General features: G+C 41.2%; 11 protein-coding genes and 1 long non-coding RNA gene across 33 annotated transcripts; 9 read left to right on the forward strand and 3 right to left on the reverse strand.

Annotated features, from left to right (window-relative positions):
* The first annotated feature begins 2,072 nt into the window (after positions 1-2,072).
* On the forward strand, positions 2,073-22,716 carry LOC110502722 (nucleolar RNA helicase 2). 3 transcript variants are annotated; one of them, XR_016491050.1, is made up of 16 exons: positions 2,098-2,279; positions 3,231-3,476; positions 3,840-3,983; positions 4,110-4,182; positions 8,390-8,562; positions 14,668-14,785; positions 15,625-15,810; positions 15,967-16,112; positions 16,703-16,852; positions 20,249-20,367; positions 20,502-20,660; positions 20,779-20,940; positions 21,056-21,409; positions 21,566-21,700; positions 21,884-21,928; positions 22,243-22,716. XR_016491050.1 is itself a non-coding variant. In XM_021580974.3 (14 exons), exons 1-14 carry the CDS (start codon positions 2,196-2,198, stop codon positions 22,474-22,476), a joined length of 2,250 nt encoding a protein of 749 aa, XP_021436649.3. In that variant the 5' UTR covers positions 2,073-2,195; the 3' UTR covers positions 22,477-22,716. The 3 variants fall into 3 exon arrangements, 1 of the variants encoding a protein (XP_021436649.3); XR_016491051.1 differs by having other exon boundaries at positions 20,249-20,332; XM_021580974.3 differs by lacking the exons at positions 20,249-20,367; positions 20,502-20,660 and having other exon boundaries at positions 2,073-2,279.
* irf1a (interferon regulatory factor 1a) lies at positions 22,204-26,275 on the reverse strand. Of its 2 annotated transcripts, XR_016491052.1 has the most exons (10): positions 26,175-26,275; positions 25,586-25,713; positions 25,105-25,204; positions 24,260-24,439; positions 24,069-24,161; positions 23,767-23,919; positions 23,592-23,644; positions 23,362-23,455; positions 23,094-23,229; positions 22,204-22,418 (listed from the first exon to the last, which is right to left on the reverse strand). XR_016491052.1 is itself a non-coding variant. In XM_021580977.3 (9 exons), the coding sequence occupies exons 2-9, from the start codon at positions 25,670-25,672 to the stop codon at positions 23,150-23,152; spliced, it is 840 nt and encodes a 279-aa protein (XP_021436652.2). In that variant the 5' UTR covers positions 25,673-25,713; positions 26,175-26,275; the 3' UTR covers positions 22,895-23,149. The 2 variants fall into 2 exon arrangements, 1 of the variants encoding a protein (XP_021436652.2); XM_021580977.3 differs by lacking the exon at positions 22,204-22,418 and having other exon boundaries at positions 22,895-23,229.
* Positions 26,276-30,602: 4,327 nt separating this feature from the next.
* Positions 30,603-37,805, reverse strand: LOC149972560 (uncharacterized). Its single transcript, XR_016491053.1, has 2 exons — positions 37,564-37,805; positions 30,603-32,387 (listed from the first exon to the last, which is right to left on the reverse strand). It is a non-coding gene; the product is annotated as an uncharacterized LOC149972560 (long non-coding RNA).
* Positions 37,806-43,361: 5,556 nt separating this feature from the next.
* kifbp (kinesin family binding protein) lies at positions 43,362-45,000 on the forward strand. The gene is given in 6 exon segments (XM_090218053.1): positions 43,362-43,400; positions 43,547-43,636; positions 43,967-44,123; positions 44,126-44,320; positions 44,323-44,402; positions 44,404-45,000. Coding segments are annotated over 6 exon segments (993 nt in total). The 3' UTR covers positions 44,836-45,000.
* Positions 45,001-50,683: 5,683 nt separating this feature from the next.
* srgn (serglycin) lies at positions 50,684-60,712 on the forward strand. Its single transcript, XM_021580978.3, has 3 exons — positions 50,684-50,942; positions 57,514-57,652; positions 59,873-60,712. The coding sequence occupies exons 1-3, from the start codon at positions 50,873-50,875 to the stop codon at positions 60,081-60,083; spliced, it is 420 nt and encodes a 139-aa protein (XP_021436653.1). The 5' UTR covers positions 50,684-50,872; the 3' UTR covers positions 60,084-60,712.
* Positions 60,713-63,155: 2,443 nt separating this feature from the next.
* vps26a (VPS26, retromer complex component A) lies at positions 63,156-85,967 on the forward strand. Of its 2 annotated transcripts, none has more exons than XM_021580979.3 (9): positions 63,156-63,355; positions 68,935-69,084; positions 81,286-81,361; positions 81,867-82,023; positions 82,240-82,404; positions 82,557-82,663; positions 82,881-82,949; positions 83,141-83,283; positions 83,764-85,967. In XM_021580979.3, exons 1-9 carry the CDS (start codon positions 63,353-63,355, stop codon positions 83,875-83,877), a joined length of 984 nt encoding a protein of 327 aa, XP_021436654.1. In that variant the 5' UTR covers positions 63,156-63,352; the 3' UTR covers positions 83,878-85,967. The 2 variants fall into 2 exon arrangements, with proteins under 2 accessions (XP_021436654.1, XP_090073380.1); XM_090217254.1 differs by having other exon boundaries at positions 63,174-63,355; positions 81,481-82,023.
* Positions 85,968-87,955: 1,988 nt separating this feature from the next.
* Positions 87,956-94,919, forward strand: supv3l1 (SUV3-like helicase). Of its 2 annotated transcripts, none has more exons than XR_016491055.1 (15): positions 87,956-88,496; positions 88,904-88,981; positions 89,107-89,214; positions 89,338-89,452; positions 89,740-89,908; positions 90,481-90,592; positions 91,073-91,150; positions 91,366-91,489; positions 91,685-91,865; positions 92,048-92,141; positions 92,374-92,593; positions 92,711-92,791; positions 92,920-93,096; positions 93,726-93,874; positions 94,052-94,919. XR_016491055.1 is itself a non-coding variant. In XM_021580982.3 (15 exons), exons 1-15 carry the CDS (start codon positions 88,211-88,213, stop codon positions 94,458-94,460), a joined length of 2,349 nt encoding a protein of 782 aa, XP_021436657.3. In that variant the 5' UTR covers positions 87,956-88,210; the 3' UTR covers positions 94,461-94,919. The 2 variants fall into 2 exon arrangements, 1 of the variants encoding a protein (XP_021436657.3); XM_021580982.3 differs by having other exon boundaries at positions 91,366-91,457.
* A 329-nt stretch (positions 94,920-95,248) lies between these two features.
* Positions 95,249-116,072, forward strand: hkdc1 (hexokinase domain containing 1). 2 transcript variants are annotated; one of them, XM_036960430.2, is made up of 18 exons: positions 95,249-96,372; positions 99,065-99,227; positions 101,992-102,140; positions 107,395-107,514; positions 108,290-108,385; positions 108,513-108,612; positions 108,714-108,897; positions 109,053-109,208; positions 109,327-109,560; positions 109,673-109,977; positions 110,200-110,348; positions 110,440-110,559; positions 110,704-110,799; positions 113,072-113,171; positions 113,262-113,445; positions 113,954-114,109; positions 114,790-115,023; positions 115,265-116,072. In XM_036960430.2, the coding sequence occupies exons 1-18, from the start codon at positions 96,310-96,312 to the stop codon at positions 115,392-115,394; spliced, it is 2,739 nt and encodes a 912-aa protein (XP_036816325.1). In that variant the 5' UTR covers positions 95,249-96,309; the 3' UTR covers positions 115,395-116,072. The 2 variants fall into 2 exon arrangements, 1 of the variants encoding a protein (XP_036816325.1); XR_016491054.1 differs by having other exon boundaries at positions 95,327-96,372; positions 113,262-113,397; positions 113,496-114,109.
* A 13,259-nt stretch (positions 116,073-129,331) lies between these two features.
* Positions 129,332-171,057, forward strand: hk1 (hexokinase 1). The gene is made up of 18 exons (XM_021580980.3): positions 129,332-129,679; positions 138,882-139,044; positions 159,943-160,091; positions 160,247-160,366; positions 160,843-160,938; positions 161,310-161,409; positions 162,760-162,943; positions 163,089-163,244; positions 163,410-163,643; positions 163,956-164,260; positions 164,848-164,996; positions 165,227-165,346; positions 165,763-165,858; positions 166,174-166,273; positions 167,182-167,365; positions 167,497-167,652; positions 167,757-167,990; positions 168,267-171,057. The coding sequence occupies exons 1-18, from the start codon at positions 129,617-129,619 to the stop codon at positions 168,415-168,417; spliced, it is 2,760 nt and encodes a 919-aa protein (XP_021436655.2). The 5' UTR covers positions 129,332-129,616; the 3' UTR covers positions 168,418-171,057.
* Positions 169,486-178,702, reverse strand: tacr2 (tachykinin receptor 2). Its single transcript, XM_090217256.1, has 5 exons — positions 178,626-178,702; positions 172,605-172,799; positions 172,259-172,409; positions 171,798-171,994; positions 169,486-171,598 (listed from the first exon to the last, which is right to left on the reverse strand). Exons 2-5 carry the CDS (start codon positions 172,793-172,795, stop codon positions 171,400-171,402), a joined length of 738 nt encoding a protein of 245 aa, XP_090073382.1. The 5' UTR covers positions 172,796-172,799; positions 178,626-178,702; the 3' UTR covers positions 169,486-171,399.
* Positions 177,632-222,795, forward strand: tspan15 (tetraspanin 15). Of its 2 annotated transcripts, none has more exons than XM_021580984.3 (8): positions 177,632-177,946; positions 191,423-191,608; positions 195,821-195,895; positions 207,856-207,951; positions 213,170-213,286; positions 217,088-217,138; positions 217,374-217,490; positions 221,360-222,795. In XM_021580984.3, exons 1-8 carry the CDS (start codon positions 177,863-177,865, stop codon positions 221,531-221,533), a joined length of 900 nt encoding a protein of 299 aa, XP_021436659.2. In that variant the 5' UTR covers positions 177,632-177,862; the 3' UTR covers positions 221,534-222,795. The 2 variants fall into 2 exon arrangements, with proteins under 2 accessions (XP_021436659.2, XP_090073381.1); XM_090217255.1 differs by having other exon boundaries at positions 177,846-178,047.
* A 30,562-nt stretch (positions 222,796-253,357) lies between these two features.
* On the forward strand, positions 253,358-270,699 carry rufy2 (RUN and FYVE domain containing 2). 15 transcript variants are annotated; one of them, XM_090217258.1, is made up of 20 exons: positions 253,749-253,972; positions 254,665-254,790; positions 255,598-255,785; positions 257,690-257,863; positions 261,533-261,650; positions 261,950-262,051; positions 262,330-262,453; positions 262,796-262,860; positions 263,218-263,283; positions 263,621-263,690; positions 263,790-263,891; positions 264,027-264,143; positions 264,407-264,574; positions 265,985-266,082; positions 267,297-267,416; positions 267,545-267,674; positions 267,807-267,901; positions 268,214-268,262; positions 268,539-268,619; positions 268,798-270,699. In XM_090217258.1, the coding sequence occupies exons 3-20, from the start codon at positions 255,644-255,646 to the stop codon at positions 268,939-268,941; spliced, it is 1,965 nt and encodes a 654-aa protein (XP_090073384.1). In that variant the 5' UTR covers positions 253,749-253,972; positions 254,665-254,790; positions 255,598-255,643; the 3' UTR covers positions 268,942-270,699. The 15 variants fall into 15 exon arrangements, 12 of the variants coding, with proteins under 12 accessions (XP_021436663.1, XP_090073386.1, XP_090073387.1 ...); XR_016491059.1 differs by having other exon boundaries at positions 253,770-253,972; positions 267,807-267,929; positions 268,798-270,457; XM_021580988.3 differs by lacking the exon at positions 255,598-255,785 and having other exon boundaries at positions 253,358-253,972.
* Positions 270,700-272,853: the final 2,154 nt, after the last annotated feature.

Below are 272,853 nucleotides of genomic sequence, written 5' to 3' on the forward strand. Positions count from 1 at the left end.
ATTCCAGCAAATGTACAAAGCCAATTTTGTTCCCTTGTTTGATACAATAAGACAGGATCTGGAGCGCTGGAATTCTCTCCCGATTTCTTGGTTGGGTAGAATATCCCTCTTGAAAATGAACATTTTACCTAGAGTACTTTACCCAATCCAAATGATTCCAGTATTACTCTCCAATAAGGTAATAAAGGATGTAAATGGATGGCTAAGTTCCTTTATATGGAGTAAACACAAGCCACTACTTAAGATGGCAATATTGCAACTGCCAAGTTCTATGGACGGCTTGGACCTGCCCAATATCAGGTTCTATCAGTGGTGTGCCCACCTATGTTATATTTCTGACTGGATCACAAATGATGACTCCTCTATTTAGTTAGACATTGAGACTTCTCTTTCAAAATACCCCTTACAGGATATTTTATTTTTCAGAAGTTTTAAGTCTGTAGAAGATTACTGCAATAATCCCATTACACTTAACACACTCAAAAGTATGGATGTCAGTTCAACGCTTCCTGGGAAGGTCCAAACTAACCTCTGCTCTTACCCCAATTCTTAACAACCCAGATTTTAGTCCAGGATTGCCGGATGCTGGCTTTAACTTTTGGCTTAATAATTGCATACGCAGACTAAATTACTTATTTGCTGATAAGAGTTTATTGTCATTTGAGCAGATGGTCGAGAAATATCGACTCCCAAAGCAGGACTTTTTCCGCTTCCTACAAGTAAGACATTATATTCTGAAGAGCACCACCTTAATTGGTAACCCTGATATGTCTGTCATTGAAATAATGTTTTTTTCCCACAAAGTAAAATGTCTGTAAGTCTGTTTTATGATGCTTTAAGGTCCTTTTCTGCTGTCAACACACAGAGGGTGAAACAAGTGTGGGAGAAAGAATTGTCTGTTACTATTGACGAAGAGATGTGGGAGGACATTTGAAGATATGCAAAAACAATATCTATATGTAATCGTACTAGAGCAATCCAATTAAGTATAATACACAGATTGAATATATCCACAAATCTCAGACATGCTTTTCGCCCCACTTCCTTTTCTCCTCAGTGTCTTAAATGCAAAACGGATACAGGCACCCTAACACATTGTTTATGGTCATGTACCAAAATACAAAGATACTGGTCTGGTGTTCTGCAAGAAATTGAAAAGATCCTAGAATTGGATCCAGTTTCTTTACTGTTGGGTCTCCCTAGTAGGCATGTTACTTCTGTGGGTAAGAGGAGGCTTTACAACATCCTTACCTTCGCAGTGAGGAAAAACATCATTTTACAGTGGATTAGTGATAAGGTTCCTTCTATTAAAGATTGGCATAAGATACTATTTGAATGGGTGCCTCTGGAATATCTGACATGTACAGTGGGCAAAAAAAGTATTTAGTCAGACACCAATTGTGCAAGTTCTCCCACTCCTACATTGCATTCTAAAACAGACCAGTTCTACAAAGTATGGGAACCTTATCTAAATTACCTAGAACCTGAGGTATCCACTATTATGCTGCAAGGATTCTCTTAGAATGGTGGGGATCTATGTATTTCAGAACTACACTGTACGTTCCATGTGTGGAACCTAACTTCTTGGTTTAAACTGAGCTTTTTTGTTTAATTTCTGTTTGTAAGTTTGTTTAAAATGTATGTATTGAGAAACGCAATGATGGGGATGGGGTGAGAGAAGCACCGAGCGTGAAGAGGAAAATGGTGTACGTATGTATGGGTATGTACGTATGTATGGGTATGTATGTATATATATATATATATATATATATATATACGCAGGTATGTGTAAGTGAGTGCTGTTTTTTTATTTTCTTTTTGCTTCGTCTCTGTTGTTGTATCTCTTAATATGGGTGAAAATCGCAAAATTCCAATTAAAACACTGTTACAAAAACCATCATATGTCTGCCAGTTGAGAAATTAACATGTATGGAGTCCAAGGCGCATAAAGCACCTACAAAGAATACATGAATCTTTGTAAACTAAATAACAAGTTTAAAGTTCCACATCAAGTTTAAAGTTCCACATCACGGCGTGCAAGTTGCATTGTACTGGCTTCCAATGGGAGGTCCATTCTACCTACTTAATTTCTATGCTTGTAAAAGGTCTACCTCAACACAGTCGTGTCGTTCCTTTCTGTACGTGTGCCCGTAGGGTTAGCTAGTGTCCACTCGAAGGGAAAGCAACCGAAGAAGATGCCATCAAATATTATTTTTGAAACAGAAGACATCGGGATGGAAGGAGAACTGGACATTAGTGCGGGCAGTACGAAACCCAAAGTAAGTAAAATAGAACACAAATAGCTGGTTGTTTGCTAAAACAGCCGAAACTGCGTTAGCACCGCCTGCTAGCAGCTACCGTAGTTTGCTAGTTACATTCTACAGCCGCATGGTAACTAATTTAACGTTGTCATATGGCTAATATTATTGCCATTACGCTAGCTAGAGGTAAGGAAAATACAAGTTGTTCGAGATTGAAATAACTGTAGAAAGTAGCTAGCGCCGCACATGACATGTTCATTGCTACCAGTGTACGCAGCCTCGTGCCCATGACGCGTGTTTAGCTGATCTTTATAACAGAAGGATCAACGTGCCTCGGCGTTCTCTGGTACAGTCACATCCTATCAATTTGTGCTACGTCAATGTGTGCCACTTGATGACGTTGCTGGACATGTTGCATTCTAATGCCACGTTCAAGACAACTGGGAGCTCGGTAATCTCCAAATTCAGTGCGTTCAAACAACAGGAAACTCGGACAAAAACGGTCTCTGACTGGGAAATATCGATTTGAACGGTCATCCAATTCGGTATTCCAACTTGGGAACTCGGCCCTCTTTCTAGACCTCCGATCTGAAGATCACTGACGTCGTGATTTGACTTCGTGTTTTGAGTACTCAATTGTTTTGAACGCGGCATAATACCACGTTCTCATGCTAGTCAGAACTAGGCAACTCAGACATGTCCGACGATCTAAATGGTTTTAGTTAGGCACTCGTGCCGCGTTCATTCAGGTAGCAAGAGTCCCAGTTCCAACTATCACTTGAACGCAACATACCTAGCTAGTCAGCATTGAACTTGCAACTATGTATACAATACAGTACGTCAATAGTGATCCATCTGTCATTCTACTAGGTTCAAGTTCACCAGCGCTGTGATGTGGTTATACGTTGATATAGCTTGCTACTATTCTTACCCCTTAAACTAATGCATGGCGCACTGTTTGGTTTGTAGAAAGTAAAGGATAAGAAGACCAAGGAGGGGAAGAAAATCAAGAAACATAAAACAGTTGTTGAAGAGGAACCTGACTGTGAACCTGTTCCGAAGAAGAAGAAGAAGAAGAAGAAGAAAGAAAAGGTGGACAAAGCAAATGGGGATGTGAACAAATCCATTGATGTGAATGGTAATATTGAATCACATTTGAAGAACAACACATCTTATTCCAATGAGGAGTCTGCAGACAATAACAAAGCAACTGAGGTAACTTGTAGTGTTTTGTTAAAACATTCCTTCACTTAGTATTGCGTTACAACGGATGGGTATTGATTTATTTTGATATTTACATTTTATTCATTTAGCAGACACTCTTATCCAGAGCGACTCACTCAGTAGTGAGTGCATATATTTTCATACAGGTCCTCCATGGTAATAGAAACCCACAACCTTGGCGTTGCATGTGTCATGCTCTACCAACTGAGCTAAACGGGATATCTCTTATCAAATCCATTATTTCCGCTTATCTTAAGATAGGAATGAATATAATCATTTTATAATCAAATGTTAATTAGTAATCACCATGGCAAGGCATCTTTTTACCATGTTCCATTTTGTCATTACCAACAGAAAAAGAAGACGTCAGAAGAAGTAGTTGTCAACAGAGTGTTGCCTAAGACTCCCACGCTGATCGCACAAACTAATGGACGTTCCACGACGACAACTCCAGCACAATCAAGCGAAGACTCTGGCAGTGACGGTGAAAAAGAAATTGTGAGTCTTTCCCAGTGACGTTCTCATTCATCAGTGAAGATGTAGCATGGTGGTTTGTGGAAAAACAATTTAAATGAGTATAAGAACATTGTATCAGTGTGTTTCTTTTCTTTTTCATGCCTTTAGGAAACACCAGAACAAAAAGAAGGAGCCTTTTCAAACTTCAGAATCTCCCCCAACACCATCAAACTACTTCAAGGTAATTTTCCTTGTTTGTAAAAATTTTTGTCAATTAAAAAAAATATGTCTTCTATTATTTAATCAAATGTTAATGGTCTCATACTTATGTTTAGCAGATGTTAATGCGAGTGTAGTGAAATGCTTGTGCTTCTAGTTCCAACAGGGCAGTAATAACTAACCATTTCCAACAACTACCTAATGCACACAAATCTAAAGGGGTGAATATGTACATATACAGTTGAAGTCAGAAGTTTACATGCACATTAGCCAAATGCATTTAAACACAGTTTTTCACAATAACTGACATTTAATCAGAGTAAAAATTCCCTGTCTTATGTCAGTTAGGATCACCACTTTATTTTAAGAATGTGAAAATGTCAGAATAATAGTAAAGAGTGATTTATCTCTGCCTTTATTCCTTTCATCACATTCCCAGTGGGTCAGAAGTTTACACACACTCAATTAGTATTTGGTAGCATTGCTTTTAAATAGTTTAACTTTGGGTCAAACATTTCGGGGTAGCCTTCCACAAGCTTCCCACAATAAGTTGGGTGAATTTTGGCCCATTCCTCCTGACAGTGCTGGTGTAACTGAGTCAGGTTTCTTGGCCTCCTTGCTCGCACAAGCTTTTTCAGTTCTGCCCACACATTTTCTATAGGATTGAGGTCAGGGCTTTGTGATGGCCACTCCAATACCTCGACTTTGTTGTCCTTAAGCCATTTTGCCACAACTTTGGAAGTATGTTTGGGGTCATTGTCCATTTGGAAGACCCATTTGCAACCAAGCTTTACCTTCCTGACTGATGTCTTGAGATGTTGCTTCAATATATTCCCATCATTTTCCTGCCTCATGATTCCATCTATTTTGTGAAGTGCACCAGTCCCTCCTGCAGCAAAGCACCCCCAAAACATGATGCTGCCACTCCTTCACGGTTCGGTTGGTGTTCTTTGGCTTGCAAGCATTTTTTCCTCCAAACATAACGATGGTCACTATGGCCAAACCGTTCTACTTTTGTTTCATCAGACCAGAGGACATTTCTCCAAAAAGTATGATCTTTGTCCCCATGTGCAGTTGCAAACCGTAGTCCGGCTTTTTTATGGCGGTTTTGGAGCAATGGCTTCTTCCTTGCTGAGCGGCCTTTCAGGTTATGTCGATATTGGACTCGTTTTACTGTGGATATAGATAATTTTGTACCTGTTTCCTCCAGCATCTTCACAAGGTCCTTTGCTGTTATTCTGGGATTGATTTGCAGTGTTTGCACCAAAGTACGTTAATCTCTAGGAGACCGAACGTGTCTCCTTCCTGAGTGGTATGATGGCTGCGTGGTCCCATGGTGTTTATACTTGCGTACTATTGTTTGTACAGATGAACGTGGTACCTTCAGGCATTTGGTAGTTGCATCCAATGATGAACCGGACTTGTGGAGGGCCACAATGTTTTTTCCTGAGGTCTTGGCTGATTTCTTTAATTTTTCCCATGATGTCAAGCAAAGAGGCACAGAGTTTGAAGGTGGGCCTTGAAATACATCCACAGGTACACCTCCAATTGACTCATATTATGTCAATTAGCATATCAGAAGCTTCTAAAGCCATTACATACTTTTCAGTCATTTTACACGCTGTTTAAAGGCACAGTCAGCTCAGTGTATGTAAACTTCTGACCCACTAGAATTGTGATACAGTGAAATAATCTGTCTGTAAACAATTGTTGGAAAAATTACTTGTGTCATGCACAAAGTAGATGTCCTAACCAACTTGCCAAAACTATAGTTTGTTAACAAGGAATTTGTGGAGTGGCTGAAAAGGGAGTTTTAATGACTCCAACCTAAGTGTATGTAAACGTCCGACTTCAACTGTAAATATGTATATATATATTTTTAACCTTTATTTAACTAGGCAAGTCAGTTAAGAACAAATTCTTAATTGCAATGACGGCCTAGGAACAGTGGGTTAACTTCCTGTTCAGGGGCAGAACGACAGATTTGTACCTTGTCAGCTATATGAACTTGCAACCTTTCGGTTACTAGTCCAACGCTCTAACCACTAGGCTACCCTGACGATGAGCGATGGCCGAGCAGCATAGGCAAGGTGCATTAGATGGTATAAAATACAGTATAGACATGTGATGTAAGATATGTAAACCTTGTTTAAAGTGACTTGAGACATTTTTTAACGTGTCCAGTGATTGGGTCTCAATACAGTATGTGATATGAGTAATGTAAACTATGTAGGCATTATTTAGATTGACATTGTTTAAGGTGACTAGTTATCAATTTACTTAAAGGGATATTTCTGGATTTTCCAGTGAAGCCCATTTATCTACTTCCAATCAGACTCATGGATACAATTTTTTTCTTTCTTCATTCAGTAAGTTGAGGTACAGTGCCTTGCGAAAGTATTCGGCCCCCTTGAACTTTGCAACCTTTTGCCACATTTCAGGCTTCAAACATAAAGATATAAAACTGTATTTTTTTGTGAAGAATCAACAACAAGTGGGACACAATCATGAAGTGGAACGACATTTATTGGATATTTCAAACTTTTTTAACAAATCAAAAACTGAAAAATTGGGCGTGCAAAATTATTCAGCCCCTTTACTTTCAGTGCAGCAAACTCTCTCCAGAAGTTCAGTGAGGATCTCTGAATGATCCAATGTTGACCTAAATGACTAATGATGATAAATACAATCCACCTGTGTGTAATCAAGTCTCCGTATAAATGCACCTGCACTGTGATAGTCTCAGAGGTCCGTTAAAAGCGCAGAGAGCATCATGAAGAACAAGGAACACACCAGGCAGGTCCGAGATACTGTTGTGAAGAAGTTTAAAGCCGGATTTGGATACAAAAAGATTTCCCAAGCTTTAAACATCCCAAGGAGCACTGTGCAAGCGATAATATTGAAATGGAAGGAGTATCAGACCACTGCAAATCTACCTAGACCTGGCCATCCCTCTAAACTTTCAGCTCATACAAGGAGAAGACTGATCAGAGATGCAGCCAAGAGGCCCATGATCACTCTGGATGAACTGCAGAGATCTACAGCTGAGGTGGGAGACTCTGTCCATAGGACAACAATCAGTCGTATATTGCACAAATCTGGCCTTTATGGAAGAGTGGCAAGAAGAAAGCCATTTCTTAAAGATATCCATAAAAAGTGTTTTTTCAAGTTTGCCACAAGCCACCTGGGAGACACACCAAACATGTGGAAGAAGGTGCTCTGGTCAGATGAAACCAAAATTGAACTTTTTGGCAACAATGCAAAACGTTATGTTTGGCGTAAAAGCAACACAGCTGAACACACCATCCCCACTGTCAAACATGGTGGTGGCAGCATCATGGTTTGGGCCTGCTTTTCTTCAGCAGGGACAGGGAAGATGGTTAAAATTGATGGGAAAATGGATGGAGCCAAATACAGGACCATTCTGGAAGAAAACCTGATGGAGTCTGCAAAAGACCTGAGACTGGGACGGAGATTTGTCTTCCAACAAGACAATGATCCAAAACATAAAGCAAAATCTACAATGGAATGGTTCAAAAATAAACATATCCAGGTGTTAGAATGGCCAAGTCAAAGTCCAGACCTGAATCCAATCGAGAATCTGTGGAAAGAACTGAAAACTGCTGTTCACAAATGCTCTCCATCCAACCTCACTGAGCTCGAGCTGTTTTGCAAGGAGGAATGGGAAAAGATGTCAGTCTCTCGATGTGCAAAACTGATAGACATACCCCAAGCGACTTACAGCTGTAATCGCAGCAAAAGGTGGCGCTACAAAGTATTAACTTAAGGGGGCTGAATAATTTTGCACGCCCAATTTTTCCGTTTTTGATTTGTTAAAAAAGTTTGAAATATCCAATAAATGTCATTCCACTTCATGATTGTGTCCCACTTGTTGTTGATTCTTCACAAAAAAATACAGTTTTATATCTTTATGTTTGAAGCCTGAAATGTGGCAAAAGGTCACAAAGTTCAAGGGGGCCGAATACTTTTGCAAGGCACTGTAGTTTAGCACAATGACTGGAAGTATATTCTATCTTTAGCGAATTTGTGCTAATGCTATTTAGCAACTTCCTTCAAACTGCACGCAGAGACATAAAAATCCATAAATCCATCGGACTCTGGGGATGTAGATAAAGGGATTAATTGCCAAAATCCTGAAATATCCCTTTAATTTCTGGTAAAACAACTTTAATCCACTAACCTACATGTTAACTTTATTTTCCCCCTAGCACGAGGCATATCTTTCCTCTTTGACATCCAAACCTTCAATTCAGTGTATGAGGGAAAGGATGTAATTGGTCAGGCAAGAACAGGCACTGGCAAAACATTAGCTTTTGCTATTCCGCTGATCGAGAAAATCCAAAATGACCCGGATGACAAGAGGTGGGGCAGAGCCCCAAAGGTAGGTCTGCTGCGGATTCTGCCATAAAATATTCTGCGTTTTCTGTTCGTGCGAAGATGTTGTCAATTACATATTATCACTGAGTAGTTTGGGTCCTGGATGCTGATGGGCTGAAACAGCATGCCAGCAGTGTGTACAGTGCCTTAAAAGTATTCACTCCCCTTTACTTTTTCCACATTTTGTTGTGTTACAGCCTGAATTTAAAATTGATTAAATTGGGATTGTTCTTCTCACTGGCCTACACATAATACCCCATAATGTCAAAGTGGAATAATGTTTTACATTTTTTTTGACAAAATAATTAAATGAAAGGCCGAAATGTCTTGAGTCAATAACTCTTTTGTTATGGCAAACCCAAAGTTCAGGAGTAAAAATGTGCTCAACAAGTTACATAAATTGTATGGACTCTGTGTGCAATAATGGTGTTTGTCATGAATTCTGTAACCCACACATACAATTATCTGTAAGGTCCCCTAGGCGATCAATGAATTTCAAACACAGATTCAACCACAATGACCAGGGAGGTTTTGAAATGCCTCCTACAAAAAGGCACCAGTTGAAAGATTTCTATCTCAGCAAAAAAAAAGAACCGTCCCTCTATCAGGACCCGGTCTTTCAAAGATAATTCGTAAAAATCCAGAACTTCAGATCTTCATTGTAAAGGGTTTAAACACCGTTTCCCATGCATGTTTAAAACCTGTTCCGCTAGCGGAACCCCCCACCCCCAACATTCCGCTGAGAAGGCAGCGCGGGATATTCAAAAATATTTTGGGGAAATATTTAACTTTCACACATTAACAAGTCCAATACAGCAAATGAAAGATAAACATCTTGTTAATCTACCCATCGTGTCTGATTTTAAAAATGTTTTACAGCGAAAACACAACACATTTATGTTAGATCACCACCAAATCCAAAAAAACACAGCCATTTTTCAAAAGCCAAAGATAGTCACAAAAGCAGAAATAGAGATAAAATTAATCACTAACCTTTGATGATCTTCATCAGATGACACTCATAGGACATCATGTTACACAATACATTTATGTTTTGTTCGATAACGTGCATATTTATAGCCATAAATCTCGGTTTACATTGGCGCCATGTTCAGAAATGCCTCAAATATCCGGAGTAATTACAGAGAGCCACGTCATATAACAGAAATACTCATCATATACTTTGATGAAAGATATATGATTAAAGATACACTTGTTCTTAATGCAACCAGTGTCAGATTTTCTTTTAAAACTTTACGGAAAAAGCATACCATGCAATAATCTGAGACGGCGCTCAGAGGTACACAACATTTCTCCGCCATGTTGGAGTCAACAGAAATTTGATCTTTCATCAGAATGCAGTGCCAGGAATGCTAGTTCCGCAATAACTCGTTGTTTTCTTCGAAAATGTCCATTACTAGTGTCCAATTAGCTACTTTTTCTAGCGCGCTTAGTTCACATGTCCAAACGCTGGCGCCAGTCCAGGCGAACTCGGACGGAAACTTCAAAAAGTTATATTTCAGGTCGAGTAAACTGGCCAAATTAAGTAGAGAATCATTCTTCAGGATGTTGTTATCATATATATATATATATATATATATCCAATAACGTTCCAACCGGAGCATTCGTTTTTGCCTACAGTGTAATGGAAAGCATGGCGATATCATGAGAAATGCGCCTGACCAGGAACTGGCATTCTGCCAGACCACTGACTCAAATAGCTGCCATCCGGTCCCACATTACACTAGAGGCTTCATTCCACATTCTACTGACTGTTGACATCTAGTGGAAGGCGTATGAAGTGCGAACAGATCCATATCTTACTGGGATGTGAATAGGCGATGAGTTGAAAATCAGCCAGCCCCAGAATTTCCACTTCCTGTTTGGAAGTTTGCCTGCCATATGAGTTCTGTTATACTCAGAGATAATTCAAACAGTTTTAGAAACTTGAGTGTTTTCTATCCAATAGTAATAATAATTTGCATATATTAGCATCTGGGACAGAGTAGGAGGCAGTTCACTATGGGCAACCAATTCATCCGAAGTTAAAATGCTGCCCACAATCCCTAAAAAGTTAATGAACCATAAACAATTAATGAACATGCACCTGTGCAATGGTCGTTAAGACACTAACAGCTTATAGACGGTAGGCAATTAAGGTCACAGTTATGAAAACTTAGGACACTAAAGAGGCCTTTCTACTTACTCTGAAAAACACCAAAAGAAAGATGCCCAGGGTCCCTGCTCATCTGTGTGAATGTGCCTTAGGATGAGGGCATGAGGACTGCAAATGTGGCCAGGGCAATAAATTGCAATGTCCGTACTGTGAGACGCCTAAGACGGCGTTACAGTAAGACAGGATAGACAACTGATTGTCCTCTCAGTGGCAGACCACGTCTAACAACACCTGCACAGGATCGGTGCATCCGAACATCACACCTGCGGGACAGGTTACAGGATGGCAGCAACAACTGCTCGAGTTACACCAGGAACGCACAATCCCGCCATCAGTGCTCAAGACTGTCTGCAGTAGGCTGAGGTAGGACTGTGGGCTTGTAGGCCTGTTGTAAGCCAGGTGCCTATGTACCTATGGGCACAAACCCACAGTCGCTGGACCAGACAGGACTGGCAAAAAGTGCTCTTCACTGACGAGTCACGGTTTTGTCTTACCAGGGTGACGGTCGGATTTGTGTTTATTGTCGAAGGAAGGAGCGTTACGCTGAGGCCTGTACTCTGGAGCGGGATCGACGTGGAGGTAAGAGGTTACAGGTAAGACATCCTCCTCCCTCATCCGCCTACCCTTTCTGCAGGCTCATCCTGACATGACCCTCCAGCATGACAATGCCACCAGCCATAACGCTCGTTCTGTGCGTGATTTCCTGCAAGACAGGAATGTCAGTTCTGCCATGGCCAGCAAATATCCCGGATCTCAATCCCATTGTGCACATCTGGGACCTGTTGGATCGGAGAGTGAGGGCTAGGGCCATTCCCCCCCAGATATGTCCGGGAACTTGCAGGTGCCTTGGGGGAAGAGTGGAGTAACATCTCACAGCAAGAACTGGCAAATCTGATGCAGTCCACGAGGAGGAGATGCAGTGCTTAATGCAGCTGGTGGCCACACCAGATACTGAATGTTATTTTAGATTTTGACCCCCCCCCCCTTGTTCAGGGACACATTATTCCATTTCTGTTAGTCACACGTCTGTGGAACTTGTTCAGGTTGTCTCAGTTGTTGAATCTTGTTATGTTCATTCAAATATTTACACATGTTAAGTTTGCTGAAAATAAACGCAATTGACTTTTTTTGCAGAGTTAAAAAAAATATATGTATGTGTTTTAAAGCAGACATTGAATATCTCTTTGAGCATGGTGAAGTTATTAATTACACTTTTGATGGTGTATCAATACACCCAGTCCCTACAAAGATGCAGGAAACCGCCCAGGGATTTCACCATGAGGCCAATGGTGACTTTAAAACGGTTACAGAGTATACATGGCTGTGATTGGAGAAAACTGAGGATGGGTCAATGACATTGTAGTTACTGTACAATATTAACCTACTTTGATGGAGTGAAAAGGAAGCCTGTAGAGAAAAAAAAAATATTAAAAAACATGCATCCTGTTTGAACAAGCCATTAAGGTAATACTGGGAAAAATGAGGCAAAGTAAGCAACAACAAAAAATGTCCTAAATATGAACTGTTATGTTTGGGGCATTTCTAATACAACACATTTCTGAGTACCACTCTCCATATTTTCAAGCATAGTAGTGTCATGCCATGTCATGTTATGGGTATGCTTTTCATTGATAAGGACTGGGGAGTTTTGCGGGATAAAAATAAACTGTATAGAGCTAAGCACAGGAAAAATCCTAGAGAAGAACCTGGTTCCGTCTGCTTTCCACCAGTCACTGGGAGAAGCAGGACAATGACCTAAAACGCAAGGCCAAATCTACACTGGAGTTGCTTACTAAGATGACATTGAATGTTGCAGTGTTACTCTTTTGACTTATATCTGCTTGAAAAATCTATTGCAAGACTAGCAATGATAAACAACCAATTTGCCAGAGCTTGAAGAATTTTGTAAAGAATAATCCAGGTATGCAAAGCTCTTATACTTTCTCAGAAAGCCTCAGCTGTAATCTTTCCAACAATTGTTTACAGACAGATCATTTCACTTATAATTCACTGTATCACAATTACAGGGGTCAGAAGTTTACATACACTAATTTGACTGTGCCTTTACAGCTTGGAAAATTCCAGAAAATGATGTCATGGCTCTAGAAGCTTCTGACAGGCTAATTGACATAATTTTAGTCAATTGGAGGTGTACCTGTGGATGTATTTCAAGGCCTACAAAGTGCCTCTTTGATTGACATCATGGGAAAATCAAAATAAATCAGCCAAGACCTCAGGAAAAAAAAATTGTATACCTCCACAAGTCTGGTTCATCCTTGGGAGCAACTTCCAAACGCCTGAAGGTACCACGTTCATCTGTACAAACAATAGTACGCAAGTATAAACACCATGGGACCACGCAGCCGTCATACCACTCAGGAAGGAGACGCGTTCTGTCTCCTAGAGATTAACGTACTTTGGGACAAAAAGTGCAAATCAATCCCAGAACAACAGCAAAGGACCTTGTGAAGATGCTGGAGGAAACGGGTACAAAAGTATCTATATCCACAGTAAAACGAGTCCTATGTCGACATAACCTGAAAGGCCGCTCAGCAAGGAAGAAGCCACTGCTCCAAAACCACGTAATAAAGCCAGACTACGGTTTGCAACTGCACATGGGGACAAAGATCGTACTTTTTGGAGAAATGTTCTCTGGTCTGATGAATCAAAAATAGAACTGTTTGGCCATAGTGACTATCGTTATGTTTGGAGGAAAAAGGGGGACGCTTGCAAGCTGAAGAACACCATCCCAACCGTGAAGCACGGGGCTGGCCGCATCATGTTGTGGGGGTGCTTTGCTGCAGGAGGGAGTGGTGGACATCACAGTATAGATGGCATCATGAGGGAGGAAAATGATGTGGATATGTTGAAGCAACATCTCAAGACATCGGTCAGGAAGTTAAAGCTTTGTTGCAAATGGGTCTTCCAAATGGACAATGACCCCAAACATACTTCCAAAGTTGTGGCAAAATGGCTTAATGACAACAAAGTCAAGGTATTGGAGTGGCTATCACAAAGCCCTGACCTCAATCCTATAGAAAATTTGTGGGCATAACTGACAAAGCGTGTGCGAGCAAGGAGGCCTACGTTCCTGACTCAGTTACACCAGCTCTGACAGGAGGAATGGGCCAAAATTCACCCAACTTATTGTGGGAAGCTTGTGGAAGGCTACCCAAAACGTTTGACCCAAGTTAAACAATTTAAAGGCAATGCAACCTAATACTAATTGAGTGTGTGTAAACTTCTGACCCACTGGGAATGTGATGAAAGAAATAAAAGCTGAAATAAATAATTCTCTACTATTATTCTGACATTTCACATTCTTAACATAAAGTGGTGATCCTAACTGACATAAGACAGGGAGTTTTTACTAGGATTAAATGTCTGGAATTGTGAAAAACTGAGTTTAAATGTATTTGGTTACGGTGTATGTAAACTTCCGACTTCAACTGTATGTAAATCTATTTAATCTGTTTTGAATTTGGGCTGTAACACAACAAAATGTGTAATGTCAAGGAGAATGAATACTTTCTGAAGGCACTGTGTATCAGACAATATCCCATAGGTATGAAGCAAATCTACTTGTTTGCTGTTATATTCATGTTCGTAATCGATTTATAATTGCAGTAAGGCCGAAAATCTTTACACTCTCTTTGGATAATTCATTCCAGTCATTTAAAGGTTAACAGCAGGTATTTTGCATGTAAGTTTAAGTATTTTGATATGTTCACAAATCTACAAAACAGACGTTTTACATTTTTGGGGGTATATGGCCAATATACCTCACCCCCTCGTGCCTTATTTCTTAAGAATAGTTTTGTGGAGTGTATATAATATTTTGACCAGAAGGCTTCTGGAACGCTTTATGTTTCTCATTAACCGTTTCTCTTTTTTTTTTTATAAAAAAAAAATATATATATATATATATATAAGGTTCTGTGCCTTGCTCCAACGAGAGAATTGGCTATTCAAGTAGCCAAGGATTTCAAGGACATGACAAAGAAACTGTCTGTTACCTGTTTCTATGGTGGGAGTTCCTACAACCCTCAACGTGAGTAGTATTCCTGCAATTGATCTGGTACAAAAATGTGGCTTCATTGCAAAGTGCCTATTATTTACGAGTGGCTGCGGATCCGACCTTTCAGAACATTTCTTCCCAACGGTTAAAGGTTCCGAAGTCTGCGCATGTGCCGGACCCTCACTCCACACACACTCGTAGAGATAACGCTACTCTGGCAGATATTGCTTCTTTATTCAAGTTAGATCAAAGCTTAATAATGATCACATAAGTATTCTACATAATATAACAGGATATAATACCACAGTATAATGTCAGTGTAAGATTTTTTTTTAAAACACCACCCATTTCTTAGTAAATTTTAAGATGACTGTGTGAATGTTCGCATTTTTCTCATGTGGCCACAACAGCGAGCGAGGCAAAATATGTGCTTTGATTGAAACTTAACATTGGTAGGCTATGCTACAGTTTGTTAACACCATCAAAATCACTTCCTTCACATAATTCAAAACAACATTGTAGGCTACTTCGAATTTGTAGCTTATAGCTAAAGTAGATCTAAGTGCATATCCCCATGAAACTGATTGAGATCAAATTATTGATATACAGATGCTGCGTGGATGTTTTACCGGTGAAATTTGAAGAATTATCATCCACAATTGACAGTGAGAAACATGAAGTGAGGTTCTCTACGGGTAGAGCAAAAGTAGAGAATCCCACACATGCACATAAGCCACACGACCCCAGCCGCCGGGAAGCGGGGTCCAGAAAAGTCAGATCCTCAGCCTTATCTTTTGGGTGAAAAGTAATACTGTAAATTGCATATGGTGAAGTTGATCATATTTGTGTAAAATTGTTTTTTCCCCCCTCAGTTGATGCAATCCGCAGTGGCATCGATGTCCTAGTGGGAACTCCAGGTCGTATCAAGGACCATCTACAGAATAACAAACTGGACTTGTCACAATTGAAGCACGTTGTATTAGATGAAGTGGACCAAATGCTTGATATGGGCTTTGCAGAACAGGTGGAGGAGATACTTTCTGCATCTTACCAAAAAGGTAATGAGACGTTTTCATATGGGATTGTTTGATTTAGGCCATATACTGTAGGTTTACCTTAGGTTGGATGGGAGGCCTTGATAGTATACCTCATCAGTAGTACTGAGTCAGACGATAGTAAATGCACACATCTGATCCAATGTTTTCTGTGTGCAGACTCTGAGAGCAATCCCCAGACCCTGCTCTTCTCTGCCACATGCCCACCATGGGTGTATGTTGTGGCAAAGAAGTACATGAGGCCAACTTATGAGCATGTGGACCTCATTGGCAAAAAGACCCAGAAAGCTGCCACCACAGTAGAGGTAACAAAGAAAAAATATGTTATGCTTTCAACAATTATCTTTTATTTTGATTGACAATGGTTTCCACTTTGGTTTAAACATTGGTCATACTTCAGATTAATCAGATATAAATGTTGACCTTTGAAATTTACATTTTAGAAAGCAAATGTATAATGTATGCCTTTTTCTATTGAGTAATGTGAAGCCACTAGGCTGCTATTAATACTTTTTTTCCTGGTCATGGAAATTTTGTTAATTTCTTAAGCATGATTCTTAAGAAATGTACAGCAAGTTTCTTAAATATCCTACTTGCTGAACCAGTTTCCTCTGGCTAAAGCTATGTGAGCCTTAAAGCTATGTGAGCCACATTTTTGCCACTTCTGACACTCACACGCAAACTAGTTTCCATATAGCAGAGATATTTAACCTGCCTACATGCCATCTATCTTACCTTCTGTGGTTCATGTCAATCTGGTAAAATACCACACAATACTGACTTGGCAGTCATTTAAAAATGTTTTTAATTTGTTATGTTTGGTTGTTATGTTTGGTTCAGTTTTGTCGTTATCAGCTAATTATTAAACGTTATCGGTCTCTTGCTCCCCACCCAGCACCTTGCCATTGCGTGTCACTGGTCTCAGAGGGCTGCAGTCATTGGGGATGTGGTCCAGGTGTACAGTGGCAGCCACGGCCGCACCATCGTCTTCTGTGAGACCAAGAAGGATGCCAACGAGCTGTCAATGAACACCTCCATAAAACAGGTACCAGAAACATGCATAGCGTTTATATTTTATTTTGTTACACAGTGCATACAGAACATTTGTTAGGTATGACATTGATACCAGGATCAGAGCCAGTCCTGACCTCACAGGGGCCCTAAGCAAAATTCTGCTAAGGGGCCCTCCTGCCTGACCCGGGAGCCATGTAAACCATTTGCCATTGTCACACCTGACACCCCAGTGCTCCCACTACAATCCTCCCTCCTTTAAAACAGTTTGCTCCATCTGTCAGTCTAAGAATAAGTAGACCTATACAGAATGAGGAATAAACAAACAATATTTATTGAATATAATATTTCCTATAGAATCTTAAGATAAGTGAATATTAACATTAACATAAATAAGGAATTGTAGAAAATATAAAATGGCGAAAATAATAAAATATAACACTGAGCTTTGGCTCTGCTGCCTGGTAATTAGTCCAGTCCTCACAATATTATACAATTAGCTTTGTCTATACAATGTGAACATAAGCCTATAGACCATGGCTGCAGCTATAAGTATCAAAATAGTAAAATAAAAAATATACAACTGTGTGATTAACTTTGGTTCCATCTACAGCTTGGGCATTTTCAGCATGGACACCAGTCTATCTGGACTGTCTGGAAGAAATTAAGAAAGTATGTCACATAGTTAGTTAAGCAGTCGTTTACACAAATGCACTTCTGCCATACAATCTTAAATGTTACTAAGTGTGTAAACATTTGAATGTTTGAATTAAAATCTTAACATAAAAATAATCCTCTTCTGCACTTTATTGAGGCAAAATCATCAATTATGTCATCATCATGATGGCCAAATGACTCAAACGTTTCTGTGACATGGAAGACCTAGGGTAGCTTTTTGATGAGCTTTAATTTTGAAAAGATCAGGTACATTCTGAACCTCGTGTGCCAGATCCATTCCACTGACGTCACAGTCATCTCTGAAGGTTATAGTGTTTTCAACTTCCATGCAGTGAGCCTTTAAAGATCAACGGAACATCTGAGAGGCAGTGCTGAAGTTCAGCAGCACTCCATATTTGGTTTTCACTTGGTTGAGTGTTTCAAATCTCATCCATGGACATCCATGGATGTCCATGGATGTCACAGCAGAGTCGTCCACAATGTTGAAGTAGTTGACTTCAAGGTTTTTCAGTGCATCAGTCACTGGTTATCAGGAGCCTCATAGCTGAAATGCCCCTTGCTGTTTCTCAGTCTACTCTCTTTCAGAATAGCCGCCATATTAATTTCTTCATAAATGCTTTTGGCTGTTGTCTGGGCCTCAGCGAATCCAGTTTTCCGGTATGTAGTGAGCGGGGCCTTTGCTTTTGAGATTAAATTCACTGGTGGAGCTTGTTCACCTTGTTTGTCATTCTCATTATCTCACCATACGAAACAGTAATTCAAGAAGCGGTAGGACCTAACTTACTCTGCAAGTGCTTCTGCCTCCACTTTGGCCACAGGATTGTTGATCATCTGTCTGGCTTCCAGTAATGCCTCCCGACCCGCAGAAGCCTGATACCTGATTGCATGAACACTTTGGAGCCTACTCTCTCATCATGTCACTCCGTGACTTCACGGTTATGTTCACATGTTTCTTCAAAACACTCCCATCTTTGTGTTCTCAGAATAATGGACATTTGCTCCTGGTGACTGTCAGGTGTACAGTCCAAGATAATGGAGAAGTTCTTTGAGTCTCTTACTTGAGTCACTTTTGCTTCCAGAATCTTGTCACTCACAATCTGTACCAGCTCATTCTATGCGCACTTTCCAAGGTAATGAGCATGTGTTTCTCCATCTTTAATTTTGCTGAGATGATTTTCAAATTTTGCCAGTAATTCAACCTCTTTTAGGAAGTTTCCATTATCTGGTTGGAAGAGTTTGTCTGATGAACCCCTGAATGCTATATTTCTTTCAGCCAGAGACTGGGTGATACTTATTAAATGTGTAAGGACATCCGGCCATCTCTTTCTTCCAGCCTCAAATGGTCATTTGTATCTGGTCAAGAGCCTGTTCCCGACAGGCGCAGATCAAGTTCTCTCCACTTAATCATATTATCTGTGTGTTCAGGACTACCCTCATGGTGTTTCAGAATGGTGTTGATATTTGACCAGACATTCAGGCCTTCCTTTATTTTGTATTAGAAAAGAGCTTACAGCAAAAACAATACACAGTGTAGTTTTTGAGTATGAAAGCCAGCTCCTGGTAATCTTTTCCCCATTTGACAGCTGTCTCTGTAATAAGCCTGAATGGAAACCTCTTCTGGACTTGTCTTTAGGGTAAGACAAATTCAGTCCTGGTTTGAATGGACCTCTGCACACTAAGTATGTTAAGACTGGGGGCCAACTCTGCTGTGTAATTTGGTGGAGCAGCAACTGTTCTATTAGGGTCTGAGCAGCTTGTATCTGATACTGGCTGCACACCTCTGGTTGTGTTAGTACTGGCTGAGGCTGCCTGTACTTCACCTGGACCTGTGTTAGTACTTGCTGAAGACGGTTATATTGGGTCTGTGTTACTATTTGCTGAAGCCAGCAGTACTGGGTCTGTGTTAGTACTTTCTGAAGCTGCCAGTACTGGGTCTGTGTTAGTACTTTCTGAAGCTGCCAGTACTGGGTCTGTGTTAGTATTTTCTGAAGCTGCCAGTACTGGGTCTGTGTTAGTATTTGCTGAAGCTGCCAGTACTGGGTCTGTGTTAGTATTTGCTGAAGCTGCCAGTACTGGGTCTGTGTTAGTATTTGCTGAAGCTGCCAGTACTGGGTCTGTGTTAGTATTTGCTGAAGCTGCCAGTACTGGGTCTGTGTTAGTATTTGCTGAAGCCGGCTGTACTGGGTCTGTGTTAGTACTGACTGAGGCTGGATGTGGATCAACAGGATGGATGGACTGAGTCTGTGCTTGAACTGGCTGATGATCCAGCATCTCCTCTACTGACAAACTTAAGCATAGTACCTGTAAATTATAGGTAAAATTAATAATAGTATTGTTATCAGCTGCATCAGGCCCATTTAAACTGGCTCCCCCAGATTTCCTTTTATACAATTTCAAATATAAAATACTGGCTGAATACTTGATGGTTATTATTTACTGAGTGATGTGCATCCATATTGCTCAGTATGCCCAGCTAATCAAGATTTTAAATTCAATATATAAATCAATGTCAACCTTGACTGAGAGACTAGATAATAATTGTCTTGTTTTAAAATGATGTGCACCTATGAGGAGTGCCATCACGCCCATATATTGTCTGGATGGGCCCCACAGAGGTTGCTGCTGGAAAGCGCAAGTTTCATTTCGTGCACGTGAATGGTTATCTTTTCCAAGCTGAAGTTTATAAACACCATTGCCCGTTGGCGTTTATCAAACGTAATAAATAGTTGTATTTCACTCTCACTTTTGTCAGGCACAAAGTCACAGGACACAGCCCTGGAAGTGGCTGGCAAGCAAGCAAGACAAAGACAGACCAAGAGATGCACTGCCCAGCGAGGTTAGCAAGACAGACAGACTAGAGAGAGATGCACTGTAAGCTAGCACATCAACTTAACATTCATGTTATTTGCTGACATCAATATTGGAGAGGAGAGAACACAAGTTTACCCGATTGCTGTTCCCTCAATTCACTCTCATTGTTTTTTTTCTTCTTCTTTCGTGACCAGAAGGATAGTTCCGCTTCATCCTCTCATTGAAGTTGTAAACATTGACACCCACTTTGACACGAGGGGGAGGCGGGGCCCTTGCGTAATTTGCAGGGTCCTACGCAAATTGCGTAGTGAGCATATAGGGCCACCCGGCTCTGACCAGGATAAACATGGAAGGTTAGACCTTGAGATTTAAATTACATTGAAAATGAAGTGAGGTAGTTGACTTTATTTCTAATGGGTTCATTGGCTGATTTATTATCTGACTGATTGTGATAAATGTTGAATGTTACAGAGTTCCCAGTCACTTCATGGGGACATTCCTCAGAAGCAGAGGGAGATCACATTGAAAGGCTTCAGAAGTGGCACCTTTGAGGTCTTGGTGGCCACCAACGTTGCTGCTCGTGGGTTGGACATCCCAGAGGTAGACCTGGTCGTGCAGTGCTCACCCCCAAAGGTAGACAAATGCTGTGATAACTGTTAGTTTGCTCTTATACCTGTGTAGTAACACTTTAATCGATCTAGTAAGAACAATGTATTAAAACATTAATGTTGCTTTGACCCTCTACCAGGATGTGGAGTCATATATTCACCGGTCAGGTCGCACTGGTAGGGCTGGCAGGGCAGGCGTCTGCATCTGTTTCTACCAACGCAAAGAGGAAGACCAGCTCCGATACGTAGAGCAGAAAGCAGGCATCACATTTAAGAGAGTTGGAGTGCCCACTCCCAGTGACATCATCAAATCCTCCAGTAAAGACGCAGTGAGGTTTTTAGACTCTGTGCCTCCCCAAGCCATTGAGTACTTCCGTGTGGCTGCTACCAAGCTGATTGAGGAGCGTGGGGCCGTGGATTCCCTGGCTGCCGCCCTGGCACATATATCAGGTGCCACTGCCCTGGAGCAGAGGTCCCTCCTCAACTCTGACGCTGTGAGTGTTCAGGCTCTACTAACTCACACATTCAGTGCCATTTATATGTAGCGATTGAATAATGAATGGCATGTAAATGCCCTGAATGGTTTAAAATTCATCTTGAATGGTTTGAACTTATATTTAATGTTCATGTTTGTTGTTCAAACCTTCCAGGGCTACACCACAATGACAATGAACTGCTCCCAGGAGCTGCACAACATTGGCTGCGCTTGGCGTGGTCTAAAGGAGCAGCTGGGAGAGGAGATTGACGATGTGATCCGGGGGATGACCTTCCTCAAGGGAAAAATGGTAGGCTTGTCATTTAATGTGCCTCAGTTCGGGAGGGGACAGGTGACGTCTCTGTTTTCACCTTTGAAATAAAACCACCCTCATTCAATGTTGGTACTATAATGACAATACTATTGAGACTGTAATTGACTTGCCTAATGTTAAGTGAAAATATTTATATTATGAGTGAATTTTGTTTTGCAGGGAGTCTGTTTTGATGTTCCAGCTCACAAAGTAAAGGAGTACCAAGTAAGTAGAAAGCAGAGATACCTTTCCTCTTAACTGTGAGAAATTGGACACATGTAAAAGGCTTGGTGTAAGGTGACTCAAAGCTAAGAGGAGCAATTATCCAAGCCCTTTTTTCAAACTGAATTTTCATCGTGTGCAGTTTGGAGTATTATTTCCCCAGCCGTACTGTCAAGCTTTGTATGAGTGATGCTACTCCTCAAATTTCACAACAAAAGCAATCCCTCCTTCACAAAACAACAAATGTAGATAATGTGGTTAGTAACACAGAGACACTATTGTACTTGTGGTGACCACTCCAGTTTTATTTTCCTCAGGATGCATGGCAGGATGGTAGGCGTTGGCAGCTGTCAATCGCCACAGAGCTCCCTGAGCTGGAGGAGAAACAGCGCATGGGTGGTGACCGTGGATACGGACGCTCGTTCAGTGGACGTGGTGGTGGAGGACGAGGGGGTGGCCATGGCTTCAGAAACGGCGGCGGTGGTGGTGGCAACTGGAGAGGAGGTGGAGGCAGTCATAAACGCAGCTTCAGCAGTGCATTTGATTATTAACCACAGACTTCCCGTTCTCTGGACTGATGACATGGCTGTCTGTTTCCTGCACAGCAAGCTGGTGGTTTTTACTGGTGTTTGTGAGACTGGCCATCCCTGGCTAACCCTGTGCCCGAAAGTATATCCCCAAAATATGTATGAGCTGATTGCTTTGCAATTATATATTTCACTATCTCTACTTGATAAACTCATTCATTGGAATGATATGTTTTTTCATTAAAGGTGGTCTGAGGAATTAAATGGTTGTCTGCTCTATTTTCTTTTTGTACCTGCTCCTTTATATTCTAAAGAAAGAAATTATTCCATGGACATTGCTTCATGCATCTCAAAGGGCATTTCCTGAGATACTGTGCTAATACTCTCAATTGAAGTTTATAGAAGAGTTTGTAGTTATAATGAAAACAACTTTAAACATATAGGCCTTTTGTCAATTTAAGTTTAATAAAAGGCAAACATTTTAGGGGGAAAAAATCTATTCTACAATGACAGTTCAGCTTAATGTGATTAACTCAGTTTTTAATGTACTGTATGTGCTCAACTGCTTGGTCAGAGTCTTACAGTTCATCTGAATACAGCATTATATAATTGGGCTTGGCTTGGAAGAGAAATGTCTCCACCTTTTTCAGGGATTTTAGCATGGCAGTCTGTTAGATGCATGTTGCTCCCACTCGTCTTATAGAAGTGGTCTTTGCTGTGCACTGTGTGTGTAGCAATCGGTCTGTACAGGATACCCCAAGTAATCCATATCCTCACCTGTAGAGTGGAGGATAAACATATTGAGAAGAATTTCCCACCCAAAAAAGTTAACCATATCTGAGGAAATTATTTTAAAAAGTTGTCCGTTTAGAGAGTAAAGAGAAAGTAGGCAGTAGCCAAGTGCCTTACAGTAACAGTCCACCCAGCCGTTGGCTGCTGCCCTCCAGCTTCTGTTTTCATTAGACTGGCTCCAGTGCTCTATGGTTTTTAGGTGATCAACTATCTGCAGGAGCACATATCACTGGTTTAAAATTGTAGATGCATGGAATGTCATTTTCATTTGTGTACATATATTAGCCGTATTAACGAACTTACAAATGACAATTCTGAAATTACAGAAACTTCAACTGCTAGTTTACCTTGAATACAGCCTCTGCTTGCTCATTGTCGTCAGTGGTAGTATCAGATCTTTCTGTGTACGTAAAAATAAGGCCATGCATAAAGTTATTTCTAGAAAGAAAAAAAGTAATGCGCTTGAACTACTTTTGTATGTACATACATTGGCACTTTACCTATATACATAGCAGCTCTTACCATGCACTTCAGGTGTTAAGGATGACTGGTGAGAGTAGGACTGTTCTGGTGACTGTTCATCCTTTATGGTGTTGTAGGGAGGGTAATTGTCATTGACATGAAATATACCAGGGCTGTGACTGGCCTGCCCACCTCTATACTTCAGGAAAACCTCTATGGAAACAGAGGTGACTGATGCTTAATTAAACATTGAATTTGACAGACGGCTTGATACCAAGAGAACCCAATCCATTGATCAACACGCCATAAGAGAATGCAGGACAGTGACTTTCTGCCAATAGACTGTAGTTAGTTGTCCCTACCTGCAAATCTATCCAGTGGCGCACAAGAACCCGTGTGAGTTTCTGAGAGGGAGATCAGACTTTGTTTTATGGCAACATCTGACTCCTTTAGTCCTAGACAGCAACAAAGTAAATATGACTGTCCTTATTATCACTGGGCTATATTCCGTCATTGAGATGTTTACTCTTGATAGCTTTCTAAAGCTACTCACCTTTTCTTTGTTTGGTCATTTTAATAACAGGCAGCATCATGTAAACCCTGAAAGCATTACTGCCCTTCTTGATGCTCTTGTCTTGTAGCTCTTTCACATCGGGTAAAGAGTTCAGGGCACATCGGAAGTTGGCTTTCCATGTCTTCGGATCAGGCTTGTCTATTCCAGGTTTGTATCTGCCTTGAACCAAAAGGATAAAATTAATTAATCTAAGGAAAACTGTGAACGGTGTCATTTTAAATACAAGCAAGGATGAGCAAGTATTGTTTTATCCCAAAGGTTCTCACTACTGACTTGGAAAACATGCACAAATAGGTCAATTTGTTGCCCTTGTCAGTACAGATTTTTTTTTCAGCAATTGATAAAATCATCCATATTTACAACAATGGAAATGGATTTTCCCATCCATAGATCTGAATATATCATAAAAATTTTGTTTGACTTGTGTGACGTGTCTACAGGCAGATGGCTTTTCAGTGTTTCAGTTGCTATGGCCATTGAACATTGAAGATGAGAATAAGGCTCAAATCTTTGATAAGGTTTAATCCACAAGGGTGATGTAAAAATGCAGAACTCTGTTCTTTAGGTCCATGAAGTGGATATTTAGTGCTGACCTGGATGTATTATAATTTATAATATCAAGTATCAGTGACAAATATTGGAGCAAGCAAACTGATACATTTGCTGCTATTCTAACTTGCTTTAGAGATGTGATAAATGCACTTTACCAGCAACGGACCATGCGAAACTTGGGTATACATAATACCTTCATATCATGGTGGAAGAGAGCTTTTCATGGTGCAATCAGAGAGCTTTGTCCATTGGTGTCTGAACTTGCTTCTTACCTGTGTGTATCGCCCAGTTTCGGAACAAAGTGGCGTCCTTGTCTATATTCCAACCATGTCGAGCCGCATGCTTCCAAGGAATCTGAAAAACTTGAGCTGTCTAAAGTTCAAAGCAGAGTAGTCCAAATGGTAAACCTTTTATCTTTTCATATCTGGACTGTGACAAAAGCAGCATATTCCCAAAAGAAAGAAGTGAGACTTCTATTAGAAAGGGGACTTAAATTATATTGGTTATAACCAGAAAGATATTTCACTTGAGATATGAGACCTGTTGGATATGGACTTAAGCATTTTCTGGTGTGAGTGAAGTCTTACATACAAATCTTGCTTATGTTAGATATTTTGTATCAGACGTTGGACTTAAATGCATTTAAGTGTACAGTATAATCATACTACAAATGTACAAGAACAAAAGCAATGACAATCTGGATTATGACATTTTTGTTGTACAATTATTTAAACATCTGAAACAATGTTTTACCTCATCACGCCAGGTGACCCCTGGGTATTTCCCTGACTGTATCTGCTCCTCAAGCCAGGGTCGCAGTCTTAGACGACCTTGATGCATCTTCTAATGAACCTAGGGTTGCAGTCTGCCTGACTTCACACCTGACATTCAATAAAACACATTTTGTATCTAAATGTATTTGTATTGTGTTCAACTATATCAACGTCATGTCCAGGGGATTCAGCATTCAGAACTGTGCTTGATGAGTGAGTATGTGTATGTTCTGGTGATTATAAAATGAGGTGAGGAATGACCCTAAATAGTCAGGTGAATCTCTCAAAGATTAAAACAAATAGAAATAAAAATACTGCATGACAGCTTTTTTCTTAAACGATCCCACTCAACTAGTTATACAACTGACTCAATTCTGCAATCACCACACTGTTTAGAACATGCCCGATTTTGTCCAACTAGACTGCTTTTCAGAAATGAACCAGACCATGCTTAATAATGACTGATGTCTATGTTTTGTGATCCTTATCCTTTCACATTTGACTATAATTGATCCCCCATTGATCCCCACACTGTTTAGAATAATCCTGATAATAGCTACTTCACTAACCTGCGCATGGAATCCTCAAACCTCCTGTGTGCTCACACTGACGGGTTTCCTTAAACTACCGGTGCACACACTGACAGGTAGCTAGGTTTCCTGAGAAGTGCATTGTAATTTCAAGGAAACTATATTACACCCACACAGCACCCTTTAAGGCCCCTCCTCTATGTACAGTGGAAAGAAAAAGTATGTGAACCCTTTGGAATTACCTGAATTTCTGCATAAATTGGTCATAAAATTAGATCTGATCTTCGTCTAAGTCACAACAATAGACAAACACAATGTGCTTAAACTAATAACACACAAATTATTGTATTTCTTCTTGTCTATATTTAATACATAATTTAAACTTTCACAGTGTAGGTTGGAAAAAGTGTGTGAACCCCTAGGCTAATGACTTCTTCAAAAGCTCAGTCAGCTAACCATGAGTCCAATCAATGAGACGAGATTGGAGATGTTGGTTAGAGCTGCCCTGCACTATAAAAAGCACTCACAAAATGTGAGTTTGCTATTCACAAGAAGCATTTGCCTGATGTGAACCATGCCTTGAAGAAAAGAGATCTCAAAATACCTAAGATTAAGATTTGTTGACTTGCATAAAGCTGGAAATTGTTACAAAAGTATCTATAAAAGCCTTGATGTTGATCCATTCACGGTAAGACAAATTGTCTATAAATGCAGAAAGTTCAGCACTGTTGAAACTCTCCCTAGGAGTGGCCGTCTTACAAAGATGACTGCAAGAACACAGCACAGAATGCTCAATGAGGTTGAGCAGAATCCCAGTGTCAGCTAAAGACTTAAATCTCTGGGACATGCTAACATCTCTGTTGACGAGTCTACGATACGTAAAACACTTAACAAGAATGGTGTTCATGGGAGGACGTCACGGAAGAAGCCACTGCTGTCCAAAAAAACCATTGCTGCACGTCTGAGGTTCGCAAAAGAGCACCTAGATTTTCCACAGCGCTACTGGCAAAATATTCTGTGTACAGATGAAACTACAGTTGAGTTGTTTGGAAGGAACATACAACACTATGTGCGGAGAAAAAAAGGCACAGCACTCCAACATCAAAACCTCACCCCCACTGTAAAGTATGGTGGAGGGAGCATCGTGGTTAGGGCTGCTTTGCTGCCTCAGGGCCTGGACAGCTTGCTATCATCGACGGAAAAATGAATTCCCAAGTGTATCAATACATTTTGCAGGAGAATGTTAGGCTATCTGTCCGCCAATTGAAGCTCAACAGATGTTGGGTGATGCAACAGGACAACAACAAAAACACAGAAGTAAATCAACAACAGAATGGTTTCAGGATAAGAAAATACGCCTTCTGGAGTGGCCCAGTTAGAGTCCTGACCTCAACCCGATTGAGATGCTGTGGCATGACCTCAAAAGAGCAGTTCACACCAAACATCCCAAGAATATTGCTGAACTGATATGATTTTGTAAAGAGGAATGGTCCAAAATTCCTCCTGATCGTTGTGCAGGTCTGAATGGCAACTAGAGAAAATGTTTGGTTGAGGTTATTGCTGCAAAAAGGAAGGTCAACCAGTTATTAAATGAAATTAAATCCAAGGGTTCACATACTTTTCCCACCCTGCGCTGTGAATGTTTACACGGTGTGTTCAGTAAAGTCATGAAAACGTAACATTGTTTGTGTGTTATTAGTTTAAGCAGACTGTGCTTGTCTATTATTGTGACTTAGATGAAGATCAGATCAAGTTTTATGACAAATCTATACAGAAATCCAGGTAATTCCAAAGTGTTCACATATTTTTCTTGCCACTGTACATTATATACAGAAATATGACTCCCACACAAAAAAAACTAGGTTGTAACAACCTGTATGTAGCCTTACATAGACTGAGTATACAAAACATGAGAAAAACATTTCTAATATTGAGTTGCTATCCCTTTTGCCCTCAGAACACCCTCAATTTGTCGGGGCATGGGCTCTACAAGGGGTCGAAACCATTCCACAGGGATGCTGGCCCATGTTGACTCCATTGCTTCAGACAGTTGTGTCAAGTTGGCTGGATGTCTTTTGGGTAGTGGTCCATTGTTGATACACATGGGTAACTGTTGAGCGTGAAAAACCCAGCAGCGTTGCACTCAAACGGGTGCGCCTGGCACCTACTACCATACTTAGTTAAATATTTTGTCTTGACCATTCACCCTCAATGGTGCACATACACAATCCATGTCTCAATTGTCTCAAGGCTTGAAAATCCTTCTTTAACCTGTCTCCTCACCTTTATCTACACTGATTGAAGTGGATGCAACAAGTGACATCAATCAGGGATCATAGCTTTCACCTGGATTCATCTGGTCAGTCTTTGTCATGGAAAGAGCATGTTCTTAATGTTTTGTATACTCAGGGTATAACAGCGCTTTGGTCGGCGAAGCTTTATGCTAGAAACAAGCTGTAAAATACCCAGGACATGACTCCAATGCATATGGAGATATCATTGATTCATTTCTTTGACATTCAGATTCTGAGCTACAACCATAGTGGAGGAGACAAAAAATGCAATCTAATTCTGGCACCTTAAATTGATTAAGTTATTCACTTTCTGATTAAGCTATTCACAGGGTGGTGAAAGTGCAAATACTGCTCAGTGGCCAGGATGTGGACCATCAGACAAGACAAAGCTTTACGTGAGCATCTCTTAAATTTATGAAGATAGTTTGATTACTGGCATATGCATTGAGAAGAGAAAAAGCCATCTTGAGATATTATTTAAATGAATAGCTTGCATGAATGTTGTGTGATGAGGATGGATGGATACTGTGCCATGATATTGTTTGTTTACCTAATGGAACTTCAGTGTTGTGATAGAGTGTTGAGAGCTTGCAGTTTGGCTCATTGTGGACGATGTGTCCACTTTCTGCTCAAGATTAATGGCCAGATTCAGTGGATGCAGCTGAGGGGAGGACGGGTCATCACACTCAATTCTAGCCAGTATTAATCAAAATCAAATCAAATGTATTTATATGGCCCTTCGTACATCAGCTGATATCTCAAAGTGCTGTACAGAAACCCAGCCTAAAACCCCAAACAGCAAGCAATGCAGGTGTAGAAGCACGGTAGCTAGGAAAAACTCCCTAGAAAGGCCAAAACCTAGGAAGAAACCTAGAGCGGAACCAGGCTATGAGGGGTGGCCAGTCCTCTTCTGGCTGTGCCAGGTGGAGATTATAACAGAACATGGCCAAGATGTTCAAATGTTCATAAATGACCAGCATGGTCAAATAATAATAATCACAGTAGTTGTCGAGGGTGCAGCAAGTCAGCACGTCAGGAGTAAATGTCAGTTGGCTTTTCATAGCCGATCATTAAGAGAATCTCTACCACTCCTGCTGTCTCTAGAGAGTTGAAAACAGCAGGTCTGGGACAGGTAGCACGTCCGGTGAACAGGTCAGGATTCCATAGCAGCAGGCAGAACAGTTGAAACTGGAGCAGCAGCACGGCCAGGTAGACTGGGGATAGCAAGGAGTCATCATGCCAGGTAGTCCTGAGGCATGGTCCTAGGGCTCAGGTCCTCCGAGAGAGAGAAAGAAAGAGAGAATTAGAGAGAGCATACTTAAATTCACACAGGACACCGGATAAGACAGGAGAAGTACTCCAGATATAACAAACTGACCCTAGCCCCCCGACACATAAACTACTGCCACACCCACTTTGCCAAAGCACAGCCCCCACACCACAAGGGGGGATATCTTCAACCACCAACTTACCGTCCTGAGACAAAGCCGAGTATAGCCCACAAAGATCTCCGCCACGGCACAACCCAAGGGGGGGGGGGGGGGGGGGGCGCCAAACCAGACAGGAAGATCACGTCAGTGACTCAACCCACTCAAGTGTCGCACCCCTCCTAGGGACGGCATGAAAGAGCACCAGTAAGCCAGTGACTCTGAGCCCCTGTAATAGGGTTAGAGGCAGAGAATTCCAGTGGAGAGAGGGGAACCGGCCAGGCAGAGACAGCAAGGGTGGTTTGTTGCTCCAGATCCTTTCCGTTCACCTTCACACTCATGGGCCAGACTACACTCAATCATATGACCCACTGAAGAGACCTCAAAAGAGCAGTTCACACCAAACATCCCAAGAATATTGCTGAACTGATATGATTTTGTAAAGAGGAATGGTCCAAAATTCCTCCTGATCGTTGTGCAGGTCTGAATGGCAACTAGAGAAAATGTTTGGTTGAGGTTATTGCTGCAAAAAGGAAGGTCAACCAGTTATTAAATGAAATTAAATCCAAGGGTTCACATACTTTTCCCACCCTGCGCTGTGAATGTTTACACGGTGTGTTCAGTAAAGTCATGAAAACGTAACATTGTTTGTGTGTTATTAGTTTAAGCAGACTGTGCTTGTCTATTATTGTGACTTAGATGAAGATCAGATCAAGTTATGACAAATATATACAGAAATCCAGGTAATTCCAAAGTGTTCACATATTTTTCTTGCCACTGTACATTATATACAGAAATATGACTCCCACACAAAAAAAACTAGGTTGTAACAACCTGTATGTAGCCTTACATAGACTGAGTATACAAAACATGAGAAAAACATTTCTAATATTGAGTTGCTATCCCTTTTGCCCTCAGAACACCCTCAATTTGTCGGGGCATGGGCTCTACAAGGGGTCGAAACCATTCCACAGGGATGCTGGCCCATGTTGACTCCATTGCTTCAGACAGTTGTGTCAAGTTGGCTGGATGTCTTTTGGGTAGTGGTCCATTGTTGATACACATGGGTAACTGTTGAGCGTGAAAAACCCAGCAGCGTTGCACTCAAACGGGTGCGCCTGGCACCTACTACCATACTTAGTTAAATATTTTGTCTTGACCATTCACCCTCAATGGTGCACATACACAATCCATGTCTCAATTGTCTCAAGGCTTGAAAATCCTTCTTTAACCTGTCTCCTCACCTTTATCTACACTGATTGAAGTGGATGCAACAAGTGACATCAATCAGGGATCATAGCTTTCACCTGGATTCATCTGGTCAGTCTTTGTCATGGAAAGAGCATGTTCTTAATGTTTTGTATACTCAGGGTATAACAGCGCTTTGGTCGGCGAAGCTTTATGCTAGAAACAAGCTGTAAAATACCCAGGACATGACTCCAATGCATATGGAGATATCATTGATTCATTTCTTTGACATTCAGATTCTGAGCTACAACCATAGTGGAGGAGACAAAAAATGCAATCTAATTCTGGCACCTTAAATTGATTAAGTTATTCACTTTCTGATTAAGCTATTCACAGGGTGGTGAAAGTGCAAATACTGCTCAGTGGCCAGGATGTGGACCATCAGACAAGACAAAGCTTTACGTGAGCATCTCTTAAATTTATGAAGATAGTTTGATTACTGGCATATGCATTGAGAAGAGAAAAAGCCATCTTGAGATATTATTTAAATGAATAGCTTGCATGAATGTTGTGTGATGAGGATGGATGGATACTGTGCCATGATATTGTTTGTTTACCTAATGGAACTTCAGTGTTGTGATAGAGTGTTGAGAGCTTGCAGTTTGGCTCATTGTGGACGATGTGTCCACTTTCTGCTCAAGATTAATGGCCAGATTCAGTGGATGCAGCTGAGGGGAGGACGGGTCATCACACTCAATTCTAGCCAGTATTAATCAAAATCAAATCAAATGTATTTATATGGCCCTTCGTACATCAGCTGATATCTCAAAGTGCTGTACAGAAACCCAGCCTAAAACCCCAAACAGCAAGCAATGCAGGTGTAGAAGCACGGTAGCTAGGAAAAACTCCCTAGAAAGGCCAAAACCTAGGAAGAAACCTAGAGCGGAACCAGGCTATGAGGGGTGGCCAGTCCTCTTCTGGCTGTGCCAGGTGGAGATTATAACAGAACATGGCCAAGATGTTCAAATGTTCATAAATGACCAGCATGGTCAAATAATAATAATCACAGTAGTTGTCGAGGGTGCAGCAAGTCAGCACGTCAGGAGTAAATGTCAGTTGGCTTTTCATAGCCGATCATTAAGAGAATCTCTACCACTCCTGCTGTCTCTAGAGAGTTGAAAACAGCAGGTCTGGGACAGGTAGCACGTCCGGTGAACAGGTCAGGATTCCATAGCAGCAGGCAGAACAGTTGAAACTGGAGCAGCAGCACGGCCAGGTAGACTGGGGATAGCAAGGAGTCATCATGCCAGGTAGTCCTGAGGCATGGTCCTAGGGCTCAGGTCCTCCGAGAGAGAGAAAGAAAGAGAGAATTAGAGAGAGCATACTTAAATTCACACAGGACACCGGATAAGACAGGAGAAGTACTCCAGATATAACAAACTGACCCTAGCCCCCCGACACATAAACTACTGCCACACCCACTTTGCCAAAGCACAGCCCCCACACCACAAGGGGGGATATCTTCAACCACCAACTTACCGTCCTGAGACAAAGCCGAGTATAGCCCACAAAGATCTCCGCCACGGCACAACCCAAGGGGGGGGGGGGGGGGGGGCGCCAAACCAGACAGGAAGATCACGTCAGTGACTCAACCCACTCAAGTGTCGCACCCCTCCTAGGGACGGCATGAAAGAGCACCAGTAAGCCAGTGACTCTGAGCCCCTGTAATAGGGTTAGAGGCAGAGAATTCCAGTGGAGAGAGGGGAACCGGCCAGGCAGAGACAGCAAGGGTGGTTTGTTGCTCCAGATCCTTTCCGTTCACCTTCACACTCATGGGCCAGACTACACTCAATCATATGACCCACTGAAGAGATGAGTCTTCAGTAAAGACTTAAAGGTTGAGACTGAGTCTGCGTCTCTCACATGGGTAGGCAGACCATTCCATAAAAATGGAGCTCTATAGAAGAAAGCCCTGCCTCCAGCTGTTTGCTTAGAAATTATAGGGACAATTAGGAGGCCTGCGTCTTGTGACCATAGCGTACGTGTAGGTATGTACGGCAGGACCAAATCAAAAAGATAGGTAGGAGCAAGCCCATGTAATGCTTTGTAGGTTAGCAGTAAAACCTTGATATCAGCCCTTGCCTTAACAGGAAGCCAGTGTAGGGAGGCTAGCACTGGAGTAATATGATCACATTTTTTGGTTCTAGTCAGGATTCTAACACTATTTCTTCCGTCTCTCTGAGTGGAATCCTTTAAGAAACCCTAAAGCCTAATGCTGTTTTTGCCATTTTTCATGACCTTCACATTTTGGCTTCTACAGGCATTTATGTAATAGGCACCATCAACTGTTTTATGGATTCAGCACATTGTCAGCGACAAAAAAATATGTCAAAACAAACTTTTGAGACACTTACTGTATATGAGTGATAATGTGCCATAAAGGCAAAAAAAAATCTAAAAACGAATATTGAAATTCTTTGTTTTGTATTTGAAAAGCACTGCAAACTATAATGAACAAGATATCCAACACCAGATTGTGGTTCACCCAGGTCTTGAGTACATCTATAAGTTTTAGGGGGGAAAAATTTCAAACAAACCAACAACTATTGTCCACTGTCCACAACTGCTGAATACTTCCACATCTGCTTTTCAACAGAACAAAAATCCAAATCACACAGAATTGTCATGTCTTTCACTCACATGTTATGCCACAGTTGGAAGCCATTCCTAATGTCACATTGGGTCACCTCATTAGTGGGTCTAGTTCCCCATCTACTGGCCTTTCATGTGTATTGCGCCTTAGGGAAAGACTAGGCATTGTTGTTGTATATGAAGTTGCAGCTGAATTTTTATGTTGTTAAAGGGTCCTGTACCATCTCTTGGGGGGCACAGTGTAGTACCAAAGATTTTTACAACTACACCAAGATGGTGCTTCCAAGTGGTGCAGCAGTCTAAGGCACTGCATCTCAGTGCTAAAGGCGTCACTACAGACCCTGGTTCAACCCTGAGCTGTATCACAACCAGCTGTGATCAGAAGTCCCATAGGGCAGCGCACAATTGGCTCAGTGTCGTCCGGGTTAGGGGAAGGTTTGGCCGGGGTAGGCAGTCATTGTAAAATAAGAATTTGTTCTTAATTGACTAGCCTAGTTAAATGAAGGTAAAAAAACTGTTATAATAATAATAATTAAACCTGTTGTTTCAAATAGGAACAAATGAGTCACAGTGGACAGAACAAGCTAGGAGGTGTGCAGAGCCAAGCAAGAGCTAGTGAGGTCATTTTGGCGCATTCTAGCAGACATTTGCTTATTTCCTTTAGGGAACGCCTACTCTGTGAAATGCGCATGAGTAATAACTCAATTCGCCTTTGCTCTACTTCTAAACAAAAATTACTTTGGCAAGTGTAAAGTCTACAAAACGCAGTCCACTCTGTCCGTAACAGAGTTTAGTTTTGTGAACAGAATAATGTACTGAGATCAAAGGTTTAATTGATGAGAAAATGTGCAGAATGTTGGCCAAAATCCTTCTTGTTCCATCTTATTTGGTAGTGAGTGGAAACGTCAAGCGGATGCTTCAAATTTATACATCCGGTGAAATATCTGGCTCATTGTTCTGTCTGTGGTAGTACTGTAGTGCCCATCCACCTAGTGAAGAGGTGGTTGCCATCTCTGATCCACCTCAGTGGGGTGGTTGTTTGGTCTGGCTCATCTCATCTTCTTGACTAAAAGAAAAATTGATTTCGAAATGAGTTCTACATTGTAAAAATGTTGCCACATTTCAAAAGCAGAAAATCCTTCATTACCAACATGTTTTTTTTGTGTGGTGTTTTTTCCCCTCCATTCAGCTCGGTGGTGTGAAGGGGATAATGTTATATCCTGCTCACCGAGGTAAAGACAGTTTCAGGTTGGATATTCGAAAGATATTTGCCTGTAGATTTCCTTACGTCCACCAACAGCAGTTAGGGACCATCAACATAGTGACAAATCAAAATGTTAAAATGTCAATAGCTTTTTAACCATTACTCCTAAAACATTCAAAACTGGTTGTAGCTAACCCGATGGCATAGACACACATTGCACACACTTTTTTATTTTATTTACATCTCGCACTATTTTTAATTATTTATTTTGATTTTTGAATTTCAATAGCTCATTGGTCATATGACCTACTGACTTCACACAAGGTTCAGAATGTCCACTCAGTGGGCCTACACATTGCACACCCTTTAGTTTATCCATTTTCCTCTCACATGATTTTACATGAATTATTCTACATTTTAAATTTCAATAGCTCCTTGGTCATGTAACCAAAATACTTCAAACAAGGTTCAGAATGTCCACTGACTACCCTTCTACAGTGCCTTGCGAAAGTATTCGGCCCCCTTGAACTTTGCGACCTTTTGCCACATTTCAGGCTTCAAACATAAAGATATAAAACTGTATTTTTTTGTGAAGAATCAACAACAAGTGGGACACAATCATGAAGTGGAACGACATTTATTGGATATTTCAAACTTTTTTAACAAATCAAAAACTGAAAAATTGGGCGTGCAAAATTATTATTACTTTGTAGCGCCACCTTTTGCTGAGATTACAGCTGTAAGTCGCTTGGGGTATGTCTCTATCAGTTTTGCACATCGAGAGACTGAAATTTTTTCACATTCCTCCTTGCAAAACAGCTCGAGCTCAGTGAGGTTGGATGGAGAGCATTTGTGAACAGCAGTTTTCAGTTCTTTCCACAGATTCTCGATTGGATTCAGGTCTGGACTTTGACTTGGCCATTCTAACACCTGGATATGTTTATTTTTGAACCATTCCATTGTAGATTTTGCTTTATGTTTTGGATCATTGTCTTGTTGGAAGACAAATCTCCATCCCAGTCTCAGGTCTTTTGCAGACTCCATCAGGTTTTCTTCCAGAATGGTCCTGTATTTGGCTCCAACCATCTTCCCATCAATTTTGGTTTCATCTGACCAGAGCACCTTCTTCCACATGTTTGGTGTGTCTCCCAGGTGGCTTGTGGCAAACTTTAAACAACACTTTTTATGGATATCTTTAAGAAATGGCTCTCTTCTTGCCACTCTTTCATAAAGGCCAGATTTGTGCAATATACGACTGATTGTTGTCCTATGGACAGAGTCTCCCACCTCAGCTGTAGATCTCTGCAGTTCATCCAGAGTGATCATGGGCCTCTTGGCTGCATCTCTGATCAGTCTTCTCCTTGTATGAGCTGAAAGTTTAGAGGGACGGCCAGGTCTTGGTAGATTTGCAGTGGTCTGATACTCCTTCCATTTCAATATTATCGCTTACACAGTGCTCCTTGGGATGTTTAAAGCTTGGGAAATCTTTAGGTATCCAAATCCGGCTTTAAACTTCTTCACAACAGTATCTCGGACCTGCCTGGTGTGTTCCTTGTTCTTCATGATGCTCTCTGCTCTCTATGCTCTCACACACATAGATTAAGGATTATAACAGATTATAGGAACACACACATAGATTGTGCAGAACAACAACAATAGTTATTGAATAAAAATGGTGGTAAATCCTCTAAGGAGATTAACCGGAGATGAGAGATATATAGAAGGAACATTTATTTTGGCCAAAAATGGAGAAAGAAGTACGAAATTGATGGACGTTTAAATATAGAAAAACTAACACTGCAATAAAGTAGGCCATAAATCACGAGACTGTAAAAAGAGGACAGAAAAGACAGGAGAGAGGGGCAAAGGAAAGAACAGAGAGAAAAGGGTCAGGTGCCCACAGCCAGACTCAGAGGAGGAATAGAACAGAAAGAACAGAAAGGAGCAGAGCATCTAATAGTAACTATCGGGGTAATTGTAGATAAGCATAAAGGAGGCTTTAAGGGAAAGGGACATAAGAGAGAAGGAAAAAAAATGGACAGGATCAGACAATAGAAAGTGTTTCAATTGCGATAAGACAGGACATTTCACCCGGGAGTGTAAGGCTCCCTGTAAACATTGTGACCGAGTAGGACACAACCACCGAAACTGCGAACATAAGGGGAAGGATAGGCGCGACAATCGGGAGAGAAAGAGAGTAATGAGAATCATCGATGGAGGAATGCTTGGACCTTTAAATTAGGGCTATTTTCCGGGAATTGTCTCGGTAGTACGTGCCTGATTTTACGACTACAGACAATTTGAAATAGGGTTATTTGCGGGGAGTCTTCATCATTTCATTAGTTTTTGTGGTTCAACGGTAGAATTATCGCTTGCCACACGGGAGGCTCGGTTCGTTTCCCAGCCTATGCACCAATGGTCTAAAATCAAATAAAATTTGATTTGATTTGATTTGAAATCTGGTTTTCTGATTGTAATTCAACTATTGTTATGTTTTGCCTAGAAAGATACGGTCATTAGTATTTGTTTAAGATATAAACTGAACATTTTAATAGCTTGTTTAGTTTAAATTGAAAGACTACTTCATTCAAAATAATAGTGAGGCGAATCGATGTTCATATGTTTTAGAAATTAGCTAGGTTGAATTTGGTTATTTGGGTTACCTTTTTCATTTGCTTTTTAAAAGAGAGTTTGGAATCAAGTATGAGGGCGTGACGATCTGCAGTCCGGAGCCTCCAGCGGTGGTTCCCAGTTCAGAGCCTCCGGCGATGATCCACGGTCCAGTTCCTCCGGCAACGATCCACGGTCCGGTTCCACAGAAGTGAAGGAATCCGTGTAGGGAGCTGAGGCTACGTCCCAAACCGGAGCCGCCACCGAGGGTAGATGGCTACCCGGACCCTCCCCTATAGGTTCAGGTTTGCGCGGGGGGGGGGGTACTGTCACACCCTGACCTTAGAGAGCCGTTTAATTTCTCTATTTGGTTAGGTCAGGGTGTGATTTGGGGTGGGCATTCCATGTCTATTGCTTTGTTTTTGGCCGAGTATGGTTCCCAATCAGAGGCAGCTGTCTATTGTTGTCTCTGATTGGGGATCATACTTAGGTAGCCCTTTTTCCCCACTTTCTGTTGAGGGATCTTGTCTTTTTGTGTTGCATGTGTTTGCACTACTAGCTTCACGTTCGTTGAGTTGTTTCTTGTTTTTTGGTGGAACATTTCAAATGAAAGGAAAATGTACTCCTACCACGCTGCACCTTGGCCTCATTCTAACGATTAACGTTACAGACCTCTATCATGACTTTCCATTGTGGTTTGATCAGCCTCATTGGGGAGCCATTTGGTTAATGAATTTAAGGTCATTTGTAATACTGATTTGAAGGTAATTTGTGTAATTTATAATTATGATGGAGTTTAAAGTTCTAAGACATATTTGTAATTTGAACCAATTAGAAGAAAGAAAGGGCATAGCCTTTGACTAAGGGTAGGCTTCCTTAAGTCTATCTTCCTATGACCAGAAGGGTACAATCATTTTTCAGAGTAGTGATTTGATCTGATTATGTTATTTGAAATCTTTTGATCTGTAGTAGTATTTTTATAAATTACCTAGATATGTTTTATTTTCCCTTAGGTAGTTAGTTAGCTGTTGTTGTACATAGATAATATCTTTGTGTGAAATTTAGCGCAACATTATATTTTTGTGTTAAATTTAACACAAGAAGGCGGTAAAATTGATATGATAATATTATCGTATATATTTTTTTATTGAATAAGGTTATAAAGTTAGTAAGAATAAGTTTTAATTATGGTAGACTTATAATAAGTATTTAGGACATATTTTAAGCCTGAAGGAGTAAGAATAAATGGGGAAAAGATTTTGGTCGTTCAGCTTCCGCACATTAGACAGTGGAAAGACTGTCTGCTCCATTGGTTTATAAACATGAGATGTCGGGAAGGCAGGCATGCATTCCAGTCCTTAACTCCAGGTTATGTCCAGTTAATCTGTTGAGAAGAGATAGTTGAATGTGGCCGTCACCCCCACAGAAAGCCAGAGGCCATAAAAGAGATTACTCCCACCTTTGAGGACTTGGTAGAGGGGGGTGTAATTAGAGAAAGAGATGCACAGTGCAATTCTCCAAGGTTTTGGCAAAGAAAGCAGACCCAGTTGAGAATTTTGCCACAGAGGTATGGTAAATACCTCTGGGAAACCTATTACACATGCTCAGTTGATTTTGAATCTATTAGATGCTGTACTTTTGCCAGAAAAGTGAGCTATTTGTAAGTGTGAGGCTCATAATAAAGGAACAGACAGTATCAGCCTACCTAAGTCACTGTTTAGATATGCGGCAATATTGACACATGGACAGAGCCATGTGTCAACAGGGAGGAAGGATGGTAGAGCAGGGGGTAGAGCAGGTTAGGAAACACTGCAGGTTAGGAAAGACTTTGTGGCCTATGGGATAACGAACTACTTAAACATTTTTTTTTATATAATAAATAAATATAGCAAATGGGTAGAAGCGTTCCCAACTTACTTGGCGGACACGATTATAGTAGCTAAAATATTAGGTCCAGATATTATCCCTAGAGTTGGTTTACTAGGATCTATTTCTCTAAACAATTGATTACATTTAAGCTAATCAGGCAGACCATATAGAATGCCAGAGTTAGGGAGACCAGAACAGGTAGACATAGAAATAGAAAGATATACTAGCAGAACACATGAGAAGACTGTTTGTTAACCAAACCCGTATGTATGTCCAAGATTTTGTGACCAACAGGTGAATTACAGGAGAAAGTGATTCACTCAGTCCAACCAGGGGACTGGGTGTGGATCTAGTCCCTGAGGGGAAAAGACTGGAAGCAGCCCCGTTGGGTAGGCCCATACCAGGTTCTGTTAACCACAGCCTTTGCCATTAGAATAGCTGAGAGAGTCACTTGGGTCCACGTTACCCACTGCAAGAAGGTATGTACACATACTGCATATACTGCATAAGCACTGCTGATCACACAGAGTTAGCAGAAGAACCGAGAACCAACAGGGTCCGGGGGTTACCTCCTTAACGAAGATTCCCTATCCCGACCGTTCATCACTGTGTGTGCTCCTAGAAGTGTGAGTATGGGGTGGTACCTAGCAGACCGACTAAGGGCAGGAGAGGGTTGGCGGTTTTTGGGAATATTAGGGACTCTGAGCTGCATCATAGTCTTGGTAATCTTTCTGATACATTCAGATCCACCACCTTCCGGTACTAATTATATGATTCTGTTGTCATTGATAAGAAGTAAAAGACAAACAATATAAAATACTGACCATCAAGGATGAGTGACTTACAGAATAAGGAGGCAAAGAAGGTCAAGATGTAGGATCTAAGATAAACATTAAACAATTTCCTCGGAAAGCAAATAACTTCACAGGGATTGGGTTGGCCTGATTGAAGTACTCGGCCAACCCACCTCGGTTCACTTTAACTCCTGATGAGTACCAGTGTTATAGATACAAGAAGGGCACCGAGAACTTAGGTGATTTTAATGGCTGTAAGGCAATTGTTAATGTGACTGACTTAGGTTTGGAAGTACAGGTGAAAATTCTTAACCTCATAGGACCTATAACTGATGTATGGTGTTCTTGTACCAGCAAAGGACGCATACGATAGGCACTACCAAAAGGGTGGTTAGGAACTTGCGCCCCGGTGGTATTGTTCCAACCAGTTCGAGTTAGTCATCAGAGGCCAGTTATAGGAGGCAAAAGTAGGCACAGGAGGAGTTTTGACCAGGATTGGAGTAGCCTTGTCTAGATGGATGCTATTGGCATCCACAGGGAAGTTCAAGATGAATACAAAGCTAGGAATTAAATTAGGTGAAGGCTTTACCACTATGTTATTTTGGTGGTTGACAATAAATAAAAATGTGGATTGGATTAATTACATCTATTATAATCAACAGAGATTCATGAATGAAACCGGGGATGCAGTAAAGGGGTTCTATGACCAATTATCCGCCACCTCCCTCATGACCTGGCAAAATAGACTGGCTCTTGATATGTTATTGACAGAAAAGGGCAGGGTATGTAGAATGATGGGGGTTCATTGCTGTACGTTTATTTTTAATAACACAGCTCCAGATGTATCAGTAACCAAGGCCCTGGCTGGTTTAACCACATTAGCTCATGAGTTAGCAGAAAACTCTGGGGTGGATACCTCCCTGACTGGGTGGTTCGATAGTATGTTTGGAAAATGGAAAGATTTTGTAATTACCGTATTCTGGGTTGCTTTCACCTGTATGAGTGTGTTGGTGTTGTGTGGATGCTGTTTGATCCCATGTGTGAGAGGTTTCAATCACCAGGACTCTAGAGAGGTCGATGACGCAACAAATGATGAGGTATGGACCGATTCCGAGCTCCGACCAGTGGGATGACTACTTCATGCCTCCAGGCCTAGTAGATGGCTCCGTTTCTTTCAACCACAAGGAGCCCATGTTGTATGACACTATCTTCAATGTTTAGACAGACTGTTCATTTCATGAAAATTATAATGAAAATCCTAAAAAGAAGAGTTATAATGGGATATAGGCATAGAACAGTCATTGATGTAAATACATATATTGGTTTTGTTTGCTTTTGTGTAACATTTATGATTCCATATGACGGTTGACGCATCAGTGTGTAATATTTAGTCAAAGGGTGGATTGATAAGGGAATTTATATGTTTAAGGTAATGACTAAAGAATTCCACCCTGAAACGTAATTATTTTATTATGTAACACGTATAAGAATAATTGGACTAACTTAATTATTCGCCTATGTAAAATGTATTAAGAATAATTAGACAAAAGTCCTATAAGATTTGGTTGAGACAAGTAAGGGAGAGAAATGTGTGTGTGATAGTCTTCTGATTAATGAATTCTTCTTTAGCTCACGTTAGTCTCATTCCAAATGTCGTAAATTGTTGGTTATCTGCACGAACCCAGTCTTCACTATGAGTCATCCATACATTAATTGTCTTAAATCATTTATTTATTAACTAAATAAACAATCACAGAAGTGCACACACAAACAAACAAAGTAAATATGGTTACAAGAAATGATAGGGGAATGTGCCCTAGTGGGCTAAACTGGCATGGCGGCTTGTTAGACAAAAGGGGAGTGGGGGTCAACTGAGATAAGACAACAAACAGTTGATAATTATAACAATTGAAATGCTAATCCTTTGCACATGAATGCTTACTCATTCGGGAAAAATTGCAATCAATATATATATTTACCCTCAGCATGGATCGTCGGGATCTCTGTTTAAAAGTTTGTTTCTGTTGGAGAGTTTGTCCGCCCTCTCTGTTATGGTTAGAATGGATAGTTCAGCATTTCTCCACCATTATCCCTTGACTGCTTACAGGAACAATGGTGAGGTGTTTGCTCTGTCCCTGTACTATAGATTGCCCTTTAACCTCTGTAGCCTTCTGCCTGGTGTGTTTAACTTGTCTAAAGTATGGTTTCTTTCTTCACCGATCTTTTATACCCTGTCCAAAACATAAATGTTGTTCGGTTCTCCAGTTCTGTGAGGTGGAAGAAATTTCTTTGTTCTCACTATGAAACTTTACTCTCTCTCTCTATACTGTGACCATGAGGAGATAATCTCCTCCAGGAATTTACGACATCTCTCTGACCACAGCAGCCTGGGTGTAGGAGACATGGAGAGGGGGATGGGGCTTGCTGTACCTTCATAGATATTCATAGATATGTACATTCTGAACCTTGTTTGAAGTCATTAGGTCACATGACCAAGGAGCTATTGAAATTTTCAATTTAGATCTCGGACGAAACGAAAGAGAGGTTGAACAGACTGGTAATGAAATTGAGAGAACCCAAGGATTTTTGGAAACTGCAGAAACAATGTATATTTGTCACATGAAAGAGGTAGGCAGGAAACTGTCTATGTGCAATTTGCCTACATTATAATTTTCTTTCTGGGGGAAGAGCAAGCAGCAGGCAGCAGCATCATCATCATCATCAGGCCTTATCATCTGTTTTCTGGAAGACCAGCTGCGGTGCATTCTATATGGTTTACTGTCCCGGCAGACTGAGTCCTATGGCATCTGTTTAAATGTGACCTTGACAATTCAGAGTGGATAATCTATTGTTTTTTTTTTCACAACATCGGATGATGGGCAACCCCCAATGGACCTCACTGAGTTCTTTGTGGCAGAGGAAGATGCATTACCACAACAGGAGAGGATAAAGAGGTAGGGAAGTCATTCTTGTGTAGAGTCTTTCATAAATGACAGAAAGAAGTGACGTTGTTCTTTTAACTAACTTTTCACTCTCTTCAAACAGATTTGAAATGGCCTACCCCCATACACTGTACTATCTTGCTCAAATGTACAATAACTTGGAGCTGTATGAGATAGCTCGGGGCTACTGACACAGCACTCTTCAGACAGCTGGAATTCAACCAGTTCATTCCTCTGGAATGGGCCATGAACGCTGCCACGTTATCGCAATATTACATCACCAAGGTAAATTATAAACTGTATGTAATCTCTTCATCAAGATTAATTACTTATCATTTCTATACAGTGCGTAAATGACTTGATTTCTTTATAATGATATTTCTACAGATTAATCTAACACATCTTTCTCTTCCCACTACTTTGTCTGCCAGACCCTCTACATGGAGGGCAGGCACTGTCTATCTGCTGCCATTGTCATAGCAGGCCTAGCTGGAGAGGTCCCCTCAGAAGCCGCTGCCCAGGCGAGTAAGTTCTCACTCTAAAGTCATATACTCAGCCTTGACTGTATATGTTCATTCTGAAATGTTTGTATGTTATCAATCATTCTGTACTCATTAACACACATCTCAAACCTTTGTGTTTAGGTGAAGATGAAGCTGAGAAATGAGACCAACCTAGACAGAAGAGAGCCGAAATTGCAAGGTGTTGGATAAAATACTGTCTTAATTTGTTGCAAGATGCGAAGAACTTCTCGAGGCAATTTCGACATCTTCAAACAATATGTAATTTCGTAGATGATTAGCCTATATTGTGAGACAATATCTAATTTGTATGCCTGCTGCTCTGTACAGGACAACATTGGAGAGCTAAAGGTGGATTGACAGGCGGAGCTGAGAGTGACACAGCTACAAGAGGAGGAGGAGGAGAAGGAGAGAGGAAGGAAGAGTGCTGTTCTGTTTGGCTCCATTGACACCTTTGACTCCATCTTTTGACTCCACACCTTTGACTCCACCCCGTCAACTTTGAGGATGCCCGCGCCATCTTTCTGGTTGGCCAGGCCTACGTAAACCAAGCTAAGGAGTACTTTGAGATGGATGGCCAGGTCACAGATCACATTGAGATTCTGCAGGACCACAGCACTCTCTTCAAGGCCCTGGCATTCTTTGAGGAGGACCTGGAGTGGCACTGCAAGATGCACAAGCGGCGGTGATGGAGCCCATCTGCAAAGACCTGAACGCCCAGTACTACCTCCTCATCTGCCGCCAGCTGCAGTTTGAGCTGGCCGAGGACCAACTACGAGATGATGGATCTGAAGCTGGCCATGGCCAACAAGCAGGACGACCTGGACGTGCACACGGTTAAGAAGTTTAACCACCTCTGCTCCTCCTCCACCAAGTTCTACCAGATGTTCCTCGACTGAGTCCGCTCACCAGAGGGCAAGTGGCCGGATAAATTGGAGGACGAGGTACTGAGGCCGGTCCTTGTGGTTAAGTTCCGGGTGGCTCGTCTCCATAGCAGGCTGATCTCGACCAGCACAACCATTCAGCTGGAGAACCTGAACCGCTCCCTGGAGTGCTACAACTTTGTGGTCCAGTACTGCAAGGACAACCCAGAGGCCAAAATCGCCATCGAGACAGAGCTGGAACTGAGTGAAGAGATGGCCAGCCTCCTGCCCCTCAAGATCAACCGACTCAAGGCAAAGTTGGCCTCCTCTAACTGAATCTGAATGTGCCCTAAACTCCACACTACAAAGCCTGGTTAAACACCCCTATCATATATTAAATGTCATTCTCCTCAATCCCCATTTGATGTTCTACCATGAAATGCTTAAGAGCCCCTTTCCAATAATGCAGAGTTAAAAAGTAAAAATAGATTAGCAAAAAAAGTAACACAATAAAATAATAACGATGCTATAAACAAAGAGTACCGATACCAAGTCAATGTGCATGGGTATGAGGTAAGATGTTCATGTAGGTAGGGGTAAAAGTGACTAGGCAATCAGGATAAATAATAAACAGTAGCAGCAGCATGTGTGAAAGTGTGTGTTGTGTGTGTGAGTGTGTTGGAGTGTCAGTGTAGTGTGTGTGGGTTGAGTGCAGTGAGTGTACATAGAGCCAGTGCAAGAATGTCAGTGCAAATAGTCCCCAATTAGGTTGGTTATGACGATCTGTTTCTGTTCTTTACAGCAAGTGACGATTGTGTTTTTAATACAGTATCAAATCGTATCTATGTATTAAAGTTCCAAGCAGATTTGTTGCTGCAACAGAATGGTCAGTGTGGCCCACAAAACTGAAGAGGGTGCTGTTACTCATCAAATGGCTTCTAGGTCATAAAATCCATAGGCAGATAATAAAGTGGAAGTTATTTATTTCTCTAGCTACTTACTTATTTTAGTAGTTCTACAAGAACTTTACTTCATTGTCAGTACTATACTAATGAGAAACATAAATATATCCAATGCTCCCAGGCAAGTATAGCCATATATGTTTTGCCCTATCATATCCCCAAATCTAAGACTCTTCCGGTGTTTATGTTTTTGTAAAAATTTGAGTGTTTGTAAACAAACAGCATATATATTTAAAATGGATTCAAAACGTATTATGGATGTCCTTGCGTCCATAGCTGTCGTTGCGTCCATGAATTTGTGTGTGGTTACATTTTCTAAGCCCCATCCCTCAGTTTACCAAACAAAGTGGTAGGGTCAGGCTGTTAAAATAACAGATTTTGCCTTCGTTGGAAATGACCCTTATGATATGTGTATTAGCAGATGTGACTATGACTAGTATGTATCACTTCATCTTTTCCTCTGATAACACCCCCCCCCCCTCCCCTTGTCATACACACACATCCTTAGCTCTTGATTACAAAGTAGTAGATTATATGTTTAGATGAACAAGCCTTCACTGTGTTGATAGTTGAAAATAAAAACATCTGATAAGCTTCATCTATTGATCTATCTACTAGTTCCTCACAGACAAGTTACCAGGATGACGTTTTGTTAGACAGGTCATTATGCAATGTCAGTCTATTGGTAATCAGTTTTAAAAATCCTAATCACTACAGGATACTGCAGAAACGTACCTTTATCTTAGTTCCCCTTTGAAAGGCTCACAAATGCTTCATGTGTATGAATATTTATTTTATTTTATAAAGGAAACATTTTATTGTAACATTCACACAAACATGTAATACATTTCTTAAATAAGAAAAGATTGCCATTGATAAATGGACCCTAAAACAGCTTAGACAGACTTAGATGTACATAATTGTAACTTTCAGGTCCTGTGAGTAGTTAATTACAGACCTTTATTGTTTCAATTTTAAGAGGCATATATGTGTATCTGTGCCAAGATGTATTACCACTTCAGCTCTAAATATACTTTGAATGCAAAACCATCCGAATGTGAATTCTCTAGAGTGACACGTAAACAGAGCTGTGGATAGCATTTAGCTCGTCTTGGTATGACTTGGCAGTAAGATGAAACCTCAGCCTGACAATGACAGTGCAGTCTTCAAAACCCCAATGAAGAGGTATTTTCCTTTCTCTGTGTGTGCTAAAGAGAGATTACAGACCGCAATGACAGCTGACGAGCCTGCCTGTTATTTTATAAACATTCCAAAATAGTAGCCAATACTTATTTTTATTAAAGCAAAAGCTGGTTTCGGTGGCAAGGTGGAGAATCATTATTTTTGTGGGTCAAAAATGTGAATTTCATATATTTTACTAAACAAAAATGGTGTCCACAATAACAAACTAAAAGAAACAACAATATTATAATTGAAACATGCTTTCTCACTGCCCTAGAAAAATTACTGGTTTATCCATTGAGCTGGCTTTTTATTCCAGATGAGGATTGATCTGAAAAACAGCATGAGTTCAAGTAACATAAACAAACACTTGATTATCAGCCATAAAATGTATAGTGGTATTAGTAAAGTTAGTCCAATAGTTGAAATATCCCAAGAAATGTGTTTTCATGGGATATGTGGTTGAAGGGTAAAGTATAATGGAACCCTAATACAAATTGAGGAGATTCCCACATCTGGATGAATGTAACATTTTTCTGACAGCAGGTAGCAACAGGAAGATGGAGATAAATATGGAGCAGACATAAGGGGGTGGAAGACCAGACAGCATACTCAACACAAGGAGAGGATGAGGCATAATGGCATCTGCAGATGCAGTTGAAACAGTTCAGGAGAAAGAGAGAGTCTGGATTATCAGATGACTGCTTAGAAGAAATTAGAGGATTCTCATGTAAAGGTCTCCAGTGCAATATTCTCTGAAGAGGACAGTTTGGCAGAGGTTTATGTTTAGACCCATAAGAACAGTTGCAGTCAAATATATTGGCACCTTAGCACAATTCACTAATTCACAAATTCACTAATTCACTAATTTTAAAATAAGTTGAAATTGAAAAAACTTTGTCTTAACACATTTATTTGTTTGATTTACAACTGCACAGGACCAAGAAAACAAATCTATTCTGAAATTGAGATTTTATAAAGTTATGAGTTGCAGTAGTGGCGTTGGATGTCTCAATGAAAAGATTGAAATGTAATTTCCATTGAAAAGATAAAATGGCCCGATACACCCACATCCTGTATCATCTCACAGATGTGCATCAGCTGAAAACAAGCGTTCATACACATCCACATCACCCTTTCAAAATAAGAATTTCAAGAGAACAATTAACATGAAAGAGATCAATCATCATACTTTACAGTTCAATGTAAAAAAAATCTAGCTGGTCCAGCTCAAGATCTTTTAGTAAGTAGTTCCACAGCCTTTTTGAGTTAACTAAACTTTTTGGAGGAGTGTTGCATAAACTTCACATGAGAGTAAAGGACTGTCTTGCTTAGCGAGCAGTACTGCTGCCTCCTGATTTGGCTCATACCAGGACCACTGCCTCACAAACACATGTGACTGCCCCCCTGAAGTGTCTTTGTCACGTTCTGACCATAGTTCTTTTGTGTTTTCCTTGTTTTAGTGTTGGTCAGGACGTGAGCTGGGTGGGCATTCTATGTTGTGTGTCTAGTTTGTCCGTTTCTATGTATGGCCTGATATGGTTCTCAATCAGAGGCAGGTGTTAGTCATTGTCTCTGATTGGGAACCATATTTAGGTAGCTTGTTTTGTGTTGGGGTTTGTGGGTGGTTGTTTCCTGTCTTTGTGTTCACTGCACCAGATAGGACTGTTTCGGGTTTGTGCCACGTTTGTTGTTTTGTAATTGTGTTCATGTTTAGTTTCTCTTATTAAAACCATGAACTCTAACCACGCTGCATTTTGGTCCCCCTCTCATTTAGCGGAAGAAAGCCGTTACAGTCTTACCCAGTTGCGCCATCGAAAAGCTACCTATTTGGCAGCGCAAGTGGAGACACTTTAGGCTGAGGGGTTTCACAGATCCCCATCTGCTACATTCACCCCCCCCCCCCCCCCCCCAAACTCACTCAACAGCGCAACTGCAAACTTTAATTAGGTAACTTAATTTTCCTAATTAAACTCAGAGCACATTCAGAATTTTTCATTAATGTATTAAGATTTTCTATGACTTAAGGTGACCAAAATAGGTAAAGTGCTTAGATTGCTTGTCAGATGCATCGAATTCTAATATTCTCACCCTTGTATATTTTGAGTATGGCTTGAAATGCACCAAGTTGTTTGGTGTTTTCTACAGTTTTACATTCCAGCAGTCATTTGTTTTTCCGACTCAAACCACATCCAAGATGGTGACTAACCACACTTCAACATTTCACTTGTTACCAATAACATCTGTAAAATATAGTATCCATACAGTCACAACAATATACACTATTGTTCAAAAGTTTGGTGTCACTTAGAAATGTCCTTGTTTTTGAAAGAAAAGCAAAAAAAATTGTCCATTAAAATAATATCAAATTGATCAGAAATACATTGTAGACATTGTTAATGTTGTAAATGACTACTGTAGCTGGAAACGGCAGATTTTTTATGGAATATCTATGTAGGCGTACAGAGGCCCATTATCAGCAACCATCACTCCTGGTGTCCAATGGCACGTTGTGTTAGCTAATCCAAGTTTATAATTTTTAAAGGCTAAATGATCATTAGAAAACCCTTTTGCACAGCTGTTAGCACAGCTGAAAACTGTTTTGCTGATTAAAGCAATAAAACTGGCCTTTAGACTAGTTGAGTATCTGGAGCATCAGCATTTGTGGGTTCGATTGCAGGCTCAAAATGGCCATAAAGACCTTTCTTCTGAAACTCATCAGTCTATTCTTGTTCTGAGAAATGAAGGCTATTCCATGAGAGAAATTGCCAAGAAACTGAAGATCTTGTACAACGCTGTGTACTACTCCCTTCACAGAACAGTACAAACTGGCCCTAACCAGAATAGAAAGAGGAGTGGGAAGCCCCGGTGCACAACTGAGCAAGAGGACAAGTACATTAGAGTGTCTAGTTTGAGAAACAGATGCCTCACAAGTTCTCAACTGGCAGCGTCATTAAATAGTACCCGCAAAACACCAGTCTCAACGTCAACATTGAAGAGGCGACTCCGGGATGCTGGCCTTCTAGGCAGAGTTGCAAAGAAAAAGCTATTTCTCAGACTGGCCAATAAAAAGAAAAGCTTAAAATGGGCAAAAGAACACATACACTGGACAGAGGAAGTTTGGAAAAAAGTGTCATGGTCAGACAAATCTAAGTTTGAGGTGTTCAGATCACAAAGAAGAACATTTGTCAGACGCATAAAAAATGAATAGACGCTGGAGGAGTTCTTGACGCCATCTGCCAAGCATGGTGGAGGCAATGTGATGGTCTGGGTGTGCTGTGGTGGTGGTAAAGTGGGAGATTTTACAGGGTAAAATTGATATTGAAGAAGGAAGGCAATCACTCCATTTTGCAATGCCATACCCTGTGGACGTCTCTTATTTGGAGCCAATTTCCTCCTACAACAGGACAATGACCCAAAGCACAGCGCCAAACTATGAAATAATTATTTATGGAAGAAGCAGTCGGCTGGTATTCTGTCTATAATGGAGTGGCCAGCACAGTTACCGGATCTCAACCCTATTGAGCTGTTGTTGGAGCAGCTTGACCGTATGGCATGTAAGAAGTACCTATCAATTCAATCCAATTTGTGGGAGGTGTTTCAGGAAGCATGGGGTGACAACTAGAATGCCACTGGTCTGCAAGGCTGTAATTGCTGCAAATGGAGAATTCTTTGATGAAAGCAAAGTTTGAAGGACACAATTATTATCTCAATTAAAAATCCTTATTTATGACCATTTCAACATCTTGACTATATTTCCTATTCATTGTGCACCTCATTTCATGTATGTTTTCATGGAAAAAAATGACATTTCTGAGTGACTACTATGAATTAATCTATTGGATTATCTATTGGGTCAAAGAGAGAATTTTGATGATTCAAATGATGCTATGTGTCAACAGATTATGGTCTACCGCAGTTTTACAGTGGGACTACCAATTTTTATAGCCGTTGAATGTTCAGATATACTGTATTAATCATCTTTATTTAGGCTATATCTACGTTATTAACTCAATGTGGTGAACGTCGGCATGCCATATATGGAAGACAATAATTTTCCACTGCAGATGTTAAACTTCTTACGAAGACGTCTGGTTTCAGGAAATAATGACGCATAAATGGGCAGGGTTTGGAGACATTCAACAGCACGATTAAGTGTATTTAAGAATATTCACAAAGAGCTTATTCTTTAAAGGATATATTGACGTCTCCTCATTACAAAGGAAATAATGAAGTTACTGAATTTGAAGATCTGTCTGACACTGGCTGTCATTTTCTTTCTCGCAGATAACGGATTTGGTAAGTAGCCTATTCAAATAAATAATAGACATTATCAAATGTTTGGATTAGCCACATGTTGGGTACTACAGTATTTCATTGTTGAGAAAAGTAAGTAGGTGTAGTTACGGATTTGTAACAATAACATTTATGTTGATTAATTCATGTTGAAAACGTATCTGCACTTCTGCTATCAATGTGATGTCTGCTTTTGGCACGCTTGACAAAATACCCTAGGTTGCTGACAAGATGTCACGAAACCGGGTCTGTGTATTTTGTCTACATTTGTCTGTATTTTCTGACTGGAGGACTTATTTTTCACAACCAGAATAAAGTATGAGTGAGAGTATTAAAACATTTGAAGAACCACAAATGAGAACAATGGACATGTTTCTCATAACTTTAACCTGTCATTTATAAAAGGGGTGGTTGCATAAGTGAAAGTGTAATTTGATCGGTAACGCTTTATTTTAAGGGGTCCTTCTTACAGTGTAATTACATATGTAATTAAATAAACTAACAATTATTGTAATTACTTGTAATAGTTCACTGTAATAACAACATGTAACTGTACGTATCTGCAGTCTGTAATTACAGAGGTATAACAATGAATGCATGTTAGCATGCTTGTTACACATGTTAAAGTTTTGTGATAGCACCATATTGCTCAGTGCTATCCGGAATCCGTGGGACATTCTTACCCTAAACTTAACCCCTACCCTACCCTACCCTACCCTACCCTAAACCGAACCATAACCCTTACGTAACCCTAACCCTTAGCTTAACCATTTTAAATATCAACTTCAGTGGGGTAGGGACATCCCAAGGATCACTGATAGCACGGACCGCATCATAATTCAGCTCATTGACATAATTGCAATAAAGGGCTCTAGGGTCTGATTTCCAGGCCCAATGTGAAAAACAGGTTCACAGACCAAAAAAAATCTAAGAATTGGTCATTAATTTAAGGGTGCATTTTTCATCTGATTGTCAAACAATCACTTCAAAAAGGCGCTCCTGTAGCCTGTAGGGTACCCGCGCACGTTTGTCCACGCATTGTGCTCCTGCAATTTGATGAATGGAAAGAGACATCCGTTACAAAACACTTTGTGTATTGTAAACGGTGTGTATTGTAAACGTGTATTTTAATGACATTCTGCAATTGTCATTGGGCTTACACGGCCTGCATGGATGCAACCACAGCTGTCCAAGCGCGTCTCGGTCGTTGCCACTCATCTCCGCTTGTCAAAATGTACAATTTGTAATGTGGCTGACATGCGGTAGTGTTAAATAATGGTGTAAAATAGCCTATATTTTTCATGTCATTTTGTGTTAATTATTGTGTTAGGCTCACGTTTTACCGGTACAGCATACCCCCAATATTTATTTTTGCATACCCCCAATATTTATACCGGCTTACTTTCATCCCTGGTTATGGTTAAACGTGTGAAATAGTCAATCGTTAATTGCCAAATTGTAAGCCTATTAAGCTTGGTTGAATAATGGTTTATAAATGCACTTAAAATGATCATAAGACAAACTCTTATTCCATCATGTAACCTTGCAAGGGTTTCACTGTTGAGGAGCATTCTCACTTTTTAATGGGATGCATTGGTGCAATTATTTATTTATCCCAGGAATTAAGGCATCAAGTCAAGATCTGCCTATCTGTGCAACACGCTCTAAATAAGAATGGCCTCGAACATGCCCACGTGTTGACACTGGCGAAATGTGACAGTGCGCAGAGAATATGGTCGAGTAGGTCAGTGTGCAAATGCCACTTTCAAAACAACTCGGAAATCTCCGGGAACTCGGGGAAAAATTATCTCCGACTGGGAAAATAGTTTTGAAAGGTCATCAAATTTAGAATTACAAGTCGGAAACTCTGGCATCTTTCTAGAACTCTGACTTTCCGACCTGACGTCATGATTTGATCTGTTTTTTTCCGAGTTCCCAGATGTCTTGAAAGCACCAAAAATCCAGACATGAAAGAAACAATGTGTTGTAGGTGAAAAACATCAACACGGGAGAGAAAGTATGGTTTCCATGCAATTTATTTCGCTTTTTTGGAAACATGAATTCTGCTGGATGATTTAGCATAGGTAGTTAGCTTGCTAGCCTAATGTTAGTTAGCTAACTGTAACTAGCTTGCAAACGTCAGCTATGTTTTTGTTTGACCTACCAACTAGGCTAGCTAGCTAGTTACCATCTAATATAGTTTTTTAGGGATTAGCTAGCATGCTAACCTTGACTAACTAACTAGCAAGCTAAAGCTGGCAATTATGATAAGATAATAGATAACTAACTAGCTAACGTTAGATTGGCTCGATGGTCTTCCCTAAACCTTGGGTAAAACGTGAGACACACCCAGCATGTTAGCTAGCTAGGTACTTGAGTAACGTTAGTGCCTTTTCAATGTAGCTAATCATTTAACACTAGATCATTTATCAGCACAGATAGAACAGTGAGACAGATATTTCACCGGATGTATAAATGTGAAGCATCCGGTTGGCGTATCCACTCACTACCAGTAGCCAGAAGTGGGAGAAGATTGATTTTGGCCGACATTCTGATAATTTTCTCATCGATGAAACATTTGATCTCCATACAGTTTTCTGTTTCCAAAACTAGAATCTGTAACAAACAATTTGGACAGCGTTTTGTAGACTTTACTCTTGCCAATGTTTAACAAATAGCGTTTAGAATGTGTGCAAGGGTGAACTGAGTTATTGCACACGCGCACTTCACAGAGTAGGCGGTCCCTAACGGAAATATGCAAATAAATGCTAGAATGCGCCAATAGGATCTCACTAGCTTGTACTTGTTCTGCCCTCTATGATTCATTTGCTCCAATTGGAAACGACAGGCTCTGATCTATCTCGTGATAGATAAACAAGTCTTTGTTATTAGTGTTAGCAAGCACTAATATGGCTAGCGGGATATCACAACAAACTAGCTAGGTAGTTATGTAGACCCTCGGGGTACACATCACGGACAAACTGAATTGGTCCACCCACACAGACAGCGTTGTGAAGAAAGTGCAGCAGCGCCTCTTCAACCTCAGGAGGCTGAAGAAATTTGTCTTGTCACCAAAAGCACTCACAAACATCTACAGATGCACAATCAAGAGCATCCTGTCGGGCTGTATCACCGGCTGGTACGGCAACTGCTCCGCCCACAACCGTAAGGCTCTCCAGAGGGTAGTGAGGTCTGCACAACGCATCACCGGGGGCAAACTACCTGCCCTCCAGGACACCTACACCACCCGATGTCACAGGAAGGCCATAAAGATCATCAACCATCACCCCGCATCAAAGAGGGTGAAAAACTTCTATCTCTTTTTTTACATTTTACCCCTTTTTCTCCCCAATTTCGTGGTATCCAATTGTTGTAGTAGCTACTATCTTGTCTCATTGCTACAACTCGGGAGAGACGCGTCGATACACAACCCAACCAGCCGTACAAAGCGCGCATCCAATCCGGAAGCCAGCCGCACCAATGTGTCGGAGGCTACACCGTGCACCTGGCAACCTTGGCTAGCGCGCACTGCGCCCGGCCCGCCACAGGAGTCGCTGGTGCGCGATGAGACCAATCCCTCCCTAACCCGGACGACGCTAGGCCAATTGTGCGTCGCCCCACGGATCTCCCGGTCGCGGCCGGTTACGACAGAGCCTGGGCGCGAACCCAGGGACTCTGATGGCACAGCTGGCGCTGCAGTACAGCGCCCTTAACCACTGCACCACCCGGGAGGCCAAAAACTTCAATCTCAAGGCCATCAGACTGTTAAACAGCCACCACTACTAACATTGAGTGGCTGCTGCCAACACACTGACTCAACTCCAGCTCACTTTAATAATGGAAATGGATGGAAATGGATGTAAAAAAAATGTATCACTAACCACTTTAAACAATGCCACTTAATATAATGTTTACATACCCTACCCTACATTACTCATCTCATATGTATATGTATATACTGTACTCTATCATCTACTGTATCTTGCCATCTTTATGTAATACATGTATCACTAGCCACTTTAAACTATGCCACTTTTATGTTTACATACCCTACATTACTCATCTCATATGTATATACTGTACTCAATACCATCTACTGCATTTTGACTATGCCGTTCTGTACCATCACTCATTCATATATCTTTATGTACATATTCTTTATCCCTTTACACTTGTGTGTATAAGGTAGTAGTTGTGGAATTGTTAGGTTAGATTACTCGTTGGTTATTAATGCATTTTCGGAACTAGAAGCACAAGCATTTCGCTACACTCGCATTAACATCTGCTAACCATGTGTATGTGACAAATAAAATGTGATTTGATTTGATTTTAAATGATATGTGCAAGAAATATTCCATTTTATTCGGAAAGGCAAGCCAGACAAAATTAAACAGCCTATTTATATAATGAACATGAATTCAGAGGGCAGAAATGATTAAACATTTAAAAGAATGACTAACTAAAGGCAACAGTCATTCTGGTCGCAGGTTCAGAAATGGTTGAAGAATTGCCACATTTACTTGGAGCTAACTCTGCAAATAGCACTGCTGGGTTAAAAAGTCATAGTCAAGGGCAACAAGAGAATACAACCTTGGGACAGTTATTACTGAATCAGATGCAGCTGAGAAGAAACTTAACACGAAATTGGTGAATTTAGTGGAAACTTGCCCATTTGTAACAAGCATGGTAACAAGCATTTGTTTTTACACATCTGTAATTATAGACTCCAATTACCACCAGTTACATGTTGTTATAGCAGTGTAACTATGAGTTATTAGAATGAACTACAATACATGTTAGTGTAATTACACTAATTAGGACCCCATAAAATGAAGTTGTACCTTTTTGGTTTAAAAATCCAAATAAGTTGACCTATATCATTTGTCGAATGCAGTAATGGTCCTGTCCATCAAAGACTTAAGCTGTAGGCTACCTATTATTTTTATTTTATCAAAAGCAATAATTTACTCACAGATTGCAAGAACAAGTATCCTAGCAAGAAATGGGCAAGCGTTTCAGAGTAGGAGTGCTGATCAGGTCCCCTCTGTCCACTGTGGTCTTAAAGGCAAAACTGATCCCAAATCATAACTCCTAGTCTGCTTGTTACAGAAGGCCCTTGGAACAGTTTAGATAGAGCACGTGTCAAACTCATTCCACTAAGGGTCAAGTGTCTGTGGGTTTTCGCTCCACGCTTGTACTTGATTGAGGAATTAAGGTCACTAATTGGTAAGGAACCTCCCTCACCTGGTTGTCTATAGGTCTTAATTGATAGGAAAAAACAAAAACCCGCAGACACTCGGCCCGCCGTGGAATGAGTTTGACACCCCTGCTGCCCTAAACCTTTTCAGGCCTATTGATTATGCACAGGCTGCAGGCATTATTTTGGGGCGGCAGCGTAGCCTAGTGGTTAGAGTGTTGCACTAGTAACCGAAAGGTTGCAAGTTTGAATCCCCGAGCTGACAAGGTACAAATCTGTCGTTCTGCCCCTGAACAAGGCAGTTAAAATAAGAATTTGTTCTTAACTGACTTGCCTAGTTAAATAAAGGTACAAATAAAAAAAATAATTATAATCAGCATCCAGATGTATAGAAATCAATAACCTTAATGTATGTACAGTAGATGACAATACCCTTTCAAGCACAAGTACAACTTGAGAGCTTCAAGTTCCTTGGTATCCACATCATCAACAAACTAACATGGTCCGAGCACACCAAGACAGTCGTAAAGATGGCACGACAAAATCTATTCCCCCACAGGAGACTTAAAAGATTTGGCATGGGTCCTCGGATCCTCAAAATGTTCTACAGCTGCACCATTGAAAGCATCCTGACAGGTTACATCACTGCCTGGTATGGTAACTGCTCGGCCTCCGACCACAAGGCACTGCCATCCAGGACCTCTATACCAGGCGGTGTCAGAGGAAGTCCCTAAAAATTGTCAAAGACTCCAGCCACCCTAGTCGTAGACTGTTCTCTCTGTTATCGCACGGCAAGTGGTACTGGAGCGCCAAGTCTAGGTCCAAAAGGCTTCTAAACAGCTTCTACCCCCAAGCCATAAGACTAATCAAATGGCTACCCAAACTATTTCCACCCCCCCCCACCCCCCCCCCCCCTCTTTTACGCTGCTGCTACTCTCTGTTATTATCTATGCATAGTCACTTTAATAACTCTACCTACATGTACATTTGACCTCAATTACCTCGACTAACTATAGCCCTGCTATTGTTATTTAACTTTTGCTCTTAAATTATTTGTTACTTTTATTTATTTTTTGTAGGTATTTTTCTTATAACTGCATTGTTGGTTAAGAGCTTGTAAGTAAGCATTTCACTGTAAGGTCTACGCACCTGTTGTGACAAAGGCATCAAATAACATCAAATTTAATTTAATTTAATGTTACTCAGGAACCACACCTGGAAGCACCTGCTTTCAATATACTTTATATCCCTCATTTACTCAGTTTCCTTTGTTTTGGCAGTAACCTGTATTTCATATTCAATAGGAATATTGTCCATGAAGATTCTCTGTCACAAATTAGTTATGTTTATATGTTGTTATTCCCTTATGAAACACAGGTGCTCCAGCAAAAGGTAGATATATGTGGGTTAAGTGCAGGCCAGACGCCACGAATCCCAACTGTGAGACACAGAGGGGTCCATGGATGGACTTGCCTGGGCCTCCTGACAGACTCCCTCCATTTGCAGTAAAGGATATGTAAGTATACGTCATCACAAATTAATTTATCCGGAGACCAAAGCTTGATGGGCTATTGAATTTCAGAATTGAGCATAATGTGACAGAATTGTCCTGACTAACTTCGTTGCTTCATTGTTTTTGATGAGATATGTCCCCATAAAGAATTGCAATAATAGACTTGATCAATAACATTTCAGAATTTTCAAGAAACACTATACAATTTCCTGTGGTAGGAAATATTTTTTTAATGACAGAATCAGTCTGGTAGTTGCGTACTGTGACTTGAATGGCCTCTGATATTCTTTCTCATTCCGAGAGTGATGGTAGCATACAAGAAGTAAGCACTTTATTGACTTACTACTATGAGTTTAAAACACACTCTATTGGTCTAGATTATCCTGCTGAAAGTTGAGTGTTTAAACTACAAGCCATATGAATTAGGTGATCTAATTATACATGGGTGAAGGAGCACCCAAGCATTAATATCTGCATTCATTATATTACAGCAGACAGAAGAGAACAATATGTACTCAGCTCTGTTAAACATTTTCACTATTGAGGAAGCTAAACAATTGCTATCATAAGGAAATTTGCTCTCATATGGCCTAAGACACCGCTTCCCATTTAGTGGTTTAAGTCCTCAGCAAGACATTGTATCAGTTAGAAAACATCAGGACCCAAAAGGGTTGGATCTCACAAAACCCTCTTCCCTATACTGTAGGTCGCACAGAAAGGGATTATCATTATAAATTCCCTCTAAGCATGTTAAAAAAAACATTGTCAAACTGTCAGGAAATACTGTTTAATTATAAATGTTTTGTACTGCTGTTGTTAAAAGTACCATGCAAACAGAAGCATTGGTAAGTTTACTAATACCTAATATCTACTTTACTTGACTATTTATATTTTTGACAACTTTTACTTCACCACATTCATAAAGAAAATAATGTACTTTTTACTCCATAAATCCCTGACAACCAAAAGTAATCGTTACATTTGGAATGCTTAACAGGTGTAACGGCTTTCTTCGGTAGAAGGAGAGTCGGACCAAAATGCAGCGTGTAGATTGCAATCCATGTTTATTCAACAATGATAAAACATGAACTGTACGAAAACAAACGTAATGTGAAAACCGAAACAGCCTAAACTGGTGCAAACTAACACAAGACAGTTACAAGGACACTAAGGACAATCACCCACCAAACACTCAAAGAATATGGCTGCCTAAATATGGTTCCCAATCAGAGACAACGATAAACACCTGCCTCTGATTGAGAACCACTTCAGACAGCCATAGACTTAACTAGAACACCCCACTAAGCTACAATCCCAATACCAACACACCACATACAAAAACCCATGCCACACCCTGGCCTGACCAAATAAATGAAGATAAACACAAAATACTTCGACCAGGGCGTGACAACAGGACAAGAAAATTGTAAAATTCACACACTTATCAAGAGAACAACCCTGGTCATCCCTACTGCCTCTGATCTGAAAGACTCACTAAACACATGCTTCGTTTGTAAATTATGTCTCAGTGTTGGAACGTGCCCCGGGCTATCTGTAAATTAAAATAAACAAGAAAATCTTGCCATCTGGTTTGCTTAAAATAAGGAATTTGAAATTATTTATACTTTTACTTTTCATACTTAAGTATATTTGAGTGATTACATTTACTTTTGATACTTACGTATATTTCAAACCAAATACTTTTAGACTTTTACTCAACTAGTATTTTACTAGGTGACATTCACTTTTACTTGAGTCATTTTCTATTAAGGTATCTTTACTTTTACTCAAGTATGATAATTGGGTACTTTTTCGACCACTGTTACTGTGTAACAAATCCAATGTAGTGACTGGAGTAATACGTGTTTCTTCACAGGTATTAGAGCAACTTTTTAATGTTTTACAATAGATTAATCTAAATGTGTTTATTTTCTAATTTACTCAGTTGATAATGTAAGCAAAGGAACACTATTTCAACAATATATTTTCTTCATAGAAGTTTTAGAGTTGTCACTCAGCCTTTCTTGTTAATCACTTGCACAATCACTTGCACAATCAATGCACAATTCAACTGAATACGACTTAAGGCTCCCAGACAAATGAAGCAGAGATGATGGAAGTGTAGAGACGCCCCAGCCTGTGCTGTAGTGAAAAATCATAGGAAGAGCTTAGAGGATGTAGACTGTAATGGCTAATGGTCTTGTGCTTCTGTTTTTCTTCCAGAGTGCTGGAAGAGGATGGCTCAGAGCTAGAGCAGTCAGGCGAGGGTTCTGACACTGGAATCCTCTTCACTGAGCAGGGCTCTGGCGACCAGTTGGCCAGCGCAGATGTGGACGGGATTGACTACTCTGACTTTGTTTACCCACAGAAAATGGCCATGGATCAGGCTCTGCCTCGTGCTCAGGAATTGAAAGAGGATCACCTGATCCTGTAGCCTGCCAGAATGCAAAATATTGAAATGTTGATGTTAATCCGTTTGTGTAAAAATAATTGGCTCTTGCAACCTCTCAAGATTACAGTAGCACATGCTTTTTGACCCAGTTATTGATGCTTGGCTGTGTAAAATTGTATTTAATCTGATTTAGGTAACTGAAGTTTAGTTATTTTCCCATGGAACCAGAGATTAAATTAGTCTCCCATGTGTTTTTTTCTGTATTTTTATTATTATTTATAATACCAGCCAAGAATGTTAATAATTGTATTTTTAAACATAATTTTCAGGGGTATATCATGCTTTTATTGTTTTACATTTTAGTCATTTAGCAGACGCTTTTATCCAGAGTGATTTACAGTAGTGAGTGCATATATTTGTTTACATTTTAGTACTGGTCTCCTGTGGGAATCAAACCCACAACCCTTGCATTGAAGCACCAAGGTCTACCAACTGAGCCACAATGAAAACTATAAGATATATTGTGAAACACTCCGTTTTCAAATATACTTTATTCAGAATTTCCACGATGGTCACAATCTAACATGATATCATTCCGCACTTGTATTTTCTCACCCGAGCAAAATGTTTTGACAATTTGAAGGATTAAATAAACATATGTTTTAATCATCCAATGATTTATAACTCAAATACTGTTTTAGAGCGGATATGAGCTCCCTATGCTTCTGTAGCGGACATGAGTCGGGCTCATGGTCTCGTGATGACGTAGCCCTGCCTGTCACTTCAGAATCAGTCACACTCAACATATGGTATTCCTTGTTAGTCTAATGGTCTAATGGTCAATACATTGGTTTCTCCTATGGGAGACCATGGTTTAGATCCAGTGGCAGTGGGTGCCGTTTAAGATGAGGGAGAACGATTATTTTTCTTATCAGCATGGCCTTATTTCAATTACAGCATATTGGATGACTGTCATTCATATTCCATTCACCCAGCTCAAAGTAACATCGATAGGTTTATAAAAAGTCATTTCCTGAACTGCCCATAGTCTGTTATCACACCATTGTGTTGAATATTTCCCTGAGCTTCGTCTGTAGAGTTTCTCATGACTTAGAAAACCTCCTGTTACAAAATATATTAGCCTGTCTTGAGTTAGTAAGCGGCAAACGCACTCTCTTTAGCAAAACTTTCCAGATGAGAATGCAGGATTAAAACACTAGGCTGTTTTGTTCCTTTTAGTACACACATAGTAGTGCTCAGGTTTCACTAGTGTTTTTGTATCTTTAGCTTAAAGCTATATGTCAAACTATAATTTTGATCTCACAGACTGTCAGTCTTTGCATTCATAGATCCATCTTTGAATTTGAGAGTGGTTACATTTCTCCAGGCTGAATAAGGAATTAAGGATTGTGCATTTAAAGGTGCAAGCCCGCTCCACCTATCCATTTGACTTTAGGTCACATGATAGCTCATGGATTTTAAAGTGTGATGTTTGCAACAAGAGGATTTACAGTGCACATTTCTCTGTCAAAATAAAAGTTTACTGAGTAACGCTGGATGGTCACACAGTGCTATATGTATCAAAGTCAAGTGATATGAATAGGGATAATCTAAACCTCTTCTAAAGAAAGTTACTGTAAACAATAGAGATATTGCCAAAACCTTCAGAAATGTATTGTCATCCGCAAACAGTGCGTGTTAATTCACATATATTAATGTTCTTGAATGCTCCTTTCCAGGTTAAAGTGATTTTTAGCCTATGCAAGCCGCTTTGTTAACATTATTTTCATACTCTGGTGACACTTCGAAAAGAGATCTCATTCTCAATGTGATAACCTAAATAAAGAATTTATACATTTTTTATACATCTGCTACCTTCACTTTTTCAAATCAAATCAAATGTTATTTGTCACATGCAGCGAATACAACAGGTGTAGACTTTACCGTGAAGTGCTTACTTACAAACCTGTTCCCAACAATGCAAAGTTAAAAAGTGGGAAACATTTGCTAAAAATAAATAGTAACACAATACAATAATGAGAATATACACAAGGAGTACCGGTACTGAGTCAATGTACAGGAGTACAAGGTAGAGGTAATTGAGGTAATGTGTACATTTAGGTATGTGTAAAAGTGACTAGGCAATCAGGATAGATAACAAACAGAGTAGCAGCAGCGCATGAAAGAGTGTGAAAGTATGTGTGTGTGCATTGTGTGTGTGTCAGTGTAGTATCTGTGAATGTGTGGGTGGAGTCCAGTGAGTGTTCATAAAGCCGGTGCAAGATAGTCAGTACAAATTAAAAGGAGTCAATGCAAATAGTCAGGGTAGCCATTTGATTAACTGTTCGGCAGTCTTATGGCTTGGGGGTAGAAGCTGTTTGGGAGCCTTTTGGACCCAGACTTGCGTTCCAGTACCGCTTACCGTGTGGTAGCAGAGAGAACAGTCTATGACTTGGGTGGCTGGAGTCTTTGACAATTTTTAGGGCCTTCCTCTGACACAGCCTGTTATAGAGGTCCTGGATGGCAAAGAGCTCAGCCCCAGTGATGTACTGGGCCATACGTACTACCATCTGTAGCGTCTTACGGTCGGATGCCAAGCAGTTGCCATACTGATACAGTCAGTTAAAAACTTCTTAGGGATTGGTGTCCCTTCCACGGGATGGTTGAGCTAACGTAGGCGATTAGCAATTAGCTATGAGCTTGTGAGTAAAAATACAATTTCCCAGGACATAGACATATCTGATATTGGCAGAAAGCTTAAATTCTTGTTAATCAATCTGCACTGTCCAATTTACAGTAGCTATTACAGTGAAATAATAGCACAACATTTTGAACAGAAATTTAATGACTCATTGGATCAGTCTAAAACTTAGCACATACACTGATGCCATCTAGTGGACAAAATCTATATTGCACCTGGGCTGGAATAATACATTTTTGCCTTTCTCTTGCATTTCAAAGATGATGGGGAAAAAATACAAAGAAAACACAGTTTTTGATAGATCCTTAGTGTTGTGGACACCGAGGAACTTGAAGCTCTTGACCCGCTCCACCACAGCCCCATCGATGTGAATGGGGGCGTGCTCGGCCCTCCGTTTCCTGTAGTCCACGATCAGCTGCTTTGTTTTTACTGACATTGAGGGAGAGGTTGCTGTCCTGGTCCTGAGCAAAAAAAAATGATATGACTAGACACGGGACTTTTATTTTGAAATTTCTGTGTTGCCACTATTACTGCTCCTCTCGTTTGTATCGTCACAGGAATTAGCAACACGGAGGCTAGATAGCTGTCTACAACTGTTTAAACAGCTGAAATGGTGAGTTCAAAATGAAAGAAGAAGTAGCACGTAACTATTTAACTTATACATAAATAGAGATGTACTAAAGCCAAGGTATTGTCATCCTCTGGCCCTTTCGTTATTTTTTCTTATATTTCTTGGCTAACGGCTAGCTAGTCTAGTATAACGTTATCAGCACAGGTCGGAGGCCCTGGCTGGAACCCCACTGTTCTTCCTAAATTGGTAGATAGTTTTGATTCGTGGCAATTGGCTAGAGTGGCGGTTATCTCGTTTCCCACTGTAACTATTATCCCCGCAAGCTGAACATTTAGTTACACATAAAGCATTAGCTAGATGGCGAATGTTAACTAGTTACTGGCTCATCGTCTTGTCTGGACGTCACGAGAAATGTTGACTGCTGAACGTTAGCTGTCAAGCGTGCGATTTGCCTTTAGCCCATGGCACTTCTAACGGAATTAGTCTTCACAATGTCATGTTTCATGACATTATGTAATTTAGCTAACTAGCCAAAACACCCATCTGTTAGCTAGCTAAGTAATTATCAAAGTCCCATAACTTAACGTAGCCCCATGGGAAATATATCTGACTCGGTACCTACTGGGGTAGTTCTTGCAGAAACTATTTTTAAAAATAGCTCCGCCATTTCCTGGTTGCGAAAACATTCTAATAGTTCGCCTAATTTCAGTTTGTGACAAAACAAGCCAAGTATAGTGTAGAGAGTAATTGTAAAACGTTGTGAAATATATTTTCCATATCCAAAAATATTGTATTTTCAGCTGTTTGAAGCTGGTGTACAAACCCGAAAGTAAAATACGCAAAAACAAAACTTGACGGGGAAGCATAGAAATAGCACACACAGAACAGATAGACAGTTTCTTAAACTTGCTTTCAATGCGAATGACAGATGACAGACCCCCCCCCCCCCCCCCCCCCCCCAAGCAATAAGACTGCTGACCAGTAAATCAAATGGCTACCCAGGCTTATTTTCTTTGCACTGACTCTCTTGCACAGGCTCAATGTACACACTGGACTCTAACCGCACACTCACACATACTACACTGACACTCCAACACACACACAAAACGCACACATATGCATGCATATTTACGCCACATACGTATACATTCACATTCCTTCACACTCTTCACATAAGCTGATGCTACTCTCAAATCAAATTTTATTGGTCACATACATAGAAGATGTTATTGCACATGTAGTGAAATGCTTGTGTTTTTAGCTCCAACAGTGCAGTAATATCTAACAATTTCTCAATACACACACTACATTAATCTAAAGTAAGGAATGGAATTAAGAATATATAAATTAGAGGCCGACCGATTATGATTTTAACACTGATACCGATTATTGGAGGACCAAAAAAAGCCAATAGCAATTAAATTGGCCGATTTTTATTTATTTATTTGTAATAATGATAATTACAACAATACTGAATGAACACTTATTTTAACTTAATATAATACATCAATTAAATCAATTTAGCCTCAAATAAATAATGAAACATGTTCAATTTGGTTTAAATAATGCAAAAAAGTGTTGGAGAGGAAAGTAAAAGTGCAATATGTGCCATGTAAGAAAGCTAATGTTTAAGTTCCTTGCTCAGAACATGAGAACATATGAAAGCTGGTGGTTCCTTTTAACATGAGTCTTCAATATTCCCAGGTAAGAAGTTTTAGGTTGTAGTTATTATAGGAATTATAGGACTATTTCTCTCTATACGATTTGTATTTCATATATCTTTGACTATTGGATGTTCTTGTAGGCACTTTAGTATTGCCAGTGTAACAGTATAGCTTCCACCCCTCTCCTCGCCGCTACCTGGGCTCGAACCAGGAACACATCGACAACAGCCACCCTCTAAGCAGCGTTACCCATGCAGAGTAAGGGGAACAACTACTTCCAAGTCTCAGAGCGAGTGACGTTTGAAACGCTATTAGCGCTCACCCCGCTAACTAGCTAGCCATTTCACATCGGTTACACCAGCCAAATCTCGGGAGTTGATAGGTTTGAAGTCATAAACAGCGCAATGCTTGAAGCATTGCGAAGAGCTACTGGGAAAATGCACGAAAGTGCTGTTTGAATGAATGCTTACGAACCTGCTGGTGCCTACCATCGCTCAGTCAGACCGCTCTATCAAATCATAGACTTAATTATAACATAACACACAGAAATAAGAGCCTTAGATCATTAATATGGTCAAATCCGGAAACTATCATTTAGAAAACAAAACGTTTATTCTTTCAGTGAAATACGGAACCGTTCTGTATTTTGTCTAATGGGTGGCATCCCTAAGTCTAAATATTGCTGTTACATTGCACAACCTTCAATGTTATGTCACAATTACGTAAAATTCTGGCAAATTAGTTCGCAATGAGCCAGGCGGTCCAAACTGTTGCATATACCCTGACCCTGCGTGCAATGAACGCAAGAGAAGTGACACAATTTCACCTGGTTAATATTGCCTGCTAACCTGGATTTCTTTTAGCTAAATATGCAGGTTTAAAAATATATACTTCTGTGAATTGATTTTAAGAAAGGCATTGATGTTTATGGTTAGGTACACGTTGGAGCAACGACAGTCCTTTTTCGCGAATTCGCACCGCATCGATTATATGCAATGCAGGACATGCTAGATAAACTAGTAATATCATCAACCATGTGTAGTTATAACTAGTGATTATGATTGTTTGTGTTTTATAAGATAAGTTTAATGCTAGCTAGCAACTTACCTCGGCTTCTTACTGCATTCGCGTAACAGGCAGGCTCCTCGTGAGGCAGGTGGTTAGAGCGTTGGACTAGTTAACCGTAAGGTTGCAAGATTGAATCCCTGAGCTGACAAGGTAAAAATCTGTCGTTCTGCCCCTGAACAAGGCAGTTAACCCACCGTTCCTAGGCCGTCATTGAAAATAAGAATGTGTTCTTAACTGACTTGCCAAGTTAAATAAAGGTGTAAAAAAATATATATCAAAGTCGGCATCCAAAAATAACAATTACCGATTGTTATGAAAACTTGAAATCGGCCCTAATTAATCAGCCATTCCGATTAATCGGTCGACCTCTAATATAAATATCTGGATGAGAAATGTCAGAGCGGCATAGACTAAGATACAGCAGAATAGAATACAGTATATACAGTTGAAGTCGGAAGTTTACATACCCTTAGGTTGGAGTTATTAAAACTATTTTTTCAACCACTCCACACATTTCTTGTTAACAAACTATAGTTTTGGCAAGTCGGTTACGACATCTACTTTGTGCATGACACAAGTAATTTTTCCAACGATTTTTTACAGACAGAATATTTCACTTATAATTCACTGTATCACAATTCCAGTGGGTCATAAGTTTACATACACTAAGTTGACTGTGCTTTTAACCAGCTTGGAAGATTCCAGAATATGATGTCATGGCATTAGAAGCTTCTGATAGGCTAATTGACATCATTTGAGTCAATTGGAGGTGTACCTGTGAATGTATTTCAAGGCCTACCTTCAAACTCAGTGCCTCTTTGCTTGACATCATCGGAAAATCAAAAGCCAAGACCTCAGTTTTTTTTTTTTTTGACCTCCACAAGTCTGGTTCATCCTTGGGAGCAATTTCCAAATGCCTGACGGTACCACGATCATCTGTACAAACAATAGTATGCAAGTGTAAACATCATGGGACCACACAGCCGTCATACTGCTCAGGAAGGAGACGTGTTCTGTCTCCTAGAGATAAACGTACTTTGGTGCGAAAAGTGCAAATCAATCCCAGAACAACAGCAAAGGACTTTGTGAAGATGCTGGCGGAAACAAGTACAAAAGTATCTTTTTCCACAGTAAAACGAGTCCTATGTCAACATTAACCTAAAAGGCCGCTCAGCAAGGAAGAAGCCACTGCTCCAAAACCGCCATAAAAGAAGCCAGACTACCGTTTGCAACTGCACTTGGGGACAAATATCATACTTTTTGGAGAAATGTCCTCTGGTCTGATGAAACAAAAATAGAACTGTTTAGCCATAATGACCATCGTTATGTTTGGAGGAAAAAGGGTGAGGCTTGCAAGCCGAAGAACACCATCCCAACCGTGAAGCACAGGGGTGGCAGCATCATGTTGTGGGGGTGCTTTGCTGCAGGAGGGACTGGTGCACTTCACAAAATAGATGGCTTCATGAGAGAGAAATTATGTCTTGATGTTGCTTTAATATCCACATCAGTCAGGAAGTTAAAGCTTGGTCGCAAATGGGTTTTCCAAATGGACAATGACCCCAAGCATACTTCCAAAGTTGTGGCAAAATGGCTTAAGGACAACAAAGTCCTTGGAGTGGCCATCACAAAGCCCTGACCTCAATCCTATAGAAAATTTGTGGGCGAAACTGAAAAAGCATGTGCGAGCAAGGAGCCCTGACTCAGTTACACCAGCTCTGTCAGGCGGAATGGGCCAAAATTCATCTAACTTATTGTGGGAAGCTTTTGGAAGGCTACCCGAAATGTTTGACCCAAGTTAAACAATTTAAAGGCATTGCTACCAAATACTAATTGAGTGTATGTAAACTTCTGACCCACCATGGAAATGTGATGAAATAAATCATTCTCTCTACTATTATTCTTACATTTCACATTCTTAAAATAAAATGGTGATCCTAACTGACCTAAGATAGGGAATTTGTACTAGGATTAAATGTCAGGAATTGTGAAAAACTGAGTTTAAATGTATTTGGCAAGGTGTATGTAAACTTCCGACTTCAACTGTACATATGAGATGAGTAATGCAAAATATGTAAACATTATTACAGTGACTAGTGTTCCATTATTAAAGTGATTGCAAGTCTATGTATATAGGGCAGCAGCTTCTAGTTTGCTAGTGATGGCTATTTACCCTTGAGATGGAAGCTGTTTTTCAGTCTCTCGGTCCCAGCTTTGATGCACCTGTACTGAACTCGCCTTCTGCATGATAGCAGGGTGAACAGGCAGTGGCTCAAGTGGTTGTTGTCCTTGATGGTCTTTTTGGCTTTCCTGTGACATTGGGTGCTGTAGGTGTCCTGGAGGGCAGGTAGTTTGCCCCCGGTGATGCGTTTGGCAGACCGCACCACCAACTGGAGAGCCCTGCGGTTGCGGGTGTTGCAGTTGCCATACCAGGTGGTGATACAGCCAAACAGGTTGCTCTCAATTGTGCATCTGTAAAAGTTTGACGGTTTTAGGTGTCAAGCTGTTTATTATCTATGTATAGCCACTTTACCCCTACCTTCATGTAAATATTACCTCAATTACCTTGACTAACCGGTACCCCTGCACATGGACTCTACCAGGACTGTGTTAAAACGGGTTTAAACAGTGTACAGTTAGTGTGTATTTTGTATTTGTGAAATTATTTTCATGTAGTATGAAAGTAGAGGGATTTATATTTCTAGAGAATTGATTCTTGTTTAGTTGGAGTATTTGGCTGTTTTGGCTTCCAAAGTCAATTCAACCTTCAAGTAGAACATGTAACGCCCTTGGACTAAGGAGTAATGTTAAGCTCCTTTAGTCCATTATTGAGAGAGTTATTTCTGATTATATTTGCCTTTGAGTTTATTGTAAATTCTTCCTGTTTTTCAGAGTTTCCTGGGTGGTTTATTTGGTCCTGTGTGTGAAATTGATGTCCTACTCAATGATGCAGAGACTAGGAAGAAAGCAGAACTCAAGACAGAGGATGGGAAAGTGGAGAATAACTATTTATTTTATGACGGAGAATCGGTCTCTGGGAAGGTGAGCATTGCACACACGCACATTAGGGTTTCCGTTAGGACATTGTCAAACATTTGCCAAAATACGGAAATCTAGGAAATATATAGTCGGCTATGAATAATATGGATGAGAACTCTCTTGGTAGATAGTGTGGTCAACAGATTATCATAAGGTACTCTACCTCAGGTAAGCAATACCTCAAGACTTCTTTAATATTAGACATCACGCACCAGCTATTATTGACAGATAGACACACACCCCCACCCCTCATCTTACCAGACGTAGCTTCTCTGTCCTGCCGATGCATGGAAAATAACGCCAGCTCTATATTAACCGTGTCGTCGTTCAGCCACGACTCGATGAAACATAAGATATTACAGTTTTTAATGTCCCTTTAGTAGGATAATCTTGATCGTAGGTCATCCATTTTGTTCTCCAATGATTGTACGTTGGCCAATAGAACGAATGGCAGTGGAGGTTTACTCACTCGCCTACGAATTCTCAGAAGGCAGCCTGACCTCCGTCCCCTTTTTCTCCATCTTTTCTTAACCTCTAGCGTCGCGCAAACCCGTATCCGGGAGCGTAATCATAACCTCAAGCTCATTACCATAACGCAACGTTAACTATTCATGAAAATCGCAAATGAAATGAAAGAAATATATTGACTCACAAGCTTAGCCTTTTGTTAACAACACTGTCATCTCAGATTTTCTAAATATGCTTTTCAACCATAGCTACACAAGCATTTGTGTAAGAGTATTGATAGCTAGCATAGCATTAAGCCTAGCATTCAGCAGGCAACATTTTCACAAAAACAAGAAAAGCATTCAAATCAAATTATTTACTTTGAAGAACTTCGGATGTTTTCAATGAGGAGACTCTCAGTTAGATAGCAAATGTTATTTTTTTCCAAAAAGATTATTTGTGAAGGAGAAATCGCTCCGTTTTGTTCATCACGTTTGGCTAAGAAAAAAAAACGAAAATTCAGTCATTACAACGCCAAACTTTTTTCCAAATTAACTCCATAATATCGACAGAAACATGGCAAACGTTGTTTAGAATCAATCCTCAAGGTGTTTTCACATATCTATTCGATGATAAATCATTTGTGGCAGTTGGGTTTCTCCTCGGAAGCAAACAGAAAAATACATGCAGCTGGAGATTACGCAATAATTGCGACGGAGGACACCAAGCGGCCACCTGGTAAATGTAGTTTCTTATGGTCAATCTTCCAATGATATGCCTACAAATACGTCACAATGCTGTCGACACTATGGGGAAACGACAGAAAGTCTAAGCTCATTCGTGACCCATATAAGGACTCATTGAAACACAGCGCCTTCAAAATCTGGGGGTACTTCCTGTTTGAAATTTCATCTTGGTTTTGCCTGTAGCATCAGTTCTGTGGCACTCACAGACAATATCTTTGCAGATTTGGAAATGTCAGAGTGTTTTCTTTCCAAAGCTGTCAATTATATGCATAGTAATGTCATATGCATAGTCATATGCATGCTAAACTACAGGACTGTTTTGGTAGCACAGCCTGGAATATGTTCCACGATTCCTCCAATGGCATTGAGTATAATACCACCTCAGTCATCGGCTTCAACAGTAAGTGCATCGACGACGTCGTCCCCACAGTGACTGTACGCACATATCCCAACCAGAAGCCATGTATTGATTACAGGCAACATGCACATTGAGCTAAAGGCTAGAGATGCTGCTTTCAAGAAGCAGAACACTAATCCGGACGCTTATAAGAATTCCCGCTATGCCCTCAAACAAACCATTAAATAGGCAAAGCGTCAATACAGGACTAAGATTGAATCCTTCTACACTGGCTCTGAGGCTCGTCGGATGTGGCAGGGCTTGAAAATTGTTACGGACTACAAAGGGAACGTTCGCGCAATGCCATCGGGGGTACGCCAAATAAAAGTTTTTTTTTCTCCATGTTTTCAAGCAGTCCATTTATATTTTCCAACACGGCTATACATTTTGGTAATTAACATCCAATCACATTAACCGTTACTCTATCCCGGGAATTCCACTAATGTATGTAGCCAAACGTAGCTGCTTCTCATTCCGTTTGCTAGAAAATGTATAAATGGTATAAAAAAAAAAGTAAGGCCCATAAACACACATACCAGCTCTACTGGTAGTACTGCTACTACCAGCAGTACTACACCTGCACCTGTCGACGACACAAGTTGTTCTGCTTCCACGAGCACATCCAATGCTAGCATCAGTAATTCTACATTTGTTGTTAGCCCAGCTAGCATGGACACTGACAGTTGTGAATCTGATGCAGTCTAAGAGCTACTGCCCCCTTACCCGGGAAAGCACCGAAAAACAGACAGGGACATTGGACCATTGAAGAGGCGCAAATATGATGAGAACTACATTGATTTGGGGTTCACTTATATTGGGAGTAGTGACTTTCCTCAGCCACAGTGTGTTATATGTGCAAAAGTACTATCTCACAACTCAATGAAATCTTCACTCTTGCACGGACATTTAGAAACAAAACAATTTCCAAAATAATTCACAGGAGTTTTTTGAGCAAGAAAAATACTTCAGAGTAGTAAGACATGTATAAAAGAAACATATCATTAATAAAAAGGATCTGGAAGCGTCTTATATGGTGAGCTACCGAGTGGCTTAGACAGGCAAGCCCCATACTATTGTGGAGGACTTAATTCTTCTTCCTGCTGCTGCAGATATGGCTGGGGAAAAAGGCCCAAAAAACTATACAGACAATGCCTACATCAAACAACACTTTCACGACGCATCTGTGACATGGCAGGAGAAACAATTACTGCTTTGCATACAAGCCAGTGAATTCTATACGTTACAGCTGGATGAGTCAACAGACGTGGTGGGCTTGGCCCAGCTCCTGGTATATGTCCATTACGTTTATAGGGGGTCAATTAAGGAAGACATCCTCTTCTGCAAGCCACTGGAAACCAGGACAACAGGAGAGGATATTTTTAAAATATTGGACAGCTTTGTGACATCAAATGGACTTTGGTGGTCAAGATGTGTTGGTATCTGTACTGATGGCGCAAAAGCCATGACAAGTAGAGGTATCGCGTGTGCAAGCAGTTGCTCCCTACGCCACTTGGGTACACTGCAGCATCCACCGAGAAGCTCTTGCTGCCAAAGGAATGCCTGACATCTTCAAAGATGTTTTGGGCACTACAGTGAAAATGCTTAACTTTGTTAAAGCAAGGCCCTTGAACTCTCGTGTATTTTCTGCACTATGCAATGATATGGGCAGCGACCATGTAACACTTTACAACATACAGAAGTGCGCTGGTTATCAAGGGGCAAAGTATTGACACGTTTTTTTTAACTGAGAGACAAGCTTAAAGTTTTCTTTACTGACCATTATTTTCACTTGTCTGACCGCTTGCATGATGACGAGTTTCTCACACGACTGGCCTATCTGGGTGATGTTTTTTTCTCACCTGAATGATCTGAATCTAGGATTACAGGGACTCTGCGCAACTATATTCAATGTGCGGGACAAAATTGAGGCTATGATTTAAGAAGTTGTAGCTCTATGTCTGCATTAACAAGGACAACACACAGGTCTTTCCATCATTGTATGATTTGTTTTGTGTGCAAATTAACTCAAGCTTAGGGACAATGTCAAATGTGATATAGCGAAGCACCTGAGTGAGTTGGGAGTGCAATTACTCAGGTACTTTCCTGAAACGGATGACACAAACAACTGGATTCGATATCCCTTTCATGCCCTGCCTCCTGTCCACTTACCGATATCTGAACAAAAGAGCCTCATCGAAATTGCAGCAAGCGGTTCTGTGAAAATTGAATTGAATCAGAAGCCACTGACATGTTTCTGGATTGGGCTGCGCTCAGAGTATCCTGTCTTGGCAAATCGCGCTGTTAAGACACTGATGCCCTTTGCAACCACGTACCTACAGTGGGGAGAACAAGTATTTAATACACTGCCGATTTTGCAGGTTTTCCTACTTACAAATCATGTAGAGGTCTGTATTTTTTTTATCATAGGTACACTTCAACTGTGAGAGACGGAATCTAAAACAAAAATCCAGAAAATCACATTGTATGATTTTTAAGTAATTAATTTGCATTTTATTGCATGACATAAGTATTTGATCACCTACCAACCAGTAAGAATTCCGTCTCTCACAGACCTGTTAGTTTTTGTTTAAGAAGCCCTCCTGTTCTCCACGCATCACCTGTATTAACTGCACCTGTTTGAACTCGTTACCTGAATAAAAGACACCTGTCCACACACTCAATCAACAGACTCCAACCTCTCCACAATGGCCAAGACCAGAGAGCTGTGTAAGGACATCAGGGATAAAATTGTAGATCTGCACAAGGCTGGGATGGGCTACAGGACAATAGGCAAGCAGCTTGATGAGAAGGCAACAACTGTTGGTGCAATTATTAGAATATGGAAGTTCAAGATGACAGTCAATCACCCTCGGTCTGGGGCTCCATGCAAGATCTCACCTCGTGGGGCATCAATGATCATGAGGAAGGTGAGGGATCAGCCCAGAACTACACGGCAGGGCCTGGTCAATAACCTGAAGAGAGCTGGGACCACAGTCTCAAAGAAAACCATTAGTAACACACTACGCCGTCATGGATTAAAATCCTGCAGTGAACGCTAGGTCCCCCTGCTCAAGCCAGCGCATGTCCAGGCCCGTCTGAAGTTTGCCAATGACCATCTTGATGATCTTGAGGAGGAATGAGAGAAGGTCATGTGGTCTGATGAGACAAAAATATAGCTTTTTGGTCTAAACTCCACACGCCGTGTTTGGAGGAAGAAGAAGGATGAGTACAACCCCCAAGAACACCATCCCTACCGTGAAGCTTGGAGGTGGAAACATCATTCTTTGGGGTTGCTTTTCTGCAAATGGGACAGGACGACTGCACCGTATTGAGGGGAGGATGGATGGGGCCATGTATCGCGAGACAACAACCTCCTTCCCTCAGTAAGAGCATTGAAGATGGGTCGTGGCTGGGTCTTCCAGCATGACAACGACCCGAAACACACAGCCAGGGCAACTAAGGAGTGGCTCCGTAAGAAGTATCTGAAAGGTCCTAGCCAGTCTCCAGACCTGAACCCAATAGAAAATCTTTGGAGGGAGCTGAAAGTCCGTATTGCCCAGCGACAGCCTTGAAACCTGTAGGATATGGAGAAAGTCTGTATGGAGGAGTGGGCCAAAATCCCTGCTGCAGTGTGTGCAAACCTGGTAAAGAACTAGAGGAAACGTATGATCTCTGTAAATATAAACAAAGGTTTCTGTACCAAATATTAAGTTCTGTTTTTCTGATGTATCAAATACTTAGGTCATGCAATAAAATGCAAATTAATTACTTAAAAAAATCATACAATGTGATTTTCGGGATTTTTGTTTTAGATTCCGTCTCTCACAGTTGAAGTGTACCTATGATAGAAATTACTGACCTCTACAAGCTTTGTAAGTAGGAAAACCTGCAAATTCGGCAGTGTATCAAATACTTGTTCTCCCCACTGTATGTGAGAGTGGATTCTCGGCCCTCACTAGCATTAAAACTAAATACAGGCACAGACTGTGTGTGGAAAATGATTTAAGACTGAGACTCTCTCCAATACAACCCAACATTGCAGAGTTATGTGCATCCTTTCAAGCACACCTTTCTCATTAACCTGTGGTAAGTTATTCACCATTTTTGATGAACAAATAAGGTTTTATATGTAAGATGGCAAAATAAGTCAAAATTATTGACTTATTATTATTTGTGCCCTGGTCCTATAAGAGCTCTTTGTCACAATCCGGCTAATGGGAAGTGACAAACTCTCACTCATTCTTATGCTTAATAAACTTATCGTATAGTGTGTGTGTGTGTGTGTGTGTGTGTGGCAGGCTTACAATGATGGCAAAAAAACAACAATTGAGAGTGCCCTGACCCTGGTGGTAGAGGGGGTACGCAGCTTTAGGTTGAATGTTTGAAGAGGTACGGGACTATAAAAAGTTGGGAACCACTTCCCTAGACCCACTCCAATTCGCATACCGCCCCAACAGATCCGCAGATGACTCAATCTCACGCCACATTCCTCTATTCCACATGGACAAAAGGAACGCCTACGTGAGAATGCTGTTCATTGACTACAGCTCAGCATTCAACACCGTAGTGCCCACAAATCTCATCACTAAGCTAAAGACCCTGGAACTAAACACCTCCCTCTGCAATTGGATCCTGGACTTCCTGACGGGCCGCACCCCAGGTGGTAAGGGTAGGCAACAACACGTCTGACACGCTGATCCTCAACACTGGGGCCCGTCAGGGGTACGTGCTTAGTCCCCTCCTGTACTCGTCCTTGTGGCCAAACACAACTCCAACACCATCATTAAGTTTCCTGATGACACAACATAGAGAGGACAACAACCTCCCTCAATGTGAGCATGACAACGGAGCTTATTGTGGACTACAGGAAAAGGCAGGCCGAATGGCCCTCATTAACATCGACGGGGTTGGAGCGGGTCGAGAGTTTCAAGTTCCTTGATGTCTGTATCGCCAACAAACTATCATGGTCCAAACACACCCATTTTTTATTTATTTTACCTTTATTTAACTAGGCAAGTTGGTTAAGAACAAATTCTTATTTTCAATGATGGCCTAGGAACGGTGGGTTAACTGCCTTGTTCAGGGGCTGAACGACGGATTTTTACCTTGTCAGCTCGGGGATTCGATCTTGCAGACTTTCGTTTACTAGTCTCACGCTCTAACCACTAGGCAACCTGCCGCCCCACCAAGACAGTCGTGAAGAGGGCATGACAACACCTTTCCCCCTAAGGAGACTGAAAATATTTGGCATGAGTCCTCAGATCCTCAAAGTTCTACAGCTGCACCATCGAGAGCATCTTTACCGGTTGCATCTCCGCCTGGTATGGCAACTTCTCGGCATCAGACCGTAAGGCACTACAGAGGGTAGTGTGTACGGCACTGGGGCCAAGCTTCCTGCCATCCAGGACCTATATACTAGGCCATCAGAGGATAGCCCAATACATTGTCAAAGGCTCCAGTCACCCAAGTTATAGACTGCTCTTTCTTCTATCGCGCGGTAACGGAGTGCCAAGTCTAGGACCAAAAGGCTTCTTAACAGCTTCTACCCCAAAGCCATAAGACTTCTGATCAGTTAATCAAATGGCCACCCGGACTATTGACATTGACCCCCCCTTGTTTTTACACTGCTGCGACTTGTCGTTCATTATCTATGCATAGTCACTTCACCCCTACCTACATGTACAAATTACTTCGACAAACCTGTAGCCCCGCACATCGACTCTGTACCAGTACCCCCTGTATATAGCCTCGTTAATGTCACTTTATTGATACTCTTTATTTTTTACTTTAGTTTATTTGGTAAATATTTTCTTAACTCTTTCTTGAACTACACTGTTGGTTAAGGGCTTGTAAGTAAGGTCTACCTACACCTGTTGTATTTTGCACATGTGACAAAGTTTAATTTGTAGTGCTGATTTTGGGATGTTTGATTTCTGGTTGTCTTAGTCACCACGTCCACCACTAATAAGCTGAGCTTCTCAGTACTTTTCTTCACCTCACACAGTAAGTCAATGAAGTCTGTATTTTTAACATCCATTGCGAATGACAGGCCTACTGTGAGGAACTATTTGCCTATTTGAAAAATCTTTCCAACAATCAAATCAAACTTTATTTGTCACATGCGCCGAATACAACAGGTCTGCTAGACCTTACCGTGAAATGCTTACTTACAAGCCCTTAACCAACAGTGCAGTTCAAGAAGAGTTAAGAAAATATTTACCAAATAAACTAAAGTTAAAAATAATAAAAAGTAACACTAACATAACAATAACAAGGCTATATACAGGGGGTACCGGTACTGAGTTAGTGTGCGGGGGTACAGGTTAGAGGTAATTTGTACATGTAGGTTGAGGTGAAGTGACTATGCATAGATAATAAACAGCAAGTAGCAGCAGTGTACAAAACAAATGGAGGGGGGGGTCAATGTAATAGTCCGGTGGCCATTTGATTCATTGTTCAGCAGTCTTATGGCTTTGGGGTTAAATCTGTTAAGGAGCCTTTTGGTCCTAGACTTGGCACGCAGAAATCACTTGCCGTGCGGTAGCAGAGAGAACAGTTGATGACTTGGGTGACTGGAGTCTCTGACAATTTTATGGTCTTTCCTCTGACCGCCTATTATATAGGTCCTGGATGGCTGGAAGCTTGGCCCCCTCCTTACGTTGCCATATCAGGCGGTGATGCAACCGGTCAGGATGCTCTCGATGGTGTAGCCGTAGAACCTTTTGAGGATATGGGGACCCATGCCAAATCTTTTCAGTCTCCTGAGGGGGAAAAGGTTTTGTCGTGCCCTCTTAACTGTCTTGGTGTGTTTGGACCATGATAGATTGTTGGTGATGTGGACACCAAGGAACTTAACTCTCGACCCGCACCATTACAGCCCCATTGATGTTAATGGGGGCCTGTTTGTCCTGCCTTTTCCTGTAGTCCACGATCATCTCCTTTGTCTTGCTCATATTGAGGGAGAGGTTGTTGTCCTGGCACCACACTGCCATCTCCCCCTCAATAATCACCAAGCCTCGGTGTGAAAGGGCAAAATATCATCACCTGATGATCCCATATATCCAGTGGAAATGTCATAAAATTTTCCCTTGTGTAAAAAAAGCTGTCCCAAGCTCACTGTCGTAGGAAACTGAGGGCCCAGAATAGGCTAGTTGATACAATGTTGCAAGTTCGCTAGAGACGCTTTGGACCTGACCCAGTTCATTGATTTTGATACGTTGCACTTCACTAGCGACAGCTCAAGTGAAAACAGATAGTAATGGCGGCAGACCGGCTGAGTAGAAAGATTAATGTGATTGAAAGAACCAGAATTGATCAGTATATTCTGTTTTTATTTGTTGTCTTTTTGTATTTTTACTTAATTGGCAATGGAAGTTATAGTCCCACGGCTGAATTGGCCATCTCTGATTTCCATGCGCTCATTTAGGCTATTTAGCCGCAAGTGATCACAGTGTAGCCTATCAATGTGTCCATATGGTAGAGGCTGGTGCTCTCGCAGTAGTTGACTTTTAAATGGTATATTTCATTATTTATTTTGTATTTTACCCCCTTTTTTCTTCCCAATTTCGATCGTTTCTCATTGCTGCAGCTCCCCAACTGGCTCAAGAGGCGAAGGTTGAGTCATGCGTCTTCCGAAACATGACCCGCCTAACCACGCTTCTTAACACCCATCCGCTTAACCCGGAAGCCAGTTACACCGTTCAACTGATGACCGAGGTCAGCCGCCCGGCCTGCAACAAGGAGTTGCTATAATGTGATGAGCCAAGTAAAGCACCCTCGGCCAAACCCTCCCCTAACCTGGATGACGGGTGGCCAATTGTGCACCGCCCTGTGGGACTCCCGATCACGGCCGTTTGTGATACAGCCCGGGATCGAACCCGGGCCTGTAGTGACTCCTCTAGCACTGCAATGCGGTGCCTTAGACCGCTATGCCACTCTGGAGGCCCATATTTTAATTACAATTTAACTAACCATGTGACAATGATTTTGAGAAACAAAAATGTTAATATTGAAATGAAACTGTTATAAGAAAATGCATATCTGAAAATCACAACTGACAAGCAGATCGGTAGAAATGGTTGGATAAATTGTATGCTTCTTCAATCTTGAAACTCACACGGCGCCTAAGAAGCCTTTAAAAAAGAAATGCCTCCACCTTTCTATGGTCGGATTTTCAAGCAAGGTAAGACATGCCTCATAATATGAAGTTCAACATTCAGGTTTCAAACAATTAAGTATGTTTTCAAAATGCATACTGCCTCCAGCTCACATTTTAAAGTGGTGGGTGACGCGTTGATAGTCTGCCAACCTTTTAGTTTTTTCTCCTGGTTAATTTGGCCGGCAACAATTTAATTAATATTTTTTGTTGTTGTCAAAAGCTGGCAATTACCGGTTAATGGAAACCGTGACAAACACACATGGTATGACATTATGATGGCGATCAATGCTGTGCATCGGACTGCCTCCTATGTCAATGTGTGCTATGCCAATTAATGATGTGCAGTTCGCAAATGATTCGTTATTTTTCAACAACTCTTTTTACTGACTTGAGTCATGATGCGTTTTTCTGAGTGACTCGTTTATCCCTGGTGAGACAAAACCGCGACCTGTCAGTGAAGAGCACCTTTTGCCAGTCCTGTCTGGTCCAACAACGGTGGGGTTGGCCCCATAGGCGACGTTGTTGCTGGTGATGTCTGGTGAGGACCTGCCTTACAACAGGCCTACAAGCCCTCAGTCCAGCCTCTCTCAGCCTATTTGCGGACAGTCTGAGCACTGATGGAGAGTGTGCGTTTCTGGTGTAACTCGGGATGTTGTTGTTGCCATCCTGTACCTGTCCTGCAGGTGTGGTGTTTGGATGTACCGATCCTGTGCAGGTGTTGTTACCTGTGGTCTGCCACTGCGAGGACGATCAGCTGTCCGTCCTGTCTCCTTGTAGCGCTGTCTTAGGCATCTCACAGTACGCACATTGCAATTTATTGCCCTGGCCACATCTGCAGTCCTCATGCCTCCTTGCAGCATGCCTAAGGCACGTTCACCCAGATGAGCAGGGACCCTGGGCATCTTTCTTTTGGTGTTTTTCAGAGTCAGTAGAAAGGCCTCCTAAGTTTTCATAACTGTGACCAACATAACTGTGACCTACATAACTTAATTACCTACTGTCTGTAAGCTGTTAGTGTCTTAACGACCGTTCCACAGGTGCATGTTCATTAATTGTTTATGGTTCATTGAACAAGCATGGGAAACTGAAGTTATTTGGATATTTACAAATTATCTTTGAAAGACAGGGTCCTGAAAAAGGGACGTTTCTTTTTTTGCTGAGTTTCCATGCTTTTACATGTTTAGAACTGATAATTTATTGCATGGTGCAAGAATTAATTCAATGAATTGATTTTTGAATATTATGATGAACACAGCTTTATAGAACCAAAACATTCACAGCCTCTGCTCAACGAACTCGAACTCCAGAGCAAATCGTTTTGGGGGCTGCAGTTTGCAAACGATATTCTGCTTATCACCCTCACGGCAGTCAAGCAATGCATTCCGCCAAGAGTCGTACACAATCTTGCCTGGTTGCAGCCACAACTAGACCTCGTTTCAAATGTGTCAAGAAATAGTCTTATTTCTGTGCCTAGCAATCAACAAATGTATGTTGGTCCCATGTTTCATGAGCTGAAATAAAAATCCTGGAGATTTTCCATACGCACAAAAGCTTATTTCTCTCAAATTATGTGCACAAATTTGTTTACATCCCTGTTAGTGAGCATTTCTCTTTTGTCAAGATAATCCATCCACCTGACAGGTGTGACATATCAAGAAGCTGATTAAACGGCATGATCATTACACGTGCACCTTGTGCTGGGTAAAATAAAAGGCCACTCTGATGCAAGAGAATTTGTTAATTTCTCTACCATATGCCACCTCCAACGTCGTTTTAGAGAATTTGCCAGTATCTCCAATTGGCCTCAAAACGGCAGACCACGTGTAACCACGCCAGCCTAGGACCTCCGCATTTGTCTTCATCACCTGCGGGATCGTCTGAGACCAGCCACCCAGACAGCTGATGAAACTGAGGAATATTTCTGTCTGTAATAAAGCCCTTTTGTGGGTAAAAAGTAATTCTGATTGGCTGGGCCTGGCTCCCAAGTTGGTGGGCCTGGCTCCCAAGTTGGTGGGCCTGTGCCCACCCATGGCTGCGCTCCCGCCCAGTCATGTGAAATCCATAGATCAATAGGGCCCAATACATTTATTTAAATTGACTGATTTACTTTTATGAACTGTAAATCAGTAAAATCGTTAAATGTTGCGTTTTTATATTTTTGTTCCGTATACATTGTTTAAAGCACGCTTTTACAAGCCTCAGTCACAAATTATATCTCCAATAAACCCCCTACGGTGAACAACATGTGAAGGAGAGGCTTGTAGAAGATTGACTTTCATGTTTTCAGTTCATTGTTAGCAGGTGTGGGGTCCTGCATGCTCTGACTCAAATGAACATAAATGAGTCAAGATTTGTTCTTTTGACTGAACGAGTCGAAAAGATCAGAGACAGTAAAAAGAGCCAAACTTCCCATCACCTATGCCAATACCCGACAACTTGTTTGTTTTCTTTTTAAGGTGAATCTCAATGTGAGGCAGACAGGCAAGAGACTAGAACACCAAGGGATTCGAATTGAGTTTGTTGGGCAGATTGGTGAGTTTATGTTGATTTTATATTTTGATATTATAACCTTGCAGCAGCGCACCACCTCAAACACCAGCCATGCGTTGTTTATTGGTTCACAAACAAAGTGCACTGTCGGTCTCATTTAGGATAAACGGCTTAGCAAACCATGTGCTTGTCATGTGAAAACTACAGTGGACTACACTCCACACCACAGACCCTGGCCGGGTGGCAAAGTGTTTCTGTGAAGACTCCTTGACCATTACTGAGGGTTCAATGTTGTCAAACCAACTGAGGAAGTTTAAGGGAAGCCTTCAAATAACACACTATTTTCTCTGAACGTCTGATCATAGGACAAAAGTTTAAATCTGAATATAGGACAATCTAGGTTATTAGATTCAGGCATACTTCCTTATTTATACATTTGTTCAAATTAATGCGTCCCTCAGTACAACAGATTTGCCTATTGGAAATATTAGGTTCCTGTGTGTGATGAACCTAACATAAGTGTTTAAACTTGTGCTCTGTCTTTCAGAGCTTTTCAGTGATAAAAGCAACACGCATGAATTTGTGAACCTGGTAAAGGAGCTTGCCCTGCCAGGGGAGTTGACTCAGAATCGAAGCTACGACTTTGAGTTCATGCAGGTGGAGAAGCCATATGAGTCTTACGTTGGAGCCAACGTCCGACTGAGGTTAGCTCACAATATTCTCTCATACATACCCAGATATTCTCTGCATTGTCCCTGAAACAAACCATTCTATTCACACAGCTTGAGATGATCAGTGAAACTGCATTAGATGGCTTCTTGTCATTGCTACAGCCACCTTGTTATGAATATATGCACTGTGTCATTTGAAGTTAATTTGCATTGTAAGCCAGCCATAACTCCTATTGTTATTTCCTACAGATATTTCCTCAAAGTGACAATAGTGAGGAGACTGTCTGATCTGGTGAAAGAGTATGACCTCATTGTCCATCAGCTGGCCACTTACCCTGATGTGAACAATTCCATCAAGATGGAAGTTGGCATTGAAGACTGTCTACATATAGAGTTTGAATACAACAAGTCCAAGTAAGATGTATACCATGATGAGACATTAATGCATTCAAACACCTTTTAAAAAGCATAGCATAGTAGCACATTCGCGTGTCAAAATCTCTAATCAGATTCAGAATTATAAAAATGTAACTTAATTTCAACCTGACCCTAATCTGTCTTCTCAGATACCACTTGAAAGATGTCATTGTGGGTAAAATCTACTTCCTTCTTGTGAGAATCAAAATCCAGCACATGGAACTTCAGTTGATCAAGAAAGAGATGACTGGAATAGGTGAGATGATGCTTACTTGGGGAGAGAGTTCACTTAAACGGCATAAGGTGTTGCTTTTAGAAAATATATATATATATATATATATACTTTATTTTAAATGATTGAATTCCATATTTTTCTAATTTTTGTGAACCTAAAACTGTCCCTGTAATCTTGGCTTTTGTTTTAAGAACAGTGTGAAGTAGATGTATTTAGTCATGTGAAATTGCTTTCCCAGGTCCTAGCACAACTACTGAGACGGAGACTGTTGCCAAGTATGAGATTATGGACGGAGCCCCTGTGAAAGGTGGGCACAATATGGTGTTGGTGTGAATGTCCCAATATTATGATTTTATCTATTTTATTTTATGTTATTTGACCCCACCAAAGCAGCATAATGTTTTCAGGACTTGTAGTGTACATGGAAATCTCTCTCTTCTGCCATTTGCCATTTAACTTGTTTCAAAATCCTCTTTATGCCTGTTCTTTCCCTCTTAGGAGAGTCTATTCCCATCCGTCTGTTTTTAGCTGGCTACGACCTCACAGCCACCATGAGGGACGTCAACAAGAAGTTCTCTGTGCGGTACTTCCTCAACCTGGTGCTGGTAGATGAGGAGGACAGGAGATACTTCAAACAACAGGTACAGAACCTGAAAGCCAACCTCCATTTACCTACCTGTCTGTCGTACACGGAGTGTACAAAACATTAACAACACCTTCCGAATATTGAGTTGCACACCTCCCTTTTCCCCTTAGAGCAGCCTCAATTTGTCAGGGCATGGATTCTACAAGATGTCAAAAGCATTCCACAGGGATGCTAGCCCATGTTGACTCCAATTGTCTCTAGGTCTCCTCCCCTTCATCTAGGCTGATTGAAGTGGATTTAACAAGTGACATCAATAAGGGATCATAGCTTTCACCTGGTCAGTTCATCATGGAAAGAGCAGGTGTTCTTAATGTTTTGTACACTCAGTGTATCTGGCAGAAACATTACAGCAGTTAATTATTACAGTAGTTTGAATTAGGCCATTATTATTGAAACCAATCATCTTCTCTCAATATGAACATTTTATAATAACTTGAGAGGATCAATCTGACTCTGGTTGACTCTCTATTACCAGGAGATTGTTCTGTGGAGGAAAGCTCCTGAGAAAATAAGGAAACGGAACTTCCACCAACGCTATGAGTCTCCTGAGCCACGGCCGACCCTTACTGCTGAGCAACCCGAAATGTGAAGAGCACTGGAAACAGAAAATGCTGAGAATGTTTCTGATTATGCTTAAAGCAAACAAGGGGGTGCAACTCGACACATGCAAGGTGAAATTAAAGCGCCAGACAGCCATTTAATAGAACTACCTTCTGCAAGGTTACAGTCTCTTGCTGCTACACCTGAATGGGCTGGGTCTACTCTGCTGGCCGCAGCAAGCACTCTTGTTAGCTTACTGTATGGACTCGTCTGTTTGACACACATTATAAAGCACTGGAATGGGAGCTACCATTTCTTTTATATTGCAAAAACGTTTGACCTACCCTTCCTGTAAAATATGCACTTGGTTAGGCTCAACACTGGGGACATGACGTACAATCATACACTACTAGATATTTCAAAGGACGTTCCAGTGCATGTAGGCAGGTCAAATTGAATATGATGGGTTAATGTTGTGTTCAGCGTTGGCTGTAAGGTCAAGCTGTAAGACAATAGGCATGCTTTGAGCTCAAAGGGTGCCGTATTCATAATTCACTGAAATACAGTGAGCTTCAAAAGTATTGGGACAGTGACATTTTTGTTGTTGTTTTGGCTCTGTGCTCCAGCACTTTGGAAATGAAATGATACAGTGACTGTGAGGTTAGTGCAGGCTGTCAGTTTTAATTTGAGGGTATTTTCATCCATAGCAGGGGAACCGTTTAGAAATTACAACACGTTTTGTACATACTTATGTGTATTAAAGTAGTCAAGTTTAGTATTTTCTTATTCTTAGCAGATTATTTTGTGCCCAATAGAAATTAATGGTAAATAATGTATTGTATCATTTTGGAGTCACTTTTATTGCAAATAAGTACATAGTGTTTCTAAACACTTCTACATTAATGTAGATGCTACCATGATTACGGATAGTCCTGAATGAATCGTGAATAATGATGAATGAAAAGGTTAGACACATCTTACCCCCCACAAAAAAATGCTAAGAGGTTAGCATGTCTTGGGGGTATGATTTGTGCATCTAACTTTCTCATTCATAATTTTTCGATTAATTCAGGACTATCTGTAAACATGGTAGTATCCACATTCATGTAGTGTTCAAAAACATTCTATTCTTATTTACAATAATAGTGACTCCAAAATGGCGCAATACATGATTTACCATTCATTTCTATTGGGTACAAAATCTGAAACGCAACCAAAACAAACAGCAAATGCATCCAGCAAGTTTGTAGAGTCACAAGCTTAATGTAATCATTGCGTGCTAGGAATATGGGACCAAATACTAAACTTTTGACTACTTTAATACATAAGTGAATTTGGCCCAATACTTTGTCCCCCCATTTTATGGGACCATGTACAAAAAGTGCTGTACTCTCTAAACAGTTCACCTGATATGGATAAAATACCCTCATATTAAAACACTAACCTCATAGTCATTGTATAATTTCAGATCCAAAGTGATGGAGTACAGAGCCAAAACAGTGTGTCTCTGTCCCAATACTTTTGGAGCTCACTGTATGTAAAATATTTCTATCTCCTAAGTTATTTAGTGTATAACCTGTAGTTTTGTTCTTTTTTTTCTTTTTTCTTTCACTTCTTGTATTTTGTGCTTTTCTTTTTCGAAATACAAATATACTGTATATTAATAAATGCTTTTGCTAGTGTCATTGGATTGAGGCACTACAAAATGCTGTTTAAATAAAATTATTTTGATCAACGGTTAGGTCCTACATGTATATCTGTCCTGTCCTGTTCGATGATGGTTGAATGGGTACTTACATTTATTGTGGTTTTGTCTATATTTAGAGAAGTGCCACTTTACATTTGCATAAGGATACATATTTAAGCTCAGATGAGGCTGTGCTACAATCACGTAACAATGTTGTTATGTCTTCATTTCTGAATACTATACAGGCAATATTATTATTTATTTTTTAGTTAAGTGCCTGTAAGGTCATGAAGAAACTTGTGCCAAATACTGGCCTGACTCACCATTGCATGTTCACCACATTTTATACTGTGTTCAATATGTATCTGACTTGTGTGGACGTTGAACATTTGTATATATCTAGCCTCAGTCTATATCCATCATCAATTAAATTAAATGCAAATTTATACTTATGTATTGGAGTGAGGTCTTTAATACTTTCTCTGATTATTTATTTCAAAGACGATATCATGCCGTTTACCATTGAAAGAAATGGTCACAGTTCCAGTCTAGTTAAGGGGTTTAAGGGGTGGCTCTCCCATAGACACCAATGCAATAGCAGCTGGGTCTGGTCTACTTACATTGACACGTGATATACAGTCAAACTTCCTTCCATGGAGGGCTGAGTGTCTGTGGGTTTTCACTCGGACCCTGTAATTGATTTATGAATTAAGGTCTCTAATTAGTAAAGGAACTCCCCTCACCTGGTTGTCTAGGTCTTAATTGAAAGGAAAAACAAAAAACCTGCAGATATTCAGCCCTCCGTGGAATGAGTTTGACGGCCCTGCTTGTATATGAACTCGGGGGAAAAAAAGAGAAGTGGGATGTCTCGCTTCATGTTCTGTCTCTGCTTTTATTAGTGTTTCCAATTGGTCCCTGCTATCCAGGATCATTAGGACATCTCCATTGATGTTTGAATGTAAAATGGTTGAGTTTAGTTACGGGTTATGGTTAGGGTAATCTCACGTTGCCATACCTCCAAAATCAAGTCAGGTGAACCAGTATATGTGCGTTAGTAGTGATGGGCATTCCGAGTCTTTTGGGTGAGACGGCTCATTTGGCTTTGTTCATGTTAACAAGCTGGCTCATTTGTCCCGTAACGACTCTTTGTTCAAAATCGATATACAACTATGAAAAAATGGCAAATCTCCAATGTACAGCACCAAAAGGTAGGCTACCATTGTCAGATGGTAAAATTCCTGTTCAAATAAATGTTTATCTGGCCAAGTTATTAGATTTTTTTTTTTGCACACTTTCTTGCACAATGGATCAGATTGACACACTCTCCACTATTGTTTCTGCAGTGAGGATTCACACTTTAGAGAATTATTTGTGCATACTGCTACTACTATAGCCGTGGGAAGTAGGGGGTGTGGAGGGTGCTGGAAAGTATTTTTCTCCCTAATACATGAGCACTAAAGGCCTAGTTTCATATTTTGTTTATCAGTGGGTGTTGCAGCACCCCTTCTTCCCGCGGCTATGGTAGCAGCAGTATGCAAATCAGGGAGCCAAATGAAAGGCTCTTTCACCGATGTGATTCAGTTCGCGATGTTCACCAAAAATATCTGTTCAAAAAGAGACTTTAGTTCGCGAACGACGCATCACTATGCGCTAGGTTTTAATGTATATGGTTAGAGATCTCTAACACCCAGAAAGCTCCGATTCCAAATCATATTCACCAGCTACGCAAGAGTTATATCAAAATACATTCGTTCATCACCAAATAGGGGTTCGCTTAGCAACAATCTTCATTTACTCCCTTTACAACTGGTATGAACTTCCAAAAAAGGTCTAAATAAAAATGTACAAGAAACCTAAAAAAAAATGCCTATTCGGCACCTCCAAGGTATAATGTTGGTAAATGGGAGTTTACGGGCGTTAGAGGTCTCTAATGCACGGGTTAAAAGGGTAGGGATCCCAAGGATTCTGGATAGCACTTACATTTTCAATTCTGGTTTTACCTACAATCTGGTTATATGCATTCAAATAAAAAATGTTTCACAATATTGTGTGCCACTGATCGCACTCAAGTGCTGAGTCATAATAGGCATTCTATTTTCGTGATTGAAATGTCAACTTGCAGCTAACATTTGTTCAGAGTTTCTAAACCCAGAGGAATAACATCACATGACGTCGCACAAGTGTTGTCGGGGATTTCTTTGGGAGAAGCAGTTTCTGCCTATCTTTATACTGTACTGTCTTTGAATTGTTTTCTGTTTTTTTTTTGTTTTTTTTTTTTGCACTTTGACGTTTTTGGGGTCCGTTTGGTTTGTGGAATTTATGCACTACAGACTTTCCAGAAGTATTATCGGTAGACTTGTGCTGCTATAATACATGTATTATTTGAATGTATCATCAAGTAATTTCTATAGAAACAGTTTGTATATTTTCTAACTAAAGCACTGCATTTTGTGAATTAACACAATAAACAAATTTAACAAATCGCTGCAGGCATATTTCTGGACTACAATCCAAACAAGGGTCCTCCCACACGTTGTATCACAGAGAGAAGCCGATGTTGACCGTCCTCTGCTGCAATACCGTGCAAAGTTTTACCAGGGAAAAGATTGATAAACTGCAAAATGGGACATTGAAAAGTGTTTATTGACACACCAGACAAGGCAACATAATCGCGGACAATATCTAGCAACTAAGAATGTCAATAAACCGCTGTATGCTTCTGTTCTCACGAGTACAACACAGAATATGCGCCATATCTGTACGAAACACAAATGCTCTGGTGGACAGTTGTTGTGTACACTCTGGATCTATAACGTTCTTGAAAGGGTCCTTGTCTGGTTCTGTGTCCACCAGACAAGGTGTTTCTTCAAACAGTTCGTCACGACCACCAGACACCTCACTATTTGTGCCTCTCAGCATCAAGAGTGATGTCGGCAGTGATGGGGCTGTGGGAGCTGAGCTCACGCAACCTTTGGACAAAAGTACTGTACATCCATATTGTAGTGCTAACTGTCAATGTTGATTGCCATCTACACAGATTAGCTGTCAATAGAAAACTGTCAGTATATCTGTAGCTGACTGCTACTAAACTGTTGATGATATCCTCCACTTAGCTGTCATCAACAGGCTAACGTTGGCCCTGAGACATGGCTGTATTCTAATTATATACTATGGAGTCTACAGCCATGACTCAGTCGTAGCTAGATAAAAGCTAGCTATGAATCTGAGACTTTTCAAGATCTTATGAACTGTTGGACAAATTCCCTGTCAATCGATATTTTGTAAACGTGTTCGCTGTGACTTGCTTTCTATAATGTTTAGCCTATAGCTTTAAGAATAGGTCTACTGTATGGCAATTTTACCAGACCCATGTGGTTTCTCCTAACAGATGAACTTCTCAAAATGTTGAACAAGTTCTACAAAAGGAAAGAGATGCAAAAAATTGCAGCTGATCAAGGTCTCGATGGTGAGAACAACTTAATCGTTTCAACTGGCTGGCATAACGGTCTGGTACGCTCATCAAATATATTTTTTTGTGATGATACTTCTCCAACTTATGGTCATACTAATACATTGATCTCTCCATGTCAGCTCGCCTCTTTCACCAAGCCTTCATCAGTTTTCGGAAGTATGTGCTAGAAATCTCTATGCTCAGTGCAGACCTTCATATCATCTTCAATGACATATGCTGTGGAGCAGGTGAGTTCAACACTGTGCTTATCATTTAAGGAATCAAGTGATTTAAAGCAACTGCAAGTTGAAACTTAATTCCAACCCCTCACACCCTGTCAACTGATGAGTGTTTTTGCTTGTGCTCGTCAGGCCACATAGATGACCTTTATCCTTACTTCATGAGACATGCCAAGCAGATTTTCCCCATGCTGGACTGTATGGAGGATCTACGCAAAATCAGTGATCTGCGTGTACCAGCTAATTGGTAAGTATCACACGTCATCTTCAGGTGACCTCAACTATATACACATTTTTCATTTTGAAAATGCTCTTCCATTCATTGTATCCATTTGTGTATGTGTGTATATATATATATATATATATATATATACATATACAATACACACAAATGGATGCAATGAATGGAAGAGCATTTTCAACATGAAAAATGTGTATATAGTTGTGTATGTATATAGTTGAGGTCACCTAGTGCCGTGTTCACGCAATACCCCACACAACTGTCTTTCAGCCATCCACTTGAATGTTTCCCAGGTACCCTGAGGCTAGAGCCATCCAGAGGAAGGTGATATTCCATGCTGGCCCCACCAACAGTGGAAAGACCCATCATGCAATTCAGAGATACCTGGCTGCCAAGTCTGGAGTCTACTGTGGACCTCTGAAGCTGTTAGCCCACGAGATCTTTGAAAAGAGCAACAATGCTGTTAGTATAACCCCTCATTCACTAGTATACCCTTCCATAGAGAGAATACGTCATTTAGAAGGCTTTTTGCATACTGTGGCAAATGGGCAATTCCATGCTAATGGAATTATGCTGAGACTTTTTACTTTAAAATGCCAAACAGAAACCATTGATTTCAGGGTTTACCAAACCATACAACTCAATGAACAATAACTACTTTAAACAATTTACACAATACATACAAAAATAAAAAATGCAGATGCAAAGTTTTATGGTAAAATGTATTTTATTCTCCTGTAAATGTTTTTTTGTAACATTTTCTGTGGAAATTGTTGAAATTGGGCCTTGTGAATAGAGTTCCATGGTTTGTTCAACTTTTAAATCAATGTTTTTTGTTTGGTATACATTTTAAAGTGAAAAATATGAGTCTCAGCGTAATTCCATTACATGGAATTGTCCTTTTACCTTGAAAAAATGGAAGTAAAATTTGTTTATCTAAGTGTTTCTTATCAATCATTTCCAAAATGTTTTAAGTTCATTCTCAGAACACTATGTCAAAGGAAGACGTTACATTTACTTTTTGTTTCTCCCAGGGTGTGCCATGTGATTTGGTGACAGGAGAGGAGAGAACATTTGTGGATGAGGAGGGGAGACAAGCTGAGCATGTGGCCTGTACTATCGAGATGTGCAGTGTCACAACACCATGTCAGTATCTTACCTTATCGCTCAACTTGTTAAACATATTTATTGTACATTAGGGTATTTTATCACTACCATTCAAGTTAAGGGTGTCAAACAAATTTTGCCCTGGGGGCTGCATTCTGTCTTCAACGAGGTCCAGAGGGTCGCACTGAAAATCGGTTATATTTCCTTGCTGTCAAAATTTGCCAAAAATGGTCCTCTATCTATTGTTCTGGGGATTTCCGATGCTCCCTGACTGTCCAGCTTTCATTCAGGTGATTATTAGCGAGCTGGACACAGTCAAGAAGCTGTATGAGTGTATGTCCATTAAAATTTCAAAACAATTTCAATTTGTTTTTAGTCATTTTAAAGTATACCGTTTGTTTGACACCCTTGATTTAAGTATTTGATTCATTTCTGATAGAGCTCGATTGCATTTGACGTTTCTTATCACCATCTGAGTGTTGACTAACATGTGAAACGTGTCTTGTGTGTTTTGTCCAGATGAAGTTGCGGTCATTGATGAGATCCAGATGATCAGAGACATATCGAGGGGATGGGCCTGGACTAGGGCTCTGCTTGGTCAGTAACTTCACTGTGACAGTTAGGACAAACTACAGGCCATTGTAAGATCACAAAATCTGAATATTTGGTTGCACTTTGTTATGGTACATAAATAACAAGCTATTTATTAAGTCAATAATAATAAGGTAAAATTATGATTTCACAGTAATAACTAATGGATTGTTCTTTTTCCGCTTTCCCTCTTATGCCTTTACTTTGTGTCCCGGGAATAGGTTTGTGTGCTGAGGAGATCCATGTGTGCGGAGAGCCTGCAGCTATTAACTTTGTCACAGAGCTCATGTACACGACAGGGGAGGAGGTGGAGGTGAGTCTGGGCAGACAGGGGAGGAGGTGGAGGTGAGTCTGGGCAATCTAGTGAACATTAGTGTGTTTGGCTTCTAATGAGACTGTTCCAGTCATCATGTCATTAACATGATTATACTAAATACCAACGGTCTCGTCCTATGAGAATATAAACTCGGGATTCCAGACCGACTCCCAAAAAATACTTGCGACGTCAAGTGTCTTACAGTTGACCCAATCTACTGGCAGGTTCGTAACTACAAGAGGCTCACTCCTTTCTCAATCCTGGACCATGCTGTGGAGTCTCTGGATAACCTGCGACCAGGCGACTGCATCGTATGCTTCAGCAAAAACGATATTTATTCCATCAGTAGGCAGATCGAGATCAGAGGCCTGGAGTGTGCGGTCATCTACGGCAGCCTTCCACCTGGTACGGTTGTTTTTAGATGTCAGTGATTGAGGTGATGGAGAGTGAAAAATGTAAAATACGGACATTCAACTTGTTCAGGTGCTGGACGGGAAAAACAAATAACTGATATACCTCCGCTGTGACATTACTCATCCTTAAATGTATAATAGTGTGTATCATTAAAGCACTGTTATGGTCAATAGGCACCAAACTATCTCAAGCAAAGAAGTTCAATGACCCAGAGGACCCGTGTAAGATCCTGGTTGCAACAGATGCCATAGGGATGGGACTAAACCTGTGAGTTGAACATTGAAACTGATTTTGTTAGCATATTGTTGAAGCTTTTTTTTATTTTAATTTATCGCTGACAATACATATTACGTTTGAAGTACATTGTTCTACAGATTGTCATAAAAATACTTAACAGAAAATATATACACATTTCTTGCATGATTAGTTGATTTTGGGTTTGCTGTAAAGTTGTAGTTGTTGCCTCTATAAGCGCGCTACCATGTCCCTCCCACACTAGGAGTATCAAGAGAATAATTTTTAACTCACTGGTGAAACCCAACATCAATGAGAAGGGTGAGAAGGAGCTGGACACCATCTCCACATCTCAGGCTCTCCAGATCGCCGGGCGGGCCGGACGCTTCAGCTCCATCTTCAAAGAGGGCGAGGTCACCACCATGCACCGCGACGACCTGCCAATTCTCAAGGAGATACTCAGCAGGAACGTCGACGCCATAGAGGTGAGGAACAGCACATGGGCCATTTCTGAATTTTGACCTTCTGTTCGGACTATTCAATATCCTTTATTTTATTTAATGACAATCAAGTATGACATGGTGTTAATTTCCTAATTCTAGACAGCTGGGCTGCACCCCACAGCAGAGCAGATTGAAATGTTTGCCTACCACTTACCTGATGCCACCTTGTCCAATCTGATAGTACGTTTCTTTACTTCATTGCAATTTACTCTGTAACGAGAATCAAGATTTACGGTTGGTCAATTTACAGATTGATATTGAATTATTTGTGTTCATTTAAAAGTAACCCATTTTCTTTCTACCCCCAGGATATATTCGTGAGCCTCTCCCAAGTTGATGGTATGTACTTTGTGTGCAACATTGACGATTTCAAGTTCCTGGCTGACATGATCCAGCACATTCCCCTCAACCTGCGCTCTCGATATGTGTTCTGCACTGCGCCCATCAACAAGAAGCAGCCCTTTGTGTGCACCTCCTTCCTGAAGGTAGGAGCAGAGACATGTTTACAGCAGAATCCCTTTTCCATTAGCAACACTTGTTTAAACATCTGGGCCCGCATTCAGAAAGTATGAGTAGGAGTGCTGATATAGGATCGGCATTGCCTTTAAGATCATTATGAATAAGATTGAATGGACAGGGGGAACCTGATCCTAGATCAGCACTACTAACTCTGAGACACTTTGTGAATACAGACTTTGACCTCTGACTGAATTTAACTGGTTAACACCCTAATTTCATGTTATTCAGGAATAGGTCCACCATTTGGAATATAGAATTTGTCATAGGCAGCACATGTCCTTGCTTGAGTCACGCCATTGATTAATATTCTGGCATGACGTTGCCAGTTTGCCTCTGATATGGACCGTCTTACTGGAACTATAACAGCATTGATAAGGTTTTATTGTTGGTTGTTGAGCTTTAAGGGACGTGACATGAGTGGTATTCAGGCAACAGTATTGATAAGATCTGTTGTGAATTGGATGAATGACATATTACTGTGACTATGGTCTAAGCGTAATCCTATTGATAAGGTTTATAGCACTATAGTGTTTGGGGCTGGATGATGAGACTGATTGGGAGAGTGTCACATCACACACAATCTCTCCTTGTCCAGTTTGCCAGACAGTTCAGCAGAGATGAGCCCCTGACCTTTGACTGGGTGTGTCGGCATGTCAGCTGGCCGCTGGTCCCACCCAAGAACATCAAGGACCTGGTGCACCTGGAGGCTGTCCATGACGTGCTAGACCTCTACCTCTGGCTCAGGTGATTCCATCTCTACCTTACCAATACCAAACCATTCACCAAGCCAAATTACCTATTGCTCTTATACTAATAGTCATCACAGAATTGAGTAACACAATGTGTATAATGAGATCATTGATTGTCTTCATTGCAAATAATCTGAATTCGATAGTAATAATCCTCTCCACATGTCGCCAGCTACCGCTTCATGGACATGTTCCCGGACGCCAATCATGTCCGAGAGATCCAGAAGGAGCTGGACAGCATCATCCAGGTGGGTGTGCGCAACATCACACGACTCATCCGAGCCACGGAGACCAACGCCCCCCCGGGGACAAACCCGCTGTCCAACCAGAGGAGGCTTGGGCCCAGCCCAGTATCCCCAAGGAGGGTCCGAGGGGCCCCCAAGGCCCAGGACAGTGGAGTAGAGGGTTGGCAGCTGGACAAGTCCCTAGGTTCCCGCCTGGTACAGGAGGGCTTACTAACCCCTGACCTCCTAAGGCAACTGCAGAAGGAGTGGTCCAAAGTGCACCGACAAGAGGAAGAAGGAGTCAAACTGGTTGCGGGGAATAATAAAACAAAAGGGAATAAGAAGAAGAAGAAGTGACCGTCCCAGTTTCTGCCTTAGGTCCTAACTAAAACATAGCAGGTTTTGTCTCATTTTGACTGGACTTGATACCAGGCAGGGTCATGCATTTTCAGTGGCTAAAGATGTGATTAATTGTATGTGTAGGTCCCAGCTCCTGCACAAAAACAGTCATTTTATGGGCCAAAAGGTGACGTAAAAATCCAAAGTAATATCTTATTACACAGTCATTTTGCGGTAATCTTTTTATCACTTGAAAAGTAGTGTGGTTGACTGCATCTTCACGTAGACGGATAGTCTGTCTCGCGCAGCAAGTAATGACAATGTTACACTATGTGCCCATCACATGCTTGGGCTAGCCTAGTGTAACTGCCGGAAACTCAAATGTTACCACCACTGATTTATATGCCCCTATGTATGATTTAAGGAATTGAAATAGCATAAATGATAAGGTCATTGATTAAAAAAATTGTAATAATATTTTGGTTTTGATGAGGCCTTTTGTATTAATTTGATGTGAGACATAAGGTGGCGAATGTCTCTGTAATAATTTGACACCTTACTCTGTAACGACAATGTTGTAGACCTGTCATACAGCTTCTTAACGTATCAACAAATGTTAAATGGTTATAAGATATGTCATGACAATGATTTTCTTGCCTTTTGACACTGCTTATAACACCTTAATTGTGTCATGAACATTTCATTGCCCATGTGACAAAGGTCATGAGACACTTTCAGGCCATGCCCATGTGACAAAGGTCATGAGACACTTTCAGGCCATGTGCTGCTTTCAAAGCATTCTCTGCACTGGGATCAGTTTTAGCCACTTTCAAAACACAACAGCCACTGGGAGTTAGCCTGGTTGACACGACCCACCTGATTCAGTGCATGGAGAGTTGTGGCCACACTGGTCTGGAAGGGAGGCAGTTTGTTAATGCAATATTCTCTCAGAAATTGTACGACAGGTTTGATTGATTCACTCATGTATTTTGTGGCTTGGGGGTTGAGACCTCTTGTTAGGATTTGAAAATCCAACTGTTGTAATGGAAGGGGGTGACACTTGGGGGCTGTGTGTGGCTTTGGGTGTTTGAGTGAAAAAGACGGAGAGACAATTAGCCCCCTTCATTATCAACACATTGTGCAGAGTCCAACAACATCAAAAAGACATTCCAGACTTTGAGGACTTTGAGAGTTAGGTGTTTGCCAGACTAACTGGGAGTGGGAATGGGGCCAGAATTTAATTATTTACTAATTTGTTACAAAAGAATCTCAATATTTGTGAACTGATTGAAGCTGTTGTTTAGAAGTTTGGATATGATGATGACGTTTCAACCTCCTGAATAGTTATTAATGGAACCAGTGAGCACCCTTATACTGGGCCTAATATAACCCTGGATCTTCCAACCAAGGTACCCATTAGAAAAACATGGCCTTGATATATTGATCTAGGTTTCCATTTCTATTGTTGTCTTTTCAATTAGAAATGGTAAAAGACCTCATGGTTCCAAAGGAAAGTGATCTTTGGAACTGAGCCAAGGCATTGCTAGGAGAGATCCAAGAAGTCGACCAGTAAGAGAGAGAGCTAGGGCTAGGCTATTAAGTATTGAGCCAATGGAAGGGCTGGTTATGGCTTAACTCGCAAAGTCAGGGAGAGGTGGAAAACAATCACTGAGGGAGAAAAAAAAACACTCATACCGCACTCATATTGGAGCTGAGGGGACAGAGAGCAACAAGCTCAAGGATTGAAACTGGACAGCTTCAAGAGAGGAAAAGTGATAATATCTATGAGATTGTTCTGATTCAGCTTGTATTGCTTTGAGCAGAGACATTAGTTGCAGGATATAACTTACAGGTAACAGAAGTGAAGATGTTTGCGGTGCACTTGCTCTCTTTCTATTTCTCCAAGCTGCAGGAGGACCAAATCAAGAAGGTGAGACATTTCTGAGATGTCAAGTGTTGTATTTGATCAGGAGCTTGTTTGTTATGGTTATGTATACATACTGTAAGTAGCCTAGTTACTATAGAAATACAGAATTTGGTGATACTGTAATCATGTCAGTTGTGTGTAATGCATGGGCAGGATTACTTTTTTTGTATTTTCTCCAACTTGTTTGTGAATTACAGAGCAAAGGATGGTTTACAGTTTCTAGAGAGAAACATTTGGCTAAAATGTTAGTTTGTAGGAATTAAATAATATTTGCTGGAGTTTCCAAATAGTTCATAGCAGTATTTACTGCAGTCTACAGGATTACTGTAAATGTATTTAATTTATGCCTGCATGTGAAATGTCTGTTTGAGTCAGTTGAAGCCTTTTGATGAGGAGGCCCTTCATTCAGGTATGAAATCCTGACTGGTGTGGTGGCTTAATGGGGCTACATTTATTTCACAATGTTGCCTAAGGAATGATTAACCTTGTTGCATTACTCATTTCCATGGATAGATAGTAGGGATTGCAAGACAAAAGGGGACCTTGTCCTCTGAAACCATGTTCATTGGAAAGGGATTTGTCATCACAGTTTGACAGCTTTAGATATGCAGTGCATTCGTAGAGTATTCAGACCCCTTCACTTTTTCCACATTTTGTTACGTTACAGCCTTATTCTAAAATTGATTAAATGCATTTTTTTCATCATAAATCCACACACAATACCCCATAATTGTCACGGTTTTCTGTATGAGAAGGAGAGTCGGACCAAAATGCAGCGTGTCGATTGCGATTCATGTTTAATGAAAAAACACACTAAACACAAACACTACAAAAACAATAAACGTAACGGAAACAGCCTATACTTGTGTAAACTAACACGGAACAAGGATATCAGGACAATCACCCACAACAAACTCAAAGAATATGGCTGCCTAAATATGGTTCCCAATCAGAGACAACGATAAACACCTGCCTCTGATTGAGAACCACTTCAGACAGCCATAGACTTAGCTAGAACACCCCACTAGCTACAATCCCCATACATACACACCACATACAAAAACCCATGCCACACCCTGGCCTGACCCAATACATGAAGAAAAACACAAAATACTTAGACCAGGGCGTGACAATAATGACAAAGCGAAAACAGGTTTTTAGAAATGTTTGCAAATGTATAAAATATGTAAATACCTTATTTACACAAGTATTCAGACCCTTTGCTATGAGACTTGAAATTGAGCTCAGGTGCATCCTGTTTACATTGATCATCCTTGAGATGTTTTTACAACTTGATTGGAGTACACCTGTGGAAAGTTCAATTGATTGAACATGATTTGGAAAGGCGCACACTTGTCTATATAAGGTTCCACAGTTGACAGTGCATGTCAGAGCAAAAACCAAGCCATGAGGTCAAAGGAATTGTCCATAGAACTCTGAGACAGGAATGTGTCAAGGCACAGATCTGGAGGAAATCAAGCACCGCTCATCACCTGGCCAATACCATCCCTACGGTAAACCATGGTGGTGGCAGCATCATGCTATGGGGATGTTTTTAAGCAGCAGGGACTGGGAGACTAGTCAGGATTGAGGGAAAGATGAACGGAGCAAAGTATGGAGAGATCCTTGATGAAAACCTGCTCCAAAGTACTTAGGACCTCAGACTGGGGTGATGGTTCACCTTCCAACAGGACAACAACCCTAAGCACACAGCCCAGACAACTCACGAGTGTGTCCTTGAGTGGCCCGGACTTGAACCCGATCAAACATCTCTGGAGAGACCTTAAAATATCTGTGCAGCGATATTTCCCATCCAACCTGACAGCTTGAGACGATCTGCAGAAAATAATGGGAGAAACTCCACAAAAACAAGTGTGCCAAGCTTGTAGCGTCATACCCAAGAAGACTCGAGGTAGTAATCGCTGCCCACGGTGCTTCAAGAAAGTACAGAGTAAAGGGTCTGAATACTTATGTAAATGTCATATTTTATACATTTGCAAAAATGTCTAAACCTGTTTTTGCTTTGTCATTATGGGGTGTTGTGGGTAGATTTGGGAAAAACTATTTAATCCATTTTAGAATAAGGCTGTAATGTAACAAAATGTGTTAAAAATGAAGGGGTCTGAATACTTTCCGAATGCACTGTATGTAAAGAGTTTAATGTCTTATATTCCATGTTTTACTTTCAAGTAGTCAGCTGTGTGGTTGTCATCAGGGGCTGAATCCGTATTCGGGATGAAAACTATCCCCATAATTAATGACTTTGGCATGATCATTTAAAACCAAAATATTGCATTCAATTCCTTTCCCACCGCATTAGTAACAGTTAAATCCCATGTGTCTTAGCCTCTTTTTTTTAAACTCTTTCTTCTCATGCTCTGTATTAAACTGTTTGTTTGGTTTTGTTTGAAGTGTGGATACAGGAAACTAGAAGACAACTTTTTATTTTTTTTACACAGATGGGCCTCTGAGAAAGCATGGAACAGATTTGATTTTGGATTATAGGAGTTGTTTCAGGCATTATTCTGAATCATTCACACGTGCAAGGCTAACTTTACAATATTTATGTTTGGCCTTGGATGTAGTCAAGTCAGTCTATAGGTAGGTTCTTTGTCAGTTATTTGGCTAAAGATCAGTTGCACAGTGACTCTCCTACTCTTTGCCCCCCCCCCCCCCCCCCCCCCCCCCCCACCAGGTGGACAGGTTCCTGTATGCCATGCGTCTCTCCGATGACCAGTTAGTGGACATTTCAGCTCGCTTTCGTGCAGGGATGGAAAAAGGACTGTCCAGTGAAAGCAACGCTACAGCCGCGGTCAAGATGCTGCCCACACATGTCCTCTCAACCCCCGATGGATCAGGTGCTGACATGTCACTGATGACATTAATTAGTGAAACTACTGCTTTTGTCTGTCTGACACCATATACAGTGCATTCGGAAAGTATTCAGACCCCTTTGCCTTTTCCACATTTACAGCCTTATTCAAAAATTGAATAAAACATTTTTCCCCTCCTCAATCTACCCACAATACCCCATAATGACAAAGCAAAACAGGTTTTTAGACATTTTTACAAATGTAACAAATTTAAAACGAAAATGTCACATTTGCACAAGTATTCACACCCTTTACTCAGTACTTTTTTGAATCACCTTTGACAGAGATTACAACCTCAAGTTTTCTTGGGTAGGATGCTACAAGCTTGGCACACCTGTATTTGGGGAGTTTCTCCCAATCTTCTCTGCAGATCCTCTCAAGCTCTGTCAGGTTGGATGGTGGAGCGTGTCTGAACAGCTATTTTCAGGTCTCTCCAGAGATGTTTGATCGTGTTCAAGTCTGCGCTCTGGCTGGGCCACTCAAGGACATTCAGAGACTTGTCCCGAAGCCACTCCTGTGTTGTCTTGCCTGTGTGCTGAGGGTTGTTGTCCTGTTGGAAGGTGAACCTTTGTCCCAGTTTGAGGTCCTGAGCACTCTGGACAAGGTTTTCATCAAGGATCTTGCTGTACTCTCGCTGTACTGTTTCCGTTCATCTTTCCCTCGATCCTGACTAGTCTCCCAGTTACTGCCTCTGACAAACATCCCCACAGCATGACGCTGCCACCACCATGCTTCACCGTAGGGATGGTGCCAGATTTCCTCCAGACGTGAGGCTTGGCATTCAGGCCAAATAGTTCAATCTTGGTTTCATCAGACCAGAGAATCTTGTTTCTCATGGTCTGAGAGTCCCTTAGATGCCTGTTGGTAAACTCATACCATGTGCCTTTTACTGAGGACTAGCTTCCGTCTGTCCACTCTACCATAAAGGCCTGATTCGGTGGAATGCTGCAGAGATGGTTGTCCTTTTGGAAGATTCACAGATTTCCACAGAGGAACTCTTGAACTCTGTCAGAGTGACCATCGGGTTCTTGGTCACCTCCCTGACCAAGGCCCTTCTCCACCGATTGCTCAGTTTAGCCTCAACACAATCCTGTCTCGTGTGCCCTTCCAAATCATGTCCAATCAATTGAATTTACCACAGGGGGACTCCAATCAAGTTGTAGAAACATCTCAAGGATGATCAATGGAAACAGGATGCACCCGAGCACTATTTTGAGTCTTATAGCAGAGTCTGTATACATATAAATAAGGTATTTCAGTTTTTTATGTTTAATTAATTTGCACAAAAAGATGTCAGCATGGTATTGTGTGTACATTGATGAGGATTCTTTATTTTGATTTAACCCATTAAGACTGTAACGTAACAAAATGTGGAAAAGTCTAGGGGCCTGAATACTTTCCAAATGCACTGTATACAAAAGCATATACTCTAGACACCCCTTCAAATGAGTAGATTCGGCTATTTCAGCCACACCCGTTGTTGACAGGTACAACAAATCAAGCACACCGCCATGCAATCTCCATAGACAAACATTTGCAGTAGAATGGCGTTACTGAAGAGCTCAGTGACTTTCAATGTGGCACCGTTATAGGATGCCACCTCCAACTCGGTTTGTCAAATTTCTATCCTGCTAAAGCTGCCACGGTCAACTGTAAGTGTTATTGTGAAGTGGAAAAGTCTAGGAGCAACAACGGCTCAGCCACGATGTGGTAGGCCACACAAGCTCACAGAACGGGACCGCCAAGTGCTGAAGCACGTAACGTGTAAAAATAAAAGTCCTGTGTTTCAAAACCTACTCACTACCATGTTCCAAACTGCCTCTGGAAACAACGTCAGCACAATAACTGTTTGTCGGGAGCTTCATGAAATGGGTTTCCATGGCTGAGCAGCTGCACACAAGCCTAAGTTCACCATGTGCAATGCCAAGCGTCGACTGGAGTGGTGTAAAGCTCGCCACTATTGGAATCTGGTGCAGTGGAAACGCGTTCTCTGGAGTGATGAATGACACTTCACCATCTGGCAGTCCGACAGATGAATCTGGGTTTGGCGGATGCCCGGAGAATGCTACCTCCACGGATGCATAGTGCCAACTGTAAAACCTTTTGGTGGACAAATAATGGTCTGAGTATTGTATTTCATGGTTCGGGCTAGGCCCCTTCGTTCCAGTGAAGGGACATTTTTAACGCTACAGCATACAATGACATTCTAGATGGTTCTCTGCTTCCAACTTTGTGGAAACAGTTTGGGGAAGGCCCTTTCCTGTTTCAGCATGACAATTCCCCGTGCACAAATTAAAGAAATGGTTTGTCGGGATCGGTGTGGATGAACTTGATTGGCCTGCACAGAGCACTGACCTGAACCCCATCAAACACATTTGGGATGAATTGGAACGCTGACAGCAAGCCAGATCTAATCGCCCAACATTAGTGTGCGACCTCACTAATACTCTTGTGGCTGAATGGAAGCAAGTCCCTTCAGAAATGTTCCAACATCTAGTAGAAAGCCTTTCCAGAAGAGTGGAGACTGTTATAGCAGCAAAGGGGGGGACCAACTCCAAGCCCATGATTTTTTGGAATGAGATGCGGTGTCCACATACTTTTTGGTCATGTAGTGTATGTAACAACATGTTAATCATGTCTTTTTATTTTATATTTTCATCTTAATACATTCAGTTTTATGTGACAGGAGGTGTAGTGCTGTTTTATGAACAGGTGGTCAGTCAAAGTTAAATTTGTGTTGTCTCCACAGAGAAGGGAGAGTTCCTGGCTTTAGATCTGGGCGGCTCCAAGTTTAAAGTGCTCCAGGTGAAGGTGTCAGAGAATGGGAAGAGAAGGGTGGAGATGGAGAGTGAGACATACCCTATCCCAGAGGAACTCCTGAACGGTAGAGGGACTGAGGTGAGTAGAATGCAGGGTTGGGGAGTAACGGATTACATTTAATCCGTTAGATGTAATGGATTACAGAATTTCAGAAAGGTTTATTTTATATATAAAATGTATATCTCCATTGATTCTTGAAGAATATAACTTATAAATGCCTCATGAGCTTAGTTCAACTGTCACACTCCATGAGAACCCAAAATATAAGCTTGTTTTTCTCCAATGTTTGTAAACATTGTAAATGTAAACAAACACTGTACAGCCTCATAAACATGGTTAAAACAATAATGTTTATCATGGATGGTCAGTCCTTGAATCCATAGCTCTGTCTATTAATCTGAGAGTGGTTACATTTCTCCTTACCTATCCCTCAGCTTTTTACCAAAACAGAGGTGGGGCGACCGTTTTGTTATTGTTTCATCTGTGGATTTGCCCTTGAAACAGCTGCATATTATCAAGATATCAAAGTGTCACAAAAAGGTAAACAATAGGCCTATAGCAAATACAGCATATGACATTCATTTTTCACATGTAAATAGCACTTTTCAGTAGTCATGCAGTAGTTATTAAATTGCATTAGAGGTCCTAGAGTGTGGCTCCCCTTTTCTTTTTAAAGATAGAACAGCTGCCTCCTGTAAGACAAGGGGTGCAGTCTATGTGTATTTGTAAACAACAGCTGGTGCACAAAATCTAAGGAACTCTCAAGGTTTTGCTCGCATGAGGTAGAGTATCTCATGAAACCTGTAGACCACACTATTTACCAAGAGTTTTCATCTATATTCTTCATAGCTGTTTATTTGCCACCACAAACTGATGCTGGCACTAAGACTACACTAAATGAGCTGTATACGGCCATAAGCAAACAGGAAAATACTCATCCAGAGGCGGCGCTCCTAGTTGCCGGGTACTTTTAATGCGGGGAACATAAATCCGTTTTAATTCATTTCTCCCAGCATGTTACTTGTGCAACCAGAGGGGAAAAAACTGTAGACCACCTTTACTCCACACACAGAGATGCGTACAAAGCTCTCACCCACCCTCCATTTGGCAAATCTGACCACAATTCTATCCTCCTGATTCCTGCTTACAAGCAAAAACTAAAGCAGGAAGCACCAGTGACTCGGTCAATAAGAAAGTGGTCAGATGAAGCAGATGCTAAGCTAAAGGACTGTTTTGCTAGGACAGACTGGAATATGTTCCGGGATTCTTCGATGGCATTGAGGAGTACACCACATCAGTCACTGGCTTCATCAGTAAGTGCATCGATGACATCATCCCCACAGTGACCATATGTACATACTCCAACCAGAAGCCATGGATTACAGGTAACATCCGCACTGAGCTAATGGGTAGAGCTGCCGCTCTCAAGGAGCGGGACTCTAACCCGGAAGCTTATAAGAAATCCCGTTATGCCCTCCAACGAACCATCAAACAGGCAAAGCGTCAATACAGGACTGAGATTGAATCGTACTACACCGGCTCCGATGCTCGTCGAATGTGGCTGGGCTTGCAAACTATTACGGACTAGAAAAGGGAAGCACAGCTGCGAGCTGCCCATTGACACAAGCCTACCAGACGAGCTAAATTACTTCTATGCTTGCTTCGAGGCAAGTAACACTGAAACATGCATGAGAGCATCAGCTGTTCCAGACAACTGTGTGTTAACACTCTTCGTAGCCGATGTGAACAGATCAACATTCATAAGGCCGCAGGGCCAGACGGATTACCAGGACATGTACTGGTATGTCCAGCGCATGTACCAGGACATGTACCAGGACATGCACTGACCAACTGGCAAGTATCTTCACTGACATTTTCAACCCGTTCCTGACTGAGACTGTAATATCAACATGCTTCACCATTTTCCTTGTGCCCAAGAACACTAAGGTAACCTGCCTAAATGACTACCGACCCGTAGCACTCACATCTGTAGCCATGAAGTGCTTTGAAAGGCTGGTCATGGCTCACATCAACACCATTATCCCAAAAACCCTAGACCCACTCCAATTTGCATACCACCCCAACAGATCCACAGATGATGCAATCTCTATTGCACTCAACACTGCTCTTTCCCACCTGGACAAAAGGAACACCTACAGTGCCTTGCGAAAGTATTCGGCCCCCTTGAACTTTGCGACCTTTTGCCACATTTCAGGCTTCAAACATAAAGATATAAAACTGTATTTTTTTTGTGAAGAATCAACAACAAATGGGACACAATCATGAAGTGGAATGACATTTTATTGGATATTTCAAACTTTTTTAACAAATCAAAAACTGAAAAATTGGGCGTGCAAAATTATTCAGCCCCCTTAAGTTAATACTTTGTAGCGCCACCTTTTGCTGCGATTACAGTTGTAAGTCGCTTGGGGTATGTCTCTATCAGTTTTGCACATCGAGAGACTGAAATTTTTTCCCATTCCTCCTTGCAAAACAGCTCGAGCTCAGTGAGGTTGGATGGAGAGCATTTGTGAACAGCAGTTTTCAGTTCTTCCCACAGATTCTTGATTGGATTCAGGTCTGGACTTTGACTTGGCCATTCTAACACCTGGATATGTTTATTTTTGAACCATTCCATTGTAGATTTTGCTTTATGTTTTGGATCATTGTCTTGTTGGAAGACAAATCTCCGTCCCAGTCTCAGGTCTTTCGCAGACTCCATCAGGTTTTCTTCCAGAATTTTCCTGTATTTGGCTCCATCCATCTTCCCATCAATTTTAACCATCTTCCCTGTCCCTGCTGAAGAAAAGCAGGCCCAAACCATGATGCTGCCACCACCATGTTTGACAGTGGGGATGGTGTGTTCAGGGTGATGAGCTGTGTTGATTTTACGCCAAACATAACGTTTTGCATTGTTGCCAAAAAGTTCAATTTTGGTTTCATCTGACCAGAGCACCTTCTTCCACATGTTTGGTGTGTCTCCCAGGTGGCTTGTGGCAAACTTTAAACAACACTTTTTATGTATACGACAATATACGACTGATTGTTGTCCTATGGACAGAGTCTCCCACCTCAGCTGTAGATCTCTGCAGTTCATCCAGAGTGATCATGGGCCTCTTGGCTGCATCTCTGATCAGTCTTCTCCTTGTATGAGCTGAAAGTTTAGAGGGACGGCCAGGTCTTGGTAGATTTGCAGTGGTCTGATACTCCTTCCATTTCAATATTATCGCTTGCACAGTGCTCCTCCGGATGTTTAAAGCTTGGGAAATATTTTTGTATCCAAATCCGGCTTTAAACTTCTTCACAACAGTATCTCGGACCTGCCTGGTGTGTTCCTTGTTCTTCATGATGCCCTCTGCGCTTTTGAAGGACCTCTGAGACTATCACAGTGCAGCTGCATTTATACGGAGACTTGATTACACACAGGTGGATTGTATTTATCATCATTAGTCATTTAGGTCAACATTGGATCATTCAGAGATCCTCACTGAACTTCTGGAGAGAGTTTGCTGCACTGAAAGTAAAGGGGCTGAATAATTTTGCACGCCCAATTTTTCAGTTTTTGATTTGTTAAAGTTTGAAATATCCAATAAATGTCGTTCCACTTCATGATTGTGTCCTACTTGTTGTTGATTCTTCACAAAAAAATACAGTTTTATATCTTTATGTTTGAAGCCTGAAATGTGGCAAAGGTCGCAAAGTTCAAGGGGGCCGAATACTTTCGCAAGGCACTGTATATGAGAATGCTATTCATTGACTACAGCTCAGCGTTCAACACCATAGTGCCCTCTAAAGCTCATCAATAAGCTAAGGGCCCTGGAACTAAACACCTCCCTCTACAACTGGATCCTGGACTTTCCGACGGGCCGCCCCCAGGTGGTAAAGGTAGGTAACAACACATTCGCCATGCTGCTCCTCAACACAGGGGCCCCTCGGGGTGCGTGCTCAGTCCCCTCCTGTACTCCCTGTTCACTCATGACTGCATGGCCAGGCATGACTCCAACACCACCATCAAGTTTGCTGATGACACAACAGTGGTAGGCCTGATCAACGATGAGACAGTATATAGGGAGGAGGTCAGAGACCTGGCCGTGTGGTGCCAGGTTAACAACCTCACCCTCAACATGATCAAACAAAGCGGATGATTGTGGGCTACGGGAAAATGAGGACAGAGCACACCCCTATTCTCATCGATGGGGCTGTAGTGGAGCAGGTTGAGAGCTTCGAGTTCTTTGGTGTCCACATCACCAACAAACTATCATGGTCCAAACACACCAAGGCAGTTGTGAAGAGGGGCACGACAAAGCCTATTCCCCCCTCAGGAGACTGAAAAGGTTTGGCATGGGTCCTCAGATCCTCAAAAAGTTCTACAGCTGCACCATCGAGAGCATCCTGACTGGTTGTGTGGCAACTGCTCGGTCTCCAACAGCAAGGCACTACAGAGGGTAGTGCCTACGGCCCAGTACATTACTTGGGCCAAGCTTCCTGCCATCCAGGACCTCTATACCAGGCAGTGTCAGAGGAAGGCCCTAAAAATTGTCAAAGACTCCAGCCATCCTAGTCAGACTGTTCTCTTTGTGCTACCGCATGGCAAACGGTACCGGAGCGCCAAATCTAGGTCCAAAATGCTTCTTAACAGCTTCTACCCCCAAGCTATAAGACTCCTGAAGTCTGAGCCATACAGCTCGGAAGTCACCTTTCACTGAGAATGGAAGCTTTTCCCTTCTGTTCTAATCTATTTGAAATTTCCAAATTGCCAAATTTTCTGTCATTGGTTGGCTTCCCACGGATACTTTTTTAACCAGAAAAGTCAGACCCCCACTTTCTGAGAACTGAATCATCACACATTTCATCAGGATCTTTGTGTCAGGACATTTTTGGTTAGTCAACACAGCTCCATTCTGTTCATTTCCCAAGCACTGTGATGACGCACATGACAAATCAGCTGTTTTCGTAGATGGTTTCAGTGGAAACAAGTACACTATCTGTCTCTCTTTGCACACAGATCTACGCCTATAAATATACAATCAAATAATGATTATGGAGCTTGACAGGGAAGCTGATCTTTCAGCAGGGATGCCATTTCATCAAGAAGATGCAGCAGGCATCTGAGCTAGCATTTTCCCAATGGTGCTGGGCAGTTATGTGGGCAGAGTTCGAGAGAACTAATAGGTCTACAGCATAAAGGAGGCCAATACTGCATGGCAAATCTAGGAAGTAATTCAGAAGGAATCAGAGTACTTTACTCATTTAGAGTAATCAGATTACATTACTGTAATTAGTCACAGATTACATGTTGTAAGTCATCTGTCCAACCCTGTCTCTTTTACAGATGTTTGATCATGTTGCAGAGTCTCTGAAAGACTTCCTGCAAAAGAAGCACATCAACCAGAAGAGGAAAGCTTTGGGCTTCACCTTCTCTTTCCCTTGTGGACAGTCCAAAATAGATGAGGTATTTATGCAATATGCCACGAGAGGGTGTGGTATATGATCAATATACCACGGCTAAGGGCTGTTCTTAAGCACGACGCAACGGGGAGTGCCTGGATACAGCACTTATCTCTGGTATATTGGCCATATAACACAAACCCCAGAGGTGCCATATTGCTATTATACATATATACGTTCTTTTAATTTTATTTTTAATTTAAAAAAATGATATATATATATTTAACTTTTATTTAACTAGGCAAGTCAGTTAAGAACAAATTCTTATTTACAATGATGGCTTAGGGACAGTGGGTTAACTACCTTGTTCAGGGGCAGAATGACAGATTTTTACCTTGTCAGCTCGGGGATTCGATCTAGCAACCTTTCAGTTACTGGCCCAACACTCTAACCACTAGGCTAGAAACTGTTTACCAAGGTAATTAGAGCAGTAAAAAGAAACATTTTGTCATACCCGTGGTATATGGTCTGATATACCACGGCTGTCAGCCAATCAGCATTCAGGCCTCGAACCACCCAATTTATAATTAACACTACAGCCTAGGTTATTGATTAGATGTCTCTTTACTCTACTCTAGATACTCGCATTAAGATATGATTCCCATTGTAATATCACTCCAAAAATATCAGATGGGCTCCAATTGATTATCAGTAAAAACCAGCTACCTGCAAGCCACTTTCATATGATGTAACAGTAGGTGTGACAAACTTGTTAATTGTGTGACTATCTATTCATAGTGTAATCCTTGCTTTCTTTCAACAATCAAAACCTGTTTCAGGGAGTGCTGTTGTCATGGTCAAAGAACTACAAGGCCAGAGGAGTCCTGGGGACCAATGTGGTGCAATCCTTGAGACAGGCCATTGATAGAGTCGGGGTATTAAGAGATCTTATTCACTACTTATTATCACTCAGTTCATTTTTTTCTTGCATTTCTGTATATACTACAGTATATATAAAAAAAGGAATTTGTCAATTAAAACACCAGCCAACACTGTTTATAGGGAATCAATGTGGATGTCCTGGCCCTTGTTAATGACACAGTGGGAACCATGATGACCTGTGGCTATGACGACCAGCGTTGTGAAGTGGGGGTCATCATAGGTCAGCCTGATATTAATTTGCACCCTTCATTCAGAATGGTAATTTCATTGTCAGTATTATTAGCCTACAAATAGTCTTTCTCACCATCGCTGTAATCTCAGGCACAGGTACTAATGCTTGCTACATGGAGGAGCTGAGACACATTGACTTGGTGGAGGGAGACGAGGGCAGGATGTGCATCAACACAGAGTGGGGAGCCTTCGGGGACGATGGGACACTCGATGACTTCATTACACACTTTGACCGAGAGATTGATGCTGCCTCCACCAACCCAGGGAAGCAACTGTAAGCACCAAAATCCATAACCAACCATATTGGAAATATATTAGATATCATTGTAAACATTCTGAGTAAACCAACAATATGGTTTCCCTTTATTTACAATTGACGGAATAGGAATGTAAATAAAGACTGTTAACACTAGTTTGTTGCTCTGGCAGGTTTGAGAAGATGGTGAGTGGGATGTACATGGGGGAGTTGGTGAGACTCATTCTGTTAAAGATGGCCAAGAAGGGACTACTGTTTGATGGCAGAGTTTCCGATGCTCTACGCACCAAAGGGAAATTTCAGACCAAACACATCACTTTAATTGAACAGTAAGAGCATTTTCCATGAGTCTTAATGCTCACGCTATTATTTGTACTAATTTTCACAGACATTATTCAGGGTAATGTATGTTAAACTGTGATAACTATGTCAGGACTATACTTCCAGGTACAAAGACGGGCTGAAGAACACCAGGGAAATCCTTACGGAGCTCGGCCTGTCTCCCTCAGCAGATGATTGCCTTGCCGTCCAACACGTCTCCACCATCGTGTCCTTCAGGTCAGCTAACCTCTGCGCTGCCGCGCTGGCTGCCATCCTCACCCGCATCCGCGAGAACAGGAAGCTGAAGAGCTTGCGGATCACTGTTGGGGTTGACGGAACTGTCTACAGAACACATCCACAGTATGTAGCCATAAGTCACGGAAGGTTTCTGCTCAGAGTGGCAGTTTTCATCTTTGCCTGTGAACGCTGACAATAAACTCTCTCCCTCTCTGTCTCTTTCTCTCCCTCCAAGGTACCCCAAGAGGCTCCACAAGGTGGTGCGCCAGTTGGTGCCAGAGTGCCATGTGCGCTTTGTGCTGTCTGAGAGTGGTAGCAGTAAGGGGGCTGCTATGGTCACAGCGGTGGCTCAGAGGCTGGCGGCCCAGAGGAGGGAGATCAACGACACTCTTGCTCTACTCAGCCTGAGTCCAGAGAACCTCCAGCAAGTCAGGGACAAGATGAGAGTGGAGCTAGAGAGAGGCCTTAGGAGGGATTCTCACAGAACTGCCTCTGTTAAAATGCTGCCCTCCTTTGTGTACAGGATACCTGATGGGACAGGTGAGAGGACTGGCTACAGATTGCTATGCAATGGATCTAAAGGTTTACCTTGTTGTTCATAATGCAGAACTTTATCATGTTATTACCATGCTATAACCCATTATTACACTTTATTCTCTACTTTCACCTAAACAGTTTATGAAATGTTGCTGTCTAAAATCACATCATTAGGTGCAAGTTGTTTAATTTAAGGTCAAGTGATTACAAAGTTTATTATTGCAGAGCGAGGAAAGTACTTGGCGTTGGACCTGGGAGGAACTAACTTCCGGGTGTTGGTGGTGAAGATCCGGAGTGGAATACGCAAGTCTGTCCGCATGTACAACAAGATCTACGCCATCCCTCTGGAGATCATGCAGGGCACAGGAGAGGAGGTGAGCGCCCCCCCCCCCCCCCCCCCCCCCCCCCCTGCTGACTGCTAACTAGGTCCCTAACCCCTTAGTCTGACAAACTCTTTGTTTCTAGCTGTTCGACCACATTGTCCAGTGCATCTCAGATTTCCTGGACTACATGGGGATGAAGAATACTCGTCTCCCGCTTGGTTTCACCTTTTCTTTCCCCTGCAGACAGACAGGAATCGATAAGGTAAAAGTACAATCGTCATGATGAAGAAATCATCTTCAATGCCAAAGAATGGCAGTTATTTCAATGCCTGGTGTGCTTAATCAGGGTAAGTCATTCCATGATTAAGTATGTTACCACTCGCCATTGTAATACTTCCTTCCTCAGGGAAGTTTGGTTAGCTGGACCAAAGGGTTCAAAGCCACAGACTGTGAAGGAAATGATGTTGTGGAAATGCTCCGGGAGGCTATCAAAAGACGGAATGTGAGTGAAATGGAACAAGACCAACTGTTTTCTGGAATAGGTAGTCTGGAAAACATATACTATTGCCCATTATGAAAGTGTATGTAAACACTTCCGTTCAAAAGTTTGGGGTCACTTAGAAATGTCCTTGTTTTTGAAAGAAAAGCAAGTTTTTTTGTCCATTAAAATAACATCAAATTGATCAGAAATACAGTGTAGACATTGTTCATGTTGTAAATGACTATTGTACTATTGTAGCTTCTTTTAAATCAAATTGTATTTGTCACATACACATGGTTAGCAGATGTTAATGTGAGTGTAGCAAAATGCTTGTGCTTCTAGTTCCGACAATGCAGTACTAACCAACAAGTAATCTAACCTAACTATTTCACAACAACTACCTTATACACACAAGTGTAAAGGGATGAAAAATATGTACATGAAAATATGAGTGATGGTACAGAACGGCATAGGCAAGATGCAGTAGATGGTATTGAGTACAGTATGTACATATGAGATGATTTAATGTAGGGTATGTAAACATTATATTAAGTGGCATTGTTTAAAGTGGCTAGTGATACAGGGGGGCAAAAAAGTATTTAGTCAGCCACCAATTGTGCAAGTTCTCCCACTTATAAAGATGAGAGAGGCCTATTTTCATCATAGGTACACTTCAACTATGACAGACAAAATGGAGAAAAAAAAATCCAGAAAATCACATTGTAGGATTTTTATTGAATTTATTTGCAAATTATGGTGGAAAATAAGTATTTGGTCACCTACAAACAAGTGTACCTATGATGAAAATTACAGGCCTCATCTTTTTAAGTGGGAGAACTTGCACAATTGGTGGCTGACTAAATACTTTTTTGCCCCACTGTATATTTTTTACATGTATTTTTCCATTATTAAAGTGGCTGTAGTTGAGTCAGTATGTTGGCAGCAGCATCTCAATGTTAGTGGTGGCTGTTTAACAGTCTGATGGCCTTGAGATAGAAGCTGTTTTACAGTCTCTCGGTCCCTGCTTCGATGCACCTGTACTGACCTCACCTTCTGGATGATAGCGGGGTGAACAGGCAGTGGCTCGGGTGATTGTTTTCCTTGATGATCTTTATGGCCTTCCTTTGATATCGGGTGGTGTAGGTGTCCTGGAGGGCAGGTAGTTTGCCCCCGGTGATGCGTTGTGCAGACCTAACTACCCTCTGGAGAGCCTTACGGTTGTGGGCGGAGCAGTTGCCGTACCAGGCGGTGATACAGCCCGACAGGATGCTCTCGATTGTGCATCTGTAAACGTTTTTGGTGACAAGCTTTTGGTGACAAGCCAAATTTATTCAGCCTCCAGAGTTTGAAGCGCTGCAGTGCCTTCTTCACCACGCTGTCTGTGTGGGTGGACCAATTCAGTTTACTACTCCCTTCACAGAACAGCCTAAACTGGCTCTAACCAGAATATAAAGAGGAGTGGGAGGCCCTGGGGGACAACTGAGCAAGAAGACAAGTACATTAGTGTCTAGTTTGAGAAACAGACACCCCAAGGCTTGACTCTTCACTGTTGACGTTGAGACTGATGTTTTGCGGGTACTATTTAATGAAGCTGCCAGCTGAGAACTTGTGAGGCGCCTGTTTCTCAAACTAGACACTAATGTACTTGTCCTCTTGCTCAGTAGTGCACCGGGGCCTCCCACTCTTCTTTCTATTCTGGTTAGGGCCAGTTTGCCCTGTTCTGTGAAGGGAGTAGTACACAGCGTTGTACAAGATCTTCCGTTTCTTGGCAATTTCTTGCATGGAATAGCCATCATTTCTCAGAACAAGAATAGACTGACAAGTTTCAGAAGAAAGTTATTTGTTTCTGGCCATTTTGAGCCTTAATCGAACCAACAAATGCTGATGCTCCAGATACTCAACAAGTCTAAAGGCCATTTTTATTGCTTCCTTAATCAGCATAACAGTTTTCAGCTGTGCTAACATAATTGCAAAATGGTTTTCTAATGATCAATTAGCCTTTTAAATTACTTGGATTAGCTAAGACAACATGCCATTGGAACTCAGGAGTGATGGTTGCTGATAATGGGCTTTTTTATGCCTATATTGGTATTCCATATTCCATTCCATGCCGTTTCCAGCTACAATAGTCATTTACAACATGAACAATGTCTACACTGTATTTCTGATCCAATTTGATGTTATTTTAATGGACAAAAAAATGTGCTTTTCTTTCAAAAACAAGGACATTTCTAAGTGACCCCAAACTTTTGAACGGTAGTATAGGTCAAAAGTAATATTTTGTTTCCTGTAGGAATTTGATCTTGACATTGTTGCCGTGGTGAATGACACAGTGGGCACAATGATGACATGTGCATATGAAGACCCCAAGTGTGAGATAGGACTCATTGCTGGTATGTAGGGCCTATTCTCAGCCCTGGTGGTTTTTCATTGTACTATAGAGTGACGTATGTATGATCTTAGTGTGAAATGCTGCCCCCTAGGAACGGGGAGTAATGTGTGCTACATGGAGGAGATGAGGAACATTGAGATGGTGGAGGGGGACGAGGGACAGATGTGTGTGAACACAGAGTGGGGCGGTTTTGGCGAGAATGACTGCATAGAGGACATCCGGACCAGGTTTGACAGAGAAGTAGATGAGGGGTCATTGAACAACGGCAAACAAAGGCAAGTTGTTAACATCCAAACCTGACTGACCACTTCCTGTACCACTACAGGACACATCCTGACTGACTACTTCCTGTACCTCTAGAGGACACATCCAGACCTGACCTACCACTTCCTGTACCACTACAGGACACATCCAAACCTGACCTACCACTTCCTGTACCACTACAGGACACATCCTGACCTACCACTTCCTGTACCACTAATATGAATTAGTTATTCAAGCATGCAAAAGGGAGATGCTTAATTAATGCTTGTGGACACTGTCCCGTAATCAGGTTTGGTCAAGGTTCTACAAGTATCTACATGATAAATGTTAGTTCTGCAACTGTGCAAAGAGACATGCATTCATTTTCCCTAACACATCATCTTTTAAAAAGGCTTTATTACAATTATGCTTGACCATATTTTGGTTAATAGGAGGTCTAGACTATTGGCACAGTGAAATATTGAATAATTGAAGCTGTTTTGCATGTTGACTATTTCATGTCATATCTTGTTGCCCCAGGTTTGAGAAGATGACAAGTGGTATGTACTTGGGGGAGATAGTGAGGCAGATTCTCATCGACCTAACCAGGAGAGGTCTTCTGTTCCGAGGCCACATCACAGAGCCTCTGAAGACCAGGGGCATCTTCGAGACCAAGTTCCTGTCCCAAATAGAGAGGTACAGAGTTGTATAAATGATCACGTAGTACAGCAACTCAGGCCTGTAATAGTAGACAGATCGAATGTAAATCTACATGGGATATAGGATTACTAATATGAATATTTGAACATGTGCTTTTAAAGCTGGTTAGGAATACTTAAGTATTTACAGTTGCATGAATAGGCTTTTATACTATGGTTTCCCGAAACGTAATAAAATGTTTTGCAATGGGAACCGTTTACTCCAAATGGAAAACATTTTGCAACGAAAACTAGAGTTTCTATTGGGCAAATTCAGGTGGGTCCCTCCCTGTTGTGTACTGTTTGCTTCTGTTTGTGTTTCTGTTTGCTTATGAATGCCTCTGTTTGGTTCCTTCGGTTCTGAGTCCCTGCCCATCTTCCGAAAACATTTAAAAAACGTACCTATTCACAAAGTATCTTGATTAATCCCACAGGACCCCTCACCCCTACCCTTGTGTTTCTCGTGCTTGTCTTTTCTTAATAGCACTGACTTTGCTGATAGCTACTTTGAGGAAAAAATTACTTACTATGACTGTGATTTGTGGTTGTCTCTCCGAGCTAGCTACCTTAAGATGAATGCACTAAATGTAAGTCGCTCTGGACTAAAATGTAAAATGTGGTGAATACACCCCAGGTGTACAAGAATATCAAGTGTGTGACTCCTCTATCTCCACCCAGTGACCGGTTGGCGCTACTGCAGGTGAGGTCCATCCTGCAGCAGCTGGGTCTGGACAGCACATGTGATGACAGTATCATCGTCAAGGAGGTGTGTGGTACAGTGTCCCGCCGGGCGGCTCAGCTCTGTGGAGCCGGAATGGCCGCCATTGTCGACAAAATCAGAGAGAACCGTGGGCGGAACCAAATGAACATCACCGTGGGGGTGGACGGAACACTCTACAAGCTGCATCCACAGTGAGTAGCCACCAGGGGCAAGGGATATTTAGATTTAACAGGGTTATAATTATTCTTGAACAGACGGCAGAGTTTTGTTTATGTCGAAGGGGAGATAGTATTTCCGGTCAGATGAGAGTGCAACACAGCAAGGAAATCAACCCTCCGCCTCTAAGCCAGGAGTCAAATTAAGCCCTAGTTCAGACTTTGGCACAGTTTTAAAGAACAACACATCTAACACAGTACCTCTTGAACTGTGCAGCTTTTCCAGAATCCTCAAGGACACGGTCAAGGCTCTGGCGCCACAGTGTGACGTGGAGTTTGTCCTATCAGAAGATGGCAGTGGCAAAGGGGCCGCCCTCATCACAGCTGTGGCGCGTGGAGAGAATTAACACAAAATTAGACCTCGTTTATGCACAATATTTTGTGCCAAACACACAAAGGAATTGGTAACCTTGTGGTTCTTCCTCATCGTCATCTGCCATTGTAAATGTAATGTATGGAAGGTGTGATGCTGTGCAATATTCTCTGGCCATAGTACCACTGCAATATAATAAAATGGCTACTGTTAAAATTCTGTCTGTATTGGGATTCTCCACCTCTACACTGCTAAAACCTATCCAGACCCTCTTGCAAAACATTGAATGGGTTAGGACGAAGGAGAAAAGGTAGGGAGCAGATTGAGACTCGCTGCTACTATCTAGATGTGTTATTGCTTTGTTTTGAAATGGTCCTCATGCTCTCAGCAGACAGGGACAGCAATGGGAGTGGGCCAGAGCAGAGGGTGTTGGAAAATGGAATGGATCAGACTGTAATGTCATAACAACACTATTCAGCATTGTGATGATCTGGTTAGTGAAGTCTGAGGAAGTTAAACTTGCAACTTTGTTCAAGCTCTCCATATGCAACAGAGTATGTGTCAACTTGTGTGATGCTTTTTTATTTTAGATATCAACAGGACTAATTCCACTTATATGAATATGTTAGTACTGAAGGAAATCCCTATCTCCATGTACAGAATGTACCCATTAAAGGTATGTGTATTCAATAAACTACTCCAAATAATACAATTGAAATGCCATGTTTGTGGAATGTATACCTTCTCTGTAGAGATTCTAGCATGTGTTGAGGAAGACATATTGGCATGATCAGTGGCTTATAGCTGTTTCCAAATCTATATTCAATTGTCACATCGTGTAGAATTCAATTACACAACCACGTTAATAATTTTTAGTCATATCCTGGGTTACAACATTGGAATGCCCCCTCTTATATTGGCTAAATTAAGCCCCTAGTGGGATTAAATGGAAGGGTTAAACCAGGGCAGCTGCATGCTTCGTCAACAGACCATGCGCAGTAGTAGAGGGAACCTCACGCACACTAATCCCTCTCTGTCCTAGCAGTGATCTAGCCTCCTGGGCCAATTATTCAGCTCACTTAGGTAGAGGGGCTGCTGCATGCTGTAGGGGGCACCTTGCAAAACCAAATTCTAAACAGCACCCCTGTGGATAGGCATGTAAATAATATAAATACTATGCACTGACATACATGCCCCCTGTAAATACTTTATACAGCATAGGATGATTATTATGATTGTGTCTGGCAGATTAAGGATTAAGTGTAGCCTTTGTTGCACCTTTGGCTGAAAATATTTGGGTGCATTCATTCAGTATTCTTGTTTGTGATGTTGTAACAGTAAGAGCTTTCAGTCAGAAATATCACAAGGGGAATCAGCATAGATGTGTGGTTCTGAAGGACTTCAGACACACTGGGCCCAGCAAAGTAGCGTAGTCACCGTTTGATTATATAATGAATCACCTTCTCTTAAATCCCGGCTAATCCTATCTGGTAGCACAGATTTACATTGAGATTATCTAATCTTATTGAGGCGAAGACTTTCCCTTTTCTTTCAACCATGGAGAACATGAAGAGAGGATGAGAGAGATGGCACGATGCACCCTTTTTGGGAGAGGCTCATATCCCCCCCCCCCCCCCTCACCACAGGTTTATGATGGTCGTAAATACCGAAAGTCCCTTCCCCACTCTGCCAAAATGAAAGCTGTAAATCCCTTTGTTACCACAGAGAAAGACTTTGCAGTACGGTAACCTCAAAAGGTTGAATAATGTAACAATACAGTGCCTTGCGAAAGTATTCGGCCCCCTTGAACTTTGCGACCTTTTGCCACATTTCAGGCTTCAAACATAAAGATATAAAACTGTATTTTTTGTGAAGAATCAACAACAAGTGGGACACAATCATGAAGTGGAACGACATTTATTGGATATTTCAAACTTTTTTAACAAATCAAAAACGGAAAAATTGGGCGTGCAAAATGATTCAGCCCCCTTCAGTTAATACTTTGTATCGCCACCTTTTGCTGCGATTACAGCTGTAAGTCGCTTGGGGTATGTCTATCAGTTTTAGCTTTACTTTCAGTGCAGCAAACTCTCTCCAGAAGTTCAGTGAGGATCTCTGAATGATCCAATGTTGACCTAAATGACTAATGATGATAAATACAATCCACCTGTGTGTAATCAAGTCTCCGTATAAATGCACCTGCACTGTGATAGTCTCAGAGGTCCGTTAAAAGCGCAGAGAGCATCATGAAGAACAAGGAACACACCAGGCAGGTGCGAGATACTGTTGTGAAGAAGTTTAAAGCCGGATTTGGATACAAAAAGATTTCCCAAGCTTTAAACATCCCAAGGAGCACTGTGCAAGCGATAATATTGAAATGGAAGGAGTATCAGACCACTGCAAATCTACCAAGACCTGGCCGTCCCTCTAAACTTTCAGCTCATACAAGGAGAAGACTGATCAGAGATGCAGCCAAGAGGCCCATGATCACTCTGGATGAACTGCAGAGATCTGCAGCTGAGGTGGGAGACTCTGTCCATAGGACAACAATCAGTATATTGCACAAATCTGGCCTTTATGGAAGAGTGGCAAGAAGAAAGCCATTTCTTAAAGATATCCATAAAAAGTGTTGTTTAAAGTTTGCCACAAGCCACCTGGGAGACACACCAAACATGTGGAAGAAGGTGCTCTGGTCAGATGAAACCAAAATTGAACTTTTTGGCAACAATGCAAAATGTTATGTTTGGCGTAAAAGCAACACAGCTGAACACACCATCCCCACTGTCAAACATGGTGGTGGCAGCATCATGGTTTGGGCCTGCTTTTCTTCAGCAGGGACAGGGAAGATGGTTAAAATTGATGGGAAAATGGATGGAGCCAAATACAGGACCATTCTGGAAGAAAACCTGATGGAGTCTGCAAAAGACCTGAGACTGGGACGGAGATTTGTCTTCCAACAAGACAATGATCCAAAACATAAAGCAAAATCTACAATGGAATGGTTCAAAAATAAACATATCCAGGTGTTAGAATGGCCAAGTCAAAGTCCAGACCTGAATCCAATCGAGAATCTGTGGAAAGAACTGAAAACTGCTGTTCACAAATGCTCTCCATCCAACCTCACTGAGCTCGAGCTGTTTTGCAAGGAGGAATGGGAAAAAATTTCAGTCTCTCGATGTGCAAAACTGATAGAGACATACCCCAAGCGACTTACAGCTGTAATCGCAGCAAAAGGTGGCGCTACAAAGTATTAACTTAAGGGGGCTGAATACTTTGCACGCCCAATTTGTCAGTTTTTGATTTGTTAAAAAAGTTTGAAATATCCAATAAATGTCGTTCCACTTCATGATTGTGTCCCACTTGTTGTTGATTCTTCACAAAAAAATACAGTTTTATATCTTTATGTTTGAAGCCTGAAATGTGGCAAAAGGTCGCAAAGTTCAAGGGGGCCGAATACTTTCGCAAGGCACTGTATTTCTGTATTCTAACCAGTTGGAGTGGTCCGTGGACATTAAGGAGCAGTCATGTCAAGTTTGTTTCATTTGGGGACAGGAGACACACATTACTGTTTATTTGTTTGTATACACTTCTCAATTATGGGGTTTGCACCTGAATGTTGTATAAAATGAACGATTAAGTTTGACTACTTTTGAAAAGATGAAATGTGATGTTTGCCTTCTAAATGAGAGTATGGTTTTTCATATAAAGTTCTAACTAGTCAGTGGCCACGCCCCCGTGAGCACAGACATTATACCCAAATGTCATGGAACCGCCCTCCAAGGCGAGTGCTTATATAGGACTCCCGACAAAATTTACATTAGATCAGAAAACATGGAGCTGTCGCTACATGTTTAAATGGTTGGCGATTTAAATATAGTCAAGCTAACCCCCGGGACAGGGTCCTCATGTTGAAATGGCTATACCTCTAGACCAAAACATGCCGGATGAGGCTGGTGTGTGAAGTTGTTCAAACTACACTAGAGACCAGAAAACATGAAAGCTATCGCTACATGTTGAAATGGTTGACAACTCTACCAAAGGACAAGACCAGAGAACGTGGCGATCATTCCCACGTTGAAATGGCTAAGAAATCGAAAAACTAAAGAACAATTTTTCAGGCTGCAGCTGTATAAGTACTTTAGTCTGGTAAACGCAACCGGTCGACCGACCGAATGGTACTCTGACATATCCATTATAACAACCTACAACTACGGAAGACTTTGATCTCTGGTGGACAAACCAGAGACTTTCTGTCGACAATCTATCCAGCAGATGGACCGGCGATCACAGAGAGGGACAACAAAGGCATACACTCGTAAATATGTACATTGCATTTCTAAAATCCCAATGAGCAGTTGTTAGGGTGCTAAATATCCATATTTACAATGAACGTTATGAACTGTATTACAGTGGGTCCACTGAGTTTCCCGCTCTTTCCCGCTCTTTGTGTACCAAGCTGTCATATCGGTATTGTCCACTAGGGACTTCTTATTTGTATCATGTCAGTAACCAATGTATGACCTATTGTGTGTGTGTTTATGTAATGACGGGACGGGCTCGTGAGTGGGGCACGGCAATCTGGGAGGCAAGGGCTGAGTGTACTAACCAGTATCAGGACTTTAAGGAGGAGATGATACGGGATTTTGATCGATTTGTTTTTGGGGAGGAGGCTTCCAGGGTCCTGTCTTCCCTATGTCAAGGTAATCGATCCATAACAGACTACTCTATTGAGTTTCGCACTCTTGCTGCCTCCAGTGGCTGGAACGAGCCGGCTTTGCTCGCTCGTTTTCTGGAGGGTCTCCGCGCAGAGGTAAAGGATGAGATTCTCTCCCGGGAGGTTCCTTCCAGCGTGGATTCCTTGATTGAACTCGCTATTCGCATTGAGCGACGGGTTGATCTTCGTCACCGAGCTCGTGGAAAGGAGCTCGCGTTCTCCGTTGCCCCCCTCTCCGCATCACTACCATCTTCCTCTGCCGGCTCGGGTGCTGAGCCTATGCAGCTGGGAGGTATCCGCATCTCGACTAAGGAGAGGGAACGGAGAATCACCAACCGCCTCTGTCTCTATTGCGGTTCTGCTGGTCATTTTGTCACTTCATGTCCAGTAAAAGCCAGAGCTCATCAGTAAGCGGAGGGCTACTGGTGAGCGCTACTACTCCTGTCTCTCCTTCAAGATCCTGCACTACCTTGTCGGTCCATCTACGCTGGACCGGTTCGTCAGCTTCCTGCAGTGCCTTAATAGACTCTGGGGCGGAGGGCTGTTTTATGGACGAGACCTGGGCTCGGGAACATGACATTCCTCTCAGACAGTTAAGGGAGTCCACGGCCTTGTTCGCCCTGGATGGTAGTCCTCTCCCCAGGATTCAGCGTGAGACGCTACCTTTAACCCTCACTGTTTCTGGTAATCATAGCGAAACCATTTCTTTTTTAATTTTTCGTTCACCTTTTACACCTGTTGTTTTGGGCCATCCCTGGCTAGTTTGTCATAATCCTTCCATTAATTGGTCTAGTAATTCTATCCTCTCCTGGAACGTCTCTTGTCATGTGAAATGTTTAATGTCTGCTATCCCTCCTGTTTCCTCTGTCTCTTCTTCACAGGAGGAGCCTGGTGATTTGACAGGGGTGCCGGAGGAATATCACGATCTGCGCACGGTGTTCAGTCGGTCCAGGGCCACCTCTCTTCCTCCACACCGGTCGTATGATTGTAGTATTGATCTCCTTCCGGGAACCACTCCCCCCCGGGGTAGACTATACTCTCTGTCGGCTCCCGAACGTAAGGCTCTCGAAGATTATTTGTCTGTAGCTCTTGCCGCCGGTACCATAGTCCCCTCCTCCTCTCCCGCCGGAGCGGGGTTTTTTTTTGTTAAGAAGAAGGACGGGTCCCTGCGCCCCTGCATAGATTATCGAGGGCTGAATGACATAACAGTGAAGAATCGTTATCCGCTTCCTCTTATGTCTTCAGCCTTCGAGATCCTGCAGGGAGCCAGGTTTTTCACTAAGTTGGACCTTCGTAACGCTTACCATCTCGTGCGCATCAGGGAGGGGGACGAGTGGAAGACGGCGTTTAACACTCCGTTAGGGCACTTTGAATACCGGGTTCTTCCTTTCGGCCTCGCTAACGCTCCAGCTGTCTTTCAGGCATTAGTCAATGATGTCCTGAGAGACATGCTGAACATCTTTGTTTTCGTTTACCTTGACGATATCCTGATTTTTTTCACCGTCACTCCAGATTCATGTTCAGCACGTTCGACGTGTCCTCCAGCGCCTTTTAGAGAATTGTCTTTTTGTGAAGGCTGAGAAGTGCTCCTTTCACGCCTCCTCCGTCACATTTCTCGGTTCTGTTATTTCCGCTGAAGGCATTAAGATGGATCCCGCTAAGGTCCAAGCTGTCATTGATTGGCCCGTCCCTAAGTCACGCGTCGAGCTGCAGCGCTTTCTCGGCTTCGCGAACTTCTATCGTCGTTTCATCCGTAATTTCGGTCAGGTGGCAGCTCCTCTCACAGCCCTTACTTCTGTCAAGACGTGCTTTAAGTGGTCCGTTTCCGCCCAGGGAGCTTTTGATCTCCTCAAGAATCGTTTTACATCCGCACCTATCCTTGTTACACCTGACGTCACTAGACAGTTCGTTGTCGAGGTTGACGCGTCAGAGGTGGGCGTGGGAGCCATTCTTTCTCAGCGCTCCCTCTCTGACGACAAGGTCCACCCTTGCGCGTATTTTTCTCATTGCCTGTCGCCGTCGGAACGTAACTATGATGTGGGAAACCGCGAACTGCTCGCCATCCGCTTAGCCCTAGGCGAATGGCGACAGTGGTTGGAGGGGGCGAACGTTCCTTTTGTCGTTTGGACTGACCATAGGAACCTTGAGTACATCCGTTCTGCCAAACGACTTAATGCGCGTCAGGCGCGCTGGGCGCTGTTTTTCGCTCGTTTCGAGTTCGTGATTTCTTATCGTCCGGGCTCTAAGAACACCAAGCCTGATGCTTTATCTCGTCTCTTCAGTTCTTCAGTAGCCTCCACTGACCCCGAGGGGATTCTCCCTGAGGGGCGTGTTGTCGGGTTGACTGTCTGGGGAATTGAGAGGCAGGTAAAGCAAGCACTCACTCAAACTCCGTCGCCGCGCGCTTGTCCTAGGAACCTTCTTTTCGTTCCCGTCCCTACTCGTCTGGCCGTTCTTCAGTGGGCTCACTCTGCCAAGTTAGCCGGCCACCCTGGCGTTCGGGGTACGCTTGCTTCCATTCGCCAGCGTTTTTGGTGGCCCACCCGGGAGCATGACACGCGTCGCTTCGTGGCTGCTTGTTCGGTCTGCGCGCAGACTAAGTCCGGTAACTCCCCTCCTGCCGGCCGTCTCAGGCCGCTTCCCATTCCCTCTCGACCGTGGTCTCACATCGCCTTAGATTTTGTCACCGGACTGCCTTCGTCAGCGGGGAAGACTGTTATTCTTACGGTTGTCGACAGGTTCTCTAAGGCGGCTCATTTTATTCCCCTTGCTAAGCTTCCTTCTGCTAAAGAGACGGCACAAATCATCATCGAGAATGTTTTCAGAATTCATGGCCTTCCGTCAGACGTCGTTTCGGACAGAGGTCCGCAATTCACGTCTCAATTTTGGAGGGAGTTTTGCCGTTTGATTGGGGCTTCCGTCAGTCTCTCTTCCGGCTTTCACCCCCAGTCTAACGGTCAAGCAGAACGGGCCAATCAGACTATTGGTCGCATCTTACGCAGTCTTTCTTTTCGCAACCCTGCGTCTTGGTCAGAACAGCTCCCCTGGGCAGAATACGCCCACAACTCGCTTCCTTCGTCTGCGACCGGGCTATCTCCTTTTCAGAGTAGCCTCGGGTACCAGCCTCCGCTGTTCTCATCTCAGTTCGCCGAGTCCAGCGTCCCCTCCGCTCAGGCTTTTGTCCAACGTTGCGAGCACACCTGGAAGAGGGTCAGGTCTGCACTTTGCCGTTATAGGGCGCAGACTGTGAGAGCTGCTAATAAGCGTAGAACTAAGAGTCCTAGATATTGTCGCGGTCAGAGAGTTTGGCTCTCCACTCAGAACCTTCCCCTCAAGACCGCTTCTCGCAAGTTGACCCCGCGGTTCATTGGTCCTTTCCGTATCTCTCAGATCATTAATCCTGTCGCAGTGCGACTTCTTCTTCCGCGATATCTTCGTCGCGTCCACCCGGTCTTCCATGTCTCCTGTGTCAAGCCCGTTCTTCGCGCCCCCGCTCGTCTTCCCCCCCCCCCCCCATCCTTGTCGAGGGCGCACCCATCTACAGGGTCCGTAGGATTTTGGACATGCGTCCTCGGGGCCGTGGTCATCAGTACCTAGTAGATTGGGAGGGGTACGGTCCTGAGGAGAGGAGTTGGGTTCCCTCTCGGGACGTGCTAGACCGTGCGCTGATCGATGATTTCCTCCGTTGCCGCCAGGTTTCCTCCTCGAGTGCGCCAGGAGGCGCTCGGTGAGTGGGGGGGTACTGTCATGTATTGTCATGTTGTGTCTTGTTTCTGTCCTTTCCCTTCACCCTGTCTCCCTCTGCTGGTCGTTTTAGGTTACCTTTTCTCCCCCTCTTTCCCCCAGCTGTTCCTTGTCTCCTCCTAACTACCTCGTCACCCCTTTTCCCACCTGTTCCCTTTTTCCCTCTGATTAGTCCTCTATATCTCTCTCTGTTTTTGTTCCTGTCTTTGTCGGATTCTTGTTTGTGTTATTCATGCCTGAACCAGACTATCGTCATGTTTGCTGCAACCTTGTCCTGTCCTGGCGGAATCTGCCGGTCCATCTGAGCCTACCTATGTTTTGTAATTAAAGAAGCTCTGTTTACGTTAATTCGCTTTTGGGTCCTCATTCACGCACCGTAACATTAGGACACTAAAGAGGCCTTTCTACTGACTCTGAAAAACACCAAAAATAAGATGACCAGGGTCCTTGCTCATCTGTGTGAACGTGCCTTAAGCATGCTGCAAGGAGGCATGAGGACTGCAGATGTGACCAAGGCAATAAATTGCAATGTGCGTACTGTGAGACACCTAAGACAGTGCTACAGGTAGACAGGATGTACAGCTGATCGTCCTCGCAGTGGCAGACCACGTCTAACAACACCTGCACAGGATCGCTGCATCCGAAAATCACACCTGCGGGACAGGTACAGGACAACAACTGCCCGACTTACACCAGGAACGCACAATCCCTCCATCAGTGCTCAGACTGTCCGCAAATAGGCTGAGAGAGGCTGGACTGAGGGCTTGTAGGCCTGTTGTAAGGCAAGTCCTCACCAGACATCACCGGCAACAAAGTCGCCTATGGGCACAAACCCACCGTCGCTGGACCAGACAGGGCTGGCAAAAAGTGCTCTTCACTGACAAGTCGCGGTTTTGTCTCACCAGGGGTGATGATCGGATTCGCGTTTATCGTCGAAGGAATTAGCGTTACACCGTGGCCTGTACTCTGGAGAGGGATTGATTTGGAGGTGGAGAGTCCGTCATGGTCTGGGGTGGTGTGTCACAGCATCATCAGACTGAGCTTGTTGTCATTGCAGGCAATCTCACCGCTGTGTGTTACAGGGTGGGCAATCTCACCGCTGTGCATTACATCCTCCTCCCTCATGTGGTACCCTTCTTGCAGGCTCATCCTGACATGACCCCCCAGCATGACAATGTCACCAGCCGTACTGTTCGTTCTGTGCGTAATTTCCTGCAAGAAGAGGGCTAGGGCCATTCCCCCCAGAAATGTCTGGGAGCTTGCAGGTGCCTTGGTGGAAGAGTGGAGTAACATCTCACAGCAAGAACTGGAAAATATGGTGCAGTCCATGAGGAGGAGATGCACTGCAGTACTTAATGCAGCTGGTGGCCACACTGACTGTTAGTTTTTATTTTGACCCCCTCTTTGTTCAGGAACACATGATTCCATTTCTGTTAGTCACATGTCTGTGGAACTTGTTTAGTTTATGTCTCAGTTATTGAATCTTGTTATGTTCATACAAATATTTACACATGTTAAGTTTGCTGAAAATAAATGCAGTTGACAGTGAGAGGACAGTTATTTTTTGCTGAGTTTATGATGAAGCAGCATCACAGGCAGCCCAGATCTGATTTCATATTTTGTGGGTTTAGATGGTATGTTCTGCCTGAAGGGGCAGCGGCCCCTAAATCACATAAGCTGCTCATCAACAGTAACTTTGGGCCCAGGATTGTAAAACAGGGGACTTGTCCCACACTGACCTGATTGCAGCCAGCTTGTCTCTCTGCCGCCGAACTGGTCTGGTGTCTCGGTTGTCGAAGTGGGTAATCCTGGAAATAACGTGGAAGTTTTCCAGAGACATTGTTTCACTGAAAAGCTCTCTGCCAGTTTCTGCATCCCACAGTGATACTGTGGATTCCCCATTGGATCTTAAAACACCATCAAGGCTAAGAACCCCAAAGTATGCATGTAAATGAGTTTGGTCCATCTCATTCCAAAAACACACCTTCCCTCCAAATTAGTGCAGTCCAGAATGATTTTCTGGATGGTGTCTGGGATTAACAGTTCAAAAGAAGACAATGTCCTGCACATGAGTAACCACCATCCGCGTTGGCCCTGGTTGCATCCTTATCACATTGGCAGCCATGCGTAGTGGCTCATTCCTTGGGCAAGAAGACCATTACATTTCAAACATTTTTGACATCCCTATTTCTCCTCAGGCAGGCTGTTGATGAGCTGGTTGCTGACGGTTCCTGGGGCTAGCTGCTGACGGGCTGGTCCTGGGGCTGGCTGAGGGTCAATCTCATTCACTTCTTCCAACTCACTGTCAGACTCTGAATTAACAGAGACACAATCCTCATATTTGGAAAATTCTTTATCTTCCAAAGTGGAAGACAGTAGTTTTCTGTCTGCAAAAATGACTTCTAAGGCCCTCTGAGCAGAGATTACTTTTGCCATACTGATTGATTGTGGTAAGGAGATATTTATTTATTGTGCCCCTCCCCCAACACACACACACACTTTTCCACAGTTACCCTCGGGTCCAGTGGACCCGAACACCACATATGTTATATAAACGTGTAGAGGGGTGCACAATGTGAACTCAAAGAAAATGTGTTCTTTTACATGTTCTTGACAGAAAATGAGCCAAGGCCAATGAGGTTCAGGGTGAAAAAATAATTCATTGTATCATTTTTCTTTTAGTAATCATTGAAAATGGGTCCCACAGAAACGAACACCACACAAGAGTTCAAGCTAACTTCCTTTAAATTCTTCACATTTTGCCATGATTTATGCCATTATTATATCTGAATGAGAGTAACAAAAACATCTGTGAGGGCCCCCTGGAGGTCAGGGTATGTCACCTGGTATGTCACCTTCATGCCCGGTTGGTAAATCAGCCATGATTACTACAAGTTTAGATAGCTGGCTAGAATAACTTACCAGTCTAAAACATGTGAGCTGACATGGGCTAATTGAGTGACTGTTAGTGACTGACATAACAAAAGGAAAATCGCTGATGAAAAAACAAATTTAGAAATTGCGCCTTGTGTGTTCTACTATTCTAAGGCCTAGATTCAATCAAATCAAATGTTGACCAGCGATAGCCAACTCCCGCATAATTGATGTTTTGGTGGTGTCGCAGGTGTAACTGCGTTGGTGCTGACAAAATTGGTTAGCAGCTGCTCTTGATCATTGTCACGAAGCCACACCTGTCCCACTCACGTTAGAAGTTCGGAACAAGAAAGTGTAGGCTATATAGAAATAATGACGTTCAAATTGAAAATCATTAAACTAAATAAGGAGGATTTCTATCAGACTAATCGAGGTGTAGATTATATCTCACATTCCAGTGTTCAAACTTGTAACAAGGCTGCATGGGATTTCTCTTAACGCTACTCCATGCAGCCGATGGGAATGTCCGCTTTAGGTTTTATGCCAGGAGCAGTTGTGGATTTTACAGCTCTAACGCAGTTCCACCTAAGACACTGCCAAAACAACCGCTATGCGATTTTTTAGGGGTCATAGGCCATCTAGCGGCCAGGGGTCCTAAGTAACCGCTTATGTCACTTATGCCCAGGGCTGAAGATGTTTTGTTGATGTTTTGTGATATATGGTTAATATACCGCGGCTAAGGGCTGTTCTTTTGCCTGGACACAGCCCTTAGCCATGGAATATTGGCCATATATCACAAACCCCTGAGGTGCCTTATTGCTATTATAAACTGGTTACGAATGTAATCAGAACCGTAAAATAAATGTTTTGTCATACCCATGGTGTACGGTCTGATATACCATGGCTTTCAGCCAATCAGCATTCAGGGCTCGAACCACCCAGTTTATAATCAAAACTATTCCACAGCATAGGGCATACAGAACAGGGCATACAGAACAGGGCATACACCCAAACACATATTATTGTAATCTTCTCCCCACCAATGCCAAAACTGTTCAATTTATATCTGGCAATAAAATTATATTTGAATGATCAACTCATAAAATGTGTTTCATGCAGTGCACATGATCAAAATCATATTATATTGCTCAGTGTGAATTCCTACTTATCCCAGCTCTTTGGGGGAACATTTCCTCTGTTATCTACTGTGTAAACATCCTATACTCTATGTTGTCCCCATGGTGATTGTAACCAAATCTGTCACTGACAGGAAATTGCTTTATGTTTGTAAAGTCTGTGTTTATTGGTTGTGTCTGTGCATGCATATCCAATGTATAAGAATCACTCCCTCTCAGACTCTATTGTATACTATACGTGGGTAATACAGAGTTTTGACATTTTGAATTATTAACCTGTTTTATTAGTATTGATGGAATATCATACACTGTAAAGGGGTTGTGGTGAATTTGGCAGTAACTTACAGGCAGCTAAATTCCAACTAAACTTTGGTTTAAAAGTACATTACTGTAAATAAACATGTTATCAATTTGTAGTGGTCATATAGTCCGTTTCTGTGACTTTGCAACACAACTGGACCTCTAAGCACTATTCTAGTGACAGTGGGTAGATTGAGGATTAAATGTTTGTGGCACCAAATAATTTAAAAATAATGAGACACATCTACAAATAATGTAGTCCACTCGACTGGCAAATTCCAATTGAGGGCAAAGTCATAGTATGTTTCAAATAGTCAAGAATGAAGACAAACAAAAATATCCTCTGGATTGTATCCCTGGGGGTAATACCTGTTCTCCTAATGCTCCCCATTGATTCTCACAGAATGCCTGTCCAAATCCCCTCATCTTTGGTGTCACTAACAGCACTAAACCTTTACAACGCTGTGATAAATTTCCTTCAAGCAGCTTGTAAAACTGACCATTGTAGGCAGTAGTGAGTTAACAGACCGCGGCAACATAGTCGAGATTAAAGGAATTCAACATAAGTATTAGTCAGTAAAATGAGCTCCCTGACAAGCTGCAGTGACCCCCTTAGAAAAAGCCCTTCAGAGGTGAAAGGACACTTGAGTGACCCAGGCCCAACCAAAAAGCAAGGACAATAATTAGTAATTGTAATCTAACCCCTCTCTTTGCCTACTCTTTAACCCCTATGAGCCATCACCACAGCAATGCGATGAATGTGTAACCCCTCTCACTGCCAACTCTTTAACCCCTATGATCCATCACCACAGCAATGCGATGAACGTGTAACCCCTCTCTCTGCCTACTCTTTAACCCCTATGAGCCATCACAAATAAAATAAAATAAAATTTGATTGGTCACATACACATATTTAGCAGATGTTATTGTGAGTGTAGCAAAATGCAGCGTGATGAATGTGTAACCCCTCTCTCTGCCTACAGTTTAACCCAGATGATCCATCACCACAGTAATGTGATGAACATGCCTGTTTGTTTCCTATTTTGCACAGTAAAAAAAGGATCAAGACCAGTTCTCTATCCCTTCCTTCTCTGCCTCCTCTACTTCCTCATTTCCTCCACCACCCCAGTGAAGGAGAGTGTGTGTAACAGGCAGCCAGTCATCCTGTCAACTGGGTTCTGCGCAGGAGGCCCTGGCTTCAGCAGCTTAGCCAATCAGAGGACCGGCAGTAGGCAGGGCTTAAACCAGTCCCCATCCCAGCTCTCCTGCTGCCTGTATCTGCATTCAAGCTAAAATTACTCCATGTAGTCTGACTTCCTGGGAACCAGGGGGAGAGTGTTGCGAGCCCCATACATGACCCATTTCTCTAGCTTTGTTTGGACTGAAACTGGGATCTTTTTTAAACCTCCTCACCAGGGAGAGGGGACTACAGGGATTTCCCTTTTTTTTTAGCTCTCCGTTTATTCTTTCACCACATCGGTGGACAGGATGATCGCAGCACAGCTTCTGGCCTACTACTTCACAGAGTTGAAGGATGACAAAGTCAAAAAGGTGAGTGCCCTGTAGGAATGTGGCTACAGTGAGCAGAGCTGTTGTTAACTACCTTCCAAAAATAGGACAGCTTTGAGGCACAGAGCTCAGGGCCATGTGACAACAAGTGACACAATCTGAAGCCCTGTGCTTATTGACTGTCTTGAAGCTGGTAGATTCACTCTCAGGCTTACATTTCCCTGTCTTGTGATAGCATGCAGCAGCATCTACAGGTCAGGCATCTTGTTTGTAACACTGCAATGCCCTTGAAACCAGGATGTAGCCTGCCCTGAGCAGTGGGCCCTGGGTTTTTCCATGTCTGTTGCGACTGAATGTGTAGGGTGTGTTTAGCTCTAACCTTGTGAGGGGGCAGTTCAGGAGCATCTACCACTACCCGCCTCCTGAGTTAGGTTTCAGCCTTCAAATGATATTGCTCCAACCCGCTTCCTGGAGGCCCTTGCTGTAATAATTTCTCTCTATCATTGTTGAGAGAGAAAGGAATGCAAACTTTGAGAATGCACATGTTGAAAATGCTCAATACCTCCTTTCCCGGCTGTTGCAGGACTACTAGCTAGGGTGTGTTAGTGGCAAATGTGCCTAAATAACAGTTAGCAAGAACATACTGTAGCTGGTAATCCTATATCCTTGTGATAAATGTAATCAAATCAAAATCAAATCAAATTTGATTAGTCACATGTGCCAAATACAACCTTATAGTGAAATGCTTACCACTGAGTAAAGGGTCTGAATATTTTATTTGTATAATTTAGCAAACATATCTAAAAACCTCTTTGCTTCGTCATTATGGGGTATTGTGTGTAGATTGATGAGGGGGAAACTATATACTATGTTTTAGAATAAGGCTGTAACGTGTGAAAATGTGGAAAAAGTCAAGGGGTCTGAATACTTTCAGAATGCACTGTGCTTATATATATATACATTGTTGTGTCTTTACTGTCATTAAATGTGAAGACTTGTTTTATCAAATCAATTCTCTATGTAATTGTTATTACGTGATTAAACTAATAATGTCAACTTAATTAACTAGGAAGTTGGGGCACCATGGAAAATGTGATTTACAGAGCTATAATTTTCAGAATATAACTCTTCAGATATTTTAATATCTGATCGATTAGTCATTCTCATCAATGTATTATTATTACCCTGTTAGTCTCATTCCAAATGTCGTAAAATTCTTGGTTATCTGCACAAACTCCAGCATAAATTATGAATCAGTTATATACAAATTGGTTTAATTATTTATTTATTATCTAACTGACTAATCACAGAAATACATAACAGAAAAAACTGTAGATATGGGTTTCTAACAATGATAAAAAAAAGTCCCTAGTGGACTAAGCCGATATGACAGCTTGGTAGACAAAAGGAAAGGAGTGGGACTGAGAAAGAACGGAAAAGACAATATGGATTCATTATACACAGTCTATAATTATATTCATTGAAATGGTAATCCTTTGCACATGAACGGCTGCTCATTTGAGAATAATTGCAATGTATATATATTTACGCCCGTATGTCATTGTTGGAATCCTTGAATGTCCTGTAGGTGTCACGCCCTGACCATAGTAAGCTGTTTATTCTCTGTGTTGGTTGGGGCGTGATAGTGACTTGGGTGGGTCATCTAGATGAAATGTATGTCTATATGTATGCCTGATATGGTTCCCAATCAGAGGCAGCTGTTTATCGTTGTCTCTGATTGGGGGATCATATTTTATTTAGGTAGCCGTTTCCCCATTGGTATTCGTGGGATCTTGTCTACATGTAGTTGCCTGAGTGCACACCAGTAGCTTCACGTTTCGTTTTGTGCTTTATTGTTTTGTTTTGGTGAGTTTCAGTTTATTAAAATATGTGGAAGTCTATTCACGCTGCGCCTTGGTCTACTCCTTTCAACGAACGTGACAGTAGGATTCATCAGTCTCTGGTTAACTTTCTTTGAAGTCACAAAGTCTTTTGTGGTTGTAGAATGGATACTTCAGAGTACCATTCAGAAATGTTGTCGGTATTCTCGTTCTAGGTTTACGTAATTTCTAGCTGCAGACTAGTAATTTGTGTCGTCTAGCCAATGCTCCATGTGGGATGGTTTTCTAGTCTTATGGTTTGTGTGGTCTTAACCAATCGAGATGTCCGGCTTACCGTGGGTCTCTTTGACTTGAAATGTACATTTCGTCAAGGGTGGTTTTATACATTTCAGAGAAAAGGGCGGTTCTATGATACCTGATGTAATGGCTGACCTGACTGGGGCGTGGCCACTGACTAGTTAAACTTTACATTGAAGACAATTCTCTCATTTTAAAGGTTAACATCCCATTACATAATTTCACAAATAGTTTAATCTTAACTCGTTAATTTTATACAATAATTAGATGCAAACCCCATAATTGAGAAATGTACGCATTCAGAGGTACAGTTATGTGTGTTTCCTGTCCTTCATCATCAAATGAAACACACTCAACATGACTGTGCCTTAAGTATCCACGGACCATTCCCACAGTAGAAATATTGTTTAATTAACCTCTTGGAACTCCTTCTCCCGGATCCGGGAGAATTGTCATCAACTGACACTAATTAGCATAATGCAAAATAAAAAAAATATTACTAGAAAATATTCATATTCATGAAATCACAAGTGAAATATATTGAAACACAGCTTAGCCTTTTGTTAATCACCCTGTCATCTCAGATTTCAAAATGATGCTTTACAGCCAAAGCAAGACAAGCATTTGTGTAAGTTTATCGATAGCCTAGCATAGCATTGTGCCTAGCTAGCAGCAGGCAGCTTGGTCACAAAAATCAAAAAAGCAATCAAATTAAATCGTTTACCTTTGATGAGCTTTGGATGTTTTCACTCACGAGACTCCCAGTTAGACAGCAAATGTTAATTTTGTCCCATAAATATGATTTTTATAGCCGAAATACGTCCGTTTGTACTTAACGTTTGGTTGAGAAATCCACTGGAAACTGCGGTCACGACAACGCCGAAAAATATTCCAAATTAGATCCATAATATCGACAGAAACATGGCAAAAAATTTTTACATCAATCCTCAAGGTGTTTTTCAAATATCTATTTGATAATATATCAACCGGGACAGGTGGCTTCTTAGTAGGAAAGAGAGAAACAATGGTCACATTTGTCTATTACGCACAAATCACTCTGAGAGCCTCCAGCTGACCACTGACGCAATGTTGTCGTTCAGGCTCATTTTTCTAAATAAAAGCCTGAAACTATGTATTGTGACACTAGATACATTAGGGAAGCCATAGAAAAAGGAATCTGGTTGATATCCCATTCACTGCTCAATAGGGACACATAGGAACGCAGAGCTTTCTAAGTAAGAGTCCCTTCCTGATTGTAAGGGGGCACTATTTTTATTTTTGTAAAAATAACCTTCCCAAAGTAAACGGCCTATTTCACAGGACCAGATGCTAGAATATGCATATAATTGACATCTTAGGATGGAAAACACTCTAAAGTTTCCAAAACTGTCAAAATATTGTCTGTGAGTATAACAGAACAGATATTGCAGGCGAAACCCTGAGGAAAATCCAATCAGGAAGTGCCTCTTATTTTGAAACCGTTGTGTTCCTATGCATCCCTATTGGCCATTGAAAGGGATATCAACCAGATTCCTTTTTCTACGTATTCCCTAAGGTGTCTACAGCTTTTAGACGTAGTTTCACGCCTTTATGTTGAAGAATGAGCGTAAATGACTACATTGCGTAAGTGGCCAGCTGAGGGCTCTCAGAGTGATTCTTGCGTAAAAGACAGAGGTAGTCATTTTTCCTCTCGCTCCTACTGAAAAGCCAATTGTCCCGGTTGATATATTATCGAATAGATATTTGAAAAACACCTTGGGGATTGATTATAAAAAAATGTTTGCCATGTCTCTGTCAATATTATGGATATAATTTGGAACATTTTTCAGGGTGTTGTCATGAGCGCTATTCCGGTGGATTTCTCGACATAACGTGACCAACAAACGGAGGTATTTTGGGTATAAAAATAATCTTTATGGAACAAAAGGAACATTTGCTTTCTAACTGGGAGTCTCGTGAGTGAAAACATCCGAAGATCATCAAAGGTAAACGATTAATTTGATTTGCTTTTCTGATTTTCGTGACCAAGCTTCCTGCTGCTAGCTGGACATAATGCTATGCTAGGCTATCGATAAACTTACACAAACGCTTGTCTTGCTTTGGCTGTAAAGCATAATTTCAAAATCTGAGATGACAGGGTGATTAACAAAAGGCTAAGATGTGTTTCTCTATATTTCACATGTGATTTCATGAATATTAATATTTTCTAGTAATATTTTTTGACCGTTGCGCTATGCTAATTAATGTAGTTGATGACAATTCTCCCGGATCCGGGATGGGTAGTTCCAAGATTAACCACGTTTAGATGGCTTTAAAGCCCTTTTGAAATCATCGAACAATGGTTGAGAGATGAGCGTTATCGTCACGCCCAAATCAATTAGTGCATGACAAGGTAGGCAGTCCTCCAGGACTGTTTCCAGGTATGGCCATTTAGATTCACGTTTAGTGGACATATTCCCCACAAAGTGGAGTGGTCGTTCGCAACGACGTGATGTGTCATTTCGGTCCGAGGTGAAGGCAGATTTATTTTTTCGGATTTTGAGTGGGCTTGGCTTTAACGAAGCTCTTTGACCATTTTCTCAAATTCTTCTCGCTTTAGTTCTTCACGTAGTGGAACTTCCAGAGAACATTGGTCTACGTTTTGATTATCCTTTAACCCTTTGTTACCCTTGTGCTCTGACACTTTTGTGTGGGTAGGGTGCAGGAATGAAGCGAACAGGTCAATTGTATCGGTAGTAGTTTCAATGGCGATTTAATTTACAATTATTTAGACCGCAGAGGTTATTGGATTTGTGGTTTTGTAGTAGAAACCGTTGTTGTGCATCATCTATCAGTGCTCCAATACCAGATAATGCACCCTCTAACTGGAATGAGTGCTCCTGGTCTGAAACCGTGTGGTCAGGGCTCTTAGCGTTGCGAGCTTTTGATGCCTCAAAAGCTGTGCTTGCAAGTTCTCTGAGTTGTAAGATAGGCAAGCCAACATTGGCTGTAGGGCCCAAGTAGGTAATGAAGGTGCGATACATGTTTGACAGAAACATGTCTTTGAATGGTAACAGCTCTTCCATTCCTGTTTCAGTGAGTAGTCCAAAGTAAGCTGAACAAAGCCTATGATAGTAAGCTTGTGGGTGTTCATTCCGAGTTTGTTTGACAGTGTTTTCCTGTGAGCTATTGTGTTTGCGAGTCGCAAACACACTGAATTCTCATTTCAAAGCTGTGGAAAGTTTAGTATAGTCGTTAAGCATGTGTTGCTGTTACACAAATGAACCTCGTCGACGTTTGCTTCAACAGGTAAACTCGGTCAGAACCTGTAGCGTTCAGGTAGCCCTCCAATGTGTCCTCTGTCAGCTAGGAATGTCTCAGTATCGTTTGGCTGACCTGGAACGGGGTCAAAGGTGTGGAAATTCTTGACAAGTTTGTCAAGGTGTTCCACGTCAAGTGGACGGAGAAGGTTGGCTTCATCCTGTGTGAAATTGGAGCCGAAAGGCCAAGAGAAGAAGCCAAGCTTTAGTTTTATTGGCCAAGAGGCGCCATATTACTCAGTGCTGAATGGCCAAGAGGAGAAGACTGAGGGACAGATGAGGGAGGCAAAGTCTGAAACCTTCTATCGTCTTCACTCCTTTGAGTGCCGGGCTCCGGTTGCTTGGTTGGGTAGTCATGCTGTAGCGCGTGATCGTTCTGGAATTCCACCAGATTAAGGGTGGTATTCTGCTGCATTGCGGATTCCACTTGAGCGCTTAGAGTACTGAATTTAGGCACGTGAGTGTATCACTGGCTCCTTTCGGTCTCAAATCTATCAGTCATGTTTTGCAGATAGAGGTCTTGAGTAAGGAGCGAGAGATTCAGTGATGAGATTTCCTGCGCTTGCTTAGAAATCAATATTTCCATCTTCATCACCTGAGTTCTCTCATCATTAATTTGCTCAGCAACTTCAGTGAATTCTGCTGATTTGTCCTCCAACTTAGTCATTGTGTTCATTAACTGATCATCTTTGGTCTGCAGCATTTGGAGTAGAACAGTGTTACTTTGAGTAATGTTTAACAAAACTGCATGCATGTTATCAAGTTGAGCGCTCCTGTTTGTAGATAACTCGTCAGATTGATCTAGTTTTGTGTGGACTTCGTCGTATTTAGGTTTGGCTAAATGGAGTTGTTCCTGTAGAAGACGATTTTGTTCCTGTAGGAAACAATTTTTTTGAAGAGTTTGTGCTCTATCGTTGTCATAAGTTTTTGCAATTACATTTAATTGTTCAGTTTTCAAACGTAGTTCCATAGCTAGCAGAATTTTTCCCTTTTCTGCATTTGTCATCAATTTTCCAGTTCTCCAGTTCTCTCCACCTCTCCATAAAGTCTACTGTGTCCTGCCCGTGCTTCAGCTGTGCACTGCGGTATTGGACCGAAGCCAATTATGGATGGCAAGACATCAGGGACAGGAGATAACCTTCACAAGGCCTGTGCCCGATGGTTGATTTTGGAGAGTATTTGTCGTGATTTCTACTGTTTTTCTGCTAATGACAAAGTTAGGGTTGGTATCACTACTGAGGTCAGAGATCAATCTTTTTATGGGTGAGGTTTCACTAATTAGCGGCGGAGTGGGAACCAACTTGCACATTTTTAGAACATTTGAGAGGAGAGAATTTGGGGTTTTGGAATACTTTGGAAGTTGCAAAGATAATTTGAATCTATTTATAGATGTTAATGAACCATCAGTACTGTATCATAATGTGGGAGTTGCATGTGAATGAATTTGCAAAAGCTAATTTACTTGATTAATCAATGATAATGATTAATCATACCTGTATAGGCAACTGGGAATTAAAATGGAATTATCCTGAGAAGTTAGTTCATCTAGGTTAATATGGGAAAGTTTAAAATGTCTAATTTAATTGGAAGAACCTGAAAAGGTATTTTCGACAATTTAACTTATTAAACTGAATGAGACGATGATATCCAATCAATTGAGATTGTCTGGATTATCATACGTGTAAACAGTCGTTTGAAATGTTAGGGTACATTCATCACCAGGTTCACATGTCCCTAAGGCCAAAGCCACATGGGATTCCCACTGGAAGCGGGACTTCATTCAGTACTGGGTAGTCCTGAATGAGCTTTGCAAATGCACATTTTAATGATTTAATCAATGTTAATGATTTGGGCTATTTGGGTATTAAACTTTAATTAACCTGAGAGCGTTGCTGTATCAAGGTTAATGTGGAAAAGTTTAAAATGTCTCATTTGTAGAAACCCATCCATTTGGATGTTATTTTAAGTGTCCATTGGAAAAAGGTAAATCTGGCAATTTTACCTTTTAGTTAAATTGAATGAGACATCGATATCCAATCAGTTGAGACAGGCTGGATATCATAAGTAACTACTTGTTAAACGTAAATAATTATTTTTTTAAAGAAACGTACTGGCGATTCTTCAGCCCCAGGGGGTCACGGATCGCGGAAAGCTGAAATCAAATGGAAGTACAAAGGGACAGACTTCCGTCGGGCAAGGCGGGGGAATTACATCGTGACACAGGAAAAACAAAACGGCTGCTTTCCCTTTGTTAGCTTAGCATCTCGTGCAAGCTAATCCTACTTTGTGCAATTTCAAGCATAACATAGGATCCCTTTCAGCAAGGAAACGGTTTTACTTATAACGTATTACGTTCAAACAATTTCTCTGCGTGATTTTCGTGATGTTTACCGTAACGCACGGTAAACAAAGAAATGCACCGTTGGTCTACTCGCGTAGAAATGCGAGAGACAGAGAGATAATTATCGTGAGTTAAGCTAATATCTACTCAATTTCAATCGGCTAGCCCTGTATCCCCGCTCAAGAAATGAATAATGACTGAGCCTACCCGCTTCTGAAATGCGGGAGGCAGAAATAGCACTACGTTTGGCCAATCGCTCTATTTCTCAAATTTCTATAAGTAGGATCGTGTCCTAGCTCTTAGAAATGTAATCACTAACTTTACAACTCATTAGTCACCCTGACGTCATCAGATACGCAAACAACGGGACTTCTATGGCAACACACACACAACCAATATTTCCTGTCTACAACTCCCCTGCTGTATAATATAATCTGAGTGTAAAATGCATTCTGCTTTTCAATTTTATATAGGCTGAATGAAAATAAATGCCTCATTCTATTTTAGATGATTCACACGGGGCACCAATATGTCGTGTCTTTACTGTCATTAAATGTGAAGACTGTTATTTTATAATTATTATTATGTGATTAAACTAATCATGTAAACTTAATTAACTAGGAAATCGGGGTACCTCGGAAAATGTTGATTTAGAAAGCAAAAAGGTTCATAATATAACTTCCGATATTTTAATATCTGATCGATTAGTCATTCTCATTCAATTTACTACCTGGTGATGTCACCAAAACAGGCTGAAATTTCAGGCGGTCTTTTCAAACAGCTCTCACAGTATTATTCCAACCTCATAGTGTGGAAATATATATAAAATACAGGAAAATCATGGTTTTGACTGCACTGGGCCATTAACAGGCTCTTATTTAGCTCTTTATAAATAGTACACTGTTCTGAGATATTTACCTATTAGAAACAATTTGAATATCAAATATCATAACGTGCTAATTGTGATGGTAATTGTGATAGTAGCCATTTTGAAGTATCAGAAATAAAAAAATATCAAGGTGACACCCCCACACATGTGATATCATTGAAAAGCCCAGAATGTCCTCTCAAAGGTACAAAGGGACCAAACACAATGCTATGTATGGACTTATAGACCAAAAACGAATGTCCATTAGAGAGGACAAAAATAATTGCTTGTCCTCAGCAACTCTGCCTTCATTCCCCTGAACAGATGTGGAAAGACTTTAGAGAGAACAGCTCACTCTCCCAAGATTAAGGCTTAGAGGTGTGGCCTTCTACGTGATACTGGATCCAGTATGTCAAAGGACAGCTAGTAGATGTTTTGCAACTGTTAGTGTCTTTTGAGAGCCCATTGTGTTCCCTCTTAAGGAGAAAGTAGATCATATCATCTTAATGTTATGAATTATGAATGAATTACTCCCTGGATTAATTTGAAGAAACTGGTTGTAAATGATCAATAATGATGATGTGTTGGTGTCTTTCAGATCGATAAGTACCTGTATGCCATGCGTTTCTCCGACGAGACGCTGATGGACATCATGAAACGATTCAGCAGGGAACTGGGGAATGGACTGGGTCGGGACACGAACCCCACAGCAACTGTCAAGATGCTGCCCACCTTCGTCAGGTCCATTCCTGATGGATCAGGTGAGCATGGACACTCCAACCAGATACTCAGAGGAAGAAGAGTTGTGGGAAATCTATGCCTGGTTCTTTCATTTTTAAGGACAAGATGTAATAACATGTTAAAGATTTGTACAGTTACAAATCCAGGTGTGAGGCATTAACCAGTTGGTCAAGTGGCATGGTTTCTGTTTTTTCACCCATTGGCTAGAGTCACAATAGAAATAACAGGGTCTGGGCCCATATCCACAAAGAATCTCAGAAAAGGTCCTAGGAATCCTGTTAAAACCTGTTTTAAGAATTAAAAAACTCCCAGCTCAGAATAGGTTTTAGGATGATGTTAAGACACTGCCCAGACAAACTCACCTCATAAAAGTTTATCAGCTGATAATCACAACAGTTTGAGTTACCGCAAAGGAAAGATAGTTATGATTTTTGTCGTGTCTTTGGCATCATTAAAGTGAAGACTTATTTTATCAAATCAATTCTCTGCAATTATTATTACGTGATTAAACTAATTGTCACGACTTCCACCGAAGTCGTTTCCTCTCCTTGTTCGGGCAGTGTTCGGTGGTCGGCGTCACCGGTCTTCTAGCCATCGTCAATCCATTTTTTATTTTCCATTTGTTTTGTCTTGTTTTCCTACACACCTGGTTTCAATTTCCCTAATTTATTGTTGTGTATTAAACCCTCTGTTCCCCCCATGTCTTTGTGTGGAATTGTTTATTGTTTATTGTGCACATGTTACTGGTGCGCATTGGGTTTTGTACCCATGTTTGTTTATTTCGTTATGCCGTTGGTTTTACAATTAAACTGCTCCGGCTATTACCTAGTTCTGCTCTCCTGCATCTGACTTCCCTGCCACCAGTTACGCACCCCTTACAGAATTCCACACCACCCATATGGAGTCAGGAGGAGCAGGTGCCCATGGTATAGGGGTCGAGGAGCGCGTCCTGGAGCAAGAGGCGATGATCCACCATCTTGGCGCCACCCTGGACCACATTGTCCAAACCATGGACCACGTGGAGAGACAGGGAGTTCCTCCAGCGCCTCCCCCAGCACAACAGGGGCCTCCACTACTCACTCCCCCTAGACCCGGTTCCAGTGGGATTCGCCTTACCCTCCCCGGGGAGTACGATGGGACGGCTGCCCACTGCCAGGGTTTCCTGCTGCAGTTGGATTTATACCTGGCAACCGTCCACCCGGCTCCTTCGGGCCGTGAGAGGGTGTCCGCCCTCGTCTCATGCCTCTCGGGGAAAGCCCTGGAGTTGGCCAACGCCGTGTGGGTGGAAGGAGATGCGGTGCTGGACCACTTTGAGGAGTTCACCCGTTGTTTCCGGGCGGTCTTTGACCACCCGCCCGAGGGCAGAGCGGCGAGTGAATGTCTTTTCCACCTGCTGCAGGGTACGAGGAGCGCACAGGAGTTCGCTTTGGTCTTTCAGACCCTGGCCTCTGGAGCGGGATGGAACGACAGGGCCCTGATCAACAACTATTGCTGCAGTTTACACGAGGATGTCCGTCGAGAGTTGGCCTGCAGGGACACCACCATTACCTTCGACCAGCTGGTGGACCTGTCCATTCGGCTGGATAACCTGCTGGCTACCCGCGGAAGTCCAGATCGGGGTCTGTTGGTTCCATCCCCCAGCACCACCGCTCCGATGCCCATGGAGTTGGGAGGTGCTGCGCTCAGGGAGACCGGAGGAGGTTCCGTCTCGGGCACCATCTGTGGCCGCAGAGGTCACACTGCTGGCTGGTGCCGGGTTGGTTCCTCTGGGGGTTGAGGCAGCAGGCAGGGCACTCTGGCGTCACCACAGGTGAGAAGGCACCATTCTCACCCAGAGCCCTCTGTTGCACACTTGTTTTTGTTTGTTACTTTTCCTGAGTTTTCTCCGCATTCCCAGCATAAGGAGCTCGTCGATTCAGGCGCAGCTGGGAATTTTATTGACAGATCATTTGCCCATAGTTTAGGGATCCCCATTGTTCCTGTGGCTACGCCTTCCCAGTTCACACCTTAGATAGTCAACCATTAGGGTCAGAGTTGATAAGGGAGGCCACCGCTCCTTTGGGCATGGTGACGCAGGGGGGTCACACGGAGAGAATCAGTCTCTTTCTCATTGACTCTCCTGTGTTTCCCGTGGTCCTAGGCCTACCCTGGTTAGCTTGTCATGACCCCACTGTTCGTGGCTACGAAGGGTGGTCGCGAGAGTGCTCGGGGAAGTGTTTAGGCGTTTCTGTAGGTGCTACTACAGTGGAAAGTCCAGACCAGGTCTCCACTGTGCGCATTCCCCCTTGAATATGCCGATTTGGCTCTCGCCTTCAATTGCGACTCAATTACCACCCCATCGACGGGGGGATTGTGCGATAAATCTCCTGGTAGACGCTGCATTTCCCAGGAGTCACGTGTATCCTCTGTCACAGGCGGAATCCCTGCGTCAGGGGTACAGGGGTACATTCGGTCCTCCACTTCCCCCACCTCCTTTATTTTTTGTGAAGAAGGAGGAGGGAGGTCTGCGCCCGTGTATTGACTATCGAGGTCTTAATCAGATAACTGTGAGGTACAGTTACCCGCTACCTCTTTTCGCCACGGCGATTGAGTCAATGCACGGGGCACATTTCTTCACCAAACTTGATCTCAGGAGTGCTTACAACCTGGTGCGTATCCTGGAAGGAGACGAGTGGAAGACGCCGTTCGGTACGACCTCAGGGCATTATGAGTACCTAGTCATGCCGTACAGGTTGTTGAATGCTCCATCAGTCTTCCAAGCGTTTGTAGACGAGATTTTCAGGGACCTGCACGGGCAGGGTGTAGTGGTGTATATTGATGACATTCTGATATACTCTGCTTCATGCGCCGAGCATGCGTCCCTGGTGTGCAAAGTGCTTGGTCGACTGTTGGAGAATGACCTGTACGCCAAGGCTGAGATTTGTCTGTTCTTCCAACAGTCCGTCTCCTTCCTAGCGTACCGCATTTCCACCTCGGGTGGAAATGGAGAGTGACCGCATCTCAGCCGTTTCACACCTGGTTTCAATTTCCCTCATTTATTGTTGTGTATTTAACCCTCTGTTCCCCCCATGGCTTTGTGTGGAATTGTTTTTTGTTTATTGTGCACATGTTACTGGTGCGCGTTGGGTTTTGTACCCATGTTTGTTTATTTCGTTATGCCGTTGGTTTTACAATTAAACTGCTCCGGCTATTACCTAGTTCTGCTCTCCTGCATCTGACTTCCCTACACACCTCTTACACTAATCATGTAAATGTAATTAACTAGGAAGTCGGGCCACCAAGAAAAATCTTCAGATTACAAAGTTATAATTTTAATTTTAATATATTTTAATATCTGATCAATTAGTTTTCTAATTAATTAATTATTCTTTACATCACGGTAGTCTCATTCCAAATGTTGTAAATTGTTGGTTTTCTGCACGAACCCAGCCTTTACTATGAATCATCCATACTGTAACGGATGTCGTCTGGAGATAGAGAGGAGGACCAAGGTGTAGCGTGGTAAGTGTTCATGTCTTTTTAATAAACAAACTGAACACTGGAACAAAACAATAAACAATGTGAACAAAACAAAACAGTACCGTGTGGCCCAAACACTCACACGGAAACAAACACCCACAAACCAAAAGTGAAACCCAGGCTACCTAAGTATGATTCTCAATCAGGGACAACAATTGACAGCTGCCTCTGATTGAGAACCATACTAGGCCGAACTCAAAAACCAACATAGAAAAACAAACAGACTGCCCACCCCAACTCACGCCCTGACCATACTAAAACAAAGACAAAAACAAAGGAACTAAGGTCAGAATGTGACACATACACCAATTGTCTTAATTATTTATTTACTAAGTAACCAAATAATCACAGAAATTAATAAACAAACAACACAGTAGATATGGTTACAAGGAAATGATAGGGGAGGTTCCCTAGTGGGCTAAGCCAATATGATGGCTTGGTGGACAAAGGGAAGTGGGTGTGGACTGAGAATAGCGGGAAAGACAAAAAAATGAATCACTACACAGTTGATAATTATATTAATTGAAATGCTAATCCTTTGCACATGAACGCCAACTTATTTGGGAATAACTGCAATCAATATATATTTACACTCAGTGTGTCGTCGTGATCTCTGTTGAAATCTTCCGTCTCTCTGTTGGAGAGTTCATCCAAGCGTCTCTCTCACTGCTTCCCTGAAGATCAAAGTATTTCATGGTTAGAATGGGTACTTCAGAGTACCATTCAGAAATGTTCTCATACAATAGATGTTTCGGCGGTTGTCGGTCTTCGTATCCCAGGTTGACATCACTTCTAGCTGCAGACTAGTAATTACTATCTAAGATTTCCTCTTATTCTGTAGAGATCGATAGTCTCAGAGTTGAACCATTTCCAGCTGTGTAGCCAATGCTCTATGTGGTACGGTTAGGAATTCAATAACTATTCGCAATCACAGCTCACGCTGTGGGTTTTCTTAGTCTAAACTCAAACCTGTGCCTCCTCAGCTGACCGAGGTACGCGTGTTCTGAAGAGGATTTCCTCAGGAGGGGTTTTTATTCGTAACAATAGAAGTCATGTCTGTGCTCATGGGGGCGGGCTAATGACTTAGATAAACTTTAAAGGGAATACAATTCTCTTTCATTAAAGGTTTAACATCACCTTACATCATTTCACAAATAGTTTCATCTTTACTCATTCACTTTATACAGGAATTAGATGCAAACCCCGTAACTGAGAAATGTACATATTCAGAGATATAGTTATGTGTGTTTTCCTGTCCTCTCTGAGGTCACCAAAGGAAACACACTTGTCATACCCGTCGCGTAAGTGTCCACGGACCATCCCCACCTTCACAAAAGTGAACCTTTTGTATCAAATTCCCATTTTTGGGATTTTGGTGTTCGCCATGGGAAATCCTTTGTTCTCTTTATATGTCTCTCTTTCTGCATGGCCAGGTGGAGAGATTCTCCTCCAGGAATTTATGACCTGAGATAACATAACCTGGGTGTAGGAGAGAGAGAGAGAGGGAGAGAGTGAGAGACGGGGGGGGGGGGGGGGGGGTTCACATCATGATACTTTCATTGATATAGTTGCAAATTATTGGTAATAGCCATAGTGATGAGTCATCGCCAGCTGTAAACTCTATAGAACGTTTCAGACAACCACTTTTATTGTGACGGTACATCAAACACGGGCGATTTTAGCATGTCAATCTTGGTGGTGCAAACTAAACCCATTTTTTGTGATAAGTGATATAACAGTGGCAAATGGTTCCCACAAACTATAAGGGCCTACATAAAGCTGTCCCGACAGCAGAGCTTTCCTTTCAGCACCATAGAGTGAATCCTTACCACCGCTACTCCTGGCTTTTAGTGGAGTCTGATCTGACAGCGAAATAGTTCATTCAGACTCATTTACTGCCTTTTTAAAAAGATGGTTGATATAGCTATCTTGCTTAAATAAATATGGTTTGTGTAACTGGATGAGAACCGCATCCTCCTTCAATAATAATGAATGCCGAAACGAGTTTTGACTTTTGAATCATACACAAACATTATTACATTTCTGTTCGGTAAATTCATAATCTTTGTTCTTATATGATTAACACTTAAAGTATAAGCAATTAAATGCAAACGAGCTGTGACGAGGAAGGCCTATTCGTTCAGCACTTTCGAAATAGACAGCGACAGAAATTCTCATGTTAGTTCAGATAAATTCAACAAGATGTTGAGGCGTTAACTTTACTATTCTTTAAGTCCCCATACAGAAAGAGAGAGAGAAAGAGAGACGCGGACTCAGCGGTTTACCTACCATTTGAAGTATTTTATTATGTGGTCTAAAAAGGAAGGAAAATATAATCACGAGGATCCACTTTTATAGACAATATACCGACTCACAGACAGAGCACTGCGCAAACAAAACAGCACTCTCAATATCAACTGGAATTACATGGGTCTATTACTGAACTTTTGGTTTAACACAAATATTTGAATGGGAAGAGACTGTCACTGGCAGACATGGTACATGGTTATAGACCCAACAACATTTTATAGTATCCCCTCCTCGTGTAGAAAAGCACATGAGCTTATAATACACAAAGTAAGCAAAACAATGAAATGCATAATTCTATCATTGCCTAAAATGGTGAATAAGATACTAATGAGACAGACCTATTGAGACAGACCTATATAAGCAAAATAACAAATGAGATGTACAAACTATGGAATAAGGGAACAATGAGTGGATAAGAGGCAAGCCTTCACGTCGATTAAGATATGAATGAGCTGAGTCGGATGTAGCCTACATGCTTATTCGCATGTAGGCTGCCTAAAATGGACAGCGACAGTTTTCAGAACATGGGCTGTTCTTACAGTATTCTCCCTGTACACCAAGTCAGAACAGCAGGTTAAATAAATGAGGCACATGACCGGACAATGAAAGCTCTTAAACTATTCGATGATGACATTTCAATAAAACAGGCTATAGGCTACAGGCTACATGGGCACCACTAAGTCAGAACAGTAGGCTAAGTACACAGAGGGAGAGGGACCACATTCTTAGGATGAGACACAGGTTACCAACAGCTTACTATACAACGGGCTACTAACACCTTACTACACAACATGCACTTAGTGTTAGTTTCTTGGCAACAGTATAGATGTCTCCCTGGCGTATTGCATCACTTATGCAGCAGCATACTTGACATATTAAGGGACCCACCGTAGTTGTGCTGGAAAATGGCGCGGCGGTACTTCTTGTGGGCAAACTTCTGAATTAGTACTTTGTCATCAAAATCTGGCATTCTCTGGATGAACATGAAGATTTCATTTCACACTTGCATCACTGTCCTTTGTGACAAAAATTTCCAGATATTTAACTGTACTTTATAGGGATATTATGTAATGAAATTAATGGAAGGTCAGACAGCTCACAATTATTCATATTTAGCCTTAAACCTGATGGATCTGAGAAGAGATTAACTAAATTGATAACTAGGGGGATCTGTTCTTTGTCCTTAAGAAAAAGAGTGGTCTAATCTGCTAGTTGACTAATGATGGATTTTCCCATGACATGTTCCAAAGTGGGCATGAGAGCATTATTCTCAATACATTCAATGAAGGTGTGAAAAAGTAGATCTCTTAGATCATCCCAAAATAAAATCGCAGCCAGGCGATCGCAGCCAGGCGATCGCAGCCAGGCGATCACAGCCAGGCGATCACAGCCAGGCGATCACAGCCAGGCGATCACAGCCAGGCGATATATTTAAGGCAGGTTTCTTTACAGTTATATCCAATTCCTCTATTTGAAGCTCTGCTTCACAAAACTCTTTAAAGTGTAACTAAGTCTATTGTAGGAATATGGCTTTTATTTTTCAAAAAAATATTGTTACAGTTATTGGGGATTAGGATGAGGAATATAAATCATTGTAGAAACAAAAAATGTCTGTAACAATCAATTTTGTTTCTGTTCTTTCATTCCTACTAACATACAAATAATTAATAGCATTTCTTTCCTGACACCTTTTTTCAAGTCTGCTAAAGTAAGAGGTGCTTTTTTCTCCTTCTTCTATTCACTTTGTCCTTGATCTAATATAAGCACCATTCGCCGTTCTTTATGTGAACATCATCCAATTTGTATTGTAAGATTAGTATCTTATTTTTGCCAGCCACAGACAAATCTGACTTGTTACTAAGTACATTAATTTCATTAACCAAATCAATTTCTAACTGTGTTTTATACACCCAGGGGGGCTTGAACTGCTGTAGATTCTGCAGTGATGTAGTGTCCCCATGAGTGACAGAACCCTGATCCAATCACGGCTCAACCAGAGAAGATTTACAATGCCTACACTCTGTGCTTTCGCTGGCTGCCCATCCACCACAGAAAGCACTGAGCTACTGTAGGCTGAAACATGCATTTTTGAGCCGCCTTACTCAAAGAAAGAGACCAAGTTTGAATGTTGCTTTATTAACTCAATAATTATTTTTTACAATGTTTGCTAAACTGATATGTGAAACAATTAATGCCAGAATGACATGCAAAATAGGCAAATAATAGGTGGGGCTCTGACATCAAATCTTTCAATGGTAAAACGTTTTATATAATTTTCGCCTGACATGATCACTCTACCTACTCTTAATTCTTGTCTAATATGTTGCCTTTTCTTGCCTTTTTTAATAAATTCTGATATTTTGAATAATGTGATAGGTATATTTCACTGAATCATATGCTTGTTAAGAGCGACATTTTGATAATATTACCGTTATATCAACACAATCACTCCCGTTCAACAACTCTAAATCTCTTTTGGCACAGTAGGCTTCAAGTCACTTGCTGATAACGTTGCAGAAAAAGTTTGAAAGGTTTAGGCATTCCTTAATCACTGAACACGTAAATGCTGTCAATTACCCAATTTATAGGCATGCCCAATTTAGGGGAATTTTTTTACAACGTGATATTGCGCTCCAAAGGGATAGCATGATGTAGGTTGATAAAATAATCCAAAGAAAAATATGTGATTATTTATTAGCCTAGTGATTATAGGAATGTAGGCATATCATCCGAATATGGCCTCATGTAAAATCATTGTCAAAAGCGCAAGAGATACCAACTGTTGCATGTAAATGTAGATTATTTATGCATTGATCATAGGCTATATAAATATCAAATAATTCTTTCAACTCCAAAGCAATTGCCTGTCCATGGCATAGGAACCACTGACTCGCTGCCTTTTACTATTATTAAGGCAACTGCTGGTAACACTTATTAACTTGTTAGGACAGCTCACAAGGCCTTCTAATTATCTGTTGACTAAGTGGGACTCTTATTACTAAAGAGGCTTTATGCATAGCTTTTATTTTTACCAATAATAGTAGGAGTAAAATGTCTCTATTCTTAGCACTAACAATTTTCTACGCTGAGACGCTTTCTGGATACAGGCCCTGATATCCTGAGTCCAACCTATGTTTCATTATACGAATATTAAAGGACAACATCTCATAAATCTCACTTCATAAGTTCTCCTATGATCTTTCAGGCAGTTCAATATAAGTTGGCAGCACTCGCTTCAAATTGCCAACATTCAAGTCAAACCCTTTTAATAAATAAAGATACATGTCCCTGATACAGTAATATGAAATCATGTAGGATTCATTAAAAAAAATCATTTTATTGTGTTTATTAGTTATGAACTTTGCTAGAATGTGGTGACAACTGTTGTCAATCCACAGTAGCAGCAGAAGATTGATCTTTTTGATTGACTCACTTGAAAATTAAGCATAAAGTGGGTTCATCAAGGCATTCATTGAATGAACTGTTGTTGTCTTTATAGCTGTAGGCATATTGCAGTGCCAAGCTTGCCATATAATCGTGGTGGGATCTGCCTAGGGTCGGCTATAGCCTTTTGGTGTCCCTAAGCAAGATTTGGTTGGGGGGCCCCTCCACCTTGCGGCAAAACATTTTGACGGCGGAGAGAAATTTTGTAGTTTTAAAGTTTATTTATTATAATTCTATACATTTTTTCATGGGGCGTAGAGAAAATTTTGCAGTTTTGAAGCAAGTTTTCTACAGTTCTACACATATTTCCATGTAGCTGAGAGAAAACCTTGCAATTTTATAAAACATTTCATGAAATTCTACTTATTTTTCCCTGGGGCAGAGAGAAAAAATGTAATCTAATTTCCTGCTATTCTTTGCCATATTAATTTAGGGGCTCCCGAGTGGTGCAGAGGTCTAAGTCACTGCATCTCAGTGCTTGAGGTGTCACTACAGGCACCCTGGTTAGAATCCAGGCTGTATCACAAACGGCTGTGATTGGGAGTCCCATAGGGCGGCACACAATTGGCCCAGCGTCGTCCAGGTTTGGCCGGTGCAGGCCGTCATTGTAAATAAGAATTTGTCCTTAAGTGACTTGCCTAGTTAAATAAAGGTTAACATTTTTTTATCAAAAATAAATTAAAAAGTCAATATATCAGATTGAGATTGACTAACAAAATCAATGGGGGCCCCCTGGAGGTCAGGACCCCTGGGCATGTGCCCTGTGTGCCCGTTCGTTATTCGGCCATGATCACTACAAGTTTAGATATCTTGCTAATGATGGAACATTTTGTGACTGTCAGTGGCTGACATACTGTAACAAGAGAAAAACTGCTGGTACAACCAAATTTCAAAATTGCACCTGGTGTATTATAATATTCTTACTCTCAATAGTATGTTGACACCCCGACTGAGTTCCTGAATGTAAAAAAATATATATATGTTGTGGGGTCGGGGGCCCCCTAGCAGCCAGGGGCCCAAAGCAACCGCTTATGTTGCTTAACCCTGGAACAGGCCCTGAATCTGCCTTTGCTGCAGAATGTGAGCGTTCTTTATTCATGCACCCTATCAAAAACCTGTGGTTACATCACAGATTACACATTACCCCACATCCAGATTTTCACAGACATTCAGTGCCTGATTCTATCATCTTTACTCAGTAGAACAGCTATGTATTGCCGACGGGGTTGTAACCTGGGTCTCCTGTGCCACAGGACTGTGTTAACCCGTTGACCTAAAGCCCTATAGGCATTATCTTGGAGAGCTATGCGTGAGAGAGGTTTACTGAAGCAACATAGTTACATGTCATCTGAATTTGCTTAATAACGGTTTGTACAAAAATCACTGTCAACTGGGCACTACAGACATAGGATCTCAATTTGAGCCAGTTTGCTACAGCAGGAAAATAATCCTGCAGTAACAGGAAATGTGTATTATAATTAATGGGCATTTTTGTATGTGTTGATATGTTTTTTATTAGGGCAAATCAAGTCTGAAAATTCAAAGTGGAACTTATGGGCGTAAAACTCAAATACACTACAAGTTTGCATTTCCTGAATTACAGGAAAATTCACATAAACAAAAGAGTGACCAAATTAAAATCCTGTATGACTGTCAGCCATGTTTCCCAAGGTCAGTGACATGATACTATATCCTGATTATCTTTTAGCTCCCCAAGCATCGCTATGAATGTCTTGATTCCTGTTTAACAGCATAGTAATAACTTCACGAAATCAACCTGTACCAGGACTTAAATTATAGTTACCTACATTTTACACTGTGAAGATGGTTGTGAGCCTGCAATGGCCTTGCATTCTTGAGTAGGAATCCTCCCCCTGGCATCCCTGATTTATTCCATAAGGAAATCTTGAAGGGGGAAACAGATTTAAACAGATTATTTTTACTAGGCTATCTATACTTTCATGTGATTTTCAACCTCTAAATTTTAAGAAATACGATACTAATAAAGATATACATTGTAAATAAACGGACAAGAACACATACAGTGCACAGAGTATGGTTTATTTAGTGGCTTCGTTAAGACTGTTACTGTGAAAAGTATCATCCAGGCTGCTGATTTCTGCTCTCATTCACACATCTATATTCAACCACCAGGGCCACAGTGAGAGAATGCAATAAGGCTAAGTAATGACCCTGACGTCCCTGCTCTGCCCTCACACAATGTCAAGGCTCCACTATCCACTAAGGTGACATAATGCAGGGGTCAAACTCATTCCGTGGAGGGCTGAGTGTCTGCTGTTTTTTCCTTTATCCTTTTAATTAAGACCTAGACAGCCAGGTGAGGGGAGTTCCTTACTAATTGGTTATTTTAATTCATCAATCAAGTCCAAGGGAGGAGCGAAAACCCGCAGACACTCAGGATTTCATGGAATGAGTTTGACAAGTGACATAAAAACTCTGAAACTGGAAACACTTATCTCCCTCACTAGCTTTAAGCACCAGCTGTCAGAGCAGCTCAAAGATTACTGCACCTGTACATAGCCCATCTATAATTTAGCACAAACAACTACCTCTTCCCCTACTGTATTTATTTATTTATTTACCTCCTTTGCACCCCATTATTTCTACTTCGCACATTCTTCCACTGCAAATCTACCATTCCAGTGTTTTACTTGCTATATTGTATTTACTTCGCCACCATGGCCTTTACATTTTTTTTACCTCCCTTATCTCACCTCATTTGCTCACATCGTATATAGACTTATTTTTCTACTGTATTATTTACTGTATGTTTGTTTTACTCCATGTGTAACTCTGTGTTGTTGTATGTGTCAAACTGCTTTGCTTTATCTTAGTTTGGTCGCAATTGTAAATGAGAACTTGTTCTCAACTTGCCTACCTGGTTAAATAAAGGTTAAATAAAATTAAAATAAATAATGTGTGGTTCTTACAGTACTCCTAACAGAGTGGTTCTAACACAAAACCTTATTAGGTCATGTTTTCATCTTACGGTCATTCTGCCATAGGATGATCTTTTTGTTGATTGGTTCAACAATTTGGATTTGTTTGTCATGTGTTCCTGATATGTTCAAATTATAATTGCCCTTGAGAATTGACTGTGCACCCTACACCCTCCATTCCTATTGTAAAACTGCTGCATTATCCAAATGCATGCTGCTTTGTATGTGTTCTTCAATTCTAAGTTTGATTTGAAGGAGCAATGTGAACTAGAGCAATCAAAGTGTCCACCAAGGTGCTGGTTAAAAATGTGTGCATTTACTAACAAGCAAGCAGGGGAGAAAGTCTTGTGGGTTTGACTACCTCTCGACATACTATTGCCACGCTACACTGAAGTTTCTGACTTTCTCCCATCAGAAGACCAATTTGGCAGAGAGTTATTATTCACTAGCAGTCAACTAGCAATGATACAGTGTTGTTGTCAGGCAATAGCAGTAGGGCAAAATGATGTTGTTAATCCGTCTGCACTCAGTGTTTTAGTATCAGGATTAGATGTAAAAAAAATATATATATATATATATTTTTTATATATATATATATATATATATATATATATATATATATTTTTAATCATCAGCCCATCACTTTGAAGTGCAGTACCAGTCAAAAGTTTGGACATACCTACTCATTCAGGGGTTTTTCTTTATTTGTACTGTTTTCTACATTGTAGAATAATAGTGAAGATGTCACAACTATGAAATAACACATATGGAATCATGGCTGCATGGCTGCTTTTCCTTCACTCTGCGGTCCAACTCATCCCAAACCATCTCAATTGAGTTGAGGTCGGATGATTGTGGGGGCTAGGTAATCTGATGCAGCACTTATCACTCTCCTTCTTGGTTAAATAGCCCTTACACAGCCTGGAGGTGTGTTGGGTCATTGTCCTGTTGAAAAACAAATGATAGTCCCACTCTTGGAATGCTGTAGTAGCCATGCTGGTTAAGTGTGCCTCGAATTCTAAATAAATCCATGACAGTGTCGCCAACAAAGCACCATCACACCTCCTCCTCCTGGCTTCACGGTGGGAAACATACATGCAGAGATCATTCGTTCACCATCTCTGTGTCTCACAAAGACACGGCGATTGGAACCAAACATCTCAAATTTGGACTCATCAGACCAAAGGACAGATTTCCACCAGTCTAATGTCCATTGCTCGTGTTTCTTGGCCCAAGCAAGTCTCTTCTTTTTATTGGTGTCTTTTGGTAGTGGTTTCTTTGCAGCAATTTGACCATGAAGGCCTGATTCGTGCAGTCTCCTCAGAACAGTTGATGTTCAGATGTTCTGTTACTTGAACTCTGTGAAGCATTTATTTGGGCTGCAATCTGAGGTGCAGTTAATTATAATGAACGTATCCTCTGCAGCAGAGGTCACTCTGGGTCTTCCTTTCCTGTTGTGGTCCTCATGAGAGCCAGTTTCATCATAGCGCTTGATTGTTTTTGCGATTGCACTTTAAGAAACTTTCAAAGTTTACTGTCATTTCTCTTTACTTATTTAAGCTGTTCTTGCCATAATATGGACTTGGTCTTTTTCCAAATAGTGCTATCTTCTGTTTACCACCCCTACATTGTCACAACACAATTGATTTGCTCAAATGCATTAAGAAAATAAATTCCACAAATTAACTTTTAACAAGGCACACCTGTTAATTGAAATGCATTCCAGGTGACTACTTCATGAAGCTGGTTGAGAGGATTCCCAGAGTGTGCAAAGCTGTCATCAAGGCAAAGGGTGGCAACTTTGAAGAATCTCAAATATAAAATATATTTAACATGGAGAAAATAGTAAAAATAAAGAAAAACCTTGGAATTAGTAGGTGTGTCTAAACTTTTTACTGGTACTGTAAATCAGATCAAAAGTGAAATAAATCCCATTGTGAATGTGTTAGCTAGTGAATGACGTAAGAGATTATATGGAGTAGGCCTTTAGGATTCATCGTTTGCCTTCCCTCTTGTTTGTTTTTTTACTTTTCAGTTCCTTTGGTTTACAAAAAATAAGTTGTCACTCCCATCAAACTACTACTGCTTAAATTGCAACATGTTCTCAAGACAGTGTGAAACTGTCTTTAATTCCTGGGAAGAATGGATTTTTGGCAGGAGACAGGAGCTTTTGATATACTATTGCATGGCAATGCCAACAGTAGTCAGCCCAGACATGACAATCATTGGACAACACAAAGATTTGAGTCACTGAGTACGTTTGCATGCACACAATATTGCGATTATTGTGGATAGTCAGATTAATATAATAGTTTGATTAAAACGTTTACATACTTTACAAGAAGAACGATTTCCCTAATAATCCTGTTTACATGGACACATCTGAAATCAGGCTACCTAGTTTTCAAGTTTTAATGTCACATGCACAAGTACAGTGAAATGCCTTTCTAGCAAACTCAAAACCCAACAATGCAATAACCAATAACAATGTAATACTAGAAAAAAACATGAGAAATAAGAAGAAATATGAAGAACACAATAAGTAAGTAAGCATACTGTATACAGGGTCAGTTCCAATACCATATTTACAATGTGCAGGGATACTGGAGGGATGGAGGTAGATGCAGTATGTATAGGGATAAGGTTACTAGGCAACAGGAAATAAGATAAACAGAGTAGTAGCAGCTTGTATGTGAGTGGGTGTTGTGATAGGAAAATTACATATTTACCTGATTTGTTTAATATTAATAGATATATAAATATTTATTTGACAGTTTCTGATTATTGTTGCTTGGTTTTATAGTTAGGTAACACCAGTGAATTTGAGCAGGAAGTTAATGTATTCTAAAATTGTAATCTGTTTTGATTACGTGGCAGTGTCCAGTAATTAAAGTAGATTGAAATAAGTATTGACTATTAAGCTGATAGAAGAGGACCAACTTTTTGAAGGTTCTACATTTGTTCAACAACAGGTTTATATTTTTACTAAATTAAGGCAACAGGTTGCAATGTTTACATTGCCGGAATTGGGTTATGGGTTTGTTGATTTTAGACAGTGTCGATTCCACATAATGAAACACTGTATTAGGGCTCCCGAGTTGCGTAGCGGCTTAAAGCACTGCATCTCAGTGCAAGAGGGATCACTGTTGTCCCTGGTTCGAATCCAGGCTGTATCACATCCGGCCGTGATTGAGAGTCCCATAGGGCGGCTCACAATGGCCAGGCGTCGACGAGGTTTGGCCCGGTAGGCCGTCATTATAAATAAGAATTTGTTCTTAACTGACCTGCCTAGTTAAATAAAGGTTAACAGGAACAATCTAAGGTAACAATATCATGATAATTTGACATGGTTATTGAAAAGAGAGACCAGTCATATAATACGATATGGGAGTGAATTGTTAGACTCAGTGGAGAGATACATGTTGTCATGTCTAAGGGTAGCACACGCTAAATTAAGCGCACATAAACGTTGGGGTACATTCAAATGAATGATTATCATGATCATGTTTTGTTTGCAGTTAAAACCTTTGGGTTGCTGATTATGATATTATTATACTGAATGCTAAAGAAATTGACATTCAGGAGAATGGGTGTAGTAATTTTCTCTCTCTATGAAATGTTTCCTGAGGCTATGGTCTTGGGAGAGGGGTTAGTGAAATTTAGCAGTTTTATAGGTATAACGATATCTGGATTCAGTGGTAAAGAGGAGTTACCAAAATAAATAAGGCCTGGCCTTTTTTGTTTGATTTTGCCATATGGCTTACCACACACACACACACACACCAGTACGTACACACAACTTACTGGTTATGAATATGGGTTAGTGCCAAGGTTATTTAAACGGTCACACACACACATTGAATTTTCAGAAAAAAACTTCTGAGTTTTAATTGACCACCTGAATTATTTTGATAAAAAATGTACTGGGATACAAAATGTATGAAATATTTTACAGTTTTTAATTAATTGGTCTAATAGAAACTCAGCAAAAAAAAAGGAATGTCAATTTTTCAGGACCCTGTCTTTCAAAGATAAATCGTAAAAATCCAAATAACTTCACAGATCTTAATTGTAAAGAGTTTAAACACTGTTTCCCATGCTTTTTCAATGAACCATAAACAATTAACAAACATGCACCTGTGGAACGGTGGTTAAGAGACAAACAGCTTACAGACGGTAGGCAATTAAGGTCACAGTTATGAAAACTTAGGACACTAAAGAGGTCTTTCTACACCAAAAGAAAGATGCCCATGGTTCCTGCTGATCTGCGTGAACGTGCCTTAGGCATGCTGCAAGGAGACATGAGGACTGCAAATGTGGCCAGGGCAATAAATTGCAATATCTATACTGTGGGATGCCTAAGACAGCGCTACAGGGAGACAGGATGGACAGCTGATCGTCCTCGCAGTGGCAGACCACCTGTAACAACACCTGCACAGGATCGGTGCACCTGAACATCACACCTGCGGGACAGGTACAGGACAACAACTGCCCGAGTTACACCAGGAACTCACAATCCCTCCATCGGTGCTGAGAGAGGCTGGAATGAAGGCTGTAGGCCTGTTGTAAGGCAGGTCCTCACCAGACATCACCGGCAACAACGTCGCTTATGGACACAAACCCACCGTCACTGGACCAGACAGGACTGGCAAAAAGTGCTTTTCACTGACTAGTCGCGGTTTTGTCTCACCAGGGGTGATGGTCGGATTTGCGTTTATCGTCAAAGGAATGAGCATTACACCGTGGCCTGTACTCTGGAGCGAGATCGATTTGGAGGTTGAGGGTTCGTCATGGTCTGGGGCGGTGTGTCACAGCATCATCGGACTGAGCTTGTTGTCATTGCAGGCAATCTCAACTCTGTGCGTTACAGGGAAGACATCCTCCTCCCTCATGTGGTACCCTTCCCGCAGGCTCATCCTGACATGACCCTCCAGCATGACAATGCCACCAGCCATACTGATTGTTCTGTGCATGATTTCCTGCAAGACAGGAATGTCAGTGTTCTGTCATGGCCAGCGAAGAACCCGGATCTCAAATCCATTGAGCACATCTGGGACCTGTTGGAATCGAGGGTGAGGGCTAGGGCCATTCCCCCCAGAAATGTCCGGGAACTTGCAGGTGCCTTGGTGGAAGAGTGGGGTAACACCTCACAGCAAGAACTGGCAAATCTGGTGCAGTCCATGAGGAGGAGATGCACTGCAGTACTTAATGCAGCTGCTGGACACACCAGTTTCTGACTGTTATTTTTGATTTTGACCCCTCTTTGTTCAGGGACACACTATTCCATTAGTCACATGTTTGTGGAACTTGTTCAGTTTATGTCTCAGTTGTTGAATCTTGTTATGCTAAGTTTGCTAAAAAATAAATGCACTTGACAGTGAGATGACGTTTCTTTCTTTTTTGCTGAGTTTAGTAAGAAACACTAATTTGAAGGGTTTGAATGACATCTGACCTCTGTCCTGACTTTCTAGAGTGATTTGATCATCCTCGCTGGAAAGCTGAGAGACATTGGATGATGATTTGAAGGTCATTTGTAATGCTGATAATTACGGAGAAGTTTTATAACTAATAGAAAGTGTTGTTGTTTTTACACATTAGTCAATATGGTGAATTAAGTGTCAAAATCGGGGGAATTACCTTCTTTTTTGGGGGGGGGATTGAAGTTTACACACCTTGAGTGATATGTAGGTATATATTGAGTGATGTATGAAGGAGTGTATTTTTCCCTTGTTTGTTTTGTTTTGTTTTGATAAATCCCACCAGATTGGGTCTGCTGGATGTTTGGGATAATTTCCTGATCCTATGTCTGCGATGAGGTTGACAGTGTGATAAGGTGAGTAAGCTAATTTGGGAAAAGATGTTTCAACAGAATGTGTTGTTATTTCCTCCAACATTTGTTTTAGAAATTTGCATTAAGAATATTTGTAGAAGTAATCATTTGTCATATAGTCAATGCTTGTCTGGATTTCCTGGATCAGAAATGAACTGAACTGAATTGTTGTTCTGATTTGTCCTTTCGAGGTTAAGGTGGAAATGGTATCTAAATGCACGAAAGGGATAATTTGACCAAACAGGGTGCAACCTCAAACCCCCTCTGAAGAAATGGCATTCACTACGGCCCTGTCCTGCACCACTTCTATCGAGAGACCTGAGTCCGAGCCAGCAACCGGTGGACAGCATCTAGTTCTCTCATATTGCTGGTATACTGGTTGGCAAATGAACAAGGCATAATAGGAGTTGTGGTGGGGTTCAGGTGAGACATTTTATCATGGTCCATACACTTTGAACTGTGAAGCTACCTGAAGAAGGAAAATGAAGAAATTCCAGAAGACTGAGTGCCGGAGAAAGGAGGGGGTTGGTCAACTGTGCCCGTAATTGATTTAGACTTATCTGAAATTGTTATTTGGGGTATCAGGTTGATGGGGGAGGTCTACAGTGCTAAATGTATCATTATTTAGGGTAAGAATTCATTGAGATACTGATCTGTAATCATAACCCCGACGAGAGAGTTAATTGGGTTAATTATTAGGTGAATATATTGTATGTTAATATGGATGTACATTCTGCCAGTGTTGATGTATGTTAAATTGAGGGTTTTCATTTTGAGTGATAGAACCAATGTGAATCACTGAGCAATGTCATTCAACATTTTGGTTGGATAATTAACTGGGTTTTGAATTATGATTTGGAAACTAAATTATTTTTAAAACTGACTGATTGATTTAGTATTAGTATGTTAACTATATGAGTGGAGCAATTAATGTATTATGGATTGATTGTTTTGATTGTTGTCATGCTAATGATGACATGGGTAAATAAGTTGTGTACTATTTTGAGACTATTCTCAGCATGCTTTGGTAAAAGGAGGGGTAAACTCTGATCCTGAGAGTGAAACTGAGCTTAATCTATTTGATTTATATCCATTACCAAATTGAAATGTTTAAGGATAACACTCAGGAACTCTAGCAGGTTTATGCTAATGGAACATAGAGTCCATAGGTGATGCCTTATACATAGTGGGATCATGATGCTTGTCCTGGGTTATGTTCATTAGGCACTAAATGGAATAAATGTATTTTTAAACCTTGTAATTTTACTTTTAAGTTGAGAGAATTCTCAAAATAGGGGAATGTGATAGAAAAATTACATATTTAACTGATTTGTTTAATATTCATAGTTAGCTATTAATACTTAACAAATATGAGGATATTTCTGTCCTGTTAGTGTCTTTGTTTTCATGGGCTCCACTCTAGTTCCCTGCAGCTAATCAGGGCGTATGGTCACTGGAGATGGCTTGAGCTGACAAATGGGTTAAAGACTGCAATACAGAGACAAGAATGTGTTTTACTAGAGATAGCTTAGGAGTAGAACAATCCGTCATTGTCTCAAAATCATCCTTGCATCTAGGAAACTAAGCCAGGGTGGGGTTAAGACAACAACCCAAGTGCAGATAATGACAGGATGAACCCAGAGTGGCTTATGATGCCCCAATCTGCATGAGGGGGGTTGAACCAACCATAACTGAGTGTTGTTAGCTGAGTGTTGTTAGTATCAGCTATATATAGTATTCTGCATTTGTGTAAAGGTTAGGTTACTCGGTCCAACACAAGGGTGGGGGGTCGACAAGCCTCATTAGTGCAAAAATGAATCAATATTAAATGAAGATGATTGTTTGAAGAAATGACAAAATCTCTCTCAGTACTGAATTTCCACAACAGTGTGTAGAGTCAGTATAAATGTATGTGCATAGTTTCCTGTAGTCCACGATCAGCTCCTTGGTCTTACTGACGTTGAGGCACCACACTTCCACCACACTACCACACTGACCTTCTCCCTGTAGGCTGACTCATCATCACTGGTGATTAGGCCTACCACTGTGTAGTCGTCAGCAAACTTGATGATGGTGTTGGAGTCATGCGTGGCCACACAGTCGTGGGTGAACAGGGAGTACAGGAGGGGACTAAGCACACACCCCTGCGGGGACCCTGTGTTGAGGGTCAGCATGGTGAAGGTGATGGTGCCTACCCTCACCACCAGGATCCAATTGCAGAGGGAGATGTTCAGACCCAGAGTCCTAAGCTTGGTGATGAGCTTGGAGGGGACAATGGTGTTGAAAGCTGAGCTGTAGTCAATGAACAGCATTTTCACATACCTGATGGCAAATCGGCAATCAAAATAAACGTTTTACCACAGTAACCATGTTATTTTTGGGAAGCACATTTCATTCTGAGTTCGGACATACAGTGCCTTCAGACGATATTCAGACCCCTTTACTTTTTTCACATTTTGTTACATTACAGCTTTATTCTAAAATGTATTAAATTGTTATTTCCCCTCATAATTCTACATACAATATCCCATAATGACAAAGCAAAACCAGGAAAAATGTGTTGCCTATTTATGAAAGGAAAAAAAATGATATCACATTTACATAAGTATTCAGACCCTTTACTCAGTACTTTGTTGAAGCACCTTTGGCAGCGATGTTTACATGACTATTGCATAATCTGTTTAATATTGAATTATTACTGTGCATGTGAACATACTCACTGCCGCCTGTAGTACTGTAACCCACGTACCTCGATCAGTAGGTTCCCCTTCTGTTTCAGTGGACATGATGCCTCTGTTCACAGTTCACATATTTGCTTGCTGTGAGCACATGCATATTTTTTATGCTTGTTACAGAGAAGGGGGACTTCATTGCTCTGGATCTGGGAGGCTCGGCCTTCCGCATCCTGCGAGTGAAGGTGTCCCATGAGAAGAAGCAGACGGTTCAGATGGAGAGCCAGATCTATGACACTCCAGAGGACATCATCCATGGCAGTGGCACTCGGGTATGGGGTACCTTTCAAATTCTTACCGTATATAAATGTCTAAAAGTCTAGTGGCCAGGAAAATAAATCCAAAGTGTGCATTACAGTCTCTCCTTGTGCACAGATTGCTTTCGAGATAACCATCCCTAACTTAATTATTTTCCTTTCCCTTGCAGCTGTTTGACCATGTTGCAGAGTGCCTGGGTGACTTCATGGAGAAGCAGAATATCAAGGATAAGAAGCTTTCTGTCGGCTTCACCTTCTCCTTCCCCTGTGCACAAACAAAACTGAATGAGGTGAGAGAATGAACAAGCCAATAGTACTGTACAGCTGAGCTTCAGTTATTAGCTTTGTTTTTTTATTTTACCCTCATTTTTCTCCCCAATTTCGATCTTGTCTCATCGCTGCAACTCCCAACGGGCTCGGGAGAGGCGAAGGGTGAGCCATGCGTCCTCCTGAACATGACCCGCCCAAGCTCGCACCTTAACACCCACCAGCTTAACCCGGAAGCCAGCCGCACCAATGTGTAGGGGGAAACACCATTCAATTGGCGACCTGTATCAGCCTGCAAGCACCCGGCCCTCCACAAGAAGTCGCTAGGGCACGATGAGCCAAGTAAAGCCCCCCCGGCCAAACCCTTCCCTAACCCGGATGACGCTGGGCCAATTGTGTGCCGTCCTATGGGACTCCTGTCACGGACGGTTGTATTGGCTTCAGTTTTGAAGACAGATCATATCATACTATCAGTGATCTGCCTGTTTGTCTTTTGTAGAGTTATTTGCTCACTTGGACAAAACGCTTTAAAGCCAGTGGAGTTGAGGGAATGGACGTTGTGACTCTTCTGAACAAGGCCATCAAAAAACGTGGGGTAGGTTTGATGTTTTTAAGCACGCTTGCCTAATGCAATTGGCAATGAACCCACTGGGCAAAAACGACTTGAATCAACATTGTTTCCACATCATTTTAACCAGAAAATTCAATATGATGACGTTGAATGAACGTGGATAACTGATTGGATTTGTAAAAAGTAATCAATGTAAGGTCATTTTTATTTCACCCAACTTTTAACCTAAATTCAATGACATGGTGAAATTGTTGGTTGATTTCACGTTAGTTCACAACTCAACCAAATGTAAATCAAAACTAGATGTTGAACTGATGTCTGTGCCCAATGGGAAGTTTCGTCATAAGCAAATCTGTTGCACCATGGTTATTTAATTGTAACCCTGTGCTTTTCAGGACTATAACGCAGACATCATTGCAGTGGTCAATGACACAGTTGGAACCATGATGACCTGTGGCTTTGATGACCAGCGTTGTGAAGTTGGTATCATCATAGGTATAAAATCCATTTACCTCCCACCAGACCATTAAAGGATCCCCCCTCCCCCAGAAAAAGTTGGTGTCACTATTTCAATGTAATTTTCTGTCTTAGAGAGAAAATGCATGTTTAGGTTCCACCTCTGAAGAATGACAGAGGCTACTTATAAATATTTATGAATTGGGTGTAGGAATTTTCACGTGGAGTTAAACATCAACAAATAGGGCACCTAGCATGCTAACCTTATCTAGCTAGCTAGCTAGCTAGCTTGCTAACCATATCTAGCAGGCTCGATAGGCTAGATCTGTTGTTGCTATTTTTTTTATAACTACACTGTATTCAAAATATTAACCAGCTCGATCAATGGCTTGTTCTGGAGCTGTATTTGCCATGAGCATTGATTTAGCGAAAACTTCGCCACAGATGGAAACCACTGGTCTATCTTTGACTCTGCCATCTATTATTATCTCCAAAGTTTTGACATCTTCCATAAATTGCGGCCGCGAATCCACCATAGAAATAGTTTGAAAAATAAGATGAAGCTCAGATAATATCCATAAATATAGGAAAAAAGCTGATATGCGTTTTTCTACATTGTAAGGGACATGGTGCAACTTTTTGTAGGTAGGCTGCTGACAGGCTTTGGCTGCGGTACAGCAAAGCCAAGTCAGCCCTTGCTCATGGTTCTCACATGGGAAGTGAAATGATAGGCTATAATGACTTTGCTCAAGATCATGCATGCTGCAAATTACATGTAACTAACAAATTTCATGTAACTAACAAATTTCATGTAACTAACAAATTACATGCACCCTTACATTTTTTCTCCATGGCTCAGGTGACCAAGTGGACACAAGACTGTTTGGCTCATGTGAGTCACGAAGAGGAATAACTTTGGATTTGTTTCAGATTAATAAACATTGCCATGGTGGTGGGTGGTAATATTCAAATAAAAATCAACCCTGAAACTAAACGTAGGCGGAAAATAATTTTTATTATATTATCATAGGAAATGACACCACATTCACACGGATTCACACAAAGTGGGCAGTTCGGACTTCAAGCCAAAATATATCATAATTTGACTAAAACTATGACTTACTGACTTAAATCGTTATGCACCATCATGGGTAAGCTCTGGACATTGTTTTTCAGCTTGAAAAAGTGGATTTCTACCGGTGTGGGTGTTTAATTATATTTATTCCAAAATGTTCAATCATTTTGTCAGAACAGATAGTGCTGTGTTTGGTTTCAATGTGCCCCTGCTGATCACCCTTTTACCCTATTTTTGTTCAAGCCGAGCTGAAGCTCATTGGGTACACTTTTACTTTTGCATTACTCATGTGTTGTTTGTTGGTGTCTCCTCAGGCACAGGTACTAATGCTTGTTACATGGAGGAGCTAAGGCACATTGACCTGGTGGAGGGAGACGAGGGCAGGATGTGTATTAACACAGAGTGGGGAGCCTTTGGGGACGATGGAATGCTGGAGGACATTCGCACAGAGTTCGACAGAGAAATTGACAGGGGCTCTCTAAACCCAGGGAAACAGCTGTATGTCCCACATATTAATACACTATAAATCAGACCTTCCCAAATTTCTTTAAGACATACAATATCAGTTAAGTGCATTGATAGTAGTAGTCATGTCACATTTTCCCTCAGTGTTTAGCAACATATTGTATCTTTTTCTCTCCAGGTTTGAGAAGATGGTCAGTGGGATGTACATGGGCGAACTTGTGCGACTCATCCTGGTCAAGATGGCCAAAGAGGGATTTTTGTTCGAGGGTCGGATAACGCCTGAACTTCTTACTAAAGGGAAATTTGAAACCAAACATGTTTCTTCCATTGAAAAGTAGGTGTCAATCAGTTTTCTTTTCTTTAGGGTCTAGATGACTTGTGTCATGTAGCCATTTGCAAACTGAGCACTGCTTTGAGACTGCACACCATTATTGTACACCTTTGTAATGTAATTTGTCACCACTGAGCTCATCTCTTCTCCGAACCTGTCACTGTCCAGGAGTAAAGAAGGCCTCACTAAAGCCAAGGATATCCTAGGTCGCCTGGGTGTGGAACCATCCGCAGATGACTGCGTTGCTGTGCAGCACGTATGCACCATAGTCTCCCACAGATCAGCCAACCTCCTCGCTGCCACTCTGGGCGGCATCCTCTCCAGGCTAAAGGACAACAAAGGGAACCCTCGCCTACGCACCACTGTGGGCATCGACGGCTCTCTCTACAAGATGCACCCGCAGTGAGTAGCCTATACCAGTAGAGGGCCCCCTGGGTACAAGGTAGACTGTACCCAGTTCTTATTGTGCATCTTAATTGTGTATCTTGCGTTGAAGCTATGCAATTCTGTCAAATGGCTTAGGGAATACTACAATAGACTTTGAAAAAGAGACATTGATACAAAATACAGATGTCAAAGATATATTTTAGGTACTAGGGCCAAGAGCCTGAGTTGTGATGAGATACATAAAAGGTTGAGTTACACGTGAGAATCCAAGAATCCAAGGTCAGGTCATTTTTGTCTGACTGAGAATCACCCTCCCCATCTCCTCAGATATGCCCGGCGTCTCCACAAAACAGTCCGCCGCCTAGTTCCTGAGTCAGATGTCCGCTTCCTGCTCTCAGAGAGTGGGAGCTCCAAGGGCGCTGCCATGGTGACCGCTGTGGCCTACCGGCTGGCTGACCAGCGTCGTCAGATCACAGAGACCCTGGCTGAGTTCAGACTGACCAGTGACCAGCTGCTGGAGGTGAAGAAGAGGATGAGGACAGAGATCCAGAACGGCCTGGGGGAAAAGACCCATGACAGCGCCACCATCAAGATGTGGCCCACATATGTACTCAGCACACCAGACGGATCAGGTGAGAGAAGTTCAACTTGGATTTAAATTAGTTTCCCAGACTGTGATTCTACCAGTTGACCAGAGTGGTTTAGCTCTGTGACAAAACATTTTGAGATTCATTCCATTAATTCCATTTGACATAAATGGGAATTTAACCCTCTTCTGCTTCCCCAGCTGTATATAACCACATCAACAACTTAAAAGCTCCTTGTCACTCGTTAATGCTTTAACACGCTACTGTATAATCCAGGCTTCTATGTAAACATATGATATTGTGTATTTTTTTTGGCTTAGCACTTCTTGCAGTGCCCTGATTAAGGTCAAAGTATTTCTAAGTCTAACACAATTACTTCACAGCACTCCCACACCTCCATGCAAGTCAAAACATCCAATGTCAATGAGAGATTCAACTCGACACACTGTTTGTCACTCATTTCAAATGGCTATGACAGTGGCAACAAGTACAATGCGTTGCAAGACTTTTCATAAGCATTTAGGAACCCTTTATAATGTGTTATTATGTCTCATAAAAAATATCTGGAAAATCAAACCGTTATTATCTCTTTTTACTAAAGACAGTATTGTTAATTTTGTTGTGTTTTCCAGAAAATGGTGATTTCTTGGCTTTGGATTTAGGAGGGACAAACTTTAGAGTGCTGTTGGTGAAGATTCGCAGTGGCAAGCGGCGGACAGTAGAGATGCATAACAAAATTTATGCCATTCCTATGGAGGTGATGCAGGGGACTGGAGAGGAGGTGAGTAAGTTTGGGAGTTTCCTGTGAGTATGGACATATATCTCATTCTGTACCAAAACAATGTCAGTTGTCCCACACATTTGAAAAGGAAGTTACTGTAAATGCAATAGCTCCTATTATAGATATAACAGGACATACGTTAAGCATATTCTTACAGCCAACCTTTGCGACCTGTGTAACTTAAGCAAATTTGCTTGTGCTTGTTGAAAAATACCCTCCATTTCCCACAGCTGTTTGACCACATTGTCCAGTGCATATCTGACTTCCTGGACTACATGGGTATGAAGAACACTCGCCTGCCTCTGGGTTTCACCTTCTCCTTCCCCTGCAGACAGACCAGCTTGGATGTGGTGAGCTGACTCCTTCTTTTACAGTAATCAGCCATCTATCAACTTTTTCATCTCAGACATATTGCTCATTAAAGCTATATTATATAGTCTATATTAAAATACAGCCACAAAACTGAGCCGGGATCTCCATCTTCAATTCTACGTTTCCTTTTAGGCTCACAAGAAGCTTGTCGTCCTGTTAGATTTTTTTTATGTGTGTGTTTTGGAGAGTTATTATTCCTGATATACCATAGTGTCACAATGCATAATTACGATGTATGCAGTTGTAGGCCAATTTAGAAACTGTTGGATGACTACATTACCCATAATTCTGTCGGCATCCATTCCATTATATGTGTGTGTGTACGTAAGTGTGTGCGTGTGTGCATGTGCGTGTGTGTACGTCACTAATAGAACATCTTTCTGTCTTTGTTCAGGGCATTCTGGTAACCTGGACCAAAGGCTTCAAAGCCACTGACTGTGAAGGGGAGGATGTTGTCGGGCTTCTCAGAGAGGGGATTAAAAGAAGAGAGGTAAGTGGAGAGTTGGCATGAAACTATAACCAGGGCCCAAAGTTTTTCCTTACCATGGGTCCAGAGCAGGAAAAACTTGGTATTAGTGCCTGTTCTACAGGATTACACAAAATATAAAAGCTGATATCTAATGGGCATCTATTGACAACCAAAAGTAACTTTAGGCTGCTCTTTTTGTTAGTTTTTGCCATGATATAGAAGGTTGTGATACAACATTTTAAAGGGGTATTGCTATAAAAAATTAAGTTCTCATTTCCGCAAGCATTGCTTCCCAGAGACATCCTGTACATGTGTTTCTATTGGTCGTTTCTCCAGGAGTTTGACTTGGACGTGGTGGCAGTAGTTAATGACACAGTGGGGACCATGATGACATGTGCATATGAAGAGCCTACCTGTGAGGTCGGCCTGATCGCAGGTTGGTCATCTGTGTAGCTTTTGATGTGGTGTATTCATGGATCTTAATAAACTACACCTAATTCATTATTACCTCCAACTTGGCCCAATTTACATTTCCAATTGCACACCCTGACATACCAAACGAGAATGGGCCCTCCATCTCAACCAATACTCAAAATATAGGTTAAATATCCCAAGCAGGGTTACAGCAACTCCAGAGATGATCAGGCTCCCTGGGCTTTGCGGTGGCCACTCTGGTTTGGGTGTTCTCCGCAACACCAAGTGGTCAATCACGTTGTTCTGGGTTCCACTTCACAAGAGGAGGTCAGTAAAATGTTATGAACATCATGACAAATGGTGAATTAGAATGTTTTTTTTTACGTTCTGATTGGCCAAAGTGGTCAAGCCTCCGATGGGCCTCCGCAGGGAACTCTTGTAGCCTATAGTTCTTCATCATTTTTTGGAGTAACAGGGTTGACTTATTATGCTAGACCCACTCAGGTTTTTTCCACAAAACCATAAAATCTTTCCCAATTTTTTTTTAAAGGAATAGTTTCACCATATTTAAACGAGAGTTCAGTTCACGTAATAGGGTTGACCTTAAAATGAGGGATAGAAGTAAATTAATTACTAATCACATGAAATAAATAATCTTCAGAAATGACTTTGTCAGAGCAACAAAATAACTAGGGCTTTACAATGACGGTAAAACAACAATCTGTTGTTCATGTAGTATTCATGTAAAAATATGAATGTAAAAAAAAAATATATATTTTATTTTTGAGATTTTGAGATTTGGCCTGCAGTACCTTCGTGGACCCCACTTTGAAAAGAACTGATCTAGACAACTACATAATATTATCATTATTATTGTTTGATACCTGTCAAAGGTATGATTGTTGAATATGGTATGGTTTCTGGTTTCAGGAACTGGCAGCAACGCCTGTTACATGGAGGAGATGAGGAACATTGAGGTGGTGGAGGGGGATGTGGGGAGGATGTGTGTCAACATGGAGTGGGGCGCCTTCGGGGATAATGGGTGCCTGGATGATATCAGGACAGAATATGACAGAGCTGTGGATGACTTTTCACTCAACCTTGGAAAACAGAGGTGATTGGGCTGCTCTCTCGCCCAATCGAAATTACTTCACTTCGGCTAACTTTTATTGATATTTGATATGGAATAGTGTCGTTATTAGTTATTACATATACCTAAATGATCGTGGTTCTTTTTCATCTCAGGTATGAGAAGATGTGCAGCGGTATGTATCTCGGAGAGATTGTGCGAAACATCCTGATCGACTTGACGAAGCGTGGCTTTCTCTTCAGAGGGCAGATATCAGAGACTCTGAAGACCAGAGGCATTTTCGAAACTAAGTTCCTCTCCCAGATTGAAAGGTTGGTAGACATTTTGAATCTGCGATTGAAATGGTAACTGACTGAGTCATCATAACTTCCTTTTGTTGTGCAATGGCCTCAACAAAATGTCCTCTTACCCTCAGTGACCGGTTGGCGCTACTGCAGGTGAGGTCCATCCTGCAGCAGCTAGGTCTGGACAGCACATGTGATGACAGTATCATCGTCAAGGAGGTGTGTGGTACAGTGTCCCGCCGGGCGGCTCAGCTCTGTGGAGCCGGAATGGCTGCCGTTGTCGACAAAATCCGAGAGAACCGTGGGCTGAACCAAATGGACATCACCGTTGGGGTGGACGGAACACTCTACAAGCTACATCCACAGTGAGTAGTAATGATGTGATTGCAATTGGTTGAAATGACATATATCACAGTCATTAACTGTGTGTTTCAAGTTGACAATGACGTTATGATGAATGTTGAGTATGGGCCAGGAATGGTTGTGTAGTTTATTGCAGTTATAAAATAAAATATCTATTCTCTTTGATCAAGTCCTACATCTGAATGGCTTCATTGATTTACATTTTCAGTGTAACAATAGCATGAACAAAGTCAAGTGTGTAAGTGAAACTATCCATGTCTTTTTCTATCCCTTCACAGCTTCTCAGGGATCATGCATCAGACAGTGAAAGAGTTGGCCCCTAAGTGCAACGTCAACTTCCTTCTCTCTGAGGACGGGAGTGGCAAGGGTGCAGCCCTCATCACTGCTGTGGGCTGTCGCATGCGTGAGCAGAAGGAGCAGAAGAGCTGAGTGTGTTTGGCTTAACCCCCTCTCCACTCCTCTTCCTCCTCCTCTTCTTTCTCTCCTTATAGTAGCATACCACTCTAGCAAGAACACTTACAGTATTTTCCACTTAACCACTCTGCTTCAGAAACCAACCATTGTTCGTCTGTGGTGGGCAGATCTCAAGGGCACCAATGACAGAACATTTACATGCTTTAAACAATTTCACTTCTTCACCTGCTATTACCAGCCGTTTGGTCTTTGTGTTGATCTGCTATTCCGTATGCAAGGAACTGGGCTCTTTGTTTGATTTCATCTTATTTGTGTTATAACACTGCTTTGGGCATTTGGGTATATGTATAATAGGAAATCTTTCGGCTTTGAATGTTGTACCTGTATACCTTGCTCAGGTATATAAATGTAAATGTTATTTATTTGATTTTTGTATTGGGTGGATGTTTTGACATAATGAGTTGTAAGGGAGAATCATTGCAAGGTTAGAAGGTATCTTGTGAAATCTGGTTTTTATTTTTAACTTGGCATTCTTCTTTAAGTGTTTCAAAGATATCAAATGTCACCCTTTTTTGTATTTGCTTGATAGAATTTCTAGGGTTGTTATGAATGAACCATTCTTCCTTGACCTTTGAGTATCTTTTCATTGCTCAAGGGCAGGCTGCTCACAAGCTCATTCAAAAGTAAATGCAGCCACGCTGTAGGATGCTTTCTCAATGCATTGCTTTGGCAGTCTTTGTGAAACCTCAGGCTGAGTCATGTTAAGGGCCAGATTCAATCAGAGCCTGCTGAAAATCAGATATCTAAAGCAACTGTATCAATATAACTGGCTTTTGTGAATAAGATAATGACTTGAATTCCAGCAGTGCACAATGTACAAAAGAAGACATTTATAACAGAATGAATGGAGCAAGATGTGTGTGAGCATATGTTTGTATACTGCAGTTGAATGTTCAACCTTACTGTAAGAAAAAAAATTGCTATAAGATTATAGAATAAATGCTTATCTTATTTAGTGTCAGAAACCTAGAATACAATTATTTTGTACAATCAGAGATACACAAAACTGGTAAAAAGGATGCATTGGGATTCAATTACATTTATTTTGATGTGCAACCAAATATAAAGTTGTTAGTCATCAGATAAAGACCTATTGTAAATAGCTTTTCAATAAAGGTCCACTTCCATTCTGAGGTTTTGTTCATGAAATGTTCCAGTGATAGTACAGTACATTAATAATATAGTATAAATTAAACAGTTAAGCCCCTGGACAAAGACGCTATGTTAGCAGCAAGATTGTATGTTATTTTGTGAAATCATTTCACCTACAATACTGTATGTCTGCACAGTCATGCAAAGCTACATATGTTTTTCATTTCAGTTATGGTAATGTTAAAATAACATTCTGCACATGAACACAATGTTTTATGAAGAAATAACTTTAACAGGAACTTGCCCTCATAAAGTAATTTATGAAATACACTGGCATTATGCAATTATCTTGAGATGGAAAGTCATCCGACCTGAGTTGTCTACACTGTTATCAACATAGCCGTAATGAATTTCCAAAGTAGCCAGCACCAGCATATTACAATAATGCACAGCGTAACATTTTACAATACTTTAAATGTATCAATTCCTCAGTGGAGTGACTTTTCTATGCTACACTATATCAATATCAACTTTACAAAATACAACAATATTACAATAAGCATGACCTACATCATGTGACACCATAGGTAGCAAAAAAATGTAGTGAGATATAACTTTGACAATTTCATTTTTTGAGCACATCACAAGTCACAACATGAAAAAGAGTAGTCTAGGGCACAAAACAAAAATGAAATATGCACTGTGATATTTAACAAAGGCAACAGTTACCGCACATTACATTATCCTTTTTAAATTCACATGATTTGTTTTTGACTGTTTTCGTGTTCTAAACAATGTGTTGATAGTCTTTTTTCTGATTTCAGAGAACCATTGAATAATGTATACGGCTATTGTACTCCAATACTATTTTAATTGGACCATCTTGCACTGGCAAACACTTGTTAAAGATTATTTTCCACATTTTACACCATAGCTGCCAACATGTGCACTATGGGACACTACAGCTATCCCATATACAGTACTAGTCAAAGGTTTGGACACACCTACTCATTCTAGCATTGAGAGAATGCCAAGTGTTCAAAGCTGTCATCAAGGCAAAGGGTGACTACTTTGAAGAATCTCAAATATAAAATATATATTGTACCACTTTTTTGGTTACTACATGATTCCATGTGTGTTATTTCATAGTTGTGATGTCTTAACTATTATTCTACAATGTAGAAAATAGTAAAAATAAAGGAAACCCCTTGAATGAGTAGGTGTATCAACTTTTGAATGGTACTTTAACTCTTTCAACTCTTTTTAACTCTTTTAATCCCCTTGCCACAAAACTATTAAAAGGTTGCCTATTACAAGTCAAGTTCCGTTGTGTATGGATTTTGGTAACAGTTCTATTACTGTAGAAAAGATTGCAATATATTCTACTAGAGAACTAGGACTACAGTGGTAACATATTTCAGAGGTGAGCTGAAAAATAATCTGTGTAGTTTAAATATCACATAGAATTTGTGTACTATTAATAAAGTGTGTTAATTTATCAGTCTCTTATCAGTTACTTTATATTTCAGCAAATATTTACAAGTGGGTTCACTTGCATGTTTCACAATCTGGTCTACAAAGCCAGGTAACACACAACATATACCAATATTATGCTAAAACAACACAAATAATATCACTACCTAAACACAGCAACATATAAGGCCTGGTGCTAATGCCATGGGAGTTCTCCTTCCCATTCTCCTGGAACCCATTCTCCTCCTGGATTAACAGTCATCTGTGAGGTATTTGGCGTGACTGAGTGACTGTACACAATCATAACATGATTTGTTTCACTTGACCTCTCCTAGCAACTGTCATCATGAGCTTGAGCATGTCCTCGTGTCCTTAGCATTTCATGAGCTTGACTGTGGTGTGGTCATCATGTTGGGTGGAGTTATGGCGGACCACAGTGCCCTTGGTGTTCTCAGTGCGATAGCTGCGTGTCATCCTGAAGGTCTGTGTGTGCTGCAATTCCATCTTGTCTTCCTCTGACACCTTTATGAAGGGTAACCAGCTGAAAGCGTGACGGAACCCCGAGCGGAATCTAGAAAAAGAGATGCCAAAGGGAATATCAGCAAGGTCACCAAGTTAGCCAGCTTACATTGATAAACATTCCGAAATTAACTATTGCTTTATTGCTTCATTAATAAAGTTCAACCTAAAAAGGTGGGTTGTAGGTTGTTGAATCAATAATATCATGCAACTGCCACAATATGAGTTTAGTGATGTCCCTCTGGGTTTACCTTTGGTTGAGGCAGCAGTAGATGATGGGGTTGTATATGGTGGAGCTCATGGCCAGCCAGAAGATGGCCAGGTATACCTGCTGGATATACGTTTGCATGTAGATTTCCTTGTTGAAGCTGCCCAGGATGAAGTAGATGTGGTAGGGCAGCCAGCACAGGGCGAAGGTCATCACCACCACTATCATCATTTTCACCACCTACATGGAGCACAAAACATCACAACTCACTGAGACAGCCGAGCATCTCTGATGCCATGGCAACTATATGCACCAGACCTGGGTCTAAGCACTTGCTTTAGTGCAGCTCAAGCATATGAAGCGTTTGTTTTTGGTATGTATTTGTAATGGCCATACTGGTGGAACACTGGACACAATGCTTTCAGTAAATAGAGATACACATTAAAAAAGCAGGTTCTTATAAACTGTTCAGTCAAGGCTTTGCATTAATATGACATAGCTGACCTTGCGTTTGGCCTGGATCTGATTCTGGTAGTGATCTGAGGCTTCCCCTGGTATCTCACTGCCCCACAGTGTCTGACCAATAAGGCTGTAGGTGATCAACATCACCAGCAGGGGGAGCAGGTAGATCAGTATGATCATAGCTATCTGGTATCTGTGAGACAGTAGGACATTGTTCAGACTCAAGTATTCCAGACAGAATGATGTGATAATGTGTGCTTGGGCTTCGAACATGACATAACATTCATTTCTAACCATGAAAAAAAGAAGACACTTTGATCTATGTTGTCATTATAGCAACTACATCTAGACAGACACACTACTGGAAAAGGTATTGTGGGTGTCTCACGTGAGATGGTGTTTCCCACCATAGTCATCAGGCCAGTTGACCATGCAGATGGTCCGTGGTGGATAATGCTGGGTGACAGAGTAGTAGCACTGGGGGAAAGCCAGGGAGAATGCCACCGCCCAGATGAGGCCAATCACAATCTTGGTGGATGTGGAGGACAACCTTGGTTTCAAAGGGTAAATTATGGCCATGTATCTGTGGAAGAGAAACAAGCAAAAATCAGATACAGACAGAGATGTATAACAGTACATGTCATTGGCTGCTTAGAGTGCTGAAGACTGAAATGTTCTGAAAACCATGGTGATGCTCACTCATCACAATCTCACGGTCATGATAAGTAAATAGTAGTGCACTTTGCCGATAATCATTCTGTAATATACGAGTAACTTTTGTTCATCAGAGCTTTGAAAACAGCAATGTCTACAATACAGCGGATATATCGAATTTAATACAAAAAGGATGTGGTGCAGCAGGCAGAGTTATCCAGTTGTTAAAATGGAATATCTCATTGAATAGCATGCATATCATCGAAACACACACGCTGAGAGAGAGATGTAGAAAGGTTCATAGATTAAATGGGAATGTAACTAGGGCTCTATTAAATCCGCATCGCAGAAGTTCAGCTTTACAGCGTGATTGAAATTGAAAAGGCAATGTTCCCGCTTTAGCGGAGACTGCATTCACCGTAAACGCTGCATATGTTGGCTCGATCGTAAATTACCTTTACATTACTATCGCGGAACCCGTAACGCTTCACAGATAAACAGTAGGCTAAGGGCTCTATTCTATAGCTCCATAGGGATATACAGAATAATATACGAAATGTCCTTATATCAACAGAATAGGTGGATTTAGGAACGCTAGCGCGCTCTTTTACCCGCACAGAAACTGACAGACTTCACAGTGCATGTCTGTCACACACCCAGACAAAAACCTTTTGAAGGGATACATTAAAAAATACGTTGTAAGCGAATTCAATAATATAAGAATTACAATCTATTGCACCATTAGGATGTACAGTGCCTAGTAAGCTATATTTAAAGAAATTCCCCATGGTTTGAGTGAACATTTTTACTTTTGATGTCCCTGAACAATTGTGTGTTCTCTACAGACTAGAGTATGCAGGCTATATCACATAATAGGAAGAAGGCTAGTTGTATGTTCTTACCTGTCAACCGCAATAGCTGCCATAGAGTAAATGCTTGAAAACATGGCTGTGATGGGATAGAAGTTCTGAAACCTACAATATCCCAACCCGAAGTACCAGTCGTTGTGTATAGCATAAACAAAATTGAAGACAGTGTTAAAAGTAGCCATCGAAACGTCTGAGAATGCAAGATTTACTATAAAATAGTTAGTCACTGTCCTCATTCTTTTGTGCGCCAAAATTATCCAAATTACAGTGACATTTCCTGTGACAGACACAATCACTATCAGTGAATAAGCAATTGCCCACAGTGCCACTTGCCAATCCGGCTGTTCAAAACGATTGATGATCGTCTCGTTTCCATAATCCTGAAAATATATGGTTGTTGAGAGGTTGAGCGGTTTCGAAGTTGTATCCATCTCTACCTCAAATTGCACAAAATAATTTTGGAAACAGCATTGGACAATTAATAATTAGTTCAGATGTCATCCTCGAGCACATTGTCCTCTCCTTGAACAAAAACTACCCATTTCAGAAGCATTAAGATTTTGTTAAATCAGAGGACCCTCTCCAGCTATCTTCTGAGTAACGGTAGCCCCGGCTGAAGTGGGCTCCATCCAACCTCTGGAGCCTTGCCAGTGGCGCGTGCGTAAAACTGAGCTGCTAGCAGTGGTTGGAGTGCTACGGTTTTGAAATGTGCGCAAGAGCCTACTAAAGTGTAGGGTTTGAGATTTCAGTATGATATAACATCTGCGAAAGTACAGGTGCACACTTTCAACAATAACATCTGATTTTAGAAGTGGTGTCAATAACAAATAGCAAATATGGCCGCATGCAGCGGACTTCCAGAAACCTGCAGAACACAATGAAGCAAAGCAGGCACACACATAAGAGCAGGTTTGTGGAGTAACTGATTACATGTTATCAGTTACATGTAATATGATTACAAAAAACAGCAACTAATCTACTACATTGCCAGGAAAAAAAATCATTGTAAACAGATTACTAATAGTTTAGAAAAACTAGATGATTCATTCTTGGATTACTTGTAAATTTAGAAATTATGTTTGCTGAAAAAAATACATTAATGACACCTTTCTATTTTCTCAATGATATTCAATTCACCATTAAAAAAAGGCACAAGTTTAAGTTTGTTCCACCAGAGTGAGTCTGACCACACTCCTTTGTGTCTTCTTCTGGGCTCCCGAGTGTGTCAGCGGTCTAAAGCACTGCATCTCACTGCTAGAGATGTCACTACAGACCGCGGTTCAATTCCAGGATGTATCACAACCGGACGTGATTGAGAGTCCCATGGCGCAATTGGCCCAGCGTCGTTTGGCCAGGGTAGGCCTTCATTGTAAATAAGAATTTGTTCATATCTGACTTGCCTAGTTAAAAAAGGTTAAAAAAAAAAATAATAATGCCTCTTAAGGGGTTAGTCATCCAAAAGTAAGTGAAATTAATCAGGTTACCTTACTGAGTTTGGGTAATCCAAAGTTTCCTTACTTATTACAATTTTGGATGGGCAACTAGTAACTCTAACAGATGAAATGTACAAATCAAAATGTATTGGTCTCTACATAGATTTGCATATGTTATCACAGGTGCAGTGAAATGCTTGTGTTGCTATCTCCAACAGTGCTGCAATACCTAGCAATACTTTTTTTTTTTTAAATACACCATTTGTTTAAAAAAAAAATATGTATTATATAGGATGAGCCATGACTAGAATACAGTATATACATATAAAGTGGGTGAAACAGTATGTAAACATTATTAAATTGACCAGGGCAGGGTACTGATGATTGTTTAACAGTCTGATGGGCTGGAGATGGAAGTTGTTTCTCATTCTTATGGTCCCATCTTTGATGCACCTTCTAGGTGGGTGAACAGGCCGTGGCTCAGGTGGCTGACATCCTTGATGATCTTATCCTTCCTGTGACAACCCTGGATATGAGTTAGTGAGTTAGTTAATCACTAAGGCCCGAGGGGGTGTGGTATATGTCCAACATACGACGGCCAAGGGAGTTGCATCATGCATAAGAACTGCCCTTAGCCATGGTAAATTGGCAATATACCACAAACCACCAGCGGTGCCTTGTTGCTATCATAAAGTGGCTACCAATGTAATTGGAGAAGTAAAAATACATGTTTTGTCATACCTGTGGTGTATGGTCTGATACAGTATACCACAGCTGTCAGCCAATCAGTATTCAGGGCTCGAATGACCCAGTTTATAATTTATATTGGTCATATACCACACTCCCTTGGGCCTTATTGCTTAAGTGTTTTATATAGAGGATGGAGAAATTGCATCAGTCTACAATGGGCTCTTTCAGGAAAATGGCTCCATATAGCTGATAGGGGTCAAGAGGTTTAACCACAATGATGCCATGCGACCAAATATCAACACGCCCATGGGCTAATATTGCACTATTGATGTACCAACTTGTCCATTGCAAATTGGACACTTAGTGATTTATTGCATTAGTGTAGCATTGATTGATATTAGAATATAAAAGTGTGAGAATTAGTACTATGGCCCAGTTGTTTTCAAAAGCTGAACATGATATCTGCATGCAGAGCAATGTCTACAATACAGCTGTATTTTCTTTACTCATTAAGATATCGAATTGAATACAAAAAGGATGTGGTGCAGCTTTAGGGTGATGATGATTCTATATATATATATCTATAGATAGATAGATAGATAGATAGATAGAGAGAGAGAGAGAAAGAGAGAGAGGGAGAGAGGGAGAGGGAGAGGGAGAGGGGGATATGAGAGAGAGAGAGAGAGAGAGAGAGAGATATGTAGAAAGGTTCAGAGTCCATCACACAGGCAACCACTCCCCAATGATTCAGGCTCAACATACCAGATATGTGCCATTCTATTTCAAGTGGCCTACCACAAGAAAACAACATCATACAGTATGTGGCAAGAAAAGGTTGAATGAATGCTTCTTTCAACTTACTGTCTAAAATCAACAATATTAAATCCACTGTCTGGGTACCATCCAGGTACTCTCCCCACCTGAGACAAATACCAGCAAGCCAAATTAATCAAAATAGATTTGTAATGAATCTGCAGACAGGCAAAACATAAGGTTAGAATTGTTGAAATGTTCCATTGGTTCAGTAAAGACATCTTTCAGAGTACCTGGGCTAAAATCAATCAAAATTCCGTAGATATTGTTTAGCCACATTGTGAAAAAAAATGTTTGTCTTTGAAACGTAACTCTGCTGACATAATATTGAAAAAAAGGCAGTACCTTTGTGCATGAAGTTTTATGTTTTGATTTCAAAATTCATAATAGAATCTAATGTTGCTACATTTTACATGGCCTACCCTACCACATTTGAGAGTACCCTATAGACAATCTTACAAATAACCACATCAATGATTGTCTATTCCTCAAAATATAGGGTAAACAAGAAAACAAGGGAAGCAAGAATAACATTGGTATAGGCCTATATCAAAACCAGGTGTTGTATACAGTGTACCCTACATGTCCATATACATTAATTATAAAATATTACCAGTAAATATGTTTGGTCTGTAATGTCAGATTTGTTCATGGTGTAGCCTACGATTGCTTTTTGAATGTACCTTGTTTTAATGTGGATGCTTTCATTTCTAAATGGTAAAACATGTATGAAAATACACTCAAATAAAAAAAAGGTGACATTCTGTACTGTTGCCTCATATAAAACAATTTCTCAAATCCAAAATGCTGGAATATGGAGACAAATGTACAGTTTTAGCTTCACTGTCCAAATAAATACGTAGGCTATAACTCATTATGCCTGTATATGTGCATTTGATTTATGCATTGAATTTCTTCCAACAGTGAAACCAAAATAAAACTGAATTGATTGCCTTACTGAAATAGAGGAACAATCAGGAAACGCTAAAAATGTAACTTATGAAGTAAGCAAGCCTACCAAAACCAGAAGCCACAGTGGCATAAATGCGCCATTCATTCCTCGCAGTGTCCTAATTGGGGCGTCTATCTATTCAGTCAAATAACTGATCAGACAGCACGAGGCGACGCGGTACAGAGTTCAAAGTGTGGGGGACGAGAAACAGGAAGTCCATCGTTCAGGATCAAACATGTCCAATGATGTTAGATATTGCGAGAGGTTCTCCTACGTTTTTCTGAAGTTTACCGTCATTGTATATGCCACTATCTTCTGGGTGAGTAGCCTATGCTTTAATATCCCCGTATCGCCAAATAGATAACCAAGGCAGACTCGATGCAAATAACACACGGCGGATGAACAGACTCGCGCATTCCGGTAATTATCCCTTTCTGGTGTTTGTGACAAAAGGGTAATGCGTAAATAGTGTAGCCTATTAGGATTTTTGATACGTTCTATAGAATCGACAGTTGCCAGATCGTGTAGCCTATAGATGGTGTATTTGGGGCTGGTGGTGGTTTGATAGGCATGGGTACGTATTTGCTACATTGTTTACGTTTTTGCTGGTGGCTCACTCCTGAGTCCGATGGAATTCACATTTTACAGTGTGTGGCTTGGAAGGGCATCTGACAGTATAAGTGCTAATAAATGTCATGTCTGGATAATTAAACGACGTGTGAGAGGACCCAACAAATACGACCCCATTGTGGGCAGGGGTGTGGATATAACTTTATAGTTATTTTTGTGCAACTGTTACTGTTTAACTGTTCTATTGTGATGTCAACTTATTTTGTACACCCAATGATAGTCTGTAAACCTACTTTAGATAAGTGTATGTGACGAAGTTTCTCAGGTAAAACATACACACTGTACAAAACCATTTGGAAAGAACAGGTGTTCCTTAAACTGACAAGGGCTTCGTATCAAACTCATAAGACACACCCTCATTCACTTACCCTCTCCTTATGCCCTTGTGGGAATCCCTGCGGCCATATTTGTCGTTAGTCCAAATGATTAGCCAAGCAAGGGAAGTTTGCGATGTAAGCCCCTCAGCCCTCGTTTTTAATGGAGTTTGGAGTGTACAATTATTTTCACTTCAGGGCCTGAAATGCCCCATAATTCAATTTGTGATGTCTGCTTGCTATCATACAGTAGGTGTATATTAATAATGTATATAGTTAATAAGTAGACATGCAGTCATTGACTGTAGCAGATGTAAAGCACCCACAAGCTACCTACCGGTGGCTGAAAACATAATTGTCTAGTGACTAATGTCCAGATAAGGCCAGTTCATTTTTAAATGAATTCCTCCTCCCTTGCCCTGCAAGTGTAAACTCATCAGATGTCATCAGAAGTGTCCACTTAACCTGAGGGGAGAGGGTTTGTCTGTTAAGTGTTTGGAATGCAGCCCAGATGAAAGATATGAGCCCTTAATGATGTCACCTGTTAAATCCACTTCAATCAGTGTAAAAAAAGGGGAGGAGATAGGTCACAGAATGATTTTCAATCCTTGAGACATGGATTGTGTATGTGTGCCATTCAGAGAAAAAAATGTAAGTGCCTTTTGAATGGGCTACGGTAATAGGTGCCAGGCGCACCGGTTTGAGTGTGTCAAGAACTTCAACGCTGCTGGGTTTTTCACACTCAACAGTTTCCCATGTGTATCAACAATGGACCACTACCCAAAGGACTTTCAGTCAACTTGATGCAACTGTGGGCAGCATTGGAGTCAACATGGGCAGCATCCCTGTGGAACGCTTTTGACACCTTGTTGAGTCCATGCCCTGAAGAGTTGAGGCTGTTCTGAAGGTGAAAGGGGGTGCAACTCCGTATTAGGAATGTTTTTCTATTGTACGTATAATAGTAATAGTGATGGGAAGTTCAGCACTTTTTACTGACTCGTTCAGTCAAAATAACAACTTTCAGCTTATTTTGTTCATTTGAATCAGTAATGCCCAGAGCACGTAGGCACTACAGGCAAACGACGAACTGAAAACTCAAAATAGCCTTGATTCTACAAAACTCTCATTCATTTGTCGTTCACCATAACAGGCTTGTTGGAGCTGTCAGCTGGACTGAGGCTTGTAAAAATGTATGACCATTTGTTGATTTATGGGTATACAAATAAGATGAATTCTTGGTAGCCTAAATTTGAAACAACCTCTAGGTGTGGCCGCAACCGGATTAGATTGTGAACGACTCTTGGCGGAATGCATCAATTGACTGCCATGAGGGTGAAGCACAATATCGTTTGCGAACTGCAGCACGCCAAATTATTTGTTCTGGAATTCGAGTTTGTTGATTAGAGGCTGTGTATGTTTTGGTTCTGCAAAGCTGTGTCCATAACATTCAATAATTAATGTATTGCATTCATTCTTGCTCCATGTGATCAATTATCAGTTCTAAACATGTTTTTTTCTCTCTTCTCTATGCTGCCTACAGCATGATCCAATTTGCCTGAGCGCATATACAGTGTATGACTGACAGTGGTTGGTTGGAGCACGTCACCGGAGGGGCGCATATTAATTCTGCTGTAGTATTCATTGCTGCCAGCAGGTCAAACAAAATAATAAAATTAATGAGTCACTCAGAAAAAACTAACCACATGACTCTCAAGTCAGTAAAAGCAGTTGTTCAAAACAAACAAATTGTTCACGAACTGCAGATCACTAGATGGCAACAACTTTGTCTTTGATACAATTGTAACAGGCAGCCGATCCAAAGGGGTAGGCTTATTTCAGGCGACGTGAGAGCTGCCCTTGGGGCCACCAATGTAGAGCTGCTGAGCAAGAGTGCATCGGCCCAATGTGGGCAGCCAACATGAGGCCAATGTTTTAACCCGCATTGGGCCCACATCGTGCCAATGTGAGTAGGTTTGCTGGGAAAAGATGGGCTTATTTCAGGCAAAGTGAGGGCTTCCCTCACCAGATATGGGCTGTCAACATTTGGCCAATACCTTTGGGGCCAATGTGGAGCCGATGGGCCAATGCGCCTTTGCTCTGTGGGCAGCCTATTTGGAGCCAATGTTTTAGCCCGCATTTACCCCACATTGTGCCAATGTGGACATGTTTGCTGGAGAGTTATAGCGTAGAAGTTCTGTTTCAATTATTTGTTTCGACATCTCAGTGCGATTCACAGAATCTTGGAGATGCTCGAAGAACCAATCACACACGTCTGTCAGAGGCAGACCGGTCGAGTGGCTAATGAGGTGAGCCTCTCGCCTCATACTAAAGAGCCACTCGCCTGTCATTCTCAGCTCTCCTCAGCATGACTTGATTTGTTTTCTGGTTCAACTGTTCACAGGTGTTCCACAAGGTTATGCCACCGAGCGCAGGTTTCTCAGCTTACGTCTTGTTGGGTGACTTTACCGAAAGGAACGTTTTTGCTTTGGCTAATTAGCGGTTTCTTCCCTTTTGTCTCCTGTGGTAGCTAGCTTCACACAGCTATCTACTAAGCCTTTTTTAGCTTAGCTACAAGGTTAAGTTAACCTGGCTAGCTATCCTACCAACTATCTTTTCTACCTGGAAAGGTAGAATTACTAGCTCACTCTCTTGTTTAGGTCAACTTACCAGCAACTTGCCACGTTGACTAGACCGACCGTCCTAGCTTCACTACTTATCAGTCGGGAGCCACACTTTTGTTCGTCCCAAGACCAACATAGCCAAAGAAAGTTAGCCCTAACATTGTGCTAACTAGCTAGGCTACTAACCCACGAAGCAAACTCTAGCTATGTTCACATTGTTGAATGATTAGCTTCTCCGTCTAGCACTGTGCTAACATTCTACCGTCTAGACGTCACTGTGCATTCTTTGGTACATACTGTACTCTGTTGAGGCCTCTGAGGGTTGATGCGTTGAGACTACCTGGCTTCAGAGAGCATGTGTGATACAGGAATTGGCCAATTCCCGCTGTGAGATATCAAAACAAATAATTGAAAGAAATAAAGGTTACTTGCGTAACCCCGTTTCTCTGATATTATGAGTGAGATACCTCACCACATTCCCCTACTCGCCACATTGTGCGGAAGTTCAGCATCCTCGAGAATGACCAGGGGGCGGGCTCATCTCACTCGCCACTCGACCGGTCTCTGACAGACATGTGATTTGGTTCTTAGAGATTTTGTGAATCCCACTGTGATATTCATAATATCAGAGATCCGGGGTTACGCTAGTAACATTATGACAGGGTTCCCCAACTGGCGGGCTGGGTGCCTGCAAGCTGACTTCGGTCAACATCTGGACGGTGTTTCCTCTGACACATTGGTACAGCTGGTTTCCTGGTTAAGTGAGTAGTGTGTCAAGAACCAGTGTGGCTTGGCAGGGCTCTCGACTTTCACCTCACCTGAGTCCATAGGGGAGTTGCAGCGACATGACAAGACTGTAACTACCAATGGGAAGGCGTAACATTATATATATGTATGTATGTATGTATGTATGTATGTATGTATGTGTGTATATGTGTATGTATATATATTACGTCTTTGGAAAGTATTCAGACCCATTTTCCCAAATTGTTACGTTACAGCATTATTCTAAAATTGATTAAATTGAAAAGAAATTCTCAGCAATCAACACAATAGCCATAATGAAAAAAGCAAAGAGGTTTTTAGATTTTTTTTGCACATTTTGTAAACACAAACGGATACCTTATTTACATAAGTATGCATACCCTTTGCTATGAGACTTGAAATTAAGCTCAGGTGCATCCTGTTTCCACTGATCATCCTTGAGCTCTTTCTACTACTTGATTGTAGTCTACCTGTGGTAAATTCAATTGATTGGACATGATTTGGTAAGGCACACAACTGTCTATAAGGTCCCGCAATGCATGCCAGAGTAAAAAGCCATGAGGTCAATGGAATTGTCCGTTGAGCTCTGAGACAGGATTGTGTCGGCACAGATCTGGAGAAGGGTACCAAAAATGTCTGCAGCGTTAAAGGTCCCTAAGAGCACTGTGGCCTCCATCATTCTTGAATGTAAGAAGTTTGGAACCACCAAGACTCTTCCTAGAGCTGGCCACCTGGCCAAACTGAGCAATCGGAGGAGAAGGGCCTTTTTGTTAGGGAGGTGACGAGAAACCGATGGTCACTCTGACAGAGCTCCAGAGTTCCTTGGAGATGGTTGTCCTCCTGGAAGGATCTCTCATCTCTGCAGCACTCCACTAATCAGGCATTTATGGTAGAGTGACCAGACGGAAGCCACTCCTCAGTAAAGGGCACATGACAGCCGCTTGGAGTTTGCCAAAAAGCACCTAAAGACTCAGACCATGAGAAACCAAATTCTGATGAAACCAAGTTTGATGTCTTTGACCTGAATGCCAAGCGTCACATCTGGAGGAAACCTGGCACCATCCCTACAGGGAAGCATGGTGGTGGCAGCATCAAGCTGTGGGGATGTTTTTCAGCGGCGGGGACTGGGAGACTAGTCCGGATCGAGGGGAAAGATGAACAGAGAGATCCTTGATGAAAACCTGCTCAGGACCTCAGACCGGGGTGAAGGTTCACCTTCCAACAGGATGACGACCCTAGGCACACATCCAGGACAACGCAGGAGTTGCTTTGGGACAAGTCTCTGAATGTCCTTGAGTGTCCCAGCCAGAGCCTGAACTTGAACCCGATTGAAAATCTGAAAATAGCTGTGCAACAACACTCCCCAGCTATCCTGACAGGGCTTGAGAGGATCTGCAGAGAATAATGGGAGACTCTCCAAAAACAGGTGTGCCAAGCTTGTAGCGTCATACCCAAGAAGACTCAAGGTTGTAATCACTGCCATTTATTGTAATAATAAATTAGCATAGAATTCTTAGAAACCTGATTTTGCTTTGTCATTTATGGGGTATTATGATGAGAGGGGGAAATAAATCTATACATTTTAAAATAAAGCTGTAACCTAACAAAATGTGGAAAAAGTCAAGGGGTTTGAATACTTTCTGAAGGCACAGTCCAAACTTTTCACTGGTAATTAATTTTAGATTTGAGATACTTCATAGTCGTCACCCTTTGCCTTGATGACAGCTTTGCATACCTAAAGATGTTTTGAGGTGCTTCAGGGTCAACCCTGAAGAAGGCACTGCGTGCCGAAACGTTGGTTGGGAGCATATTTAGTTTGCGACTTTCTTTTTATACTGTTGCTCAGAGGGAAACATGAGGGACCACAGGGGTTTGGGAAATATTTTGGTAAAGGATTAGCTACATAACACATTCATAATGAGATGTTAACAGAAGTCAACAACCACAAGTGGATATTTGCCTGTTTTGCCGCTGTTAACATAAGCATGTACTGCTTATGAATGTGTGGGTCAAACGTGTTATGTAGTAGGTAGCCTACCCTTCAAGTGTAGCGTCACCAGTATTTTGATAGACTCGGAACTAGCTAATTTCTGTTTAGTACATGCTCTGCCCCTGTTAAAAACCTTTTTGAAATGTACCTGGGTATAGTAGGCCTACAGGATGGTTAGCTTACCTGTCAATCATCATAATTAGGGCGACCATCAAATCTTTGTTGTGGAGGATGGAGATTTAACCGGGATTAATGTTTCCGACAACAGGAAATTGTGGGAGCCAATGATTTACCACAGGTGCTGACTGAAACAACATTGAGGAATAGGACTCAGGGTTATAAGTGCCCACATTTTATTAGAATAATATACTTATTTTAAATGTCCTATCTTTTTCTCCCTCCACTATTTACTGTCAATTAAATGTAGCACCATCAGGGTGTAAACGAAGGTATGGTAGGCCCACTGTTTTCAACCTGTTTTTTTGTTTTTATTCACTGTCTCTGCGGAACTGAAACTTGCTGAGACTGCAAGCCAGGCGGGTATTCCTATATTTGTCGACTGCAACAGCTTTTGACATGTTAGCCTATTATCTGAGTGCATTTTGTTCTCTGGGAACCATTGTCACTTTGCCTCAAGTGTATGTTTTGCTATTTTCAACCTCTGCTTTCTTTCAATCAAGAAATACACTTTATGTTCTACTGATTAGACTGTCATGAAATATTGGTTCTCTTATCAATCTTGGTTCAGGAAGTCTTTACTCTGTCTTCAAGCAACTATCAAAGACTTTGCTGCTCAAACTTGGCAGGTTGTTCCAAGCCAACATCTCTTGTTACCAATCTCGGTTGATTGAAGACCGAGCAAACACTATCACAGGCTTTGCTATCACTGATACTTTTTTAGAGATTTTGGCTTGGAACAACCTGCCAAGTTTGAGCAGCAAAGTCTGTGATAGTTGCTAGAAGACAGAGTAAAGACTTTCTGAACCAAGATTGATAAGAGAACCAATATTTCATGACAGTCTAATCAGTAGAACATTAAAGTGTATTTCTTGATTGAAAGAAAGTGGAGTTTGTTGCCAAAGTTAAGCAAGTTGGTTGGAAATATTTGTGCTTTGTTTAACGGAATTACTCTGAGGGACTGTATTCAGTGATGGATTCACCCATTGTTTTGCTTTTGAGTATTTGGAAAATAGTTTTAAAGCATATTTCACGCATGAAGTTTTAACATCTCACTGTTTATGCATTTGCATTCCTATAGAGCTACCAACAAACTTATAAGTGTACTGGTCTCAGACTTACAGTTGAAGTTGGAAGTTTACATACACTTAGGTTGAAGTCATTAAAACATGTTTTTCAACCACTCCACAAATTTCTTGTTAAACTATAATTTTGGCAAGTTTCTACTTTGTGCATGACACAGGTAATTTTTCCAACAATTGTTTACAGACAGATTATTTCACTTAATTCACTGTGTCACAATTCCAGTGGGTCAGAAGTTTACACACACTAAGTTGACTGTGCCTTTAAACAGCTTGGAAAATTCCAGAAAATGATGTTATGGCTTTAGAAGCTTCTGATAGGCTAATTTACATTTTTAGTCAATTGGAGGTGTACCGGTGGATGTATTTCAAGGCCTACCTTCGAACTCAGTGCCTCTTTGCATACTCTTTGTCATACCGCTCAGGAAGGAGACACATTTAAGTCTCCTAGAGATGAACATACTCTGGTGCGAAAAGTGCAAATCAATCCCAGAACAACAGCAAAGGACCTTGTGAAGATGCTGGAGGAAACGGGTACAAAAGCCTGACTCAGTTACACCAGCTCTGTCAGGAGAACTGGGCCAAAATTCACCCAATTTATTGTGGGAAGCTTGTGGAAGGCTACCTGAAACATTTGACCCAAGTTAATCAATTTAAAGGCATTGCTACCAAATACTAATTGATTGTATGTAAACTTCTGACCCACTGGGAATGTGATGAAAGAAATAAAAGCTTTAAATCATTCTCTCTACTTTTATTCTGACATTTCACATTCTTAAAATAAAGTGGTGATCCTAACTGACCTAAAACAGGTATTTTTTACTAGGATTAAATGTCAGGAATTGTGAAACTGAGTTTAAATGTATTTGGCTAAAGTGTATGTAAACTTCTGACTTCAACTGTAAGTGAAGTGTCTCTCTACAAGCTCATAATGTTCTTGTACAGCAGGGCATTGTGTGCTTGTTAAGACCAGGAACAGCGGTGTTATGCTTCTCGCTGCTCCTTGACAAAAGAACATCCACCAGGGAACAGGCAGTCACATGTTAGAAGCCATCATTGTGAACATAAACAAAAGGCTGCATGTACCTCCCACATTGGTGAGAAAATAATCTGTTGGATTTCTGTCAGGTATGACTGTCCGCTGGCTAAGGTATTGGTTTATTCACAAGGCACCGGAGTGTGTGCACGAATAGTGGCAGGTAGGGTTGTACTGCATTTGTATAGACTTTATATTTTATTTTATTTTTATAGAAACATGCTGCAATCCAGCTTTATAAATTAAAAAAAGTTATATTCACTGTCATGGTATCTGCATCAACTTATTGGAAGCAGAAAACAAAGTCATTTGCCATAGGGAAGAATTGTGAAATAGAGTCAGACCACAAAATCAGTCTGAATGTGCACTACTTCAGGTTGTTGAGAATCTACAGAGTCATGTCAATGTGCTGGCCAGATCCTTGCAATGTCTGGATCCAATCAGCAATACCAGATAGGTGTTTGTTTATGGACTACGTGGTATTGTTTTAATAAAACAGACAGTATCTGCTGAACTACTGTACTTGAATATAGTCTTTTTTTAAATTAATTTGAAAATAGTCATCTGTATTTTACATGTGACCCCGAATACTGTATTAAATAAGCGAAAAGGTGAATTCCTTTTTATGCAGGTTTTTAATTTAAGGATTTGACATGCTTGTCTGATCCACATGTAATTTAACGGTACAGTACCGGCCACTGGTTGCAGTATACAACAATAAGTTACTGTATTTTTACTGCTGAATTTCCTGTAATTTTAAGATGCACTACCAAAACCTGATTGCAGTGAAAATACAGTAAATATACAACAAGTTACTGTATTTTAAGTTTATGGTGTTTATTGCTGTAAAATGACAGTATGCTGCTGAATTTTGATTACTTGGGACTCAACTTCACATGGAATTTAAACTCCCAGCATCTTGTTTTTCAGCAACCTGACTTTTCAAAGAACTCTATTTTAATATCATCCAACAAATTTAAACAGCTGCAGTTTGCTAAATGGTATTGGCACTTGGATGAGAACCCGGTGCTATGATCAGATGACCTGAAAAGAGCTCTTTGGCAACGCACACCAGTGGTGGGTTTGGTATCAAAATAAGGATGCCTACGCAGAAAATAACCCCATACATACTGTAAAGGTATCTTTGATATGGCGCTATTTTGCTTCCGCTGGTCCTGGGGGACCTTGTCAAGATCAACGCATCATAAACTTGACAGAGTACCAGGATGTTTTAGCCAAAAACCTGGTTGCCTCTACCAGGAAGCTGAAACTTGGCCACAAGTGGATCTTCCAGCAAGACAACAATCCCAACCACACATCAAAATATGAATTAACCATAAAATCTAAATTTTTGCAATGGTCATCTTGAATTAAACCCCATTGAAACTCTGTGGAAAAGATTCTGTATGGAAAAATGGTCCAAGATCCCTCCCAATCTCTTCTCCAATCTCATAAAACATTTTAGAAAAAGGCTCAGTGCCATTATCCTCGGAAGGTGAGGTATTAAAAACAGAGGAGACAATGATTTTAACCCATCTTTTAGAAAAATGTTTTAAATAACTTGTTATACTAATACAATTTCTCAGAGAAAGATATGTTTAACAGAACATCATTTAAAAAAATTGAGCATATAGCTCAGTATTTTAGTCTTTTTTTTTTTTTTTTTTTTTTTTTTTTTTGCTCATCTTTATCAAGGGTGCCAATATTTTTGGACTTGACTGTTTTTTGTAGATGAGTTTGCCTAGCAACCATCGCTCCCTCCATTTGGACTGGTATCAAGTGATCAAAAAGCCTTGTAATTTCCTGTGTAGGCCTACCGTATCAGTCACAGTTCAGAACACAGTGCCGCCTCATAGCTGCTTGGTGTCTCTTTTTTTTAATTACATATCCACCTGTGACATCAGAACAGTCTGTCACGATCTCAGAGCCAATTCTTTTTGCAATAAAAACCTCTGTCAGAGCTGTGCACAATAGGTTTCCTTGAACTACTCCCAAAGCCAGAAATCTCTGCATTGGTGTTTGAAGAGAAAATCAAATTGGCCCTGAAGCGGGGAAAGCTGTCCAATCAGCTGCCTGTGGCACACCTGGGGAGACAGGCATTCATAGACCTAGAGACACTGATTTAGTTGTCACTGGTATAGGATGTAATGAACAGCAGAGAATGTGTACTTTTGTAATAAATCAGCATTACTTACTGGTTCATTAGTGCTGGAGGGGTTACTACTCCCATTATCGTTACCTCACATTCACTTTTCAACCAAGGTCTGTGAAGTAAGCTGAAGTGAGCAGTTTGGGTTTCTGCGTTTGCATTCATGTTATAAGTGATTTTAATTGTCTTTACTTTTAAAGAGCGAGCCCTGCTCAATGCTGTAATTACTTTGATACTTAGAGTAAACGATGGATTGCTAATGCTTAGCAAACTAATCAGCTAATTGAAATGGCAATGTACTGCCAATTAACTTAATAGTAGGGCTGTGACAATACCAGAATCGCAAAAATGGAAACACAAAGCAGGCCATAAATCTTTTGCTCCTTTAAAAACCTGCTGTGTGTAGAATATTGTGTGCTATAGCTTGGGAAATTAAATAAATGTGACTCTGGATGACAACATGATGTTTGTTTGAAACATTCGTGCTGTTTTCCTAAGGAAGATAAATCTGCTTCGTGTTTTGTTTCCTTGCCACGATACTAACAAGTACTGCGGTACTGGTATCATCCCGGCCCTACTTAAATTAGAATGAATCTTTGCATTGTACTGTGTATTCTAAGAACTCTGAATAAATGGGCAATGATCAAGTTTGCCTGACGACACAACCATTGTAGGCATGATTACCAACAACGACGACACTGGAGGTGAGGGCCCTGGCTGAGTGGTGCCAGGAAAATAACCTCTCCTTCAACATCACAAAACAATGGAGCTGTTCATGGATTTCAGGAGACAGCAGAGAGAGCATGCCCCCATTCACATCTACGGGGCCGCAGTAGAGTTTGTGAAAAGCTTCAAGTTCCTCAGGGTGCACATCACTGACAACCTGAATGGTCCATCCGTATAGACAGTGGGTTGAAGAAGGCACGGCAAAACCTCTTCAACCTCAATCTGAAGACCCCTGCTTGACCCCTAACACCCTCACAAAAGTCTACAGATGCACCATTTGAGAGTATCCTATATATTTATATTCCGGACTCTGACATTGCTCATTCTGATTTCTTACAGTGGATTCGGGAAGTATTCAGACCCCTTGAGTTTTTCCACATTTTGTTACTTTACAGCCTTATTCTAAAATGTATTAAATTTGTTTTCCCCTCAATGTACCCCCCCCCCCCCCCCCCCCCCCGTATAGTCTCGCTATTGTTATTTTACTGCTGCTCTTTAATTACTTGTTAATTTTTTTTTACAGATAAGAAGTAAAAGTAACTGCATTGACTAATAACATTTGATTTGGTAATGACAAAGCGTAAACAAGTTTAGAAATTTTTGCAACAAAAAAAGGAAACAATTTGTATAAGTATTCAGACCCTTTACTCAGTACTTTTTTTTCTCAAGGACATTCAGAGACTTGTCCCCAAGCCACTCCTGCGTTGTCTTGGCTGTTGTCCTGTTAGAAGGTTAACCTTCGCCACTGTCTGAGGTTCTGAGCAGGTTTTCATCAAGGATCTCTATTTTGCTCCGTAAATTATTATTTTTCTCTCGATCCTGACTAGTCTCCCAGTCCCTGCCGCTGAAAAACATACCCACAGCATGATGCTGCCACCACCATGCTTCACCGTAGGGAAAGTGTCCGGTTTCCATCAGACGTGACACTTGGCATTCAGGCCAAAGAGTTAAATCTTGGTTTCATCAGACCAGAGCATCTTGTTTTCTCATGGTCAGAGTCCTTTTAGGTGACTTTTGGCAAACTCCAAGCAGGCTGTCATTTGCCTTTTCATTAAGGAGTGGCTTCCGTCTGTCCACTCTATCATAAAGGCCTAATTATTGGAGTGCTGCAGAGATGGTTGTCCTTCTGGAAGGTTCTCCCATCTCTGGAGCTCTGTCTGTGACCATTGGGTTCTTGGTCACCTCCCTGTTCTTGGGAACCTTCAATACTGCAGAAATGTTTTGGTACCCTTCCCCAGATCTGTGCCTCGACACAATTCTGTCTCGGAGCTCTACAGACAATTCCGTTGACCTCATGGCTTGGTTTTTGCTCTGACATGCACTGTCAACTGTGGACCTTTTATATAGACAGGTGTGTGCCTTTCCAAATCATGTCCAATGAATTGCATTTACCAAAGGTGAAACATCTCAAGGATGATCAATGGAAACAGGATGTGCCTGAGCTCAATTTTGAGTCTCATAGCAAAGGGTCTGAATACTTATGGAAATAAGGTATTTCTGTTTTATATATTTGCAAATATGTTTTAAAAAAACGTTTTGCTTTGTCATTATGGGAAAGGGTGTTTGTAGATTGAGGATTTTTTTTATTTAATACATTTTAGAATAAGGCTTTAACGTAACAAAATACTGTCATTCTTTTGTTGTGGTGTTTTGTATTGTTCGGTATACTGCACTGTTGGAGCTAGAAAAATGAGCATTTCAACGCAACTGCGATTAACATCTGCAAATGTGTACGCGACCAATAACATTTGATTTTAATCTAGCAGTGTATCTAGCACAGATGTTGTTTACATTTCAATGATGAAATACCCTCAACAGGGTGCCATCCCACAAGGTACAAGCCTGTTGAATCAATCTTGTTTACATGTCATTTGAAACGACAAAAAAATAAATGTGATGCTGAATGAATGTGAAAAACTGATTTTATATTTGTAAAAAGTAATCAACAGCCCAGCCCCCCCCCCCCCCCCCCAACTTTAAACCTAAATCCAATGTTTCAAATGGTTGTTGATTTCACATTTGAAATCATGTTAGTTGACAACTCAATCTATGTAAATCAAAACTAGACATTGAACTGATGTCTTTGCCCAGTGGGATTAAAGTTTGTGATCATAATTAATTAGATTTCTATGTGGTCCACTATTTACAGAAAATTGATTAATTAATCTATGAGCATTAAATTAACATGAAACCATTTACATAGATAAAGCTCTAAGTTTTCTGATTTGATATTGCATTTTACAGGTAACCCCTCTTAGCCTGTATACTTAATTCTCATCTCCATGTCTGTCTCTATTTCTGGTAGCTGATTGGGGGGTTCATCCTAGCCATCGGTATCTATGCGGAGGTCGAGCGGCAGCGCTACAAAACCCTGGAGGGGGTGTTCCTGGCCCCCGCGATCATCCTGATCGTCCTGGGGGTGGTGATGTTCATTGTCTCCTTCATCGGCGTGTTGGCCTCCCTCAGGGACAACCTGATGCTCCTCAAAGTGGTGAGTACTAGGCCGGGGCGGCAGGGTAGCCTAGTGGTTAGAGCGTTGGACTAGTAACCGGAAGGTTGCAAGTTCAAACCCCCAAGCTGACAATGTACAAATCTGTCGTTCTGCCCCTGAACAGGCAGTTAACCCACTGTTCCTAGGCCGTCATTGAAAATAAGAATTTGTTCTTAACTGACTTGCCTTGTTAAATAAAGGTAAAACATTTTTTTTAAATACAACACTGTGATATAGGCTTGAGGTTCACCACTCACCAGACCAGGGTCAAATACATATCTCAAATATTTTAATGTATTTAATGTGCACTTGATTTACCTTGGGCTTTACCGTTTTGGGACTAAATCATTGGTACCATTGTACCACTAAATTCTAGGACATGGACTGTGTATAGTCCTTGAAACATATTTCTCGATTATAATTTCAGGTCTTCAGTGCTAAGGCCATGAGACAATGTAGCTCATGTCAGTATGCAAAGTATGAGTGCTAAACCATAAATGTTACCTGAAATATATATTTTTATTATATTTCACCTTTATTTAACCAGGTAGGCAAGTTGAGAACAAGTTCTCATTTACAATTGCGACCTGGCCAAGATAAAGCAAAGCAGTTCGACACATACAACAACAGAGTTACACATGGAGTAAAACAAACATACAGTCAATAATACAGTAGAAAAATAAGTCTATATACAATGTGAGCAAATAAGGTGAGATAAGGGAGGTAAAGGCAAAAAAAAGGCCATGGTGGAAAGTAAATACAATATAGCAAGTAAAACACTGGAATGGTAGATTTGCAGTGGAAGAATGTGCAAAGTAGAGAGAAATAATGGAGTGCAAAGGAGCAAAATAAATAAATACAGTAGGGGAGAGGTAGTTGTTTGGGCTAAATTACAGATGGGCTATGTACAGGTGCAGTAATCTGTGAGCTGCTCTGACAGCTGGTGCTTAAAGCTAGTGAGGGAGATAAGTGTTTCCAGTTTCAGAGATTTTGTAGTTCGTTCCAGTCATTAGCAGCAGACAACTGGAAGGAGAGGCGGCCAAAGGAATAATTGGTTTTGGGGGTGACCAGAGAGATAGACCTGCTGGAGCGCGTGCTACAGGTGGGTGCTGCTATGGTGACCAGCGAGCTGAGATAAGGGGGGACTTAGCAGGGTCTTATAGATGACCTGGAGCCAGTGGGTTTGGCGACGAGTGTGAAGCGAGGGCTAGCCAACGAGAGCATACAGGTCGCAGAGGTGGGTAGTATATGGGGCTTTGGTGACAAAACGGATGGCACTGGGATAGACTGCATCCAATTTATTGAGTAGGGTATTGGAGGCTATTTTGTAAATGACATCGCCGAAGTCGAGGATCGGTAGGATGGTCAGTTTTACAAGGGTATGTTCGGCAGCATGAGTGAAGGATGCTTTGTTGTGAAATAGGAAGCCAATTCTAGATTTAACTTTGGATTGGAGATGTTTGATGTGAGTCTGGAAGGAGAGTTTAGTCTAACCAGACACCTAGGTATTTGTAGTTGTCCACATATTCTAAGTCAGAACCGTCCAGAGTAGTGATGTTGTACGGCGGGCAGGTGCAGGCAGCGATCGGTTGAAGAGCATGCATTTAGTTTTACTTGTATTTAAGAGCAATTGGAGGCCCTGGAAGGAGAGTTGTATGGCATTGAAGCTCGTCTGGAGGGTTGTTAACAGTGTCCAAAGAAGGGCCAGAAGTATACAGAATGGTGTCGTCTGCGTAGAGGTGGATCAGAGACTCACCAGCAGCAAGAGTGACATCATTGATGTATATAGAGAAGAGAGACGGTCCAAGAATTGAACCCTGAGGCACCCCCATAGAGACTGCCAGAGGTCTGGACAACAGGCCCTCCGATTTGACACACTGAACTCTATCAGAGAAGTAGTTGGTGAACCAGGCGAGACAATCATTTGAGAAACGAAGGCTATCGAGTCTGCCGATGAGGATGTGGTGATTGACAGAGTCGAAACCCTTGACCAGATCAATGAATACGGTTGCACAGTATTGTTTCTTATCGATGGCGGTAAAGATATCGCTTAGGACCTTGAGCGTGGCTGAGGTGCACCCATGACCAGCTCTGAAACCAGATTGCATAGCGGAGAAGTTTTGGTGGGATTCGAAATGGTCGGTAATCTGTTTGTTGACAAGGCTTTCGAAGACCTTAGAAAGGCAGGGTAGGATAGATATAGGTCTGTAGCAGTTTGGGCCATGAGTGTCCCCCCCCCCCTTTGAAGAGGGGGATGACTGCAGCTGCTTTCCAATCTTTGGGAATCTCAGATGACACGAAAGAGAGGTTAAACAGGCTAGTAATAGGGGTTGCAACAATTTCGGCAGATCATTTTAGAAAGAAAGGGTCCAGATTGTCTAGCCCGGCTGATTTTTAGGGGTCCAGATTTAGCAGCTCTTTCAGAACATCAGGAGAAGGAGAAATGGGGAAGGCTTGGGCGAGTGTGGGGGGGACTGTGGGGGGGGTGCAGTGCTGTTGACCCGGTTAGGGGTAGCCAGGTGGAAAGCATGGCCAGCCGTAGAAAAATGCTTATTAAAATTCTCAATTATAGTGGATTTATCGGTGGTGACAGTGTTTCCTATCCTCAGTGCAGTGGGCAGCTGGGAGGAGGTGTTCTTTATTCTACATGGACTTTACAGTGTCCCAGAACTTTTTAGAATTTGTGTTGCAGGAAGCAAATTTCTGCTTGAAAAAGCTAGCCTTTGGCTTTTCTAACTGCCTGTGTATATTGGTTTCTAGCTTCCCTGGACAGTTGCATATCACGGGGGCTGTTTGACGATAATGCAGAACGCCATAGGATGTTTTTGTGTTGGTTAAGGGCAGTCAGGTCTGGAGAGAACCATATCTGTTCCTGGTTCTAAATTTCTTGAATGGGGCATGCTTATTTAAGATGGTGAGGAAGGCATTTAAAAATAAAAAAAACAGGCATGCTCTACTGATGGGATGAGGTCAATATCCTTTTTAGCATAGCATCAGTTGGTTGGGTTTCAGCTTGATTTGTCTGCAACGTCCAACAGGGTAATTTAAGACTCATTAGTAATTGTAAGTCCACTAGCTACATAAGTTTCATTGATGTATTAATTTGGCACAGTTTAGCCACCCGCATTGACAGCATTTGAAATATGTAATCAGACTTTAGCAGGCCCTCGTCCATTTTAGATATGACACATTGCTCTGATTAATTAATGACTGGAATAATATTAATCACATTTTGAGATGTTTGCGTCTACTTTTACGTAGATGTATTGGCTTTAGTTTGATTCCTTCTGAACGAATTAGAGATTTTTGTCTTCTAAAAGCAATAACTTTTTTTTGCCTAAACAAATTCTGCTATTTTATTTCACTTAGGAATAAGTTTTTTATTTTTTTTTATTTTACCCCCTTTTTCTCCCCAATTTCGTCAGATCCAATTATTAGTAGTTACTATCTTGTCTCATTACTACAACTCCCATACGGGCTCGGGAGAGACGAAGGTCGGAAGTCATGCGACCTTCGAAACACAACCCACAACCCAGCTTCTTAACACAGCGCGCATCCAACCCGGAAGCCAGCCGCATCAATGTGTCGGAGGAAACACTGTGCACCTGGCAACCTTGGTTAGCGTGCACTGCGCCCGGCCTGACCACAGGAGTCGCTGGTGCGCGATGAGATGAGGATATCACTACCGGCCAAACCCTCCCTAACCCGGGCGACGCTAGGCCAATTGTGCATCGCCCCATGGACCTCCCAGTCGTGGCCGGCTGCGACAGAGCCTGGGCACGAACCCAGAGTCTCTGGTGGCACAGCCAGACCACTGGGGAATGTTTTTTTTTAATGGTACTGTGTGCAGAAACCACAATACAGGCAGTTTTTTAAATGGCGCCTGATATTCAAAGACATTAGGCATACAATTGGCAACATCTTAGAACAGTGCCCCTTCAATTTCATCATGCAATGATCAATATGTTTGTTTTTTGTGTATAAGGGCACCACAAGTGTCCCCTATTCATTATCAACATTTTTTTTGTTGCCTTAGCTGAGCTGCTATCAAAATGGCAAAGAGCAGCAGCATTTAAGATGCTACAGCAAACCGGTGGTTTTGTGGTTCACAAGCTATGATCAAAGGAAAGCTAACCAGACAGATCCATTAAATGTTTTTATAAATAAAACGATTCTGTGTAATAACCTTGTAAATGTGATTTTGTTTTTCAGTTTCTCTACACCCTGACAGTCTGTCTCATTCTGGAGCTCCTCGGTGGCATCCTGGCTCTGGTCTTCAGGCATCAGGTACCGTAAACCTATTACTTAGCCATTATTAAACTCATAATCATTGAGAGAAAGCCAATCTTTATATACACAAAAGGGACTCATGCTTATTGGATACATTTACCTTGGCTTGTGCAAGTAGAAAGCTAACAAGTTTATGAAACAGTGTACGTTACAATAAGTCAACATAGTGGGACAAAATCAATTGTGTTATCAGGCAAGGATATTAACTGCTCTTTTCACCATTCTCTGGGTATTTCAGATTGACCCTTGTGGTTTCCATATAGGAATTTTCCAATGTCTTGTGTCTGATATTCCATGCCCGTTATGTTTTGAAATTTGTGAAAAGATTTTTGGCCGGATAAAATTGACAAACTTGCAAAGAGGGAAAGATGTAGGAGGACTATTCATACCAAACTTTAAATTGTATTTCCAGTGTTAGCAGTTGTTATGCTTTAACACAGACCCCAAAGCAAATCAGGGGGAGGAAAATAGGTTTATTCGAAGAGGATAAATCATAGATATTATGCTGAGGGGTAGATGGTTGTTCCTTCCCTGTCCTCAGTGATCCTCTCCTCCAGAGAACAAAGGGACAGGATGTAGTTTATAACACAGCCCTAGCTTGTGGTTGGCCAATTAGAAGTCCTTGCAATAAAACTGGTCAAATGGCCAAATAACAAGTATCTTATTTCAGGCTCACTGTATAGACAAATTCCTCCCATGTCTCTGACCCATTGCTCATCAGTCCCCTATTACAGAAAAAACACTTTCCATTGATCGTTAGTATTTTATTGACTTCTCGTCCTCTGTCTCTCATACTCTGTCTCTGCGTTGTGTATTTATCTTCAAAATATTCTTATACTCCCCCCTAGACCATTTAAAAAATATATATATATATATATATATATATATATATACTTAATGTATTTTTAGAAAAAGGGAAAAAATAGACTGTATAAAAAACATTAACAGGAAGCATAAAACCATTCACATTAAACACCATGCATTTCATAAAACACAAAGAGCATATTGTACTTGCTGTTACAATAATAAATAGATTTCAAACAAAGTTATAGAAAATAAATCTTAACAGGCGTAATGATGATGTCCCTTATGATTCCTACCACATCCTGTATTAGGAGGAAACTCACAAAAAAATATAATTGTCTACAAGACAATATTCATTCATCCTATTGGCAAGGTAATCATTCACCAAGTAATTTAAGTGACCAGCTCTTCCACACTGGTATCAGTCCCGCATAGATAATTTTGTCAGAACATCATTTATAATAGTTATGTTCTGACAGTCTGCAGGTAATGAGGAATTCTTCTTCCGTTGCACTTCACTAGTGAGCTTGTATTGTTTCAGGTACAGTCCATGGTTCAAGGGATATTGCTGCAGCTTCAGACAATAGGTTATCATAACCTGTAAATGAAGGAAACAAAAAAGTGAAAGTAACATGTCCTGGTAACATTTCCCTAAGTAAGCATGTCCCAATATAAAAATAGTATATAATTTTTTTGTTTTTTTAATTTCAGGAAAATGTTGGACATTTCACCTAGATATCCCTAATATGACAACTGTGGTGTACAACACAGAAGCTTATCAGGTTCTGATCATCTTACTATGCTTCTTTACCTGAGATTGGCCCCCGATGGCTAATCAATCAGTTCTTCATTCTCCAGGATCCTCTGTCATCAAAATGGACAACCTTGCAAATGAGTGACATGTATCCATCCTGATTTTCTCCTTGGACTTTTACTGCTGTTATGAGCAAAACTTGACAAGGACCTTTCCATTTTGGCCCTAATGTCTGTTACATCTTTTTTTACCATCACTCACTGTCCTGGTACTACGTCATGTCCCCCCTCTGGACTTATTCCCCACGCCTCTTTTACTTGTCTTTCTGCTTTCCCTACTGCATTAGAGAGTTGTATGCAATAGTTAAGCATTGTGTCACTCATGAAGTGAACGTCTGCTTTTCTCAACTCTAACGTGCCTGGTAGTGACATGAGTCGACCTGTGACGACCTCAAACAGACTCAACCCTGTGGTTTTATTATGTGTTGCTCGTATACTACATAATACCGTAAGCAATGCATCTGGCCATGCTATCCCTTCTTGATGCTTTGAAATTCTCTTTGCAAACTCGATTTGTGTGTTCTACCTGCCTACTCGATTGAGAATGAGACTGGCAACTACACTGCCCTTATATGTTCAGAAGACGAGCTACCTCCTGACACACTTTTCCTGTGAAATGAGTGCCTTGGTCGGAATCTAATTGTTCCGGAAATCCCCATCTGTGAATGATTTCTCAAATCAGAATTTTAACTGTGTGTTGTGCGTTTCCTTTCTTAGTAGGGTAGGCTTCAACCCATCTTGAGAAACGACCAGCATATCTTCATGTCCTTTACATTTTGGCATTGTGATGTAATCAAGCTGTAGATGTCTGGAGGGTCCTGCTGGGGCAGGTGCTTGTTGTGTCTGTACTTTCACTCGTCCCTTGGTGTTGTGTCCCGTACAAATATTGCAATTCGCCATAACAGCCTTAGCCTCTTTCTGCACACCATGATTCCACCATTTGCTCACAAAACCATGAACTATCTTGTCCACACCAATGTGTCTCCAAAGAGTGGATCTGTCACCAAGTAGGGTAAGAGTGCATTTGGCGCTACACATCTCAGGTTGTATTTCCACACACCTTCTTGATTGAGTTTGCATCCTGCAGCCATCCTTTCCCACACTTAATCTTTTGGTGCACTGCCTTGCATATCTCTAATGTGTTGCAGTGTATCCAAGGTGTATCTCCTGATCATTTTAGGAGACAGAGGTGTTCTCTTGGCAGCCGCTTTAGCAGCTCTGTCAGCAAAATCATTACCTTTACTCTCATCTGTAAAGATTTTTCCATGTGCTTTAATATTCAAATTTGCAACTTGTCCAGGTAACTGGAGAGCATTCAGTAGAGCCATCACCTCTAGTCCATTCTTTACAGGAACTCCCAGTGATGTCATGAATCCTCTGTTTTTCCATTTATTTTTTCAAAATCATGGGTAACTCAAAGCATACCTTGTGTGTGTTAGTTGTTTTTCTTCAGCCTGTTTACACACTTCTGTCAAAGCCACCAATTCCACCAGCTGTGCTAATATTCCTGCAGGTAACGTGCCTGTCACTTTCACATTGTCCATTGTAGTAACTGCCCAGCCTGCATTCCTCACACCCCCCTCCACAATGCTTGAACTGTCTGTGTATAAGAAAAACTCTGGGTTTTCCAACAGATGACTCTTAATAAACCCATCAAAGAGCTGATCCAAAACTAACTCACAACAGTTGTTCAAGTAATGTGGTATCTGGAGGAAGCATCAGAGTAGCTGGATTACATATTGTGCCACGTTGTATGATGCTGTTAGCAGCCTCCACTACTTTAGTAGCGGCCATGGCTTCTTTGCTTGCACCAGCATTGTCTTTGGGGACCCTGCTTCTCCTGGCCATTCCTCATTCCTTACAGCCTGTGTTCTGGTTGGACTAAGACATCGTTCGTCATTGCTGTCAGTATCTGTTGACTCATAGCTAGGCAGTGCTGACTAGATGCTTGAAACCTGATCTGCCTTGTGCAATTCAGAGTGGGGGTAGATTGAGGGAACAAAGGGGTCCACTTGTTAGAGCCATGTCTGTTTTTACGACCCTTGCCTGTAATTGTTGAATTTCTTCTTCCAAGGTTTTGCTCTGTTCACCAAGAGCTTTCAAACTGTCTTTATCGCCAATGTCCTGTCATGATTCTCCAGAAAGAATGTCTCATCCCGTTTCCTTACTTCGACTAATACAGTTAAAGACCATCGTGTCTTTGTCAAGGAATTATGCATTCTCTGTATTTTCCCCCAAGCTTTTTGTATATCTGACATATTCCATCTTTCTCATCATTGACAGAATATTTTTCTCTTGCCTACACCTCTACTTTGAAATGGTTCTTCATATCACTAGACGGTGAATTTAAAATCTCTTTCATGCTCACATCAGGAGGAGCTGTGCTCTTTTTCAGAGTGGTTTTCTCACTTAACAATGGCATTACATTAACTTCAAAAGTTGTTTTAATATATATCTCTATGTTTATATATTTACTTGACTGAAAAATATGACCCCTTTCTTTTAAGGACTCAAACATCTTCTAGAACACATTGTTTCATGTAGAGACAAACGATTGCATATTTTTTTGTTATAAAGTTAATTTACGAAAATTGCCATTTAGCAAGTTAACTGACTAGCTAACATTAGCCAGCTATCTAGCTCGTGTTATGACATAAGTATGAAATTGTAATTTGTGGTGTTTAATGTTTTAGGGACTCCTGAGAAAACCAGGCTGTCGTCTTGTGAAACAGTGGATGTAAAGAATCTAGCTAGCTAAAGCACTTACTGCAGATTGAACAATTGTGTAAGCTTGCCTTGCTTATGTTTGTCATGCAATGCAGCTGAAGTAACATAGCTAGCTAACTATTTATTTTCTTATTGTGTAGTGGAGGATAAATATAACTGTATGCCTATGGATGTTTAGCTTGCTACAGTATGTAGCCGATCTGTGTATGAACACTAACACTTTTGGTATGAATATTAGTTCAGAACCTATGAACCGCAGCTATCATAGTTGTTGTATTGACTTCAAGTCTGAATGGCATTAATGAAGCCTATGGATTGAGTAGAATATAATAACTTTATTGTGCAAGTCCTATATACATGTACAGTAGTTATTAACACGCATGAGATCCCCACATTGGGGGGAGGACACAGGATAGGTGTAGTATTTCAATGAGATACTTAATTAATCTAAACCAGTGGAGAATGTGAAACACTTTATTGAAAGTTCATTATCCAGGTGTTATAAATGCATAATACATGCATTATAAATAGTATAATTGTAATACAAATACAAGTTCAATCTGTACTTCAATGCACATATGATGTGCATATTTTTTTAAATAAGGGGATGAAAGAGGAGGTGGGGAGAGAGGTGTAGAAGAGCAGGGAAGACAGCATATGATTAATGAATTACAATGCTACCCTAATATTCTCTCAGTTCATCACAATTACATAGTGCCTCTAGCGGTGTCTCCTAACCCGCCTTGGGCTCCCAGTCAGCCCAAAGGTTATCTTAAGAGCGGGTTAGGAGGCAATGACGGGACTGGCTTCCTCTCTCACATCAAAACGTACCTGCAGACGAGAGGCCGATGCATAGAGAGAGCATGATTAAGCTTTGCTTTTTTTATTCGCACACGGTCCGTCATCATAATCATCAGGAGGTGAAATGCAAAATTTACCTTGGATCATCAACTCTGGGACTACTACATCTCTCTCTGTATTTCAATGTAAAGCATCTCTTTAATAATACTTCCTGTTGACCTGACCAAGTGACCCCTCCTCTATGATGCTGTGCCCTCTGTGTCAGCCAGTTCAGATACGGGAGGGATTCAAGAACACAGCTGATATAACTTAGAGGATTTAGGGAGAAGGGGGAGAGGGATGAAGTGAAGGAGAGAGACTGTTATTGAGAAAAGAGTTATTAAAAAGAGACGGGGGGGAGGGGGTCCACACTAAGTGGCTACAGAGTACTTTAGGCTGAAAAACTGTGACATGAGGACAAACAATTAGACTTTTACATTACCAGATCAGAAATGAATATATAAATGCCACTTGAAGCTTGATGATGACTTGATCATTTGAATCAGTTGTGTAGTGCTAAGGCTACAGCTGGTGAGGTGTCAGGTTCACCTCTGTACTTAAAGGGTGATTATTCCAACTCTCTGTGAAACGCTGCAGATCTGCCTGCAGACAAGATAGGAACACATATCACACAGAATAGATGGATAGAATTCGACAGGTCAAGGTAGCCTTCTTCCTCCAAACTGTGCAGCAAGTTGTAGTACAGACATGTCGCAGCACTCAAAACATCTCTCCATAAGCAGTCCACTCTAACAGAGAGAAAGAAAAGGTTTTGGGGGGTAGAACCTGATCTCTGTGGTCTTACTCAATGAATAGTGAACACTGAGGTGGGTCCGAGGTTATAGAAATGCAAGTTGTGAGTGGTTACTGGTGAGTGGTTATGTGACGCAGACACCTATCTGAGTGTACCTGAAATGTTTAAATATAGAGGGCTATGTGTCTCACCACTTGGTTATTGCAAGGCTAACCCCCAGGGAAATCATGACTTGGCAGCAACAGGGGATTGATAGTCCAGTGAAAAATGGCTGAGTGTTAGTAAATCTGAAAATTAGCAGCTGACATCTTAAGGGTTTTTAAATAAATGCATGTAAGACAGCAATAAGTGAACATACATCTGGCAATATCTTCATTTTCGATCCCTTGATCAGCTCGCACTCTGAAAGTCAAGAAAATAGCTTCTTTTTTTGTAGATATGAAAACAATGACTGCGATATGGCTGTTCAATCTAAAGCAGCAGTTGTCATTTTCAGGATACGTTAATACAGCACAGAAAGCTTAACACCAGACTGGTATTGTGGTTGTTCATAAGGTGATGGGAAATAGGCAATATGCATACAAAATAATATACTTACCTTCCTTGAAAATCCATCTATACTTCCAAAGATGACAATGTTGTATCTTGAAAAAAAGCATTGGAATTAAAAGTGAAATGTTTAACTTATTAACTGGCTTCATTATTTATGTATTACCAGTTGATGAAGAACAACTCCAATTTCATTCATCATCAAACATTTTGTCTACGAATAAGTAAGAATAAAAAAGTTTTTAACCTCTAGTGACACCCCATCCCGTGAACGGGAACGTTTTCATCTTACACAAATTAGCATGACGCAACGGACATAAATCTTCCTAGAAAATCTTCCTATTCATGAAAATCACAAGTGAAATATATTGGAACACAGCTTAGCCTTTTGTTAATCACCCTGTCATCTCAGATTTTCAAAATATGCTTTACAGCCAATGCTAGACAAGCATTTGTGTAAGTTTATAATAGCCTAGCAGAGCATTATGCCTTGCTAGCAGCAAGCAACCTTGTCACGGAAATCAGAAAAGCAATCAAATTTAAATTGTTTACCTTTGAACTTCGGATGTTTTCACTCACGAGACTCCCAGGTAGATAGCCAAAGTTCATTTTTTTCCCAAAATATTATTTTTGTAGGTGAAACAGCTCCGTTTGTTCTTCACGTTTGGCTGAGAAATCGCCCGGAAATTGCGGTCACCACAACGCTGAAAATGTTTCAAAATTAGCTCCATAATATCGACAGAAACATGGCAAACGTTGTTTAGAATCCATCCTCAAGGTGTTTTTCTAATATCTATTCGATAATATATCCGTCGGGACAATTCCTTTTTCTCTAGGACCGATTGGAGTAATGGCTACCTCTGCACTTTACGTGAGAAACTCTCTCGGAGCCACCATGTGACCACTTACGCAATGTACCCCCATACGGCTATTCTTCAACAGAAATGTGTAAAACTACGTCACAATGCTGTAGACACCTTGGGGAATACGTAGAAAGCGTAAACTCGTTGATGGTACATTCACAGCCATATAGGGAGTCATTGGAACGCAGCGCTTTCAAAAACTGGGGCACTTCCGGATTTGATTTTTCTCAGGCTTTCGCTTGCAACATCAGTTCTGTTATAGTCTGAGTATCTTTACAGTTTTGGAAACGTTAGTGTTTTCTATCGAAAGCTGTCAATTATATGCATATTCTAGCATCTTTTCCTGACAAAATATCCCGTTTAAAACGGGAACGTTTTTTTTCCAAAAATGAAAATACTGACCCCTAACACCAACAGGTTAAATAACTTCTACATCTTAGTACCTTATCAATGTATGCTTTGTATCAATGTGGACGAGAGACGGGAGCAGAGTATTTTTGCCGAGCAATGCAACGAAGCTGGATCATTCTGGCAATGATACGTGTACCATCTACACGCTGCAAAGACTCCATAACTCTTTGCCATTGTACACGATGGCCCATTGCTTGGAGACTTCCTCTGACCATTCTAAAGCCCGCATGAGGCATCCTTGCCTTAGCCTCTCTGGGATACGTGGGACGGTAGCGTCCCACCTCGCCAACAGCCAGTGAAATTGCAGGGCGCCAAATTCAAAACAACAGAAATCCCATAATTAAAATTCCTCAAACATACAAGTATTTTACACCATTTTAAAGATAAACTTGGTGTAAATCCAGCCACAGTGTCCGATTTCAAAAAGGATTTACGACGAAAGCACACCAAACGATTATGTTAGGTCAGCACCTAGCCACAGAAAAACACAGCCATTGTTCCAGCCAAAGAGAGGTGTCACAAAAAGCAGAAATGGAGATAAAATTAATCACTAACCTTTGATGATCTTCATCAGATGACACTCATAGGACTTCATGTTACACAACACGTATGTTTTGTTCGATAAAGTTGAAATTTATATCCAAAAATCTCAGTTTACATTGGCGTGTTATGTTCAGTAGTTCCAAAACATCTGGTGATTTTGCAGAGAGCCACATCAATTTACAGAAATACTCCTAATAAACATTGCTAAAATATACAAGTGTTATGCATGGAATTTTAGATCCACTTCTCCTTAATGCAACCGCTGTGTCACATTTCAAAAAAACTTTACGGAAAAAGCAAACCATGCAATAATCTGAGTATGGCGCTCAGACACAAAAACAAGCCATGCAGATACCCGCCATGTTGTGGAGTCAACAGAAGTCAGAAATAGCATTATAAATATTCACTTACCTTTGATCTTCATCAGAATGCACTCCCAGGAATCCCAGTTCCACAATAAATGTTTGTTTGATAAAGTCCATCATATATGTCCAAATACCACCTCTTTGTTTGCGCGTTTAGTACACAAATTCAAACTCAGGAGGCGCCGGCAAGTCCAGGCGAAAATTCAGACGAAAAGCCATATTACAGTTCGTAGAAACATGTCAAACGAAGTATAGAATCAATCTTTAGGATGTTTTTATCATATCTTCAATGTTTCAACCTTGAATTCCTTCTGTAGAAATGCAATGGAACGCAGCTAACTCTCACGGGAGCGCGAGAGACAGCTCATGGCACTCTGCCAGACACCTGACTCAATCAGCTCTCATTCCCACCTCCTTCACAGTAGAAGCCTCAAACAAGGTTCTAAAGACTGTTGACATCTAGTGGAAGCCTTAGGAAGTGCAATATGACCCCATAGACACGGGTATATTCAATAGGCAATGACTTAAAACTACAAACCTCAGATTTCCCACTTCCTGGTTGGATTTTTTCTCAGGTTTTTGCCTGCCATATGAGTTCTGTTATACTCCGACATAATTCAAACAGTTTTAGAAACTTCTGAGTTTTCTATCCAAATCTACTAATTATATGTATATTCTAGCTTTTAGGCCTGAGTAGCAGGCAGTTTACTCTGGGCACCTTTTTATTCAAGCTACTAAATACTGCCCCCCCAGTCCCAAAGAAGTTAATGGCCCTGACATTCTGGCCTAACCCTTCATCTGACATATCAGAATAGCATTCCCTGACAGACCATATTATGTTTTCATCCTTCTGTAAAAAAGCTAACTGTTACACTGTCATTAAATATGATTATATTTTGACTATGAAACAAATAGGACATGGCCTGCTTAAGAGTTGCCATGAAAGAAAGTTAGATGAATTCCCCTGGAAATGGCAAGAACAGGCGTTCATAGCTAAATTATTTTGGTTAGCTTGAGAATAATAATTGCATGATTTATCATTCTACTGGATGGATGAATGGATGGATGGTAGAATGTTATGAACTGACAATGAATTGTAGGAGGTAACTACTACCTATGTAGAAGTTGGACGGAAGAACGGCCAGTGCTGCTTACCTGAGATGCCATCATCACGCAGTCCTTCGTAGGTGTCCGCTATGACTTCCTTTGTGTCGGAAAGAAAGGCTGAACGGTATTGGTTGTAGCCAAACTGACACTCAAAAAAAATATATATACAAAATATTTGATTGCAAAAAAAATGTTTGCTTTCAGAACAATTTTATTTTGGGTTGAAAATAAAGTTTTGCTCTTGACAAAAATAAAAAATAAATGTACCTCCATAGCATAACAATTTGCCTGTGAATAACCACACCTTCATACAAACTTGCTATGCAGAATTCTTGACTCACAACCGAAAGTGCTCCCATATCCTGCCAGCACGCTCACAATCGAGCCACTCAGGCGGAGAATGATGCGTGGAAGAGGGCGAGGAACGAGATGGGAGTAACAACAATTTGTTTCAAGTTGGGGAGGGGGGTTAATAGCTGAACAATAGACTATTCAACTTTTACTAAAGAATAGTCTAATAGCCGAGCTAGGTGTGGAGAAAAAAAAAACTATCACAGACCAGATTTGCCCTAACGACCAAGGGGTAGTTACAACACTGATTATGCTTGTGTCTCTAACTGACAATGAATGGGCAATATAAACCAAATAATGAACTGATAATTGTGTACGACTTCAAATGAAACAAGCAGAGAGCAGGTTTCGAACACTCAACCTTCTTGCCCGTAGTCCAGCGCGCTATTGACTGTGCACCAAAAGCCTGCTCAAGCCGCAGAGTCGATTGAGTAGCAAGCTACCGCGAGGACGCGCTCTATGTAATAAAGTAATGACTTTTCAAATAAGTTACCTTACACGTTATGTTTGCTGACAATTTGTTAGCTACGGTGTCCTTACGGAACCACATAGCTAACATACCGGTACATACTGCTGTAATGATATGCTATCTACCTAACGTTAGTAGTTATACATCAAACTTGCCAGTATATTTACAATAGGTTAACTACCCAACGTTTATTGACTTCATTATTCCTGTCATTCTTAGCTTAGCTAAATGGTATAGTTGTGCGTTCTCAATGGACATTCGGGTGCTTTCGTAAATTCTTTCTGGCTATCTACTCCGATTTCAGAGCACTCTCGTCTGAGTGTGCCAGAGTGCAGAATAACTGAGGAATTTACGAATGCTCAACACCCATTGAATATGGCCGGTGTCAGTAAACGTCTGCAAAAAAGCGTAATTAAATTTGTTTCCAGCAGCACAGTTAGTCACCAACGCTCTGGTTAACATGAAAACTGCCTAACCAGCTCTGCTAGGGTGAGTAAAATGGTCAGAGTGGTCTCATTTGTGTCTGGAAGTAGCTAGCCAACGTTAGCTTGGGTGATTGACTGCCGTTGTAAGGCCAGAGCGCTGTATCTCCCTAATTTTCCAGAGTAAAAGCCTGAAACAATGCCTAAAGACTGGCCACGTGTAAAGGAAGCCATAGAGACCATGAACTGGGTCCTAAGTCTTTGTATGGTGGATAGGCTTTCAATGGAAAAAGTCTTTCAAAGTAATAGTACTTCCTGGTTGGATTTTCCTCAGGTTTTTGCCCGCCATATCAGTTCTGTTATCCTCAGACATTATTTTAACAATTTTGGAAACTTTTAGAGTGTTTTCTATCCAAATCTACTAATTATATGCATATCCTATCTTCTGGGCCTGACTAGCAGGTAGTTTAATTTGGGCACGCTTTTCATCCAAAATTCGGAATGCTGCCCCCTACCCTAGTGAAGTGAATCAATTTGTTAGGTTTAGTGCAGGGATTTTCAAACTTTTCTTGCTCAGGGACCCCTCCCAGGCAAACCAGCGACTCGGGGACCTTCCATCATATGTTAGCAAGAAAAATGCCATCGTAACGGTAACTAATCCGCCTAAGGTCCAATACAGATATGTTTCAAGTCTGAACATGATCCTGTCAAAGAGGTTACATGGCAATTTGTGTCTTGAGGAATTGCTTATGCCAGGATTTAAGACAATAAAGTAATTTTTATTGACAGGAGCAATATAGGGAGAGTTCAAGTGTTGGTGCATTGAATTCCTTATTAAATGTATAAACAAAAATGTACTCAATTGTTTTAAAGCTGCCGACACTATCAATCCCACAGTCTTAATATATTTCACCCTCTTTTTCTTTTCCACCACCATAGACTGTGGACCTCTTAAACAAAAACATTCGTAAAGGAATAGTGAATTACTATGATGATCTGGATTTCAAAAACATCATGGACTTTGTTCAAAGAAAGGTAAGATTTCAGTTTGAAAAACATTTATGGATATTCTTTTTAGGTTTTGTGTCTGCGATTCTTTGTTTTTCATTGCCGTTGAACAAATGTAATTTGTGATTATTCACTTTGACATAATGGGAGGGGTTATGTCACAAAGGGAAAAGTGGTTCGTTGTAATTAGAAGGTTCCTACCGTGTGGGGGAGAGATGGATGCTGTAAATGCAGCATTGGAGTTCTCATTCTCACCCCTAACCTTGACAAAATCTGTTACAGAGAACCCATTTTCTCCAGCAATCCTGCTTTTCCATAAGTTGTTACACAGGAGGACTACTGATGATAGAAAGTAACCCGGGTACTGTGAAAAAGTATTTGCCCCCCCCAATCTAATTATTTTGGACTTTTACATTTATTTTAAATGTTATCATATCTTAACCAAAACCTAATATTAGATAAAGGGAACCTGAGTGAACAAATAAAACAACAATTACATACTTACTTCATAAACAAAGTTAGGCAACACCCAATGCCCCTGTGTGTGAAAGTAATTGCCCCCTTACACTCAATAACTGGTTGTGTCACCTTTAGCGGCAATGACTGCAACTAAATGCTTCCTGTAGTTGTTGATCACTCTCTCACATCGTTGTGGAGGAATTTTGGCTCACTCTTGCATGCAGAACTACTTTAACTCAGCGACATTTGGATTTTCAAGCATGAACTGCTCGTTTCAAGTCCTGCCACAACATCTCAACTGGGATTAGGTCTGGACTTCAAATTTGGTGCTTTTTAGCCATTTATGTAGACTTAATTGTGTGTTTTGCTCATCAAATTGTATTTGTCACATACACATGGTTAGCAGATGTTAATGCGAGTGTAGCGAAATGCTAGTGCTTCTAGTTCCTACAATGCAGTAATAACCAACGAGTAATCTAACCTATCAATTTCACAACAACTACCTTATACACACAAGTGTAAAGGGATGAAGTATATGTACATAAAGATATATGAATGAGTGATGGTACAGAACGGCATAGGCAAGATGCAGTAGATGGTATAAAGTACAGTATATACATATGAGATGAGTAATGTAGGGTATGTAAACATTATTAAGTGGCATTGTTTAAAGTTGCTAGTGATACATTTTTTTACATGTATTTTTCCATTATTAAAGTGGCTGGAGTTGAGTCAGTATGTTGGCAGCAGCCACTCAATGTTAGTGGTGGCTGTTTAACAGTCTGATGGCCTTGAGATAGAAGCTGTTTTTCAGTCTCTCGGTCCCTGCTTTGATGCACCTGTATTGACTTCGCCTTCTGGATGATAGCGGGGTGAACAGGCAGTGGCTTGGGTGGTTGTTGTCATTGATGATCTTTATGGCCTTCCTGTGACATCGGGTGGTGTAGGTGTCCTGGAGGGCAGGTAGTTTGTCCCCGGTGATGCGTTGTGCAGACCTCACTACTTTTTGGATAGCCTTACTGTTGTTGGCGGAGCAGTTGCCGTACCAGGTGGTGATACAGCCCGACAGGATGCTCTCGATTGTGCATCTGTAAAAGTTTGAGTGCTTTTAGTGACGAGCCGAATTTCTTCTGCCTCCTGAGGTTGAAGAGGCGCTGCTGCGCCTTCTTCACGATGCTGTCTGTGTGGGTGGACCAATTCAGTTTGTCTGTGATGTGTACGCTGAGGAACTTAAAAATGACTACCCTCTCCACTACTGTCCCGTCAATGTGGATAGGGGGGTGCTCCCTCTGCTGTTTCCTGAAGTCCACAATCATCTCCTTTTGTTTTGTTGAGTGTGAGGTTATTTTCCTGACACCACACTCTGAGGGCCCTCACCTCCTCCCTGTAGGCTGTCTCGTCGTTGTTGGTAATCAAGCCTACCACTGTAGTGTCGTCTTGCTGCATGACCCAGATGACTTCAGCTCACAGACAGATGGCCTGACATTCTCCTGTAGAATTCTCTGATACAGAACAGAATTCATGGTTCCTTCTAAGGTAATGCGTCCAGGTCCTGAGGCAGCAAATCATTCCCAAACCATCACACTACCACAACTATGCTTGATCGTTGGTACGAGGTTCTTACTGTGGAATGCAGTTTGGTTTTCACCATGCATAAATGGGACCCATGTCATCCAAAAAGTTGTACTTTTGACTCCTCTTTCCATAGAACATTCTTCCAAGAGTCTCGATGAACATCAAGGTGCTTCCAGGTGCTTTTTGGTAAACTTGAATCACCTTTTTGGATGACAGGAAGTGTTTGGTTGCTGTCATTGCAGCTAAAGGTGGCACAACCAGTTATTGACTGTAAGGGGGCAATTACTTTTTCACACAAATTGGGTGTTGCATAACTTTTTGTTTATTCAATCATTTTATTTTTTTTAAATATTTGTAAAATCAGGTTCTCTGTATTTAGTATTAGGTTTTGGTTGAAGATATTACAACATTCAGTATCAAAAATAGAGAAAATCAGCAAGGTTGCACATACTTTTTCACAACACTGTATATGCCAAACAAGTATTGTGCTTTATTTCAAGCATTTATACTCCCCACAAGCAACACAAAGCTGTTTGTAGAATGGAAAATGTTTCAAGAAATAACTAAATTGGGGGACTGAATGTTGGAGGACAGCTTTGTCTGTCTCTCATAATAGAACGTTTTTACTTTTTCTAAACTCACTATTGAATATGATTTTGTGTGTAACCACAACTGTGTGCTGTAGGTCTTACCTAGTATTAGACCTAGCCTAAGGTACTTTGATAGGGTTTTCATAGATACTTTTTCTTAAGTGCTACCTTATGGTCAGATGTTGAACTGCATCAGATTAGACTGTATTTTTAAAAGGAAGTAGGTGTATTTCTGTTTACTTTTAACTCTGAGGTGTTTCGCCAGCCAAGTTGAAGACTGGCTCTCGAAGTGGTCACTCCGTGGTCATTCACTCAGCTTTTTAGGAATATGTGACATTCTGCCACTAGATTGAGACATCATCTGTAAATGTATCCGTATAAAAACGTTCACTTCATGCGAATATGAAAGGTGCACGTTTTACCAGCCACATGCAATACATTTGTAAATGTTCATTGCCTGTCTTTACACTTTTTAAGCAAAGGTCTCTGCTATTTCAAGTCGTTACATTTGTATGTATTTATTAAGGACTATAATAATAGCAGGATATAATATAATAGCACTCAAATGGATGCACACATCTCAAGCCTCTGATTTCTGGCTTGTATATTTGGCTTCTAGGTTTTGTGTGTTTTTAAAACTGACATTTAACACAGGCCAGTATTTGTTTGATGATCTCTAGAGTAGGCCTAGTGTTGCTTTGGCTTGGTTAGTTCTTACTCTGATAAATCTGAACTGGACTACTTGGTCTCTGTGGTGAACCATGAATTGGTACAAAGTGCTTGTATGAGCTGCTGGAGGAAAGGTTACTTGCTAATCTCCCTAAGCACACACAAGATCTCTCTCCCTCATGTTCTTGTAACTCAATAATGTCAGTGCCACTGCAACTCAGTAGTTATATACTGAACAAAAATATGAATGCAACATGTAAAGTGTCCCATGTTTCATGAGCTGAAATAAAAGATCTCAGAAATGTTCCATCTGCACAAAAAGCTTATTTCTCTCAATTTTTGGGCAGAAATGCGTTTAAATCCCGGTTAGTGAGCATTTGTACTTTGCCGAGATGATATACCACACCTGTCAGGTGGATGGATTAAGAAGCTGATTAAACCACATGATCATTACACAGGTGCACCTTGTGCATGGTACAATAAAAGGCCACTCTAAAATGTGCAGTTTTGTCAAACAACACAATGCCACAGATGGCTCAAGTTTTGAGGGAGTGTGCAATTCACATGCTGACTACAGGAATGTCCATCAGAGCTGTTGTCATATAATTTTATGTTAATTTCTCTACCATAAGCCGCCTCCAACGTCGTTTTAGAGAATTTGTCTGTATGTCCAACCGGCCTCACAACCACAGACCACATGTAACCACACCAGCCCAGGACCTCAACATCTGGCTTCTTCACCTGCGGGATCATCTGAGACCAGACACCCAGACTGCTGGAGAAACAGGAGTATTTCTGTATTTAATGAAACCCTTTTGTGGGGAAAAACATATTCTGATTGGCTGGGCCTGGCTCCCCAGTGGGTGGACCTGGCTCTCAAGTGGGTGGGCCCATGGGTGGGCCCACCCATGGCTGTGCCCCTGCCCAATCATGAAATCCATAGATTAGGGCCTAATGAATTTATTTAAATTCACTGATTTCCATATATGAACTGTAACTCAGTAAAAATCTTTGAAATTGTTGCGGTTTTATATTTTTGTTCAGTGTATATATCATCACATCCATGTTTTGTGAGTTTTCTTAAGGAAGACATTTGTTAATGGGTAAAGATACCTGATTTATTAAAAAAAATTACTTATCTAGATTTTTTAATTTTTTTTTTTTTTTAACCTAGTCACAGGTGGAAATTCCATGTAACTGGCAAAATACTGTTTCCTTTACAGTTACCTGTACCTCAACACATTTTAAATAATAATAAATAATTTGATCCCTTTACTGAAACTTTACAGGATTCTAAAATACCAAATTATTTTGTACAACCATAATGCTCCTGAAATGGTGTACTTAAAACTTTCAGAGAATCCTATCCAGGTAATTGGAGTAATTACTAGCAATGGCTCTAGGCATTTTAAGAGCCTTTTCAGATCTTTGCTTTGAAGACAAAGCAGATTCACAGTGTATAGCTCAGCTCCTTTGAATTATAGCCTTGCAAAATACTTCCTTTAAACCTAAATTGTGTTTTATGCTAATACAAAAGCTCAACATGTAAACAACATTGCTGTACCAGAACAGAAGAGTTAAATGTATTTGAAGCTCAAACGATCCACAATTTTATGAACTTGTTCATAAACCCTTTATAAGGCCTTCATAGTCTATGCTTCACAAATCATGTAAGCAAATGGCATGCTAGAGGTTGACAAAGGGGTTATGCCACATTGTGTGCCTGATTTAAGGACCTGTTAAAAAGCTTGTATAGGATGAATTGCTTAAAACAGTGTGTATCTCTGTAGGCATAACGGGTTTATGACAGCTTAAGTAAGCCTTTAAAGTTGTGTTTTTTAAAGAGGAACCAAGGTTTTTCATAATGTTGAATATCATTCTAGAACTGTTTTTGATTTATTAATACAGCTATGTTTGTCTGTTTGTGCTTTATCGCTGTCTGTTCTTTACAGTTCAAGTGTTGTGGAGGGCAGGAGTACAAAGACTGGGAAGTGAACATGTACCATAACTGTACAGCTCCTGGACCACTGGCATGTGGCGTTCCTTACACCTGCTGCCTCGTAAACAAGGTCTGTGCTGCTCTTCCATTGAGAGCTCATGATGCAAATTAGAATATAATAGATCTTTATTTAAATCAATTTGAATGCATTGTTTGGTGTCACAGTACCCAACCCAACACCTCACACACATGACAGTCTTGGAGCAGCACAGGGTCAGCTCAGCAGAGCAGGGACCCTGAAGCAGTTTCTTTCAAAATGGCAGTAGGTAGCATATGGGATAATGATGCCAGCAACCCTATGGCTGCAGTTCACTCCAGTCTGCTTTTATGTGTCAGCCCTGTGATTCAAACCGACAACCTTCCTCTTATTGGTCTGAGACTCTAACCTTGAGGCTACCATTGTCTCCAAATGTCACTTTGTCTTTTTCTTAGTCTTTGTACTAAACAAATCTCGGGTTGGGAAGATCACACATTCAACATTTTGTCTGGCAAAAAACATGGAAATGTACAACCAATTCTGGTTATTTGCACTCATAATTTAACTGTTTAGCTTTGTGGTGTTTCAGCAGAGAATTGTTGATTAGAGACCACATCCATGACAACTCTTCATGTCCCCTAACACGTTTTCATACTTGTTGAAAACTATTAATCAGTACAGCTTAGATTTGTTTATCTCTAGATGCCTCCTATGCCATATTTGTTCCCCTCTGTGTTGTTCTGATCTCTAAACATGACAGTAGGGTCGTTCTTGAATTACGGTCGCATTTGGGCATCGCATTATGGGGAAAATGAACAAAACATTTTTTCTAATAATAATTAATATGGTAACTGAATTACCTTTTTTTAAATAGTTTTTGATAACAAATTATATAACATTGTGACACCAGTAGGAGTAGAAACACCAATAACATAGGTATTTGAAGATTTAGTATAGACCCCTCTCCTGCAAAGTTTGCCACTGGAGGGAATGCTCAAGGTCCTTGTACAGTGCCTTCAGAAAGTATTAACACCCCTTGACTTTTTCCACATTTTGATGTTACAGCCTGAATTTGAAATGGATTACATATAGATTTGTCACTGGCCTACAGACAATGCCCCATAATGTCAAAATTGAATTATGTTTTTAGACATTTTTACAAATTAATGTATAATTATTTAGTTCAAATGTCTTGAGTCTAATTATTCAACCTCTTATGGCAGGCCTAAATACGTTCAGGAGTATCAATGTTCTTAAGTCAATAAGTTGCATGGTGTTTAAAATGTTTTTTTCATATCTGTGCTCCACACTGACACTATGACTATGATTGTTTTTGAAAGAAAAGCCTTTTTTTTTTCATTTTAAAATAACATCAAATTGATCCGAAATACAGTGTAGACATTGTTAATGTTGTAAATGACTATTGTAACTGGAAACTTCTGATTTTTAATGGAATATCTACGTAGGTGTACAGAGGCCTATTATCAACAACCATCACTCCTGTGTTCCAATGGCACGTTGTGTTAGATAATCCAAGTGTATCATTTTAAAAGGCTAATTGATCATTAGAAAACCCTATTGCAATTTATGTTAGCACAGCTGAAAACTGTTGTGCTGATTTAAAGAATCAGCACAACACCGGCCTTCTTTAGACTAGTTGAGTATCTGGAGCATCAGCATTTGTGGGTTCGATTACAGACTCAAAATGGCCAGAAACAAAGAACATTCTTCTGAAACTCGTCAGTCTATTCTTGTTCTGAGAAATTGCCAAGAAACTGAAGATCTTGTACAATGCTGTGTACTACTCCCTTCACAGAACAGCGCAAACTGGCTCTAACCAGAATATAAAGAAGAGTGGGAGGCCCCGGTGCACTACTGAGCAAGAGGACGAGTACATTAGTGTCTAGTTTGAGAAACAGAAGCCTCACAAGTCCTCAACTGGCAGCTTCATTAAATAGTACCCGCAAAACACCAGTCTCAACTTCAACGGTGAAGAGGCGACTCTGGGATGCTCTTCCGGGATGTAGCGTGCCCGGGGAAGTCAGATCAGGCGTCCACAGCTGCAGTCGGAATAGCAGCACAGGATCATCAGCACAAACAGGTGGACTTGGAACAGGAACGGCAAGGAATCATCAGCTCAGGTTTTATTCAGGCAAGGTCCTAGGGCTCCAGCCCTCCGAGAGTGGAGACAGAGACCCCATGCTTTGTGAGTTATTTCTGTGAATGTGATCCCCTCTCTCTGAGAGCACAGCTGGTCAGACAGGATGTCACTCAGCAGAACTGGCAACCACTTTGTGTTCTTAAAGTACAAAGATAACATCCTCCAGGCAGCTGGGGATGGGGTCTCGTGCTGTCATGCCACTGTAGGAGGATCTGGCTCTGAATCCCAATATACTATCCTGATTTTAAATGGCAAGGTAAAAAAGTATCTTGGTCTATTTATTCATCTTATTATGGGCATGCAAACCTTTTGTCTGTCGTCTCAAAGATGACGTTTTAACCTGATTGGTAAAAATAGCAAGTCAAAATGAGAGATGCACGTTGTCTTTCAAGCTTATGATTTTCAACATATAGTTGCTGGGATTTGAGATATAGAAGCAGATAACCTTCAGGGATCCCCATGGCTGAATGTATTATTTTATCTCTAAACTCCAGATATTGACACCTCACAAGGCTTCATATAAAAGGGTGAAACAAAAAAATGCATTGTTTGTTCCGAATTAAAATTCCAGTCTCTGAAGTGAATAAAAAGCTGGAACAATCTGGAACATGTCTGTCTTAGCTCTTTTTGTTTAAAACAATTTAGTTCTATTGATATTTAAAGTGCCTCTACTCTGCAACTTTCCTGAGGTTCCAGTTTTTTATGCATGTCAGAATGCCCATGGTCTTGCGGCCATATCACATGTCTCCCCTATGGTAACTGTCATTATTGAACAAAAAGATTGAAAGACTTCTCATTTTGTTTTCTGAACATGCACAGTTGCTCAGTGCTCAGGGATATTTATGTCAAAGTACACTGAATAATGTATACCTTCTATCATTCAAGTGGAATTAATAAAAAAAAATAGAATGGACAACTTCTTACAGCATCATTTTGTCTATGAAAAGAGAGTTAGGTGTCTGTTTGGTTTAGAAGTTGTAGAGCTTTTTACCAGTTTTCCACAAAGTACTCCATCTCTGCTGTGAACCACCCGAGCTGAAGCGAGTAGATTTCCCTGGTGTGGGTCATTCATGTTGTGTGTTTTCCCTTAGTTGTCACTGTCTAATGTTTGCTCCTTAATAAGTAATGCACATCCTGGGGGGCAAAGCTAGGATTTTAGCAATGTTTGTCAACTTGTTCCAATAAGACTTGGAGCATTTGGTCACATTACTTAGTAATATTTTCATTGAAGTCTTAGCTAATATTTAACATTTTAACATATTTATTGGTTGCTCTTTTGAACATGATCTAAGGCTGGATATTAGCCTACATATCCATTCCCTAATGTTGGGACTGATTTGATCTCTCTCTCTCATCACAATCACTAGCCAAGGGCCAAACTTCTAAAATAGTTCAACTAGACCAGGGGTGCCCAACCTTTTTGACATGAGATCTCATATTTCCACAACCAGTTTAGACGATACCAATCACAGGGTTCCCACGTTTATACATTTTATTAACTTTTCCACAACTTTTCATGCCTACAGAAATGCATGTACTTTCAAAACAAGCTATTTTGTTTTTCTATTGTAGAAAAGCAGGTGGACATTGTAGAGAATATTCCTCATTTATGATTCATTATTTGAATAATCCTCAAGGGATGTATCCTAACTTCAAATATGCTTGTGTAACTTGCTAGTGATGTGCTCAAATCTGTTATCACTTTTACTTAGTATTATGTTCTTCCTTTTCAGCCTAATGAAGTTACCAACACACTATGTGGATATAAGGTCCTTGACAAAGAGGTAAGACTATCTGAACAAAATCCTGTCTCGGTGTCTCTCACGGTCTCAATTTCGAATTGTGAAAGTCTAAATGGGAAATTGATGTTTACTGATGTCATACAGAGGGACAGTGCATTCATTTTCTCATTCATTTTTTATTTGTTATCACATATGTATGAAAGATCATATCACACACATCAGTCATACAGATTTGCACAAAGGCCTGCCATTTTAAATGTATATCCCTCCTGCTTAGAGGCTGGACTTGCAGAACGTCATCTACATCAGAGGTTGTACTGATGCTGTCTTCATCTGGTTCATGGATAACTATAAGATAATGGCTGGCTTGCTGCTTGGCATCTTGTTCCCCCAGGTAAGAGTTAACCACCATGCCATTTCAGACTGACATCTGATGTCCACCAACAATACACAAGTAATGATTCACACAGAAATGTTATGGGCACAGCTCTTTAGTTAATAGCTGTAGCAGGAGAAAGGTACTGGTTTCCACATAATGGTTTAAAAACTGCTTTTCGGGGGGGGGGGATGCAGTGAAAGATAGAAAATATGCTGTTATATTGTGAGCTCTTTCCCTTTTTTTTCTTCGTTAAATCAAAATATTTTTTTAAATGTAGCTTCTAAAATGGTCTCATATTTTAGCTAGAGAGGGTGATGTAGCTTCCCAGTCACAGCTTGCAGTGGAAGCCCCTACAAATGTTTGCTTATCACTTTATAATGTCTGCCTCTCAGAACTAATCATTGATTGACACATTGGACACTTTCCATTGGTTTCAAATTCTATGTCCATCTTATCAAGCACAGCGGGAAAACGGGACAAATATGCAAAATTGAACTTACACCTTCAAATTCTGTGAGTAGTTTCTCAGATCTTATGAGATTTTTGGGAGATATTTGGCACAAATTAATGTTTAATCGTCACCACAATATGTCAACTGGAACTTTAATCCACTATCAATCTGCAGTAGGAAAATCAAAATCCATTTTTAGGGTATGAGTAATGTTATTGTAAATTGCATTACTGTGAGCCAAGTCCCCATCTGCTGCCTTTTAGAAGGGTTTATGTTGTTTATATGCAACACAAACTTACAGGTACACAAGAGCACCATGAAATGTCTAGGCCCATGTCCCCATGAATGGGGTCTCCACAAACGTGGAAAACATTGCCCTTTAAAAGGTGCATAGCCGACCAAAGAGCGACCGGATTGAATCCGGACCTACAGTACCAGTCTAAAGTTTGGACACACCTACTCATTCCAGGGTTTTTCTTTTATTTTTACTGTTTTCTACATTGAAGAATAATAGTGAAGACACCAAAACGACACGTATGGAATTATGAAAAATAAATATAAACCCTTGAATTAGTAGGTGTGTCCAAACTTTTGACTGGTACTGTAGATCCATTCAGAATATGAGTGTGTTTGGCATGCTTTATGGGCCTCCCAGTTATAAATTCTTCTCCACTGCAAAGATGAGGCATTTTGGTTTATGTGACACATCACCCCATTTGCAGACTTTCCCTATGGAGACAGCACTTTGATATATGTTGTTTGCCTGGTTCTGCTATAGATGGGCCAAGACAGAGCAGTATTTGCACAGCAGTGATTCTAGATTAGTGCATTACTTACAGCTGATAACTAATCATGAGGCCATTTTGGAGTAAGGGAGGTTGGAGGACATAAGCAAGAACCCTCTCAATAACGGACTTGGGCTGAACACATTGAGGAAATGTATTGTGTTGTCCATGTAGGTTCACTGTTGAAGCCTCTCTGTTGAAGTGTGACCTTGAGTAAAGGAACCTAAAGGACTTTGTTGTTTGTAACGTCCATGCTCCTCTACCATAGCTGGGATTAATTAGGTACTATAAATCCGGAAAGTTTTTTTTTTTTGCAGTTGGTGAAGGTGTTCCATAACGGTCCCAGGAGCCTTGGTTCATTACATGCTCCATATCATTTCCTGTTAATTAGCTATGTTCAATTATAAACATTATTATCACTTGTATCTTCTAGAAAAAAAGTTATGCTTATAAGACTGAACATGTTCTTTGAATGTTGTAGACCGACTGTAGTCTACTGTGAAGGGCCAATGATGTCACATGTTAACTCTGTGTCCAAATGCAATCTGTTTCTCTGAAAACAATGAATACAAATAACATAAGTTTATCTAGCAAGATTTTGAAGACTTTTCAAGACCCCTTTCAATCAAAAGATTGTAATTCTAGGCTATTTTGACATAGTCACACCACACAAAATTACCAAGTCAATAGATTTTTCTCCCATAATAGTTTGACAGACACACAGACGAATCACCTACCCTTCAATAATTTGTCCACCTCTTGACTACTGATTACATACCTTGCCAAATTAGATGATGTTTTACAATTATATATTCAGAAAGTAGGACTTTCCTTTTAATTATCTTCTCTTTGCTTTTATTCTTTATTTATTCTATATACACTGTGTACAAAACATGAGGAACACCTTCCTAATATTGAGTTGCACCCCCTTTTGCCCTCAGAACAGCCTGAATTCGTCCAGGCATGGGCTCTACAAGGTGTCGAAAGCGTTCCATAGGGATGCTCGCCCATGTTAACTCCAATGCTTCCGACAGTTGTGTCAAGATGGCTGGATGTCCTTTGGTTGGTGGACCATTCTTGATACACATGGGAAACTGTTGAGCATGAAAAACCCAGCAGCATTGCAGTTCTTGACACTCAAACCGGTGCGCCTGGCACCTACTACCATACCCCGTTCAAAGGAACTTAAATATTTTGTCTTTCCCATTCACCCTCTGAATGGTACATATACACAATCCAAGTCCCATTTGTCTCAAAGCTTAAAAATCCTTCTTTAACCTGTCTCCTCTGATTTGAAGTGGATTTAACAGGTGACCTCAATAAGGGATCATGGCTTTTACTTGGTCAGTCTGTCATGGAAAGAGCAGGTGTTCCTAATTTTTTTTTGTACACTCGATGTACTGTTTGTGGTGCCCAATTTGTCCAATAATATGGAGCATTGGAGGGAACACAACTTGGAGGGTATTGACTTCGACAGATTTTGTGCTTCTGTGTTTCATAGTATGTGGCTGTAAAGTAGAATAAAAGGATTGTTGTCTGACTGGCATTTTTTATATATAATTTAGACCATTGTCTACTCCCTCTCTATTGATTTCTTGATCCCTCTGTATTGATCTCTCACCTGAAGCTATGTGAAGGCAAAAGTGAGTTGTAGAAAGGACATGGGTCACAAAGGTTCTCCCATGGGTTATTGATTTGAGGGTATTAATGCTTATTTGTTGTTTAGATTAATCATTCGATGTGTAATCTAGTTATTTGAAGAAACCTCCCACGTAGCTTGTCTAACTCCTGACTCTGTCTAACAAAATGAGGCCGACTTTCATTTGAAACAGGCCATCGAGACAAGGTAGAAGAAGTGGTCAGTAGTTCTTTGATTTGATTTAAGTCTTAGATTTGATTAGCCATCAGTTCAGTGACTTTGGAGTAGACTGTTGTCTGAGTTTCAGACCACTCAGTCAACGAGTTATGGAACTAAAATGCCCCTTCATAGCTGACTTGACTTGCCGTCTACAGCATACTGAATACTTTTAACATGCCATATACCCACAAGGATACTTTTAACATGCCATATTCCCACAAGGATACTTTTAACATGCCATATACCCGCAAGGATACTTTTTTTAGAAAGTCATTGTTTCATGCATTCTTAACCAGAGATTTTTACCTAAAGATGATGCAGATGTACTGTATGGATTATTTCATGCTTTTTGCACATTGCTGCTTGACAAAAGTAAAATTAAATTCTCTGCAGTGTGATTTGCTAAATTGTTTTTAGGGCTTTTGACGGTAAGAGCACATAGCTTGAGCTTTAGAATCAGCTAAAGTTACGGCTTCCTGTTCATTCAATTGCAGTTCTTGTCTGTTTCAGGTTTGTGCTGTTGGTTGAGAAGGCATGCTTCAGACTTTTTTTTTTATGTTTTGGAAAAGTGTTTTATATCAAGGACAGAATGTAATGACGTGACATTATTTATTGAAAGCCCCCCCCCCCCCCCCCCCCCTTAGAAAAAAGGCAGTGGTCAGTAATTGACTGCAGATACAAAGTGCCCCAATATGCGATCTGCTTACAATACATTGAACTAGTTGCCACTAAGCCCATAGTTTAAGACCATATGTCCCATCCATAACACTGAATCTCCTTGTGTTTGCAGTTCTTCGGCGTGATCGTTAGCTGGCTCTACATCACGCGGGTGGAGGATGCCATTGCTGAGTTTGGTCACTACCAGGATGGACTGCTGGACACAGTGGACAGGGGTGGCTTCAGGGCAACCAAGAAGCAGGGTAGAATGGCCAAATGTTGCATTTGCATGCCAGAGATCGACTGAGCGTGCCTCCTTTTTATCTAATAAGCCTAAAACACTGCTGTGTCTGTGCGAGCTCCGAGAGAGAATACAGCCATGCACTGCCTGCCTCAGCCTTCCAACATACTGGAGCTATCAGCTCCGATTTTACGACGCTGTTCAGATGCTTTTTAATTGGTTTAATTCAGGGATTCATTTTTTTTCAGGGGTTAAATTATGAAGGTTTTAGTAGGATGGAAAGGTATGAAATGTGTATGGCCTTTTATGAATAGCCTTTTTTTCTCATTGGTGAAATTTATTTTTTATTAATTCACAGCAAAACATTGAACGCTTTTGAATTTTAATTTATGGAGATTGTAGCTCTATCCAGTCCTGTAAAGTATATTTTTAGCTTTTCAAAGGGATATATTTTCTATGGGGAAGTTTATGGAGGTTATCTTACCTTAATCCAATTGTTTATTTTCAGAATCATTGGCAATGTCATGGGTTCAACACATTAATGGTTTTGTGAGTACAAATGTAATTTAGTAAGTTTTTAGTCAGTCACTCAATGTGGCTTGATTTGAGGAGCTAGGAATACCAAAGTTGTTAATCATGTATAACATGCACATGGTCAGTTGCCCACATGTTATTAGGATGTTGTACTGTGTAATGGTTTGAAATCTACATGTATGACTTTGCTCAGTCAGTGATATTTACCTCCAATATGTGAGTGTTGAGGGATCTGCTAGTAATGCTAGTGACCCTCTCTCAAGCTGTGTTCAAGATGAATGAGTGCTTATGCTCTCATGATTACTCATACTCTTCCCAGAACAGCATTCTGTGAATGGTCTTCCTGCCAATGATTGTTATCACTGTTAAAAGCATGTTATCGTATGGGATTGCATGCCTAGCTTTAACGGCTAACATACTTATTCCGACCAGAAGTTCCATCAGCAGCCTGTGTCCATGGCAATGGACTAAATGATGTTGTTCTCCTGAGACAGAACGATATTTAAATCCACCCACACACAATAGAAAGGCTAACTTTAAAAAAAAATCGTATCTTCAAACTCATTTCAACTCAAAATACATCAAATTAATTAAAGTCAAATCTACTGGTTATTTATTTGACCAACTTTTAAGGTGCTGTCTTTTGTCAATCTTTTGGTCTTCTTTTTCAAAATGAAACTATTTGTACTATATGCTGTTTTTTGTTTTTTTAAAATGTGTGTGAGCTCACTAATACTTTTGAACATTTTATATAGTGAGTGATCTGGTGAATGAATAAATCATGTTTGCAGTCATGTTATGCAGCCTTTGTAGTGTAGTTGCTCTTCCTGTCCTGCTGGTTTTTATGTGCATGCAGAGGGTGTCCGGCTGTGACGATGTAAATATTTTACTCTTTCATGGAGCCTAGTTCACCCAAAATACCCCATTTGTGTAATTGTTATTCTTCAGCTTTCTCTCTGTCCCATTACAAACCCATTAGTCATCATGAATATACTTTAAGTTCTTCAACCTTTTCAAACACCTTTCTAATACAAAACCCATATTAGTCTACTAGCCAACATATTTTTTCCATGATGCCTTTGGTTTTCCTTAAGAGAAAATACTGACATTTTTCGCCAGAGATCTATACAGTTGATGTCGGAAGTTTACATACACTTAGGTTGGAGTCATTAAAACTCGTTTTTCAACCACTCCACAAATTTCTTGTTACAAATTTATAGTTTTGTCAAGTCAGTTAGGACTTTGAGCATGATACAAGTAATTTTTCCAACAATTGTTTACAGAAAGATTATTTCACTTAAAATTCACAATTCCAGTGGGTTAGAAGTTTACGTACACTAAGTTGACTGTGAAATTAAACCACTTGGAAAATTTCAGAAAATGATGTCATGGCTTTAGAAGCTTCTGATAGGCTTATTGACATCATTTGAGTCAATTGGAGGTGTACCTGTGGATGTATTTCAAGGCCTACCTTCAAACTATTTGCTTCATATCATGGGAAAATCAAAATAAATCAGACCTCAGGAAAAAAAAAATGTAGACCTCCACAAGTCTGGTTCATCCTTGGGAGCAATTTCCAAATGCCTGAAGGTGCCACATTCATCTGTACAAACAATAGTACGTAAGTATGAACACCATGGGACCACAGCCGTCATACCGCTCAGTATGGAGACTCGTTCTGTCTCCTAGAGATGAATGTACTTTGGTGCGAAAAGTGCAAATCGATCCCAGAACAACAGCAAAGGCCCTTGTGAAGATGCTGGAGGAAACGGGTACAAAAGTATCTATATCCACAGTAAAACAAGACATAGACAAGACAACCTGAAAGGCCGGCTCAGCAAGGAAGAAGCCACTGCTCTAAACCCACCATCCAAAAGCCAGACTATGGTTTGCAACTGCACATGGGGACAAAGAGCATACTTTTTTGAAGAAACGTCCTCTGGTCTGATGAAACAAAAATAGAACTGTCGCTCTTGCTGCTGGTGATTCTCTGATCCACCTCTACGCAGATGACACCATTCTGTAAACTTCTGGCCCTTCTTTGGACACTGCTAACAAACCTCCAAACGAGCTTCAACGGAATACAACCCTCCTGCTGTGGCCTCCAACTGCTTTTAAATGCTAGTAAAACTAAGTGTGTGTTCTTCAACCAAATGTTTTCCGCACCCTCCCGCCCGACTAGCATCACTACTCTGGACAGTTCTGATCTAGAATATGTGGACAACTACAAATACCTAGGTGTCTGGTAAGACTGTAAACTTTCCTTCCAGACTCACATTAAGCATCTCCAATGGAAAATTAAAACAAGACTCGGCTTTCTATTTCGCAACAAAGCCTCCTTCACTCATGCTGCTAAACATACCTTCGTAAAACTGTCTATCCTACCGATCCATTTACAAAATAGCCCCCAACACTCTACTCAGAAAACTGAATAATCTATCACAGTGCTATCCATTTTACCTCCAAAGCCCCATATACTACCCACCACTGCGACCTTTATGCTCTCGTTGGCATCTATAAGGAAATGTATGATTGCAAAAAAAGGTTTCTGTACCAAATATTAAGTTCTGCTTTTCTGATGTATCAAATACTTATGTCATGCAATAAAATGCAAATGAATTACTTAAAAATCATACAATGTGATCTTCTGGATTTTTGTTTTAGATTCCGTCTCTCATAGTTGAAGTGTACCTATGATTAAACAATTACAGACCTCTACATGCTTTGTAAGTAGGAAACACTGCCGATTTTGCAGGTTATCAAATACTTGTTCTCCCCACTGTATACCCTGTGGACTGAGCTGACGTCATGTTACCATTGTCCTTTTTATAGGTGTTGACATTCTTGCAGTGTCCCTCTCTCACTAAATCAAAGCATGTCTGCTTGTTTTGAATTTCCAGTGCCCTCACTCTCTCTCACTTGCCTTTTCACTTTGCTTTAACCCTTCACTTACATTTAACATTGGGGGTAAAATGCTATGTACAGTTAAGGCTATTTTCCCACTGGAGCACTAAGTATAAATAAGAACATCTACATGATGCATGAAGGATACCTGCAAAGTACTTTTATAGGCACTATTCAGCACTTGACTCCTTAACAACAGTATCATTTCACTTGATATTTACAATGCCTTCAGAAAGTATTCAGACCCCTTGACTTTTTCCATATTTTGTTATGTTACTTATTCTACAACTTTTTAAGTAAAACATTTTCCTCAGCAATCTACACACAATACCCCATCATGACGAAATTAAACATTTTTTATTTGTTTTTAGCAAATAAAATGAACCAGATATACCTTATTTATATACACTACCAGTCAAACGTTTAGACACACCTACTCATTCAAGGGTTTTCTTTATTTTTACACTTTTCTACATTCTAGAATAATAGTGAAGACATCAAAACTATGAAATAACACATGGAATCATGTCCCACAGTTGACAGTTCATGTCAGAGCAAAAACCAAAGCATGAGGTCGAAGGAATTATCCGTAGAGCTCCGAGACAGGATTGTGTCGAGGCACAGATCTGGGGAAGGGTACCAAAACATTTCTGCAGTATTGAAGGTCCCCAAGAACACAGTGGCCTCCATCATTCTTCAATGGAAGAAGTTTGGAACCACCAAGGCTCTTCCTAGAGCCGGCCACACTGGGCAATCAGCGGAGAAGGGCCCTGGTCAGGGAGGTGACCAAGAACCAGATGGTCACTCTGACAGAGCTCTAGAGTTCCTCTGTGGAGATGGGAGAACCTTCTCTACAGCACTCCACCAATCAGGCCTTTATGGTAGAGTGGCGAGACGGAAGCCGCTCCTCAGTAAATGGCACATGACAGCCTGCTTGGAGTTTGCCAAAAGGCACCTAATGACTCTCAGACCATGAGAAACCAAATTCTCTGGTCTGATGAAACCAAGATTGAGCTCTTTGGCCTGAATGCCAAGTGTAATGTCTGGAGGAAACCTGGCACCATCCCTACGTTGAAGCATGGTGGTGGCAGCATCATGCTGAGGGGATGTTTTTCAGCGGCAGGGACTGGGAGACTAGTCAGGATTGGAGCAAAGTACAGAGAGATCCCTGATGAAAACCTGCTCCAGAGCGTTCAGTACCTCAGACTGGGGTGAAGGTTTACCTTCCAACATGACAATGACCCTAAGCACACAGCCAAGACAACGCAGGAGTGGCTTCAGGCAAGTCTCTCCTTGAGTGGCCCTGCCAGATCCCAGACTTGAACCCAATCAAACATATCTGGAGAGACCTGAAAATAGCTGTGCACAACGCTCCCCATCCGACCTGACATAGCTTGAGAGGATCTACAGATAAGAATGGGATCAACTCCCCAAATACAGGTGTGCCAAGCTTGTAGTGTCATGCTCAAGTGGCGTTGATTCTGTAATCCCTGCCAAAGGTGCTTCAACAAAGTACTGAGTAAATGGTCTGAATACCTATGTAAATGTAATATTTCAGTTTTTTATTTGTAATAAATTAGAAAACATTTCTAAAAAACCTATTGCTTTGTCATTATGAGGTATTGTGTGTAGCTTGATGAGGGGAAAAAACAATCCATTTTAGAATAAGGCTGTAATGTAAGAAAATGTGGAAAAAGTCAAGAGGTCACAATACTTTCCGAAGGCACTGTATGTTAAGTAATTTACGAAAAGGGATTTGATACACTTATGCTAACCTTAACTGAAATGCAATCTTTGTACAAATGTGTTATACCCTTTCATTCTTTGGCCCTGCCGTCAACACTGCAATTTTAAGAGCAAAACATTCAACATTTCTCACATACAAAAAATTATTCCTCAGCTTTTGGATTTTGTACAATGGGCATCTGAGGAGGTTATATTCTAATCAGGTAAGTTTTGGCCACTAAAATTGGCCTACAGCTAAAAACCTATCCAGAGGAATAATTGGGCCCTTCAGCTATCTTTGTGCTGTCACATTTAAGAGATACTCCTTGGGAATTGGATGCTCATTTCAGAAATAGTGCTCTGTGCCCCCAGGACAGAACCAACCTTTGCTGTGACACAAAAAACAATATATTTTGTTGTTGTTTACACCCCAATCAAGGAGGTATCCTGCAAGGATGACACACTTACTCATACATATACAGCCTCTGTGTCATCCAGATTACTAATAGAGACCCACTGGGCAAAAACTGGTTGAATCAATGTTGTTTCCATGCCATTTTAACGAACAAATATATTTGATGATGTTGATTCAACGTGGTAAACTGATAGATTTTTTTAAAAGTCATCAGCGTAAGGGAATTGTATGTTTTTCACCCAATTTTGTTAACCTAAATTCAATGAAATTGTGAATTGTTGTTGATTTCACATTTAATCAAGGTTAGTTGACAACTCAAATGTGCCCAGTGGAGAGTTTAGTGGTTCTTAAAGTGGGGAATGGGCTCCTCTTGTTTCCCCCTCCCCCCCACAAGCTAACGCAACCAACACAATCCCCCCCCCCTTAGTAAGTAGTGGAGTGGGCTATATATTTCAGCCAACACTATTCCACTCTGCTTCATCATAACTGTCAGGAGGATCCTCATCCCCACCACCACTGATGGGAGTTCAGAGGACATAAAGCATTTAGAATGATGTCTAACATATTAACATTAGTATTCAGTGTGTGTCATACTACTGACAAGTCTTGAAAAATAATGTAAATTATATATATATAAATGAATAAGTGATATTTCCTATCTCAGAAGTGGACCATATTTCATGATAACACTATGGTGCTTCTGGTGTTGCAGCTGCCAGTGTTTTTCCCTCAGTTGGGTTTGGGTGGAGTCATCACATTTGTCATGTTTGTCTGATGGTGTATGTATTCTAAAAGAGGTATCTTCATCTAATCTGTGGCGGTGTTGATATGGCTACTGTAAAGCAACAAAGGATGTATTAGTTGACCTATGTATAGATTAAAAATTGATCGGTTTACTCACTCATACACTCAAGCAACTTAACAATTGATTTCCATAGAGCAGTTCATTTACATCCAAGGACATCAAGCACTGGTTGCGAAGAGATCCTTTTCAGATTTCTTCGGTTGCTTCAGTTTGTCTGTGTATGTCCAAGGCCCAAAATAGTACAGTGCTACCAAATGTGATTGTTGTAGAAGATAAGTATGTTATTAAGAGAACGTGCACATTGAATCTGCCATTTAAATTTTCAAATCAATTTTTTTATCTGTCTGCCCTCCATTTACAGTGTTCTACCTGGTCGCTTATGCCTGCCCATACCATAACCCCACCACCACCATGGAGCACTCTGTCTGGCGGGGTGAGTCCATGCTTCTGAAAAGGTTACCAACCTGTGTCCTATATTCTGTGGCATTTAACACTGAACCATGTACAGTGTTGGTCAGATGTTTCATGAGCTGAAATAAAAGATCTCCGAAATTTTCGAAACGCACAAAAAGCTTATATTTCTCTAAAATGTTGTGCACACAAATGTTTACATCCCTGTTAGTGAGCATTTCTCCTTTGCCAAAATAATCTATCCACCTGACAGGCGTGGCATATCATCAGCTAGTAAACAGCATGATCATTACATAGGTGCACCTTGTGTTGGGAACAATAAAAGGCCCGTCTAAAATGTGCAGTTTTGTCACACAACACAATGTCACAGATGCCTCAAGTTTTGAAGGAACGTACAATTCACATGATGACTGCAGGAATGTCCACCAGAGCTGTTGCCAGACAGTTGAATGTTCATTTCTCTACCATAAGCCACCTCCAACGTCGTTTTAGAGAATTTATCAGTACGTCTAACCGGCCTCACAACTTCAGACCACGTGTATGGTGTCGTCTGGGCAAGCAGTTTTCTGATGTCAACGTTGTGAACAGAGTTCTCCATGGTGGTGGTGGGGTTATGGTATGGGCAGGCATAAGCTATGGACAACGAACATAATTGCATTTCATCGATAGCAATTTCAATGTACAGAGATACCATGACGAGATCCTGAGGCCCATTGTCGTGCTATTAATCCGCCGCTATCACCTCATGTTTCAGCCTGAAACAAGAATCTGTACACAATTCCTGGAAGATGAAAATGTCCCTGTACCTCCGTGGCCTGCATACTCATTAGACATGTCATCCATTGAGTATGTTTGGGATGCTCTGGATCGGCGTGTATGACAGCGTCTTCCAGTTCCCACCAATATCCAGCAACTTCGCACAGCCATTGAAGAGGAGTGGGACAACATTCCACAGGTCACAATCAACAGCCTGATCAACTCTATGCAAAGGAGATATGTGGTGGTCACACCATATTCTGATTGGTTTCCTGATCCAAGCCCCTACATTTTTTTTTAGGTATCTGTGACCAATAAATACATATCTGTATTCCCATTCATGTGAAATCCATAGATTAGAGCCTAATGCATTTATTTCAATTGACTGATTTCCTTATATGAACTGTAACTCAGTTACAGTGCCTTGCGAAAGTATTCGGTCCCCTTGAACTTTGCGACCTTTTGCCACATTTCAGGCTTCAAACATAAAGATATAAAACTGTATTTTTTTGTGAAGAATCAACAACAAGTGGGACACAATCATGAAGTGGAACGACATTTATTGGATATTTCAAACTTTTTTAACAAATCAAAAACTGAAGAATTGGGCGTGCAAAATTATTCAGCCCCTTTACTTTCAGTGCAGCAAACTCTCTCCAGAAGTTCAGTGAGGATCTCTGAATGATCCAATGTTGACCTAAATGACTAATGATGATAAATACAATCCACCTGTGTGTAATCAAGTCTCCGTATAAATGCACCTGCACTGTGATAGTCTCAGAGGTCCGTTAAAAGCGCAGAGAGCATCATGAAGAACAAGGAACACACCAGGCAGGTCCGAGATACTGTTGTGAAGAAGTTTAAAGCCGGATTTGGATACAAAAAGATTTCCCAAGCTTTAAACATCCCAAGGAGCACTGTGCAAGCGATAATATTGAAATGGAAGGAGTATCAGACCACTGCAAATCTACCAAGACCTGGCCGTTCCTCTAAACTTTCAGCTCATACAAGGAGAAGACTGATCAGAGATGCAGCCAAGAGGCCCATGATCACTCTGGATGAACTGCAGAGATCTACAGCTGAGGTGGGAGACTCTGTCCATAGGACAACAATCAGTCGTATATTGCACAAATCTGGCCTTTATGGAAGAGTGGCAAGAAGAAAGCCATTTCTTAAAGATATCCATAAAAAGTGTCGTTTAAAGTTTGCCACAAGCCACCTGGGAGACACACCAAACATGTGGAAGAAGGTGCTCTGGTCAGATGAAACCAAAATTGAACTTTTTGGCAACAATGCAAAACGTTATGTTTGGCGTAAAAGCAACACAGCTCATCACCCTGAACACACCGTACCCACTGTCAAACATGGTGGTGGCAGCATCATGGTTTGGGCCTGCTTTTCTTCAGCAGGGACAGGGAAGATGGTTAAAATTGATGGGAAGATGGATGGAGCCAAATACAGGACCATTCTGGAAGAAAACCTGATGGAGTCTGCAAAAGACCTGAGACTGGGACGGAGATTTGTCTTCCAACAAGACAATGATCCAAAACATAAAGCAAAATGTACAATGGAATGGTTCAAAAATAAACATATCCAGGTGTTAGAATGGCCAAGTCAAAGTCCAGACCTGAATCCAATCGAGAATCTGTGGAAAGAACTGAAAACTGCTGTTCACAAATGCTCTCCATCCAACCTCACTGAGCTCGAGCTGTTTTGCAAGGAGGAATGGGAAAAAATGTCAGTCTCTCGATGTGCAAAACTGATAGAGACATACCCCAAGCGACTTACAGCTGTAATCGCAGCAAAAGGTGGCGCTACAAAGTATTAACTTAAGGGGGCTGAATAATTTTGCACGCCCAATTTTTCAGTTTTTGATTTGTTAAAAAAGTTTGAAATATCCAATAAATGTCCTTCCACTTCATGATTGTGTCCCACTTGTTGTTGATTCTTCACAAAAAAATACATTTTTATATCTTTATGTTTGAAGCCTGAAATGTGGCAAAAGGTCGCAAAGTTCAAGGGGGCCAAATACTTTCGCGAGGCACTGTAAATCTTTGAAAACGTTGCGTTTACGTTTTTGTTCAGTGTAATTACCAAGGCCTGTCAACTGGATCCCCTTCTCCTAGTGTGTCTATTTCCATAACGAACATCTCTCAACAGGCAGCAGAATATATTAGTCAACATCCGTTTCAACCTAATGGTCCTCCTGATGCAGCTCACTCAAAGGGCCTCTTTCATATCTTCTGACATGAGGGGACTGAGGAGATATGTCTCTCTCCTACCTGCAGGTTTAATAACTCTGGTTCTCTCCAAGAGTGCTCTGTCCGATGCGACTGGCCTAGAAGATGTGATTAGTCGCATTAATTAACAGCATTTGGGATGAATCATATAGTTAATAACATCTGTACTTGCCCAGCACTGACTTTGAAGATAGCTGCTCTATTTTTTTTTATTTTTTTTTTATTTTACCTTTATTTAACTAGGCAAGTCAGTTAAGAACAAATTCTTATTTTCAATGACGGCCTAGGAACAGTGGGTTAACTGCCTGTTCAGGGGCAGATTTGTACCTTGTCAGCTCGGGGGTTTGAACTTACAACTTTCCGGTTACTAGTCCAACACTCTAACCACTAGGCTACCCTGCCGCCCGACTGTGAAATGTGGTTGTCTTACCCAGCTACTTTAAGATGAATGTAAATATAAATGACTAACGTAAAATGTCATGTGGATTCACTCACTGCCCTCACTCTAGCTTGCTGTTTTGAGTCACTCCACTCTCTGTTCCAATGTCACCATGGGACGCCAAGAACCGAGTGACGCACTTCTGTTTGCTTCACAATTAGTTGTCGTTGCACCATACTGTTTGAACTGGGAGATTAAGAGGCATGACAAGTGAGGTAAGATTAGAATCATGGGTGTGCATTGTGCTGTTTAATAAAACAGCAACAGACAACAATCGAGACTAGAATGACCTTGAAAACAGGACTTCAGTAGTAACCACAAACTTCCATCCATCATGAAATGGTTTTACAACTAACTTATAGGAAATGATGAGCTTTCCTTTTTAAATTTGATCAATGTATGTGAATGAAAAATGTTATCTGACAATAAAGTATTTGTTAATATACTGAGAAATTGTTTATTTGATTAATGTTTAATACAGTGATCTGGTGCCTCTTTGATTTTGGACCATGTCAGGTATAAACCACTCAGGTATATATAATTACTTACATTTTCATTAAAAAGCAGCAGTTTACAAAATCCCACCAGTACCCTCTTTGCTATACTAACTCTCTGCCGGTCTGGAGAACAAAAAGATTTATGTAAGAGAATGAGGAGGAGCGAATGCAATCAGCTGAATGGGCATGCTTTCATCTTTTCCTCTGATAACAGGAAAAGGACACACTTCAGTGTTTGCACTGTTTACGTACAACCTTGAGTGGTAGGACCAGTTAGCGTTTCATGATATTTTTTTCTGTTAGTGTGATTAGTCTGTAGCACTAGCCTGAAGACAAACTAATGTTCTCTCCCAAACCTAACCCTAGGGACTGCCAGGGGGTCTAGACCAGCGATCAACCAATTTTTTTATTGAGCGGATGGTCAGGGGGCCAGAACATAATACATACAATCTTTTAACTGCAAATTGACCACAAGAATCCCAAACAGATATAATATTAGACTAAAACATAATAATTTTTAAATTTGCTTACATTTGTATACGATCACATAGCCTATATCTCTCTATTTATTTTTATTTCACCTTTATTTAACCAGGTAGGCTAGTTGAGAACAAGTTCTCATTTGCAACTGCGACCATGCCAAGATAAAGCAAAGCAGTTCGACACATACAGTGGGGAGAACAAGTATTTGATACACTGCCGATTTTCCTACTTACAAAGCATGTAGAAGTCTGTCATTTTTATCACACTTCAACTGTGAGAGACGGAATCTAAAACAAAAATCCAGAAAATCACATTGTATGATTTTTAAGTAATTCATTTGCATTTTATTGCATGACATAAGTATTTGATACATCAAAAGCAGAACTTAATATTTGGTACAGAAACCTTTGTTTGCAATTACAGAGATCGTACGTTTCCTGTAGTTCTTGACCAGGTTTGCACACACTGCAGCGGGGATTTTGGCCCACACCCCCATACAGAACTTCTCCAGATCCTTTAGGTTTCGGGGCTGTCGCTGGGCAATATGGACTTTCAGCTCCCTCCAAAGATTTTCTATTGGGTTCAGGTCTGGAGACTGGCTAGGCCACTCCAGGACCTTGAGATGCTTCTTACTTTCTTTCTTAGTTCTGGGCTGATCCCTCACCTTCCTCATGATCATTGATACCCCACGAGGTGAGATCTTGCACCCCAGACCGAGGGTGATTGACCGTCATCTTGAACTTCTTCCATTTTCTAATAATTGCGCCAACAGTTGTTGCCTTCTCACCAAGCTGCTTGCCTCTTGTCCTGTAGCCCATCCCAGCCTTATGCAGGTCTACAATTGTAACCCTGATGTCCTTACACAGGTCTCTGGTCTTGGCCATTGTGGAGAGGTTGGAGTCTGTTGATTGAGTGTGTGGACAGGTGTCTTTTATACAGGTAACGAGTTCAAAACAGGTGCAGTTAATACAGGTAATGAGTGGAGAACAGGAGGGCTTCTTAAAGAAAAACTAACAGGTCTGTGAGAGCCGGAATTCTTACTGGTTGGTAGGTGATCAAATACTTATGTCATGCAATAAAATGCAAATTAATTACTTAAAAATCATACGATGTGATTTTTGTTTTAGATTCCGTCTCTCACAGTTGAAGTGTATCTATGATAAAAATTACAGACCTCTACATGCTTTGTAAGTAGAAAAACCTGCAAAATCGACAGTGTATCAAATACTTGTTCTCCCCACTGTACAACAACACAGAGTTACACATGGAATAAACAAACATCAATCAATAATACAGTAGAAAAGTCTATATACAGCATGTGCAAATGAGGTAGGATAAGGGAGGTAAGGCAATAAATAGGCCATGGTGGCAAAGGAATTTCAATATAGCAATTAAACACTGGAATGGTTAAATGTGCAGAAGATGAATGTGCAAGTAGAGATACTGGGGTGCAAAGGAGCAAGATAAATAAATAAATAAACACAGTATGGGGATGAGGTAGATTAGATGGGCTATTTACATATGGGCTATGTACAGGTGCAGTGATCTGTGAGCTGCACTGACAGCTGGTCCTTAAAGCTAGTGAAGGAGATAAGAGTCTCCAGCTTTAGTGATTTTTGCAGTTCGTTCCAGTCATTGGCAGCAGAGAACTGGAAGGAGAGGCGGCCAAAAGAAGAATTGGCTTTGGGGGTGACCAGTGAGATATACCTGCTATGGGTGGGAATACTTATGGGTGGGAATACTTTTGAACAGATTTCCAAAATTAAAATCACTTAGAGCTGATATGCTAGTGTTTCTACAGTCTTTTATGTACAACAATAAAATATTAAAAAATAAACAGTAATTCATTAATGAGAGCCTGTGTTTACTGTTTACCACCGAAGTGGTCGACATTTAAAAAAAGTAATCTGTAAAAGAGATGGGATGAAGAAAAATGTGTCATTTTTACATAGTGGTGATCTATAAATAGTTGGACATTGCCTTAATTAAATGTTAAGGCATTCTTAATAATGGACCACTAGCCTGCAGGGGTACTGCCAACTTTTCCATGATTAAACCTATCCTTGCAGGTTGAAATACATAGGGCAAGTTGACATCTGTCTGATGCCATCTTAGCAGATATAATGTTAAACATAAGCAGAATTTGTATTGAGTATTTGTTTGAATAATGATCTTATTAAGTGATCTATGGGTAGCGTTATACTACTGATTTAGATTACAAATGTCTAAAAATTTTCATATAATGCATCAGCACCACAAATATGGAATGTTTTGATGTCTGACACAGATAATCATGCCTGAAAGAAGATAAATGTCAGATTTAACACTGCATTGCCAATGTTGAATATAAACACCAAATGTGTCTATCTATCTAAAGACCAATTACTGCGCTCTGTGACCTTTGCATATTTAGAGAGAATGGAGCGTGCCCAGAAATGAAATGACTAAACCAATTGAGACCTCATGCTAAATACCAACCACCAGTCTTCTTCTGTTTTCTTGTATGAGCAGTGGCATACATAGACATAGTTATTGACATACAGAAGTTAGCATCTTCAAGACTTACTCATGCCTGTGATGCCACTTCACTTATCAACAAGATGGAAAAATGTATTTTTTTAAATCCAACTTGTTATGGCTTTGCATCACCTGTCATCACTTTGCATCTCACATGGTTGGAGAGTTACTTATCCAATAGAATTCAGAGAGTATTCTTCAATGGAAGCTTCAATAACATCAGACATGTATAGTGCGGTATACCTCAGGGCAGTTGCCTTGGGCAGTTGCCTTGGGCCGTTACTCTTCTCCATTTTTACGAATGATTTGTCACTTGTTTTACAAGAAGCTAAAATGACTACTCTATGTATGCTGATGATTGCAGACTCTACACATCAGTACCTACAGCCAGTGAGATCCCTGAGACTCTTAGCAAGGAGTTACAGTCAGTGTCAGAATGAGTAAGTAACAAAAAACTGGTCTTAATTAATCTAAAACCAAAAGCATTGTTTTGGTTAAATGCATTCTCTTACACGTAAACCTCAACGGCAGGTAGCCTAGTGGTTAGAGCATTGGACTAGTAACCAAAAAGTTGCAAGATCGAATCCCCGAGCTGACAAGGTAAAAATCTGTCGTCCTGCCCCTGAACAAGGCAGTTAACCCACTGTTCCTAGGCCGTCATTAAAAATAAGAATTAGTTCTTAACTGACTGGCCTAGTTAACTAAAAAAAAAAATAATGCAGTTGTGCATGAAGGGTGTGACCACTGAACAAGTTGAAGAAGCTGAACTCCTAGGTGTAGCATTGAATCATCAGTTATCATGGTCATAATGACAGTTTTTGCGAAGATGGGAAGAGGTGTATATATTTGTATGTTGACACAAAGATCAACTGTCCTAGTTGTTCAGGCTTTGATCTTGTCCCATCTTGATTGCTGTCTGGTAATATGGTCAGGTGCAGCAAAGAAAGACCTAGCAAAGCTGCAGCTGGATCAAAACAAAGCAGCATGCCTTTCCCTTAACTGCACACACAGAACTAACAACATCATACATGATAGAGGGTTGAGGAGAAATTGACTGCTTCTCTTTTAGTATTTTTAAGAAACATTTGTGTGTTGAAAATGCCTAAACACTTGTACAATCTATTTGCATACACTTCAAATAGACATACAGTACATACCCCATCAGACACGTCACTATGTGCTTCACGGTACCCAAACCAAAAATATATGTAATTCATCACTTAGTTATGTATAGAGCCATGTCATCATGGAATGCTCTGCCACCAGAAGTTACTCAGGCAAAAAAGCAAATTTAGCTATAAAAAACAGATTAAAAAAACATATTGTATCAGAGTGCCACTCCTCTTTCTAAAGATCTAATTTAACTGTACTGTATATAACAATATGATTATGTATATATGAAGTGTGTAAATAGTATTTGTGTTGTCTCGATGTCTTTCCTATTTTACTTTTTATTCAATTTAGTATCTTAGGTTGTTCTTGTCTATTGCAGTTCTATACTTTGTCATGTATTTGTACTTTTTATGTGGAACCCAGGAAGTAGCTAATGGGGTAGCTAATAGGGATCCTAATAAACTGTACTGTACTGTACAGTACACTGACTGGCCAACATAATAGATGTTTGCTAGCAATGTGTTCCAATGGGTTTCAGCAATAGAATACCACCCAGAGGCCTTTTAGGTGCTAATAGATTACTGGATTGGCCCTGTCCATACATTTTCTGTGACAGCTCATTTATAGCAAAGGTAAAGATATAGTCTCCCATACCCCTGGGTAAAGCTGCAACCAGAGATGTAGGTGGAAAATAAGAGACAGTGGTTTACGTTGACATACTCAAACAGGTAGTTAACAGAGATTATCTCGCTCCTTATATGTATTGGTCCCACTGGGTCTCACCAATGGCATACTTTTGTTTGAGTCACCCTGAAGCCTATAAAAACAATAGCATATATGACTGTCAATGGTATTACTGGAGAAAGACCTTGAGCATTTTGTTTCTGTGGGCATGGTGGTGACTTATAAAATGTGTTAAAATTACTACCTGTTGCATCAAAAACTAAACTACTTTGTTTATGAATGACTAATAATCGATGACTAATAATATTACTATTAGCAGTGTGTTATTACCAGTAGTCTGGGCCATTTCATGGCAACGGTTGAACAGTCTGAATTGCTCTCATATTTTGTATTATATTTTGTCAAAGGATGACAAGGCATAATAGGAAAGCTGAGTGCAATTCAAATACTTTTCAACCAATAAAGGCCTGTGTGTTGTTACAATGACCTAATTTTAAATCCCCTTATCAAGGTGACTGTATTACCTCTGTCCTCAGATGGAGGCTCCCTGCCTACCTGATAAATGACCTGCTGCTGACCGACTCCATAGCCTTTATTGACTTGTTGACAGGTACCTGTCACAACACACAGGGCCTATTGATCGCGCAAGTATGGAAAGCCTTTAGATCAATTACCCACCAGCCACCACCCTGGTCAAATAGCTACTAGTGTTATTCTGATGATCCAATAAACAGAAGAAAAGGATTGCTTGAATTGATGTGACAGGGTAGAAACCACTATTTTGGTAAACATTTCCCTGGGGACCCTATTTAGAGTATGGCATGCAGGAAACTATAAACATGTCCAGGGAAGCAGAAGACAACGACAAATATACCGGAAGTGGGTGTGCGTTGAACGAGGTCCAGAGTCAGAGAGACGAAAGAAGTGGAGAGCTGAAGGTTTACCGCCACGACAGGAGTAGAACAGAGTTGAGTTTTGTGGTCGTTTTTCTGTGTGTGGCCGGCCTGCTCATGCTCTCAAAATGTTGACACCCGGAAAAGACACGTTTCCGAGGTGAGCAGGACAATTATGAGATGGAGTTACGTTGGGATGCCACTGGGCCGCAAGCAAAGTTGAGAGGAGGAATTTTGGTGCAGGGAAACAGAAAGGTGGATTTCTGAGGAGCAATGGAGGGGAAAAAGGAAGAAGAGGTTGAAGAGAATGAGGAAAGCAGAGGTTGGATTTGAATTTGAGGAAGATGGCGATTAAATGGAGATGGGTTGTCGAAAGGGATTGGTGTCAAGTGCAAACAGAGTGAGTTTTGGAGGTGAAATGGAGGTGAATGAGGGCGAGTAGGAGTAACATTTTTGGAGAAAAAAATGACAGATCCATTTGTGGTTTCAGGGTGGGTGGGAAAGGAGGTGGGTGCAGTTGCATCAGTGAAGGTAACCTGTAGTGGACTTGTGATATTTGTTTGTGTTTCTTATGACCAGAGGGAGCGGGCGCTCCGTGTCACGCAACTTGGTTCGAGTTCTATTTCTTGCTTTGCTCTTAGGAACAGGGCACCATTGAAAGGAAGGATTTCTGGGGTAGCATTAAGTGTGGAGGAGGAGCAATTGAATTTGAAGATTCCCGGTGTTTGTTGCGACGCAGAACGGTGGTGAGCATGGTGAAACAGAGCAATCAATGTCAGTCCTTTTGAGTTTTGAGTCAGAGACTTTACCCGACAAAGTCATGTTAGGATATATCAATTATCCTGTTAGAGATTTTGTGCTAAATCCACTGCACTGTTTTAGGTGCAACGTTTATGGTCATGTTGCAGCAGTTTGTAGGAGGGAGATTACAAGATGTGGAAAGTGTGCAGGAGGGCATTGGATAAAGGATTGTGTAGTTTCAGTGGATAAAGTTGTGTGTGTCAACTGTACGAGTGCCCATGTTGCTGGGGATCAGAAGTGTCTGGTGCAAGAAGGGCAGGTTGAGGTGGCTAGAGCAAGTAGTGCAGAAGGTGTCGTGGTTCGTCCTTTAAAAGTTGCAGCGTACTGCAGCACAGCTTGCGTGGTGCCACAGAATTCTATGGCATGTTATTTAATAAGTGCCAACGACTGGTACCATTAAACATGTGATAGTTTAACCACCAGATGGCATATTTGAGAAGCATTTGATAGCCTTCAATAGTTGCTGTAGTAGAGAATTTAAAACCTTTATTTGTAAGAACATAGTATATGGGACTGATTTGAATAAATTTTACTTAATTAATTTGATTAATATTATGGTGTTTCTATTCCAAGAAAAACGAAAAACCCTCTGGGTTTCCGTTAGGATGGAATGGAAAATATGGCACTGTACAACGTGACTGTCGGGTGTAGGCTACGGTACTTGGCTATTTAGCTAAAGAATACCATGTCATATGGGCATGTGGGAGACCGGGGTTCAATTCCCAGACGGGGAGGAAGGAGTAGGCTCCCCTTGTAAATAATAATTTGTTCTTTAACTGACTTGCCTACCCAAACAGAGATTCAGTAGAAATAACAATCTCATTGATTTATCAAGACCAGTCCCCATGCTTGTCTCAGAGCAGCGCGAAACGGTGCTAATATAGTTGTAGGCTATTGCTTCAAATTCTATTGCTTCTAACTTCAATATGCTCTTTAAATAAATAAGACCTACACCACTTTTAACAGCACATTACCCAACACTAGTGAGACTCATGTTGCCTACAGTATATCGAAAAATATGAAATGACTCTCCACCAATAATTACATATTTATTTTACTAGGCAAGTCAGTTAAGAACAAATTATTATTTACAATGACGGCCTACCCCGGAAGATGCTGGGCCAATTGTGAGCTGCCCTATGGGACTCCCAATCACGGCCAAATGTGATATAGATGTCATTATTAGTTACATTTAACTACATTTTAGTTTGAACGTGCAGACTGGCACTAAGAACAGCGGGAACGTTTCCCTAGTCAGCGCCATTATTAGTTTCCTCCTCCTCCCTTCCCCATGGGCTAGGTCGGTCTTCTGTGCGTCTTCTGTGGGTTCTGCGGCCCATCCCGTGCCCCCTGCCCTCGCCTTGAACCTCGCACTCATTCAGTGGATACAGCTGGAGAACTGCAAGGCAATCCCATTGTGCGCCACTCGGGAGCCATGACCAATATGACCAATATATATTGTCCTGCTAATAACAGGGTTAATAATATATCTGTGAGAATATCCAAGGGGCTTTTATATATTTTATATTCTAAATTAATAATAATAATAATAATCACTTTGTTTAAAAAATAACAATATTTTGGAGATGATTTTGTTTTCAAATAACGTAAAATGAGCGAGAAAAAGGCCAAAGGCAATAGCATCGAATAGTCCCCGCGATATGCAACTGTTCAGGGAAGTCAGGAACCAATACACGCAGTCAGTCAGGAAAGCCAAGGCCAGCTTCTTCAGGCAGAAATTTGCATCCTGTAACTCTAACTCCAAAAAGTTCTGGGACACTGTAAAGTCCATGGAGAACAAGAGCACCTCCTCCCAGCTGCCCACTGCACTGAGGCTAGGTAACACGGTCACCACCGATAAATCCATGATTATCGAAAACTTCAACAAGCATTTCTCAACGGCTGGCCATGCCTTCCTCCTGGCTACTAAAACAGCTGCAAAAGCAGCTACTCGCCTAAGCCTCTCCAGGTTCTCCTTTACCCAAATCCAGATAGCAGATGTTCTGAAAGAGCTGCAAAACCTGGACCTGTACAAATCAGCTGGGCTTGACAATCTGGACCCTCTATTTCTGAAACTATCCGCCGCCGTTGTCGCAACCCCTATTACCAGCCTGTTCAACCTCTCTTTCATATCGTCTGAGATCCCCAAGGATTGGAAAGCTGCCGCAGTCATCCCCCTCTTCAAAGGGGGAGACACCCTGGACCCAAACTGTTACAGACCTATATCCATCCTGCCCTGCCTATCTAAGGTCTTCGAAAGCCAAGTCAACAAACAGGTCACTGACCATCTCGAATCCCACCGTACCTTCTCCGCTGTGCAATCTGGTTTCCGAGCCGGTCACGTGTGCACCTCAGCCACGCTCAAGATACTAAACAATATCATAACCGCCACCGATAAAAGACAGTACTGTGCAGCCATCTTCATAGACCTGGCCAAGGGTTTCGACTCTGTCAATCACCATATTCTTATCGGCAGACTCAGTAGCCTCGGTTTTTCTAATGACTGCCTTGCCTGGTTCACCAACTACTTTGCAGACAGAGTTCAGTGTGTCAAATCGGAGGGCATGTTGTCTGGTCCTCTGGCAGTCTCTATGGGGGTGCCACAGGGTTCAATTCTTGGGCCGACTCTTTTCTCTGTATATATCAATGATGTTGCTCTTGCTGCGGGCGATTCCCTGATCCACCTCTACGCAGACGACACCATTCTGTATACTTCCGGCCCTTCCTTGGACACTGTGCTATCTAACCTCCAAACGAGCTTCAACGCCATACAACACTCCTTCCGTGGCCTCCAACTGCTCTTAAACGCTAGTAAAAACCAAATGCGTGCTTTTCAACCATTCGCTGCCTGCACCCGCACGTCCGACTAGCATCACCACTCTGGATGGTTCCGACCTAGAATATGTGGACATCTATAAGTACCTAGGTGTCTGGCTAGACTGTAAACTCTCCTTCCAGACTCATATCAAACATCTCCAATCTAAAATCCAATCTAGAGTCGGCTTTCTATTCCGCAACAAAGCCTCCTTCACTCACGCCACCAAACTTACCCTAGTAAAACTGACTATCCTACCGATCCTCGACTTCGGCGATGTCATCTACAAAATAGCTTCCAATACTCTACTCAGCAAACTGGATGCAGTTTATCACAGTGCCATCCGTTTTGTTTCTAAAGCACCTTATACCACCCACCACTGCGACCTGTATGCTCTAGTCGGCTGGCCCTCGCTACATATTTGTCGCCAGACCCACTGGTTCCAGGTCATCTACAAGTCCATGCTAGGTAAAGCTCCGCCTTACCTTATCTTATTCACTGGTCACGATGGCAACACCCACCCGTAGCACGCGCTCCAGCAGGTGTATCTCACTGATCATCCCTAAAGCCAACACCTCATTTGGCCGCCTTTCGTTCCAGTTCTCTGCTGCCTGTGTGGAACGAATTGCAAAAATCGCTGAAGTTGGAGACTTTTATCTCCCTCACCAACTTCAAACATCTGCTATCTGAGCAGCTAACCGATCGCTGCAGCTGTACATAGTCTATCGGTAAATAGCCCACTTTTCTGCTCTTTTGCACACCAGTATCTCTACCTGTACACGACCATCTGATCATTTATCACTCCAGTGTTAATCTGCAAAATTGTAATTATTCGCCTACCTCCTCATGCCTTTTGCACACAATGTATATAGACTCTCTTTTTTTATTTTTTTTTCTACTGTGTTATTGACTTGTTAATTGTTTACTCCATGTGTAACTCTGTGTTGTCTGTTCACACTACTATGCTTTATCTTGGCCAGGTCGCAGTTGTAAATGAGAACTTGTTCTCAACTAGCCTACCTGGTTAAATAAAGCTGAAATAAAACATTTAAAAAAACGTTTTTAGAGTGAGGGACTCGGCACTGTACAACGTGATCGGTTGGGAGTGGGCTACAAGACTACAGTAGAGCAAAAATAATCCTAACAAAATAAAATAATAAAAACCTTAGCGTAACAACAGTTTTAGTAAGTAATACTGAAGTCGTGCATAATTATCCGTTTCTATTTAGGTTTATGTCACCCATTAATTGTCAGTCAGAGACACAGTAGGACCCAAAAGCATAATCAGTGCTCTAACTCCCCCTTGTGCTGGTCTGGAGCAATGAAGTGGTGAAGCAAGGTACTGTACTAAACCACAAATTACCTCTAAGTACCGCAGGATAATCGCAAAACTTTTAGTGGAGGAACCACTGTATGCTGAAGCAGTGAAGAAAGTAGAAGAGGATGGGTGAAGGGTGACCCCTGTGAGTAGTAGATCTGTGCCAGCACAAAGGGATAGGCCAACGAGTGATATTTGCTTCAGTAAGGTTGGCTTCTTAGCGTTCATAGCAATGGTTATCAACTGTACCACAGAAAATAGATGTTGTGGTGGCAGCTGCAGAAAAGTATTTGGGCATACAAGATTTGACTTCAGAATAGTTTGTGTGTTGAGTGGTGACTGGCCATTGGCATGGTGCTGGAGCGCATAGGGTCAAAGTATTGAAATGGGATAGTGGGTTTTTAATGAGTGTAGGGTTAGTTGGAAGGGTGTTTTATTTTGTATTACTTTTTATTTTTTATTTTTTTGTATTTTTGCATTTTTTTGGAATGTTGTCCCACTCCTCTTCAATGGCTGTGCGAAGTTGCTGGATATTGGTGGGAACTGGATCACACTGTCGTGTGATCCAGAGCATCCCAAACAAGCTCAATGGGTGACAATCAACCTCCACGCCTGTTCGCAACACTTTAATAACTAGTAGCCTTGAAAGCAGCTCATCAACAAGCATCAGCTACAACTCATTGCTAATCAGCCTCCACACCTGTCCTCACTCTCCTTTATCACCACTGCCACCCTACTTAAACCTGATCAAACTAACATTCCACCTGAGCAAGTTTAATATGTTGTTGCATCTCGCACCCGTCAGATCTCGTTCAGTAACCTCTACTCTGTTTGTCTCTTAACCTTGCTGTTGAAATCAATTGGCGTTTTATTTTGTTTTCAATTGCTGTCTTCAGCTTCTTTGCATCCCTTGTTCCTCTCATATTTCGGACCAGCAAGCTACCTGCTTTCACAACATTCCCTCTCCGCCAAGCCGGCCAGCTCCGCAGTCCATTCTCAGCTTGCAGTCTGGAGCACATTACCCGATTATCCACGGCCCTGCTGTCACAGAACGCACCAGCGCATCTCCCGGACACATGCAAGCTGCATGCCCTGCTCCTCGGTGGACCCGTAAGGCTGTGCCGCCAACCATCACTTCCGAATCCCTGTTATTCAACCATCGCCCTTACAGTATTTAATTTATTACATTCCGTACTCATTTCCATTCACGTTGAGTAGTTGATTAAAGCTGCTTGCCACTCTTCATTATGCCATTAACTTAAGCTTGTCCAGGTGATGCGTTCCACAGTCTGTGATTGCAGGCCACATAGTATCAGGTTGTTGCAAATTCACAATTTATATATGCCACATCCTATCATCCTGCAGACCGGCGTTCTCACTCTAGAAATGCCATCTTCATTTCATTGCATGGCATCCGTCCAGCCATGATTGTTCTCTCGTTATTTTACCCTGTCCTTTGTGCCCCTTTTCTTCTTCTAAACTACTTTTCCCTCCCCCCCCCCCCCCCCCCGCTTCCACCCATGTTACCTACTGCATGGTGACACCATGCACCTGAGGGCCACTGTGTCAATATCCCCTGGTACCTTCACTGCCACATATTCATTCCAACACCACCAACTCAGCCTCCAAGTCTCAGATAAGGCCTCAAAGACTTTGACCCAGGCCCCCAAACCAGCTCGGGACCTGGCTTTTCACCTAGCCTCAGACTGAAGTTGTCCAACCCACCCTGCCTGAATCTAGTTTTCCTCGACACCCGTGGTCCCTGTTGCATCCCCTGCACTGCCTCTGCTTGCTGGTCCACTCTGCCCCCCTTCCTTCGGCCGGCGTCCCCGTGCTCCAACAACCCGGTAACTACGTTTGCCTTCGACACTCAAGCGGCAGCGGCTCACTCCCTCTGTCTGCCAGTGACTACTTCTCTCTTCACCTCCGGTCCCGCTGGTCCCGTGACTGCCACCCCTGCAGCGTCTCATCTTCCATCCCTACCAGCAATGAACTCTCACATCCCCGTTAGCTCAGCCAACTGCTCTTGCAGGGGTTCAGCCTTACCAGTCTTACCAGCTGAGACCCTCTCCTAGATTAGTGAACCAACTGCCACTGTTAGTCTTCAACTACTGGCCACACTGGCCACAATCGCATCCTGCTATGTTTGGAGTTGAAATCTTTATCTTCTATCATTTGGACCATGTTCAGACCCCTGGACTTTTTCCACATTTTGTTACGTTACAGCCATGGATTAAATAGTTTTTTCCCCCCTCAATCTACACACAATACCCCATGCAAAAACAGTTTGTTTGTTTTTTACTGCAAATTTATCACAAAACCCCCCTGGAAATATCACATTTACATAAGCATTCAACCTTTTACTCAGTACTTTGAAGGACCTTTGGCAGCGATTACAGCCTCAAGTCTTTTTGGGTATGACGCTACAAGCTTGGCACACCTGTATTTGGGGTGTTCCTCCCATGCAAATCATCTCAAGCTCTGTCAGGTTGGATGGGGAGCGTCGCTGCACAGCTATTTTCAGGTCTCTCCAGAGATGTTCAAGTCCAAGCTCTGGCTGCGCCACTCAAGGACATTCAGAGACTTGTCGCGAAACCCCTCCTGCATTGTGTTGGCTGTGTGCTTAGGGTTGTTGTTCTGTTGGAAGGTGAACCTTCAGTCCAGTCTGAGGTCCTGAGTGCTCTGAAGCAAGTTTTCATGAAGGATCTCTCTGTATTTTGCTCCGTTCACCTTTCCCTCGATCCTCGATCCTGAGTCTCCCAGTACCTGCCATCCCCACAGCATGATGCTGCCACCACACTTCACCATAGGGATGGTGCCAAGTTTCCTCCAGATGTGACGCTTGGCATTCAGGCCAAAGAATTCTAACTTGGTTTCATCAGACCAGAGAATCTGGTTTCTCATGGTCTGAGAGTCCTTCAGGTGCCTTTTGGCAAACTCCAATTGGCGTGTCATGTTCCTTTTACTAAGGAGTGTCTTCTGTCTGGCCATTCTACCATAAAGGCCTGATTGATGGAGTGCTGCAGAGATGGTTGTCCTTCTGGAAGATTCTCCTATTTCCACAGAGGAACTCTGGCACACTGTCAGAGTGACCTTCGGGTTCTTGGTCACCTTCCTGACCAAGGCCCTTCTCCCCCGATGGGTCAGGTTGGCCAAGTGGCTAGCTCTAGGAAGAGTCTTGGTGGTTCCAAATGTCTTCCATTGAAGAATGATGGAGGCCACTGTATTCTTGGAGACCTTCAATGCTGCAGAAATGTTTTGGTTCCCTTCCGCAGATCTGTGCCTCGACACAATCCTGTCTTGGAGCTCTACGGACAAGTCCTTTGACCCTGTCTATATAAAGTTGGGACCTTTTATATAGACAGATGTGCCTTTCCAAATCATGTCCAATCAATTGAATTTATCACAGGTGTCCTCCAATCAAGTTGTAGAAACATCTCAAGGATGATCAATGGAAACAGGATGCACCTGAGCCCAATTTCAAGTCTTATAGCAAAGGGTCTGACTAATGTGAATAAAGTTTTTCAGTTTATTTGTAATAAATGTGCTAAAATTTATAAACCTATTTCCGCTTTGTCAGGTATTGAGGTATTGTGTGTAGGTTGAGGATTTTTATTTTATCCATTTTAGAATAAGGCTGTAATGTACCAAAATATGGAAAAAGTCAAGGAGTCTGAATACTTTCCGAATGCACTTGACATCCCTTGTCTCAGCATGTCAGACATCATCCTCGATAAAGAAACACAAACTGATCAGTTTAGCAGAATCACACCTGTTCTGGCTACCCTCAGCCTTTAACAAACCACTGACCTACTTAACATGCCTCTCCATCTGATCCACTATTCATCGCCGACTATGGTTGCCTCGCCAATGGCCCATTCCCATCTGAGACTAAAATATCCCTGTACGGCTATCCTGCTGACAAATTATCCGGACGCTCCTTCCCCATCGGCACTGCATCCATGGCATCTTGACACTGCATCCCAGACCACACCAGACAACTCTTCAGTCCTCTGAAACCTATCATTCCTACATCCACTTTGACATCAACATGCTCATCTCTCAGAACCTGCATTAACAAAAGCAGTCTTCCAGTCCCTGCCTCATTTCACGGACACCATCTCCTACACGCACTGAATCCTACCCAACCTCGCCTGAGAGTACCTTTTGATAAGCTGTCGACCACACTATCTACCAAGAGTTCTCATCTGTATTATTCGTAGCCGTCTCTATTTACCACCGCAAAGCTATCACTAAGACTGGTCTCAACCAACTCTATAAAGCCATAAGCAAAGAAGAAAATGCTCACCCAGAAGTGATGCTCCTAGTGGCCGGGGACTTTAATGCAGGCAAACTTAAATCACTTTTACACATTTTTTACCAGCATGTCACATGTGCAACCAGGGGAAAAAAATATCCTAGACCACCTTTACTCCACACACAGATGCATACAAAGCTCTCCCCCGCCCTCCATTTGGCAAATCTGACCACAATTCTATCCTCCTGATTCCTGCTTACAAGCAAAAGCTGAAGCAGGAAGTACCAGTGCTTCGCTCAATACGTAAGTGATCAAATGACGTGGATGCTACACTCCAGGACTGTTTTGCTAGCACAGACTGGAATATGTTCCGGGATTCATCCAATGGCATTGAGGAATACACCACCTCAGTCATCGGCTTCATCAATAAGTGCCTCGACGACGTCGTCCCCACAGTGACTGTACGTACAGTTGAAGTCGGACGTTTACATACACCTTAGCCAAATACATTTCAACTCAGTTTTTCACAATTCCTGACATTTAATCCTGGTAAAAATTAGTTAGGATCACCACTTTATTTTAAGAATGTAAAATGTTTAGCTTTTATTTATTTCATCACATTCCCAGTGGGTCAGGAATTTACATAAACTCAATTAGTATTTTGTAGCATTGCCTTTAAATTGTTTAACATGGGTCAAACGTTTCGGGTAGCCTTCTGCAAGCTTCCCACAATAAGTTGGGTGAATTTTGGCCCATTCCTCCTGACACAGCTGATGTAACTGAGTCAGGTTTGTAGGCCTCCTTGCTCGCACACACTTTTTCAGTTCTGCCCACAAATATTCTGTAGGAATGAGGTCAGGGCTTTGTGATGGCCACTCCAATATCTCGACTTTGTTGTCCTTAAACCATTTTGCCACAACTTTGGAAGTATGCTTGGGGTCATTGTCCATTTGGAAGACCCATTTGCGACCAAGCTTTAACGTCCTGACTGATGTCTTGAGATGTTGCATAAATATACCCACATAATATTTTCTTCCTCATGATGCCATCTATTTTGTGAAGTGCACCAGTCCCTCCTGCAACAAAGCATCCCCACAACATGATGCTGTCACCCCCGTGCTTCACGGTTGGGATGGTGTTCTTCGGCTTGCAAGCCTCACCCTTTTTCCTCTAAACATAGTGAGGGTCATTATGGCCAAACAGTTCAATTTTTGTTTCATCAGACCAGAGGACATTTCTCCAAAGAGTATGATATTTGTCCCCATGTGTAGTTGCAAACCGTAGTCTGGCTTTTTTATGGCGGTTTTGGAGCAGTGGCTTCTTCCTTGCTGAGCGGCCTTTCAGGTTATGTCAATATAGGACTCGTTGTACTGTGGATATAGATACTTTTGTACCTGTTTGCTCCAGCATCTTCACAAGGTCCTTTGCTGTTGTTCTGGGATTGATTTGCACTTTTCGCACCAAAGTACATTCATCTCTAGGAGATTGAACTCGTCTCTTTCCTGAGTGGTATGACGGCTGCGTGGTCCCATGGTGTTTATACTTGCGTACTATTGTTTGTACACATGAATGTGGTACCTTCAGGCATTTGGAAATTGCTCCCAAGGATGAACCAGACTTGTGAAGGTCTACAATTTTTTTTATTGGGTCTTGGCTGATTTCTTTTGATTTTCCCATAATGTCAAGCAAAGAGGCACTGAGTTTGAAGGTAGGCCTTGAAATACATCCACAGGTACACCTCCAATTGACTCAAATGATGTCAATTAGCCTATCAGAAGCTTCTACAGCCTTGACATAATTTTCTGGAATTTTCCAAGCTGTTTAAAGGCACAGTCAACTTAGTGTATGTACACTTCTGACCCACTGGAATTGTGATACAGTGAATGATAAGGGAAATAATCTGTCTGTAAACAATTGTTGGAAAAATGACTTGTGTCATGCACAAAGTAGATGTCCTAACCAACTTTTCAAAACTATAGTTTGTTAACAAGACATTTGTGGAGTGGTTGAAATACGAGTTTTAATGACTCCAACCTAAGTGTATGTAAACTTTGGACTTCAACTGTACATATCCTAACCAGAAGCCATAGATTATAGGCAACATCTGCATTGAGCTAAAGGCTAGATCTGCCGCTTTCAAGGAGCGGGAGACTAATCCGGACGCTTATAAGATATCCCGCTATGCCCTCAGATGAACCATAAAACAAGCAAAGCGTCAATACAGGATTAAGATTGAGTCCTACTAGACCGCCTCTGAGGTTCGTAGGATGTGGCAGTACTTAAAAACTATTACGGACTACAAATGGAAACCCAGATGCAAGCTGCCCAGTGATGTGAGCCTACCAGACTAGCTAAATGCCTTTTATGCTCGCTTCGAGGCAAGCAACACTGAAGCATGGACGACAGCACCAGCTGTTCTGGATGACTGTGTGATAACTCTCTTGGTAGCCGATGTGAACAAAACCTTTAAACAGGTCAACATTCACAAAGCTGCTGGGCCAGAGAGATTTCCAAGACGTGTACTCAAAGCATGCGTGGACCAACTGTCAAGTGTCTTCACTGGCATTTTCTCCCTGACAGAGTCTGCAATACTTACACATTTCAAGCAGACCACCATAGTCCCTGTGCCCAAGGAAGCGAAGGTAACATGCCTAAATGATTATCGTCGGCAGCCATGAAGTGCTTTGAAAGGCTGGTCATGGCTCATTTCAACAGCATCCCCTGGACACCGTAGATCCATTCCAAATCGCATACCGCCCCAATAGATCCCCAGATGACGCAATCTCAATCGCACTCCACACTTACCTTTCTCACCTGGACAAAAGGAACACCTAGGTGAGAATGCTGTTCATCGACTACAGCTCAGCGTTCAACACTATAGTGCCCACGAAGCTCATCACTAAGCTAAGGACTCTGGGACTAAACACCTCCCTCTGCAACTGGATCCTGGACTTCTTGACTGGCCGCCCGCAGGTGGTAAGGGTAGGCGACAACACGTCCGCCACGCTGATCCTTAACACTGGGGCCCCTCAGGGATGTGCACTTAGTCCACTCCTGTATTCCCTGTTCACCCACGACTGCGTGGCCAAACACGGCTCCAACACCATCGTTAAGTTTGCTGACAACACAACAGTGGTAGGCCTGATCACTGACAACGATGAGATGGCCTATAGGGAAGAGGTCACAGAACTGGCAGTGTGGTGCCAGGACAACAACCTCTCCATCAATGTGAGCAAGACAAAGGAGCTGATCGTGGACTACAGGAAAAGGCGGGCCAAACAGGCCCCTATTAACATCGACTTGGCTGTAGTGGAGCGGGTCGAGAGTTTCAAGTTCCCTGGTGTCCACATCCCCAAAGAACCATCATGGTCCAAACATACCAAGACAGTCGTGAAGAGGGCACGACAAAGCCTTTTCCCCCTCAGGAGACTGAAAATATTTGGCATGGGCCCCCAGATCCTCAAAAGGTTCTACAACTGCACCATCAAGAGTATCCTGACCGATTGCATCACCGCCTGGTATCTCGGCATCTGACCGTAAGGCGCTACAGAGGGTAGTGCGAACGGCCCAGTGCATCACTGGGGCCAAGCTTCCTGCAATCCAGGACCTATATAATAGGCGGTGTCAGAGGAAAGCCCATACAATTGTCAGAGACCCCAGTCACCCAAGTTATAGACTGTTTTCTCTGCTACCGCACGGTAAGCGGTACCGGAGTGCCAAGTCAAGGACCAAAAGGCTCCTCAACAGCTTCTACCCCCAAGCCATTTGACTGCTGAACAATTCACAAAAATCGCCACTGGACAATTTACATTGACAACCCTATGCATGTTACATATGCATAGTCACTTCACCCCCACCTACATGTACAGATGACCTCAACTAGCCTGTACCCATGCACACTGCCTCGATACCGGTGCCCCCTGTATATAGCCTCGTTATTCTTATTGTGTTACTTTTTATTACGTTTTATTTTAGCCTACTTGGTAAATATTTTCTTCTTCTTGAACTGCAATGTTGGTTACGGGCTTGTAAGTAAGCATTTCACGGTAGTGAAAAAAGTGAAGTCTACACTTGTTGTATTCGGAGCATGTGGCAAATAAAGTTTGATTTTATTTGAACCAGTCAAAAGAGGATTGGTTCCCCAGCTAAGCCTGGTTCTTCAATTTTTGAAAAAAACGAAATTGTCACTGTCATTAGTACATGACACATGTACTACCTCAACTATACTGAACAATAATATAAACACAACATGTAAAGTGTTGGGCCCATGTTTCATTAACTGAAATAAAAGATTGCAGAAATGTTCCATACGTACAAATCTTATTTCTCTCAAATGTTGTGCACAAATGTGTTTACATCCCTGTTACTGAACATTACAGGATGATCATTACACAGTTGCTCCTTGTGCTGGAGATAATAAAAAGCCACTCTAAAATGTGCAGTTTTGTCACAATGCCACAGATTTCTCCAAGTTGAGGGTGCATGCAATTGGCATGCTGACTGAAGGAATATCCACCATAGCATAATTGAATGTTCATTTCTCTACCATAAGCCACCTCCAATATAGTTTTAGAGAACTTGGCAGTACGTCCAACTGGCCTCACAACCACATACAACGTGTTACTGTCCCAGCCCAGGACCTCCACATACGGCGTCTTCACCTGCGGGATTATCCGAGATCAGCCACCTGGACAGCTGATGAAACTGAGGAATATTTCTGTCTGTAATTAAGGGGAAAAACTCATTTTGATTAGCTGGGCCTGGCTCCCAAGTGGGTTGGCCTATTCCCTCACAGGCCCATCCATGGCTGCGCCCCTGCCCTGTCCACTACCTGGATCTTTCATCTGCTGCCCTCTGCTTCATCCAGTCCATTCTCATTCCCCTCCTGAATCCTAATTTCTATTCCCTCAAATATTCTAAACCCAATTCAATGTCTGGTCTCGTGAATTTCCATCAGTATTTGAGTCGACCAATATTCAGTATGTGTATTGTTCTGTAAAGCCACTGCAATAATCTCCTTTTGGTTCCTAGTTGATTTGCTTTTGGGTTCAAGCAGTGTGATGGTGCCCTCCCTTAAGGTGATTATTTATCTATTGTGTATTTTTTAAATTCATTTTAACTTAATATGTAAGTTCAGCGGCTAATTGTTTTGTCTTTCATCAGGACAGTTTGTTACTGTTTTTGGTCAACACCTGTGAGCAGAGTAGCTGATTTGAAGCCATTTTGTGTACTCTTACTGTATCCCTATTGCAAACCTTTAACATTAATTTAACTTTAGTTTTTTTTTATCTGCCTAGAACATTCCATTTTAAATGGGCCTAGAACCTGTGACTTTAAACAGATACTACATTGAGTCAAAGTTATTTAAACAAAAGGGCACTTACATTGCACTAAATAAAATGTTCAAACACTGGTTTATTAAGGGTGCATTAGTTGGAATGTGTGATCATGTTAGTGTCTGGCAGCTGACTTTGAATAGGAACCACAAATTATTTTGTTTTCTTTCCACCATCCCTGTTTGACCACATGGTCAAAAATTGCCATTATGATCCGTCATTGCTTTTATCAACACAAATTTGACAGATTCTCAATCTGATGGCAGGAGCTGGTACCATGACTCTTGCCTTGGGAGCTACTGCTACCTCCTGGGTAGAATATAGAACAGCATAATGGAAAGTAAATATTAACTTTTTACTGGACCATAGCCCCCTTTCCAGTACACGACACGCTGTCATCACACACAGATGCAAGCGACTCTTGGGGGCAGTAAGAACGCCATCGCCATCAGCGCCCATTCAATTCAAGTGTTTTTTATTATGGTGTAATGCAGTTGATTTGCGATGATGACACAAACATATTAAGCAGGACATTCATACGAGAGTTTAAATCGAATTATAATCCAAAAGTAGTGTGAAATGCACTCATAAGAAACATGTAAATAGAGTATTTTTTGTCTCTTATTCTGCCATCAATTTGAGCGCAACGCCCTCGTGTGGCAATGTTTGCAAACACAGAACGGGATGTATAGACCAGACAGTTGGATAACCATTTGAACGTAAAAGAGCAGTTCTTTGTTGTATGTCATAAAACCACGTGCTTCTACATAATACAAATATATTACTAAATGATTTGAAATTAATATCCATGTTAATATTTACAGAATTTGTCACTGATACATAATGGGTGATCTATTTTGTGACTATCATCTTCATATGTGTATGTTCCATGCATTTAGATAGTAATGCATTCTAAGAGAGGTGTCGCTCACTAAACCACTTCCTGGATGTCTTTGTAATTTATACTTTCAAGACTAATGGGAACTCTGGGGGGGGGGGGGTTAAAAGAGGTCGAATCATGACGTCGGTGATCTTTAGTTCGGAAAATTGGGGCTCTAGAAAGATGCCCGATATTTCGAGTTAGAACTTCGAGCTGGATGACGGTTCAAAACGATTTTGCCAGTCGGCGCTCGTTTTTTTTTCTCGAGTTCGCGGTTATCTTGAAAGCACTGAAGTCGGAGATTTCCGAGTTCTGAATTCCCTGTTGTTTTGAAAGCGTCATTCCTGCAAGAGGGCAGGGGTTGGCTGGTCTGTGTAAATTTGTTCGTCCCCCCCAGCAAAACTATGTCTTCCCCTTTTCAGTCGGAGACTCCTCCCCCGCCCTCATCGACCCCTCTACTCTGCTTTTACCCGTATGTGTATTATGTGCTCCAAGTGGTTCCTCTGAGAGACATCCCCACTCCTCTGCCTGTAACTGCAGAGGGATTAGACTCCCTCGGTACCAAGGTCCAACGCAGCACAGCCAACAGGCCTCGGCCCCAGCCAGGGAAGGTCTGGAGTTACTGATTCAGTCTGAGCCCAGCTGAACCAATACAAATAGTGTGTTGCTGCTCTGCCTGAGGTAAGTTGTCACAATTTTATGTCACTCTAGAAATGCTGTAGAATCCAGGGGTCCATTTGGCAGAGTCAGACAGCAGCGGTTAGTTTAGTGCCAGTGTATAATGTCAATTAGTATATGTACATTCTACAAGAGAACACAGAAGGGAGGATGTTACAGTGTAGAGTACATACAGTATCTCAGGCCATGTTGGACTGACACAGACAGGGAGGGTGCAGTAGGAAATTAGTCATATGATAGTTTAGCACTGACTGGCTAATCTGCAGGAGAACAGCAGAAACATGACTGACACTGTCAATGGACTCCACATAGTCCTGCTTCTGAAAATATAAGAAGGCTGTTCTGCGGAACAATGTTCAGTATCGAAGAACAACAGTTATAATCGTATTGCTTTATAACACAAACCAAATGATAATCTCCATGGGTTCATGAGTTGCTGTGTTATGATCCAGGTTCAAAACTAAGGACCATAAAGTGCACATTATTATATGTTGGTTTATGGCAAACTGACTGTCTGTATTCCCTTCAGTGGCCCTCATGCACAGAAATTAGATTTCCCCCCTTTAATTATGTAAATTTCACATTTAAAATATCCACAAATTCATAACCCTTGTAATGTTGGTTTTGTATGAATGATAATTGCTGTTGGCATTCCTATTGTGTAGCACTTTGACTACTCTCCTTTCTTATCGCAGAACAAATATTGGTGTGTCCAGGATCTTCTTGGGCCGAAGTGATCTTCACTATGTATTCCCCTCAGAGTTTACATCGCTGGGGCATCACTCATAGTGAGAGCATGGAGCGACTTTCAAACAGTCAAGGTAAACAAAAGCAGATAACCTATATTTTCTTCTCAATCACATGGTGGTTGGTACAAGACAATTGGCTACAACACAATTTATTTTAGATACACTGGAATCCTACTGAAAGACTATATTGAATTATTGAATTATTTAAACTATCAATTTCTGATGATTAACTTCACAGGGACATGCATCACGTTTATCTACTGACTTCATTTTTAAATTCATGAGTAAGATTATACTTTTCTGTTAACTTGTTGGCAAGAAATATACATGGCTGATCATCACTTCCATTTTCTGTAAACACTGTACAGAGCTAGGCTAGTAAAATATATATTTTAATAACATTTTAATTAATCATATTTAACATTTTACTCAGTTTAAAGAATTGAAACATGTATATGCATAATCAACTGGAGTTCTTCCAGCCAGCAGTAGAGGGTAGCAGAATCCCAAGTATGGCTTTCCATTACGTAGTGCTTTTGTTTTGTGAGCGTATTTGACACCACCCTACGGACTTGAGGGATTCAGCTTCAGTAGGGTGTAAACAAATCTCTACACTACGCCGAATAAGGGATCATTTGTTATTGATGACTGTGAAAGCGGACTTCACTCGTAGAATGTAGACGAAATGTGTTGTACATGAAAGGGTTGGCATTGGATCATTTAGCAATGTTATCCCAAACATTTGTGCAACAATGGTCGCCAGGTGAATTGTCCATAACCATATGATATTTCGACGATGGCGACACCTGCAGAGCAAGACCTTGCATTAGCTGAAGCAGAAAGCAACAAGGAGAAGTCTCAAGTATTTGGAATCCTTAGGTTACAGGAAGAAAAATCGGCCGGTGAAAAAGCTAGCACCACGACCATGATGGCAGGGGATGGGAGATGGCAGGCGCCCATATTTGCCCTAGCCAGGAAAGCATCGGAGACCTTTTCAGGAAGCAGCAGTCATGTTCTGGCAAAGGTAGCGGAACCCACATCTTTTGTAAACGAATGGAGTGTCCCAGGTAATTTGGAGTAATGTGTTCATCATGTTCTTGATTTTTGCATAAATCAACAAAGCTGTCATGTCATCGTGTGCCTGCTCCCATGTTACAGTATCAAATGCATATGTCAGTCATTGTTGATTTAGTGCAACATACAATCAATTTAGCAGCATGCATATATTTTTCCGCTTGTGCAGCTCAATCAAGTCATATTCATTCATTGACTATTTGGAGAAGGGTGTAATTGCGGCACGCAATCCGGGGCGTTCCTGCATGTGGGCATTCCTTTATCTGCAGGAACCCCTCTTTATACTTATATTGGCAAATGTCTACGCGAGGACGCTGTACACAGGCGGGAGACTGAACTGCTCCTGTACACTACTGTAGGTGCCGGTAATGCACCAAAACGCTGCTTTCTTGCAGTTATGCTAACGACTGCGAAGCTAGCTAGTTAGGACTCCGGTACACCATAAGGGAAAGTCCAATGGGATGCTAGTGGGGGTTTCTGGCACAATAGTGTGTGATAGCGGCCCGCAATATTGTTCAATTGTGGTAACCTTCTGGTGTTAATGTGGTTTTTCTACAGACCAATAGCTGGTTCGAAACCACACCCCGCCCTATGAGCAAAAGACATTGAAAGGACTTATTTTCAAGGTCTCGTGCTCTCTGGTCGGGCTCATAGCGTGATCCAGATGTGATGCTTGCTGCGGTTACTATGGGTGATGCAGGCACGTTGCATCTCGTATGAAGTTGGAATTACTGGGCCTGTAATGCAAGGATAGATCTCTCACACATTAAGTGGTGCGACAGAATGACAGCATACTGACTATGATCTGAAACAGAATAGCAACATGCTCAATGCCATCATTTGCCCAATTTACATTTTAGTCATTTAGCTGTGCTCTTATCCAGAGCGACATACACAGGCGTTGCAAGCGCCATGCTCTACCAACTGCAAGCGCCATGCTCTACCACGTGTCTGAATATTTGCATAAATGTTATCCTATTGTCAGTGGCTCGCTCTGTCAACATGGGGAGAGTGCTGATTTGATTGGGGATAGGTTATTGTGCAGGGGTCTTTAATCTTATCTTGCCCAGGGACCCCCTCCCAGGCAAACCTGCTACCCAAGGACTCTCATCATATGTTAGCAAAACAATTAATTAACATGTCTTATCATGTTAATGATAATGGCAAGGAGAAGTACTCAATATTTTAAAGTAAATAGATTTGGTAGATAGTTTTTTATTATTTTGACCACCCCACATTATAATTGGAACAGGAAGTGTAAATTCTAACAGACCTTTCTAGCTAATAGGCTAACTCCAAACACAATTTTGCTAAGAGCAACTGGTTAAACAAAGGTTAGCCATGTGTTGGCAAAAATGTTATGTCCAATTCCAGAAACCCTGTCGTCCGGGTTTGGCCGGGGTAGGCCGTCATTGTAAATAAGAATTTGTTCTTAACTGACTTGCCTAGTGAAATAAAATGTTAAAAATCCATAGAATTACATATTAGAACTCATATTAGAAATGTAAGAAGTAATTTAATAGGATCTCTGTGGACCCTGCTTATTTCCAGCTAGAGGCCAGTGCAAAACTGTTTCTGATCAATGTTTTTCTTCTGGTTTGATCAGAAGTGGTGATTACATCAGAAAATATTATTTATTGGCCAAGATTAAATCCAATTTCGTGCCTACATACAGTATCATGTCTGTACAACACATGTTGTAGGCAATTATGAAATGTGAGATGTATCCATGACTATTTGTTGAAATACTGTAATATGGGCACTATAGATGTCAATTTCTGCTGTATGTATGTGTGCACTACTATGAAAAACATAATCGCATGGCTCTTTGTTGACATACTATAGGTAGTTTGAATTGACCACTCCCTATTGTGGGTCTGTTCCCTTCCCTCTCTAGCTCTGCGGGACCCTATGTCGATGGAGAGAACTAACCTGCTGAACATGGCCAAGCTCAGCATCAAAGGCCTGATCGAGTCGGCCCTCAGTTTTGGACGCACCCTGGACTCCGACTACCCTCCACTCCAGCAGTTCTTTGTTGTCATGGAGCACTGCCTCAAACATGGCCTCAAAGGTATTCACTCACTCATTTTTACGATGGTGCAGAACTAGTTGAATCCTATTCATAATGGTGACAGTATCAGCTTATGGACATGTTTTCATTGCATAATAATTCATGTTCGTTACATAATGAATACATACAGCTAGCTACACACAATTGCACACACACACACACACACACACATACAATCACACACACATACATACAGTGGGGCAAAAAAGTATTTAGTCAGCCACCAATTGTGCAAGTTCTCCCACTTAAAAAGATGAGAGGCCTGTAATTCTCATCATAGGTACACTTCAACTATGACAGACAAAATGAGAAAAAAAATCCAGAAAATCACATTGTAGGATTTTTTATGAATTTATTTGCAAATTATGGTGGAAAATAAGTATTTGGTCACCTACAAACAAGCAGGATTTCTGGCTCTCACAGACCTGTAACTTCTTCTTTAAGAGGCTCCTCTGTTCTCCACTCGTTACCTGTATTAATGGCACCTGTTTGAACTTGTTATCAGTATAAAAGACACCTGTCCACAACCTCAAACAGTCACACTCCAAACTCCACTATGGCCAAGACCAAAGAGCTGTCAAAGGACACCAGAAACAAAATTGTAGACCTGCCCCAGGCTGGGAAGACTGAATCTGCAATAGGTAAGCAGCTTGGTTTGAAGAAATCAACTGTGGGAGCAATTATTAGGAAATGGAAGACATACAAGACCACTGATAATCTCCCTCGATCTGGGGCTCCATGCAAGATCTCACCCCGTGGGGTCAAAATGATCACAAGAACGGTGAGCAAAAATCCCAGAACCACACGGGGGGACCTAGTGAATGACCTGCAGAGAGCTGGGACCAAAGTAACAAAGCCTACCATCAGTAACACACTACGCCGCCAGGGACTCAAATCCTGCAGTGCCAGACGTGTCCCCCTGCTTAAGCCAGTACATGTCCAGGCCCGTCTGAAGTTTGCTAGAGAGCATTTGGATGATCCAGAAGAAGATTGGGAGAATGTCATATGGTCAGATGAAATCAAAATATAACTTTTTAACTAAACTCGTTGTGTTTGGAGGACAAAGAATGCTGAGTTGCATCCAAAGAACACCATACCTACTGTGAAGCATGGGAGTGGAAACATCATGCTTTGGGGCTGTTTTTCTGCAAAGGGACCAGGACGACTGATCCGTGTAAAGAAAAGAATGAATGGGGCCATGTATCGTGAGATTTTGAGTGAAAACCTCCTTCCATCAGCAAGGGCATTGAAGATGAAACGTGGCTGGGTCTTTCAGCATGACAATGATCCCAAACACACCACCCGGGCAACGAAGGAGTGGCTTCGTAAGAAGCATTTCAAGGTCCTGGAGTGGCCTAGCCAGTCTCCAGATCTCAACCTGATAGAAAATCTTTGGAAGGAGTTGAAAGTCCGTGTTGCCCAGCAACAGCCCCAAAACATCACTGCTCTAGAGGAGATCTGCATGGAGGAATGGGCCAAAATACCAGCAACAGTGTGTGAAGACCTTGTGAAGACTTACAGAAAATGTTTGACCTCTGTCATTGCCAACAAAGGGTATATAACAAAGTATTGAGAAACTTTTGTTATTGACCAAATACTTATTTTCCACCATATTTTGCAAATAAATTCATTAAAAATCCTACAATGTGATTTTCTGGATTTTTTTTCTTCTCATTTTGTCTGTCATAGTTGAAGTGTACCTATGATGAAAATTACAGGCCTCTCATCTTTTTAAGTGGGAGAACTTGCACAATTGGTGGCTGACTAAATACTTTTTTGCCCCACTGTACGTACGTACATACATACATACATACATACTTAATCACACATAGCTAGCTACACACCATCACACACAGCTAGTTACACACCGAGAGATCGACCGATTTAATTAGGGCCGATTTCAAGTTTTCATAACAATCGGAAATCGGTATTTTTGGGCGCCGATTTGACTTTTTCTTTTTTTACATCTTTATTTAACTAGGCAAGTCAGTTAAGAACACATTCCTATTTTCAAATACGGCCTAGGAACGGTGGGTTAACTGCCTCGTTCAGCGACAGAAAGACAGATTTTCACATTGTCAACTCGGGGATCCAATCTTGCAACCTTAAAGTTAAATAGTCCAACGCAATAACGACCTGCCTCTCTCTCCTTGCACTCCACAAGGAGACTGCCTTTTACACAAATGCAGTAAGCCAAGGTAAGTTGCTAGCTAGCATTAAACTTATCTTAGAAAAAACAATCAATCATAATCACTAGTTAACTACACATGGTTGATGATATTACTAGATATTATCTAGTGTGTCCTGTGTTGCATATAATCTGACTGAGCATACAAGCATACAAGTATCTAAGTATCTGACTGAGCGGTGGTAGGCAGAAGCAGGCGCGTAAACATTCATTCAAACAGCAATTTCGCACGTTTTGTCAGCAGCTCTTCGTTGTGCGTCATGCATTGTGCTGTTTATGACTTCAAACCTATCAACTCCCGAGATGAGGCTGGTGTGACTGAAGTGAAATGGCTGGCTAGTTAGCGCGCGCTAATAGCGTTTCAAACTTCACTCGCTCTGAGCCTTGGGATGGTTGTTTCCCTTGCTCTGCATGGGTAATGCTGCTTCGATGTGGTGGCTGGTGTCCTTGTGTTGCTGGTTCAAGCCCAGGGAGGAGCGAGGAGAGGGACGGAGGCTATACTGTTACACTATCAATACTAAAGTGCCTATAAGAACATCCAGTAGTCAAAGGTTAATGAAATACAAATGGCATAGAGGGAAATAGTCCTATAATAACTACAACCTAAAACTTCTTACCTGGGAATATTGAAGACTCATGTTAAAAGGAACCACCAGCTTTCATATGTTCTCATGTTCTAAGCAAGGAACTGAAACGTTATCTTTCTTACATAGCACATATTGCACTTTTACTTTCATCTCCAACACTTTGTTTTTGCATTATTTAAACCAAATTGAACATGTTTCATTATCTACTTGAGGCTAAATTGATTTTATTGATGTATTATATTAAGTTAAAATAAGTGTTAATTCAGTATTGTTGTAATTGTCATTATTACAAATGCATTTAAAAAAAAAAAAATCTGCCGATTTTAATTGGTATCGGCTTTATTGGTGCTCCAATAATTGGTATCGGTGTTGAAAAATCATAATCGGTCGACCTCTAATACATGCATATCTATATAATCACATAATATAATATACACACACATTATCTCACACACACACAACGGGCTAGCTACACCACACACACACACACACACGCACATAATCAAAAATAACTAGCTACACACACACACACACACACGCGGCTTCTTACACACACACACACACACACATAATCCCACACAGCTAGCTACACACACACACACACACACACACACACACAGCTAGCTGCACACATACATACATAATCACACAAACACACATACATACATAATCACACACAGTTAGCTATACAAGCATAATCACAAACACACATATATGCATAATCACATACCCACATATGTCTATAATCACACACACACATACTCACACGCAGCTTTCACACGCCCCTTTCCCATGCATTATTTGATAGTTAAGGTTGCAAAGACACAATTTCTCGACAGTGTTGTGTAACATTACCCATGGCATAAGGATCAATGTTTGTTTTTGCAACCCTAGTGAAGAAGTCCTTTCTTGGATACAGCAAGTCACTGTGGGGTCCTCTGGAGATGGTGGAGAAGTTGTGTCCTGAGGCAGGAGAGATTGCAGCCAGCGTCAGGGACCTACCAGGACTAAAGTACACACACACACACCTTTTGATTAAGGGCTTGATTCAATCTGCTTCACCGAAGTTCAGCACTATAGCATGTTTGAAATGTAAAGGTAATTTCCGATTGAAATGACATATGCAGCATTTAATGTGAATGCAGTCGCTGCTGACGCGGGAACTCTGAATTTAAATGTCAATTGTGCTACAACGCTGATCTTCAGCTCTACGGATTGAATTGAGCCCTCTTCACTTGGAATGTAAATAGGGATATAATATGACTATGGATTGTTGGACTAATAGTTGCAGTTTGTGCTCTGTTGTTGTAGGACTCCACTGGGCAGAGCTCGGGCCTGGCTGCGTCTGGCCCTGATGCAGAAGAGGCTGGCTGATTACCTCCGCCTTCTGATCACCAGAAAGGACCTGCTGAGGTACTGGAAGTACCTCCAGTCTCAATTCACTCACACTTGTTTTTCTCACACACTGTTTCACCTCCAAGCACACCCCTTGGGCAGGCAGACAGGGGAGGCTCCTCAGTGGTGGTTCACCATCTGCCTCTCAGCAGGCTAGACGCTAATACCTTCAGATGGGTAAAGGAGGTGTCAAAGTCTCATGCCATTTTCAATAAAGATATACGGTTAGTATAAACAGTAATAATATTTGTTTTCACAATTTAATGTGAAATATGTTTCTTTGTGTGTACCCACAGTAATTTCTATGACAACTCTGCTGTGATGGTAGAGGAGGAGGGTGCTGTCATCGTTGGCCTGCTGGTGGGACTCAATGTGATCGATGCCAACCTGTGTGTCAAGGGCGAGGACCTGGATACACAGGTGAGTCAACGCCCCTCACTTCAGTCATTGTTAAAAAATTCCCCATTGACAGCCTTTAAATTAGGCAAGTGAGTGGACACTGTTATTCAGGGTCCTACTTGCTGACAGAGGATTGGCGTTCCTTTCACCTCATGGAGATTTACTCGTCTCATCCCAACAGACTAGTATCTGGAAGAACTGTCACAGTGCAAACTGTTCAGCTGTGCTTCTAATCTGCTCAGATTGTAGTTGTGGACATTTTATAGTCTAATTATCTCAGCCCAACTTGAAAAGGAATATACTGGTCACAGTCTATGCAGACATTTCTAAATAATGGTGTATGTGACATTTAACATTTCTTAGGTTGGGGTCATTGACTTCTCAATGTACTTGAAAAATGACATTGATGACTACAGAAGTGGAGAAAGGTAAAGTAGATACTCTTGTTACTTTAATGCAGTGGTATTCAAACTTATTCAATGGGGACTTCATTTTTCCCATGCAGAATTTCTGGGGACCCTGCCCCAAATCTAAAGACACAACCTTAAAATGTGTGTGTGTGTGTGTGTGTATATATATATATATATATATATATATATATATATATATATATATATAATCTCAATCACTGCTTTAATGAGATGGAATATACCCATTAAAACATCTACTACTATACTTTATTTGTCTTGGATAAGCTGAGAAGGATAATAGTATGCTTGAAACATTTGAACATAAATGTTGACTAATTTACAGATGTTCTCTTCCATGATCTGTTTTCCCAATAGAAATGGTCAAGTAGCAGCCATCCTAGACCAGAAGAACTATGTTGAAGAATTAAATAGGCAGCTTAAGTATTTTTCTTTTTCTTTACCATACTGTATCATTTTTGGAGAAGAAAATGTTGGTGTGATAATTGCTCAACCATGTGTTTCAGCTCTTATTTAGGCCAAGTCATTGGCACTGGTTATGCAAGTACAGATGTCTCTTCTGTTGTATTGGCTTACGTTCCTTGCACAACCTCAAACACTACAGAACTCAAGCTCACTAGTTCAACGGCAGGAAATGTAATTGTAAAGGACAATGAAAGGACTACTCAGGTTCTTTTGTGAGGACTTTTTAAGTCAAATGTCTGTTGGGAGAGACTAAATATGAAATGGCACTAAATTAGCAGTTGTTTTTTTGACACAGTTCTTCAGTACACGGCTTACAAGGGAGGGTCGATAACTTGGAGAAATCAAACTCTAAACTCATTGAGGAGGTATGGCATTCTCTCTTAATAGTACTGTACTAACATTCTGAAGCATTTACCATTTTATACATCTGATTTGGTGTTCATTTGAACCTCTTTTCATTGTAGCTGGCGATTGCAAAAAATAACATAATCAAACTGCAAGAGGAGAACCATCAGCTTAGAAATGAGAACACTGTTATTCTCATAAAAGCTCAGCAGCAACTTGAGGTTTGCCTTTTACAATGTCCTGCTCTCTGTCTTGGTCAGTCAGACTTCAACATGTTCCTCATTTGTTGTGTTTGTGGTCTAAGGACATGTGGGTCTGGTCTAATCCACTAATGTCTCTTCTTGTGTCACTGTCAGGTGACCCAGGTTGACGTGGATGTGGAGCTGGACACCTATAAGCAGTCGAGGCAGGGTCTTGACGAGATGTACAACGAGGCCAGGAGACAGCTCAGGGAGGAGTGTCAACTACGCCAGGTCAGTTGTCATCCAGTTGTTTCCCCTTTATACTTTTTCTAAGGGGGCACAGGCTGAGGGAAGAGCTACAGTAGAAAGTGGAGCCTGCCTCACCTATACAATAGAGGCAACACTGCCAATGTAAGCCAACTCAGAATTCTGAAATGGTCATCTTTGCTTGCAAGGTGCAGTCAATAGCATTGTCTGTGTAAGGAAGGTCAGTGGTTTACAGTTAAGCAGGATTTGGGGTGACCGACAGCTGCTGTCCTTGTACCCCACTGTAGGATGTGGAAAATGAGTTGGTGGTACAGGTGAGCATGAAGCAGGAGATGGATCTGGCCATGAAACTGTTGGAAAAGGACATTCACGAAAAACAGGACACACTGATCGGCCTGCGCCACCAGCTGGATGAAGTCAAGGCCATCAATGTGGAAATGTACACAAAAATGCAGGTACTGTGGAGCTTTTTGTATGGCACATTTTGCTGGTGCTTTTGTAAATAGAGTAGGCTATATTGTTTGTTACAGTGCCTTCAGAAAGTATTCATACCCCTTGACTTATTCCACACAATACCCCATAATGAAAAAGTTAACATGTTTTTAGAAATGTTAGCAGATTTATTGAAAATTAAATACAGAAATATCTCATTTACATAAGTATTCACACCCCTGACTCAATACTTTTATAGAAGCACCTTAAGCAGTGATTACATCTGGGAGTCTTTCTGGGTAAGTCTCTAAGAGATTTCCACACCTGGATTGTGCAACATTTGCCCATTTATTATTTTCATATTTCTTCAAGCTCGGTCTAATTAGTTGTTTATCATAGCTAGACAACCATTTTCAGGTCTTGCCATAGATTTTCAAGTAGATTTAAGTCAAAACTGTAACTCAGCCACTCTGGAAAATTCATTGTCTTCATGGTAAGCAACTCCAGCGTAAATTTGGCCTTAGGTTATTGTCCTGCTGAAAGGTGAATTAATCTCCCAGTGTGTTGGAAAGCTGAACCAGGTTTTCCTCTAGAATTCTGCCTGTGCTTAACTCCATTATGTTTCATTTTTTATCCTGGAAAAACTCCCCAGTCCTCAATGGTTACAAGCATACCCATAACATGATGCAGCCACCACTATGGTTGAAAATATGGAGAGTAGTACTCAGTAATGTGTTATATTGTATTTGCCCCAAACACTTTATATTCAGAACAAAAAAGTTATTGCTTTGCCACATTTTTTGCAGTATTACTTTAGTGCCTTGTTGCAAACAGGATGTATGTTTTTTAATATTTTTATTCTATACAGGCTTCCCTCTTTTCACTCTGTCAATTAGGTTAGTAATTGTGGAGTAACTACATTGTTGATCCATCCACAGTTTTCTCCTATTGTAGCCATTAAACTCTGTAACCGTTTTAAAGTTACCATTGGCCTCATGGTAAAATCCCTGAGTGGATTCCTTCCTCTCCGGCAACTGAGCTAGGAAGGACGCATGTATATTTGTAGTGACTGGGTGTATTGATACACCGTCCAAAGTGTAATTAACAACTTCACCATGCTCAAAGGGATATTCAATGTCTGCTTTTTTTTTATTTGACCGATTTACTAATAGGTGACTCAAGCAATATTGACTCAAGACATTTCAGCTATTCATTTTTAATTAATTTGTTAAATAGATTACAAATTAAAAACATATTCAACTTTGACATGGGTTATTGTGTGTAAGCCAGTGACAGATCTCAATTTAATCCATTTTAAATTCAGGCTGTAACACAACAAAATGTGGAAAATGTCAAGGGGTGGGAATACGTTGAAGGCAGGGTATTTTACAGTGACAATACTGATCTGAGGGCTTTCTTGTGTTGTCAACCAGACTTCTGATGATGGCATGAAACAGAAGAACGACATGATCACTCGTTTGGAGGAGAAGACCAATCAAATCACAGCAACCATGAAACAGCTGGAGCAAAGGTAAGGGTGTTGACTTAAAGATCCTCTTAAATAATTTGGAATTAATATTTAAGGCCCGGTTTCCCTGATTAAGCCTAGCCCTGAACTAACAAGTGCTTTCAGTGGAGATGAAATGCTTCATCTGAGTGCAGGAAACCGGGCCATAATGTGGCATGCAAATTATTTCCTCTTTTTGCATGTAGGTGTATTTTTTTATAAATATATGTTTCACCGTATCAATCATTTGGAACATTGACTTGGCTGTAGTCTGGTTGTGTTGTGATGCGACCATAGCTTCGTCACGTCTGTCAACACAGACCATCCTTCCCTTTGTCTTCCTTTGGTTTGCCATCTTCTTTGTGACATCTTTATGAGAATGCTTTGCTTAACAATTTCTTAAGGTTTTTGGTAAAATGGAGGTTCACTGATATTGACATCCTCTTTCCCTTTTTGCTTTCCTTCCTTGCCTTTATTTCTTCCATCTTTTACCCTCATACTTTTCATTTCTATATCGATACACCTCTTTCTATCATCCTGTACCCCCCCATCATGCCTACTTGATCTCAATAGTGATAAAGATTTGCTGAGCCAGACACGCACACTCGCCATGTCATTTGTAAAATGTGCCAGCACAGACACTGAGAACCAATACAAGCTTGTTAAAGACATCTCTTTCTGAGCTTTTAAACACAACCACTAACTCTCAGCAAACACTAGGCAGGGGATTTGTTCATATGCAGTATCATAAAGTAACAGTTCATTGGTTTTTGTATCAGTCTAATGTTAAGATAAGCTTCTTTCACAAAAGGAAGTTTTGTAGTGCATCCCATTATTGTGGCACTGTAATAACTAATACACTCAAACATATCTGTAAGAGCAAATACTATACTCATTATAGCCAATAAAAAGTATAACAATTGTTTATCACATGAAACAATAAAGTTAAATGTTTTGAAATTGTGGTTGTGGAATGTGGAAATCATTGGCAGCACCATTACGTTTGTCTTTGAGTGTAGTGAACACACCATCTTTAGCCCCATGAGTGTGTTCATGGAAATGTTAAACTGGCCTGCCACTGCCTGGCCATCTTCCCTCCAAAGGGGCCTGCCTGCCTGTAGGTGTTTGGTCTTCCCTTTTTCTTCTGCCAGTTTGTCCCATTGCATCCCAACCCCTTGTACCCCCTTTTCTTTGTGATTGGAGCCTCAGTTTTACCCAGTTGGTTTGAATTACACCAGATTACAAGAGGCAGAGCGGGACCGCTGGACTGCAGAAGATGGAGCTCGCAAATTCAAGCACGACTTTGCCAACAAAGCCGACAGCCTCCAAAAGCAGATAGCCCAGAGAGAGAAACAAATGTAAGTACACATACATACTGTATATTTATAGTAGCTCTTAGCACTTATTCCTATATACCATAAATATATTGTTTGTCTCTGCACCAAAATGAAGATTAAGGGATAGTAATATGGCTGTAATGTTGTAGGCTGCAGCTGGAGACAGACCTAAAGATTGAGAAGGAGTGGCGGCAAACCTTACAGAACGACCTGGAGAGGGAACGAGACATCGTCGCCCAGCTCAGTGCTGAAGCCCAGCAAATAAATGGACTTAAAAAGGTTTGAGGGTTCTTCGTGGGGTTTATTGTGGCATTAAGAAGTATTATGTTCAACATATTTTCTGTTGCGTCACAGGTGTAGAGTATATTTATACACACGATGGATTGATGTATTTCACATGTTTTTCTCCAGGAGTTCCACAGGCTGCAGGATGAGAACAGCCAGCTGAAGGGGATTTGTGAAGAACAGGAGCAGGCCCTGGAGGAGCTAGGCTGCAAACTCAGCGAGTACTTGTCTATTTTAAACTCATTTGATGTACGTTTTTATCGAACACTGTGTCTTTCAAATAGGAATTCGGCCTCTTTCCCCCATCAATTACAGCAATCTCAACGTACCTTTTAAGATAAAAGTGGAAAGGCTGTATCAGAAGCAACATTATTTTATGTTGTGGAGGGGCTATAATCACATACATGATCCCCTTTCATTCTTCCTGGCCTTTAGTTAGTGCTCTTACTGTTTTAATGTTCCGTTAAGGATTTTTTAATTAATAATATGAGACATGAATTCAGTTAACTGATGCCTGGCTTTTCTTAATCCAGATCAAAACTTAAAATCGAAGACATAAAAGAGGCAAATAAAGCTCTTCAGGTAAGTGTCTTGAGTTCTACATCCTTGTTCAAATTAAAGTTCAATCCAATCAGTACATTTTCTGATGAAAACAACTTAATTGAAATGTCTGAATTTATTTCACTTTTAGATTGTGTGTATTGTATTGCTGCACTGTTTGAGTGAGAAACATAAGTATTTCGCTGCACCTGTGATAACATCTGCAAAACTTTTATTTAATTTGAACTGAACTACCAACAAGCATGTTGAAATTTGCCAGTGCTGTTCCATGAGTGCCCTATCTAACAAATATTCCAGGGAGGGCAGGTCTGGTTGAAGGACAAAGATGCTACCCACTGTAAACTTTGTGAGAAGGAGTTCTCCATCTCTAGGAGAAAGGTTAGGATAAACTCATTACATTTTTCATGTGAAATTAATTGGGACAATGCTGAACCAGCAATCAACACAAAGTGTAACATTAACAAGAATAGCAACTATGCAAACCATAACCCACCTTCTCCTTGGGGTGTACTTCTTGCCTAGATAAGCTGGTGTTTTCCATGTCTCATTTCTCTAGCACCACTGTAGAAACTGTGGGGAGATCTTCTGCAATGCCTGCTCTGACAACGAGCTGCCCCTCCCTGCCTCACCAAAACCAGTGAGGGTCTGTGATACGTGCCACGCCCTTCTCCTCCAACGCTGCTCCTCCAATGCCACGTGAGATGCCCCCCTTCAGGCCCAACTTTAACTCAATTCCCCGCAGCTCAAGTCTACCAGGAAACCTCTGAGCTCGTGTGACTGTTATCAGATGTCAAGTGTGTACATTCTACAAGGTATATTGCTTTGTGTAGCATGAGATTTGAGATGTTATATCTGTGACACTAAGGTTATTGTGATAAATGTCAACATTCCCTTACAATAGATAAACCATTTGGGCAGCTGAGCATATCATTCCAAATCTTCAGTAAGAATATGAATTGATGAGACCATTTTAAAGTATGTTTCTCTGTGTGACACAGTGGCTGAGCCTGATGTGATAAGGACTGGAGTCATATTTTTTGTTTTGAGTCATGTTATTTCACTTGAACGGTCTGAAAGGACGAGTACATTTTTGTTGTTGTTGACCAAATCTCTTTTTTATTTACATTTGTGTGCTTTCTCATTCCCATTATGGTGAGAACCTGGGAATGCTTGAACACGGAAAGTATCACTCGAGGTTAACAAAATGGAATAACATTGTGGATAAAGTTTAATGACACTTTTGTGTACAACATCTAAAGAAATGCATCACTGAGTGTTGTCGTTTCTAAAAATATGTTTTTGGAGCTGTTTTATCTGTGCCCCTGCAACTGTAGAAAGAGCATGAGGAAATATCTTGCTGGTGGGGTTTCTCAAAACCAAGTGAAATCGCAAAAGAAGTGGCTGAACACTTCTATAGCATGCTATTTACAAAAAAAGAGATTTGGTTAAACAAAGTGAACTTCTTATCCTATAACTGATGTAATTCACATGTGCCTCTAATAAGCCAAAATACTAAATGAGTACCTTTCAGACTTGTTTCTGCATGGTAAAATGCAGGCACATTTCAGAAGTATGTTTACCAAAAGCACTGTTCCCGATACTGCTTTGTGACGAAGAAGCAGAGACTACATGAAACGGCGCAGCAAATGTATGTTGTACTTTTGATTAAGTAGGCCTAATAAATGATTACCTTAAGTATTCAAATACAGTATATAGCTAACAATTCAGTTTGGAAACATGCCAATCTTATTTCTTTTCAGAGACTAATCAGGCAAGTTAAAAAAACTTGGATCACTAAGTGGCAAGGAATTTGAGATGCACTAATTCGTGTAACCACTTATACACTTGCTGGATTTTGTTTTGTATTCAATCAGCAAAGCAATGTTTACAATATATAATTTTACAAAACTGGAATTAATACTTTATTACAAATGGATGTGCTACATCTCACATAGATAATCAAAACATACTGTGTGCAGTATGTTTTCAATATATTGTCTTGTTCACTAGAACATATTGTTGCCAACCATGTCATTTTGACTATGAAATTTAAAGTGATTGAACGGGATCTTAAGCATTTACAAATATGTAACACATACGGATTGCAGGATTTTTTTTCCATAGTTTTGCTGGACATAAAATATGAAATGGATGTAGTACACAATAGCGGACATGAATAAAGATGGCGTCCCCCATCTACTTACAGAACCCTCAAAGTATTCATACCCATTTTAGTCATTTAGCAGACGCTCTTTTCATATTTGTTCATACTGGTCCCCTGTGGGAATCGAACCCACAACCTTGGCATTGCAAGGGCCATGCTCTACCAACTGAGACACACTTGACTTATTCCCACATTTTGTTAAAGCCTCAATTAAAAATGTATTAAAGATTTCTCTCTCTCACATACACACAATGTGAAAACATGTTCAAATATATACATTTGCAGATTTGAAAAGGAAATACAGGAATCTAATTTACATAAGTATTCACAAACCTGAGTCAATACATTGTAGAAACACCTTTGGTGGCAATTACAGCGTTGTGTCGTCTTGGGTGTCTGTATCAGCTTTGCACATCTGGATTTGGGGATTTTCTCCCATTCTTCCTTGCAGACTTAAGTTTGATGGGGAGCAGCGGTGAACAGCAATCTTCAAGTCCTTCCACATATATTTTCAATGGGATTCAAGACAGAGCTTTGGCTAGGCCACTGAAGGACTTTCACATTTTTCTGAAGCCATGTCAGTATTGCTTTGAATGTATGCTTGGGGTCTTTGTCCTGTTGGAATGTAAATCTTCGCCCCAGTCTGTTTGCTCTCTGAAACAGGTTGCGCATATTCGTCAACCATTTTCCCCTCTATCCTTACCAGTCCCCGCTGCTGAAAAGCATATCAATAGCATGATGCTGCCACTATCCTTCACGGTAGGGAGGGTATAAAGACGGGTGATGAGCTGTCTTTTTTTCAGACAGCGCTTTGCATTCTGGCCAAGGACTTGTCTCATCAGACCAATCTTTTGCCTTATGCTGTCTTTTACGTGCCTTTTTGCAAACTCCAGGTATACGGACATGTGCCTTGTTCTCAGGAGTGGCTTCCGTCTGGTCATGCTCTCATAAAGCCCAGATTGGTGAAGTGCTGTAGAGACTGTTGCCCTTCTGGCAGGTTCCCATCTCAGCCAAGGAACTCTGTCGTTCGGTCTGGTCATTAAGTTCTTGGTCACCTCCTTGACAAAGGTCCTTCCTTCCCGGTTGCTCAGTTTGGTCGGACGGCCAGCTCTAGGCAGAGTCTGGGTAGTTCCATATTTTTTTTTCTCCATGTCCTAATGATGGAGACCACTGTGCTTTTGGAAACTTTCAACACTCAAATTGTGTTATACCCCTCCCCAGATATGCCTCATCACAATTCTATTTCAGAGATCTACGGACAGTTCTTTGGAATTCATGTTAGTTTCTGATCTGAAATGCACTATCAATTGAATTGGCCACAGGTGGACTCCAATCAAGTTGTGACGTCCATGATTGGTCCCACTATTTGAAGTGCACCTTATGAAGACTTCATAAGCACTGCATAAATGGGTCACAAATCTGTAACTGTATTTCATGCTCCATAAGATAAAAATGTGAATATAAATAGATTGTCACAGTTATGCAACGTTACAAATCTTTATAGAGCATGATATATAGTTATAGATGATTTGAGAAGCATCTATGTAGTGCTTATGAAACCAAAAGATGCACTTCAAATAAAGCGGGACTGGATGATCAAAGGAAAGTTAACGAACCTGAGCTCAATTTGGAGCATCATAGCAAAGGTGTGTGAATACTTCACAGTACCAGTCAAACGTTTAGACATACCTACTCATTCCAGGGTTTTTATTTGTACTATTTTCTACATTGTAGAATAATACTGAAGACCAAACTATGAAAAAATGCATTTGGAATCATGCAACCAAGTGTTACACAAATCAAAGTGTTACGAGATTCTTCAAAGTAGACACCCTTTGCCTTGACAGCTTTGCACAATTTTGGCATGCTCTCAACAAGCTTCATGAGGACCTGGAATGCATTAATTAACAGGTGTATGAAACTTGCTCTCATGAGGACCGCCACAGGAAAGGAAGACGAGAGTTACCTCTGCTGCAGAGGATAAGTTCATTAAAGTTACCAGCGTCAGAAATTGCAGCCCAATTTGGTGATACTTGATGTGTCAAGTAACACCAGGGCTTGATGTGTCAAGTAACAGACATCTCAACACCAACTGTTCAGAGGAGACTGCGTGAATCAGGCCTTGATAGTCAAATTACTCCAAAGAAACCACTACTAAAGGACACCAATAAGAAGAGACTTGCTTGGGCCAAGAAACACGCGCAATGGACATTAGATTGAAGGACAGATTTCCACCAGTCTGATGAGCCCAAATTTGAGATTTTTGGTTCCAACCACCATGTCTTTGTGAGACGCAGAGTAGGTGAACGGATGTTCTCCGCATGGGTGGTTCCCACTGTGAAACTGTGGAGGTGTGATGGCGCTTTGCTAGTGACATTGTCAGTGATTTTATTTAGAATTCAAGGCACACTTAACCAGCATGGCTACCACAGCATTCTGCAGCGATAC

The sequence above is a fragment of the Oncorhynchus mykiss genome, chromosome 23 (assembly GCF_057628025.1).
Source record: "Oncorhynchus mykiss isolate SJ-2025 chromosome 23, ASM5762802v1, whole genome shotgun sequence".
Lineage (NCBI taxonomy): Eukaryota > Metazoa > Chordata > Actinopteri > Salmoniformes > Salmonidae > Oncorhynchus > Oncorhynchus mykiss.

Coding starts and splice junctions, on each gene's coding strand:
- LOC110502722 (XM_021580974.3), top strand. CDS start 2,196: ATGCCATCAAATATTATTTTTGAAACAGAAGACATCGGGATGGAAGGA. Junction 14,786..15,624: donor GAGTTCCTACAACCCTCAAC/GTGAGTAGTATT, acceptor TTCCCCCCTCAG/TTGATGCAATCCGCAGTGGC. Junction 20,941..21,055: donor TGCAGTGCTCACCCCCAAAG/GTAGACAAATGC, acceptor ACCCTCTACCAG/GATGTGGAGTCATATATTCA.
- irf1a (XM_021580977.3), bottom strand. CDS start 25,672: ATGCATCAAGGTCGTCTAAGACTGCGACCCTGGCTTGAGGAGCAGATA. Junction 23,920..24,068: donor GCCACTGGATAGATTTGCAG/GTAGGGACAACT, acceptor CTGTTTCCATAG/AGGTTTTCCTGAAGTATAGA. Junction 23,230..23,361: donor CGGCTGGGTGGACTGTTACT/GTAAGGCACTTG, acceptor TCCACTCTACAG/GTGAGGATATGGATTACTTG.
- srgn (XM_021580978.3), top strand. CDS start 50,873: ATGAAGTTACTGAATTTGAAGATCTGTCTGACACTGGCTGTCATTTTC. Junction 50,943..57,513: donor TCTCGCAGATAACGGATTTG/GTAAGTAGCCTA, acceptor TATGAAACACAG/GTGCTCCAGCAAAAGGTAGA. Junction 57,653..59,872: donor CCATTTGCAGTAAAGGATAT/GTAAGTATACGT, acceptor TTTTTCTTCCAG/AGTGCTGGAAGAGGATGGCT.
- vps26a (XM_021580979.3), top strand. Junction 82,950..83,140: donor GGACGGAGCCCCTGTGAAAG/GTGGGCACAATA, acceptor TTTCCCTCTTAG/GAGAGTCTATTCCCATCCGT. Junction 83,284..83,763: donor GGAGATACTTCAAACAACAG/GTACAGAACCTG, acceptor CTCTATTACCAG/GAGATTGTTCTGTGGAGGAA.
- supv3l1 (XM_021580982.3), top strand. CDS start 88,211: ATGTCAATAAACCGCTGTATGCTTCTGTTCTCACGAGTACAACACAGA. Junction 89,909..90,480: donor TTGAAAAGAGCAACAATGCT/GTTAGTATAACC, acceptor TGTTTCTCCCAG/GGTGTGCCATGTGATTTGGT. Junction 92,792..92,919: donor CCACCTTGTCCAATCTGATA/GTACGTTTCTTT, acceptor TTCTACCCCCAG/GATATATTCGTGAGCCTCTC.
- hkdc1 (XM_036960430.2), top strand. CDS start 96,310: ATGTTTGCGGTGCACTTGCTCTCTTTCTATTTCTCCAAGCTGCAGGAG. Junction 110,800..113,071: donor AGGCTATCAAAAGACGGAAT/GTGAGTGAAATG, acceptor TGTTTCCTGTAG/GAATTTGATCTTGACATTGT. Junction 114,110..114,789: donor TTCCTGTCCCAAATAGAGAG/GTACAGAGTTGT, acceptor ATCTCCACCCAG/TGACCGGTTGGCGCTACTGC.
- hk1 (XM_021580980.3), top strand. CDS start 129,617: ATGATCGCAGCACAGCTTCTGGCCTACTACTTCACAGAGTTGAAGGAT. Junction 162,944..163,088: donor CTAAACCCAGGGAAACAGCT/GTATGTCCCACA, acceptor TTTTCTCTCCAG/GTTTGAGAAGATGGTCAGTG. Junction 165,859..166,173: donor AGGGGATTAAAAGAAGAGAG/GTAAGTGGAGAG, acceptor TCGTTTCTCCAG/GAGTTTGACTTGGACGTGGT.
- tacr2 (XM_090217256.1), bottom strand. CDS start 172,795: ATGGCCATAATTTACCCTTTGAAACCAAGGTTGTCCTCCACATCCACC. Junction 172,410..172,604: donor GGTGGGAAACACCATCTCAC/GTGAGACACCCA, acceptor ACTGTCTCACAG/ATACCAGATAGCTATGATCA. Junction 171,599..171,797: donor TACTGCTGCCTCAACCAAAG/GTAAACCCAGAG, acceptor CTCTTTTTCTAG/ATTCCGCTCGGGGTTCCGTC.
- tspan15 (XM_021580984.3), top strand. CDS start 177,863: ATGTCCAATGATGTTAGATATTGCGAGAGGTTCTCCTACGTTTTTCTG. Junction 195,896..207,855: donor CTCTGGTCTTCAGGCATCAG/GTACCGTAAACC, acceptor CCACCACCATAG/ACTGTGGACCTCTTAAACAA. Junction 207,952..213,169: donor TGGACTTTGTTCAAAGAAAG/GTAAGATTTCAG, acceptor TGTTCTTTACAG/TTCAAGTGTTGTGGAGGGCA.
- rufy2 (XM_021580986.3), top strand. CDS start 255,515: ATGGCGACACCTGCAGAGCAAGACCTTGCATTAGCTGAAGCAGAAAGC. Junction 261,651..261,949: donor AGGGACCTACCAGGACTAAA/GTACACACACAC, acceptor CTGTTGTTGTAG/GACTCCACTGGGCAGAGCTC. Junction 267,675..267,806: donor AAATAAATGGACTTAAAAAG/GTTTGAGGGTTC, acceptor GTTTTTCTCCAG/GAGTTCCACAGGCTGCAGGA.